This window comes from Chiroxiphia lanceolata, chromosome 4 (genome assembly GCF_009829145.1).
Source record: "Chiroxiphia lanceolata isolate bChiLan1 chromosome 4, bChiLan1.pri, whole genome shotgun sequence".
Taxonomy (NCBI): Eukaryota; Metazoa; Chordata; class Aves; order Passeriformes; family Pipridae; genus Chiroxiphia; species Chiroxiphia lanceolata.
Window position 1 is genome coordinate 9520100 of NC_045640.1, and position 288358 is coordinate 9808457.

Sequence of the window (288358 nt, forward strand, 5' to 3'; positions counted from 1 at the left end):
AGGTACAAGGAAGCAACAGAGATGAAAGCTTCTCGAGTTGTCTAATATTTCACTATCTGCAAGATACCCAAGGAAGCCACAGAATAAGTCTAGTTTATACACAGCAGAAACTGAAAGCTGTGTGATGTGGTGGGGTAAAGGGGGAAAGAGGAGAAGGAAAAAGAGCTAAAAAACCCCTCAGAAATAGTCAAAAGGATGCCCACAGGGATTTCTTTTTCCAGACAAACAACATAAATAAAGTATAATTCAGTAAAATGCTATCGTTAGAAAATAAAGGTTCACAGTAAGCACTTGACTTTGCAGCATAAACCTGTTACAAATTAAGATGTTTGAGCCATCACAGTCCCTCTGACAAAGCAGAAAGCAGAACCCTCTGTGCCTGCCTGTGCAGGAGCAGAGTGCTGCAGTCTTGGCACTGGCAGGGAGATGCTATCGGGGGTTGCCACGGAAACTGGAGGATGCAGCCCCAGCAGCTTTGACTGTGCATGAACTGACAGTGAGTTCAGCGAGACATTGAGAGCGCTGGTAGTTTCCTCCAGCTCCCAGGCAGGACTGTGACGGGGCTGTGTTTGAAGCTTTCCTACAGTCAATCTCCTGCTTCCACATCTTTCACATCTCCCCACTCCTGTGCAGGCACAACCACAGGGGCACACAGCCCACTTCCTGCTCCTTCCTCTCAGGTTAGATAAGGCACACAAAGGTCATTCCTCACCCATCACTTCCACCCAGGATCCTCCTCACTGAGATGCTGTGGGACAGCTTTTAAGTATATTTGAGCGTTCTGGACAGGGGTATTGCCTGGAAGCAGAGATATTTTATTGAAGTTCCTTTCACTGCAGAGGGAGCTTTGATATTCATCTGCGTTTACAAACCCAGACAGAGCAGAAAATGCTGTACAGACCCAAAAAGGATCACTTCAGAGTTTACTGTAATTATTTCCCCCCCTGAAAACAGCTGTGATTCAGAAGGAACCTACCATAAGAGAGAGTCCAGCACCAGGTGAATTACTGCCACCTCTGCCAATGTTGCTCTTACCTTATTAGCCCATTCACTCCCATTGTAGGATCCCCAACAGGGAAACTGCTGTGGAACACACTGTGTTCTGGAGAAAAGAAATCCCCTTTTTTATTAAAATGCCCCTTTAGGATAAATTTCTACTGCTCATTTATTCATACACACCTTAAGGCAGCATTATTTGTCCATAAATATTATGTATATTAATTCAAATGCAATCTTACACTCGTGTGCAGGCTTCCCATAAAGTTTTCCCATTGTTGCACCACTGAAGCTGAGATCCTAATGTCATGGAGCTGTAACATGGTTTTTGTTCGGTGAAACCGCATCCCAAAGCCATGCATTAAATCCTCTGGAAATGGAAATTAATTCTCATAAAAACCTCTAACAGCTGTATCTCATACAAGGAGCAGAACAAAGCAGCTCTGGGCATTTATGCTTCCTAAGGATAACTGTGCACATGGATGCAAGGAGCGCCGTTTTCATTGCAGATTTGTGTGTCCCCCCCCGAAAAGATTATTCAGATGTGACACAGGCAGATCAAATGTGCCTGATGTGTGAAGCGCCCGTTGACACAAGATATTTTGGGAAGGGAGATTTTCAGCCGGTGGCGAGAGATAGCACAAGGCAATGCTAAGTGACAGGCTGGTACTCCAGGTTTCATTTACCACCCCCTTCTCTGTACTTCCATTTTCAAATTTGTAAACTCCTTTCTTTCATGTTACTTGCAAAGTGAGAAAGACTTGAGGCCGGTTTGTTTGACAGGATGGCAGCTGTCACTCCACGTAAACATACCCCGAAATGAAAGAGCAATCCAGCACATGGAAGTAGAAAGTCCTGACACTTTAATTATCTGAAGAGATTACAAGATGAAAGTCTTCCTTGAGGCAAATGTATATTAGTATTGATATAGTCATTGTGCTTTTCAGTAAGAGAAATAGGAGTCTGTATTTACATAAGAAACTATAGTGTTTGAGATCTTTAAATATCATATTTATGGAAATGATTCTGAATTACAGCATTTACAAAATAAAAACAAGCTTAAATAAATATTCAGTCCATTAAATAAGATTTTTTCCACAGAAGCAACTTTTTGTGCATATTTATTTCACAATTGAAGTTTGTTGCAATTTTTTTATCCTATAAAAGAAGCATTAAATTTGTTGTGTTTTTTTTTTTCCTAAAAATAAAACTGCAATAATCATTGCAATGTGAAGCCTGAGATTTAAGCCTGAATAAGTATCATTGCTCGCACCACAATACCCATCTCCCACCAATCATGCAACCCCACACCTCTCCAAACTCTGGTGAACGCAGACACTCCAACTCAAGGATTTCATGAGAAGGATTTCAGGGAAGTAATAATAGTAAAAAATATAAATAAGGTGAGAATAACACATAATAGCTGACATTGTCTACAAACAGCATCATAAGGCTTGTGCATTACACGTAAACTAAGTGAAGCTGTTTCATCTGATTCAAAACGACAGTAGTGCCGAACTGCTGTACCCTTATATGGCTCATTAACACTGAACACTGAACAAAGGGAATGTCCCCAGAAAATAAATAAATTATATTTAAAAAAAAAAAAAATCAACACTGGCCAGTTTTGCTTTATCATTTTGAATGATGACCTTTCTCGAGCGTGATACCGCAAACAACTTCCTCATCCTTTTTTGTATTTATCACCTTGAAACACAGTGTGTAACACCACGAGTCAGGAAAGGGGACACAGCAAAGAGCTCTTGATCTCGTTTCCTCTGTAACCACAGCACACACTGTCTTGCTTTTCATGTGGCCAACTCAAAGCATGTCCAAATACCTTTGAAACCTCAGTGCTCAGGGAGCTCTTACTGCAAATAGTTTGTGCAAGATCATAGCATGAATCCACGTGAGTCTTATTTCTTTCCTCTCCGAGTGGAGATAAAAATTATTCCCTGGTGTTTCAAATAAATACAAATGTCTTCTGAGGTGTTAGCATGAGTGAAGTAACAGTATGCAATATTTTACATGGTTACTCTGCCAAATGTGGACAACAAGTACCCTTCTCTGGCTGACCATTCTGTAGGACCTTTTGGATATCTCATTACACATTTGCCTTTTTAAAACCATTTAAAAAACTCATTATGGGAGTAATAATTTGTAACATCTACTGAATTTTGCTGCCAAAGTCTTTCAAAAATATCTATTTTAATATTAATTCATTTATTTGGTAACCATTTCCTCTGAAGTTTGTTACGTTTTAAATGCTGATATAGAAACCAAAGCTCTGTGTCAGACTTTTATTAAACAGGATTTAGCATAAATAGTTCAGATTATAAATACTTCCAAAAGTCCAAAATATGGAACTGGAAGTTGTAAAAATTTTTAGAAGACAACTTGGAGTTATTGCTCTGCTTGGTAAATGAAAGGCAACAGAAATATTCTGCTCCAGGACCTTCAGTCCTTCAGGACCTTCCTATGGGATTCACAGAAAATTCTGCCTTTGTAAATATCGGATGTGGATTTGAAATAGATTTGCTTTAATTAATCCTAGCATAGGTAGCAAAAATCTAGTAGTGGGAAAAACAGCAGCAGGAGGGAGAGCGCTGATACCCACAGCCATGCTGGAATTCCAGTGGGCACAGGAGTGTCCGAGCCTTGGGACTGATCCGCTGGGATGGACTAGTTAACCGGCTACTCTGTTCCTAGCATGTGAGATAAGCAGCAATGCTTGTTCCATTCTCTGAGCCCTATTTCCTTCCACACAGTGCATTTGTTCTGCATATGGCATCGTAACATTAATGTTATAAATTTATGGAAGACTGTACTGTAGCCTTAGAGCTACAGACGCTTCATACTTCCCTTTAGCAGCTTAGTAAAATGCAATAAAAACTGTCTGTACAAAATTTATAATAATGGATGTCAAAGCCTACGTGCCCTCATGGGGTCCCTCTTTCAAGTTAATTCTTGGCTTAGGTCAAATATATCAGTCCGTGTAAGACTCCAGAAGACACACCAGTAGTTTAATACGTCAGATACCGGCTCTGTCACTATAGAAAGGAGTGACATGGAACATGTAACAGTGAGTGCAAACACGGACAGGCTTCATCTGACCATAACGAGGTAATGGAGCAGAGTGGGAGGAACAGCGGGAACAGAAGATCTGAAAAACAAGAGGGAAATTTCACTTCAGTTCCTTTGAAGAACAGGATGGGACAAAACTGATTTCAAGACAAGGGGAGAGAAGATTGTATGTGCTGGGCTTTTGTGTGTTGGCACCACCACCCTCCTCAGCACAGCAAGTGAAAGGCCTCTAAAGGCAATTCCTAGACCAGTGACCAGTTTTTCTGGCCATGCTCAGCCTCTCTGATGCCGATGCCCCAGCACTGACAGCAGCCAAGGCAGGCCTGTCCAGCTCTGCAGCTCACAGGGGAAAGCAGCTCCACCAGAGATGCGAAGAATCGTCTCTCTCCACTGGTTTTAAAGAAAGACTAAGGGAATATTTGTGAATATCTCCCAAGTTCCTACTCCTGCAAGTCCACTGCAAGGTTAATGAAAGCAGCTTCACTACCCTCTTCCTTTTTAACTTGTACAAGAGCAAGCGAGTGAAATGGGATTGCAGATTTCTGCTTCCTGAACTACGTGACTGTTTTTTCTCCCTCGCTCCCTCTTCCTCCCCCACAAACATGCAAAGCAGCAGCCCTACAGACCACAGTGATGCTGTAAAGGTTTGGAAAGAAGGCAAAGGGACACTGTCCCTGCAGCTGAGCTGAGTGTGCATCACCTCTGGCAGTGCAGGCTGCTGCAGCTCGTTAAAGCTTACAGCAGTCGTTCAGAGTGACTCTGCATTGGGGGGTATTCTAGGATCTCAACAGGGAATTCTGCCTTTAGCAGACAAATGTTTATTGTTGTGTAAAAGTCAAAATGCTCCCCAACCCTTTCTAAAGGTAAGCTGAGAGCTGGCAGCCAAGATAGACGAAACCACTTGTGACTTGAAAGCCCTGGCCAAGCTCACACATTTTGCTGTGCAGCCGAGTTTCTGTGGTACACATGAATTTGCTGTTCTGTTTGGTGGATAGTTTCTCACATGTCTGACTGAGTCATTACCTTGCCACAGCTCCGACAGTGGTGCTTCCTGCGAATGACTGTGAAAGGAGCCTTGCATGCAGTGCAGTAGCTGCAGACTTCATCTGGAACCCAGTCAGGAGGATCTGTCAGAAACACAGCAACAAAAGGGAACATAAATCAAAAGGGAATAAAACCAAACATGTGATTACCAGATCCTCAAGGAAGTAAGGAGAGTAAAATATAACAGCAGCTGTTTTCATCTCTGTTTCTCAAGGTGCTTTGCAAACAGCAGCTGGGTGAATTCACGATGCCTAGGAGGGCTCCACTCCCCCCATGTCTGCCAGGCACCCACCTCTGGGCAGAGCACAGCAGGCACTGAAACAGTGCACAGCAGCTTCGGACTTACAAAATATATCTTACATAAATGCAAGTAGCAGGGAAAAGAAAATAAGCAAAATAAAGTATGAAGACAAGGGACTATTAAAGCAGAGCTGGATCACAGGTATTTTGGTCAATGCAACCTGCCATCAAAACAAGCTTAGAGCAGAGATCACTCCCAGCCTCTTCAGCCCTCCCTACAGAAAGGCCGACTGCTTTTCTGCAATTAGACAAGCAACTCCACAGGTAATAAACCCAGAGCCTGATTACCATCTGCTAAATTATTAGGACTCTTACGGGAAGTCACCAGTAACTACGGCAAACCCACAAAATCGAGTGTGCAAGACTTAGCAGAGAAAGAATTCGCCCATTATCACGAACAGCATGTTTCAGTTGTTTATGTCTCCTGTGAGCTCTCTAACCTCTCATAAAAGCCAAGCAGGGAAATGATTTGGTTTTGGCAAAGCAGAAGGTGTCAGGCTCACTTCTGCTGAGCTGCTTCTGCTCACGACAGGCTGACATGACCTCGGAGAGTCCAGAATTACAAATGTAGAAATAACATAGTTGATTGCTTAATTAAGGTGGCAAAAATCTAATGGAGGGCAAAGCAAGTTCTATCCAGAAGGAAATCCATGGACACAGTGAACGTGAACTGCTGTATGCAGTTTCCCTCAGAGTATTATTTACAGCTTGCAAGCCATGCAATTGCTGATTTATAAACCTGACAAGCAAAATCCCTGCCCCAAGAAATGTATTCTCAAACAACAAAATATATGGTGCAGTTAATGCAGAGGTCAAGAGGGTTACAGCTACAGGCAGAAAGAAGATAATTAAATGAAAATTCCACTGTTTTGTTCAAAAATAACCATGACCAGTTTTCACGTCTTTGTCAAATTGCAACATTTGTCAAATTAAAAGCATAAAAGGATATAGCATTCAATGCAGGAAATGCTCAAAAAGCAGATTAATAAAAACAAAGAGAACTTAGAATTTCACTCAGCTTTCATGGGCTCCTCTAAACTATTTTAGAAGTTGAATGAGTTTAAGGAAGTAATCCTTCACTTTGTGGACAAACTGTCTGATAAAAGTTACAACTACAGGGCCAGCAAACAAAATCAGAAGTCCGTGTGCAGAGAAATGACCGATGTGGTGAAAAAAAGGGGATTGCACATAGAAGGCTTCACCTCATCCCTGGGAACAATTCACCAGAAAACATTCTGTGGGGACACAAGGCTACAAATTCCTACTTCAAAGGCAGGCTTTCCTTTAGCAGCAAGGACTGCCAGCTTAAGTCGAAGCATTAGTAACAGTGAAGCCAAGAAATTTTCCTTTCCAATTCTTTTTCTTCTCTGCAACCTCCCTAGCTACTACTACTAGCTTGCCCAGTGAAATTTACTACTAATAACAGTTTATGATGTTGATTTTGACAACTTTGTATCACTTTTACAGAAACCTCTGATCTGTAACCATGGCAAGCCTGATGACTTTGGAGCATCCTTATGTTCTCCAACCAGGATGTTCCCTGGGTTTTCACATATATGCAAAACAAACAAACAAACAAAAACACCAAAAAAATGAACCAATAACAATATTCCTATTTAAAACTTGCCATTAGACTACATAGATTATATTTCCAGGGATTTAACTATCCATTGATTCTCACTGATTTTGAAGACAGCAGAATTTAGGCAGCTATTGAGGCTCTGTGCCACCAGGTCTCCCTCTGAAGAGCTGGTGGAAGCAGATTTGGTAGATGCCTACTTTGCTACCAGTGCTTTATCAAATGCATTGTAGTGCGGGCTACCGTGTTCAACAAGCTACTAATTTTAATATTCACAGAAAAGCCACAAAACACAGGCCCTTTTTGTACACACTGCAGCATGCTTGTAGGATCTGCAACTTCTGTGGCAGCAAGAGCCATAATCTCTCCCTCCCTCAGATCACAATTAGTCCAGACACATTATAAAGTAATGCAATCCCACCACAAAGACCCTGGAGCTCATCAACAGAAAGCGACTTTCTTATCAGCTGTTTATCTTTTGGTTTTTTTAGGGGTTTGTGTTGTGGGTTGTTTGTATGTTTTGGTTTTTTTGGGTGGAAGGGCAGGGGTTTTTTTCCTTCCTTTCCCCCCCAACCCTGCTTTTTTCTCCTGTTGTTGCCCTTGAAATGCAACGCAGAAAAAGTTATTTTTTAATTGATTGTGCATGAATTTGTCTCCATGGTAAATAAAAAGAATAACTGCAAAAAAAACCAAACCCCAAACCATGAGAAAGAGCAAATTTTGATAAATAATGACTCATAATAATCATATAATCCACAGTTCATGGTTACAGAATTACTTGACTGATAGATGAATTAATCTGCAAACTTTGTTTTTATAACTGCATTAAAAATAATTCACAATTTAGTGGTACTCAGTGTATAGAAATAGTACAACCCTCTCTACAGAGCATTCTCCCACAGTAGAGGGGCTCTCTCTACCTCCACGTTGGTGTCACATCAGCTGATTCACTAAATTAATGCATCAGCAGAGTGAGCTAAAGGGCAGATTTTTCCCCAGACAGTGACTCATCAGCAGTAAGGCCCTTTGACGGGGCTCCACAGCCAGCCCCGTGCCCTGTTGCCTCAGGGTTTTAGTGCCCTGCCAACACCCCAACCGCTCACACCAAGATCTGCTGCACTGCAGCACACCCCCAAATAGTAACACTTGGTTATGTAACGGCTTTTAACATTCAAAACGCTGTACAAATGTAATTGCTTTAATCCTCATTGCTACAGTCAGTCAGTGTGCGGGGACAAATCACGGGAGAAACGCCTTGCACGAAATCATACAGTGGTGCAGCCTTGAAATGACATTTGAAATAAGGAACTTTGGGGCATTACCCCGATGTCTTTGCTTCCAGTTGTGATGGAAGAAGTCCTTACACTGAACAGAGAATTTTGAGAGCAAGCACTTAGAAATTAAATGCAATCCTGGATTGGAGCCAAAGTGCTCACCCCTGGCAGGGTAGATGAAGTCCTGAATGACTTGGTCTCTCTGAGTCCATGCAAGCCCCTACAACAATGGGATCCCACTCCTTGATCCCCTTCACCAGCCTCATCTCGTTCAACCTTGGGAGCAGCCTTTCTGACTTACATGTATTAGCGATTGAGTCATTGGGCTTTTTATAGAACAGGTTTTTGAAATATTCTCTGAAGAGCACTCTCAAGAGGGGATAAAGCTTCAATGTGAGGAGCAGAGTGCCTTACATGAATTAAACTCCAAGCATGAGCCTGAAGATGTGCTGGAAGCAGGGCCAGCAGCACTGCATCCACAGGCTTTTTATGTTATAGTCCTTCTCCAGGCTACGCTGCTCCATTAGCTCTGCATGCTGCAGCAAATAGAAACATCCAGTCTCTAAAGCATTATCTGCCTGTGCTTTGGGGATTTGGACAAGGAATGGAGGGAAAACCTTGTTCATGGGCTAATTGGCCCACTGCTTTATCATGCAATGAGAGTTTGCAGAAGTCTGCTGGGAAACGGATGAAGTCCATAGCACAAACATCAAAGAGGAGGAGGAAGGGAAGGAAGGGATTAATGAGACAGAGTACAGAAATAAATTTTAGAAGAAAACATTAAAAGCATGCACAGAAAAAAAGAGAGAAAGGAAGAGAAACAAGTATATAAATGAATAAGAAACAAGTTTAAAGAAAAGGCACAAGATAAAATTTCTCATAAATCAAGAAATTTTATTGTCTTTTTATTAATGTCATGCTGTAGCTTTTAGAATTCATCTTTACATGTCTATGCCACCTCATTAGCTAAAAGTGTTTTCTGCTCTTGAAGTTAAAAGTCACATAAATCCAAGATGCTGAAGATTTAAGCAAATCACAGTCATGATGAAAAAAAATCACAGACACTGTAAACTGTCGAAAAGCACACGTGAATTAATTTTGCTTAAGTATGTGCAATAGTCTTAATGCAGGCCAATCTAATCTTAGGAAACCAAGGAGAACATTTCCCTGCCTCAGAACACAAGAGGAAGAGAGCCTGGACCTGCATCCATCAACGGTGTGGACTGAAACAACATTAGATCAGAAAACTTAAAAGTTCATTTAGTGGTGCTGAGACACAAGAGAGCGGGGGGGGAGGTAAACAATCCTAAAGGTTGCTGAGGCTTACAGAAGGCCTAGTCTAGCAAATCTATACTCTGGTAGAAAACAAATCAGAAACATGCATACCACAGCTCTCTGTTGAAGATCAGCTGCTAAACCCTAAGCTTGTGGTGGTGTTTGTGTTAGGGCCAGACAATTCGGAGAAAATACCCTTTCCTACATCTTTTGTTTTTATCAAGTATTCCTAATGTAGGACTCCAGCTGAAAGCTCCTCCTGCACTGATGTGTATTAGATTACAGAACACACCATGCAAACCCCCGATTATACCTCTACCAAACTAACCTTAGGAGGGCTGTTCCTACAGCAGCCTGTGGAACTTACACCTCTGCAGCCGTCACAGTGCATTACCCTCACAGCTGAAAAAAGGGTCAGATGGGCTTGCTGTAGCTCTTCTGATGAAAGCAGGAATTGTAAATTCTCACAGTTTTAAGCAAGGAAAGTAGAAAACTAGGATGATTTGACTTTACCCCTCACTCAACTGCCAAGCAAGATGAACCTTTTTTGTCCCTCATCACACGTAATTTTGGGCAATTTCTGACTTTGATGTAAGATTCATAACAGGCAATTGTACCAAAGTAATCTTTACCCTTGCTCAGTGTTGGTTACAGCCAGGTTGAAATTTTTTCTATAAATTTTCTGCTTAAACAGTATTATTTGATGAAAATTTTGGGGGTGAAGGAGAAAAGACGTACAGACTTCTTAGCCTCAGCTCTTGTCAAATAGATTTCTTAGGATGGAATTTCAGTCCAAATCTAGAAAGCTTTCACCAAAGCACTGAGCTTTGCAAACCTGGGCTCAAGCCTCTGCTCTGCCCGATTTAACACGACCTTGAATGATGATGTCCTGTGTACATTCTGTCCTAGGACGTGATCAGCAATTAGTTCTTTGGGCAAAATAATTATTTACAAAAAATGGAACAACTCTTATAGAAAACACTGACTTCAACTGAGATATGGTTCAAATTTTTATTTTAAATCACATGGACCAGAGACTTGGATCTTCCATATAACCATTACTTGGAGTCTTCTCTGTAAGAGCCACAACCACTACAGAATAGAAAAAAATTGATAATGTAGATCTACATATGACATACCAGAACATTCAATACATGTATTTTCAGGACAAAAATTTTCAAACCTAATCAAAATCCCAGTTATGAGATTATGGAGCTGAATAAGCCTGTGCTTATCAACATCTGGGATGCTTTCCCCTAAGTACTGCAAGGAAGTCTCAACAAGCTCCACACACTGCCAACAAAGAGGGACAGTCTTTGAGAAGGGAAAAAGGCTCTGAGCAAATTCTTAAAACACAAGTCAGATCAAATTATTGCACTACAACCTAAAACCCGTAAAAATCCTGTAATTCTGCATGCATGATTAAATATGTTCAGCTGATTATAAAACATTGCCTCCATATGGAAACTTGATGCAAGGTTCTTCTCTCGCACAGTGTAAGCAGAGCTGCCCAGTACGGGAAAAGTAAAAAGTCATGTGGACAGAACATGTTTGGCCATTGAACTGTGCAACAATTTAACTTGTTTCATTTAGAAAGCGTTGCTGGTCATTATTAAAAATAACAGAGTTACCCAAGGTGCGTAGAAGACAAAAAAAATCCTGAAGCATCCAGCTAGGGCTAACAGCTAATTCTAGAGTCACGGTGAGTACATTCTGCTCATACAGGAGCATGAGTGGGTTTTCTTGACGCTGACTGCAACAAGAACAAGATCTTGAGCCTTGGGACTATAAACTACTGAACTGTACTTGTGCTGCTGGTTGGGGAGTAGTAGGGACTTCTGATAGACCGAAGTGGGTGGGCTGGAAAGGGATCAGGGCGAAATAGTGTGCTGTTGTGCAGCAAACAGATGCTAACACCACTTGGCACAAAGAGGTATTTGTATTGGCAGCCACAGCAAATCCATTATGTCTGGAGTTATAACTAGGTGGTAGCAAGCAAGGCACTTCTGTGCAGATGCTAAAGGGATAAGGAATGAAAATGCACGTATGGTTGCAGAGAGAGATGAGGTGCTACAGGAAGTATTTTCATGGAATACCAACAGCTTCATAATGCTTTCTGGTTTCCTTGAGAAAAATCTTCAGATTTCTACATGTTTCTTGCTTTTTCTTAGACAAGAAGCATAACTCATTTTCTTAGCCTGCCTTTAACTTCATGAAATGAGTAATTAAAAATGTTCACATTCCCCCAATCGCAACAGATCAATCATCCTGAGTAATAAATTACTCCAAAATATATGTATGGTCAAAACTCAGATTTGCCAAAGCTCACTATTAAAATCACCAAGCTCACAAGGATAAACATAATGCTCCCAAATACGGTGAGCAGGGACTTATGCTTGATAACATTTAAAAATTAATAAAACATACAAATACTTACGAAGACAAAAAATTAAGAAGTTGCTCTGTGTACATCTATGTATATATATGGGAATCTGCTGGCAAATACAAAGCAAGTTTTCTTTTGGGTCTAGAAACATGATCCCAGATGCATAAATGGCAGAAAGACATCAAACTTCTACTTCCCCAAGGACTGTTTTTTCTTAAAACTGTACTACACATTAAGAATGACACAGCTCTGTCCTGGCAGGGATGCATTTATACTGGGTTAACTAAGAGTAGTTTTATTACATTTTCAAACGCGGAGGTTCCGTTTCAGTTCCACTCTCAGTCCCCTGCAAACTTCTTGGTCAGTTTATTATCTATCAGTGGTTTGTCAAAGCCGGAGACCAGGAGCTTCCCAAAAACCTGTGCTGGCTCGTAGCTGACCAGGGCACGAGGGAGAAAGGTAGTACCGTAAAAGTTCCCAGGACACAGGTCCCTTCTGCTGTTACTGCAGTGCAGAGCAAACACCACTGACAGCAAAGAGCCCAACCTGCCGCCTTCTGAGCATCTGCCACTACAATTTGCTTTGAGTTTATTTACAGAACACTGCCTCCACTGGCCATCACCTCCATCATACAACCAGGGCAAGAAATTGTACTATACTTAAAAATTATTTGTGGAATATTGCATAAATGAAACCTATACTCTAGGAAAATATAAATTTATTTGTTTTATATTCTCTCTCCCTATAAATATACAGTGCTTTTTATACTTTATGAAGTATATATGCATATGTTTCCCTGCAAAAAATCTTGGAGCTTTAGGACAGCAAAGATGAACATACATGCCACAGGTTCATCTGTATTTTCGAATGCTTTTGTTTTGGAATGCCAATTAATCTGTAGTTTATTTTATTTCAACCTTCAGAAGGTCATAGGATTTAACTCTTATACCCTTGCCACTGTCAGCTGGCTCATAATAAACATTCATATTTGTTTTACGACCCAGACCAGCTGGTGGGTTTTATATACAATAAGAATGAGAAATCTGACAAAACAAGTGATTCATCTTCATAATCTGAGTAGATGCTGAAACCTTCAGTAGAATCTTAAAACCATTTATTTGTTCAGGTTGCTGGGCTTGCTTTCCTTTTTTTTTTTTTATTACCATTGATTGAATACAATCTTAAACATTCAGTACTTTCGGTTGGAGGAATTTACTTGATAATTGGAAAGAGCCTTCCTGGCAGGCAGCTTTCTGGACCTTCTCAGTTTGATACATGCTCCTGTTCTGCCACAATGGCAGAAGGGAGGAGCTACTCATGTGCTCCTTTGCTTTAAATTGTTTTCACTTTCAGTTGAAATAATTGAGTGACCTGAGGTACAGAAATTATGTACAAAAAAAAGATGTAATTAATTTTGGTGCAATGATGTCAACAGATTGGTGCAATGCTCTCAGACTTCGTGCTGAATCCATTTACAGGGATAACTGTGGTGACTCCTATACTCTTCCTGGTGGCCCGTGGCCCAGATTTGGCCTGGAGGAAAAACCCATCAGGCTTGCTGCAAGAAATAGGGCACCCATGTTCACACAGCAAAGGTTGCCTTAACCACTAGACACCTTCCACCTCCACCCAAACATCACTCAAAGTGAGGGGCTGTTCCTTCCACAGTGACCAGCAAAAATGAGGTATGTAGGGAGGTTTTACAAGGGGCAAAGGCACATGGTTGCCAAGATGAAAATCCTGCTGCAAGTTTGTGCTTCATGCTGAATGCCTTAGGGATAGCAAAACCATGTATGCCATTAGCTAACAATGCTGCCTCAGCAGAAACAAGTTCTGTACAGCGTTACAGTGACCTTGAGGAACAGGGGTCTGGAATGTATTAGAAGCGAGGGGATAGAATGGGTGTTTCTACAGTTTCCTCAAATTCAACAAATCGACCCACTTTGGATATCCCTTTTTGCAGACCTTCTGTGACTTGTTCTGATTTGGAATATGGAGCTCATCTCCATTCTCCCCAGCACACTCTGTCTCTTTGGGATACGGAAAATTCCTGTCCATCAGCAAGTCTGAAGGCCAAGTAACAGTGGACTCTACTCATTAGTTTACACAGTCAGAAGGGATGTAGTGGTTTGTACAAGCAGATATTTACAGCATAATCACTTACACACCAGCCAAGGAAGGCTCCCAGAGAAAGCCTGCAAGGAGACTGATGAAGACATGCCCAAGCTTCCCAGTGAGGCAGTGCAGCTACCAAAAGCAGAGTCCCTGCAGGACCACTGGCTAACTGGCTCTTTAGTGGATGTGTTAACATGGGAAAACACTGGCACAAAGTGCTCATTCTGGCATCTACGTCTGCTTATTCCAAAGGGACTCGGTTATCCCACGAGGCTCTGCTTTCTACCATGCAGGCACACGTAAAACACCTGCTATTTCAGAACAAGGGTGCAGGCAAGGGCTGGTTTTGTTGTAGTTATCTGCATATGCTATTAATACCACAGATTGAGTTTTACCATTCACTTAGGGCAGGGACATAATTGATTGACACTGCCTGGGTGCTGCAGGGCCTCCTGTAACTCCAAAGATTCCCCTTTACCACACTCCCACGTGGCCATAACATCACCTAAGTACCCAGACCATTCTCCTCTATTTCAATAAATAACATCCCAAGTCATAGGCTGCACTTCTCCAAACATAAAACACTCCCCAGGCCAACAGAAGCTGCCATGAAAGGCCAAAGAACCCTAAAAGCTGAATAACATGCCAGGGAAGTGAAGTGACTTTGTTGTGACAAAGTGTACATCCACTGTAAGAAGGTTATTTAGCATCCTGCAGTTCAAGTTCCGTAAGTCAAATTCACCAACAGCATCAGGCATCGATTCAAAACAAAAGAATATGCTTTGAAATGGTAGAGAATCAATCATCTCTTGCATTCTTTTCCAATACAGCCTATACATGGTAAGGATTTTGCCTAAAGATTTGTTCTTTACTGCACCTTCTGTGACATTCTGAATTACAGCACAATAGAAAAATCAATTAAAATGACTACTGAATAGTTCTTTATCTGCCTCCAAATCATCTTCCTCCAGAAGAGATAATATTTCTACATGAATTAGCCCTACTGTTCTAAATAGATTAGATCCTTTAGCCTGCAGCTTCAGAAGGGTAAGCAAGCAAACCATGGGTTTTATGTAAGCACGAAATAAGTTATAAATATGTAGTATTACTCTAAAATCTAATCTTCAAGAGGTCTTTTTTTCCCCCTGTGATTTCTGATCTTTATTACAAATGACATGAACCAATATTTCTTTTCTGTTGGCCACCACCCTCCGCATACAGGCAGAGATACACACTGCTTATCACTCAGTTCTCAGTCATCCTGCATTCCAAACCTCTCACTGGAGAGACAGCAGTGTATGTGGATAAATATATAACAATATATCAGAGTTTTAAAGCACAGGGAAATTACTGCACACTTGAATTTCTGGGAAGCTCAGATACAGTTTCACAGTTGACGGTTGTCTTGTATTTCTCACTTGACCACAGAGATATTACTGCTCTGATAATTGGTCTCCTGGTGTGCTGAAACCACCACTTAGCCTTGAAGATCAAAGCTGATTGCTTTCTTGTTTGCTCCATCTCATACATCTACTTTCTCTTTTCTTATTCTTTGACTGCAAGTGCTCTGATATCTTTTAATCCATTTTTTATACTGTGTTTGCCATAACAGGGCTTTAGTTCATAACAACTCTGAAGCAGCTCGGATTAAAAAAGAGAAACAACTCGTGAGTTTTCAGAGTGCTTGAATCCAACCAAAACTTTGATACTTACATATGCTCTTTTCTTCACTCTTACCATGTATTCAGTGAGATTTGAGCAACCTTGGCAGACTTAACTAATACTACCTTTTTCTTTGAAGTAATATGGTGAAAAATATGAAAATATTAACTGAAATATTTTGATCAAAGACAAAAGAAAAGAGAATATGAAAGGTAATTCTACCATGAAAAAAAGCAGCACTTCCACATATAGCAAACGATATAAAAAACCTCTTCAGATTTGGCTGAGAAGACCCTACTTAGGGCTTTCCAGCTCACTCAGCCCTCAGAAACTTGTCAGATGCACTGTTGTATTAAAGCCTTTACTATACAGACCCTTTCTCCACTGATACAGAGGAATTCACACTGAATATGACAATCTGGAGATAAGAGTTTCATGAAGCTGTAGGAAAAAACCTGAAAGAAACATGCTCAGTTTATCATCTGACTTTGTCTCTAAAACATACTATGACAACATTTTATACTCACTTTCCAGAGCCAAACGTTAAAAGACTTTTTATTTTAATCATCATTTTTTTATCCAGTGTTGTCTCATTTTAATTCGTAGAAAGAAGAAAGTACCTTCAAAGTCCCCATCTCTGGCTTTTGCTGCAAGTTCTGAGGATGATATACTTTCTTGACATAAAGCACAGTCTTCCAATGCTGCATTCCTTAAACCATGATTAACTGTAAAACAATTCAAAAGTACTCATTCACATTTTTCCAATTTTCACTTGAAAGGTTCATGTTAGAACTTCTGTGATTAGACTACAGTAGCACCTCTGTGTACCTTCTTAGACTTCTTGCTTTTTCTTTACCCTGACACAGTGATTTAAAAGTCTATTCTTCTTTGGAATGATGACAGAAATGAAACATGCTGCTATTACAGGACATGCAGTCCCCTTACTTCCAGTAGTTTAGCTGCATCCTATACTTTATTTCCCAATTCTTAAATTGGATCCTTTTAAAGAAGTAGATTATGAGAACAATGACACATTCCCTAGGTGAATAACACACATCAAATACGTACCAAAGAGAAACGTCATTCCAAAAGTCCCTGACGTTTATTTGCTCATTTTGTTCATGCCTACTTTTGTCAATGTCTTCTTTTTAATGCAAGAGTTTATCCATTAGAAATTATATCCAGCCAAGTACTATTAACTAATATATATTTCCCAATGATAATTCCTTACAGCTCCAGTTTCTTTATTACTCTTATTTGAATGTTCAGGAGTTCTTCTATTCTCTTTTTGGATTCTGTCTAACCCTATTTTATTTTTTTTTTTAAACAATGAAAAGACCAGTCTCTTCACATCATGACATGCTGCAACCACAGAACTGTTCTGGAAGTTTCAACCACAAATAATAGAGAACTGTAATGCATGTTGTGCATTATCCCACTGCAGAGTTGGGTTGGATTGGAGGTTTTCCTGCTAACTTGATCCAACTTTTAATCAAGCATGTCACATACAATCATCAATGCTTTTAAACGAAACTAAGAGAAAGGAAAAGTTTTCCATCAGGAGGAAAGGAAGTGGGGAAAAAAAAGAGCTCTGATCACCTTTAGATGCTGATAGTTCTAATCATAACAAAGGACAAAGGTAATTGCAGTCTTGCTGGGATGACATGGTTATTTTTAGATAAGTTAGCAGACTTGCCACTTTGAAAAAGAAATAATCAAAATGGTCACAGAGAAAAAAAAAAATCTTTCACTGGCTCATGATCTTGTTCTGGTTCCATTATTTTAATTATCTAGAATTAAAATGTGGGTATTTTTCTATTTTGAAGCCAAATTCTCATTCTCATCTTATAGTCTGCTCTTTGGTAACACACAGGAACACATGTAGCAATATGGAAACAGCAGCTGCACTCTGAAGTGCACTTTATTCTTCAGTATTTGCCTTAAGACATACTCCTGTGCACCTATACTTGCAGTGATTTCAACCTGTTTACAGTCTGTTTCCATGACTTCTTTTAAACTTAGGTCAAATCACTGTACAGTGAGTCCTGTCAAAAAGATAATAGTATGTTAAGGGAATTCTTGTCAAATAGTTCATGGATCCCTATTGGGCTATCAGCAGAAATTTACTATAGATCTCTTTACCTTTCTTCTGCTTTTCCTTGTCTTCTGTTTCAGGTTTGGTTGCCATAACTTCAAACAAAGTCTTTAGGATACTTCTCAGATCACTAGCATAGTTTGTCTGCAGCTGGTCAGCAACACCTTAGGAGTTCAAGAAAATGAGTAAACCATTACTAGATTACTACACTGTCCTTAAAAAAAGTTCTTAAATTTGCCGGTTGCTACTAGTGGTGGCTTCATTTATTTTTAGGGGATTACTTGCTCATGTTAGGAATAAAAATTGAACATTTAATTAAACTAATTCTCCGTAATGGTCAAATTACATTCTGGTCTTTATGTTACCAAGCAAGTCAATACACATCTTCCTTATCCTTTGGCAGGAAATACTGAGAGATTCCTTTTGCATGAAATTAGAACTGCTGCATCAAATTTCATTCCTTGAACACAATAGGACACCACCATAAAAAAGAAAGCACTTTGAAGTCAAACCTGAGACACATCCAAACTCTTTGTCGTTATAGATCTAAAATGTTTGCATCTCTGATTCTGTAAGTTCCCATCAGGTAACAGGTCCTTCTAGACCAGACTGCAACTCAGGCCCCAAAAACACAGTCCTCCTGCAACTGCATCTCTAGTCTTTTCTACCATAACTTTATGTGCACCAAAAAAAAAAAAAAGGAAAGGAATAGTTTATAAATTCAAAACAAAAGGTGACTCTCATACCTGAGATACAGACAAAAAGGCGGTGAATGAGATCATTACTGCCGTGAAATCTAGATCTGATCTTCTCTCGTGTGGCAATTTTAGCAGCCTGCAAAGCAAGCTGGATTTCTTCCTGATCGATGTCATCAGATGAACAAGAACTTGTCATTAAACTGCTGTCGGAGAAAAAAAACAATGTAAAGGAAAGTAATGTAAATCTTCACTCAGTTGTTCAGGATGTTCAGCAAATCCTAAAGGATTTATGACTCAGGCAAGACTCTACAGCAAACTGGAACTAATTGCTGTAAATTCTTGTTGAAGTTAATCAGCACACAACCAACCACCATCACATTTGACTTTCACTCTGACACAGCTGCAAAAAATTTTTAAGCATAAAATCACTTGTCCGTATTTTATTGCATTTTTCCTTAGCTATGACAAAGTGCTGTGCCATTTTTCACATTATCTTCTTCTGAAAGCTCAGTCCTGAGAACATAACTCCACCAAAAATCCTGAAGGGGAATATCAAGCTAAAAATGTGAAGGTCAGTTCTGAAGTCAACTTAGAAATTTATTAATGTTGAAACTAATGTGAAAAAAAAGGAAATTCTGAATTATGTTACCTTAAAATAGCAAGAATAGAATCTAAATATAACCTTACCAAAACAAGTGGAAAGAAGAGTCATAAAATACAATTTACACAGTACAGATGTAGATTAGTCCCCTTACAAATATAACAGTAGAAATTGCTGAAATGTCAAACTATTGTAAAAGAATGGCTCATCAACTCTAAAGAGATTAAAACGTGTTCACCAAATGTCTACCTAAAATTTATATTTTCTTTTTAAAACAAGATGCCAGGCATTCCCAAACCTTTACACCCCAACCCCCCTTGCCATTTTCCTCTTATGGAAAAGAAGCTTGAAAGAACCTCAGACCACAGGGAAGATTTGGTAGCAATCTTCAAATCAGGAATTACATAAAGTATTTGTGAATCAAGATGATTTCTTTAAAAAAGGAAGTACTTAGGGGAAAAGTAGCACTTTGCCCTTAAAAATCCTTAAATGTGAGTAAAGGGAGTGCAGGATGTAATTACACTGAAGCCCTAAGGATTCACTGTGCTGACCAAAGGAGACACAAGTCTTCTTACTCTACTACATTCCAGGACAGAAAGAACAGTAAACAATTTTTCTACACATACTGGAAAAAAATTCATATTGCCATTTATCACAAAAAGCTGGACTATCTTACTTATAATCATACTTTTGCTCTCTAAAACTCCAGCACTCCTTACTCTGCAGACAACTATGTGTTAAAAAAAGGAGTTACTAACTGCATAATAGCATGTATAACAAAAGAAGTAATTTCTAACACATTTCAATCTGCTTTTATCAAGTGCAGAAACATTCCCCACCTTGCAGATTCCATACCTATTGCAGTATGCATGAACAATTATTTCAGGATAAGACACATAAGTAACATTTATAATTACTAATAACAAAATTTTATAGAATATAGTTTTGAGATTCTACCTGTAGGTTCCACATGTAATCCTTTGAAATGTAAAAAAAATAATTTATTAGGCCATGCAATCTTAAAAGCCCTAGGAAAAACAAAACTGAAAATAAATAAGTACTGGAGATTAGCTATTGATAGAAATATCAATAGAAGATGTGCATCACGAGTACCTTAACTGGGTTCCCATTCTTTCAAACACAGAGTAAAGAGCAGGCTTGCAGGAGACTCATTTGGTTCACGTGATCTCTTGCTACTAACAAAAGAAAATCCTTGTAAAGAGATGTTATTTCTATGTTTGCAGTTCTGGCAGCACCATGACTGACTGGGTTTATTAAAGACACTGAGAACCGAGTGAGAATTCTCTCTTTCAATTTTTCTTTGCTTTTTCGTAGGGGATATAATATATCTATTATAATAGCAAGCCTGGCAGTGTGGAAAGGTCTGTGTGCAAGACAATGAAGAGGTCATGTAAGAACAGAGCTTATGAAGGTGTAAGCTGAAAGGTAGTGAGAGCCAGGAAACAACTCCTGACTTGCAGTGCTGTGCAGTTAGAGGATTGCCTCTTCACACAAATGCTCTCGTATGCAGATGAAGGAGTCTCCCTTGTTACATGGCTCTATTTTTTCTTGTTTTTTAAAAGAATTTTTCTTAGTGATATACACATTTGTATCATAAATTGCATGGAGCTCCTGACAGAGCCAAATGTAGCCTATGTTAGTTACAATGGTCTTGTTGAAACTCCTGATACACAAAAACCTTAGTGCAAGAGAAAGCAGGGGCTGATTCAAGGATGACTCTTCCCTCCAAATCACAGTTGAAGAAATATTTCAAAGTCAGGTGTTAAGTGGGCAGAGAGCTGTGAAGAGTGCTTTTCAAGAACATAAACTACTTGGTCCTTTCCCATTTTGCAGAAAGGAAGAAAGGCTCATTCCACAATTCTGACCAATTTTAATAATAATTTTTGCCTTTTCGAGACTCTTCCAAATGGGAGGAATGCAGTTTCACCTACTCCCCCCCGAGAAATGTGGTCTGACCTACTTCTGTACCAGACTACTCTGTTAGATTCTGTGGTTGTGTCATTAAGACTGGTCATGTCACCACAAGACTGGCTGGAACCGTTTTGCCCTCAAAATCCCTAGCACAGAGCACATACAAATTGCTTCAGCACTGTGAAATGGATGGGTAGCATGTATGTACACTCACATTTATAACACATGTTCATATGCACAGTCACATGTGAAGTACAATATCCAAATACAGAAGGTTCAGAAAAAAGGATATTTGGTACTTGGGATTGCTTGTGACACTGCAAAGAAAGATGTGAATGCTCCAGAATAATTTAAAACTGGACTTAAGAATTACTATGGAGTTAAAAACAATTACTCTGCCTTTATCAACACAACCAAGTCAGATTTAGACAAAAGTGACTTCAAAGAATGACTAATTACCATCTGTTCTTTACTTTAAAACACATCTTACTGTAAAAGAATGTAGCCAGAAAAATTAATATCATAGAGACAGTTAGAAAAACTGTAAGAACAGAAACACTGCAATTGTTTCAGATAAACAGCAAAACAGACAGGTTTTTTTCTAACAGGGTATCCCAAACAGTAATGATTGCATCTGTGCAAATAGATTTCTCATAATTTTTTAAACTGATATTACATAAAACAAACCTGAAATTTGATCTGCACAGTTCAATTTACCTTTTTTTTTTCCAGTTCCATAAGGAATACCTTTCCTACGTGGCTTACCTAACATGCATAATTTGGCTCAACATTCCAAGCTGATACCAGATGTGTAGGAAGCATTTCATTAATGTCAGACTACATTCAAATCTGTAATGTTTCACAAACAGCATCTGCAGAATCAAGTCTCACTGCAGAATACAAATAGCCATACTATACTACAGACAAGTCGTCATTCTCTCAACTTTTTTCTTGAAGGGAACCCTGAATTATCCAAGGAATTGAAGAGATAAAACCAAAATATGCATGGAACTCCCCTTGTGAAATGTTTATCATATACACAATGCTTATAATGTATTTCTTTTTCAAACTGTAAAAACATTGCAAACTTAACACATCTAAAGATGAACATAAAGAAATAAGATTTTATATCAAAGGTTGATTCCAAACAGTAAACCTGCTTATACTTTATAAAGGAACAGGTACCCTTTGGTAGATACAACAGATTAGCTTTTTGCTTAAACTTGGCTAGCATATACCCATTTTAAAATTACACTTCCTTTTTAATGTTAAAAGAGTTTATTAAGACTCTTTCAACCCTTTCAAGATGTATCTCTAGAACCGTTGCTTGGTCTCAAGGTTTGTGAAATTTAGTCAAATACGTACAAGCAAACAGAAGTCAATAATGTAATTGTATGCAATATCATCTTTCACCTGTGAAAACAGTTTGATTTACAGCTTTTACATTCCAAAGGAGATTTGTGAGCCAGGTTAAGTAGTAGCACACATACATAATGGAAAACAGGACTGTGGAACAAGGTTATGATTGACATTTTCAGAAGTGGCCAGACACCTGTGATACTGTAAGGTTTTGTGCTGTATTTGTTGGTCATTGACACTCATCCAAGAACAGCAAAAGCAGTTAAGTCTAAAACAAAACAACCAAAGTAAATTGACTGAAAATTGGTCCAAACGTAAGTATTTTACATTTGTGCTCAAAAAATAGTCAAGAGCTGTAGAAAGCTGTAACCACTCATAGACATCTCCTTCCAAATTTGTCTAGAAATGTTTGGTTCTTTAAACCTGAAATCTGCTCTGAACAAATGCAAAACATATGAGATTCTCTGAAAGAACCTGTCACTACTAACAAACAAATCTTCAGAGTATCTTAAGAATGTATTAAATATACAGCAGTGACAGATAAAAAGAATTTAAAAGCTCTATGTATCAAATATGTTGAATACAAAAAATCAACTGAATGATCATGTTTTCAAACAAATTCAAAAAAATGTTTTTTAAAAAAGTGGTTCGCTTTTGTTTCTTTGTCCTTCAAAATCTTAGATCAAAAGCAATAGGTGGTCACTACTTGCAAAGGAGAAAACCCAACATATTCATTCTACTACACACTGTAGAATTGGAGAATGGTTAGGGTTGGAAAGGGACCTTAAAGGTCATCAAGCTTCAACAGAAATATGTGACACAATTATGTCATCGAATTTAAAAGGAAAGTAAGACCACTCTTTTGGTCTCTGATTTCAGGCAAGGTCTTCAATTACAAATAATTTTCAGGAATAGATTTCCAAAGATTGTCGGTGGTGCCTTTAAACAGAGAAAGCTCAAGTTTCAGCCAAACTCATGCCAACCAACTTTAAGAGCAAAACTCTTAGAAGTTCTATGAACAATAATACAAATATTTACTAGAAAAGAATTTACTACAGAATTCAGTATATACCCTTACCAATTATACTATATAAATACCTGTGACTCCAGGGATTCCTATTCAGTTTGCTCTGGAAATCTCCAGCAAACTACACAAGCACAGTCAGAAGCAGGACAACTATTTGCAATAAAACAGGTAACACCTTCCTGATGTACTGTGAAATCAAAGCTTGTGAATCCACTTCAGTGAATTCAAAATCTTGTGTATTAAATGGTACTATTGTGATGCAGAGGATCAGCCAGAGATGCATTTTGAGACCAAGGTGCTCTTCAGGACAGGTTTATATGAGCTGTATAGCAGCAGGTGAAGCACCTTCTACAGTAAGGAAATTGTTAAAACAAAACTTTGCAGAAGGTTTTGTGATTTCTCACATTCTTAATGTCCTACATAGAAGGACATTACAGTTATAAACCACGTTGAAAGTTTTTACAAAGGGACAGTAGCCCGATTCTTTAATATAAATTAGGGTTCATTTAAAAATAGATGAGAGACTACCTAAAAATTATCAGACAGTGCAGTTCCTTGGACTTAAATGACATCAATTAATTTGCACTAATTGGCCTTAACAAATCTCTCATGTCCATTATTTAATGCCACATGTTTTGAATAATGAAAAATATACACATGTATAGATATATCAGGTCCATGAATTTCCCTATATACATCAGTACATTTAGAAGATTCTAGTTCTTACACTATTTCTTGAAACATATTACCATGAGCTCCATGGCTTTCATTCTGGCCCATACAGAACTTAGCACAATGTCCACCTTATGCTCTGTGTACAATATCAAAAACAAACACTTTTTAGCCCATCTATGACCTTTAAGGTTCTCTCCCATTTGAATTTTTTCATACTTATGGTAAATAAGAAAAAAAAAAAAAAGAAACCAAAATGTTTGCAGGCAAATCTATGTTATTATTGTTTGCACAGTAAGTGGTACATTGCTCCCACTTATATTTGTATAGGCTGTAAGTGGAAATCTCACCACTAACCTGTCAGCCAAACTATTACTCTTACTTTTCTACTTCACAAGGCTGCAGTCAACTCGGGGTTCCAATTTGCTAAAAATAACAAACAATAAACTTCAAAGGCCATGTAAAGGAACAAACACAATAGTTGGGAAAAGACAAAGGTTGCATACATGAAGAACGACGAGAGGAAAATTATACAGGTTTAGGTAAGAGAAATGTAACTCTGTATAAAAAACCCCACTACCTCCCATCCTATTTTGTGCAGTATCTCTAGTGTTTCTTTTTGGATTCTCTCAGAAGAAACACAATAAACAGTAGGCTAGAACTTCCTGGTTTTTAAGGTGCTAGTTTTGATATGGTTGGAAAAAAACCTGTGAAAGTCATGGGTTCTTACAATTATTTTAAGTGAAGAGAGTGGCTAGAAATCAATTGTAGAGTCATTTAAACCCAAGCCAGAACATGTCTTATTATTTGGGTAATAGCATATATTTATTTAGCCAAAGACTATGTTTTAAGGAACAACCCCAGAAGCTACATTTAAAGCAGACTAAAAAAATCTTCAATGCAGAACTTTATTTCCTGACTTTTAAACCCTAATATTTTATTAAGTCAATAGAGTTTTAAAATTTAATCCCTTAGGTATTTTCTCTTTGTTTTAAGAGAAAAGGTTAAAGGGAGCGGGGATGACCCCCACCAACCCACCCTGAAAACATGTCCAAGGCTTCAGAACTTTATCTTGAGAAACAAGTAATATAACTGCATGCAAATCCCTCTAGCTAGAAATCACCAAAAGAACTGGACTTGACAACAGTATTATCACATGTATTAGTAATGTCCAGCTCCATTCACAGTAGGACATGTGCTAGAAGCCCCATCTGCTGTCAACCTTTTGAATTCCTCAGTAGGGGGAATTACTTTCCATATACTGCAAGATTTGCAGAAGCCCGTTCTTAGCTTCTTTTGCCCCTGTGGGCAATCTGAGGCTGGCTAATTAAAATAAGGAATTTGGCTAACGGGATTATCCATATGTCCTAAATGATACTTTCAGCCAGGAAAAAGTCCTGAGCACTGAAGATGGTTGAATTCAAAATCAATATCAATAACTTCTGCTCCCATACCCTGGCAGCTTCTGCAGCTGCCCACTCTGTTGGAAGAACATCTCCTTGCATCTTTCCTCAGCTCTTCCAACCTCAAACTCCAGAGCATTTCTCATTTGGACTGCAAAAACCACAGCTGTTAAAGCAGCATCTTGCTAAACAGACCCATGATAAGAAACTCTACCTAGATAACTGGTTTATTCAAACTCATTACCACTTTAGACTGGGTTTTCAGACGAATGCAAAAGTCAGTATTTCAAATAGGAATTAAAATAAACAACACTGCCAGTGCAAAATATATCAACTTTTACAGTGCTTTCTCCCACATAGCTGTTTTGGTCATTATAGATAAAACTTCTGTGAGTGTGCATATGAACAAATAACTGAAGCATTAGTAATCAACACAGCTGCTTTCTAACCATCAAATGAATGTTAGAAAGTACCACATTTACTGCTTTACTTAAAATTTAAACCATAAATGGATAAAAGTTAAAGTTATTGTGAAATTCAAGAAAAAACAGAACTGAAAAAACAAGAAGTTAGAATATTGCTTAGGTTCTACTACGATTTTTTCAATTCCACCATGACATTGTTTTCTAACACTTCCTTGCAATCAAACATACGTTTAAAGCTCTCACTCACACTGCAAAAGGATAAATAAAATGAAATTAGAGCACAGAAATATTTAAACTTCAAAAATATATCCTGAACTGGAAAAACTGAAAGTGAAAACCACGAATAGTATATAGCACTTATGACAAAATAGTATGGAATATCAGCTCTGGTATCCAATACAGGGATAAAAACCCACCAGTTCCAGCTTTTACTCTTTACCCAGAACTTGACACAGGACAGACAGAACCTGGATACCTGATACTAATACTTTCAGGGGCAAAGAATAACTTCATACAGCTTTTCAGCAATATCCTCTGCAATACATAAGCCACTATTCTGCATGGCATCGTAACAAGTGAATTAATTTAGCATCCAATTCCTGCAGATACACTCTCGAGTTGCAACTCCTGTGTGAGGCAGAAACAGAGATGGAAAAGCAGCCTTGAAAAACATTCTCCAGTAAGAGGAACTCTGAGGGAAACTTATTAGCACAATATTTTCACATTTCTTCCATCAGTTCCCTCAAAAAATAATACGGAACAAGCAGCAGAAGCATTAAAGCATCATAAGGTTTAAGAGAATCCCATAGGAATTCCATATCCAGACGTGGGAGTCAAAGCTGAGAAAAGCTAATTAAAGTATTAGGTGGAGTCTTAAAATTTTAATTAGAAAAGAAAGATTTCTCTTCATTTTTCACCTTCAATGTCGCTATAAGTATGAGGAAATCCTCTTTTTTCCTCCAATCTAATTGTGATTTTACAATGTATCTGTAGGCATTGTCAAAAACTCTGCAAAACTGCAGTTACTATAGTGATTTTAATTACACATAATCTCAATACTCCCAAACATGCTATTCAAAGGGTTTTACTGGGGAAAAAAACCACTAATCTGCAAAATAAAATCTAATTTCTGAAAGCCAGTAATTTTGTTCTATTAGTATCACAGGAAACACCAAGTGACATTCAACAACAGATTTTTTTTCACATCACTAAAATGAACATGATTATAATTGTGGCCAAATTACTAAAAATGAAAATTACAACTGAGCTATGCAGAAACAAGAACACAGACCTATTATGATCACTTTGTGTCAGTCTCCAGCCAGACAATATGCTTGATATGCCACTTGGAATATAGCCCCCAAATGGCAAATTTTAGGGTGTCTACCAATTCTGCTTGAACAGTCTTATTGCCTCTGCCACTGATGCTAGTCAGCTTAAAATACTGCCCTATTTTACTTGATTTACACAGAGAGCAGTATATTCTATATTTACTTCAACCACATCGAACATTTTAACACCTCTAAAATATGAAGTCTATTATTTTAATAGAGAAAGACCAAAAAACTTGAAACAACTGAATTTTCACCTTCTCACTGCAACAAGCACTTGTTAACAAGTAGCTTACACAAGGTGCCTGGGATATTCCTTGAGAGGATAAAATCTGCAACAGTTACTTGTTACTAAAGACAAAGATAAGCATAAAATATAAAATACCATGTAGAATATCCTAGAAAGGAACACTGTAGCTTAGAAAATGCTGCACCATTTGGAGATTTAATTTTTTTTTTGTCTTGCGGGGTGAAGAACAAGATAGGCATGAAACACATCAAGAAGAATCCTGGCGGTGAAAACCTAGAGACATCTGCTTCAGTCACATATGTCTCACTGACTAAAATCATAAGCAAAAGCTGACAGACCTCATCAACACTGACTTTTTTGTTTTGCTAGTACTGCTCAGCTGGTTGTTGGGGCAAGGGATTTAGAAGCAAAACAAGAAGGCTGTATGCAGCAGCCTGTTTATGTATTAATAGTGTCCTCACACTGCATGAGTGACAGAGCTGTACAAAACAGCACAGACTTTCAGTGCCTAAGACATACACAGACAGTTTGCAGTTCAAAATCATTAGGCAGGAAGAGCATCTATACTGGGAGTCAAGTCAGATTTGCTCAAGGTATAAACCCCTTTCTCTTCCCACAACTCTTTTCACTGAGCTCTTTATTTCCCTGATTCCGGTACAGTACATGTAAAGCCATTACTAACTAACAGCCTTTTTCAGATTATGAGCAGTCTCTCCACAAAAAAAACCTTGACAGAAAAAAAGGGGGGAAAGAAAATCTACAGTAACGTACCGATCAAAACAAAAATGACAGTACCAAACATTAATGCAGAATTAATCCGCCAGTTTGCATAGTTTCAAATATAACCTGACCAGGTTAACAATGGTAACAGTGCAAGACAGGAGAACTGAAGACAGAGCTGATCAGGTAGACTGACACTTCAGTTCAAATACATTGTTAATGTATTTGTTGTCCTCCATGCTATCATCTGCAAGATCCCCAGAGTAGTTGTGATCTCTGTTGAAACCTAGGGCATCGTGCTTTGATAGCATAAATTCTGTACCATGAGATGAAAGAACTCAATTCTCCTACTATAATTTACAGTTCTGGCAAATTACCAAGTTCTTTTCCCTTCTTGTATAATTTTTGAGGCACTGAAATAAAACCTGTTTTTGTAAGAAACTGTCCACCCCTAAGAATTTTGCTTGATCTGCCAGTTGGGCAAGAAACTGGCTGACAGTTCACACTCAGGGAGTGCTGACCACTGGTTTATACTCAGGCTGGCAGCCTGCCACAAGTGGGAATCCTCAGGGGTGGACACTGGGCCTCACGCTGTTCATGACCACCAGGAACCATCTGAGACTGCGAGCACCATCGCCAGGTTGGCTGACCCTGGGTGGAGAGGTGGATGTGCCAGCAGGGAAAGCCATCACTCAGACCAGGACAGGTTGGAACAGAGAGTTGGCAAGAACAGTGTGGAGTTTAACAGAGACAAGTGTAATGTCCTGCAGCAGTGACAACACCAAAGAGCCCGGGACAGGCTGGGATCCCTTGCTGTAGGGGGACCTGGGGGTCCCAGTGGACAACAGGCATCAGCAGTGAAGCTGCTGCAGCAGGGAAGGCAAATGGGATGCTGGGATGCACCACAGGGGCACCACTAGCAGAGATGAGAGATGTGACCATCTCAATCTACCAAGTGCTTGTAACTGGAGTACTACTTGTGTCTAGTTCTCATCCCCACAGTTCAAGAAAAGACACAGACAGTAGAGCATCCGAAGGAGGGCCATGAAGATGATGGAGAACCTATCCTACAAAAAGAGACTGAAGGAGTTGGGTATTTTATTTCCTGGAGAAGAGAAGGCTCCAGGGATCTCACCACAGTACAGCAGTACATAAAGAGTGGCTATAAAAAGGAGGGACTCTTCTCAAGATGCCACATGGAGAGGACAAGTTGCAATGGGAGAAGTTTCATCTTGATATAATGAAAAAATACTTTACACTAAGAACAGGCAGTCCCTGAAAAAAACTCGCTTGGGATGTGGAAGAGTCCTCATGACTGGAGGTTTTCAAGATGCAACTGGACAAGGTACTAGATAATCCACCTAGGCTTACTTTCCAACAAAAAGTTGGACCAGATGATCTTCTGAGGTCCTTTCCAACCTGGGCTGTTTCATGACTCCATGAACTGACTGGCAAGGCACCTTCAAACAGCCTCCTGCAAAACACCATCTATTTCTGCAGCAGGTAACTAAAATTTCAGTTCTTAAATATAAGAGATTTCGTATTCTAAATACCGCAATAACCTTCCCTGCCTTGTTTCACACATGTGTCTTTATACTAACAGGGATATACTCAAAATACACATAAAGTAAGCCATATGCTTCAACTATATTCAACAAGCCAATGACCGTGGGATCTACCCGCATGTACACAAATACAGATATTCTAACTGAAATAGCCAGATAAATATCCCACTCTAATTGCTGGCAGTCTTGCTGTTTTGGCATAAATTTGAGTCACAATTCATTGCAGATGCTTCCTTTTACAGACCATAAACAGGCTAAAACTTCACCACAAATTTTTGTAAATACTTAAAACAGTAGAAAAACGTACCACAACCCCCCAGTATTTAAGCTGCAAAGACATATCTAAATAAATAAAGAAAAAACCAGATACCTGTTGACTACAGAAGGCATCTAATGTATCATTAGGATTAGTTTTAAAAGTTATTATTTATATTTAAAGTTGTCATTTATTGGCTTGTCATAACCTTAAAATGAAGAAATAGGGTTTACCATCTATTCTAGCAGGCAAATATTTGAATACAGAATTCATTAGTATTTCTTCCTCCCTTGCACTTTTACACCAAGAACTTCAATGACGTTTTGAAATCAGCTAATTGCAACCACCTTGTTCTTCTGTTGTCTCATTTACTTTTCCTCATCATTCCCAAAGCAACACTTTTCTTGCATTTTCTAGCTCCAGTCTTTCAAAGAACTTGATATGCTTAAGGAATGCACCTAAGTCCTCTCATTCTGTTAGCAGATTAGGTTCACTTAGGTTTCCCCTCAAAGTAATGGCTATGTCAGGATCTTGTCCAATAATCCAAACATGCTGAAAGCTGACAAATTCCTGCAGTTTATTTTTAAAAATCACTGACTTCACTACTTCAAGCACTGAAATGGATAAGATTTCAGAGATGTATTTTATTACCTGCCTGTTTATGATTTAGTAAGTTATAGTTATACTAAAAATGGTTCTCAAAACAACATTTATGGAAAGAAACCATTAATAAGGAAAAACTGGGTGGATTTTTTTTCCTGGAGCTGGTATATCAATGGACCTATTGCCACTTCCCTGCTGTAGGGCAATTTTCACTCAAGTCACTGATGTACAAAAGACTTGGGCATAGTCTTTGAAGTCTGCATAAAAACACAGTTTCTCTGAGACTTTCTGAAATACACAGAACACATTTATTCCTTGCTAGGAAAGCTAACTACTGGTGTGGGCATCTCAAATCTGGATACTGCTTAATAAACATTTTGCAAAAAATTATCTTCTGAACTGGGCTGAAGTTTTAACCATCAGACCTCTGAGACTAGAAAGCGGAACCTTCTACACAGATCAGGTGCCAGTGAAATCGTCAACCTTTCCTTAGCAAAATCATTTGAGAAGCCCTCCGTATCTTTATTTCTTCCCTAATTTGTGCTCTAGCAACCTTGAGCAAAGTTTACAACTCTTTTTCAAATTACTGTGTGAACAGTCAGCAATCCACGTATGCAACCATGATTCTCATTTAAGACTGAAAATCTTCAACCCAGATGCAATTCAACAAATTAATTACACATTTAACCGAGGTTTCCGCTTTTCTCCAGTGACTAAACGGGGAACCTTCAGGAACTCCAAATTTAGGAGTTTGGTGCCTAAAATTAGGTGGGATAAATATAGCTCTAAAAAAATTACACAGCGTTGGTTGATGATTGAAAATGTCCAAGGCAGTAAATCATAGGCTGACTTGAAACAGCCTCTTTAACTGGTCCCAAATGGCTCCTTACAGTCCTGACAGGTTTTTCCTCCCAGTAAAATCGAAAATGGCAAACAACGACCCATGGGTTGAATGGTGTTCTGGGATCCAAGGAGCGAGAATTTTCTTCCTGGTTCTCCATTTGGAAAATGGATACTGACTACTTACTGGCACAAAGGGGTTGCTTACATTTCACAGGAGGCTGGAAGGCTACATAAATGTATTTCAAGAATTCTATGTTTACTCAATTACTTTTCAGATAAAACTGAAAATGTTACATATAATTTCTAATTGTTGTTAAGTGAAAAGAGCAAGACATTAAGTATGTTAAAGTCACATATTTCAGAAGAAAATGAAACAAAAAACAATTTAGGTATTATTTTGGCTATGTCAGAAAAAAGCATTTTAGAGATGGCATTTGCAAGGAACATGCTTGTTGTAGTAAACAAATAATGCAACTCTAGAGAAATTGTTTAATAGGCAAATAAAACTCTTTAGGTAAAAAAAACATAAAAGAAGAGGGAAGCCCTTTAAAAATAATGTATCCTAAAATATAATACAAGTAGATGTACTGAATATTACATTTCTATGCACAAAGATCTAGGAACATACTGTTGTGAAGCAGTTAGATTTCTAAACTTTTTTTTCCTTCTTTTACTTCATTAAAATAAGTCATTAAAAGGAGTTTAAATTTTTTTCAAACTAAGTATTTCAAAAGGGGAAATTCCTATCATTATAGTCAAGCAGGCAGCTGTTTTCTTTTACTGGACCACAAACTACTAGATCTCCAGTAACATCACTCAGATGCAGAAAAACAGGCAACTTAGATTTTGCCAAATCACCCAGGGATGATACAATGCTATAGTTCAGTGGACAAGAGCCCAAAGGAACATGTACAAATACTGCCTTATAAATCAAACTTTAATTTACCTAAGCATCAATAAAGTGGCAACTGCAATACTAACATATGAAGGCAGTACAGTAAGGCCTTGAAAAGAGGTGGTGTGCCTAATGAAGACTTATTCTCACTGCTCCAGTTATTCCTGAAGAGTAAATGAGGCTACTTCTACCACCCGTTCAGACAATGTTGTGTGAAAGTGTTTGATGTATACAGTATTTAGAATAGGGCAGCTGTTGCATGCAGGTAAATTGGGTTTTGTTCGAAGAACAGTCGAAAGGAAATCTATTTCAAAATTAAAACAATGAAAACCAGTTTTTGTTGCATCTTTCTGTCCTTATTTAAAAAATACAAAACTCCAAAAAAATTGAGCTTGAAGACAGATACAGCCTAAAAAATCCATAATTAGTATTTTTAGTATTCCATCTATCACTATTAGAAAAGCCATTTTACTTTCTCTTTTTATCCCCAAACCTAGGCAAAATTTAAAACTCCTAAAGTTCAAATGAAGTGCTGGGTAGAGACGAACAGATGAAAAAAAGAGGGCACAAGAGGCAGTGGAGGAAGATCTATATCAGCTGAATTTCATATTGTCTGTACCAGAGTAAAAACGTTCTTGCATATACACTGTATGCAATACATCACATAGATATATGTTACACAAACACTGAAAAAAAGTAAAGAACTCATATTTATGCTTTAGTGACATATTTCTGCCCTAAACTTTATTCCTTTATTATTCTCATTAAATGCTTTGAACAAAACTAAAGTTAAAACTCTCATGCAGTTTCAGAAGATGAGAATATAGACTAGTATTCTTACCAGTTTTGACCAACAACACAGTGGAAGCTAAAGTATTATTAACTGGAACACTCCTTCGTTTCACTACTTCATTTTACCAGGCAAAACAGAATGGAAAAAACATGTTTTCTAGAAAGCCAAGGACTAGCTAAGAAAAGCATTTGTTACTTTTCAAGCTATGACCCGAAGTATCTCCAAAGAAATGCCATATGGACAACTAAAAGCGAGATCGTGGACATATGTAATTGATTCCTGTATGCATTAAAACTTTTCCATAAATAGTTGCCTCTCAGTTGTCACAGCACTGAAGAAAGCTGCTAGGTAAAAACAAAACCAAACCAAAACAAAAAAGCACCTGTTGTCCAAAAGGAAGAATACTCAGAAGTGTTGCTGTCACTTGATTAATTCAATGAAAATTTTTAACCGAGCGTACGTCAATACCATCCGTCAAATCTGACTGCGAAGTGATGTTATTACCTCAGAGCGTATATGCTGGAGAGACTACATGTAGTGACAGAAACACTCTCATAGTCACTGCTGGAGATGGAGCTGAGGGGGGAATCACGTAAGCCATCCTGAGAACTGAAAAAACATACGGAAACAAAATGAACTGCTGAAGCCAACAAAGGTAAAAACAGAGCACTGAGATAAGTCATGGCTTGTCATGGATCATACAGAAATAAGAATAAACTGGCAGTTGCGTTTTTGCTCTTCAGAAAATGATACAAACCTATTCTGTTTTCTTCCCAAAAGGACAGAAAATTCGGCAAAACCAGTGGGCACACACCTTAAAAAAAATCTTCAATGTAATTCATGCTGTGCAGTTAAAACATTCAGGAAAGAATCAACCATCTTACATTTTCATCAGAGATGGAGGGAATAGCATGCCCATGCTGCTAAGTGTTGCAAAACTTTATAATGAAGACATAACAAAACTCAAAGTTCATAAAGTCACCATGGGTTTCAGGCCAAAATACCCTAAACCATTGTCCTAGTTAGAACAGTTGGGACCGATTCATCACTGGATGGGTGTAGCCCAAAACTGTGTATTCTATAGCCTTCCATGCCATTTCCCAGAAACTGTTGTCAGTAGAGGCCTGTGAGGTGGGGGGATGTTCCTGTCCTCATGCCCTTTTGTGGAATTCCCTGCTCTGAGGGAAGGACTGAGCACCCTCATACCCTTTTATGGAATTCCCCACTCTGAGGGAAGGACTGAGCACCCTCATACCCTTTTATGGAATTCCCCACTCTGAGGGAAGGACTGAGCACCCTCATACCCTTTTATGGAATTCCCCACTCTGAGGGAAGGACTGAGCTTTCCTGCCTGAGCTGGAGAATATATAAACCTGGAGTTTCGGAACCTTTCCACCACTCGTGGGATCCAGAGGAGGACTGCAGCTCACCACTCTCAGCCTGACTGCAGCTCACCGCTCTCAGCCTGACTGAGACCACCACCCTCGGCTGGACTGCAATCACCACTTTTGACAAGACTGCAACAGCTCTCCCACCAGCAGGTTTTTTCCCCTCTCCTTTTACTTTGGACTCAGGGGCGGCCCCAAGGAACACCACTTTGTTTGTGCCCCGGGGTGCTGGGTTATACATTTGGGCTTTGTGGGTTAAAACCAATTGCTTGTCTGTATAATCGTACTTATTGTATTATTTTATTAAATTGTTATTCTGACTTATAATCTCTCTTTTGAGTTGAGTTCATTTCCCCTGCTGGTTAACTTTTAAACCAGCACAACCATACATTTCAAAAACTTCTGAACATTGTGACAAATTTGACCTATGTTCCCTTCCCCTTGGAAGGAAAAAGTCTGTTAGCAGAGAGCTGACTGTTGATGGAGCTGAACATAATACACCTACCCCTCACCCTAAGTTTGCTCAGTCCCTATAACTGCCATATATGTACCTCAAATTTTGTGCTTTAAGTCAACAGATAAGCAGGAAGGAGCAGTCCCATGGCAAACCACTGACACGTCATTAGTGGAAATCCACTAGCTACTGAGTAAAAGGATATGAATAATTTAAATGAATGGTACAGAACTTGTCTCTGGCATCCCAAGACTAATAAAAAGCCTTTAAATAACAGATCATTTTAGATCTTACATCATATTATCAACATAAACTAGGATTAGAGGAATAAAAGTAGTTTCATAAGCACTACAAAACTATCTTGTAAAGACCAATTTTTTGTTTCAGTAACAATTTACTGCTCAGCTATTGGAAATTCCACAAGCTGAAAAAAATTAAATTATACTAAATAAGAAAATACGTAATCCTGAGCAGAGATATCAAAGCTGTATTGGCTCTAGGCGGTGCAGAAGATTCATTCAAGCCTGCTGAACTTAAATGTTCAGTCAACAGAAATCTTTGGACAATGCAAAGAGAAACCTAAGAAACATCTCTAGTTAAAGGAGAGGTAGTTATATAAGTCAGAGTTATTTTATCTATGTTACTTATCCACAATTACTAGCAAATTTTTTTTTATGCTCTTTTGCTTTTTAGGCATATGCAAACCAGCTACATTCCAAACTCTTCTCTTTTACCAAATTTACTATTGTAGCTATTTTTTCAGCTAGAAGTCTGGAAGAATGCTTAGAGGGAATTCTTCAAAGCAGTGTATGGAAGGTATGTGCTCTAATCCCACTAAGAAATAATAGGATTTGTTTGCATACCTCCCACTAATCACTCAGAAAATGTACCCCTTCATGTTTCTCATTTCTGATTGCCAATTTGAAAATAAATCCCAAGTGTACCATGCTTTAGTTGAAAGGAGAGACTTCACAACCGGAAAATAATTTTATCAGACTTGAACAAAAATCTATTTAACTTTCATTCGTTTTATGTAATTTCCCTTGCTAATTCTGCTCATTATGAAGAGATATATGCATTTAAACAAAGGCTTACTCTTTTATAGCTCATCACCTTTACCCATCCAATCTTACAATATGGTCACACCACTAAAATGTACTTTTACTATCTGTTTTATGGCAGTTAAATGATATTAAAAAAACCATTAGCATGTAATTTCACACCATGATTGGGCAGGTGTGGTGGTGTGCTCACCCCTCTTTTCTCTTTAAGCAGTGGCCAAAAACAGCAGTAGTGATGGCTGCACCCAAGTTGGGTTCTGGGGAGACAGACAACACAGCAGTCAAGGGCCACAAATCTTTCTCAGCAGCTGAGGGGTAGTGGAGCATGCACCAAATAAAGTACAACTGGTATGCAAATATGACTATCAGTCAATCATCTTAGCTCATAAATAGTGGACAGTCCAGGGCACACTGAGCTCTCCTGCATGGCAACAAGCTGCATGCCAGAACCTCCCCTTGAGTGGGGATGCCTCCCAAGGTTACTCCTCAAGGCTGAGAGAATCCTTACCATATCAGATACTCAGCAAGTGAACTTGGAATAAGCATGTAGAAGTGTTGCAATATTAGCTAAGTGACAAAAAGACTGACTGCACATATATAATCCTTTAGACATAAACTACTGACCAAGACCAGGATTAAGTCTGGAGCCAGCTGCAACCCAGAATCCTCTCTGAGATGTCTTCCCTGAAGGGTGTTCTCTGAACCTCCTGACTCAATGAAAGGGTCTCCCTGGCAGTTTTGTCTGACCCCCCTCTGTTCTCTATGCACTAAATACTGAAGTGTACCTTGGCATCAAATCTTATTAAACCACTGTCACATTTACCATTGAATTTTGTTAAGTCATTGTCCAGTAGCATTTATATATATTGTTGCTTCTGTATTGCGAGTGAAGCCCATCACTCTTTCTGCAACAGCAGGAGAAGCTGCCTTGCAAATATGACATGTATTGTTCAAAATAAAGTAATCTTTGAACAGCAGAATCAGGAAACAAGAACAACTAGCAAACTCAGCACTTTCTTTCATGCTCTCTCACCTCCCCACCATTTCCAGATCTTTCCAGTGTTAACAGTCCTGCCAGTTGATTTTGGAAGCACCATTTTTATCTGAAAAATGTCAGGTTTGCTGTCCTTCTGTGCTTTCTGTGAAGCTCTGCCTGATATATTTGAAATCCAGTCAAAATATCTCAGTTACCAATAGTGACTATTTAAGAACTTAAATCCAATTTTCTCAGGTTCTAGTTTTCTCTGTTTTTTTGTTTTAAAGAATTTGAGGTTTCCAGCTCTTACATGCAGCCCAAAGGGCTTACACTTTTCCAAAGAACTGGAAGTTCTCCCACTTTTTTGGGGAGTTAAATGCTCTAGGCTAAAACATAAACCAAACCAACCACTACCCTGGAGTACCACTTCTCTGTTAAGAGCGGATATTATTCATTGTGAATATTTGTCCCAAGTCCTGAAATAACTTTCCACTGTCAGGTAATTATGTGGAGTGGACAGTCTGAACCAGAAGACAAAACAATAAAGGACCTTAATAGTACATAAACTTAACGAGTAACCTCTAAACATAATGGCCCACACCACTTGCATTATCAATGATCTCAATGCTACCTTTCTGTTCATCTTCACAGATATCTTCTGAAGAGATAAGAAGCCTTACCTCATCTCTTCTCCATACTTCTTTTCCTCTCATTTGAATCTTCTCTCACCTCTAACCAGTTGCTATGAGCATAATTTCTCATCATTTCTACCATCTCAGCTTTTTAAAGCCTTGTCTTAACACTGTTTGCCATTCTAAATTGCTTTATAAAAATCTTCATTTTCCACTACTCCATCCTTCACTTGGTGCACAAACCTGGCCATGCTGAGTGATCTGCTGATATCAGGATTAGATATCCATCTGGTCAGTCATCATTTGGCAATGTAAACTGCTTGGACACACCTGACACAAGCCATGCTCACAGACATTAGTTTTTTACAATAAATTATGTGTTGTTTAGGCAATTACAATGTGTAAATGTTTTTATCACTCCTGTGTATCAATAGAGATTGAATTTTTGTACAGGAAATAGTATTTATGATTTACAATGTTTATTGCTCATTCATATTCAGGCTGTAACTCTTCAGATGAGAAATTCTGCATTTATTTAGTACGAAGAAATGAGAATCCAATAATGATAACTGTTTTATACTTTCTCAGTGTTATACTAACTAGCTTTTTTTTAAAAAAAAACACCAAAAAACAATCAGCCAAATAAAAACAGACTCCTGTGACATACTGCTTTCCCTCTCGGTACACACAGACTTGAGATAACTCTTTATAGAATTTTCTCCTTATTACTGTCCACCTGAAGATTTCCTCAGCTTTTCTAAGATGCTGGTAGATCCTGAGGTGAATTGACCTGTTTTTCCCAATTCAAGAATCCCATTATCAACTGATGATAGCTCAGCATGCATGTTCATCAGCACAATTATCAGAGAAGACACCTGCATATAGCCACATGCTGCAGCTGACAGCAGCTAACCCTTTCTTCCCATATCAGCCCCCAGGCGACCCGAACTTCACCACACCACGGTCATTGCAATTAATGCTGTGTTTGACTTGGGCTCATAGGACTGCTTGAACTGTGTGAAGTGGCAAAAGTTTGTTTCATTTGTAGGTCTTAAATGCCTGCACTGCTATTTTTAAAATTACATGCTAACACTGGATAAAACCACTATCCGTGCTCATCAAAACGTAATTCCTCAGCACTTCTGATAAAAATATGGAATAAAGATTTGAGGCAACAGAGCAAAGTGACACGAGGTGATGTGGCTGCCTCTTCATGGAATACTGGCAGACCAAACTAAGGAACCCTATATTTAAAGCTGTTGGCCACTTTTTGTAACTAATCTAAGGAAACCAAACTGAAAGCCGCATTTATTTTATTCTGGTTTCTGTGCCTTTTTTCTACTAGAACGTGTTTCTAGTCCTTTACACATTTAATTAAACCTCAGTTTGTTTCAGAGGATGGTTTCTTCATGACGGCTATTATGAGTTACAATTACAGTCCATGTTACAACAGTTAATTGGCACAGGTCCTCTCTGACCAGCTCACTACAGGAAGGCTAACTATAAAGCCTCATGTGTCACACCAAATCCACTCAAAAGGTATCTTTTACAACTCTGTTTTACCTCTTATACTCAATTTGGAAATCTGCATGTTGAGAGCTAATATGGTTCTCTGTTGGTTCAACTGACATAGGAACCTAGTAAAAGGGAAGCTGGTATAAAACACTGACACCTATTTGCACACCAAGGCTTCGTAACAGCACTCATGTTACTGGGCAGCACAAAACCTGTGTTCAACAGACAGGGTAAAACACTGCCACTTCTAATATGAGATTTGTGTTGTTATAAAGAAGGGGAGGAGGGACTGAAAAAAAATAATTTATACTGAATCTGAATTTGGCTAGTTGCACAAAGACACAAAATAGAACACAAAAAGGGAAACAAAGAATTTTTATCAAAGCCAGATAAATGATTACTTAAGGGAAGTTTTGCAGTAGAAAGGCTGATGTTTGGTTTCCAATCTTTTGTTTTGGTCATGAGAAGTTTTCTTTCTCCTTAATAGCTAGTTAGAAGATTAATCAGTACAAGACACTAAGCAATCATATTTTTGTTTACATGAACTTGCACAGCTGTCCATTATTTTTTCAAGGAAAAGGCAACTTTTTAATGTAAAAACATACACAATTTTCTTAAGTCTTACTGTGCTGGGACTATTATAGAAAAGCATGAATTTAAGACATTTAATCAAGTTACTTTACATTGAAATATTGATTAATTTAGTTTTGATAAAGGAGTACTTGTAGAATCATACACTAGAAACTAAGAGACAAGAAAGGTAATTCTTGTGAATTTGGTTTTTTTAAGAAATTCTAGCCACCCCAAAATACAAACGGTTTTTTTCCCTGCATTTATAAAAGTGGAATAATTTTTCTTAAAGTTATTGTACTGAAAATATGCACGTCACATGTTGCCAAGGATTGAAAAAAGAAATACAGGCCAAACCAATCAAAATTAGAAAAAACGGGTGTTCATTTTTTCCCATAGTTATTCTAATATGCTGAGGAAATACCATTTTAAACATATTACAATATATACACTATTGTAATATATAAATATTGTACAATATATACAATTTAAAGATTACAGAATTGCAAGACTAAGAAATGTGACAACTTGAACACCAGGCTAGAGAAGAATAAATTATTCGCCTTATTCTACGATGGCAATACCGATCAATAAATAGCAAAACATGCCTTTCCAAGAATGCCTCATTCCTCCTCCTTACACTGCAAAAGCATATGGCAAAATATTCTATTTTTTAAGCCCCCACAAGTAAATGCAAACAGCGCCAGCATCTAACAGCTGATGGACACGGCTAGAGCTTGCAGGAAGTGTCAAGATGAGAAATTCTCCTCACTACCAATTTCAGCTCCTTTTGCCAATTTTCAGGTGCACTGTAAAAGGCTTCATCATAAGTACATTCAAACAGATCAAGGCAAATAGTAAAAAAAAATTGTAAAATTTAAGCTAGACACAACAGACCTGCAGTGGAAACGAGAGGAACTATGCTTAATAATCTGTTTTTTTAATATCAGAACAGTTTTGAGGTCAGCATGTAGATAAACAAACATGCAACAGAACCAGGTATTTAAGACTAAAACATGAAAACACCAGCATTGTGTGACAATATGACACAAGTCATTAAACTTCATAAAACATTAGCAGTTTGACAAGGACTCTTCAGCTCTGGGAAGAACAGAAAGCCAAATATTTATAAAACACCAAAAAAAAAAACCAAACTTCACTCCTTGTAATTTTCTTTCCACTGGGAAAAAGCAGGCAGAGTACTACGACAAAAGGGGCATTTAAACAAAAAATCTGGATAGTTTGTTTCCAGTTGAAAAACAAGGAACACTAGATACAGATTTAAAGCTTGGTTTTCATGTTAACTTATGTCCTTTTTTACCTCAAAACACCAAATGGTGCTTTGTCATAGTTTTATCATCTTCTGTTCTATTCTTACATGACTTTCCCCCTTTAACAGTTTGTTTCACTACATGACAGCCTTTATTTCTCACATTGTCCCTTCAGCAGATCACATACTAACTACATCTTTGCTAGTGCTTTTCTTGTATTTGCATCTCGTTAGCAGTGCTGCCCAAGACTCTTGAGCTGTTGGTGTTTGGTATCTTTTAAATACTTACAAGCAAATAACAGGGAAAGACAATGTCAGCTGTGACTTAAAAACCAAAGTAGTGAAGACATGTCAATACCCAGTGAGGGCCTCCTATGACAGAGTGACTACTCCTTGTCAGTGGACAAGGGATGGGCTATAGATGTAATTTATCTGGACTTCTGTAAAGCCCTTGACACTGTCCCCCACAGCATCCTTCACTCTAAATTGGAGAGAGATGCACTCAATCTGACTGTAAGATGGATAAGAACTTGGCTGGACAGCCAAATCCAGTGGTCAGTAGCTCAGAGTCCTGATGGACATCAATGACAAGTGATGTCCCTCAGGGGTCCATCTTGGGGTCAGTGTTATTTAATGTCTTCATTAATGACAGAGACAAAGGGATCAAGTGCACCCTCAGCATATTTGTTGACACCAAGCTGAGTGGTGCTATTGTCACTCCTGAAGGAGTGTCTGGAATGGCATCCAGAGGGACCTGACAAGCTCAAGAAATGGTCCATGGGAATCTCATGAGGTTTAATACAGCCAAGTGCAAGGTGCTGCACCTGGGTTGGGGCAATCCCTGGTATCAATCCAGGCTGGGGGATGAATAGGTCAAGAGCAGCCCTGCTGAGAAGGACTTGGGGGTGCTGGTGGATGAGAGGTTGGACATGACTCGGCCATAGGCTCTCCAGCCCTGAAAGTCAAACATATCCTGGGCTGTATCAAAAGCAGTGTGGCCAGCAGAGTGTGGGAGGGGATTCTGCCCCTCTACTCCACTCTGTTGAGGCTCAACCTAAAATCCTGTATCCAGCTCTGGGGTCCTCAGGACAGGAATAACATTAATCTGCATGACAAGGTGAGTCACCAAGATGATCAGAGGCATGGAGCACCTCTCCCGTGAGGAGAGGCTGAGAGAACTTGGGATTGTTCACCCTGGAGAACAATGAGGGAGACTTAATTGTGGACTTCCGCTCCCTGAAGGGAACCCACAAGAAACATGGAGCGGGACATTTTACAAGGACCTGGAGTGACAGGACAAGGGGGAATGCCTTCAAACTGAGAATAGGTTTTGATTAGATGTTAGGAAGAAATTCTTTACTGTGAGGTGCTGAGGCACTCACCCCAGAGAAGCTGTGGATGCTATTTTAAACTCGACTGAATTTTGAGGCTAGACAAAGCAGCCTGAAATACCAGCTATTTCAGACATATAAGGATTATTATGGTAAACCAGTCTGGATAAGGGACATTATATGTATAAAGTCATATTATATAGTATAACAACTGATCTACCAAAACAAGCAGTTTGTACCAGAACATACACATTTGACAGCTGCCTGATTCCGACAAGGGAAATTTTCTTCTCCTAGTTGGTGACTTACAGTAACTAGAAAGTAAATACATTTATCAGTTTGATGAATGAGCCTATCCTGCATCTACTCCATGCGAATTAGGCTGCTTATTGTTCTAGCTAATGGGTCATCATTCTGAAAATAATCTACTGTCTCCAACATTTCCTCTATGGTTAAGTTGGCATTTAATAGGGAGCAGTCACAGAAGCCTAATTTGATCTTCCAATTTAAGAATACCATCAAAAAACAGTGATTAGTCACTGCCCAGGCAGCATGAGTAAGGAAAGGTTCACAGTTTTGTTTTGTAACTGAATTCTCTCTTTTACTGATAACATGACTGGTGATTCAGAGGCAAGAACCAAATCTACATATAGGTATCTATAAGAAAAAACTAAGACCTATACATATATAATTTCTTAATCTAGTACTCAGTAGATCCCCTGCATCTCCATCTTTCACAGAATATACTGAAGGAGTTAATATTAGAATGCTTCCAAATAAAGCATCAACAATCTAGTAACAAAACAACTCCATCCATACTTCTTTACTGTTGCGAAGGTGGAATACTTGCCAATTAATAATAGATGTACTGTAGTCTCAGTAACAAATACAGATAATTAGAAGTAATCAGCAAAGTAACTGTGGTAGAGGCTATGGAGAAAACAGACAAATCCCACTAATTTGTTAACAAAATATTCAGAAATACTCATCCAAGAGTTTTAGGAGAACTCAAGAATGAATGAGATGAATTATTAACCTCTCCTTTCTTGATGCTTAGAGTCTAAAGGTGGCAATCTCTAAAAATAAAAAGGACTCCATGGAGATTCAAACAACTCTGGTTCTGTGAGCCTGATGTTCATACCAAGCAACTTAACAGAATACATCAAAACTCAAATAAGTAGACAACAATATGAAGGTCTGTCTGGGAAGAAGTAACGTGACTTCTGCAGAGGGAACCTCTTGGGAGCTCTGTGAATGGGTCAAGAAGCTTGTGAAGAATTGTGATTCAGCTGTCAAGCCTCTGGATTTCCAAATAGGTTCTGTCAAAATAACTCACTAAAGGCTTTTAAGAAAACTAAGGAGCTACAGCGTAAGAGGGAAGGGCCCAAAATGGATAAATGGTTCTTAACCACAAATAGAGAGAAGCTAACACACCAGCACTTTTCAGAAGAGTGAGATATCACTGCTGAAGTTCTTCAGCACCCTGGGAGTTTTGTTTTCATGTACAGTTTGCAAAAAAGGGAGACCAACAAGGTCTGAAAGGTTGCTACCAAGGCAAAATTATTCAGGGTGATAACTAGAACAGACTGAAGAACTGCCCAGGATCTTGAAGTCTGAATAACAGGTAATAAAATGGTACAACTCAACTGGTAAACATGTGGAGAACCATTTTAACATCAGATATAGAATGACAGCCTCTGAGGTCACAAGCAATGTCTTGGGGCTTTAACAGACAACTTCAAAAAGAACATCAGCACATCACTTGGCAAAAAATCCAAAGTCAAACACTGAGAACCATTGAAAAATAACAGAAAATAATTATGCCACTGTGCACATCCATGGTTTGCTCATATCTTGAGTAAGTGTAGTTCTGATTCACTTATTGCTAAGAGGAAGTTGTATAACTGAAAACGGTTTGGAGCAAGAGAAAATGCAGGATCAAAGGTATGGTCAATGTCTGGACAACTTCTCATCAAGCAGGCTATGAGTTTTCCAATCTGAAAAAGTAACCACATAGACAAGATGTGACTTAGATTCTACAAAACCACAACAGGTGGAAAAGGCCAGACAGGAACCAGAAGCAAACAAAAGGACACAGAGGAACACAGACTTACAGAACTCTCTGTAAAAGGACAATTCTCAGATAAAGTTTTCAAACACTATTAATAGAAGCTGGACAAATCAGTGGAGAAGTTATTACATTCACAAAACATGGGAGGCTGAAAAAGTAGCTGACACATATATATAATTTCATTATATTTTGCAGATTTGTTCTCACAAATTTCATTTAATATCCTACCTAAGGCAAAAATTAGTAGATAAACTGTCAGAGTTTAGTAAATGATGTAGGATTTATCAGGAAACTAATTAAATATACAGTAATTACTTCTAAGCAATATTCCACTTGAAGTGTTACAAAATCATGAAATGTCAAAGGGATTTGTGAATTACTTCTTAAGTCCATTCAAAAACCCTGTTGTAAGGCCTTGAATATGACCATGCTTGCAAACCTAAGATAGCAAATAGTCAGAATAATCAGAAAGATAAAATTCCTTCTCAAAAGTTTGAGCTTCGTGCACACTAAGTTGTATTTTACCTGTAATAGGAATTAACTCCAGGCCAAAGAGCTCTTGATTCTATTTCCATTACCAGTAATACATTTCATAATTTAATTGGTATGTTATTAAACAAATGTTTATTTCTGCAGTCTTTATATTGTTATGTTTCACAATTCAAGCTACCTCCACTGTGTTATGTGAACTCTGTAAATATAACAAAATCAGAGATCCTGCATCACACACACAGAAAGAAAGTTATCACAGAAATACAGGAAACAACAATAATTTATCTCTATTTTCTTTCCTCTGCTTCACGATATTAATACTTCAGGGAAACTGAGGTCATTACTCATACAAAACAGGTTATCCTTGAAAACAGTAAACCAAAGCCAAGTCAGGTTCTCTACTGATGTGTGTAAGATCCCTAATGTCTAGTCAAAGTTGAGCTGAAGTATGGCATTTTCTTTAATACAAGTATTATTATCTCACTGTTATCAAGTTCCTTATAGTCATTAAATATGCAGAACCTTAATCCATATATTCTTCTATCAACTTTGGCTGAAATGGTCCAATAGGTTTAAAAGGCTCTTCTGCACTCTGTTAGGCTCCTTTAGCACACAGATATTCACAAATATGCTCATGCCCGTGATCAGATTAACCCCGTTCTCACAAATGAAGCTAAGGTAAAATGTGTTTAGATTCCAATGTAATCCCATTCAGTGATGTAGAAGTTAACTTTTTAGTATCTGCCAGACACCTTTTCCTATAAAACAGCAAAGTACAATGGAAATAATGATCCAGGTACCATTTAGCAGCAATGCCCTCTTGGATACATTAAGCAGGTAATGTAACATTGATTTCAATGATATAGAGACATTAGAGGATTAAAATTCAGATGACCTCCAAATGTTTTGCAGAACAGTTGAAATCCAGTAAAAAGTTATCTGTGTTAAAAAAATATATGGATAAATTCTTTAATTCTGCAACACACTATTATCTTCAAAATCAAAATTAATAATACACCAATCACTACAGTACAAGGATACAGGAACTTATGTACATGCAAATTACTACCAAGACAGCAAGTTGCTCTTACCTTGAACTAGATCTTGACTTTACATCTTCCTTTGCCATCCTTTCACTACTAGCATCTTCACTGTAGTCCGTTTTTTTCTCACATAGTTGTTTTCTCTTCTCCCACTTCTGCTGATTTGAGATGCTTTCTGCTTCTCCTTGTGAGTCGCTTTCTGCTCCTACCTGTGAACCTGAGGAATGTGCCAGGCACTTAGAGGAGATTGGCAGTTTTTGCTCTTCACTGCCAAAGTCTCTTTCTGCTAACAAAGCAGAAGTTTCAGGTTTTAATGTTTCCTGTGCAGGGACTGAACTGTCCAAGTTATCTACATGGTCCAGTTCCTTAGACTTCACTAATGTGTACGAAGCATTTACAACATCTCCTGCAGAATGTTTAGCCTTTAAACCTTCAACACCGTCCTCCCTGCTGTCTTCACAGCTGCCACAACACACACAGGAATTAATTAGACAGTTTGTGGTAGCTATACTGAGTTTATGGGATTCATCCACCTCCTCATTTGCTAATGGATGAGCGGATCCAGGAACACAACTAATAGCTGCTTCTGGAGTTGTTACTGGGGATTCTGAGCTAGAGGGAGATTTAGGATTGAATATTACAGTAGCAGATATTTTCATTCCCCCTGTCCTGTGAGCAATCACTTCTGCTGTTTCTGCATCATCACCATACGCATCCCAGCCATTGAGGTATAACTGTGAGTCCGGACCTTCCAGACAGCTGCACGAATTTGGAACTGAAATGCCAGACATCTGCTTTCCATCTTCAACATTGTTATTATTGCTTAAGTCACTTTCAGCATCTTTTAAAAGCAAAGTTTCCTCTGTCTGATGGCCATTCTCATACAGCAAAGCATCTCTATATTGCAGGTTCTGTTTTGAATCATGACAAGGGTTATTCACCCAAGCAAAAGTATCACTTACTGAATCCAACCCAGCAAGAGCTTCTCCTGCTCCATCTAGGTCATCCATAAAAAACACTCTGTCCTCTTCATCAGTTAAGTTGTCAAGATGGTGCCGTGTTGGTGAAGCTTCTGTACTAGAACTATTTCTTAGGGTAGGTCTGTGAGCTGGAGACTGACAGATGCTTGGAGGGGAAAGCAGAGAAGACATTTCATCTCCTACTCTGTGTACCATCCTGTTCAGCTGTTCCAGCTCCTGTTCATCATACTGCATCGAACAAGCCAGCTCAGCCTCTGTGTTCTCAGCTTTTGCTGAAAGTTCCTTAGGAGGCAAAGTCGCAGTTAAGACTGGTGTAATGACAGAGGGTACTTCAGGATCTGCTCTGACAGGAAAATCTACATCTTGAGAGATGCAGAGGTTACGTTCCAGCGTGTGCAGTTCATCCTCAGTTAGTGTCTGAAGCAGATCCCTGAAAATGAAGAAATACACACATCACTTGGCACTGATGTTACAGATTTTTAAAAAGCTTTTACTGTTAGTGCAGAAATCCAGAACTGGAGGGCACAGACTACTTTCAACTGTGTAACTCAAAGTGCATTTGGCATTCATATTCAGAACATGTGACTGCTGATGCCTGAATTTGAGATTAGTCATGCAAACGCAGGGTATCAAATGATAAACATGCTTGCAGTGAAGCCCCAAAATAAACCAAAACACACGCAAAAATGGAACTTTCCCCCTCCCTATCTACTTAGAGTGAAAATGTCACCCACAGTTAGATACATTTGGTCATTTCAATTTTTTAATTCACAAATTTGACTTTAATTAGCAAACCAATCTGCCATCCTTCAACTAGATTCTGGAAAATATTCTGCACAAGAGTACTGTGGGAGTTTCACAGCATTATATTGTCAGATAAAAGAATTAATTAAAAATAGTAATATCACATATGGAACACTGATATCTGGAAGCCCGCTCACTGAAACAGGGATTAGAAATTGGCTCTTTCCTGCCTTGAACACTTAGTTCAGTGTTCTGTTTTGGCTGGGATAGAGTTAATTTTCTTCACAGTGGCTACTATGGGGCTATGCTTTGGTTTTGTGATGAAAACAGTCTGATAACCCAGGGATGGTTTTGTTATTGCTGAGCAGGGCTCACAGAGAGCCAAGGTCCTTCTGCTTCTTGTACTGCCCCACCAGTGAGGAGGCTTGGGGTGCACAAGAAACTGGGAGGGGACACAGCTGACCCCAACTGACCCAGGGATATCCCAGATCACATGGCATCATGCTCACTATATAAAGCTGAGGGAAGAAGGAGGACAGGGGGATGTTTGGAGTGATGGCATTTGTCTTCCCAAGTCACCACTATGTGTGATGGAGCACTGCTGTCCTGGGGATGGCTGAGCACCTGCCTGCCCATGGGAAGTGGTGAATTAATTCTTTGTTCTGCTTTGCTTGTGTATGTGGCTTTCACTTTACCTATTAAACTGTATTTACCTCAACCCATGAGTTTTCTCACTTTTACTCTTCTGATTCTCTCCCCAAGCCCATGGGGGGGTGGGGGGTGAGTGGCTGTGTGGGGCTGAGTTGTCAGCTGGGGTTAAACCACAACACTTGGTCATTACGGAGTTAAGCTTCTGCATGATGTTAAGAATCAGGCAGGTCTAGAAGCAAATATTTAGCTACTTAGCAAACTGTGTTTTCAAGAGACATGCAGCATCTCCAGTGTTACCAAGAGTCCTCAGTATTGCAGTTTAGGACTATGAACACCTGAAAACAAAGTGTTGTAAGTGCTTTATAACTTCAAAACAAATCCGCAGACACAGCAGCACTTAATTTTAGACCTGAGTTTCACTTATGCTATCCTTCTCAATAAGAAGCCATATATAAATGTATCCTCTGTCAAGAACTGCTGTCAACATTTTCGAAGACCAGTAAGTGTATTTTAGCATAAATGAATGGGGGGGAAAAGCAAGACCTGCTCAACAGAGGGCAGGAGTCCATTATTCCTCATGTGTTTAGGAATCACTTGTTAGCAGGTGACATACAGCTGGCACCAAAGTAATAATAATAATATGCACATTTTAGAAGAATTAAGTCTAAACAAGAGGACCAGAAAACCTGAAAGAAACATTCAACATATCTCACATCTTGACTTCCAGTCAATGGTTTGCATTCTTAATTTGTTAACTCAAGGACCAAATTTTTTTTGCAAGTACTATCAGTTTTTCAAACAGCTCAAAAAATACATCACTAGTATCTGACTTGTGTATCAGCAACCTACAGTTTAAAGAAATCTAACAGTGTAGATAAGAAAGCTTAAGTCAGAATAAAGTTATGGTTATACACATTCCACACAATTAACATACTTAGTTTTTAAATCTTGCTTTATGAGTATTATAAAAAAAATTCTAAGCCTCCAGAAGAAATATCTTATAAGAACAATTGCACCATCATATCTTCCCCTTAAAAAAATACCATTTGCCTAACAAAGCTATAAACCAGTATTGCTATCTGGCACACTAGATAATTTTAAATACCTATACATTCCTTTCTTTTGTCTAAACAGTATGTAATGATACCATCTTCCTACTCAGATCTTGTATTTAAACGGTAATCGGTGTCTGTAAGAGATTAAGTATTTTAACATCATCTTAAAAACAAACTGACAGAGAATGGTTTAAGTTTTAAGGTCAGCATAAAAATAGCAGCATTACTATTGTTTATTTTGAGATAACTATACCAACAGAATGAATAAAAATATAGAATAACATGATTGTTGCCATGAGGTTTTGTACTATGAATTTTCACTTTGTTAGTTTCTACAGAAACATTGTGGTGTAGGATTTTTTAAGCATAAACGAGGTAATGTGGGATTTTAAAAACAGTTGGGATTTTTAATTAAAAAAAAAACTGCAACAAACAAGTAAGCACACAAATGTAACAGGGAAAGGGTTAAGTTTGTCCCTCACCTATGCAAGGATGCTAAAAATATCAGATAGTTTGGGTCAAGCCAAGGTCCATCAAAGTAGAGAAGCCTGGCTCTGATCATAGATCCTCAGGAAGAGCATAAGCACAGGGCAGACACACAGTGATGTCCGCTGAGTGAGTGCATCCTACTGGCTGCCAACAGCCTGTAGCTCAGGGATTTCTGAACCAAGGTGGCATCCTTGTGTTTGATAATCCTCAGAGAACTTTGCTTGCATGGGTCAGAAGGTGTGTGTCAGGAACTGACCAACAGTCAACTGCTTAAACATCAGCTACACTTCTCCACACACCACAGTCACACACCCTTCTCAAAACATGAGATAAGAATGAGCAACTTTTACAAACACAGACTATACAAGCAACATTCAAAGGAATTTGCTTTCCATCTAAGCTCATCAGCATAACGGGAATGATGAAATGGGCCCAGGGAAAATCTAAGACTGAATCTTCTGACTTGCAGCACCTCGTCTGGGGTTCTGTTCAGTCTTCAGAACACCACATGGCAGCAGCCAGGATTCCCCGGTGCCCAGAGCTGGTCTGCTTCCTTTCAAAAGGCTGCTCAGACCTATTCAATACAGGTTTCACACATTCATTATAAAATAAGCCCTGGAAACACATGTTTACTTTATACTGGCTGGATTCACTGACTTGAATGATGAACTCTATTTCTGCCAATACCACCACCTCAAAATTTAAGATTCATTGTGTGCAGTTTTGAGGATAGTATATAAAGCCTGATTAAAAATAATAATAATAATAATAATCAATGAAATCAGCTGACAGTCCTTTTTAGGCAAATCAGATCCACACTGCCTGAAAGAGTAACATAACCAGTTGAATTATATGTGGTAGTCTACCAGCCCTGTAATTTCAGTAGAGAAGTAATCCTGCTTTAAATTCAAAGGAAATATGCTCATTTTCCCAATTCAAACACTGGAAATTTTGCTATTAACAAATACAGCTTGTTCTAAAAGAGGTTCAGCCAATTATCTTCACTTCTCTGGTTAAAAATTCCCTAGATTCACCAGCCAGTTTTAAAGGTGACAAATGTTTGATTAACAGTTACTTTTGGATACACAATATATTTGTTTATACAGGATTCACTGCCAGCATTAGAAACATGCCGTATTTTAAAATGCCTATGTAGATATTGAGAACAAAAAGAATGTCAACCAGTATACAGAAGGAGATATAAAATCTCACTAAAATACTAAACATCAGGCATCATTAGTAAATTTTAACTAAACCGTAGCTATTTCAACAGTTCATTTCCTTTCTGCTGAAGCACTTTTAACTCATTGTGCTCATAAGCAAAAAAAGAATTCCTCCCTCTGCTTTCATTATTCAGAAGCCACAGGTAAAAAGACCTTCTGCAATCCACCCTGACAGCAGCAGTGTGCCGCCTTCTCAGAGAGGCTTTAGAAAACACTGAATTTAAAATAGTGCATGTTGAGGTTTCACCTGCTTTTACTCTTTTTGGCATCGTATCACAGGAAGGCAATCCAGCCTTCAAAACACAAGGAACATTTTTCTTTCAGTGGTTACAGCTACTGGCAGAAAAACAAAGCAAGTTCTTCAGACGTGCTCTGCTTGTTACAAGCAGTAGTAGAAATTTACTTTGCCTGTTGCAAAACTAATCAACATATTTTACTCTACTGCCAATATCCAGGGTGCAGAAATTACTTCTTCAAAGATCTGAGGTCAGATGTCCATTTAAAGACAAAATTGTCTAAATAGAGGACAGGGCCACAAAACCCCTAATCTTGCGCATTCCTCAAGCCTCCTCCATCAACTTTGCTCCTATTCTGACTAGAATTTTAAATTGGTTTGTTTTCAGAGAACAGCATCATTGTTATTGCCAGCCTGTGCTTCAGTTCATGCTCTGAGCAGAGCACAACCAGCTGTCTTTATGGAGCTGCCACAGTAAGAGCATGATGCAGGTACAGGGATGCCACATGCACCCTCCTGCTCCCGCACTCCGAAGTCCGCAGATCTGTTCAGATAAATCAACACTGAGAAACCAAAACTGACCTATAACAAATAGCACTGGCACTCCTTTACTGAAAAAGTTTTAAATTAAATAAAGGTTTTGAACACATCCATCTTGGAAAACCTAACCAGTTTCCCCCCAGTCACTGCGCACACTTCAAAAGAATATAAATTTCACACTTCCCCCTCCCAATCGTTTAACACACTGACAGCATGCATATTGCATTGGATTTCTAGTCAATGATACAGAAAGGCCTCAATGTACTTAAAATGGCACGATCCTCTGATTCTGCACCACTTGATCAGCAATCTGTTTGATTCTGCACCACCACAATCCATAGGGGCCCTGCAATCACTTGTAATGGTCCAGAAAGAAGCACCAGGCAAGCAAAGAGCTCTGAAATAGGGCAGAATTAAGGAGTACTGCCAAATTGCCTCTAAAAACCTCTGTACAGCAGTCTCACATGTATATATATTGTATAGATAATACTTGTTTCACAAACATGTTCAGTGTCACAGGTATTTAAGTTAAATATCTAAGCATATACCAGATGATATGCTTTGTAATTCCTAAGCAGGTTGCAGTAGTTTGGCAGAAATGGTTCAAATGTCTCCATTTCAAAGGAACAGAAATAACACTACTATATAATTATGCATTGCTACATGTATAAAACACCAACGCTAATGTCTTACATCCAAAATAGAAGTCAACACAAGCACCTGGCTTAGATATTAATTAAAACATTCAAAGGTGTAATTTGCTGCTCGACCTTACCAAAATCTAAGCAAGAACCTTTATGGTTTTTGCTCAGAGTGTCTCAATAATCTCTATTGTTTTCAAAGTTGTCAGCCACCAATAGGAAACAAAAATTTTCCTAGCTAATATTCTTCTCTGCTAGTTCTGATTTAATTATGTGGATCCACATAATTAAATACAGTACTTATCTTTGCCTTACGGATATTTTAGGATAATACAGTTGAAAATTAATTACCTGTAATCTTCCAAAATAATCAGCTGTGTATTTGATGTTACTCCATGAGTTAAAACACTTAGTTGGCTAAAAAGCTATAGACCTTTACAGAGAAATTCACTGGGATGTGATCATATTCTGCTATAAGATGTTCTATGTTCTTAGAACAGGCACACAACTGCAGTACAAGATGTAACTATTTTAACAGAGGACTATTGAATCTATTTTCATGGCTTAACTATTGGTGATGGAGACTGGAGAAAGACTCCAGGAAAAAATACTCCTCCTGTTCTGGGGAGCAGAAATATTGATATCAAGTATCTTGTTCCATCCTCCTTTATACGTTTCTGTGAACATTCTCACAGAGTAGGAATTGTAGTCTGATGAGTTAAAAAAAAAAAACTGTGATAAGAAAAAAAATAAATCTAGACTGCTCAGGTACTTTTAAAAGTAATTCAATTACCCTATATGAACAGCACACTAATTTGTATCTCATTGTTATTTTCATTCAGTGTATTTTTCATTCAAGAATATTAACAAAGAAATATAATTATATATATATATAAAAATATATAAATATATATATATTGCTTTTTGAGCCCAGTTCTTGCCAATATTTGAGTTCCTTCAATTCAGAGACTGTCAGAGATGGAATTTCTCATTACTTTTTGCTTGAATTTTTACTCTGATAGATGCTATCTCACTAAGAACACTTTGCAAACTTTGTCTCCTAGACAACTGAAATCACATTTCTTAATGTTCCCTTGACAGATTAAATATAAGTCTTAAAGTATATCAGAACTTTTTCCAAAACTGAATACAGAAGAGCGTTTTCATTTTTTAAAGTTTGCATTGAAAATTGCAGTTATGGAACAAACAAGCATTTTACTAATCTCTTTTCAACCCCAGAACTAAGTTCACAGTAACTGAAAATTAAATGGACAGAGCAATACACTGACTTCATTGATTTTCATTTTCCATGTTGTGAAATACAAGGAGTAAGCAGAAAGTAGAGATTAGAAGTATATTAGCTTTTACATATCCTTTTGGCTTAAGTCAGTCAGTGGAATGCTGGTGAAAATATCTGTGATAGCCATATATTGGGAATAGGGTATTTTAATGTAAATTTCACGGACTTTTTAAGTTTTGGTATGAATAAAGTCTTTTTCCCTTCTAACTTAGGTTTTGCTCCTCAATTCATGTTGCTGTGCTTTACTCAATGTTTAATAAAATCACAATCACTCAAAAAATCCCAACAAACCAAACATGTTGATTTGTTTATTTTCATTCTCAAATTTCAATATGAATATCACAAATGTACCTAAAAATAAGACTTCTAGACAGAAATACTAGCAAATCTTCAAGGGACACAAGAGGATGTGTCCTACATACTCATAAAAGCTAACTTCAGAAACAGGTCCCCTCTGAACCACCCCTGACAGAGTTTACATTCTCCCTCAGGAGATGCTTCATCTCTAACGGACAAGAGGAGATTAATCTGGATAAACTACGTGAAAACTATTCTTACATCAAACTGTCATTGTGATATTCAGGGAAGGCAATAAACAGGTGAAAATTGGACACAAAAAACCACAAATGCTGTCAAATTATCTCTGCAGATTTCCAGAAAAATTTGCAGTTGGTATATAAATTTGAATTCTAAGAAAATAATAGAGTTTACAGATTCAGAAAACTTTTTTTAACACCCGAAGGGTGGATATAAAAAAACAGGATGTAGAGATTCTTTAAAGATTCAGTTTAATTTCTCCAAAGTAGAAATCTTCTAAAGATTTCTGAAGACCTCAGCTAAGAAAAAAAATATTTTAATAGTCTTTATACTTGAGCCAGAGCCCACATCTCCAATGGTAACCAAGGCCGAAGTACTGTGGAAAGAGGTATATATAAAGTGATCCATCCTGTAAAAACAGATCCACAATATGAAAAACTGGTAGTCATTTCTATTAGGTTAACAACTATCTGAGTATTGCATCACAACATAATGAGAAAATGTAATAAGCCTAACTAACAGTAACACTGATGCTAATTAGAAACAGAATCTTCCGAACATAAACTCTAACTTTACTATTTCAGGCATCATCCAACCATAAGAAGATCTGAAATGCAATAAAATGATACTCAGGAAAAAAAGAAACTATCACAGAGATTAAAAGTTCAGAAAACCACTGTGAAATGAAAAACTACATTTAGTTATTTCATGGGTATATCAGGCTGATGAGAGGAAAATGCAGTTTGTGGTTAACATAGCAAACAAATACAAGTTTTTAAGCATTTATGAGTTCTTTTTCAGGTCTCTGATTTTCAATTCAGAAGAGATGCAGTTACAACTATCTTTTATTACTTGCCTTATTTTTCTTAGCAAAGTGTGAAAAGGTCTGAAGAGTTCAGACATATCTTCTGGTTTATGGTCCAAGTTTAATGGTCCCTCAGAGTAGACAACAAGGCCACTGTAATTCAAACACATGCATGAACACACATAAAAATGAGAATTTCATTACATGGAGTAGCAACTGAATAAAGTCAGAAAAGCAATTGTACATAAACATTAGAACTATATTTAAGTTACATCTTGTTATCTTATTTTTGTCTTATTCACCCACGGTTAGAATTAGATGGTAACAGGGAAAAGTTCCCTTCCCCTCTGTCCACCCCTCCTTAAACATGGGAGAAAAAGCAATGAAAGAGCATACATTTATTTCATTGCTGCAGTTGACTCATTAAAAAAAAACAGAAGAAACCTATTATCAAGGAAGTTGGGGAAAGTCCACTGCTTGAGAGACTGAAATGGTTTTTCCTTTTCAGTCTGAAAAACTTCAAGGCAAGATAGTTGACTCCTGAGCTCCTGTTTTTCTACCTCTGAGGTAAATATAACCTGGTATTGACATATAACAAAAAAAGAAAACAGATTTTCTAAATCACATAAAACCCTTCTTGATAATACCATGCTTCTAAATCAATTCAGCACTTGTAGGAATTTTCCTGGAAAGGTTAGTTCACAATCCTGAGAGCCTCCATGTACTTCACTGTAGATATCTCAATGGCTCCTCCTGACCAAATCACTACTGCCCAAACCAATCTGTGTGTCAGGGATTAAACAAAATTCACCTTCTTCACCATATCTGCTGCATTGTACCAAACTGTGTCAGAGAGTGGATTCCACCCACTCTACTTAAAACTGTTCAATCCTCTGTTTGCTGCAAAAACAACGCATGTTTCTCAAAGGCAAATGGATCACACATTCTCACACTCAAGATTACATCAGTTTTCTTTTTCCCAGGCCATTTTCCTCTTCCTGCCCTTGGAGTCACTGCTCTGTTACTCAAGGTATTTCAAAGTGTGTTCCTTTTCCTGAACTCAAAATATATGTTGCTTCAGCAAGCTATCCAGCATCCAAATCACCCAGAGCAACAAGGGATCCTTGGCTGACAAGACTGTCAAAGTCTTTTTGCTCCTCAGTTGTTCCCTAGCAAGCACCCTGTGTGACCATCAAAGACATAGTGGCAAAGCTGATGTCACCAGTTCTATGAACTCCACTTAAGTATTAAAAAAAAATACCAGGGAATTAGGGTTTTGAGGGCAGGAGCAGGGGAAGAAGAGATGAGAGGAAAGTTGCTTCTTTTGGAAGTCACCTTTTTTTTTGGTGGCTTAAGACCAATCATCCTGTTACCAGGGATGCTTTCTTTTTTTTTAATATGCTTCTCAAGCTTCAGCAAGCAGGCTGCCACAAAGTGATGCAGTTATTGCTGACTCATGTCTTATGTTTTGCCTAAACAAATATTACTGCTTTGCTCAGTGGAAGCTTGAGGCTGCTCTCACCTAACTTCTACCTGATGCAAAGTCACTGTTCCTTTGGCTTTCAGGTATAGTTTGCTTTCCACAGAACTTTACTCTCAGAAGAAATTAAAAAAGATAGAAGTGGGCTAGAGCAGTACGAAATAAAAAAGGTTATGAAATGGCTTCTGTACACATATAAGATTTGAAAGAGTTCTGAATGTAGCTGTAGCATGGAAAGAACTAAAAATTGTGAAACAGTGCATCTTTATACTTCCTATGAGGTTTAAAGCACACCGACATCTCTTGAGATAACAGACAACATGCACTGTATAACATGAATATGATAAACTGATGTCTGAAAAGAAACCTTAGACAAAAATGGCCCTGAAAAGTATTTCTGAAAAGACTGAGCAGATCCAGCACTTCTCCTTGCCCAGATCCTCCTCAGGAGGACACAGAGCCACAACCTGACAACTGTGTATTGCATCCATTTTGGCTTTACAGGTTTCTCCATTCACAGTCCAAATGAAAGGTTTAAGTTTCTTCCAGACAACACTGTATCTGAATGGTGCAGTTTTGCTTTGGAACTTCACATGAAAATGATTTATTCGATTTATTTTCAAATCACTGGATAATTAGGAGTAGTTAACTTTTTCTCTTCTCTTTCTCTATCCTTCTTTGTAATTTGGGATAGATATGGTCTATTTTCCAGAGAGCCCTTGGTTTTCCATTTAGTCATGATGTGTTCCTCTTCACTGTGTCTTGCAGTAGCTTCAAATTGAGTTCTCACACTCCTGTTGTCTTTCAATAATCAGATTATTAACTGTTATTATTTTTAGAATGACAGTTACAGACAATATCCTATTTAACAGGAAAAACAAGCCACAGGGATTTCCTGAGGAGAAGAGTATTATGCTCGGGATTTGAGGTTTCTTATTCTCCTCAATTGTACTATTTATATTAGCTAACTTTAAAACCTTCACAATGGTAAAATATTAAAAATAGGCTGGCTTTACTCCAGAGAAGCTGTTGTCTTAGTAAGTCACAAAGACTACTACGAAAAATGCATCTGATTTGTTCAATATTGCAAAAACTGCATGAAGCAAAAACACTGTTACAATTTAGTTGTCTTAAGTGGTCAAAACAGGACAGAAATCTACACAAAAGTTACATTATGTTAATACTTTCCTTGAAGAGAATTAAGCCTAACTCAGTGGTTCCAATGCAGTTTGCCATGATAACTTCTGTTGAACCCAGAGTCATTGAAATACACAAATCTTACTGAATACTTTTGGTTTTCGAGACTTGTATCCTGAAGTCATACTATTTTTGAGTGACACAAAATATGTGCTTTCAAAAAATATTTCTGAGACCATGACATTCCAAAGACTGATGTTCCTAATTTTTAAATTTTGCTGGAGATGTCTGATCAATTGTTCCTGCTTTCTATATTTAGAGATCTAACAAATTTTTTTTGTCTTGATATTCTACATTAAACTGGTAATCATTTGTACTAATTTAAAACATAATCCCCCTCTTTAACTTTTTTTAAAGAAAGTACAAGTAAACTCAGGTGAAAGAAAATATGTCAAAATTCCGAACATATTTTTTCAAATCTTCAATAAACCTTTAAATGAGACAGAATGGAGAATAGTTAAAAAATTACTTACCATACAATGGCTAATCTTGGAATTGTAAACATTAAAGCTGGTTCATAGTCATCTATCATATCTTGAGTGAGGTATCCAAGCCTTAAGGCTCTAAGCAGAAGAATAAAATGATTTAGTAAGAGATCAAACTCTTGAAGAATACATTTCACTAGGAAAAAAAATTGAAAAAATTGTTACAAGCCAAACCAAACTGATAGTATTTAACTTCTGAACTATTTTTGTACAATCTAAACTATGTATATAGTCTTATATGTATATAGGTATATATACATATGTCTATATGTATATGTAGTCATATGTATATCGTCTTATATGTATTCTATATATATATAGACTGCTTTAGTCTTACTTTAAAAAAAAGCATAAAAAAAATTAATGTAAGAAAAAAATCCCTTAAATACTTAATGCTTTTACAGTAATCCAACCCCAAATTTAGTTTTATGCCATGTTCCCTTTTTTTCTTTTACTATTTCAAGTCAAGCTTCAGCTTGTTTCTGAGAACCACTACTGAGAGTTTTTCAACTAAAAGTAACATTTTTGAAGCAATGGGAAATAGGAGAATGTATTTGGTTTAATTTTCAAATACAAATTGCTCTAATCATCTAGGCCAACCCCCCCCCCCAAACTAAAAAAAAAACCCCAAGACAATTCTACACAGTGACTATTACTGAAGTCTCAGGGGGTTCAATCCCTGTACGGGCCATTCACTGAGGAGCTGGACTCAATGCTCCTTGCAGGTCCCTTCCAACTCAGAATATTCTGTGATTCTGTGATTTAATACTTGGGGGAAGCTTTGTTGTCCTCAAATAGCTTCTCAAACGTCTTAAGCCCCTTCTAGACTAAACCCCAATCTGATTAGAATTTTTACTTGGCTACGTTTTCCAGGTTTCTTCACAATTTCCCAATTTCCTCAAGTTTCATAACATCCTCAAATTTTCTCTATGGTATGTCCATATTGGTGCTTAAGGTAACATTTAAAACCACACACTAGCACTGCTTTTGGTCCCCAAAAGAATGGAAATAACTTTTTCTTATTCCTTGTCAGCACTCGCCTGGCCAATACTGCTGGTGGTGGACAGAACACAACACAAAGCCAGCCCTGTTTGGTACCAACAGTAGACGGACACACCAGACTGTGGCCCACTCTCGTGCCCTGTTCCTTCCTACAGCCCACTGCCAGATTATCTGAAACTGCAAATGAAAACCCATCTTCTTCCTCCTACTGAGCAAATACAGAATCACAGAACAGTCAGGGTTGGAAGGGACCTCTGGAGGTCATCCAGTCCAACCACCTTGCCAAGGCAGGCTCGCCCAGAGCAGGTTACACAGGAACGTGTCCGGGTGGGTTTGGAACGTCTCCAGAGAGGGAGACTCCATGACCTCTCTGGGCAGCCTGTTCCAGTGCTCTGCCACCTTAAAAGTAAAGAAATTCTTCCTCATGTTGAGGTGGAACTTTCTGTGTTTTAGTTTATGGTCATTGCTCCTTGTCCTGTCCCTGGGCATCACCAAAAAGAGTCTGGCACCATCTTCTCAACACCCGACTTTCAGACATCTATATAGGTATTGACGAGATCCCCTCCGTCTTCTCTTCTCCAGACTCAAAAGGCCCAGCTCCTCACAGGAGAGATGCTCCAGACCTCTCATCATCTCTGTGGCTCTCCGCTGGCCATGTTTATGTAGTAGCTGAATATGTGTACACATAGTAGCTCTCTGACTGATGGAAGGTAATTCCTCCTACTTGTGACCTTTTTTGAATTGTAATCCTGTCTTTCAAAGTGCCTGAAACACCTCTGATCCTGGTGTCATCTACACATACTGGCAGTGTGCTCTGTCCTCCTCCATTCCATAATGAAAGGGTTGACTGCACCAGACCCAGGGTCAGCTTCACAAGTTCTCCTCGTGTGACAGCAAAACACACTTATTCCAAGGGTGTTTTACAGTCAACTGATGTCTAATAATTCCATTCAGAATAAGGTTCACTAGTTTCCTCTTAAGAACAGTGCTGCACTGTTCAAAATCCCACTAAAGCTGAGTATTTCACCTGCTGTTCCCCTCTACTGCCCACCTGCTAGGCTAGTTAATCTGTCACAAGAGGGAAGAAAAAAAGTTGTTCAACAGAGTACATTTCAAATTCACACTTTTCTTTGCACCTTATGCTTCTGAAAGAACTTATGAATTCCATGTTTTTCATCATCTCTTCATACATATAGGGTCAAGCTCCAGTCCTGTTAGACTTTAAAGAGCTTTTACCAGTTCTTTATGATAATCACTAGAGGTTAACAACTATTTGAATCACCTCCCCATGTATTCTTGCATGAAACATCATTAAGTCTTGATGCCTTAAACAGCTCTAGCTTATGTATATATCTATAACTAGGCATACGAACAATATTGATATTGTTGGATTATTAACTTTCATGTGGTTTTTTTTATCTAGAAAACAAAAAAGCACAGGCTTGTGCCTGGCAAGCATGCTTAATACTTTTTAACTTTGTACTTGGATACTAACTAGAAAAGCAAAATACCAGGCGTTTTGTTTTTCTTCAAGACTACAATAAAAGTATTTCTATAAAAGCTCAGATCTAGCCCTTAACTTACCTCTCCACAGTTTCACAGAACAGTACGATTACCTCTTGCTGGACATAGTATTCTTTTGGAGACTTCACAGGAACCATGGCCGACACATAACTACAAAGAAGATAACATACCACTGTTTTACATACCTTAACAAAAAAGATTACAAATGAACCCAAACCTAGGACAAATCTTCTTAGAAACCTAACCTTTCCTGCACTATTTAGTATTTATTTTGACAGTACTCACTACGAAAACTGTACAGTGTAAGAATCTATAAGAAATACAGCCAAATTCCTCATTGCAGACTGAGGCAGTGGAATTCAGCAATATAATTACACACGTTCAGCTATTAGAACTCCATACTGAGGGGCACAGGGAGGTTGGTCCTAGAAAGATCTTTATTGCCACATCTTGAAGACTGAGTAGTTTACTCTGCATTTCCTTAAGAAACTCACTACACCAAACATTTTATCTAGAGAGGTTTTACCTGAAATTAGATTAGTGACATTTCAGTTACCCACAGAAGACAACTTATGACACTTAAGGTTTGGCCTCATTTCTACATGCAATTACCTGCAGAGGCACTAATTCAACAAGGGAAGAAACACTGATAAAAGTTAAGTGGGTTTCTGTCACTGTACTATTTAATTGGTCATTTCTGGAATACAATTAACACAGAAAGGGAAGAAGTTGTTTGCAAAACAATTGTAAAGAAAAATGCTACATGCATAGAGTTGGTACTGACAGGCCAGAAACTGCACATGCACTGCTAAGAACCAGTTAATGATTGTCATTGGTGTCTGCACTCAAAACCACACTTAAGAGCACTTTTTCAGGCAATGTTTTCAATTAAAATGTTTTTCAATGTAACAGAATAATAATGTTTTTTCTAACCAGAAAAAGATTGCTTGCCTGAATAAAATAATTCAAGGGAATATGTGTATTCAGGAAGGGCAAAGAGTAATGGGAGACAAGACAGGTTATTCCCAAGAAAATTTAAAAGACTACTCAGTTCTAAGAAACATGTTCTACTGATGCCAGGAATGACTGTATTATATTAGGTCCATAAATAATCTTGCTCATTATCTTGTCCATGGCCAGCATCACAAGCATCTAACACACAGGCTGGCTTAAACTCTGAAGGACAGCACAAGACTTGGTCAATGTGACCTTTGATGCAAAAAGCAGTTACTTTTCTCACCCCAAAAGCAGTTATTTTTATTTTTGCTATAAACCTCCAAGTCATTTTTCAATCTCAAGTTTTCAAATCAATGAGTTCCTGTGTTTAATTATTGCTTATGTAAAAACACTTCCTTCAGCAGAATTCAATTTGCCTTGTTAAATTCACTGGGTGCATCTTGCCTGTATCTCTAAGCACAAGAGAACAAAGCCTCATAGTCTCTGGAATATTTACTATCATTCTTTTCTTTTTAAACATCTCATATTTGTTGCTTTTTCTATGACAAAGAAAACATTAAGGGAAGAGATTTATGGTTTCCCTTTGTGTCTTGGAAATTCTCCCTCAAATGCCATATGCCAGTATGCAAATTGAAGATTATAGTTTAGCTGGAGAGAGCAAATGTTGATTGCTAAAAAGCTATTTAGTTTTCTTTTCATTATTGCTACACTGAAAGGAAAAATCTAACAACACAACAAATTACTAAAGAATTCAAACACCATGATAAAAAAATTATACTTTTTCCATTAAGCAAAAACAGAACAAAACAGCCAACTTCAAAAAACCAACAAGCCACACAACAGCTGCAGTGGCCAAGCCAACGCTCACAACCCACTTACTTCAGCTCTTTTACCTTAATTCAAACTCAGCAAAAAGGACATCAAAATGCTTGAGTGAGTCTTTCATTTTTTCTGTGTAGAGGTTCAAATCCCTTAAGGCCTGGTCACGAATGATGTTTCTGACTTCCTCTAGGCTTCGGGTCAGATCCTTGGCCAATGGCCTCATAGCCATACTCTCAATTTCACGATTCATAATAATCGAACCAGCAGCCAAACACTGTGAAATACATGAAGAGATAAAAATATTAGTTTTTACAAAGTTACTTTTGTATTTAAAAACAAAGCACAAGATGTGCTATTTAATACTTTGAACAAGGGCAGTAATTAGCCCCAGTTGGCTGCAAATTATTAAACAAGTGAAAGATTTAAGACTGGTATGTCAAGAGTCATAAGCTTTCATGTAAAAGGTTAGGGAGCAGCTCAGCCAAGGAAATGTGAGAATGGGGGGAGGTTCAAGTGCAAGAAGTGCTGACAGAAGAACTTAAAGCTATTCTCCCACTAGTAAGGCAATAAGCACTGGCAGGATATATACTCCATGTACACAAGGATTGCCTGCATTAGAGGGATGTGAATCCAGCAACATTATGATCCGTGGACTGTTCTGATTCAGGCTAGACTGCTCGATTTTGTAAAATAAACGTATTCCTAACAGAAAGAACAGAAAGTCTGCAACTGTCATGCCTTTTACAACAAAACTGGTTACACTGGCTATCAGAGCACAGAGCCAGTTACACCAGTATTCTGCTTCCCACAGAAATAGTGACTATATTTTACAGGAAAGAATATAAAAAACCAGGTCACCGAGTGATTCTTCCCTTTCAGTGTCTGGAAAGCAGCTATTTAAGAGACTTCTTGCCCCAGGCATTATACATGGACTCCTTCTGACCAGCTGACAAAGACATTAAAAGTAGATTTTTACTGTGACACATTAATAAAACTTTTCAAAAATCCTGCTGTTAAAAACAACTGCTGGCTTTATTCCTTTATGGATACATTTGGAAGACAATGAGCACCGCTATAAATCATACTTGCTGTATTAATGGAAATATTTTTATTAAATGAAAATATGTAAGGTGGTTCTAGTCTTCTAGTCTCAAAGATCTCCTTTCCCCTCACTTTTTTTAATCTCCACTTGCAGCTGTATCCCTCCCCTCTCTCCTGTGCTCCTGTGGATGGGAGGTATTTCTGCAGCTCTGTAAGGGGAACCTGCAATCCCAGCCCTTTCTCAGCAGCCTGATGCATTGATTGGTGTTTTAAGGGCACTCAGAGGAGATCGTGTTCTTACTTCTTATGAGTCAAAGCAGTATTTGCAGGAAAGTATGGATAAGGCAAGTCCTACCTGTTGATAGGTACTCTCAGTCTGATAAGTCAGTGATTGCACTGACAAGGACACAAGTGTATTCTCAAAGTCCACACAGCCTTCTTGCTACATGAATTTACAGGAGGACAGTGCCTACAGCAGTAGGAGTTAGCATTACATCATCACTGCTCATGTTACTTTGGCTGAAACCAACAGGTGCCTCCAGCCTGACGGTTAGATTTGGAGACAGTGAAGGTTAGATTTGGAGACAGTGAAGGTTAGATTTGGAGACAGTGAAGGTTAGATTTGGAGACAGTGAAGGTTAGATTTGGAGACAGTGAAGGTTAGATCTGGAGACAGTGAAGGTTAGATTTGGAGACAGTGAAGGTTAGATTTGGAGACAGTGAAGGTTAGATTTGGAGACAGTGAAGGTTAGATCTGGAGACAGTGAAGGTTAGATTTGGAGACAGTGAAGGTTAGATTTGGAGACAGTGAAGGTTAGATTTGGAGACAGTGAAGGTTAGATTTGGGAAGAGCAAAGGCATTAGCTTATATAACACAAATAATGAATAAAGGGAGAGGTGTTTTTTCTGTTAAAAAATACTGCCTCAGTGATTCCCTCAAGCATCTTCCACAATGCAAGACACCACTACACTGGCTGGCACTTTCCCTGTCTGTTCACTGTCGTAATCCCAGTTTGTTAGTCCCTTAGAGTAAGAAAAGGTGATGGGATTCACCAGGATTCGTAATGGATGATTGTACAAAAAATGACCCCAGTCAACACAGCAGATTCCCATCAGTTTAAAACACGATGGTGCCACCGGGATGATGGCAGTGACTGACATGTGACAATGAGAAGAAAAACTGCTGTGTTTTTTGCAAACCAGTGACATACCAAATTAATTCTGTAAATTCTATCTGAGACTTCCCTGACTCAGAGGAGCCTACAATTAACAACTGTCAAAAGCAAGTTTCAGAAGCAGAACATAAGGAGGTACATTGGACTGAACAAGACAGGAACTCTTCACGGAGAACATGCACTTGAAAAAGAAAAGAGGGACTGGTAGAGAAAAGAATGGATAACAACAGGAGCCCAAGGATTGCTTTAAATACAGGAGAGGCAAAGCTGAAAACAGCACCATAATGTGCTGTAGTGTAGTGAGATGTCTAGACTACTGCCCCCTTTAAGTCTCAAAAATCCATGAGGCCTTAAGTCTCCCTATGGCCTGCAGAACTGAAGACATTAGGTTTATCACTAAAAATGCCACAATGATTTATTTTTCGTTTTAGCCAACAGACATCAGTACTAATGAATAAATATCTTGCATAACACATCCTTTTTTCTGACACTTCAGACTTCCCTCGGTTACAATAATTAAAGCTTATTCACTAAAACAATGCCTTGTTCCTACAGATTGCTGTAGAAGCAAGTCTTTGAGAAAAACCAATTAAGAGAAGTGGACTTCATCGTTTTGCACAGGAACCATTATATTTTTAGCATGCGCATGAAACAAGCAAATTATGTGCAACAAATGACAGCTCAAAGTTACATACATTTAGTATGAGTTACAGCATAACACAGCCATTAAAATCAAGTGAGAGCATGCACTTGTATTTGTTGGAGATTAACTTTTATACTGATAGAATTCCCTAATATACTTTTGTTTCTAAGATTTTCAAAACACGAGACACAAGATGGCCCATCAGGATTAAAAAAAAAACAAACAAAAATCTAGAGTATTTATCAGATGCTAAGAATAGTTTTTAAGAGGTGGTCATAATGACAGCACACAATTATGAAAATAAATTGCTGTTAGCTCAACCAAAGCTTGAACCTTAAAGAATTCCCTTCCACTGAGCACCCACAGCAAGTTCTCACAGATATTTACTTTGCTCTGTAATGATATTTAAAATTTTCAGAAAAGTCTCAAGATGTACTTGTGGCTTCATGCCACCAAAAAAAAAGTATCTATGAACCGCAAGCAACAGAAATATGACAGACTTACCTCTGCTCCAAACCAAAGCTGTCCTGCAAGGTTGTCATGGCGTATTTCCTCAGGAAACTTAACACAAAAGTCTCGGTTGGCCCGTTCGTGTGGAATGCATTCATCCATGATCTGATTTATGATGTTCAAAACATTATCCTGAAGCAAAATATAGGATAGATGTATACTGTTCCCAAAGAAAACTCACAACATTTTTTTAAACTTTTAATAGGATTTATTAGTGAGGCACCAATTAATTAAGGTAGATAGAAAATGCAGTATTTAACTCTCATGGTCTTCATACACACAGAGAAAACAGAGGATAATATTGCACAGAAAGAAGAGTACCAAACTTCAACCTTCCTAATTTTCCTAGAAACTGTTTCTCAGATTAATTGCATTTAACTTTGACTACTTTACTGGGACTTCTGATGAGAAGGCATGATTTAAAGAACTCGTTAGTACTTCAGCCATTTATCTCCAAAATATCAGTAAATAAACTAGAAGTACAAGTAAATTATGCTTCTTCCATTTCCCCTCACCAGCCCCAATGATATGCACTTCGTTATTCCCAAAAAGAGCACCTGACAGATTATCCTGAAGTTGCTAGAAAGTGGGTTATACTGGCACCATTGTGGTTGAATAGACTTAAACACATCCTAGGAATCTAAAGCAGGCAGTTTCTACACTTGAGTCCCCAGTGGGCAAGGGCTGGCACATTTACCTGCCACCTCATCACCCAGACATCCAGGAGGATAAGGGGATACTGTACAAGTCAGAGGGTTAATAACTGCTCTGATCTACATCTGCACCAGGACAATGATCAAAGACCTATAAGTAGTTTCTTGATATGCAGTAAATAATCTGTATTCATTTATTTGAAAAGATAATTTTCACATACCCCTGCTGGGAACCGCATGGAATTTGATTAACATAATAAAGGTAGACTGAGAGCACAAAAAAGGCTGAGTGCTTTCATTAATGATGTTTTGTCTGTCTCATGCTTCTTCCACTATTTACAGAAATCATGTTCTATTTAAAATATTTTTCAAGCAAATACAACCAAATCTGTCTGTACAAAACTGTTTAACAAACAGAATTGCTTTAAGTCTACACCCCACTGTTTTATTTTCCTTTGCACGTAAAGAATAATAGAAGACAGGAATTTTGAAGAAATCTGCCCTGTTAGTATGTTCCCCACAGAGAAAGACAAAACCTACTTAACTACAAGAAATTATTCACATCTTCTGCAATTTCTGTGCAGACTGCTGCAACTGCTGTTGCTACAAAATAATCTAAACATTAATGCTATAATCACAGTTGTCTTCAACCAAAATAAATGAATAAATTAACCACTGGCAATATTTATTACACATTGGTATAAGGTACTTGATGTATTAACAATTAAAACATTTTTACATTAAAGTATTTTTTGCAAGGCTGTAATGAGATAACATGTTTCATTTCAATAAAGCTATTAAAAACAAACAAACAACACACCATATATATATATATAAAAGACACTGGTACATATAATATTCAACTTTCTCCTCTAGAAACAAATCTGAAAATCAAATGCTCCCTTCCTTCCATTTCTTAATTGGTGGTATTGAGTATACCTCTCTCACTGTTACTTAGCTAGGTCCAGCTGGGGAACCAAAATATTTTCAAAGCAGGTCCCATAAGAAAAACAACTCCTAAATTACTTAGCTCCTACCCAAAGTTACAGAGCAAAGAATGAAACTGAGGATAAAAAACCCATTTAAATTGTAGAAGGGTATGAGTCACTCATGATGTATTTAAAATCAGTTATTACTGATCTATTTTAAGACCAGATGCTTTGCCTGCAGCTCCCACTTTATCACCAGAGCAATACAAGTTGGTCTTTTTCATAAGGATGAAAAGGCCAAATTCCTGTTTTCAGACAATTAACAAAAGCTAGCAAAGACCTTTTAGCATTGGAGAGATACAGTGGAAAAAAGTAATCCTAACAGTTAAATTTTACAAAAGTTTCAAGAAATACCAAGAAATATTAAGGCAGGGAACTCTGAGAAAAATTCTATTCAAATCCGATTACATATATCAGATTTGAAATAATCCAATTACATTTTATTTTAGGACATGATATTCCAATTTATTTTACTTGCCACTAAACTTCAATATGGGGAAATGCAATTTTTCTCTTGCTTTTCTTCTAAAAAGCTATACAGAATAGGATGAAAAGCTATATTGAAAAGCTTTGTTCCTTAAATTTTATTTTACTTTAATGGATTATTTTTAAAATGCAATCTTATTTGACAGCAGTTACAAGACAGACTAAATTCCCCTTTCATAATCACCTCCATACATACTCAAAATTTCTGATATATTAATGAACATTTTATGCAAATGAAGTAAAGCAAGAGGACTCTTACCCAGTAAGCAACTGTTCCATGTTTTTGTTCTGTTTCTCTAATCATTACACCTGTTAAAAAGTACTAAGATGCTGCCTAAATCATCTCAGGAGATAATTATTACAAGCATCATGAAACGTTATACCTTAATGCATTTAAAATCAAATATTGCAACTAAAGGCAACAGGACATAATGAAGATAATTCAACTTTTTACAATAATACTAATTTTTCAGTATATCATTTGTTTACCACCTAAATGACATTTAATATTCTTCCTCATTTCTTCAACATTCCTATAATCTCTAGATGTCTCTGCTCCAGAGCACTCAAGATCTACCAACACATCTCCACACTTGCCAAACTTTGAGTCAGTTTTTTTTTAAATAAAACTATTTTTAGCATGTGTAGTACTAGTAAGTTAAACCACAGGTAATTAGAATTTTAATGTATGCTTCCCAATGGAGACAAATCACAACAGCTCCATCTCCAGTACCAGTTGTTTGTAAAGAGTTATCTGGCTTCACAGGGGCAGCTGGTCATTCTGTCAAAAAGCTAAGAAAAAAAGCCAATTAAAAAGATGGCCATCTTTTCCTGCACAGTCTAGTGGGGATAGTGGAAGATTAAGGAAAGAACAGTTGATGGAACTTTGCTATACAGTGTACGAATGTTGAAAGGTTTCTACAATGTGAATTGCTTTTGCTGTTTTAAAATGTGCAATTTCCCAGGTTCTCTGCTGTCCTACAAGGTTTATTTTATCCTCTTACAGAAAAAAACCCCAAATCAACAATTCTCCATCTCTTTCCTTCCCTCTTCCATTCTTCTTATGGCACCCAGAGCAGAGCAACTTCAATAAGAAATCTGGAATATTTGCTCCCATAATAATTTCAAATTTCAGCTGCTTTGAAACTGGAAGGATGCCAGCCAGTTTAGACAGACTATCCAAGACATTGTAAGCAAATTAGTCTTTTCTTTAGAAGAGCTTTAAGAAACATTCAATTTATTTAATTACAGCATTCTGCTTTGTAAGCTAATAACGAATGGGTTTGGATACATGGTAGCACTGAAATTTTGCTCTAATTTAAGCAACAGAAATCAATTACTTGGAATTGAAGTAGTAAATCTTTCACTTGATCCATCTTTCTACATAAAAGCCTCCGGATTTTAATGTATCCTTTGGTGGTTTTATGTGTTATCTTCTGGTTTATTTGCACACCGGGATGTGCACAGTTTCAGTTCAGATGCTCTGTTGAGGCTTTACAGAAGCACAAGAGGCAGCCGCTGCAGAGATTCTGCTTTGGGATTTACTCCAACCTCCCCATTTCCTGAAAAACACAGCTCAGTGTTTCACATACCAGAGAGCACTTATATTTCATTTAGATAGGAAAGATAATGAGTGGTAGTGAGACAATGTATGTAGTTAGCCACAGCAGAGGACAAAAAGTTGGTTTATTTTTGGCCTGGCAGTAATTGGCCATTTACTCAATTATCAGAGCATAAAGATAACATCAATTGCTGTATTAGCTTCCAGAATAGGTACTAAAAAAATGCCAATAAATTCATCTTACTTATACTATAAAACATACATTTAGATCAACAAAAGGCAGACTTATCTACCCTTCTTTACATGTCCTTGATAACATTTATGTTGCTCTTCCACTCCATTACATTTAATACAACTTTTCTGAGGCCTTTTGCAAGATTTCTTCAAAGGAATATAACTTCCTTTGAGGAAGTACTGTTCAGTACTTCTTTAATATCCATTTTTTGAATTATCAGTAAAATCTAGCCAAGGCAACACAGTCTGTGATAATATCTCCAGGAGCTTAAAAGATGGTATTTTAGACTCTTCGTTTAAATGTCCTTCACATTTTTTCTTGCAGAACTCCTTCAACATCACATTATGACCAAGAGAAGCCACTGATGAACACAAATTAATGCCAAACATAAAGAAAGATCTTATTGTAATTAAAGCAATTAGCTAGTATTCAAGTTTATAAGGGCTACTTTCATTAACAGAAGAAACCCATTATAAGGTGTCCTACTCTCTGATGTAACAAACAGGATTTCAAAGGACACACAGAAGTCCTGGTTTCAGAACCCAGCAGGGTCTCTCCAGACAGCTATTCCACATGCCCAGTTTCTCCACAGGCAGCAGAGAGTTCTATGGTTTTCCCTCCAGTCCATCTTGCACAGATTCCAAAGGTGCTTTCAGACTCTTTTTGCCTCATCAGCTAATTGACTTTCCCACTGGCAACACAGCATCATAGAACCATCTAGGTTGGAAAAGACCTTTCAGATCATCAAGTCCAACTGTTAACCCAGCGCTGCCAAGTTCACCACTAAACCATGTCCCCAAGTCTACATGTCTTTTAAATCCCTCCAGGGACAGTGAGTCAGCCACTGTGTTGGACAGCCTGTTCCAATGCTTCATACCCCTTTTCATGAAGGAAGTTTTCCTAGCATCAAACCTAAACCTCTCTGGTGCAACTTGAGGCCTTTCCTCTTGTACTGTCACTTATTACTTGGCAAAAAAGACAGACCTCCATCACACTTCAGGCTCCTGTCAGGTAGTTCTAGAGAGCAGTACGGTCCCCCCTTGAGTCTCCTTTTCTCCAGATTAAGAAAACCCAGTTCCCTCAGCCACTCCTCACAAAATCTGTGCTCAGCCACACTATTTCTGACACAGGCCAGGATGCCATTGGCCTTCTTGGCCACCTGGGCATGCTCTGGGTCATGTTCAGCTGCTGCTGACCAGCACCCCCAGGTCCATTCCCACTGGGCAGTTTTCCAGCCACTCTGCCCCCAGCCTGTAGTGCTGCCTGGGATTGTTGTGTCCCAAGGGCAGGACCTGGCACTTGGCCCTGCTGAACCTCAGACCATTGGCCTTGACCCATCGATCCAGCCTGTCCAGATCCCTCTGCAGAGCCTTCCTGCCCTCCAGCAGATCAACTCTCCCACTCCACTTGGTGTCATCTGCAAGTTTACTGAGGGTGCAGCTCTGATGCTCCACTTTCTAAAGTAACTTAGGATTGTTCCACGTATGAACTTTGGGAAGTAGTTCCTAGTTTAACCTAGTTCACTACAGAGTAGTACCAAAATTCATCATGAAAAGGCAACTTGGATCTCTAGCAATCTAAATTCTGTACTGCCCCAGATTTGCAACAAAAACTCTCAGCAAATAAAAGAGGAATCCCCATTCACAGAGGGCAGAATGAAGGAGATGTAATCATGAATTACTGCCATCTTTGCCTTGCCTTCCCCTGCTGCAAAGTGAAAACATCCTGCATCCTCAAAACACTGCGCTGAGCTGGCATGGAGCCAGCTTTCTTCCCTGTGGTTCTCTGCTGTAAATTAATTCCCTGACCTGCAGTGCACAGCATTTTCATTCCACTCTGTCCACAGTCTTAGATAACAGGCAGTTTCTCAGAATGACCTATTTGATCCATACGAGCAAGTGGAAACACATGAAAAAACTTGTTAACATGGGAAACTACAATTTACAACTACAGTACTAAACACTACTGGGATCATTTTTTTCAAAGAAAAAATATCTTACAATATTAATTACTCCCTACATAAGATCAAACATGAAACACAGATAGGAAACAAAATTCCTGTTAGTTGATGGAGTTGTACTGATGGCTTGACTTACAGTCAAGCATTTTATATTTTCTAGTCATCATGCTAATTATTCTATAGTGACCAAAAGTTTCCCAACAATGATGAAGAAAAGCTGCTAAACAGATGAGATTTAAAAAGATGCAATTAATTATTTTATTTTCTGATTAGAAATATTTAATTCTGCACATTTGTCTTCTACCCAACTATAACATTCCATTGGTCACTTGACATTACTGAGTGGGAAAAGGTAAATTTAAAATCTCTATTTTTGGTCCAAGTCTAACAGACTAAAATCAACTCTTCTGATACTTATAGGTTATTTAGTGTACTTAGAACAATTACATTCAAATTCATTTCCTTCATTTACAGTGAAATATGGTGAAAACATATGAAAGGGTTGACAAGTCTGCCTGTCTGTGAAATAAATGTTACAAGCTTTCACTCAGTGGCACACCCAAATAGCAAACAAGTACCTGACACCGTGTGAAGATGTCAGGCAGCACAGAGAAGACATCTGCTGGAGCAATGTAACTCACACAAATAATCATTACTAAGAGTAATGAAATGACAAATGGTGCAATCAGTTATAAACCAACTGAACTGGAGATGAAACTCTAGAGGAAAACCACCCAAATTTACAAGCTCTATTATGACAGATAAAAAGTACAGTAGAAATGTGCATTGTCTCTGATTAAAGCTTAATCTTGACATCATCACTTTAGAGAGGTTTTCCTGAGTTTCACTTTCTTTATTAAACTGGCACTGTCCCCACCTAAATTAAATTAGAAGACATTGCATAAAAAAGAATAATTTTCTTTGAATAAGGCTTAGCTCACTCTCCTGTCAGTCAACTGCCTAATCCTTCTGGCACAAATTTCTGCCTTTCCTACATCTGCATAAAGTCTCTTAAATATAGAACTTATGAGAATTTTTCTTGAGTCCACCAGTTCTATTTCAGAAAAAGCCTCAGAAACAGATACAATTCAGAAAACGAGCATGCTTCCCTTCTCACCACAGATCAATGAGTAACGTCCAAGTGCTCCCACACAACTGAATGGGTTGGAGAATCTGTTTCTTGTTTTTACCTTTTCCCTCTACTCTTAAAAAATATCTTTGTCTGCTAGAGTTTCTAAACTTTGGGAACATGAAAGTTTCTTTCAGTCAACTTCTTCCCTTGATCTCAACAATTACCTTGCTGTCTCCTTCATTGACCTCTACTAACAACTAATATAATGTCTTGAGAGATGCAAATTAAGCAGGCAAAAAAGACTTGGCCACTACTTTAGCTAAAAGTACTCCTGGTTCAATCCACAGTTTAACCTCTATATCAATTAACAAAATAACATCAGGAATAGATTCTGGCTAACTTCTAACCAATCATTAGGCTTCAGAATCCAGCAGGGAGTTTCCTACAGTTTTGGCTAATTTGTCTCCTTTAATGAGATCTATTTCTGCCTAATTCTACAAGAAAACGTTCTTCAGTGGACAGATGCAATCAAACATGAAAACATGGCACCTCTGAACTGCCTCATTGTTCACACTGATTATGGTACATACTCCCAGTTTGCTCTTGTCAAGAATGTTAATGATACAATTAGTATTTCTCAGATAACTCATTGCCAATCCACTGCAGCACTGTCCTCTGAGTTCTTTAACAGCTCTTCACAGATACCTTTTTCATCAAGGGATGCCCATCGACGCTGACTTTCTTTGTAAAAATTGCTTCTCTTCAGAAGGATACAATTCAGATAAAGCACTGAATGAAAGGGCATATTATTTTCCCCTAGGGATTCCTTATTCTCATACCACTTAAAACTTATCAGATAATAGGAGACACCTTCAGATAAGTTTCTTTTACACCTGAAACAGAAAGCCACTTTTCATCACAGACGGGCGTCAGGTCAATCTGCAGTGTCAGCATCTGGCAGCAAGGCCAATTTGAGAACTCGGCCCCTTATCTCACTGTCTTTGCAGCTTCTGTCCTACCTCTGGGCTGTCACAGGCTGTGTCACCAGCACTCTGAGCTTACTTTGTACCAGGGGCACGTGGGAATGGTTTCAGTGCAGTGATCCACAGCAACCCAGGTCATTTCACTGCTCAAGTTCACAGAATGGCTCTGCAAAGACGTGCATCAGTACAGCAAAGATGTGCATCAGTACAGCTGAAGAAGTGTTTCCCAGAGGTATAAAGCTGACCAGCTTAAACTGGCCATGGATAAGGATCTATAAATCCACTGATCTCTCAGAGCTGTGCTTTGAGGGATGCCATGCTTAAGTGTGGGAACAGGAACAAGAATAATGTAAATTTGGAATGAAAAACTTATAGACTGACGCTGCCAAAAGACCATGGAATAATGCCTAAGGAACTATGCATGATAACACAGAAATACACATTTGAACAGGTTGGGGTTTTTTTATAAAATCAAAATTTATTTATCTTGTTTGCCCATACTCAACTACATACCCAAGCAATAAAGTTAAGAGATTTACTGAAACTAAAATGTTTATAACATTGCTACCAACTGCCCAAGGGCTTGCTTGAATCAAAGACTGGGCAATCCACATGCACAGCTGCTGAGGCTATCACAGGACCATAACCAAAACCACTCAAATTTACATGAATATTTTCTTCTGAAATCACTCTATGCATATCCATTAATACAGTTATAAAACCCAACACTGGTAATACAAAGCACTGGTAGATTTAAAAGCCTTTATCTACTAGGAGAGAAAGAACACAGTTAGCATTAAATACAAATGAAAAACCTGATTTCACTGATTACAGAATTGAGTTATGCTGAAATTGTGCAGCTATAAACAAAAGACAAAGAAAGGCCAATGTGAAATTATACCACCAATTACATCCAACAAGAGTTCAACTCAAAACTGCAGAGTGAAAATCTTTGGAGACTTTTATTCTACGATTGTTCAAGTCTCTAATCGTTTCTACTGTCTCTGTATTCTAAATTAATGATTTAAGGTTCTCCTAAAAATTTACATCAAGAAAATGCTGCTTTTCTTGTTGAGGAATCCCCTCATAATTTCCTTTTCTCAATTATAAAATATGTTTTACTTCTGGCCTCTTATTTGCATAGCGGAATAAGCCAGACAACCACAAATATATTATTAATTATATCTACTGAGAAAAGTCATTTCAGCTACAGGGTTAATTTATTTTAGTCAAATTTGCAAAATCCCTATGGAGGACAATAGTGCAAAGGCTGCCACTGAGGCCAGAGGTTCGTACCAATGTGTGAAAATTGCAAATACTTTTAGATCCCAGTTATCACATCAATCAAAAGCAGATATGACTCTGCAAGCCTGCTAGAACTCATCCTTATTTATGTCTGCATCATACCTAAAAAAAAACACAAACAAAAAACCCACCCCCAAAAAAAAGACATTTCTCACAGTATCAGAGCAATTCTAAAGCAAAAATTACAAGAGCTTACATCAAGAAGGCCACTCAGCTCAGTGCCTCAGTTGCACAAATCAATTCAACAAGTTTTGCAGCATGGAGATGATCATCACTTAACACTTCTACATGAACTATTACACTGTTTTATTATGAGCACTATGTAAGTGGAAGAGTAACAACTTTAACAGTAGTTACAGATACTCCAGGGCAATTGAGAAATCAAGGAATACAAGTAACTGTTGCTTGGTATTTGTGTAAGTAATCTTCAGGCACAGAAACCTTGAGAACTCCAGTGAACTGAAAATGTGTTCTCAGGGCAAGAATTTATATTGTATGCATCGTATGGCAGTATCAAGAGCACTACATCTTTTTAATTAAATTCTGAAATACAGAACAAAGAGCAGTATCAGCATGTTAAGAAAGCAGTCGGCTTCATCTGCTTCGCAGTGCGAAGAACTGCGTACTTGGGGTTATACTGCTGTTGTCCAAAGTGTTGAAAAAATAGCACTAATGGAAATCCAGCACAAGAGAGCAGGTGATATAAGCAAAAAGGTAAGCTTTCTTAACCAACAGCACATTTTCTGAGTAATTCATTTCACACAAGTACATATTTTCCAAAGCCTTTAAAATGGGAACTTTTCATGTGTGCAAGTAGTGCAAAAGCAGGCAGGAGCAAAGGCTACCATCTGAAGCCTGCTCTCCAACATCAGTTGTCCTTATCACAAGCTGTTTTCATATCAATCATTTCAAACTTCTTTGAAGCAAAACCAGCTTGCTAATACACGTATACTTTCAAAAATGAATATTTTTTGTATTTACTGTCTTAAAGCCTGCATTATTTTTCACCAAGAACACTGTGCAGCAACGACCTAACACAAATTCTTTTCCAAAGTGTAAGATGGAGGCAGAAGACAGCCAGTGCATCTCAACACCCGAAAAGGAACTTGGGAGTTATGACTGAAGTATCTAAGTTTCTCCTTCTCTCTGTCTAATTATAAAGCTGCAATGACTGAACAAGCTACCCTAAAGGGTAACAATTTACTTTCTTGCCATCACCTTGAACTCCAGCCATTCAACTAGTAGTTTACTGTTAAATTATACACTAATAGTAACAATAGGGCAGTCTGAAATTATTCTATTCTCTCAAACTCCTAAATATTTTGTAATCCCTCCTTGTAATATGTAGAACTCCTAGTTGTGTCCAATGTTTAATATATGTAGATAAACATTTAAAGGTCTTCATCTAAAGGTGCAGCATGAGGAACCATCAAGAGGAGCTTGAAGCCTTGGCCCAGTCCCCGAGATATATCAACACTGGTATAAGCAAAATGTGGTGGAACAATTCCCATGACTGGTGTGCCATGATGGATGGTTACAGGAGGTCTCCAGGAGGGACAGGCAGGGCAGGTGAGGCAGGGGTGGTGTTGTATGTGATGGAGGGGCTGGAATGAACACAGCTTGCAGTTGGCAATGGCACGGTTGAGAGCCTCTGGGTAAGGATTAAGGGACAAACAAATGATGAGCTTGTTGTCCTGGGAGGATGTGAGAGGAGACCTCATTGTGGTCTACAGTTTCCTCATGAGAGGAAGTGGAGGGGCAGGCACTGATCTCTTCTCTGTGGTGACCAGGGATAGAACCAGAGAGAACAGCATGAAGTTGTGTCAGGAGAGGTTTAGGACAGATATTAGGGAAAGGTTCTTCATCTAGAGGATGGCTGGACACCGGAAAAGCTCCCCAGGGAAGTGGTCACAGCAACAAGCCTGTCAGAATTCAAGAAGTGTATGGACAATGCTCTCAGGCACATGGTGTGACTCTTGAGGGTGCGCTGTGGAGGGTCAGGAGTCGGTCTTTCTTCTATGATCCTTGTGGGTCCCCTCCAACTCAGGATATTCCATTCTATGATCCTATGATTTTGTTTATTGAAAACTTCCTTATAATGACCTGACACATGAGAAAACAATGTTGCACAGTACTCCACAAAATATTCTTCATAATAATCCATTATTATGAATTTAATTATTTCACATTAAAAAACAGCCTTCAACTTTCAAGTAGGGTAAGGTCACAATGAAAATTAAATTCCACTGCCAAGAACTGTCTTAAAAAAATTAATAACTTGCCTTCTTGTCTTCCTTATCATACTTCTCCAGCATTAACAAAAACTAAAAGGGAATTTCTTATATGATTAAGTGAAAACCTTCTAACAGAAGAAAACAGACTTAATCCCCAAGTAGAGAAACATCACCAAAAAAATAATTTGCACGTATTGTTAATCTTGCTAACATGGTGCTACCATGAGCATATGGAGGAAAGAAGGCAAACTGCAGCATATTTAAGTCATGAGACTACATAAACAATTTAGTGGTTGATACTAGAATTTATCCTTTGCAACAGCAAAAAAAAAAAAAATTAATTAAAATCTATCAAATCACGCTAGGGCAGAGCTGACAGCAATCCTCTGATGGCACTGCTGAAGAATGTGGAAGAACTATAAAGCTCCTGATAGTCAAACACGTCACATTACGTTTATTCCTACAGAGCTGGATCTGGTATAGTCTCATACTTCACAAATGCTGAGAAAAGTCAGGCTTAAAATGACCTGGCCTCAGTTGTCCTGATTTAGCCTTCAAATGCTCTGGGAATTACACCAGTGTGTCTCAGGTCCACCATGTCAATATTGAATCAAGGTACCAACATGTAAATTATTCTTAAAGTAAAAAGTATGATCTAGGGCAGGTAATCATGCATTAAGAAATGAAACATCTTATTTTTTAAAACAGAATTCTAGAAGACTTTAATACCACAGAAATCAAGAGCCTTCTATAGCTGGGTTCTCTCTCACAAAGAATAAAATGCTGTATTTGTTAATTTGAATAAAACTTGTGACCAAAAAAAAAATTACTGTTCTAATTGAAATACAGATAAAATATTAATTTTGCTCTCCTATTCTCACCTCATGTTTTATACGGATGATTACCTCATTTTCCACCAGAACTAGTGGTTTTCCATATAAGTTTGCATGCAATGAACGTGGTCATCCTGAGCAAACGGTACAGTTTAATCTCGCATCACATCCCTTTTAGTAACAACCTATGGCTTCCCCAGCATGCACCATTTAACATAATATAATCACATCCCTTTTTTTACTGATAAAAAATTAATTGTGTTTTGTATACAAAGATAACTTCCCTTTTCATTATTTAGCAACTTGTCAATCTAGCTTCAGTTTCACCCTTGTGCATTATTGATTACCACCTGTGTTGTCATTTCATGCTACATCAATTTTTATTTATTTTTAAATATATATAATAAAAAAATTCAAATGTCACACTGAAGAGCCTTTCCATTTCCCACTACAACATGCTCTATGACAGAATTCACTGCAGCTCAGTCATGGTTGTCCTCCACTGCTGGCATTTTGCAAACCCTACAACAATTTCAGTGTTGTATGTAGTGGTGTTGTGTTAAAAGTCTTGCTTCTTTGGGGTTAGGTTTCTGTGGGGGTTTTTGTTGTTGTTGGGTTTCGGTTTTTTAATTAAAAAAAAATAACGCACCATGTACATGGTGCAAGCTGAGGTAAAAGACAACTGGACTGCTTTCCCAGTATCAAGTTGAAATTGGTAACCACCTTCTAAAGTGACCCATTATCAAACATGATCACTGCTCCAACAAGCCACTAAAGAGTATCAGACAAAGAGTTTTTCCCCCTTCTAGACTTGTCTTATCCATCCATCTCCATCTTCCAAAAGCAAATAACATTTCTAAGCTTTTAAGATACACAAAAAGTGTATTTCAAAGATGAAGGGCATATATTTTCTTTTTACATTAAAACTTTGATTTTGATTGAACAAGGCTAAGTGCAAGGTCCTGCCCTGTGTTGAGGAAATCCTCAATATCAATATGGACTGGGCAATGAGTGGATTGAGACCAGTCCTGCAAAACAGGACCCGGAGGTAGGTGGATGAAAAACTGAAGGGCAAAGCTTTGTTTCATTGACATTCTTATCTCAACTTATTTCATACTGATGCTTTCAGTTGTCAAATTGAGCTTGGAGAAATTTGGAGAAAAGTCTGGTTGAAACAGCATTTTTTATAATATTCACCATGTATTTTATATTTTATATTGCTACAGAAATTGAGACAGACAAGGGACAACACAGCACAGATATGTGTAGCTTTCTCTAAGGGCTCCGACTCCTCAGCAACGTTTACTTGTGCTATGACAGAGAATGAGCTTCAGAATTATAGGTGTCTGCTTTCCACCACTACATGGAGGAATGACCTATACAAGAAGCAGTCCACTATATGCTACATTTTAAAGCCTAAGATTAAAGCAAACTGAAACTGCTAATAGCTGACTTGAAAATGGTGGGCTGCCAATTGCAGTAGTTCAAGAGGTGCTTTCCAAGCAGGCAAGTAACAGGAAAGGAGTGAAGTCAGTATAATATGCTACAAGTCAGTGCAATGTCCATCACTCCTACCAAGTGAGCCAGAAACACTCATGTTTCACAAATATTATAAATTCCTCATTTTACTATTCTGTGGTACAGTGCAATGGGCAGCACAGCCGGGAAAGTCTATGGTTTGCTTCAGGTCAGTGCCCTGATGGGGCAAATTCCTTCCCTGTGCACTGCAGCAGATCAAGTTACACATTGCTGAGATACAATCTGCAGGAATAATGTTGATAAAACCTTGCTGGGAACTGACTCATATGCTATTCTGAGACCTCACTACTGTACACAAAGAAGTAATTCCCAGCGTACTGAAGCAGCAAGTAAGTACTGTGATCCTGAAAACATTTTCACAATGCAAAGTACTTATGCTCAGGTTCATTACCTATAAAGTCCTAACAAATCTGAGTTAGAAACACAGGGTTTTGGTTTTTTTCTCTTTACTCTTAAACAAAACCAATCAAGTTCTGCAACACATAATAAACCTAACCCCATTTCGATAGCTGAGAAATTGTTTTAAACCAGTTTATCAGCTCAACTAACAAAATATTAATCAACGTGAAAACAGCAATGGCCAAAGCAAATTACTTTAGGCAATGATCACAAATGCATAAGTGAATTATTCAAAAGGGTACATGAAGCACCATCACTTTTTATGAAATTCAATACCATGTGATGTTGCAAGTAGCACAGAAAGGACACCTTATTATATCACTAATACAAAAATACTGCAATGATTTGTGTTGTAGGGAAAAAAACCCGTCAGATGAACCAGCACTGCATATTACTCGAGATGCACTAATGCAGAGATATTTTGCTTAAGGAAAACACGAAGTACTTTCCTTCTATTATCATCAATCAAGTTCAATAAACCAGTATGACATTCTACCTACCTTTTGTTCTTTTAAGAAAAAGTTACACAGCTTTTCATCATGCATCTTTGCACACTTTAGTTATTAATTTTACATGAAACCACTAGAGAAAGAAGTGTTTTATTCCGTTGAATAGGTATTAATTATACAATAAATGCAAGATACTGTATTGATAGATATGTTATGCTCTTACAATATTTTACCACTGACATACAAAAATCAAAGCAAAACCAGGGATATAATTTTTATAATAGGCTACTGTAACTGGAAAACAGTGTTACGTGACATTATTGTGAAAATGGAAAGTAAAGCTTTGAAAACCATTACCCTGATTCTTACTCATAGATACACGCTACACAGCATCCTGCTGTACAGTCAACCCACAGCATTTGAAATCCAAGTAGCAAGATCTTCAGAAATTCTGAAATATTAATTTAACTGTTAACACTGTGATTCTTATCAGCAAATGGTGCTAAGACAAAACAGTGTAAGACAGCTTTCAGAATTGCAAGTTTCTTTACTAAGGAAGTATCAACAGTCTTCAAGACTGAAGTTCTCTGCACATCCCATGGGAATACCACAGTGCACCATACCTTCAATTTGCCTTGACTAATACTGCCAGTTTTGTTAAGATAGAAAACATTAAATATGTCCACTATAAAGCACTACATTCTTTAGGCAGAGACATGTTTGTTTGTCTGAATCTGTTCACACACTATAATAAACTAGATCTTTAACACTACTATTGTAAGTTGAAGATAGAGGCAAAGTTATAAAACTTAGCTGTTGGGATACGGTTAAGATTCAGCATAATATCCAACATCTCTCCAAAAAGAATTCCAGTTTGTAAGACTTGTTGGTCTTTAAAAGAAAAAAAAAATCACACTAATTTAAAGACATTTCCTTTCTCTAGTTGATAAGATAAAATTTCATAATAATAAAATTTAATAATAATAATCACCATCGTCTGTTAATCCAGTAGACATTATGAGTAAATCACTCAAAAATAAGCAACCCAGGAACAGTGAATTTCAAAACCAGATGCAAAGACAGAAGGACATGGGATTTTAGAAGTCTTTGTCCCTAGAAAACATCAAAATCTGATGGAAATACTATGCCTCTCAACTTCATGGAGGTAAAAATTAGGAATGATCTGGAAAACCTAATAATACATGGAAAAACAAGGACGCAACAGGAAAAGAAGTAATACAAAGACTGGGAGTCTGGTTAACTATGTTTCGTGGTCACAAGACACTTCTCAGAAGCTTTCCTTGAAGAGTCAGAAGTGCACATCTCTAAATAAGAGGTCTCAGAATTGCCTGACTATTGTTGGAGACATCACAGAGTTATTGCACAATGCAGCTGCTACCCTACTTTCACATGCACAGCCTTCCACTACAACCATTCTGATCCCAGACCTGGTTGTTTGTTCTCTATTGTTCTCAAACTCCACCATACCTTAGGCTAAAACCAATTTGTCCTCCTATCATGCAATATTTGATTAGCAAATATTTACATTCCGAATCCTTATTAAGATACTGTTCCTTCTCTTATTTGGCATTTACAGGACAAATTCTTAAAAGAAAAAACCCCAAACCATTGCTTTTACACAAACTGCTACAAAATAGCATAAATCCTAATTAGCAAAGTTGTTTTGGACATGACATTTGACGATGATCTGACCTATTCTGCAGAACTTCGAAAATGACAAATTACAGAAATAGCTGCACGACAAAAAAAAAAAAAAATCTCCATCTTTTCTTTCAGATCTAGCAACAGATTGCTGTTACTAAAACAATCTGTTTGACAAATGAAAAGAAATTACCAGACATCAGAAGGTAATAAGAGTCACAAGGTGGTGAGTCACTATAGAGCAAGTCAAGCGAACTGACCAAGATGCTCTCAGCCTGCATTTCTCGCAGTCCTACAGGTGAAACATTCAGAGAAGCTACTTTTTGAACAGAACAGCTCCTCAGGTCTGTCTATCCTATGAGAAACAAATCAGAAAGCCTGTGCACCTGCAGAGAAACAGGGAATCAACTGTCATCGTCAGGGATAAAACAACCAACAAGGAGACTGTCTTGCATGATGATATTTTTCATCTACCCTTATTATCAGAAAAGAAAACCTTTCCTGAAAAAGCCAGTCTGGAAAGAATTTGACAAGAAAGTTTGTGGAATGTCCATTACTGGAGATTTCTAAGAACAGGTCAGACAAATATTTGGGAAGGGTGATTTACACAGAGCTGACCCATCACACAGAGGACTCAAGTCAATGACCTTTCAAGGTCACTCTCACTCGTACGTTTTTCCCTCCAAGTCACTGCATTTTGACTCTTACTAAACTTATGGCTTCCAGTTCGGTAAACCCTTAAACTCCACATTTTTCTCTAGGGACAGTACAGTAGGAACCTGTGAAGATATTCAAAGTTGACAGAAGTATTAAAATTGTTTCTGACATAACAATACATTGACTGTCAACTCTTTCTCTGTAAGTGTTCTTCAAAAAGTTGCACTTTTAAAATTTAGTTTTCCTGCAAGCAAGCACACAGCACCTGACTATTTTCCTTTTTAACAGGCTCAGTTAACTTAATGTGAACATTTCCTACAAATGATCAGGGCACTTATCTTGAAACTCATCTTAATATGATTAGTGATGAAATTTTTCCACATAATGAAGTTTGGTACATTTTATTAGTAATAACAGGAAGAAATTCTAGTAAGGGTGAATCAAAATACATTCTTTACACTTGACTGCACAATTTTTAACTTGGTGGAGATGTTAATGAATCTTTATTACTATGGTCTTTCCACTTAAAATTGTCCTGAGGTGACTGCAAGAGTTTACTTTTTGTGCAGAAAACCTCTTATCACCTGACCATGGTACACTCTGTACTTGAACCTACTTTGGTTTAAAGGGGTTTTCTTGGGTGTGACTGGGAGAGAAAATATCGAAGCATTCGTGCAAATGCTAATGTACTACAAAAGTAGTTTCTACTTCTAAAAATCAGAATTTTATTACTGAAAATCTTGATGCAGAATGGCATAGAGTGTGACAGGAGAAGTTATATTTTCTCAACAGTTTTTCAATTTCTGAATACTTTTTCTTAGTAAATGGTCATAGTTTAACCTGGCAGGCAGCTGAACACCACACAGTCCTTTATCACTCCCCTCGCCCCAAGAGAATGGGGGAAAGAATTGATAAAAAAAAAGATAAAATTCATGGGTTGAGATAAAGGCAGTTTAACAGGATAGAAGAAGAAATTATAATAAACAAAACAAGGGATACACAATGCCATTGTTCACCACCTGCTGACCGATGCCCACACAATTCCTGTGCAGCAGCCCCCAGTCAGCTTTCCCCCTAAGTTTACACACTGAGCATGGTGCCATATGGTCTGGGATACCCCTCTGGCCACTTGGGGTCAGCTGTCCTGGCTGTGTCCCCTCACAAATTTTTGTGCCCCCCCCCCCACCTACACACTGGCAAGGCAGTATGAGAAGCTGAAGAGTCCCTGACCACTGCTTAGCAACAACTAAAACATCAGCGAGTTACCAACACTATTCTCACCCTTAATTCAAAACACAGCTACTGGGAAGAAAATTAACTCTATCCCAGCCAAAACAGGGACATAATTTCATGGTTTTGTGATTCGATTTATTTCGAGAGTTAGATTTGGTTGAATTGGTCTTTGCACTCTCTGGTTCTTCTCCCTTCAAGTCTGGCTCGAAGCATAGCCATATTTCAGTAAGTGGCCTCAGGAATCTTTTTTTAGGTATTATACAATGGAAACTTTGAGACAGATTGATACTTTTGTATTACTTTACAGATAAAACCCCTCTTTTGCTTGGTTTCTTGGTAGCTTCTCTCATCTTCAATACTATCTACATGAAGCAGAGAACATTCTTTCCAAAATAACAGAAAATCTATCAGCTGTCTTAATGTTGTTCATTTATTAATGGAAAACTATCAGATTCATGAGATATGAAACCTGAGCAGCTACAAATGACATGGTTATTTTTTGTTGTTTGAAATTTTGAAATACTTCTCATGTCCTAGTAAGCCCTGTATACTTATTTTATATAAAGGAAATGAAGTTTTTATTGTGTGTTCTTATTCAAGGAAAGCATCAACACTCTTAAATGAGATGTAATAAGTTTAATTTATGGACAGTGTTTTCAAAAACATACCCTTTAAAGTAAGGACAGGCACGTATCTGCCAAAGGTTCCTTTCGGAAGTTCATTTATTAAAAATTAATATGATAGGTAATAGTGTACATTAGATGCACATACAAATGTTAATGAAATCAGGAAGGTGCCATTTTGATTACCTGACAAGAGCGAAACTGGTTGACCAGCAGTGTACATCTCTGTGGGTCTTTTCTTCCATCCAAACTGTCCAGTTCAGCTGCTACTTGATTTAGTTCCTCATCAGCATAGTAGAACTGAGCAAGGAGTTGCGGGTCTGTTCTCTGTATTGGAGACATAGACAATATTACATTATTTTTGCAAAAAACCCCATGCACTTCAGCTGGTTGTATTTATTGTGATTTTTTTTAACATTTAAGCCATATTGTGGCAACATGGAAAAGAATGATCTTGAGATATTTACCCACACTTTGAAATTTTTTCTACCTCAAAGAAAAAAAAAGTTTCATGTAACAAACCTGGGACATTACTCAACCCCTGGTAATCTCCAAAACCAGCCTGGCATTCTCACTACTTGTGGCATAATTATCTGGAGGAGTAAACAACTGAATCACAAGTTTTGTTTATTAAACAAAAGTAGATTTCAGTTGCTTTCCAAGTAAAAACAAAGCAATCACTCCCTCCCAAATCTGCCAAAAAATGGAATAATCTCTCAAACAATGTGGTAACCTTGACAGCATGATGAACAGTGCTACCTGGTCAGAATCCCCACTCAGAGGATCACAAGAATGAAGCCACAGAAGGGAAAGGTACTGAATCTACCAGGGCCAATTAGATGTCAAGACTTCACAAAACAAATAATAATATGACTAAACAAGGCATTACAGAGAGAAAACTATGCCGCAAGTCTTTCAAGTGGCAAAGAACAGAATTATCAAAACGGATTTTTGGCCACACTAAGACAAAACAGAAATTATAACAGAAAGAACAGAAGAATAAAGGAATGCCTCCTCAAAAATATTGAGAAATATTAATAATAATGGTTTACACCACAGAAGGATTTTTAAATACTAACAGCTAGCAATTCTGATGCTTATGAAAGTTTTAATCAAAATATTTAAAAAATAAGGGATTAGTGTGTGTGAAAGCAGGAGATAAGAATTTTGACTGTTCAAAGAGAGTAGAGATACAAGTGGGAGGAGAGAGGGAGTAGCTTTTTGTAGATGTCACCAACTTGGTGAAAGATTCACGGGCTGCGATAAACACAACCTCTTATTATTCTAAAGAAGTAGTCAGTATGACATACACAAGATTTGTGGGACATGTGTACAAAATGAAAACAGTTTTTAATCACAGTGTAAGAAACATTACGCTAACTGTAGACTGGGAATTAGAATTCGTTGTCTCTAGATGAAAGAAAAAAATGCCTGATACAACAGAAAACAAATAGCTGTAAAGTATCTGAAATTGATTCTTAATGCACTGAAGAATGAAACAGTTAAAAAATGCTTTTAAGAAAGACTAGCCTAGGCATAGAAACAGTAAAAACAAAGGCCAAGCTGCATGAAAACAATTCATAGCACCTCAAATATTGGGAAAAAAATAACATAGGTAAGAACTTCCCGGTAAAGAAAACTGATGGGTAAAGTCAAAACATTGATTTTATAAGCTAAAGAAACAGAAAAAGCATAGAAATTAGCAAGAAGCATCACATTTTAAGTGACAACTAGTGAAGATGAAGAAGATAAGCATATTAGAGCACAACATGTACCAACAGAAACAAGTGCAATACGGTGAAGAAATTAGTCAACAGCAAACCAGAAGATAATATCACTTGAAAAGACATCAGCACCAAGTGCAACAAATGGCAAAGGACAATAAAACTGAGGGTAAAATGACGATGTATATGCTGTGAACCATAATCCTTCCAATCTGAAGTACAATACATTGTTAACCTCCATATTTTAGTCTCTAGAATACAGACCCCCACAGAGGATTCCTTTCAGGCATTCATAGTACATGAGTACTTAAACCTGCACAGCTATTTAGTCCCTGAAAAGGACCTTTTGAAGAGCACAGTAAATATCCTCCACACTTGACAGGATCAAGGGGTTAATCAATGCAAGCATTTTACTGCCGTAGGACTCATGGAAAAGGTTTAGTCTTACAAGTGATGCTACATATGGCCTCAGAGTTATGAGTTGAATTGGTTCTCAGTCAGCGATTTAATGAGACAACAACAATCCTCCCTGACAACAGAGGCACCCATTCCTGCTCCTATATGCCTTACTTGTATGTGAATGTAGAGAATTTACACCTTTAACACTGTTGTGAGCCATCACACTGCCTAGCAGCTTCCTACAGCACTACTTTACACCCCCTAAATTCTGAGGCAAGTCAGAAATGAAACATCTTTTCAGGCAGCTGAAATGTAGTAATGAAAGTGGTAGTTTTTTTTTTTTTATTTTGTTCTTTAATTGGCAACTGTCTATAAAATAGAGAGCCTTTTCACTCAAGCTTCTTCCTCTTAATCTGTTCACCATTGTCTTTTATTAAGCAGCTTCAGTACCGTAAGTACAAGCTGTCAAAAATCTACAGTCTTGAAAAATGTCTTCACTATAGCCTTGGTGTAAAGGTGCCCAGGGAGAAGGATAAAGCTTGTGATATATGGTCAGGGAAACAAACAAAATTCAAAATGAATGATAATAACAGGGAGAGTCTATAGCTGAATTACTAAATTTAATGTTGTTTACTTCTGTATTTATAAAGTCAGGCATTAATGCCTAAAGTATTTCTTTAAACATTCCCTGCCCAATTATTTTTATTATTTCTGAATTTTACATTTTCCTTCAGCATTTATCCACAACCATTAAAACCTTCCATACAAGGTTATTAATCAAAGATGCAGGATTTTGTGTGTGGAATTGTGGCAAAGCATGACTGCTGATTTATAAGCACCTAAATTGCACTGCAGAAGCAAAATAAGGCAATTTATTAAGACTAGTCTCAAGCAAAACAAGTAAGCCTGAGATACTTAGCTCCCACGTGGCTGATTTTTTCAATTGGAGAAACAGAAGTTTTAATTGAGTTCTCTCAACTGTGTTATGTTTGGTGTGGATTAGTAGCGTGATCTTTGATTAATTGTGTCAATCATACGTGGTCCCTGGCAAGCTGAAACTGTGCAACTCTAAATCTCTTCAGAGGGGGTCATTTAAAGCAAAAACCACAACTTCATAAATTCAATTTAATCCAATTGGTAGCAGAAAATAGGAGATACAGGAGCCATGTTCCATGCCAATTTCTACTTTCAGCTTATGCAAAATATAGTTCAACTAATTTCATCCAAATTCCTTACTATTCTTTGACAGAATAGGAATTAGCAATTCTCATCCATAGTTGCTCAAATTAATAGACATAATTTGAAAGCACCTACCAGAGAACTGACCACTTAACTGGGTAGTTTGTTTCAGGAAATAATCACATTAAACATCGAATTAACGCATCTAATTTCTTGTTTTGCTTTGCTGGACTGTAACTTCTACACACTGCTCATTCTGCCTTTTTCGACTACCACATCGAGTATCTGCACTACCTTTTATTTGCCTATTTCTGTGTCCACTGACTGCCCCTTTAAACATATCAAAACTGTAGGTTGCACATACGGCTTTGGGATTTTGGGGGAGAATTTTTGTTGGGTTGTGTGGAAGTTTTTCTTATGCGGTGGTATTGTTGTCTGTTATCATCCCAACACCCTCCTGAGTTTGAGCTATAAATGCACCCTGCATTTCTTCTAACACCTCTTTATATTCTGTATCTAACATTCAAAGGGATTCAGCCCAACCCGTGGCCCAGGTTATCCCGTGTATCTCTACTGCCAGCACAGAATTTACCACACCACTGGAGAATATTCCCCACAGATTTGAAAGCATCACTTTGTATGTGGGTCATAACTTACTCTCCCCATTCGTACCATCGACTATCACTCCAGTCAGTACAAAGACAGGAATCACCAACCCATAATAACTAAAGAAAAAACCAACCAAGCAACCAAAATAATAACACACTTAGCCATCTCATATAATACATCTTTTTTTTTCATTACTGATCACTCCCTGAATATGTATTTTAATGATTTTTACATTTTATTAAGTACCACTCACTAGGTCAGATACCGAAATCAGAAGATGTCTGCCTGCCATCCACAAGGTCTGTATAAAACTGTCCCAAGAAAAAGTTGTATTAACTATTGAACTGGTTACATTCTGGCTTTGCCCATGGAGTTCTATCAATGAACAGTGACTAGGATTAGGTTAGTTCAATTTGTTGCATAATGAATCCTGATCTGATTTTTCAAATAGGACTGAAAGAAAATGTTAAGAAGAAAACATCTTTAAATTAAGAGACCTGTTAGATACAGGTTATTAGAAAAACAACAGGTTTATAAAGTTCTTTATTGCATGTTATCAGAAGAAAAGATGCTATTTCACATCTTGTAAACAAGCCGGTAGACCAAAACCAGAAATTGTCACTAAAAAAAGTGACAACTAACTGGGAGAGGAAGAATTCTAGCACAGACTTCCCAACATAGGACAAAGACCAAAAATATACTACCAATGAGAAGCCAGGGTGCTGACAGAACAATCTCAAACCACAGAGTAATTCTGGAATTTAACAATCACCTGGAAAAATCACATTTCCAGAAACAATGGTGGTTCTAAAGGAGATTTCCTCCTTTTGAAACAAAATCACAAGCACCTTTTGCATGATTTTTCACAGCGGTTTTCAAATATCAATACGCCTCTTTTTGAGGAACGTAAAATGTGCGTCATCTTATAAATGTAACTGATAGCAGCCCATAATTTGAACATTAAAGGCAACATTTCCCCCAGGTTTCTGTGATCCTTTGTACCGAAGTAGAAATATTGTACAGGCTTTTTCTTCTACTGAGATCCCAGTGGGAATGGAGCCACCACCACCACCACAAAACAAAAACATGATCATCCTAAATAAGCCAAAGAACAGAGTTAAGCAATAGAACCATGTAGATGAGCGAGATCGTAGCCAGTGATAGCACTATCTTCTGATGCATGTCAGTTGTCCTCTGGAAAATAATAGTCATCATTTTTGCATTGCTGATCTAAAGGTTTCAGAAAAATAGCTAACCCCCAACCCTGTTTGAAATAAAATCCATGGACCCTGGATGAAAGGCTCCAGGTCTCCCTTTGTTCACTGGCACTTTTCCAGCACTAAGCATTTTTGTCTCTCCCACACGCTCAGAAACCCTGACTTGATCACCATGGAAAGAAACTATACAGAAAAGCATTAATTATATGCCTTTGCTGATGGTAAATTCAGATTGCTTTTTGACAAGGGAACAAAGTAAACCCACATCCACTGGGTAACTTTTCAAGTAGTACTTGGTAAAAGGTGCACTTTACGCAAATACATGTATTTTATTACACGTTCTATGAAATGCCTTCACAATCACGGGACAATATTTGGTGACAGCCCACGTGCAATATTTTTAACTGCTGCAGGGCCACATGACACAACCTTTAACCCTTCAGGTTAAATTGCCTGCTCACCCATTTCTATTCTGCTACAGCTCTAACAGCTGAAAAGTTTTAGAGAAAGGCCATCACATTCACATCAGTGGAACTGTCTTGCATCTACGCAGCTTCCCTTATTCTCCCTTTGGTAAGGGAAAGGTGTTTTTAGAAGCCTGGACAGTAAGGAGTTAATGCACTGCTATGTCTCAAACACCGATGACCACTCAAATGGTCAAGAATAGAACAGGATGCACCTGGAAATGGGGGCTGTACAAAGGTAGGGCAGCACCTTTCTGGAGCCAGTTTTCCTGTTTAGGTCCATGGAGACCACACAAAATACAGTGCAAGAGCACAAGTGGGGTCAAGGAGTGGGCAAGACCAACCAAGAGGGGGTTCAAGGTCACCAAGAACCCCAAAGCACCTCCTGATTCTTTTTGGGAACTCTCCATCAGAAATATGTGCATGCCTCATAGCACTGCACCAGATACAAAGAATCCCCTCCCTTGCGAGGGATCCAGGCACTCCCACGCCAACTTTAATGTATATAACCCGATGAACTTGTTATTTCACAGGCCCCGCTCCAAGAGATGAAGACTGCGATCGCCACTACAGCAAAACAGCAAGGATCAAGTCACATCAATGGATTCATGGGTGGTGATACCTTTCCTCTCCACTACCTAATTTTATCCTTTCCTTCTCTCTTTTCCTTCCATGTTTTCTTCATGGTATTTTTATACTTTTATAGAAAAGAACCAAAGTGCCCACATACCTCCTTTCCGCTGCAATTAAACTGTTTTAAAATAAGTCTGCCTCATACATGCCCTGGTAATTCAGTGTCGTTTTACTCTAATTCACCCAAGGGTTTCATTAACAGCAATCTCAGTTACCCTGCCTCAGAGGTGGGTTGTAACAGTTGTGTTAGTGTCTCTATTACTGAAGGCCCGGTTGTTCTCAGTCTAAATCTGTTGCCTACTATATTTTCGGGGAAAGTAAAGAAGCACAGGATCAACCTCAAAATTTCCATTCCCTAAAATAAGTGCTGGCATTATCAGACAGTCCCAAATATGAACAACTACTGCACAACACAGAAATCAGGAAAGAGACTTCCCAAGTGGAAGCACATCCCCCTTAGGATGGGAATTCAGAAAAGCTATAGGTTAGGAACTTGCTTCTACTCTGCGGTGTACAGAGAACGCTGCTTCTGTTTTGAAAAACAAGTCATTGTACAAGTTGACAACGTGCTCTGTGCACAAGGCAGACTTAGGTCCTCAAGCAATTTAAATAAAACCGCTGATGAGGCAACTCAGTGTTTTTAAAGCTTACAAATGATATTGCATGTAAGTAGTTTTGAGCTAATTAAATGTAACTAAGACTTACACAACACTGTTGGAAGGAAAAAAAATTTTGTTCAAAAGTGATAGGATTTAGGCACAAAGTTCAAAGTTTATTCATTGCCAGTGTGAAAAAGTAACACGCTTAAAGTGTCAGAAACTTAGCCAACTGAAAACTTTCTACACCAGTCACAGCTGCAACAGTAGGTTTAACTGGCACACAACACATTCCAAAGATTTAAGGTATTTCTTCAGAAAGGGACACCAGCAAGTTGTTTCATCTGATATTTTTCACCTCACACGTAAGGAAGTGTATTCATATCCTTCCTTTGGACAGGCCCTTTGAATTTTTCGTTGATTTCCAAATGTTGATAAATAGCAAGAAGAAACAATCATTCTCTAACAGGCAGACGAGTCAAAACTTCTGACAGGTAAATGCCAAAATCTTTAGCAGCAAAAATACTTGTTCATATCAAATGAAAGAGGAACTCTGCTGCTCCAAGAACACAGTATTTTGGAGGGGGTTGTTTGGGTTTTTATTTAGTTTGGGGTTTCTTTTTCCGTTTAATCCACTGTCTATCTGAAGTGCTGTCTGTTAGAGAAAAAAAAATTTCCTCAGTCATATTTTGTACAATGCAATTAAGTCTTAAATTGGTGTTGCTCATGCATTTAAAAAAAAAAAATAGGACTCAGACAAAGACAACAATTGGTAATTGATCACAAGGATATGTAAAAAACAAATACAGTGAAAAAAAGCTACAGCCTGGCTAAAGCTTTGCCAGCTGCTCTGTGTTTATCCACAGAATATCATTACACAGGCAAGAAAGGCAGGTGAACAGCTTGTTAACACAGTAAAATGTTAGCAGCACCTTAAGCAAGAAAAACCCCAAACCACCAAAATAACAACAACAACCAAAACCACCAAAAAACCCCAGTGAGATAATGATTTATTGGACAACAAAATTCAGGGGAAGTGAGTTTTTCCAATTTCTCCTACACTAGGTATAATTCCAACCCCTCTAAAAGCAAAATCTGATAACAGTAATGCTGAACTAGAATTCCAAATATTTGAGACTGTCATGCAGTTGGTTTTCACTCATGACAGATTAAGTCAGTATACAGAATTTCTATTTTTGAGTGTTTATAATACTAATCTAGAAAAGCATGTGCTCAAATCCATATTTTCTGGGGGAAGCACATAAGCATATGCATATTAGTGAAGCTTTTGGACATGTACTCTGTGGAACAGGAGTGCCCTGCAGCTGAACCACAGCTTTGATTTCTAGGAAAGATAGACAGACTGCAGGAGAGAAAGGGGTTTTGCTCTACTGAAGTGATAGAGCAGCCAGTTCTTCCACGTGAAGAGTGGGTAACCTGCAAGGCTGCCTCCTCGTCTAGCCTATGGCAGGCTATTTTTAATTAGCAAGAAATCGACCTTCTCCAAATTGCATCTGTTTTGCTTGTGATGGCAACTGGTGAGTGACCTCCCTGTCTTTACCCTGACTCTCAAGCTTTTTCATCCTATTTTCTTCCCCTGGCCTGTTGCAAAGGGGAGTGAGAGTGTCTGGGTGGACACCTAGCAGCCAGCCAAGGTCAGCCCACCCCACTGAACTTAAGAAACACTTACCAAAAGCCTCCTCCAGCAGCTAATATCTCAGAGTTTGACCTTAAGATAATCACATTTCATTTGCAGCTGCTGCAAGAACACTGAGTTTAAAGAACAAATATTTACTTAGAAACAGCAAATTCAGCTTGTCAGGATACATATTGAAATGTACAAATCACTCTTTAAATGTTTTGGGTTTGGGTGTTTTTTAATGCTTTTATGCAGTTTGTTTCAGATTTGTCTAGATTTCTGTATTTAAACACTTCACTAAGCATCTCTTCAAACAAAATAAGGTTTTGCAGCGCTTTTAGTGATTTGTTACCTATCAAGAGGAAAAGAGCCAATTTAGCTCCCTCAGCTTGTTGATCAATTACCTTCAATTCCAGCCCTGCAGCCCCTCCCTCCCGCAGAGGAATCCTGTGCCATTTGGAAGTGGCACCCAGCTATTTTTCCTCCAGCAATGCAAACCATCTTGCTACACTACATGTCTTCACAACTCTGCATTAGAGGACTTTTAACCCACTCTAGTTATGTTATACCATGTTTAATGGATGTGTCTAAATATTTATAACAACTCCTAAACACTTGGGCAAACAATGACCTCTTACTGGACACGTCTTCCATGTTAATTTCTCTCTAGTTATTACTCTGCTATAACGTTTTTTCCTTTCAGAATCAGACAAACAACAAAATTAAAAAAAAAATAACCTCAAATAACCAGTTTATGTAGTTAAAGGACTGTTTTGAAGACTTTTTTTGGTTCTGTCATCTTTTAGCACACACATTCCTAAATTATTTTTTCCCTCCTGGGTCTATAGTTCCAGTATTTTGCTCATGCTTAGCAGATCTGGTAAATCACCAATTCTGCCTTGCTGTTCAGTACCAACCCATTTTGAACAACCTGCCATATACACAATTTTACTTCTGGATCAAAAAATACACATCTTAGTTAATCAGGGACCAGACAAAACTCTAACAACAGGGAAACCTGACCCAGCAAGTTCAAGCCTGCTGATTATAAAAGAGTTGCTCCATAGTTGTTCTCAGGCATAGCACATTTCTAAGGTTTTTTATATTCACAGTGCATCTTTATTTTTCTTTGCCTCAGCAAACTTATTTATGGTGAGTCTGAGGTGTTCCATATCATATTTTAATAAAAGAACAGTCATCTGTGTGAAGTTGCTCATAGATAACCTCATTTGCCTTGTAGGAGGCCTTCGATAAGCTCAGGCTGAGCACCTTGCCAGATGTTCAGGATTTAACTACCTTGGCATCATATCAGTAGAACAATCAATCATTGCAACAAAAAGATTTCATCAAAACTTTGTTCCGAAACGCATCTGTTCAAACCCAATGATGAAAGAAACTGCTCTTACAGCCCTCAGCACAGAAACTTTTCCCAGCTTCTGCCTTCTGATAATAACTTCAATGTTTGCATAAGTAAATCTTTTGATCTTATTTCCACTATTTCAGCTAAATCAGATAAACAAGTAGCTTTCCAAGTGCCATCATCAGTCAACTTGTGTTTCCTACTCTGTCTTCCAGATAACAGCAAGCTTCCGTGGATGTTTGTCCCATGCTTACCACAGCACCCATCTGGGGGGATTCATTCATGTCTAATAAGGAACACACTCCAGATAGTCCTTGATCTCAGGCATTTATCATCACTCTCTTTGGAGAAAGTCACCACCTCCTTTTAGGTAGAGATGTACTTGAAATTTTAGGGAACTTTCAGGAACTTCACTGCTTTTAATGTCTTGATACTGTGATTAGCATCCTTTTTCCAAGCAAACTTGAGCATAAATAGTGGCTTTGAAAATTACCAGAACATGAGCAAGAAGAAAGGAATGGGAAAGACACCAGACAGACCAACAGCAGGACCACAGAGTACTTCAAACTATTTTAAAACTTTTGAAACAGTCCAACAACAATAAAATATATTCAAGTATATGAAAAGTATATATTTGCTGGAAGACAGGAGACTGACTACATGGTAGTGCATGGCAGAAGGCTTCCATGCATCCCTGCTCCCACCCCCCGCTGAATTGAATATTTTTTGCTCAATTAGGCATTCCCAGGTCTTTTCAGACAATATCTTCAAGGTCTGTCCTTGGTCTCTCGGTCACAGAGAAAACCTCTCCTGGGAGACAAATGGGTTTGTACAGCTATTCCTGTTTTCTGTGCTAGCTCAGCACACAGTTCAAGTTTGACCATTTCTCCTCATCAGCATGCACGCTGGATAAACTATCAGACTTCAGCTATTCCCCACACCCAACCTGTTCCTTTTAAATCACAGAATGCGCAAAAACTATGCAGAAGTTAAATACAACCATGAATGCTTTTCTGGCTTATATTTTCCTAAGATGAACAGTTCTATTAATTTATTGAGAGGAAAAATAAAACAAGAAACACACACTGTTTCTACTGGCAAGATCAATTTCTCCGACCTGTTTGCTGCCTGTTTTGGTAAATATAAATAAACAACATAATTATGCCACTACCTATTTAATGAATGGACACTTTTCCCATATTCCCAATGACAGCTTTCAGAAAAGCTATTACACATACTCCCTATTGCCTATTACTCTTTATTGATCAGCAATATCACTCACATTATAACTACATGTTCAGGCTTTCTCCAAATGCATTCTGCAAACTTCTGGTTGCCAAGTATTTCTATAGTATGCTAAAGGACAAAAAGAGGCAAAGGCATTAATTGCAGAAGTGCTGTTAAAAGCAAGGAAATGCATTACCAGTAATGCTTACTGTAATATTTACAATGCTTTGGCAAGAACATGATTCAAACTAGTTTTCCTTTGTTATGTTTCGTAACAGTATCCAAAACCAACACTACACTGGAGCCACCACGAAAAGAAACAGAAAGGTGATGTTTGAAAAATGAAGCATGCTTAAGTAATGCAAAAATACTAACTCATAAAAGTATAATTCACTTCAATTTCAATGTGAACACCTACTGCAGGCCTTTATCAGCAGACAGTAGTAAACTTTACCTTCCAGCTCAGCTGAACTATCTTCTCTACCACCCCTGCTCTACACAGGCTCCACATCCCCCAGTCAGGCTCCAGAAATGAACACTGATTAGGGACCAGACCAAAAGCAGAGGAAGCCTCTTAACTTCTCACAAGTAATGGGGTAGAGACTTCAAGTGCTTCCAAAGCCTTAACGAAGAACACTTGCTGGAGTAACTATAGCTTGTATTTCGATCCCATAACAGGTTAAATAATTTAATTGGTTTCACTATGAATACTGCATTTGACAGAAGGTTCAGCACATATGCAAGTCCTGGATCAAAGCTATTAATTGCTTTTCAATTGTGAAACAGTGCATATTTTTCTCTGAATAATCAACATAAAATCAAAGTGTCGGAATTTTCCTGACATTTCTGAAATCCAAATTCTTAATTATTCCCCTTAATTTCAAGGCTGCTCTGAAAACAGTTGGTAATAGTTGTAGCCTTACTTATACAGCTGCCTGACCTGTACAGCTGTCTAACCTACAGTCACATGATCGCATTACTTGTCTAAAACATGAGAATTTGCTCCCAAACAGGCAAGAATAACCCTTGGCAGTTTTCCTCTCAGTAAATCCCTCAGTGCTCTAGCCTTTCTGTTTTCTGTAACAATTGCAAAGTAGAGGTTAGAACTTGGAAGTACTTTCCCACTGCAGTCTTGCCTAAACCAGATAAGTGTCCCTCCAGCCCAATCAGTGCTTTGTTGTTCCATTCAAAGGTTCAAAGATGAGACTTCCAGACCCCTCTAGATTTGCCAGGAGCATAATGGTACAATTTCCTTCTGAAGGCGAGAGACATCGGTTCAAACCTACTGAAATAAAAATCTCTTTTTTTGCCCTTACTTGCTCCCTTAGAGACAAACTGCCTTGAACCGAATTTAGCTCCAGCACCTGTAGCCTTTTCAGTTTTGCTCCCTCCAGCAGCAGTTATACCACACCTGAGCCACAGCTTTGCTTTAGTTTTCAAAACCCAGCATCTATGACACAGGCAAGCCTGCAGACAAAATGCCTGCAGAGCTTCAGGGACTACCAGTGATGACCTAAAAGAAAAAAAAAAAACTCAGTGCATTATTAAACATAAAACCCCTGCTTTTAATATACGTGACCCAAGCAACTGTGGAGAAATACTTAAAGGACACCCATATTTTACACTTTTGTTGCAACTTGCAAACACAGTCAAAGCAATTAATAGAAAAGTCTTACAGTAAAATGTTTTCAGTTATTCATCCAAGCAGTTATCTTATCTAGTCAGGCAACATTTTCCTCGTGTACTGAATATTTTACAACTTCTAAAGCTACATTGCTTTTCCTTACCAAGTTATAGGTAAAATATAGCATTTCCTTTCAGAGAAAATGTTGTGAAGACTGATGGAGACTTTTTTAAACTGCAAATATATGCACCAATATACTATAACTCAGATTTTTTTGTACTTGCTATTTGTTTTCCTTTATATAATTTTTATATTATTTTTAAGTATCAATGATATACACAGAAAATCATTACAAATTAGGTTAAAATAGAATACATCCAATTAAAGGCTCTGTTCAGGAAGACACAATTAACTTCAGAGATGATGTTACCACATCCCAAAATTGCGCTGTGAATACAAATGCCATTCAAAATCATGACTAATATCCATAATTAAAGCATGTGTTGAGAAACAATTTTTAATCATTTATTTTTTGTTTGTTTATTTGAGAGAAAAAGGAACTCCAAAATTTATCAATTGGAGATGACAAGCAATAGAATATAAAACTTGGAACTGATGAAGCCTGGAGAAATGCATGTATTTTGAAGGGACATTGAAGATTATTTATATTCAGCAAAACACAATTACATTTTTGAAATGGACTGAAAAGAGAAATGTAAATCAAGCTGGCATTACACTTTTATTTTCCAAGCAGCTACTGCTCAATTCTTCATGTTACTACCTACAGCAGCCCAGGGACCAGTCATGTCCCAATACAACCTCAGCCACAGAAAGTGCATTACCTAGAGGGGTGTGGGCTGTGTAATTACAGTAAGGTGGCAAAAGGACCGACTGATTACAACACTATGACTCATTTTGGGGATATACATTTATATATTTATTCCATATTCAGCAAAATAACCTGTCAAAAAATTATGGCAAAAAGTCCCAGGTGGTATATGAATGCAGATTGTTTCAGAAAGATCAGTTTGAGACAGGCAGCACTGCATTTAAATTATACAAAATCCACACGTGAAATACAGTGGTCACTAACACATCACTGAATGCTTAAGTGCTGCAATGAGGAAGGCAATAAAAATCTGAAGTACAGGATACAAAAAACCCACAAACAAAAGCACTCATGTTAAGATAGAAGCCAAATCCAGTACTACTGTTGAGAACAGGGCAGATATAGGAAACAGAGGTACAAAATATGGATTTATAAGCCTGATACAAACCTTTACTGTTTGAAAAGCATCTTGAAGTTCCATAGTAAATCCAGTTCTTCTCACTGGTAACTTCTGAGCATCAAATCATAAAGCCGAATTCTAAAGCTATGACAAATGCAGCCCTCCTAACAAGATAAATCCTACAGTGCCAAACTCTTTTCAGTGGGCCCAGTGACAGGACAAGGAGTAATGGCCATAAACTACAAAACAAGAAGCTCCACCTCAACATGAGGAAGGACTTCTTTACTTTGAGGGTGGCTGAGCACTGGAACAGCTGCCCAGGGAGGTCGTGGAATCCCCCTCTCTGGAGACATTCCAAACCCACTTGTCATCTGCTCCAGGTGACCCTGCCTTGGCAGAGGGGTTGGACTGAATGACCTCCAGAGGTTCCTTCCAACCATTAACTATTCTGTGATTCTGTAAATGAGGCAACTTGAATCACAAAAATTACATTAACAGACCTTGTATATATAAAATTGTATTAGAAAAGGGAAAATGTTAAGAAAGCTATGCAAGTTACTTTATTCCATGAAGGAAAAATGAAATTACCCGTGAAGTGAGACTTGCTAAATTACCAGCAGAGCTATTACGAACATCTTTATTTCCCGGGAAATAATTTCATTATGCAAAACATAAACCAGAAGACTGCTACACTTTCTAGTTATTATATATGTTTCTTACCACGAAGTTGTTAGCATTTGTGAAGAGCAGATGGGCACATAGAGAACTTGTCTTATACACCCCAAATTTCTGCAAAGGAGCCTAATGAGGCTGTGGTCTGTCACCCCACCATCACCAGGGTGCCATTCATTCCTCTCCTGCAGTACATATGTGGATCTGTGCTCCTGCCACAATGGACCTGCACTCAGCCCAGTTATTCCAGGTATCCCAACAAAGCCTTGTGATTCCCAAAAGAGAACAAATGGGAGAACCTTCTCTTACACAATTTTTCTCTGAACAAATTGTTACATAAAAAAAATGTGCAGCACTTAGAGCAAGATATACCGCAGGGAAAAAATCTGAAAAAAGAAAAATTAGAATTCAAAGAGAAAAGTTCCTTTTCGCTTCATTCTGCTCAGGCCAAGACTGATTCAAAATTCCTCTCTGCATATCGTCCTCTGTGACAGATGGGAAAACTCTCCAGCAGAGCACAGCTACGCACTTCAGCAATGAAATGTAGAAGACAACACGACTCTCATACGTTTCATTTCACGAGCTGAGGAATTTATTCTGACTTGCACTGGATGATGCTACAATAAAGTCTTACCTTAATGTACCTCACCAGAAGCACCACTCAATAGAGGAGACTGCAATTTGGGAACTGACATTACCCTTAACTAACCCACTCAATCAAAAAACATTGGACTCAAAACATTGTTATCATGAAAACTTACTGCTCCACAGTAACACTGGAGCAAACCAGTTGAAATTCTACAAAGCGAGCTTTTCACTTGTGCTCTGGAACACCCCAAAGTCTCTCAGGCTGCCAGAAGCCAGATAGAACTAGACTACGTGCAGCTGCAGCACACACAAACGTGGTTTGGCAGACTGGTCTGCCTCGCTCCCTGAACCATCTCTCCCCCTGTGTACAAAGTGCATCTGCCTGCATTGTACTTCCAAGTCTTTCTACAACATCATTCTTCTATTTTGCAACCTTCCTCACCCCACTAATACAGAGGACACTGCTCCTCCTCAAAGAACCAGGGCATTTGTGCCATAAAGGCAAAAACTACAACAATGTAAAATACCACAGGATACCTCCAACAAAAAACACTCGCTGGAGTAAGTAATTTAACAGTCCTCATTATGACAGTAACAGTGCATGAAAAGCAACATGCCAACTGAGGATGGGAACCAAAACATCACATTTGTGTGAGAGGGAATAAGAAAAACCAGACACTTAAGGCACTTGACACAAGAAGTGATTTCAAACATGTATTTTCTCTGTGTCTATTTTGAAAATCAGGCCAAAACCTAGAGTCGTACTCGAAGATGATGTTCTGTATTCACACTCACTTAGCCAAGTTTAGAATATTCACCCAAAAACCTGCTATTACCCCCAAGGCGGTTTTGTTGCTAGACATGCTAGAAACAAAACCATAATAAAACATGGTATTCTGTATCGGATTATGAGAAAGGGGTTTGTGCATAAGGTATGTGCATATCCAATACAACCCTCTCCTTGCCAGCCCACAGCTGGGGGCTGGAAATCCTACAGCAAACATAGACACAAAGTTCAAATCACTCATCATACCAGGATGCTCTTCAGCAAAGACAGATGATGAGTAAGACTCAGTGACATTAGGTTGGTCTAAGGCCCTGGCAACATTTTAGCTGGATGAAACAACGATTTGCAATTTAAAACACTTCAAACAACCCAAAATCTAGTACAGTTCTCTTAATTTTCCATCACATGTCACTACATATGGTTTTATCAAGCTTTGTTCTATTAAATCCAGTTATCTCAAAATCACTAGAAAGGCTCAAAACAAACAAGCAAGAGAGACACAAATTGACTCTGTAGGGAGACACAGGCCTAACCAGAGAGAGCAGCTTGCACAATCCCACAAAATAAAACCTAATCAAAACATTACATGCTCAAAAAAAACTAGCCTTCCATTCATGTCTTGTACAGGAACTGATAACTGAGATGTTCATTGGGAGAGAATTGAGTCAGAGTATTACTGATATAGGACAGTGGACAGGGTACTGTTAAAATTTAAGTATCTATACTTCGGTTGTTTAAAGAACACGAGGTGCCCCTTTCCCTTAAACCAAAAAAAGTCTGGATTCCACGCTCTACATAGCTCTCAGTTCTCAGTCACAGTCTATCACTAATTTACCATCTCAGTTACTAATATTCTTTTATATACCTTGAAGACATGAATATACATTCTTGGTAGTGAGGAATTAAATCTGTCTGGGTCTCCTAAGCTGGTAGTTTATTGAATCACAATTCCCACATGACTTACTGAGTCCATTCAGAGGTTTCTAAACCCTTACTCAGCCTAGGCAGAAACTCCACTTAGACTGGAATAACTATGCTCTGAGAATTTTTTTTCTCCATTCATAAAATCAGTGTAGTTGCAAGCTGGGAAGAGAGTCAAAAGTAGCAGTTTTTTCAGACTATTTCTTACGTTTGTCTGTCAGCTCGTGCCAAGAAAAATTTCACTTAGGCATAAGCAGCCACAGCACCCCAGGAAGAGAGAGGAAAAAGCATAATGCCAAGTAGTCCAGAGGAGAAACAAAGTTTGGTACAGGAAAATCATGGCATATTCCCCTGAAAACTGGCCATTAAGAATCTGGTCTAGTTTTGAGGAGTAATATCTTAAGACATTACACCTCTGCAGGACAAAGGCTGCCCAGCCCCAGGTCAGACTATGAGCACAAAGTAAAAAGACCAATTCTGCAAGAGCTAAGTGTTGTCTGGAACCAACAGATGCAGACATTGCCTTCAAAATTTTTCAGTTCAGTGCAGCAGATGGTTTAGCTATTACAAAATACTTCTGAAGTACAAGATGTGTTCATTCATGGAAGCTCTTGTTGCCTGATTTTCCCATTTGTCCTCTAGGATCAGGCTGCTGAGGCAGCCCTCTGCTGACATGTTATTTCTACTCAGAAAAATATTATCAGACTTAAATGGAAAAGTTGACATCAGCATCACTACCTGATGGCTCCAAAATTAAATGCAGATTAAGAGGCTTGGCTTATCCAAACAAACAAAACCACAAATAAACAAAAAACTAACACCCAGAAAAACAGGTAAAATGTAAAGAATCAAAGCTAATTTCAAGAAAAATCAGTAGTCACTTGCTACGGGAGACAGATGTGCTACAGAAAGAAAATGACAGAGAAGAGAAAGAAAAGTCTCCTGAAAATTACATCTGCTATTGGGACAAAGTAAGAACTATCTGTCGATTTTTTTCTGACGACTGCTGGAAAAACCTTGGATTAAGACTCCACTCTGCCTGTAATACAACTTCACTGAATACACTGAACACATTCCATAAAACCTAATCCTTACTTGTATATTGGCAGTACCTCATTCAAGACAAAAGCAATGTTCTTGCATCAAGCAAAACAACAACAACCAACAGTTCACGATTATTACTGTGAATTCATCAAGAAATCAGCAATTACAACATATGTTGTTTTGATTGTGAGAAGGACAAAAGTGAATAGGACACTTCCCATTCTGAGGAGAAAAATTAATCTAATCAGTGGAATTTAATTATTTGTACTAAGTGTAAGTAGTTTTAGTGATAACATATTGCAGGATGCATTCATTTAAGGGTATACAGTGATGGATTTATTTTTCCTAATGCCTTGAAATCACTAAGTCTCCTGGATATGATGGCAAGTTACAGTGCAGCAAATTCAGATCACTGAGAAGAAAAGAGAAATGTGTGAGCTCTATAGGAAACAAACCTTTCACACACATTCAGGTTTATTCTTTCAGTGATCCAAATTTTTTTTCCTTAAAGTCAACATCTTAGTAGATTCTCATTACAGTGCACATGGCCATAAAAAGCTGAATTATTTTAACACATAAATTTCTAATATGATAGCTACAAAATAATTTTAGAGAACCAGATGACCCACTAATCCATCACAGTTCACATCTGCACCAGCAGAAGTTCAAATACGAGTGTTAGGGCAGCTACACATTTCAGAGAGCCTTGACATGTGGTTTCTAAACCCACAAAGAGCTGTTATGATTATTCTGTCTCCATTTAAAAACAAAATACTGAACCTCTGCAGCATACTGGGGAAAAAAAATGTTTAAAGTTGCTTTATGTGTAAGAACAGATTATAATGTAGAAATATACAGAAGGTTCCCCAGTGACTGCTTCACACAGAAAAGGTTAAATTGCTTAGAGAAACTGTTTTGTAAGATGCTAGAAAATGAACCCATCCTGGTTTTTATTGTGAGCCATTGCCATTCAGACATCATACCACCCTACCAAGATAAATATGAACTTGTTTGCATATGCCCAGGTGAAATTTTGCACTGAGTAATAATAGACTAGAAAGAAATTTCAAAAAAATGCTAATTAGCTTCCACATCCAGCATTCCAGAGCACAGTAAAATAGTTCTGTCTAAGAAATAGCTGCATTCCCGTTCTTTCAGCATTCTGCAGCATATGGATGAACAGCCAGGCTGAAGGCAGACTTTGACAGATTTAGTGATTTATATACAAGGGGAAAAAATTTTTGCTGGTTGCCATTGGAAAAGTTCACATAAAGCACCAAACTGACAGATTGAACTGATTTCTGATAATGAACTGATAAAACAGAATGTCTCTTACAAAGTTGAAATAAAACTTTTCCTTAACTCTTTGCTTATCCTATTTATCTCACATACATAAAGCAATTTTTTACAACATCTCATTTTTCAGTGGCACCTTGAGCGAGTGACTGTGAATCACTGGCAATAAAAATAATTCTCAACACATTTGACAAGAAATTCTTAATAGCCACACAGTGGGCATTCACAGGTTTTATGCTGCTGCTCATACTACTTATCTTCCATCTTTTGGTTATTGCAAAACAACTAACTTCATTCCAGCTTGGCAATAACCTAAGTAATTACAGTTTTCAAAAAACTGCTCTGTCCTTTTCTACAGTTTAATAACCAACCTTAATATAATATTTATATTACTGTAGTTCCAAGAAGGCTTCATCATGATCTGGTTACGCTGCAGTGCTCCCAAATCATTCTGAGAAATCATCTCTAGTTTCAAGACTTCAGCTTCACAGCTGAAAAAGCCAGAAGGGAGAACCCCAACAAAGAGAAGGAAACAGACTGGGTCAGCAGACCTGTACAAGGCATCAGCTCCATGCTGCTTTTCCTCCCTTGTCTTTCTGTAATACTGGTTGAAATCCTTGTCTACTTGCTCAGGTATTCAGTTTTGCTGTTACTCACCCCCTTTTCAGAAACACCATTTTTTCTGTACAACATGTAAACACAAAGTCTAAGATAAGAACACTGTCAGACTTAATATGACATTCTGTTTTCAGAAGTTGGCTTCTGGTTGTAGGTGTAGTCTTCACAACAACTTGTTGCAGAGCAACAAGGAATTATTTGAATTGACTTCTATGTCAAGTGGCTTCAGGCGTGTTACTCCTTCAACATTCAACAGAGGAGAACATGCCTAAAAAGACAACCTAGAATTGCCACCTCTGCTTTTACCCAAACTGCTCCAGAACTCAAACAAAAAACCTACTGTATTCCTCCAGCATTTAGCTCATGCTTGATGTCAAGCTCATAGGTTCGCTGATGACAAGCAAGTTATAGAACACAAAAAGACGTACAAGTTGCTCTTTTAATCAGAAAGCATCTCACATTTTGCAAATTTAAAGCAATGCCATCTATAGTAGTGCTATATATTACTATTGTAACACAGAGAAGTGTTAAAATAGCAAATCTGAAGGTTATTCTTTAAATCCAAAATAATTACTTTGGTATTGAGATAAAACTGCCAACAAACCAGCCACAGTTTTTCAGAGGCACTCTAAACACGGCATCCAAGGGCACTCATCCACTTCAGAATTCAGATCACACAGCAAGGGAAGAAAAAAAAACATACACTGCTAACAGGCTCTCTCCAGTACTGCTATCCACCCATTATGTGTAGCATCAACTGCAACTAATACCTGAGAATTACTCCAGCAAGAACTCTGCAAACAACTTCAGCATCTTCTTCACTCCAACCTGTAAGCTGACAGATTGTTTTAAAGCATTGTAAATGAGAACCCAAGTGTGTTCCCACTCCAAGTGTGAAGGACAACCCTCGATCCTGTAAGGAACACAAGTCCCACAAGGACTGAAGTGTCTCTATTCCAGGGTCCCATTTCCAGGTGTGGATCAGACACCCAAAGCCTAGAGGACAGCTGGAATCTGGCAAACACTACCTGTAGCTAAGCAACCTTCGGAACCAGAGTGGTGTCTAGGACTTCACTTATTCCACTTGTCCAGTTGCTTCCTGAGAATACTGCAAACACTTCTTCATACAATGCCCCTTACTTTTGGTACTATGGAAAGAAAAGTGAATCTCTTCCTCCCTCACCGCAGTACTCTCACACAGGCATCTCATGTCACTTCTTTCTGTGCTTTGTCTCAAACCCAGAGTCAGTAACGAGCTAAACAGATTAGCCTCAGTTAGGAGTTTGCACTGAGCCTGCCTGGTAACCTACAGGATCTACCAGAAGGGACACTTCCAACTGAAACAGAGATGTCGACACCGTAGGGGACGGGAGGAAGGGGTAGGAAGGTGTGTGCTGAGGAAGATGCATCTTCCAATGACTAATGATAGCCAAGAAGGCTCTCTGGGGTGCTCAGGATATCAGTGAACACTCTTGAGCCTTGAGGTTTCTTCCAGAAGTTTGTCACAAATACTCTGTAAATATGTTCATACTGAAATACAGAGAAGGGGTGCAGAGGGGGGACAGCAGTGGTTGGCTCTCTCCAGCAAATAACAAATTAAGAAAAATAAGTGTCTGTCTCAGCAGCCCAATCTTTACTGACATCCTCTGCTAAGAGGAAACTGAAAGGATGCTGCTGCATATTGTTTATATCACAGGCAATGTAAATAGAAATATCTTGAAATACACACTGACAGTTAAGACAGGTTTTTACTTGCAGACTAAAAATTGAATAAAAACCCCAAGAAATCAAGACAAATGACTGTAGCAAACAAAGTACAGAACCCATTAAGTCTTTTTTATCTCTATATAAGAAAAACTTCATGACTCAAAGGACCATCACACACCAACTCTGAGATAAGCCAAAGACACACAATGCACAAATCCTGTTTAAGCAGAGACAAGTCTATGAGTGCCTTCAAAGAGAAATGATGCCTTTTCAGCCTAATGTCACCAGAGCCCTCTGAGCAGCCACAGCTGGACTGTGACCCCATAGGAAGACCTGGGCAAGGCCTGCATCAAACAGCAGAAAGCAACACTGTGAACCCGACACCTTGGTTATTCTACCCCTGGAGCTGAGCAGCATTTGCACAACTTACTTAGCAATCATACCGAGTGCTTTGCAGTAGCATTTGTTACATGCTTCAAAGCACAAAATAAAAACCATGACTCAGGAAAATGAGGTAAGAGGCAGGCTTCCACACTTAATGTGTGGTAATTTAATGCACAATAATCTTGGTTCATGATCACATATCTGAATTGAAATGAACCTTCAAGACAACAAATATTCTAAGAAATTTGCATTTTTAGCACAGACACCAATGAAACTGAGAACTGACACTGCAGAACTGGAAAATCCCATTCTCCTCACTGTAGGTGAATGCAGAAGAACCTTGGACTTCATTCTGAGGAATGGGACTATACAGCAGGAATTAAGAAGAAAATATTTTGGGCAAAACTGTAAGAGAAGTCTGTATATACATTTGGAAAAATAAGCTTTCAGGGCAGAAAAGGAGTCAAAATCCAAACCTGAAAAAAAGAGTTATAATCCAACCTGGTTTTTGCTATTTTTTTTCAAGTTGTTGTCATGTTATAAAACTTACCTTCAGATTCATCTAGAGGTGTCACTATCCAGCCAAAGTGGAAGCACGGAACCAATCAAATTCACAACTTATCTTTACGATGTTTCAAACCAGTTTCCTCAATTATTTACCAAAAAAAATGGTATGCCAACTGTGTAAGTAATTGGATAAATTCAAGCTTCACAAGTAACTTTTTCCTCTTTGTAAAGTGAAAACAATCCTGGCTACACCTAAGAAAATCTCCATTGGAATCCCAGAGAAAGATCTACGGGTTTTTTTCATGTTCTGCAGCATTGGTATGTCCTTCTCCTTTCTTGAATTCTTCACTTGAGTCAACTTTACAGATCTTGCCAGATATACAACTGTTGATGCAGCATGAGGACTATAGAAAACACCACCAACACAACAAAGAAGGTATCCAAACAAGAAGTCTTTGCAGTTGTATTGCCTTTCCATGTTTGTACAGAAGTGTTCATGTGCCTCTAAGGAAAAGCAGATCCCTTCCATCAAGGCTATTTGATGGGAAGTTTTCTTATTCTTTACTCCTTTCATAAAAGCTTGGTTATAAACTACTGCATTTCACAGTTCTCAGATTTATTACACACAACCTCCCCTTTGCTGAAACCATGTCTCCAAGAAACTTACTCTAACGATTTCTTTTTGAAATAAAATTGTTATTCCACCAAGCTTCCCCGTTTTTGGGGAAAAAAATAAAATCATGAAAACATAGTAAATGTTTCCACATCAAGTTCTATGTTTTTTACAAGTCTGTTATTAAATGGCAGTGTTGGGCAGGTACAAGCAAAAACCAGGAACTCCAGCTACAGTTTAAGGCAGCTGATGTGATACAGATTGTAACCTGAAGCACTGCTGGGCTGGTGACATTTTGGTAAGGAACCATGATATAAAGAAGCAGTAAGCTGAAAACTATATTGATTAAATAAGACAAGGGGAAAAAAAAAGGCAGAACTTGCATCCTCTTAACTCTTGCAGCTGAGATTTGTAGCATCATTCAATTAGTTTGTTTTCTCTGTGTTTCTTTCCGTTTGCTAACTTGTATTCTGATTAAACACCAAAGCTCTTTAAAAGCCATTTTACAAACCTTTTGATGACTCAGAAGCTGTACAAAATAGTATTAAAAAAAAATCAAAATAAGATGAAAAAGCAGAATGAGCCAACAAATGGATTAAAAAAAGGAATGGATCCTCCTGTTCTTAATCCTATTTTAGCTGTCATGTCTGGTGAATGATGAGAAAAACTATGGGCTTTGGGCCTGGCAATGCTGCTGACTGCTGTATGAGTATCTGCTACCAACACTAGCACTGAATCCCTCTGTGACTGTGGAACAGTTCTAGGCCTTTAACAATATGATTATGGCCTTTAATTTTCACCTGCAACGTTATGATTAAGTTTAATAAAACTGTGGTCTACACTGTGACTCACACTCTCATGTCATCATGAACATTTGTTGCGCTAGACCCATAACATGCCCATCTCACATGCGGAAAATTAAGGTAACATTTCACTCCCACAGCACTCCCTTATTGCAAATACGAAAGAACATTGTGAGAATGAAGCCATAAGTGTTTATAGAGCACTTGGAGATTCCTGGATAAAAGATTTTATGATTCTATGATAATTTAAAATTAAATTACTCCAAACTAGTGGGAGGCTTTTTGCACCCTTCCCTAACAGAGCTCACACCCCCCACACACAGCACCATCACTACAATACTCCCCCTTTCACAGAGCCTGGAGGGCTTAATCTAAGTTAAATTCCAAAGTTCAACCCTGCTTGAAGTTACAAAGCTTGAAACTATTGCAGCTGAGGAAATTCAGCTTTTTTTATATAACTAAGGCTGAAACACACTAAATCTGAAACTTTCAGTCTCAGTTAGGTTTCGAATGAATATGGTAACCCTTCAGTGAGCTTTAAAAGTATTGCTACCATAACTTTTTATAATCTCAAACAATGTAAAAAAACTTGTAAAAAAAATATCATGAATAAGCAGTAAGAAAAGCTACTGTTACTGTAAGAAAGGTTTCAAATAAAAAAATTGTGAACACCTGTTCACAAGATTTTTCTTGTCATCTGGCACTTTTATTACTTGTGAGCCAAGTTAAAAAAGCCCAGCAAGCTTTGCTGAAATAATTTTTCATGTATATAGCAATCATTTCATACAAGAGAAGAGCTATATTTCATATTTTAAAGCCCACTACATCTGAAACTCTACACACACATTGTAATGGTCTGTACACTGAAAGAAAAGAGGTTCTAAGAAGGCACTGACATCTACAGTTTACTGCACAACTATTTGAATGTATGTACCTTTTTTCCTAAGAAGACTACAACTCTAAAATGAGACTCTTGGTACTACTGAATATGGGGAGGACAGCAAAAAGCATAAAAATAACAGTTACACATACCAGCTACTGCATAATTTGGTAGCATCAAAAGTTATTCCTAACTTGCCTCTATCATTAAAAGAGGGGCCTGAAAAAAAAGCAGCTTCAGAGTTCAGTTCAGTGAAGACATTACAGGGACCTGAAAATGAATGGGGAAGTTGATCTTCCACACTTTTACTAGAATCACAGAATCGTTTGGTTTGGAAGGGGACTTTAAAGATCATCCAGCCCAATTCCTCTGCAGTGAGGAGGGACATCTTCAACCAGATCAGGCTGCTAAGAGCCCTGTCCAATCTGCCCTTGAATGTTTCCAGGGATAGGGTATCCACAACCTCCATGGGAAAACCTGTTCCAGTGTTTCATCACCCTCACAGTAAATAATTTATTCCTTATAGCCAACCTAAATGCCTAAGAGCACTACTCCTTGTTCTATCCCAACAGGCCCTGCTAAAAAGTCTGTCCCCATATTTCTTATAGGCCCCCCTTCAAGGCTGCAGTAAAGTGTCCCTGGAGTATTCTCAAAGCTTAACAACTCCACCTCTCAGCCTGTCTCCACAGCAGAGGTGATCCAGCCCTGGGATCATCATGAGGCCTCCTCTAGACCTGCTCCAACAGCTCCATCTCCTTCCTATGCCAGGGGTCCCAGAGCTGGATGCAGTGCTCCAGGTGGTATCTCCCAAGAGTAGAGTTGAAGCTTAAAGCCAGAGTAACAAGTAACAACATTATAATATGACACCTAGGAAGTCACAGCTACATATGCCACACAACACTTAAATAACTACACTGCTTGTTATAGAGCATCGTTCAATAGTGGCTGGGTGGTTCAAGTGGCAAGCATTCAAAAGTGCATGTTTGACAAGGGCAACTGAGATGCCAATAATCAAAAAATCCACCCAAGACTGAAGATACTGATTTACATCAATCAACTGGTAAGACTTTACCACATAAAACTGGCAGCTCTAACCAGCCTTACATTATAACTATTTTTCCCCTTCAGCTGAACATGCAAGACTTGCAGAACAACTTTCAGCCTTTACACAGCCAAGTTCTGGGCAGCCAGTCTCCCTCCCTGCTTTTTTTGATTACGTGAGGCAGGAGAACTGCCTGTCTTTATAATCCCTATTGATAAGAGAAACCTACCCCGACAAAAGCTAAAGCGTCCCTTCCCAACAGCCTCCTAAATGTTGCATACAACAGGGAAAGTAAGCTGGCAAGCTAAATACAGAACTAAAAAACCCCCAACCAAACCCATATATGTCTTACAATTACATAACATTACATTCAGTCTCTAAAAAAAAAACAAAAAACCACACCAGAAAAAACCAAAACAACAAAAAAACCAAACCACTTCACATAAAAACCTGGTAGATTTTACAATTAGTACCTTCCTCCCTTTGCCATCTAAATAGGAAAGATAAGTAGCAAAGGTAGAGCAATTCTCTCAGAACAGGTCAAGTTTGAACATATTAACACTTCACAGAATCACAGAACGAGCTGGGTTGGAAGGGATCTTAAAAGGACATCTGGTCCAACCCCCCTGCTGTGGGCAGGGGCATCTTTCACTGCATCCGGTTGCTCAGTAGATTTCCCTATTTAAAGCATTAAATTCTCTCCTAGCCTTCACTGGGTCTCTCGTGTTTTTTTCAGAGCATATTATTGCTGCAAGTGGTTGCATAAGAGAATTACTGAGATTTTCAGAAATGCCACTAGAAGTAAAAAACATAACCCTAGGAACAAAATGGAAATTCAGTTATCTGCAACTATTCCCAGATACATTATTTTTCACAAGCAATAACCTGGAATTATTTTTAATTTTACCATCCTCCCTCTAAAGCAAAACTCCATTTTTAAAAAAAAATATTATACATTTGTACAATTTCAGTTACTTTTAAATGTACAACTCACTTCCTACAACATCTGGCAGTTAAAGAACAGACAAGTAGTATAAGGGGCCTGGTGCATTTAAAAAGTTCCTTCCATCTTCAGCTAAAAAACAAAAAAAAACAACAAAACCCAAACAAATAAAAGATCAGTTAAGCTCCAAATAGAGAGTTCTGCTGTGAGTCTAACACAGGTCCTCTAGCAGCAAGATTATGTGATTATTTCTGGATGCCGCAGTCATGTGGTCACACAGCAAAGCTTTTGTCGGAAACATGACACAATCCCATCGCACTGGAGCTGCTGGCAGCCACTCGCCCGGCTGCACCTCCCTAAAACACACCCACAGCGACAGCAAAGCAATACCAGCTTTTCAGTGCCACGCTCTCAGCCAGCCAGGGAGTTTATATTCCCTGTTGCAGTAAATTTAGAGGCTTGTTTCTCACTGTGTATCACTTCCAGATGCACGTCCACTGGATCCCACTAAATCACAGAGCATAAATATCCACCTCCCCCAAACCACACCTGCTTTGGGAAGCCTGGCTAAAGACTGCAGAATATACAACTGGTTTAATTTACTATTAAAATCTTTCCCTCAGGTACAAACAGAAAAGCCAAACTACATAACACTATAGCAAAAGGATGCACAGTACATGATTATCTACCCCAAAAGGCATCTGTATCTGGATATTGTATCTATCCAAAGAGAACTTGAAAGGTATTTATGCCAATCTTAGCTCTTCAGTCAGACAACTCTCATCATACTTTTCAGAGAAACACTAGACTTGCTGAAAATATTTCACTGTATTACAAAGACCAAACTCATTGTTTAGCTTGATTTAACTAATTCTGCCTCTCAAACTGCCTTAAACAGAATATTTCCACATTCAAGTGGAACAGTTAAAAGCATATACAATACTAACTTCTAGGTATGACAACTTTTATAAAAATGGACTACAAAATTAAGTATTTTAGATGCTAAATAACACATAATAGAACAGACTGTCAAAATACATGTATTTAGCTCCTATCACATGACTCATCACTTGTTTGCTTTTACCTGTGAATATGACATAATCACTGCCAAGTACATGGAGTACTGAAAAACATTTAATCTAATTACCTGACCTCAGGATATTTGGCATTTGACCATAAAAATCAAATCTCGTGATTCAATACTTGTGTGGGGTGTTTTGCAGCACTTCAGTTCTCTTTCTGAAAGCTCTAGGCTGGAAGTGGAGTCAGAAGGGATACAAACAGTAATTCTAACACAGAATTTACAGTCTGGCCTTTGCCAATTCCTGTAATAAAAGCGCAAGTCATACTGGCAAAAATGTCCTCTGCCCAGTTTGTGTTAGCCAGATTGCAGGCCATACACTGTACCAGCCCAAATCTTCCCTTTAAACCCTCCCCAAACTACTTGTAAGGTTTTTTTCTGGTACTTGTTGAAACAGCAAGGTGTTTGATTTCATCACATCACAGACAACATCCCCAGGACGTCAAGGCTTTGCTGGTGTTCCTGGCTGAACTCAGCACTTGTCTGCATGCAGAAGCTCAGAATAGCACAGGGGGTGAGGCAGAGTTTAATACACACTGAACTGCAGCTGAACACAGGAGCAGCAATTTGCTTTTTTTCCCTGGGAACACGCTAAATGAGCAAAGCTGTAATGAGTTCTGTTGCAATCAGTTAATGACTTTAAAGTTCTAAAAACAAACAAAAAAAACCAACTCAGAAAATGAAGAGTATCTACATAATGAAAGCTTGAAAAATAATATTTTTCACTTTTGATATATAAAAGGTCTCAGTTTAAAGAAAAACTGGATCTATCCAATTTCAACAATAACAGCACACAATTACTAAGCATCCTGCTCATAGTCAAACAGCACAATTACCAGCTACAGCACAGAATGCTGAGAGCCTGAAAGTTCACACCTTATCTAAAGCTTCCAGGAGTTGTGTTAAAAGGGGGTGGATCAAGATAAAATGCAGCTCCAAGTCTCAAACTGGACAGCCAACACAAGTGTCTTCTTGCATGTCTGTACAGCATCCATAAAGCCACTCTATAATTAGAATTCAGAAACCCTTACATAATTAGAAATTCAGCCGTATGGCATAAATGATCTTTTAAAACCTTTCAAGTTAAAAATATGACACAAAAAGCATTTTATTATTTTGATCTGTATACAATAAACCACAAACTAATAAAATATTTTTAAAACAAAGTAATGAAGTTTGGAAAAACACTGTTTTCCTACTAAGTTGAAATAATACTTCTGCAAGGAGAAGAAACAGTAGGAGGGAAAACAGACTGCTGCATTTTAAGAAGAGTGACCATGTGTATTGATGCATCATTAAATGTAAAGGTTCCTTTAACATTCTTTAGGATGAACCACGTTCTTAAGTATAAAATTTTTCATATACTTTGCAACTGATTCTCACAGTGTCTTAATTCTTACACCTAAGATTTTTCTACCACTATATTTATATGAGCAAAATAAAGCTTCTTTATACCAGTAGGTACTTGCTTCTTGTACCTTCCTAAGGTGTCAAGTAGAGTTTAGGTATTTACTATGCATTTCAAAGGGTTTCAACTTCGAGCATAACATTCAAATCTACTGACATGACATTTTGTAGAACTCATTCTGAACTGAAATACAAATGTGAAGATACAGTCTCTCAAAGCAGGTCACAATGGAGTCTCGGGCAGAACTGTTCAAGGGAAGGAGACCTGATGTTGACTGATGGCATAAAGACCATTTTGAAAGAGAAAGACAAAGGACAGGTGGGACAATTCATTCAACAATCTAAGCTATTTTTCAGGGTTGGCTATTAACATTCTACACAGCATCCTAAGGTGCTCTCATTACATGGACCTTTAAAAAAATAATAATTACGACATTAATAAACCTGTCAGATCACAGATTGAAAAGTGTATCTTTTCATCAATATGTAAAAGGTATTGACAGTAAATAGCAGAAACAGAAGAAGAATGTTGATGGTGGTGTTTAGCTATTCTGGAATTATTTGATGAGCAGATTAGTTCTGTATAACTCTCAGTCCTTCCCATGACTCATTAGAGCCTTGTAACCACCCTGTTTGCCAACCAGTAACAGGCTGCATAAAGCTAAATCAAACAAGTGAACTTCAGACTTCCTTTTCTTGCTATCAGTAATTTCTCCTGACTTTGCTTCTGCCAGATTAATTCAGCTATTTAGTTCCCGGACTTCGTGACTATAGAACTTGTAAATTTACATCTTGTAAATATACAATTTTAACTTCACTGCGCATACATCTCTAATTATTCTGATATGTAACAATCTGATACCATAAATCCCTCAAGGAAAAACTGATGAAGCCACATCTAGTTCATTTTAAAGACAGTTTGAACAGGACACTAAAATGCATCAAGTATCCTATTTATCTTAGGTGTTAAGATACTGAATGATGAAGATGAAGTACATTCTGCATTAAACATTTATCTGATGGCCTAGTCATTTTATTTACTGTTGAACCTGCTCACCAACTTTAACTTTTAATTTTTCCCATGTTAAAGTAGAAGGTCTGATACATCTCTGTTTATAGCTTAATGCAGCTGTTTACCCATGGAGAAGAGCTCCACAGTCAGATTATATCAATTTGCTCACAAGAGCTGCTCTGTAATTAATAATACCCTCCACTGACAAGTCAATACAGAAATATTCCATTCTGTAACTCTCACTCTGTAAATACAGGTTACAAAGATGCAATATTCCAAAAGACACAAATTCCAAATCCTCCAACGCAGTCTCTCCAAAAGTTTACCCATTCAGCTGAGCACAAGAATAGTCTGACAGTCACCAAGTCACATCTGCCCATGACATAAACCCTTTCAAAAAGTAACAGCAGATACCACTAGCATCAAAGTTGCTCTCAAGAAACGGAAACCAACCAAATGAACAAAGCCTCACCTGCTTTTTTGTCTGTGTGGGGTTTTAGTTTTTTTTTTGTTTGGTTGTTTTTTTGGTGTTTTGGTGGGGTTTTTTCTCGTGTTTTTTTGGTTGGTTTTCTTTTCTCCCGGAGAGACAGTGAACGTAGTTTTAAAGCCTGTCTTGCACCTTCAGCCCCACCAGCCTGATCAGGACTAGAGCTGGAGAGTATGGTACACACATACTGGTTTCTATCACATGAATCCTACCCAGCGACACCAACGTCTTAAAGATGCTTCTGCATCCTTTATCTTGCAACTCTCTTGATAAATCCCCCCCTCTGAGCAACAGACTAGGTCCTCTTACTTCATAAAACAGGTGTATGGCCTCACATTCATCCTCTGTCTGCAATGGCTTTTGGAGCCTGTCAGTACCAGTACTCAGTGAAAGAGCTTTAAAGTGGGTTCATTCCAGGCAGCTACCAAACACCCCCCCCCAGCCTTTTATCCACTACTCTTCTCCCATGAGATGCGAGGAAAATAGAAGGAAGGCAAAAAGACTCATGGATCAAGACAGTGACAGTTTAATAAGAACAGTAAAAAGGAATCCATTCACTCCTCCCCATCAGCAAGCAGATGTCCAGTGGCTTCCTGGGAAGCACGAGTAACCCTTGTGAAGACAAGTATCATAATCAGAAACATCCTCCCCCTCGCTCCTCCTTTCCTTGAGCTTTCACTACTGAGCACAGCATCACAGGCATGGAATATAATATCCCTTTGGTCAGCTGAGGTCACTGTCCTGGCTGTGTCCCCTCACAACCTCTTGCCCAGCCCCAGTCGACTCTCCAGCACTGTTTTAGCCACCAGTGTGACACACAGCCCCACACAGGCTGCTGTGCAGACAGACAACTTCCTAACTCCAGCCAGGCCCAGCACAGAGTTATTACAAGATTTCTCAGAGGTTCCAAGGACCAATGTAAGACTTGTTTCTTCAGATCCTGACTACAAAATTACTTCCCATCACTATCCAGAAAAATAGAAGGGGATGTATACTTTTAAAAGGGTCTCCCCATCTTTACAGGAATTTTCAGAAACTTTATTATGTTAATAGTGCATAACTTCCTTAGCTAAAAGTCAGTGACAGATTCTTGAAGTCACTTCATGTCCTGCCTACCGCAGACCAGAGGACCATGAATAGCAGAGGCAGGCGTTGAGAGAAAAAGCAGGCTCACAGGAGTGACCTGTGATCTGCAATGTGTGCAGTTTGTTTTCTTGGAGGAGTTGTTGCCTGGTTAGCTTAAAAACAAAACAACAACAAAAAACTATACAAAGTCATCACAAGATACTTGGGCATTACTAAATAGAAAGCAAAGGAGAGGAACACGAGATACTCCTTAGTAAAGTTTTCATTATTCATTCCTTCCAATCCTACCACTTTTTTTTTTTTTTTTTTTGGATCAGTGCTTCTCCTCTGGGCAGCAAAGTTACTCCAAATATGTATTAATCTGGTTGCCAGTTTAGGTACTCATTGGTGCTGTAGTCAAAATGCTAAAAAAAAAGTTTGCAGAGGCATTTCTTGGATGGAGGATGTACAAATTTGACAAATCTGATGTACACACTCGGTCATACTTGGTTAAGCACAGCTTACTCTAAACCATTCTGTTGTTCAATTACCCTGAATGCAGTTACTATCCCAAAGGATCTGTTGAGTAGAAGACATTCTGAACTTATTTTCAGTACTGAAGCCTGTGTTAATGCTTGCTTCATGACAGGAGGAATGCAGAGAGTCAACCATCTGTAACACTCAGAGTTTTGCATGTATTTTAAAGAGTCCCCTTATTGTGACTGTTCTCATAAGTTAATACAAAAAAATGAAACATAAAACTTGGAAGAACTTTACACACCATCTGAGATCAGAATTAATGAACATCTTACTCAAATCTGGGAGAGATTTAAATTTCATATGAATTATGCTGTCTATTGCTAATATTCAAGCTAAACCACAACATTTACATTCAGAATTTTGCAATCAGTTAGCATATAGCTGATTCCCAGAACTTTTAATTGAAGTGGATTTGGAAGAGAATTCTTTAATAAAAACTACCAACTATCTGCTGCGCAAACTAACCAACTTTAAGCAGGTTTCATTATGATGGACATTAAAGATGATGAACGAGGGGAGGCTCCTACTTTTTTATAATGTACCTTTGTATCTCTTGTTTTCTTCCACAGAACTGTGAAACCCTAAAGATGACAAACTATAAGATGATGGAATATCGCTCTAAATGAACTTTGTCAGGATGCTTTTTCTTTGTTAAATTCCACTTAGCTAATGACAACCCATTCTCCACAATTTCCTCCTTGAGCCATTACCATAATAAAACTTGGTGACACTTAACGCCAAGGAAACCCATCTGCTAACACATGGACAGCAAGTATCTTTGACAGCCTAATTTCCATCAAGGACAGGAGAAGAAATGATCTTTTGCTAACACCACATCTATCACAAATGAGATCAGCCTGTGCTTTTCATTATTCAACATGGATTACATTTGGAAAGGAAAACGTACCGCTGCATTAATACATCTCATTGTGCGTCAACATCATTTGCAATTGTACAAGTTTGAAGGCAGAAAGAAGTACGTAAGGGAAAGGGATTTCTTCAGGGAAATCAGGAAATGAGTGAAGGATGACTCAAACTGATGAAATCAGATTTGTAACTTTCTACTTATGTACAAAATAGATTAGTAACTTTGTTATGTATAAATTAGAACAGACAATTCAAATTTCATTCGTGTGCTTAAAAAATCTGGCAGAGATAAAGAAAAATCTGAAGGAGATGAAGATACACCCTGTAGTCCGTAACAACAGATCATCATCCTAGCACTGCCTGCCTACAAACTCCAGAGGTACTACAAAGGTTACAGGTTAGACAGAAGAGACAAATCTTCACAGATCTAATAGCATAGCCCCAGAGCTGAGTTTGTACACAGAAAGATAAGAGCTATATAAATGCCACAGAGTTCTACAAAGCAAACAAAAAAAATACTAAGTGAAACTAGGTAGATCTATTGCACATTCTGCCATACTGCCACCAGAGGAGGCTGGGTACCCCATCCTGCTTCCTCCAGCACTGGGGTATGAGCAGTGCCAAAGTCCTCTACACATCCACTCTGTATCCTGTGACTCCCAAGCACATCACAGACATTAAGAAAAAAAATATACCAAAACCCCCAAAACACCACCAAAACAAAAAAAAAAAAGCCCATAAAACACTAACAAACCAAACAAACACAAAAAGATTAAACATTCCACATCTCCCTCCTCAGCTCCATGTATAGATCCCTAAGCATATCTACAAGGAACATGTTAACTGGATAAATTTATTCATATTAGAAAATAATAGTTATGATATAGGAAGCAAGATTTCTTTCACCTCATGCATCAATACCATTATTACCATATTTCAATTACAAAAATATCTGCATCTCATTTCTAAGCTATCAAGTATTCAGTATTTGAGGATATTGACTTAAATCTTGGGTATAATGAAACAATAACAAATGAAATAAACCACGGTCATACAGAAAGAGGCTAATTCAGTGCAAATATGTGATTAACAGCTTATTTTGTTTGCAGGTTACTATATCCTCTGGCATCTGTATAAGTTGCTGCCGAACTTCCAGATCACCCCTTAGTAAGTTTAACGTTGCACTTTCAATGCACTGTGCCAGAACTCACTACTAGGCAACTAAAAATATTGTACTGCTTCATAAATCAGTTATTCATGGACAACAGTGGCAATAAAAGCCCACTAACAGAACTGCTGTGAGGATAAATGCATTTTAAAAAGCCCAAACACCTTTAAATCCCCTTTAAAGACAATAAAAATTCCTATTACTCAGTTTAGTTCTACTTGAGGATCATCCTTCATGCTTATTCACGAGCAAAAAGCTAAATAAAGGATAGCTGAGATCTCTGTCTTCTTTTCCTATGGCCTCTCTGGACACTAAAGAACATACAGAACATTTACACAAAATCCCTATACCTCTTATCATGGAAAAAAATATAAGAGAAAGGGACAACTACAGAAAATAAGATGTATTCAAGCAGCATACTGAGGGAAGAAAAGCAAAACCAAGCTGTAACTTCTAATGAAAGTATTTTCTGTTCTCTTGGAGCCTCTGCACTTACATTAGCTTAAACGGTTTGGTCCTTTCAGTCTTGACAAGAGCCTTGTTTTAGTGGCTGACACACCACAAAACACCCCCAGAATAAAACAGATGTATCAGGACGGTACATGTCATTAAAGTAAAATAGAAGGATGAGAGATGGAGCAGGAACATATTTCTAGCCAATTTTGGTACTAAATTGTTCCAGTGAAATTTTCCATTCTTTAAGCCACCAGTTGTTGAGAATTCCTCCTTATACATCTTATCCCTTCTCTCACACAGCAGCTTCTCTAGATTAGCAAAATACAAAAGATTGAGAAAACATTTATTATCAAGTACACTTGTGTTCAACTTAGTGTCCTGAGAAAGTTTTTTATATAAAATTTAAAAAAAAACAATAACACTTTGTCCTCTTTGAAATTTCCTTTAGTCCAGTAATAACTAGAATTCTTACTACTGTTTTGAAAATATCCCTATGCCAGTATGGTATAGAACAGTAGACTTGAGCAATTTTTAAACAAATACACTCCAGGCTTGCATTTTCAAAGTTGTAATTACATGAAACACTGACAGGTTTTTTTGACTGACGTCGCCGTCAGACTTGATTTATATTCCAAATTTTTCCCAGTAGTTATGGATGTGCAAATCATTTTACCTTTTCAAGTATGTACATGAATCTGGAATTATGTGAACCAGGCATAGTGAATCTATGACAAACACTTGCATGTTTAAAACATGAATATTCAAAGTTACATCTCACAGACTCACCACAAAGTAAAGCAACATGCTCCTCACTGAAGAGTTAATTATGTAATAATATGAAACAAGAGAATATTTACCAGAGTTTAACAGAATTTGTATTTGTATTTATTTTTTCCTAAATGTATTTTTAAACTGGCAAATGCTGATTCTGATTTTTTGTGCATGTTCTCACTGAATAGCATGTCAAATATGCCATTTAAGCTTTTAAATTTTTAGCCTTACAGTTTAAATTATTGGCCTTCAAAAGCCTCCATGTGGATTTATAAGTGCTGTCTGAAGAATTCACTTGAGCAGCTTTAAAACACTCAGAAGGAGACAGCACAACATCTGTCCCTGACAAGCTGCTGAAAACCAGGCAGCAAGCCAAGCACTCCCCAAAGTTCCAGCCCAGCAAAATAAGGCAGTCTGGAACAGCTGTAAAGCAAGAACTGCTTTTAACATTAAATCAAAGAAATCAAAGCTTGCAATATGCATAAAGCAGGTGCTCCTTGAAGTTTACCAAAGAAATGAGAGGCACAACTTAACTGTCCCATACTAAAGTACTATGGTTTATTATTTTTTTACTGAAGAAGTTGTAACTGTCTCTTTTAACATTACATCAGATTGAAAACATGGGGAGGGCTTCATCGCTTGGCAAAACTAAACTGATTCTCCTCTGAGGACTTCACAACGCAAATTCACAGGAAAAAACAGAGAGAGCTAAAGGGTAGAAGAAAAAAGGACAACACAAACTAGATTTTAGGTGCTCTTGTTCATTAGGTTCATATCCCGAGCCTTCCCACAGATTTCACCTGTCTTTTCGAGGTTTGTTTTGCTCTTAAGGAAACAAGAATAAAAATCATATTAAAACAATCAAAACTACATGAGAGAGAGAGTGAAAAAGGATTATAAGCTCAAATGGAGATAAGCAGAGGTCCAAGGAGGTAAAAGTGGGATTCTACAAGGAAATTCTGGAAGATCTTTTAAATCCTGGAGAAAGCAGAAAGATAAAAATAAATAAACAAGAAAACTAGTCTGGTTTTATTACTTAAAAGAATGCCAGAGTCTTTCAAGAAGAGAATAAAAGTATCAACTCGATCAAGAAGAAAACTCAAGAAGATTTTTCTGGCAATAAGTACAAGTAACATGGGTTTGAACACGTTGCATTAAAAAATAAAATCTCAAAACATGAATTCCTGAGCTACAAAATAAGTCTTGAGCAAAATTTTGCCTAAACATATGCAGTCGCATGTTTTGAGAACTCGAAAACAGTGTTCATCTATCACATTTTTTCTTCTCTATAATAGATTTAACTACATTTTCCCTTTTTTCTGCCTTCTTCCAAAAGGTTGCCAAGTCATGCAAGATTGAAGTCAAGAAAAAAAATTATAAATCACACAACCTTCAACTGCCTTCTGTTTTTATGTGTGATATCACATGTTAGGCTGCATGACAGTCAAGGGATGATACCTGGGAAAGACTCGGAGTCACCGGGTCCCCTGGGAGCTGCCACAGTACGACTGACCCTGCCCTGCACTGCAGCCCTTTGTGTCAGATGCACTGGTTGGCATCACACAAGGTCTGGGAGAGGAACAGATACCACAGCCCAGCCAAAGAGGAGTGCAGTGCAGTGTGAACCCGATATTCAAAAATGCGTAACACAGGGAGCCTGGAAAGTCTACAAACGCGACTCTGTGGAAGCAGCTCAGTGCCATGAGATGTGGGAAGAGCTGGTGAAGGAAGTGAAGGAGACCCCTGCAAGGCTGGGCTGTTGACAAGTGCAGCAGAACAGGTCTGGCAACATTAATTACAACAACTATGTAATAAAGTACTTTTCAGATACACATCCTGACTTCCTATTTACTTCCTGGTGCTTTCCAAGCACTGACAGAGCCATGTCCCATTACTGCAGGAGGCTGCTACTGCTCTTGCACCATGCTGCAGAGACAGGGTGAAGTGAGGTGTTCAAACCAGAGCTTCCAAAATACAAATGCCTAGTGACAGGCAACATGCTCAGAAGGAACCTGCATGCAGTAATTACCTTCCCTGTCACTCTAAAACAAGTCAAGCATCATCTCGCAAAAACTGCACAAGTCCATCAACTTTTATTGCTCTTTTTTGTTCTTATCTTTTGTTTTTCTAAGATTATGTGACATTTAAGAGGCTGCTCCATCGTTGTTCTGAATATCCTTCTTTGGTTTTACTTTGGCATCAAAGGGACAGTTTGTAATTGAAAACTTCATACATACTCTTGGATTGGAATTTGAGTAAAGGAAAACTAGCTAAATTTTACTTATACCATTTAAAATATAAAAGGAATGACTTATCCAATCTTACTGACAGCTTGCAGAAAAGTAGAATTGATAGATTATCAGAGGGACACAGGAGTGATTTCACACTAAGATGATAAGAATCATCTAATTTAACCTGTGACTGCCATGCACTGAAGTCCTGGAGAATACTCTTCTGAATATCATTTACCTTCAACTCAATTTTTTTCTGTTAGAGTGCCATGGGAAACAATACAGCCTTCAAGTGCCACAGTAAAAATAAAAATAGCATCCATAGCTTTCCCTCTAATATAGCAGATATTGACAAACTAATTTTTTCCACTATTCTTCACAGGTTTGCACTGAATCTATTTTTTATCTTCAGCTGACCTAAGAACCAGGCCTGTACTGATGCTGAGAAACAACTGAAATCACAATGGGCAGCGTTCAATCCTGCTCAGCGAAAACACAAGTTATAATTGTCTTAAACACCAAATGAAAAGAAACCAGAATTCATATTACAAGCTTCTTCGGCAAAGTAAGATTTAAATGGCACATTTTCCCCTAATGGCAGATACAAGCAATGTAATACTTCAATTGTACCTACAAAGTACAAGTTTTGATTTTCTTTCATTTATATCTAAATAAAATTAAAATAAATAAGTTTTTATATGTTGCTTTAGAGGGTTACAAACAGATTATTCAAATATCATCCCAAAGCAACATAATTGAAATACTGAACTCCACAAAACCGGTAACTATCACAAATAATAACTCATTCAAGATTAGATAATAACTCATTCAAGGTTAGAAAAGGGGACTCACTTCCTCCAACCCATCTTGCTGCTGGATTTAGAAATTCTATACTAGGTTTACAGGGACTGGTGGCAGCAGTGGCTGAGTGAGGAAACAGAAACCACCAAAAAAATCTTTGGAAGATATTTCTCAGTTAAATACAGGTGTGCTGCACAGAATAACCAGGGATAAGGATATTCAGAATCAATGGTCTGCAGTATACAGAGCTCACCCTCAGCTGCTCTGCTTTGCTACCTTTAGGTTTAGACTTCATGAGTAAAATCCTGATGGGAACTTATGATTTGTGTTATTTATCCATCACAAAACCTAAACTCTTGTCTATACATGAAACATCATGATTAACTATCACCATCTATCATCATCTTTGGTACAAATGAACATATTGGCAATACTGCAAAGCAGTCTTTTTGGTTCCTTTGAAGTAGTATTAAACAAAATTACTGGGATGAAGTGTGTGGTTTCTATGCACTACCATAATGGTGGTATCTTAATACCAGTATTACCAGTATGATACAAGATGCTACAGAATCTTACTGTTTCAAAGAAAGAGAAAAAACAAACAAACCAACCCCCACCACAAACGCAAAACTTCATGAAGTTCCTACTCAGACACCTGGGTTTCACAAGGGTTTTATTTAAAGAAAAGGAAATAGGCAGAACAAGCAAGGTCTCCTCTTTTACTCAAAAGATCTACCAGCAACTGCAGCATTTCCTCTGCCCTGAACATTGCTCGGGTGATGTTTTATAACTGGTTATAAAAACACAGAATAAATTCCCTTTCCAGGCCAACAGTACTTGTGCTCATCTCTGACCTCTCCAGGATGTCCTTTTCTCTCCCAGCCTACCATCCACCTCAGGGCTGTTGTACACTGATCTGAACTTTCTGAATATTTGGAGAGTGAAAGAGCTTTAGGATTTTCACATATAAACTGGGGAGCAAGCTATGCCTAGCATGCTAATTAATCCCAGAAGCAGGTTAGCTATAGCCAAGGTTTTTATGATTACACTGCAAGAGGAAAAAAAAAACCAACAAGGAGTTTTTGTCAGGGAGTAGCAGAGAGGAAAGCAAAGAACACAAGCTGGGTATTACTGTCCGACTGCAGAGAGCTGACCTTTCAATATTAAACAAAACCTCCTAGAGTTGGAGTCAGGTGGGGTAAGTGGCTCGGCAGGAAAACAAAGAAAATGAAGGAAATAACTTACGTGTCTGTTATGACAGAAAAGACGGAGGCAGTGGAAAACAGTGCCAAGTATACTCACAGTAACCAATCCAGGTATTACTGAGTGACCACATGAATCCAAATGGAAAATAACATCTGGAGCAGTCAATGAAAGTGCTGAATTAAGAGAAAATATGACCACCAGTCTGTTTAAAGTGTTTTATAAGAAGGCTGTACCACACTGATCCAAAGTCAAAAGCATTTGCAAGAGAGACACAGATTAGGGGCAAAGTCTACTCAGAGTCTGAAACGGCACAGCAGAGAGAACTGAGGATAAAAATCAGGATGGATGGTGGGACTATCCAAAGAATGACCAAGTAACATGGTAAGCAAGAGTTAATGCAGAAAAACACCGGAAGGTACTGGACACATGTTGAATTTGAACTGAAATGCTTAACAGAATTTTAGTGTAGTGAGTTTGTTCACTCACCCTCTTCCCAGGACACAGGTGTGTCAGCACCACGTTCTCATGCAGAACAGGCCCTCTCCAGCATTTCACCTACAATCAACTATCAAGCAACTTAACTGCATCTTTTCAGTGACAGTTAAATAAACAGAAGAGTAAAAAGAAAAAAAACTGTAAGACAAGAGGGTTTTTTTTAATACAGTGAAACTTCCTCCTTATAGCTAGGTGTGGTGTGCCAAGTTTATTTTTAAAATGCCTTCAAGGCTAAACTTCAGAAAATAGAGCTTTGCAGATAAGAATACCACTAGTTCCTTTAAAGGTGAATACAGGAAGCTGTGTACTATCAGGAGCCACATACAGAAAAACACAGAAGACATAAAATCATTTTATCATTAGAAAAATTGGACTGTTCAAAAAGACCAACACTACCTACCACATCTACCACACTATCTTCTAGCATTAAGGGAATTTCAGGAATATTTCCATTATAATACTGATGTTTTCAATTTATCACAGCTCTCCAGAGCAAGCTTGCAAATCAATATTTTTCAGACACGATAAGCAATATTCCTCATTCCCCAAAAAGATTTAAATAGGAGTTTAGTTATGTTAAAGCAAGTGAGAAAAAAATAACCTTTTCTCACAAAGAACAATCTTGAAATGTAAAGTAATACAAGCAGTTCTAGTCAGTCGTAATTCTTAACTGTGAGAGATGAAGTCTGGCATGTTAATATCCACCTCTGGGAAAGCCAAGAGACAAGCAAATTGCTCCACAAACATCTCCAGCTTATTGCTGGCTATGATGATTTTATGACAACATACTGGAACTGTGTGCTTTTAAAAAGCACAGAACAGAAGCTACTCTGAAGCTGTGTTGCACAGCAATATTTACAGTATTTTGCAACTTTCACAGTCACATTGCACCTGCAAGGGAGAACCTGCCTGGCACTTGGACTTTACTAAAACCACATTTCAAGGTTCACTTTTAGGGTGTTATTTCTGTTAAACATTCCATTTTCCTTACAGATGTTTCTATGAAATTTGAACCCTTTAAACAATAACTACAACAAGTTATTTTGCCACAATGCAAAATTTAATATATATTAGCATGAGAATGAACTCCCAAATAATATTTTAGAGAACTACCTTTAACTGATAAAGGAATGAAGAAAAGTGGAAGCCTCAACACATCAAGCAAAGGTTTTCAGAAGAGGTGACTTAGGAAGCCTCTATTTTTGGATAGCTAGCTTTAATATCTTTAAGAGGGCTTTATTTCATAGCACAATGAACACTTACATCTAAAGAATACGATCTTTAAGAAAAAGGCAGACATGTAATACCCTAATATACCTGGATTTTCACAATCCTTTCTCATCCCCTTGCCTATTCACTGGACCAAAACTTCCCTTTCCAGACCCTGTCACAGTTGTTTATAAACAAAAGCAAATCTAGAAGCAAGCATTCAGAAAGCTTCTCATTTCCTGATAAAATGACCATTGCCAGTTTTCAGAAAGACAAGGGGGGGGGGGAAACCACTTGCAATCCATTCTGTATCTTATATTGTCTCAGAATGATTCAAAATAATATTGTTTTGAATACTTGCAATGGAACCATAATTCTATTTGTTCAGACTTCAAAAAGTACTGAGTCTGTGAACTTTTACCAGCCTGCTTCCTAAAATGAGGGTCAATTTTTTTGTACTTACCTCTTTTTCAATATTCAAAACTCTGCATCCATTAAAAAGGTAACCATAAAAACAGGTTCAGATGTAATGGAAAAGATCATATGGTGCAACACTATTGAAGAGAGATTGCTGTAATTAATTTCAATGTGTATCTTCCACAAAAAGCCTAATGTTCTTCACAGAATTCACCATGAGATTTGAACAAGACATTCCAAGGCAAGGAGATTTTCTTATCGAAGAGCTTTTTCTTATCGAGCAGCACACAAGATTTTAGCTACAGAAAGTTCATTCATCAGTCAACCCACAGAGGAGGTGAGATTGCCAGTCAACACAGAAGAGCAGCTACTGAGTAAGACTGGGTTAAGAGATGCAGGTTACAACCTCACCTCAGCTTTTATCAAGTCCTGTACCCTCCATTTCAGTTTTCCACTGGAGATTAGGTTTGCCTTCACCTGTAGATATGAAAGCCTTTCAGGAGACATACTGCATAGGTTTTAATCAATAGGATGCAATTTAAAACATAATTCCTCTGAAGTACATTAGGAAAGCAGAAGAAAGGGGATTCAGTTCTTCAAATATAATTGCATGCATTTGTACTCCAAATTCAAGTCTCAATACACAAAATAGAATTTTATAAAGAGATTGCAACTTCTCTCTTACCTAATGAGCACAGCCTACTAAATCAGACCACTAAGGAAAGAGAAGAATAAAGAACTACTTCATTCTTCCCTGAAGCTTGCACACAAAAGATAAACACAGCAGGCAAACATCAATCCTGAAAAAGACCATTTGACTTCAGGTATTTTGTATACCTCCTTATTTCTACTGCAGACTCATCCTCTAAAATGAGGAGGTTTGTATATTCATTTCTCTTAAAAATGAGAAATTTTTCTCTAAAAAAAAAATTAAGATTATAAGTATTTTGTATCAATAATAATTTTTTAATCCTCTGAATCCTTATGTAGCACAAAGCTTCAAGTGGTGACATGGAAGCCAAAACCAGAACAAGATGCAGAGGAAGGTTTAACTGGCACACCTGACTTTTCCAAGATCAAAAATGCAAAGAAAAGCATGAGATAATACCTTGCATGATCTTCTCTCAAGCATCAGAATTTAAATGCTCGTGAGAGTAAAGGTGGGAAGTCAAAAAAAACGCTCAAACAAACCACAGGAAATACTCCAAGTATGTGATTTCTCATCAATCAGATCAAACAGATTTAAATACTTTTACAGCTATAATGCAATCCATTTTTATTTTAGAACTTGTTCCTGTGAGTCCTTATTAACCATCATATTAACTGCAGAAAGACAGGAAAAGTACAGGTACAGACATTATAGCACAGAGCATAAATTCCCTTTCAGGCCATTAAATTTCTGCCCTACGCTCCTACGTCTCCTTGGAACTGGCAAGAGTTTCTTTACAAACTTCTTGAACACATCCAAGAGACAGTTTCAGGATTCTACAAGTTTCTATTCACTCTCGTGTTGTACTTTTTTTTTACAGCATGAAAGTGGTAGACCACTTTACAAATTTTTCCAGGGTTGGGTTTTTTTTTTGTTTGAGGTTGGATGCTTTGGGTTTACTTGATCACAGCTATGTTGTTTATTAAAAACAAAGTATACACAAAGCTAAAGGGAGAATAAAACAGAACAGCCCTTCTGTTGATGCAGTTATACCGATGATATCCAAATTTCCTGTATATTAGGGGCTATGTCGGAGTTTCAGTGGAAGCAACTACACAATTAAAACATTTATTTTCTCTGTCTTACAGAGCGTGTTATTTGCAAAAGAGTTCCAGCTGATCAAGCTTTATGCTATTCATGCTATACAGAAAGCTAAGGAAAAGGTGGTCACTGTAAGAGTCATGATAAATCCAGTGCAGAATCTGGCATAACAAGTAATCTCATAGACCATCATTTTGTACTTAAACCATTCCAAAATTATAATAATCATGAAAGTACAAATTGGTTATAATAGTCAAAGTTGGAATAAACACATAAAATCCCAATTTGTCCTGTTGCAAAGTTGCTTATTCAAGTTACTTGTAATGTGCATCATTCAAACTTCCAACTTGGTGTTTCTTCAAACATCACATTCACTGTTTCTAAATGTAGTCTACTTGTCTGAAATTTTTAACCAAGATACAAAAATCAATGTTATATAAAGCACTCTTTCCTGATACTGATGATGCACAATATGAGTCACCACTTCAAAGCCTCCAACACACCGCCACAAGCCACATTCTTTTAAGTCACGAATAAACCCTAAAGCGGTTTCTCCTGTGTTGCTTCTAATGAAAGGTTCCCAACAGCAAGTTGAAACTTTGACAGTCATAAGAGCATAAGCTCCAGAAGCAGAAGTGAAAGTTTCTAAACAATACATGCATCTCCTGTAGCTCAAAATGCAAATACTTGCCAGACTTGTTATTTTTAAAGCTTGTAAAAAAAAAAAAAAAAAGGCTAGAAAAACAGTCACCAGTGAAATGTTAATGTTGTATCTTTGTTAATTTCTTTTCCAGGCTTTTTACAGTGAATTTGTGGTCTGATTCCATGACCTGTAACAAAAAGGTGGGAGGGAGGTGGAAGAGAGGGTTTGAAAGTTCAGTGTACGCTCTTTGCCAGTGGCAAAAGTCAGGCCATCAGAGGTGAGGATTCACTCAACAGAAGACAGTTAAACTAAGTAACTTCACTGTGACTAGAACTGTTGGACACTTTGTGATGTGCAGCAGCCTGTTGGTATTACTTGGCCCTGAAGAAAATAAAGAGAGGAAACCCTTTCATTTGAACAGAGAAAAAAAAATTGAAAGTTATTCTTGCTGAGGAAACGATTATTCCTTCTTGGCTCATGGCAGCTTCATCCATGTGAAATGCTTTCTCATCCAGTTAACAAGCATTTACACACCCTGCCCACATGAGATATACACACACACACACACACACACACACACACACACACACACACACACACACAAAGAAGCCACTGCTGCAATAGTCCTGGTTAGGTTTGGAAAAATCCACAAACAGATATTCCATCTCAAGCATATGTCACAACTTCTAAGTACTACTTTGTCACAAAACTCTAACAATATAGTCAATATATGGGTACACATAAATGTGTACACCTATGTTGATGCACATACAAACCTGTAAATAAATACAACCCAGGAAGTCACAAGAGAAAAGCAAAAATTTGGATGCTTATTTCCAAACAATGAGAAAGTGAAAGGATGCCCAGACCAAGTGAAACAGCCCTGCTAGTGAAAAGTAGACAATGCCATGGATCATCCCAAACCCTCCGAACTGGGTGATGCAGCATGAGTGATAGTGCTCCACTAGAAGTAGTAAATCTCAGCAGAAAACAACAGCATTTTCTTTCCTAGGGAACTATTTCTGTCGTCTTTTGCCATGAGAGGGACCAGTTTGTACACCAAGTGCATCTCTGCATGTAATGATTCAGAACAGAGAAGCAGCACTAGTGAGGCACTTAAAACTGTCGGAATTTATTCTCCACCAGGAATCATTTTAGAAGTATATAGTAGCAGTACAAACACCCAAAGAGATCTACCACATCTTCATCTTTTTCCTTCTTTAAGAGGAATACACCCAATTGGCAAAAGGTCACCATTCCTCTTATGATTTCCAAGATCACAATCTAGAAAGGTCTTGCCTTTTATCACTGAAACAAAAGCTAAAAATGTCGTCTCTGTATTCGGGATCATCTCTGATAAATACTGATGGTGCTGTACATTGCAGAAGCAGATTTATTCTTGTTTCTGCTTAGTCTATTTTGAAAATTAAGCTATTATATTTCTCAGCTGTTTTCACATGATTTCTGCTAAGGCCATCACAAATGCCATGTGATATTCCAGGCTATGAAAAAATTGTTTGTTTCAAGAACCTGCCATTTTGTGATGAAATACAGTGTTGTTAACTAGTGTTGATTATTTAATTTGTAATTTACCAATGTAAAATCGACAGGTGGGTTTTTGGTCAAATATTATTGTATTTCACATTTGAGCTTCTTTTGCAATTTAGCCAAAACCAGTGAAAACCCATCAAGAGCTAGTACATATCAAAGCTAAGCTCTGACACCTTGTGAATAAAGCATGCCATCAGTCATGCAAAAGTAACCCCACCAAAAATAACAAGTTATGAATATATATATAAAATTGCTCTGAATGGCAGTAAATATAAGTACACAAATACTTATGTTCAGTATGTTGACTGCAGCAAATTTTACAAGGAGATTCTCACATTTCTAGCAGTAAAATTTTGGGGGGGGGTTGGGGTTGAGTTTTTTTGTTTGTTTTAACTTATGTAGACATTATAATCTTGTATTATAACCAGAACATAAGTAGAAAGCTAGCCAAGATGCCTATCATGCCTCTCTGCATTCTAATGTGAATTTATAATTTCAAAATCAGTAACAGTTTAAGGAACATTCCTGCTCACTTTTTTCTTTCTTGGTTTCTTCCTCAACCCTCACCCCCTTTTTGCTTTGCAGCTTCAGTTCCAGCACAGTTCAACTGCAACATCACTAGAGAAATGGGAGGTGCAGGGAAGATAAAAATACAATAAGGTTAAATAGACATGATGAACTTAAGACCCCGGTACTGCCTTAGGAACAGGAATTCTAAATATGTCTGAAGATAAAAACCCTAGAGTTTGTAACTCTCCAACACTTATCCACATAGAAACACCTACTTGCCCCCTATCCTGAACAACCACGCGAGCATTAGCCAACATAACATCCCAAACTGGAACTCGCTGACACAGGAGTTCAGCTTCCTTCCACTAGGCAGCAGCGTTAAACCACCGGGCAACTGCCTGCGATGATGTGACCCAGCTCCAGACTCCACTCGGCAAGATGAGCACTACTTATTTCGTGCAGCAACGCAGCAATGTCACTTCTCATCGTCTAAAACGACCAGTGTCATACCAAGCACTGAACTCAAGGTCCTTGGTACACAAGAAGAGATCTGAGAGATTCCTACCTAACAGAGCTGTAATAATACCCACCAAAGAACTAGAGACAAGCTCTACAAGAGGCAGACCTCACTCTGTAGTCCATCAACATGTACAATTTGGTACTTCTACACCCAGCTTTTTCAGTTTGTTCTGATTTAAATAAACTAGATATAGCTAGCACATTATGGATTCAAAATTCCAAATTACAAATTGTACCTTACTACTCTTCTTTAAAAGTTACACCGTATCAGAAAACCTACTGCAGAACTGTGCAATACTAATTTAATTTATAATGTCTTAGGTAAATTCTTTGAATTCTTCGGTAAACCCTCCATGGTCTGCAGGAACAGCTGCCTCACCATGGTCTTTACCATAGGTTGCAGGGGCATCTCTGCTCTGGCACCTGAAGCACCTCCTCCCCCTCCTTCCTCACTGACCTTGGTGTCTGTAGAATTGTTTCTCTCATGTATTCTCACTTCTGTGGCTACTGCTGCTGTTGTGCAGCAACTTTTCCCCTTTCTCAAACACATTATCCCAGAGGCATTACCACCATCACTGATGGGTTCAGCCTTGGCCAGCAGTGGGAACATCTTGGAGCTGGCTGGTGTCAGTTTTGTCAGACATCAGGGAAGCTGCTGGCAGCTTCTCTCAGAAGCCACCCCTGTAGGCCCCCCCCCCCCACTACCAAAACCTTCCCATTCAAACCCAAAACGAGCCTTTAAGCTATTGCTGAACAAAGCAAAAGATTCTCTTCACAACATGAAAATGGCAGGTAGGAGTTACTGCAAATGAATGATTGTGTCCTCCTGCAAGGCTTGGGTCCCATCGTGTGCTGGTTGCAGTGTGTCACTGCTGACAGCAGAAAGGCAGCACTAGTGCTACCCATAAAGGGCAGAGAATTCCAAGAGAACTAAGTCAAAAGGCATCAAGAAAAATAAAAAATGTGCCCACATATCTCAATAAAACTCCTTTTTACCTTTTTTTTCTACTGAAACCTATTCTATGAAAAATTCTCATCAGTTTTACTCAGAGGTAGGATTAGCAAACTATCTTCCTGCAAGTGCTTGATCATCACCCCCATACACGAGTTAGTGATTTTGTGTGACTTGCCTAAACCAGAAAAATCTGTTTTGAAACCCAGCTCCAGTGTTCAGGAATTTCTGGTTTCTAGTCTCATGTACAAATTCAGTGGTTTTAAACCCTGTCACAACACCAGCTTTGGAGCTCTTTGCTAAAGAAAACCAACGAGCATAAAAGACTTGATTTTGAAGAACACACTCTACCTTTAAAAAGAAGCTACAAATCCTTTCAAGATTAGAATAATGCATGTAGGGATCATGTGGCAACTCAAAGAGTCTCATCTGATACAGAAAAGCTGTAGCATTTCCAGCTAGTTTTCAAGTGGATTGCCCAGTTGTAGGTACCAACAGCAAAAGCAGACCTTTCAGTAGGCAGCCCAGAACAGTGCACATTTCAACAGCAGATGTTCTAAACAAGAGAGTGCTTTTTCCAGCAAAAAGCATTGTCCTTCAGTGGACAGAACCAAATATTAGCAGTTTAGCATACTACACGTACTTCACATGATGCACCTCACTGTGACCAAATCACTTCCACTAGATTGATACACTGATCATCTACCATCACATTTGCTGCAAGTTTTACAGTGTCTATGTGCTTGAAAACTTCTGGTGTACTGTGGTCCCTGAAACATTAGAAAATAAGGTGCAATTTTAGTCCTCTGATATCTTGCGTGTCTATCTATAGTGGCAGCAAATTTTGGGGTTTGGAGGCCCAGTCAGACCTATAATGAAGCTTTGTAGATCTTGGTTTGAAGATTCAGAAGATAACGACAAACTTCAAATTTGTTTCTCCAAAGGAAAACAACGAGGGAGAAAGCGGATTGCAACTGAAGGATTTAGGGCAATGGAGTGCTGCTGTTTTAGTTTCTGTTATTTGATAACAGAAATCATCATACAGGATGAGAAAGTAACACAAATACATTCCCCACAGACTGACCTTATCAACAGGTGGCCTTTAGTGCTGCCCATGTATCAGGACTTTGATCCTAACCAGCTATAAAAATATGTGCTGCCTATGGAAACAGATAGAAAAGAAAAACCCTAGAAAAAAAAGGACACAATTTATGAGTACTCTTTATCTCCATCTGCTGCTCAGCTAAGCATTTAAGAAAAAGAAGAATTTCAGGAGATTTTAGTAGTAATCAGTTTTCTGGGAAGTTTAGGCACTTACAAACCTTAAATTACTCAACTCTACTGTATACTGTTTAAGCAATGCATTACACAGGTTGCTAGGTTATGCTGTTTATGCAATTCTCACCCACGACAATCTCTATACTTGGAAATCAGTAATATTAAAACTTTCAAGAAATACAACAAACCTGGTAAAGTCTCAAAGCAACACAAGAAACTTGTACCAAATTCCCTGTGGTCTTTGCTACCTGTAGCAATTCCAAGCAAAAACAACTTCAAGCAAAGATTCGCTTGCTTGTGAATCTGGAAACATTCAAACGGAATTGCTGGAAACATCTCAAATAAAAGAAAGACAATAAGAAACCAACCTCCAAACACATCTGAATGATTTTCAGTGAGGTTATAGTTTTAAAACTCAGAGTTGATTTACAATGCCTAATAAGAGACTTGTGTTGTTGAAATACTGACAAGACATTCAAGTTCCTACCTGCTGCATTATACTTGTATTAAAACACATCTAAAGTCTACTAAAACCTTCACTTAAAATGTGAAATTGTAAGACTGGAAAAAGTGGTTTAAGATCACATTTTCAGCTATGTTTCCAAAAGTTACCCAGTTCCCTTGCATTCAAGTCCACACTTGAAGGTGTATAACTACTTTCAATAATTCTAATAAGTGAAAATCCACGCTAAAACTGACAAGTTGCAACTAGGAAGCATTTTTGCAATTTATATATTAACAAGCAGAACATACAAATTATGTAAGCAAATTGTTGTTAGACATTCAAATTGTTTAGTTTTACAAGTTAGGAAAGTTTCTTTGTAGAGACATTTATTCAGACAATTGGTGATGGTCAACAGTGCTTTTCAGTTCAAACTGCATACTACAGAGAGTAAGAAAACAATGACAATATTTTATTAAAAGTATTGCTACTTGCTGAACTAGTTCAGATGTATTTCATGTTCAGCTGTCAACACACAGTCATCACCACTTAAGATGGGCATTCAGTTTTTGTACTAAGTGATTTTATAAATTAATTATCTAATTAAGAATTACTAATTAGTTAAGGTGATTTAGATGGGCAATTATTAGAAAAGGCCTTTGAGAATAACTGAAGCTGTTTCTGCACATCACAGCAACTCTATCTGATGCCATGAAGTTGCAAAGTCCTTCAACTGGCTGCACCAAATACTTCTGTGATCTGTGTCAGGGGTACCAAATAAAGGACAGAAAAGCTACCAAAATGTCAGTCACAGGGCAGGTAGATCACACAATTTACTTTTTTTTTAAGAAATAAAACATTAATTAGGCATGTCTATACCCTCTTACAAGAAAAGATAAGTTACTACTGTAACTACATTTTCAGACAATTTTTTCTGTCACTGATCTTCTCCTTGTCACATCAGAGAAAGTTCTGTCAGTGGAGGAAAAAAAAAAAATATATCTATGTCGCAAAGTCTTAGCCCAGGTAATGCCTTCCAAAAGCTGGGTATGAAATTTTACCTTCAAGTGAAGTGAATGACAAGAGTTCCCTTTGACTTGGAAGAAGAGTAGGACATCACTCTGATTAAATACATACTTCTTTTTCAATTGCTTAGCACAACTGAATGTTAATCTAGTGCTAAATTAGGGCAAATCTAGTCTTGTTAGAAGAAAGGAATGTGCCACGATTCTGAAGAAACTGAATTCATTAAGAAGGGCTGATCTGATCCATTTTAAAGCAGTTCAGGAAAATATTAAACTTATGAACAAGATATTCCTAAACATAAACAGAACTACATTTACCCTAAATTTAACGAAGGGAAAAGCAGAAGTGAAGCAGCACCCACAGGTATTCAAATTTAGGAGTAGTACCAATAATCAAATTAATTCATATCTAAGAAGCAAACATCTGCATCTTTCATATGACAAACCAAGGGCTCTGCCTTACCATATTGTTACTTCAAGCTGTAAATCAAGTTTAGTGCTCCATTCTTACATGACCTTTTGCTTGAGTTCACCAACTCTTTAGAAAAAACTGCTAGAAATATCAGTTAAAACTCAAACATTGGTGATGTCCAGAAGAGTGAGACAGTGGGGATACAACAGGGGCTAATCCAGGCACTTTGCATAATCTGAATTATTGCCCAGGGTGGTTATTTTACCCTCAAGGTTTACAAATGAAATACATGGATGTGAAGTACTGTAAAATACTGAAATCAATACAATTTCAGGTCCCTTTGTTTTTAGGAAAAGGTCTAAATTGTGCAGGAGTCTTGAGCTGGTCATGTCTAAAAGTGCCTTTTATGTGACACTCGTCTACTCAGACAATGATCAAAAAAGTCAGTGCAATAGATTGGCAGAGCCTTGGTACCTTTTAGCCAAACCAACACAAGCAATGGAAATTAAGATGTTGAGGGCTAGAAACCCCAGGAGATGCCCAAGAAAATCCTGCTTACTACTTTAACCCAGAGCAACTCAATATTCATGCTATAATGACAGCCATACTACAGCAACCCCTCTCCTCTGCTGAGAGATGACAATCAAGAACATGATAAATGGGGCCTGACAACCCTAACTATCTTTCTCAAAAAAGCTATTTTGGCTAGTGCTGGTATTAAGAAGAATCTGTCACAAACATTTTTAATTTCATTTCATTGAAGGTGATGAAGGGACTGGAGCACCTCTCCCATGAGAAAAGGCCGAGAGAGGAGGGACTGTTCAGCGTGAAGAAGAGAACAAGGGGGGTTTCATCAATGTCTATGAAGATGTGAAGAGAGGACAGAGTCAGGCTTTTTCCAGAGGCTCCCACTGTCAGGATCAGAGGCAATGGGCACAAAATGAAACACAGGAGGCTCCTTCTGAACATCAGGAGACACTGTTTTACTGTGAGGGTGACTGAGCACTGGCGCAGGTTACCCAAAGAGGTGGTGGAATCTCCATCCTTGGAGATACTCAAAAACCATCTGGACACAGTCCCACTCAACTGACTCTAGATGGCCCTGTTTGAGCACTGGGGCTGGACCAGATGACTACCAGAGATCCCTTCCCACCTCAGCCATTCTGTGATTCTGTAGTTCAGGTAAGAAAAAAATGCATAAAGACAGAAAACAAAGATAAAGATCTTTTCTCAAACTCTCTCTGCAGACACGGTAAAATTAACAACCAAATTATACTTACTAATGGAATATAATTTGGCATTTGATTTTCCAGTTAAGTATTATTAAAAAATTTAAAAATTGTAATTTCGTGTTTTTAAACACAACATTAAAATACAACATTCTAATCCTGGAAAGTTATTTTCTATCAACCATCCAACTAAACCAAGAAGTTACCTTAAAACAGATGCAATATTTTCTAGTCCCTAAACAAACAAAAAATCAGCCATACAAAGTGGGAAATTTCTGAAACAATAACTGGATTTCACCTTGAGACAGTTGCTACCATTAGCAGCATTCTGGCACCAACAAATATTCCATTTACAAAAGTTGTATGAAAGCACTCAAACCAAGTTGGGGCGAATCTCACTTAAAAGCTCTTCTAATGAGTTGTCTTTTTATTCCTGGAAGCCATTATACCTTTAAAACAAAGATTCAGGGTACCTGATGCTGTTCTCATGACAGAAAAGGACTAAGTCGAAAGAGAAAAACAGACTAAAATAACGTGATCAGTATTGTGAACGTTATCCTCTGGTGTCTTTCAGGCTCATTTGCGGTTTTTTTTTCTTACAGAAGAACATGACTTTAGAAAAGGTCAGAAACTGAAGGAATCCTATATAGAATATACAACTGATTGCTATGATTCATTTCCATTCTTTGATGTCTCTAAAATTTTAAATAATTATTTTACATGCAAAACCCAGAAGTACCTCTTAGGGAGAAAACAATACTACTTCAAATGCTGAAAGCAGACTCGCCAGCTCCCTTTAGGAGTTCCAAGAGGAGTATTCACAGAAGCTAGACTTCCAGGAATGTGACTTGCCTTGCTTAGGAGACAGAAGAAAGAATAAGAGAGAAGAGCTCTTCTAGGTGGCAAGTCACACTAAAAACTAGCTACAGATGCTACAGACTGTCTCCCGCAGAAATGTCTTTCACTTCCTTGATGTGGGAAGCAGACAAGCTTCACTAGGCTAAAGTTAGCCTTTGAATAGCTTGGCAATGCCTCTTCCCTTAGAAAAAGGAGGCAATATTCCTCCATCTCTGCAACTCTTGTAAAGCCTACATAACTACAAATGCTCTCAGGCTGGTTGCTAATGGAAAAGACAGAAAAAGGAGATACAGTTTTGTTTTAAAGCTTTATGGTTTTAGAAAATAAGGCTGTTCAAGGTGTGACAGCAGCACACAGACATGGAACAGGACACTGGCAGAGGAAGCAGCAGCCCTGCCCCAGGCTCTCCTCACATCCCAACATCTCTAAAGGAATTACCTGCAAAAGGCTCAATTCTTTCATGCCTTCACTGACTTAGGACCTTCTTGAGACCTCTATTACAACAATACATAAGAATAAACAGCACCACTCTGGACTTCAGCTACTTTCATTACAGAAAGGGAGCCATAACTTTTTCTTCAGAGAAAACTTTCTTTGGAGACTTTTCTAAAAATAGTCTGCCAAAGCAGATCAAAACCTAAATCAGCAAATGCAGCTATATTCAAAATACCCCGAGTCAAAGCTTCTGTTTAAAAAAAGTTATTTTCCCAGATGAATTTTCCCTACCAAAACCTATGATTCCTTATGCTCATCATAAAAAAACACCCACACCATGCACCCACACATAAACCTGGCAAGAAGACTAAGAATGAAACAGAATCAACACTTTCACAAGGTGTATGGTCCAATAACCAAGTATCAGTCATTGAACACGAAAAGTTAACTGTCAAAACCTGTCCTTCCTCAATAAAGGATCTGCAGAAAACAACTGGCCTTTTTATTTTCTGACTTTTTTAAACATTAAAAGAAAATATATTAATTTCACTGCCCTGTTCAATAGCTTTAGTTAGTTCATGTGTATTTAGGTTCTCTCTCAAATCTTTGTTCAACTTCTGCTTTTGACCTAAGGCAATCTCATTCAATAAGGAAGAATGTGAGGGTTTTAATTGTGCTCTGTAAGAAGTTTGTGAATCTATTGGCTTGGAAACGTTCATTTCCCTAATATTACAACAGACTCAATTTCACTGATGAACTTTAATGAGTTGCTGTTGCCAAGAGTAATCCCATTTCTTTCAATCCTCCACCCCCATCCCTGCATACCTGGCTGGCTAGCACTCAGTTCTTGGATGACTACAGCTCATCTGGCCTCTCACTGTCAAACTGATTTAATCAGCAAATCTGGGGGGGAAGCTTTCCAAGGGGCAGGGAGAAGAGTGGAAAAGAGGTCAATTCAGTTCTCCTCACAAACCTCCAAACTGTTCTTTTAGGCTGAGTCAGCTCAGCAAGGGCTCCAACAAATGCCCCAGTCAGAGCTGGGGAAGCAGTGGGAATGAGGCAGAGGGTGAGAAATGTGTCACAGTGCTGTCAGGTTGGTTAAGATTGGCTTGGGGAATTGGAAGGGAAGTACTTACAAAGGCAGGTAGGTTGTCCAAAGAGATGGTGAAAGCACTTTTACCAAATTTGAAGAACAGATCAGCAATGGGCTCTTGCACCATAGGTCAGCATCTTGGGCTGCACTAGGTGCCACATGTTGGAGGTAAGCTTGCTTTTCCAGTCAGGGTTAGAGAGACATCTGGAATGCTGAGTCCAATTCTGGACCCCCTGGTAAAGAACTGCATGAACATACTGGAGGAGAGTCCAGAGGGTCGCTAATGATTCAGGTGTTGGAACTGCTCAGCCTGGAAAAGAGGAGGCTTGGAGTGGATCTGACCAATGTGTATGAATACCTGATGGGAGGGTGGAAAGAAGGCTCAGACACACTTGTCACAGTGATACCCAGTGAGAGGTAGCAGATACAAACTGAAATAAAGGAAATTCCATCTGGACATCAGGAAGCACATTTTTACTCTGAGGGTGACTGAGCATTGGCACAGGCTGCCCAGAGAGGTTGTGGAGTCACCATCCTTGGAGGCATTCAAAACCTGACTAGACATGCTCCTGAGAAAGCAAGGAGGATGGATTAGGCAACTTTAACAGGTCCCTTTCAACCTCATCCTCTCTACAATTCTGTGATTATGCATAGCTACAAATCCATCTATCATGTACAAAAGGATGTGATGCATTAATATCACCCAAAGCCAGGTAATTCCACACGGACATAGCAGAGAATTCCCATGTGCTTCATTAGCTACCATTAGTTATCATTACAATATTCTGAACATACTGAAGGAACACAAAGAAGGTTTGACATGATCCTGATACACAAGAAGTGTCATTGACTTAAGACATTATAAACAAAAATTAAATTACTGTTGAACATTAAGAACAGCATTTACCTATGAAAACAAGTCACATGTTGTTCCTTGCTCAACTGTGTAGCCTTACATGCCTTACAACATGCTATTCTGCAACCAGTGTGGCTCATCATTTAAGGAGGGAGGCTGTTCAACAGCAAATTAGAAGAAACCCAGATGTTTGCAAAAAGCCCACAGCATTGGAAAAACATCTGGCCACATGCTTTCCCAATCTGACCCGAGCCAATATCCCAGCATGACACCAGTGATTAGCCTGTTGCTGAACACAGAGCCCTGAAATGACTTGTAGGTTACCCAATCTTGGAAACTTGAGATTATAAGGCAGTAAACTGGCAGTTCAAGAGGGAATACTTTTTAAGCTTTTCTCCCCAGTTTGTTAAATAGCTTTATAACTTGCCTATCACACAGAACTAATTCTCACACCTCTCCCACTGGACATGCTATTCTTTACTTTTCAGTCTGAACTTCAGTGAACCTACAGCAACTGCTGAGAGTTTTCTTTTCAGGAGAGGTACAGTAGCATAATAGACACAAAAGGTCTACAACATGCTAATTAATTATCTTCCCTAAGGATCTACTACTGTACCTTGATGAGCCTGTATAGCAGCATAAAGCACCTGGATACTTAATTTTTCTTTGTGATTATTCATTCCGTTTAATGTATCACCAGAAATGTACAAAGCTCATTTAAATATTATTATGAGGCTGCAGAGGGTGCTCCAACACCGCTTATAGACAGTTTCTATTCAATCCCCATATTCCTCAGCAAATCCCTCATTGATTTTTCTGAAGTAATTAGAATTTGGAAATAATTTTGGAGGCAGGTTAAGAATAGACTTCCCCTAACATTTTCTTTTATCATGAGAGAAAAGTGATATGAATCACAAAAAAACCCTCTTTTTCCCCTCCTCCAACAGAAGGTGTTATCAGTGGGAATAGCATCAGGAAGGCAGCATTTCTCCATAATGCTGCCTTTTTCCTGCACCTAAGATATGAAATACCAAATTGCTCCACATGGATCTAATGGACTGGGGAATGGGGAAAGCAGGCACACAGATATGGAAACACATCATATAATATCATCACCCATGTTGCTTTCAAGTTGCTTAAGCAAGTAACCTCCCCAGAAGCAGCTTCTGCTGCTTTAAGAGTAGCTCCTATAAACCAGCAAAGCTTTCAGCTCTTTTTGTAACCACTCAACACCTCTATAAAGTGGTGCAGTGTCACTGAGTGCAGAATGCAGTGACTTGTGCAGGTCGTGCTCAAAAGGTGGGGGTAGCAATCTAGAAAGTAAGAATACCTCTGCTTGTGTATCCCAGATCTTACTTTTCAGTTTAGCTATGGAGAAGTTTTATTTGCTAGCTTTCAAAGTAGGTAAAGTGCAGAATAATTTAAAAAAATTATTTTGGCTAAAAGTAAATTTAATAAGGATTTCTATTCTCCTCTTTCTTACAGTTTTTTAAATCTCATTCCAGTAAGCACACAGTGAAAAGTATTACAGCATCAGACAATACTGTCATTTCAATATATTAATTCTGAGCCAGCTGATGAAAATTAAATAAAGGATATGCTTTTAAAGCATTTTAAATTAATTTTTTTTAATGTTTAAATAGTGTACTTAGCTGATCCTTCCATCTACTGGCTCCAAGACCCAATTAGCAAGTTCTAGGTTTGACAATTCATATATGGAACTTGAAACAGAGAACAGATATGCCAAACACACAACAGAGCATTAACCAAATACTGTCATGGCTCTTTTTGGTAAGAACAGCTAGCTCAAAGCAGCATGTAGTTCAAGAACAAAAACCCTGCCCTTTATATAGCTCACTGTCTTGCCTCACTACTTCTGCAGAGCTTTGCTTCCAGCACATGCTATCTGTGCCTCTGTCACTGCAAGATTACTTGCATTAACATTTTATACACTGTCTGAGCCTTAATGTCACCTAAAAATAACTTTGGGTGAGCCTGTTTTATGCTAAAGAATTGAATCAGAAGTTCAACTCTTAGTCCCACATAACTTCACATGGGTTTCAGACTGGTCTCTTCATTTAAGAAATTAGCACCTCTCATACAAAAGAAAGAGCAATAGAATAGGTGCAGTCTGGGTTAGGTTTTCATTTCACCAGTCTTTATATTATGAATAGAACATAAGGCACAAGCACTACAGTCACTGAAGATGCAACTCCATAGTTGGTACAAGGTAATATAAAGACCACATTGCCACCAAAGGTGTTCGTGCTGCCCCTCTCCTCCAGGAAGCTGATAACTGACTGCAAAAATTATCTACAAAAAGCAAGTTACCTTCCACCTGTGTTAGAAAGCTGATCCAGTGCAAGATGCAGCCCCACAATTTCCAGCAGTGGGGAGTTAAGACACGAGCACATGGCCAGAAGCTGAAGCACCAGCTGAGCACCAGCAGCATTCCTGCACTTTCTGTACTGTCCTGGTTGATTTAAAATTCACAAGGGGAGCACACAGAAACTCTTGATAGGAGTCAGATATCCTGAAAACTGGATGGAGACAAGAGAATACATCTCCCTTTGCTCTGAAGGGATCACTACTGCCCTAATTCATTTGACCATATCTCACTTTACAGAAGTATTAGGTCATTATAACAGAAAAGTTGCCTAATAAGCAGTAAAAGAAGGGAGTCAAACAGTATGTAATAACATAGTTAAGTAACCAGAGTGTGATACAGGGTAACTAAAAACCACATCCTATCATGACTTTGTAATTAACAGGTTCAAAGGTTAAGATCAGTCATTAGTGCTAATATTTTTATCCAACTCTGTAAAACCTATACACCTCACAAGTGTCAGCATTTAAGAGGAACTTCTAATTCCTGTTTTACTATGCAATATTTAGCACATCAGCAACTTGATTTCACACAAACTAAACAAAATATAACATCTGTAAGGAACATACCCCACCTCAGTGAAATGGGTTTTCTGTACTTTGTGCCTTGAAGACTCACCAACGTCTGTTGACTTGGAAAACACCCTCCCCCTCCAAATTACAGAAGCATTTCAGTAGAAGGAAACCTTTTTTTCCCCCCACCCCGAAGCTTTGTAAGTCAACATAAGCCAGTGATTTTACCACGAGGGGGAGATGAGAAAGACAGAAGTGACTGGAGGGATGGCTAGTGAGGCATCGGTTTAAAGATGACTAATTAACAGTTGAAAATCACCATTACCTATCTCCCATATGTTCTCATTTGTAAGCAAGAGTTGGACACTGAATCTAAACATATGGCAACAGTAAGTTGCACTCCAATCTTTGAATAGCAAAGTACATACAATCTGGTCCATTGCTTCAGCTGTTAAAATGTTATTGCAGGGTAATCTAAAAGGAAAAATAATCTCATATAAAGTAGTGGATAGAAAGAAGTGGTAAATGAGGAATAAAATGGCTGAGAACCCCCCAAATTAAGCTCTTCTGGTTAGTTTGGCTATTGGCTTACATTTAAGTGCACTAAATAACCTCATTCCACCTTCATGCCTCAGTCCCCAGTTCAATGATAGGAAGAATGACTATTTGTATTTGAAAGATGCACAGATGATACACAGGTTTTGGATCACACACAACATGCAGGCACACCAGGAGATATATATATATATATGTATATATAGATGGAAAAATAACTATAAAAAGAATTGGAACCAACCTCACAACATTTCAATGCTTGACCTGACTGCTAACAAATGACTCTTAAGCAAAAATTGTGCTTAGCTTTCTTACAGTAAAACTAATGTTTCTAGGAGAAAGGTTGTCACCTATTAACTCTTCAGGATCACTCGTGAAGTATTCTTTATGACAGTCTTACACAGTTTATAATTTCTCAAAAAGTATGAATTTATATCTATCAGACACATTTTTTTCAAAACTAAATCAAGAAGCTTATTATGCACTGGTCAAATTATATGAAGTCAGATGAAATTAAGCAATGGACAACCTCTTTGTTTCACACAGGAAATAAACAACTAGGCACCTTCAATTCACCACCACTGATTTGTTAACATCAGAACAGGAAACCATATATATACACACACACACACACACACACATATATATATATACATATATTACATTAAGAAATTAACAGAACATTTATAATACAGAAGAAAAACTGTTCTAATTTTTTCACACTGAAAAGAATGTCATGGCTTTTAAAAGATGCATTCATTTTTTAAAAAGTTGCATCCCAGTTCTGCATCTAAAAATACTTTAAAATTCAGAGGTAAGTTATTTTAACATTAACTTCCTTGTTTCTTGTTATCAACTATACACAAAACTGCCTACTATGAAAGTGCTAAATAGTTACTCTCAAACTGCAATAGGAAAAGAAGAAATGAACTGAAAAACAGTTACAACCTAAGGCTAAGGCTTCCTTCAAGAAACTAATTGTCAAATTAAATAGTGTGGTCAATTGAGAAAATACATTTAAAACATTTAAGTGTCAATGGAATATAGGCTCTAAAACAAAGATAAATGCTTGCTTGTCTCTTCGAGTAAGAGAAGTGAAGAGAAAAAAAAAACCTATTACCTTTCTACTTCAGTCCCTGTCTTCCTACTGTCACCACGACTATAAGGTCTAGTACTTGTCAAGTATCTTGACTGAAATCAAGAGGGGAAAAAATTTGTATCAAGTCTGCAATTATGTACAAAACACCCCCAAAAAAAACTAGGTGGACGTAATGTTAGGGAAACAGAGGGCACTGCAAGCAGTGAACAAAGTTTTGGACACAGAGGTATGATATAATCTAAGAAAAAAAAAAAAAAAGGACTGCAATTAAAAAAACCCAACCACAAAATCAAAAACCAGTCTTACTGAAAATGAGAATATTTGCTGTGGATATAATATCTTCCTCAAATACACTCAGTCAACTGCTTCAACAAAACTGTTAGCAAAGAAATTATCAAAATACAGTAAAACTAAAAAAAAAAAACAAAACAAACCATCAAAACCCAAAAAACCACTCTTCCATAAAGTAACTTCAAAATACCACCACAATACCTGAAATCAGATTCTCCAACATGAACACATCAATTCTCAAGAACATATTCAATAATCACTTCAATATCAAGAAATTAGTCAAAGTAACAATTACACCCATGAGAACCTGTCAGTACACAATGTGCACTTTTTAACACAAGGCACATCAACTAACCTCCCCACTTCCAGTTATTTGCTGCTGATCATGACATAACATTCTTATGCTCAACTTTACACAAAAAAAACCTCAAATAACTATGCAGTGCACAGGAAGACCATTCCTTGAAAGAACTCACTGCTACCTACAACCTACAAACCTCCAGATCCATCCAAACTCACTACCAGGAATATCTGCATGAAGTAGAAGCAGACTTACAGAAAAATCAGCGCAAAACTCCCGTTTTACAGCCACACAACGGGGCCTGTGGGTTCACTTGCAAGAACACAGCGTGTTTCGCCCATGGCACCACACGTCCTTCCAGGACCTACACTCATGTAACCAACCATGTTCCAGGATGAACCTGCACCACTCATCACCAAGGGACACAGAAACGCCCAGTTACCATTCCCACTTCATCTATTACGCCTCAGTGAGGACCTGCAAGATTCCTTAAAATACAAAGCAAAACAAATCATGGGTACCAGATGAGCTTTGAAGGCCTTTTACATTTTTGCCTACTTCTTACATCATATTAACTGTTCCTTATTCTACAAGGGCTTCTATCCATATTGCACCATAAAAAGACATGACTTCTATTGCATCAAGATATTTTTGTAGGGTTGTTGACCAGATCAGGTACATTCATCCAGTTTTATAAAAAAATACTTAAAAAAACCCCATTAAATGTTTAGCAATGCAGGCACTCTATGTATATATATGAATCTTGAAAATAAAGTAAAAGCAGACAGGGCTTTGAGAAATTTGGAGGGTTTTATAAGAAGAATGCTGATATGTTCTCATTTGCATGGTAAGAGCACACAAACTTCAGCAACTGGACCAAGACAGCAAGGAGAAATTTCTGCCTGGAGATTGGTGTTTACAGAAGCAGAATTAGAGAAAGACATTAATATGACAGCCCATACCATTCCTAAAGAAGTTTATTAGATGACAAACATCCAAAAGCCACTTATAGACAAAAACACAAGACCCCTTTCATGCTCAGCTCCTTTCATGGCAGGAAACAATAACCTGAATAAACCGGGGTTTTGAACATCTGATGAACTTCAGAACAACTTCAGGAAACATTTCCTACTTTAAAAGGTTTACCAAGGAAGGTGAGAATTAGAAGAATGCAAAGCAGAAATGCAGAACACCCTGAGCATCCGGTTAGTTTAGCTTCAACCACCTATAATTCTCAGAGATCAAAGTGCCATTTGAAGGTAGGAATTAACACATTCCAGCATAAACATCACCCCAATTTAAATTAATCTGTGTTCCACTTCAAAATAAATAGCAGGCATTTTGAAAGACTACAAGAGTCATCCTCCCTTTTTCCTCCCTCAAACTATTTGTCTTACATTTTTATGCCAAGTGTTTTTTGTCAACCCCATCTTCTTCACCTGTCTTCTCCAATGTCCTTTTCCCCATTTGCTTTCCTTTCATTCAGTCACCCAGAGTGGTACAGCTGGAACTGAGGAGATGCCCACTCTTACATTATTCATTCTGAATGGCTTTCAAGTGTGAGTAAAGACCCTGAGAGAGAAGAAACACAAGACTATGGCCTACCAGGACAGAGCAGAGCAGAGGCAGTCCCTAGGTGATGTGCTCAGAGGTCCACTCCCCTTGTTGTAGATTCTTACACAATTCCCCAACCTCACTGCAGAATCCTGTTTCCTAATTCACTTCCTGTCAATCAGCTTTTCAGGGCAATCAAAGGTGATAACAGTACAGGGAGGAGAGGGCAGTGAATGTAGAGGAATCACACTAAGAACCACCACTGATGGGATCAGAAAGAGGAATTCTCAGGCCAGAAGCCTGAGGAAGTAATGCAAAAAAGTCACTGACTACTGGGGAGACAAGAAAGAAACTCCTACAGCCTTCAGGGTAGAACAGAAATACTCAGACAGGATGTAATAAGTCTGACCCACATAATCAAAATAAGTAAATAAGAGTAAGACCTTCCAGTTTACAGCAGCAAGCTATACTGAGACGGGAATGCTGTATCTCTGAGTTATCCAAACATTCTGCCTCTCAAAAAACCTCACTCTTTCCTATATCCTAAATTTAGACGTCTAGAAAATGCATTACAGTCTTTGTCACTCACCTGTTTTCAAATAGCAGGCAGCTGACACTGCCTCAAAGGAAAATCATATTCTATTACACTGAGCTGTCCACCAGACACAGGCTAAGTGCTCTGCTTTCAGCTGACTTCGGGAGAGCTGCAGTTTATAGGATTCAACAGCCTCAGCTAGTATGGAATGCAGCAGCTCACTTCCTGAAGGCAAGCAGGGGGCATATGGCCATGACACCAACGATCCCCGGCTTGGCATTTTAGGTACAATAAATATTTGGAATATCGTGTACTTTCAAGATGAAAACAAAGATTCAGCTGAAAACAGGTCAGACAGACTCCAGCAGCATCCTCCAGTTAAATCACCAAGCTGGAGGAACTTGCTCTTTCACATGCACCATGAAGGTGGGTCTGTCTTTAAACATGAGCCAAACAAACATACACAGCCTTCAATTATTTATTTTTAACACCATTATTTAAAAATAGTTTTACTGAATTAATTTAAATCAACGTTGCTAGCACAGCTGCCAGGAAAGTAGATCATCATAACTGCTAAAGCAGTTAAATGAAGTACGTCAACAGCATTTTCACTATTTTTCAGTTAGTTCAGGAAGAAAATATTCTTCTGCCATCCAATGCTGAGGATATTTTAGGTGAGTTGTTTCTGTTTTGTCATTCCTCTAAAACAAACTAGGAAGAGTGCACTGTAATCTTTAAAAAGCAAGTTTTTCTAGATTCTGTTAAGTACCACCACATTGTGGAAGTAGAGGAACAGAATCTAAAACATCCAAATCAAGTTTCCAAGAGAAAGATCAGAAGACAGTCTGCAGGACAAGGGACACAACAGGTGACACCACTGTCTGTTTGAAAAAGTTTCTAATGAAAATGCCTGCCTCAGTGGGATCAAACTCAACTTTAAGCATTGAGAAGCCAGTAGTCATTACTGAGACCAGAAGTATAAATGAATTGAAAAATTATTAGTCATTTTAAGGAGAAGTCTTCATGAGCTTTTGAATTATAAGGGTACAATCTGTAGCTCAGCAAACTCCTAAGCTGAGCTTTAAAAAAAAAAGCCCAGAAGAAATATCGGTTTCTATTAATCTAATTGTTTTTCCCTAGGCATCTGTCACAGGACAGAGAAAGAGATAACCACCAGACATCACACCAGGCTAGGTGGACCTGTCATCTGATCTACAATGACTCTGCTCACAGCAATCTGCATCAAAAATAATTTCGCAAGGTGTGTATGTATTCCACAACAGAGTAATTAAAAACAGCCAAGCAATTCCCTTAATAGACAACTGCAATAATTACCTACTTCCCTTCTTCAGACACAGGTAAAACCAAGGCTAAGAAACAATATGACTGCAGGTAATTGTCTTCATTTAGCTGCAGTGCTACAATCCATCAGCGAAGAATTATTAGTTCCCACACTTGTGTTCAAACCACTAGATGGTGCTTCTAAAATGAAGCAATTCAGTATGCAAAACTCTGAATAATGCATGATGATTTATAAGTTGCCTTCCTCAGGATTGTTATCAATAACACTGATTAATGTAGTTAAATAGCTGCAGTCTCTGATCAGAGAGGGGCAACAAGAATAATTATGCAGATAACAGAGATCAAAGATCTGATCGTTAAAACAGTGCCTTTCAAATACCCAGTAAAAGCTCTTTCTCCAAGTAAGAGAAACTCCTCAATCTTCTGTCTTGTAAAGTCATTAGTTGTTAATATAAATATTGCATTAAATAATACATTTTGCTCCCAAACTGCTGTGCCCAAAGGCTTTGAATACTGTATGGCACCAGTCAAGAGAAACTTTTAAGTTATAAATAGCATTTACCTCTTCTTTCACTCTTCATTCTAAGACATTTTTCCCGAGACTAAACTCACTCTAGTTCTCTTTTGTGAAGAGCAACCCCTCACGTTTAGGATTTGGAAATTAGACCTGAATTAAGATGTTAGCTGCTTTCCATCTGTCACTGGTAAATCATCCTTCCTTTTTCATCCACTCTCCCAAAATCAGTATCAACAGTTGCTTGGCTATTCCAGCAGCTTTGTCCTTTTCATTTCTGACCATTTCCATCCATCAAAACACCACTCAAAATAATTCTATCTCTTCCTGCATCTCATTTTAAAATTCCTGCACCCAATTTTAAAAATGCTTTTTGCAGTATATTAAGCACAGTTGACTGTAATTTTTTATTATCTTCCACTCTTCTAAAGTTCAAACTTCTATTCATCTTTAAAGATCTCTTACTTTTTTCCTCCTTACAAATTTTTCCTACAAAAAAATCCTACCAACATGTTTCTTCTCTTATTGTAAAAAAAATTAGTTTAAACTATTTCCTATTGTATTTTCCATCTTTTACTTCTTGGAGTCAGCTCTGCCATTAAGCAACCCTGACAACACTGCTGAGAAAGATGACCTCTAGGACCTCCTGCATTACTTTGCACATGGAGAAGTATTAAAAAAAAAAAGTAAAAAGAGTCCTAGGTAAGTGTTGAACACTGAAAGCTGTACATAAGTAATCTCATTGTTTTGAGGGTTTGCCACTGGCTTTCACTTTTCTACTTTAGGTGATTGCTCTTGATCCCCTAGGTATGCTCTCTTCACCTTACTTGCCTGAGATCTTCCAAGATACCCACTATCTATTGTTTTAAGCCTTTTTTTGTAACTAGCATACCTATCTATTGTTCAAAGTCCTTTAGCAACTATTATTAGCAACAATTATTACTAGCTATAGCTTACTTTCATATAAATGTAGCTAAGAAGATCTCTGAAATAGTAAGAGAAAGGTACTGTGCACAAACCCAGAAACAAGCCTTCTCAAAGAACCTGCCATTCCACTTATCCTTAAATGTTATTTCTGATCACAGAGCACCACTGCAGACACGTTAACGGGCAGCAAGAACCTCTTGTCTTGAAGATGCATCCGCTAATCCAGCTGCAGAAAGCAATGATCAGATTTAAGAAAAGAAACCAATGAACAGTATTTCAAAACAAACGCCCAGGAAGAAAACAACTACAATACTCAGCATCTCAAGCGCTCGAGGGGGAGACGATGCACAGCCTCTGAGGGGTGTGAGAGAGCTCTGCTGAGCACCCACTTGTCAGTAAGTGTTCACTCCTAGCTACAAGTTGGGGCCATTTCCTTAAATCTACTTTCACATCCCCACGGTAGTTAGGTTGGCTTTTATTTAAAACAGGCACTAAGGGCACAGCTGCACTTCGGTCAGTCTTAGAGGAGAGAGGTGTTAAAAAACACACCTACGAAAGCTCCAGGCTTTATGCAAGCCTTGGGAGCGCCCCTTAACTGGGGCAGCGCATTCACAAAGCACTATCTTTACTACCAATAACTATGAATTTTGAGTGAATTACAGGAACATAAGACATGCTTTAACATTTACTGCTAGAAGTTCACATATACAATGCAAAAGAAACTAGGAGCAAATAAATAGGTTAATGAATGCAAATGGAAATAGAAAAAAGAAGGTATGGTCCCATAAAAAAATAAATCCCTGGCTTTTGTCCCCCAGGTAAAAATTTATTCAGAGATCTAAACCCAAAGCAAGAAATATTTTGGAAAAAATTGAGTATGAAAAATAAACATACACTGAAGATGTTTCAGTCTGTTATGCTAAGCAGATTAAAAACAAAATCAAGTTGTGGTTATAGACAGACTTTTTTTTCCCCCCATCAAACACTAAACAGGTCTTTCAAAACAACATGAGCACAATTCAAAGCAGGTATCCCTGTGAGCTAGTTACCCACGCATTTTTCAAGCCAGTCTACAGATTTAAGCTGCAACATTCAAAGAAATTATTCTGAATTCTTTGGATATCAAATGCATTTCAAAACTCTGCAGAACCAGTCCAGTTTTGTATTTTTACTGGATGCTCAGATCTGCCTGGGAGCATGTTCTGACCGGACACCTGTGGAATGCTCGAGCAGCAGACGGTACAAGATAAGAAATTCCCTCAACTGACAGGAAATATTTCTATCATATCTGTGCATACAGACAAGTATTTTGATTTAGAAGGGATCATCCTTTGTCTCAGGAAGGTGGCAGAGCTTGGGAAGCCTGCAGTGTGTCCCCAGGTCAAACAGAGCAACTGTTGTTCCAGCAACGTGCTGCAATTCAAGAACGCTATTGCTTCAAATCACCCATTTTCTCCGGGTTCAAAAGCAAACACCTGCCTCCCTCCAAAAACTTCACACCTTGAATCCGCAGGCCCCAAAAGCAAAACACATCTTACAGACAACATTTTAAAAATTAAACAACAATCGATGTGGCACAGGAGGCTGGAAACAAAATCCCATCTCTGCTCTGTCTCCAATACATCAGTTAACAGTCTGCGCCCTACCAGCTCCACAGATCACGTCTCTGCTATTTATTTCATTCTCTGGTTACCTCTACCCCTGGCATTTGATCTGGTTTATTAAAATCTGGCATATCAGCATACCTGAAGAATAGAGCTGGACAGGAAGACTGCACCAGGATCTAGGAGAGCCGTGCTGTTCCCGTGACAAGCTCGCAACATTAGTCAAGACTTTCCACTTCCTACACCCACATTTTCTCTCCCATTCTTGGTATGTTCAAACAGATGCAGCAGTTACCAAGTAAATATCCCTGCCTTGATGCAGGTCCCTGCATCTTACAGGAATTGATGATTATCCTGAGAGTTTTATGATTCCATCTTGTTATGCACTATCTGTTCTGCTCCGTTTCCCCGTCTCCACCATTTACAAAGATTAAACTGAATTAATTTACATATTTTGGGGTTGGGTTTTTGGGGGGATGAATTATGAAACAGTTCCCTTGGGATAAAGCTAAAGCACATTTTCAGGTTTCTGAGCAGGCTGCACTGTAAATTTGCTGCACTCTGATGTCATCCCCCACTGCCTTCAGAAGTATCTCTGAATGGCCATCAAAGCTGTAGGCCAAATGCCCAGTGCCATCAAAATCTGCTGCCATGCACAAGTCCTATTATATGACAGTAGGATCTGGAATACTTCAGAACCAGCATTCCCCATCACTTGGAGTGGCAAAATCTAACTGATATAATTTACCTGTCATACTTAGTACCTCACAGAGGATTACAAGTAAGTAATGTAAGTCATGAGCGGTGATAACCCCCAAAAGAATAAATATTCAGGAAAGTCATCTTCAAAATACAGTATATTCAAAACAGCCTATGGAACCCATTAACCTTATGGAAAGGAATCCTAAGGATTCCTTGATGGAATACAAAAGCAAGTAGTACAACCAGGAAAGGTACAGCCTCCAAATGTGAGCTCCTCCATCTTACAGTTTATCAGAGAAGTGCTATTCAAACTTCCTTGTATTTAATGACACTACCCACACCGATTCGATAGGGACACCAGGAAAAATGCCTGTTTCTGAAGCTACTACAGTTCGCCAGCAGCTCATTCTGAATACCAAACAAAAATTACCCAGGAAGCCACTGAAAGTAACAAAAACTATTGGCAAAGAAAGTATAAATATACAACAAAAAGGACTTGGTGCTGGTTTTAAACTAACAGTAATAGATGTCATTGATTTATGAGGTCCAGTGTCATGCAACAGGCTTGAAAAGTTCCTTCACCAGAGAGGTCTCATAAAAGTATAATCATACATTGTTTGATACAGACCCTGAATGCTGAACACACACCATACAACAATGAGACAGTATATTAGTATGTAAACTTCATCACAAAAAGATGAAATCTCCATTAGAAAGAAAAATAACGTGAAATCTAATGAGTTTTGGTTAAAAAAAAGTAGTGACAGAAGCGATTTTTGCAATGATTTCTTCTGCATTTAAGAATACCAGTATTTCTTTCTGTTCATTAACTCATTTTTTCCCTGTTATAAACCAAAAACAAATAACAAAGTTTAATGAAACCTACCTATAATTCGTTACTGTATTTTCAGTTACTTAATCTCTACATTATTTTCCTTTCAGCTATTAGCAGCAACAGCAACACCAGACAGTATGTATTCTTCAGCAGTACCCAGAATTATGATTACATACAAAATCCATAAAGCCAGCATAATACGAACTTTTATTTTGCAGAATTGCCTGGAGTTTTTTTTTCTTTTTTTAAACTGCAACACATTGGGCGTAATTCAGCCAAAAGGAGTGAGTACATAGGAGATTTACCGAGAAAAATCTGAGACTTTACTCAGAAAACTGCGACTTAACATCATTACTGAAATTAAAGCATAAGGAAGAAATGGGCGATAGCGACAAACAGGGACAAAAATTAAATGAGATACGTGATAAAGTGAACAACTATACTGACTGCTGTGATGTCTGGACAATAAAAGGATGCTCTAGATGTTCAAAACCAGCAATGCCCTTCATTTACAACCCGAACATCACATGCGAGACAAGATCACTCTCCAGACAGTTGTTACTTAACTCGTGCCAGAAGATGGTAATTTCATTACAAAGCAAACTGCGATTCTTGGATTCCTTCCAAGAATTTCAAAGCGAGAAGGGCAGAAAATAACACACCTACAGAAAGCACCGTTCAATAAATCTTCTTAACTTAAAAAAGTTCTCGGGTGCGCACCCAGGCAGCGTCACCAGCACCGCGGGAGCGCCCGCACGTCTCCCCGGGTCCGGGCTCCGCGCAGCGCACGGGGCAGGGCCGGGCACCGCCGGCAGCCCCGCGGTGCGGGGAGAGTCCCGAGCCCGCCCGGCCGCGCTCCCGCCGGGCCGGACCCGCACCGCGGCTCCCGCTCTGCTTTGTCATCCCCCCGCCGCAGCGGGCGAGACGCTCACACCGCCGCTCCCGCAGCCCCGACACCGAGCGCGCCCGGCGGGACCGTCCGAGCGCCCGCGGGCTCCGCTCGCCCCGCGCGGCTCCTCCGGTGGCGGCACCGGCGCGGAGGGACCCGCGGCGGGATCCGCCGGGACCCGCGTCCCGACCCGCACCCGCGGGTTGAGGTGACCCCGGAGAGAGGCGCCGGGCGCCGGCAGCTCCTCCTCACAAACAACTTGCCTTGGGTTTGTAGAGCCACTTTCTGAACCTGTTCATCATCACCGCGGCCGCTGACACCCCGCCGCCGCCGCTGCCACGGGGGGTGCCGGCTGCCCGCCCGAGCCGCTCGGGGGACCGGGGGCGAGCCCTGCCCCTCTCCGGGAGGCTCCGCCGGATGGTCTCCTGCTGTTTGGCCGCTCCAGGCGCGGTAGCGGCCGCGGGCGCTCCCTCAGCGCAGGGACCGAGCGGCGGCTCCGCGCGCTCCGCGCCGCCCCGACCGCCCCCAAAACATTGCGCGGCCGGCGACAGCGCCACCCCCGCCGCGCATGCGCGGTACCGCCCCCGTGCCCTCCCCTCCCCACCCAATCGGGTGGCGGCCCCGCCCACCAGGCCGCTCATTTGCGTAACACGCGCCGGGGGGCGGGCGGGCTGCGCGCCCCGCAGGCCACGCCCTGGCGCGGGGGATGCCGGGACTCTCAGTCCCTTGCGGTCTCTTGTAGTCTTCTCTGTGGTCTGGTCTGCGCGCGTCCGCTCGGGGGATCGCAGATTCTGTTCGTGCCCGCCGGCGCTTCCCATGCACCGGCAACTGGCGGCTGACCGGCCGCTGGCTGCTCGTGAGCGCAAACACCGGGGAGGCGCGGAACGAGACGCTTGGCAACGGCGGCAAACAAACGCCGCCATCTTGTTTCCCCCGCGTGGGTAGTTCCGCGCCCCCGGTCGCGCCGTCCCTCAGCGCTGAGGGAGGGCGCGGCAGGACTACAGCTCCCAGCATCCCTCGCGCGCCCCTGGCAACGCGTGAGCTGCTGAGACCAACTGGGAACGCAACTGGGAGCGCCGCGAACAGGCAGGGTCGGGACAGGGAGCACCGGGGGAGCCGGGAACGGGAGCGCAGGGTTCGGCCAGGGACGGGACAGGGAGCACCGGGAACAGCTAGGGATAGGACAGGGAGCACCGCGGGCAGCCGGGAACGGAGCGCCGGGAGCAGCGGGAACAGCCAGGGACAGGACAGGGAGCAGCGAGGGCAGCTTGGAGCGCCGGTGCAAGGCAGCTGTGGCCGTACGTGACCCCTCCGGAAAGAAAAGCGGGTACAGTCCCTGATGTGTGAGACTGACGGGAGCTCTGGGCAGGCTCATGGCTCCTTCACTTGTTTATTGTCGTGTAAATAACAGATTTACAGAGTGGTTTCGGTTCGGAGGAACCTTAAAGCCCATCCAGCCCAGCCCATGGGCAGGGACAGCTTCCACTAGACCAGGTTGTTCCAAGCCCCATTCAACCTGGCCTTGGACACTTCCAGGGATGGAGCAGCCACAGCGTCTCTGGGCAACCTGTGCCAGTGCCCTCACATTAAACAGCTTCTCCCTAATATCTAATCTAAACCTGCCCTCTTTCAGTGTTCATTTTTATTATGTTTTCATAAATGCAATAGAAAAGATCAATGGGGACTGTGTTACTCTGTGGAGGGGGTTGCTTTGCTATCTGAGATTTTGGGCAAGTAGCAAACCTTGGTGTCCATTTGCTAACACACCTTATAAATATACAACTTATTTGTAAAAGGTTTTGTACAATGAATATTTAATTGTTAAGTGCTAAAAGCAAATAGTTTAAAAATGCCATGTCATGTCAAGTAAACCACCTTCAGTAAGTACGCAAAACATTGACATTCATGCAAATTGAAATTAAAATCCGCACTATAGATACTCGGGGTGAACATTTTCCATCTGATGCCTTGCTTCCTTAAGGGAAGAATGTGCTAAAAAGAGGTCCCATGCCCAGAACTGCTCTGAGTGACACTCAGCAATGCAGAAAAGTCCAGAGTAAATGAGAATGTCAGGATGTAAACACTGGGCAACTGTACCCTGTATGAAAACCATTGGGACAGTCGTACCCTGGATTAGTGGCCCTGTTTCTAGCACACAGCTGAGAAATACCTCGTTCCATTTTGAGCAGTAGCTGCTTGATCTGACTGAATTTTGCAGGGAGGCTTAGTTCAGCTCTTTTTAAGGACAGCTTTCATCAGAGGAAATGCAATCGCAGTCTTTCTAGGCCAGGAACGTGGGAGCGAATGTAAAACCTGAAGGAATCTTTCAGGTCATTGAAACCAGTCCCTACAATTGTGGATAATCTTATCCTGTGTAATTGCTTTCAAAATATCTCCAAGCTCCATTGTAAGAAAAGGGTAAGTCAGGTTCTCACCTCCCTTTAACTGAAATCTACAGCTGATGATGAAAGAAAATTTCTACCATTTTATACCCAGTATAAATTTATATCATTTTTATACGTAGCAATTGGAGTATTCTCCTAAACGACTGTATGGAAACAAGGGTGCATGTCATACCAAAAGCATTTTATTCTCAATGTGTATGTTTTAAAACATTGACAATAATAATGGCAGCATGTTTAAATACAAGTGAAATTCTGTTAAGAACTCATGTATGTCCAGAGATCTCAAGGCATTTCTACATGTCCTAGTTTTTGTGTTCCAGTTTTTGGTTTTAATTATTGTTATTTGGGGGGAAGGGGTGGCTATCAGCGTGTACAGAGCATGAGAGCTCAGATTTCTTTCTGCTGTGCCAGAAGAAAAAATATTTGTCGCTGGTAGGTCTGTTGGAGCCTGAATTACGATTCGGCCTGAAGTACAGAGGTATTTCTCTCTCGCTCATCCAGATCCCCTTGTGAGTGTGAGAACCTTGGCAGGTTCTTACCTGAGAAACAAATGATTCTCAGAGGAGTGGAGAAACAGCAACTCCCCTGTGACAGAGAAACAGTAGTGCCTCTTTCTGTATTTGCCATCCCTTGTCATGTTCCAGCCCTGTTTTGAGGGACTTTTTTTTTTAATTGGACGTTTTGTCTTGATCATACCAAGTAACTGAATGCCTGTATTGAACATAATCACGGACGAACTCTTTTTTCAGCACTTTAGAAGTGCTATTTGGGCAGTTTTTATTGAGTATGGTAATGCTGAAAGGCAGAGTACAGAACCACTGTATCTGGAAATGTTATGATATCATTTTAAAGCAAGAAATTAATTACCTTTACCACAGTGGGAATTAATCATCTTGATCAAGCATTCTTTTCTGGCATCAAAATATGATGATATATAAAATACAAGAGCTATTTTCAAAAACATATTTTATTTTCACCACTGAAAATTACTTTTGTGCTCATTTTTTTTTTCCCATTGCTAAACCAGATTAATGACTTTCAGGCCTGATCATTGCTATCATTGGTCTTTTATACACCACCACACGTGCATGAGTAGGAACGAATGCATTGTATTCTTGCCATGTGAACATTAAAATCAAGGTAACCACTCCTACAAATTCTCAGACGTACGAGTAGGACATCATTTGAGATGGACAGATTTGATGCACAAACAAAGCATCAAATATAACAAGCACCCACCTGCTGAGCCTTCAGAAACCTTGAGAGTGACCCAGACAACTGATGTGACTGACCAACACCCTCATTGCTTCCTTATAATTCCTCTCTCATCCTGTTCTCTTGTTTTGGAAAAATAGGCTGTTAGCAGCAATATGTGATGAGATTTAAGACTAAAATTTTGCTTTCTGTTACATCTCACTGGGAAGAATAGTGTGTTAAATAGGACCTGTATGGCACACAGGCAAAAATTCATACTTTTCTCTAGTATTATCTTTAGTTATATTTTGTCAAATAGCCTGGCACAGGTTATTTTTGTCAAATACCTAACCATTTAGGTATCATCCTAAAGACATTTTAAGATGTTTACAGAGTAAGAAATATGTAATTTTGTTGAAATATGTAAGAAATATGTATTTTATTTTATTGATGTTTGTACTGTATTTTCCTTTTTCCTGTTAGCTGTTCTGAGTAACTGTGATTTTGAAAGCTTGACCTAAATGTTCTCTTCTATGTTACTGCAGTATCTTCTGTATGAGCCTATCAACATACATTATGCCACAACTGAAGGGGGCATGAAAAATTAAAGATTTTCTGTATTTATAGGATTCTCCATGGTGAAGATGGTCAGACATAGAGAACTTATTGCAGTAATAGTGCAACAGCTTGACAAGTTTAACCCTGAAAATCAGAACGTGGAGGATTTCTTGAATGAATCAGCTGTGATGTTGCAGGTATATTAAGTGTCAGTTCATCTTACATAGCTTACTTTGTTTTACTGTGTGATTTAAAATATAAAGATGTCTCTTTTCTAACATGTTGTTGTAACTTTCATTGATTTTTCTTACAGTGACATTCTTCATTCATGAGTAAAGTCCAAATTTCTTACAGTTATCACCAAAAAATAAGGCAGTAAAGATCAGAGTGGTTAAAAAACTGCTTGGATAAAAACAAAAAAACAGGAAGGCAACAACCTTTTAAAATGGATCTGACAATGATAGAGAAAACTTCTGTTCCACTTCTGACTAAGCTGTTCTGTAGTTTCTTATTCCTTTCTTCCTTCCATATAGAAGTTTCTGACAACCCCACCCATTTGTATGTACGACTGCAGTTCAGAAGCTGACTCACAGGATCAGGTACTCTTGCTTTGAGGAACATAAGTGACCATCAGAAGAGTGGCCTAGAAGGAAAGTGGCAGTAAATGAACTACCTGATTCTAATCGAATACTGCAAGTGACCAGACCACGATTTGCCAATATGTAGCTATAGTGGCTGAAGCAGTTCCCATCCTTTCCTGACCATGGTCTGTCACCTCTTCCCATCTCTTTATCCCCAGTGTCCCTCAGCCCTGACTTGTGCTGAGGCAGCTACTGGATTGAATCAGCTTTAGAAAATCACTAAGGGAAGGCAGTGATATTGTTTAGACTGCCATGTGTTATCAAATGACATTGTTGGAGCTCTGATTCCACGCTGCCATGTAGCTCCAGTACTCATTTCCACTTCTGACAATAAGGTCTAAACCATTTCTATTCCTGTTAGATGGTCTGTTGCATTGATTTTGCATAAACACAAATGAGTACAAGAATATAAAATTATGGAGGTGTGATGTGAAAACCAGAGGCTGAGGCAGTGGCTCTATACACATTCCTTGGGTTCTTGCTTTCTTAAACAGTTTTCAATCAGACCCCTGGTTTCTGCCTCTGCCTTCCTGCCTTGTAGTACTGCCATAACCCTTTGTGTATTCATATGCTGAATTACATCAGGGAACTGATCCAGTTTCAAAACAATCATTTTTTCACTGGGTGAGAGCAGGTAAATTCAGCTACCACTGCTGCCAAAGTAAACACTTGTAAAAATGAATCTTCAGATCATAGTTCTTCTCATCCCAAGAAAGGTGATACAAAGACAAAAGAAGCAGTAACTCTGTTAGAGAAACATGAATCTAAAGTTTCATAAAAAATCCTTTCAAAAGGGGGAGAAAAAGGAGGATAGCTGATGCCAAAGTTATGGCCAAAATCTCTAGGATAGTTTCAGATCACTTACTACATAATAATAATAATCCAAGAAAGTAAAAAGTAATATATGTGTTTATATAAAATTCATCTTTATTTCAGTACCAAGTAGGTGATTATAATTCATCATGAAAAATTCCCTTCTTTCTTTTCTGTTTCATAATGGGCATATGATCCTGAAAATATTGCAGCATTTTTGTACACATGATTTCCAGGCTTGACCACTTACCAATTAGCCAGTATGAACTGACCCATGCAGAAACTTCCTTCAGTTTGTATCTTGAATGATGCCATCACTCTAAATCACAGACTTGATCCGTGCCTGTACACCCCATGCCAGCAGTCTGACAAATAGCAAACCTCGTGGTGTGTACTGACCAGACAAAAATCAGGAGGGTCAGATTCCAAGAGCACAAATCTAAATAATTGCAAGATGCAGCTCTATGTTTATTTATTTACTGATTAGATATGCAGTATATCAGACTTTTCTACAAGTTGCTATCTTCTGTTCAGTTAGACTTTCCTAATTAAACTAATTAGTAGTTTTCCATCCCCTAAAAGTGCAGTCAGGTTCCAGTCACTATCAACACTGTATGTTTCATTCATACTGCAGATCTTGATTGTATTTGGGTGTTTAATAGTCTTTGCGTCCATCTAATGCAATATCTGAGGTGTCTTGTTTAGTTCTTTGATAACCTGTTGATGTTCCACATAAAATATGCTCCTTAGCCTATTGTCTAGCTTTCTGGGGTTTTTCCTGGTGAAACCAACAATTTTGGTTCAGATTATTTCCCTCAAAATAAAAACACAGTACACACAGTCATTCCAAAATATGTTCAAAGGAGTTCAGTACCCCACTAGCAGGGGCTGTAGGAGCCACTGTGATGCCAGTCTTGTTAAGTGTCAGATCCTGGAAATAAGTGCCTGTGACAGCCACACATTCTCATCTGAACTGCAAAGAGCAAAGGACATTTTGCAGAGCAAAACCTTTGTCAGAATAAAGTAGGTTTTAAGAGCAGTATAAATGTATGTATGATTGAAAGTAAACAAAATTACTTCTTTGGAAATCTAATAAATGAAATGAGGAGATGGCCATCCTTGGCTGATCAGAAATGGGGGATGACATCAGTAAAAAGTAAGAAATTATAGGCAGAATGGAACTGAGTTGTGAAGCATCTTGACAGGCAGCTCCAGTTCTATGTGCTAGAATCTGTGAGATGGTAGATGGAGTAAGTGGGTCAAATCAATGGACTAGCAGAACAAACTCAACAATAGCATTCCAGATTGTTGATTTGCTAAAGCCTGGGTTAGGTATACTCAGGAGAGAGATGTTTATTGCAATAAAATAGAATATTTTGAAACACTACCTTAGATTTTTAGCTCTGAAGCAATAGGAAAATACTACTTGAAACCTACTGCTCAAAAAGAGTGAAGAAGATGTGCACGTTAACTGGTTATGATATCCTGGGGAGTAATCTGGGTGAAAAATGACCTCTGAGGTTATGAGCTTGACTGACAAGCAGGGTGGCAATAGTACCAATAAATGAGGAAAGAAGTAGCATGAAAGTGCTGAAGTTTTGTCTTCACATTGTTGAAATTGAGCTGACAACAACAACAAGGAAATGTCACAGAGAGAGGCCAGCATCCTCGACTGAAGTGTAGGCCTCTTCTTTGTGTACATGATAAATGTGAATATGTTATGAAAGGAAGCTGGATGTAGTCCTAAGGGAGTGAGTCTGGAAGGCACAATCTGTCTTGATCCAAATATCCCTGTCATCCATCTACCAGCGGCATAAGACCATTCTTGTGGGAATCCTTGCAAATTAAGGCAGTAAAAATGGCTGTTCAAGGGAGGCATAGGAAGAGGAGTGAAAGTAGGAAAGCAAATATATTTTGAAATGAAGGACTGTACAACATGAATATATAAAAAAAGGAAGAGGCATAAAATACAATGGGTTGAAGCTGTAGGGTGAAAATATGCTTGCTTTGCAAATGACAGTAAGAAGGAACTTGTAGATTTCCATGTTAGATCTTTTACTAACTAATACAATTGGTCTCTGTTGAAAGGTGACACAATCCAGAGCTTTGCATAGTCACTCTTCAGCAAGATTTTCTTCTTTTACTTCTAGATGTATGTAAGGTTAGGGATATAAGTAAAACAAAAGCCAAAATACATGATTGTGTGAAATAATACATTTTGCTCTTCCCTTAAGACTGTCTAGAAATTTTTATGTTTTGGCAGTGCACAATGGCTGTACTGTAGAGGTTTGGAATACTATGCTAACCAAATTTTGGGTGGATGGAAGCAAAAGGTAAACTGAGTTCTGTTCCAAGCTCTGTCATCTTTCTATCACTGTCCTTTCTCTTACCCTCAGGTTTGCTTGCTCAGGTCTCTTTATTTAACCTGTCCCAGTTCCATCTCTTCAAGTGGTTGATTCCATTGCTGTTGTCACTGTGCAGCAAGTCCTGCTTGCTCTTTGGTCTTGTTCATCTCAAAGTTCTTGCACATTCAGTTCCAGTCTCTACTGTTCCTAAATCGAGTAAGAAATATCTCTCTTCAAGCTGCAGCCCACAAGAGGCAGATGTGACAGAGCAGGTAAGTGAGACAGGCTTTCTTCTATCAGTGTGAGCTCCCAGACTGACCCAGCACAGCTTGTCCCAGGCTCATCCTGTACTGTAGTGAAAGCTCTGCTTGCCCTGGGCTAGGCACAGTCAGGACACACAGAATTTTCAGGGGAGTTCACTGCTACAGTATAAATTCACACTAAACACATGCGAATGGGTGTTTTTTACTTGGCAAAATGTGCATGGATTTTCATAAGAAAACCATATGGCCAAATTTGTAAGGCACTGCTGACCCCTGTGTGCCACTTTGAAAATACATTCCTAGCTGTTTCCCTGCATTTGATTTGAAACTGCTTAATATTTCCAAATAGTCAGTTAAAACCCTGAAAATTTGACAACTTTCTGTCAAAAATCAGTTACATGTATCAGGCCATGTGAGTAACTGTGGTCTTACTGCTCTTGAATAACATGGGAGGGTATCCATTAACTTCAAGAGAAGCAGAAGCAGCCTCTTGATTATTATTACTTTTATTTCTTAATGCATCTTTGTAATTCTGTTCAGTGTCCCACCTGCACATATTCTCATTGTAGGAAATCTTGTCTCAAGCTTTGAGACAGAAACCTCTTCTGCAAACATTTGGGTGCACACTCTTATTCCGAGTATATTCTGGAGAGACTGTCCGAAGCCAGAAGCATTACCCTGTACATATGTTGGTGTACATGAGATAAGTAGTTTGCTGTCTTTATTTACAGAGGAATGATGGCATTAGATACTGCTATCAAGAAGTATGTTTTTTTCCTAGCTGTATGTGGGATTTAGCTTTACACAGTCCATTTACAGAAACGACGGCTGTGTGTCTAATCTCCGTGTACTGCTTTGAAAAATCACCCATCTTGCCCTGCATTTATGCAAGTGAGGTAGATCAAGCAGACACCATATCAAATAACTGTTGGGATACGTTTTTCTTTTTCAATCATTGCTCTTTGCCACCACCCAGTGATTCAATATACAAATAGGAAATCAGAAAATTAGTGCTAAAGGAACAGAAAGTGAATTTTAAAGTGGTAAACCATTACTCTGGCAATAGTTCAGGTCAGTCTGAACCACTGTACATCTGAAGATAAAATGTTCTTTTAGTATGATGGAAATGTAAAAAAGAATTGCTGAGTGGCAGGTAGTTAATAGTGTTTAAAACCACTGTGTCAAGGAGAACATTATCTCTGCAACGCCACTCAGAAAGCAAGAAAGAAAGACATGTTCCAATCTCAGTTCCTATCTTCCAATTCCTAGTTCAGGCTTCTACATAAAAGTGGAGTTAGGTAGGAAAACTCACTGATTATTAGCCTCCTGTTTTTAGAGAAAAACAAATGAAATATGGAAGTATTTGTAATTATTGAATAGAGTAAGATGAATAACACAGTTTCCTCTACTTAGAGTATTATGATCAAAATCAGTCTAGTGGCGATTCTGTGTTAAACTCCATACATTTTATTTCTGCTATATGTGAACTTTATATCATAAAAAGTATTTCTGTTTGTTGTTCTCAGTGAATGATCAGACTTAATTTTCTCCCAGGAAGAAAACTACACTTTGAGTTGTAATTCAGTTATTTACCATCTTTGTGTTTGCTGTATTGTAATTTATGATGTTTATAACATAATATTGGACTTGTTTTTCACTGCAAATATTTTCAATAAGAACATAGATTCATTAGCAACATGATGGATGATTCCTAGTTGCAACAAACAAGCCCTCACCTTCAATCATGAAGAATCATATTATTCCCTCAAACCTCCTAAAAGCGAATAAGTCCAGTTAAATGTTTTTGCTATTAAAACAGAATTCAATTTGAATTATCCTGAATAACACATTTAACTTAAAATAATTCCTAAGTCTATCTCAGATCCTTAAATTGTTGGTGTTCACATTCAAATTTACATCTCTGTTTCTGTTGTTCTTCATTTGAATAGACAGATTACTTCTTGTTTATCATCCTAAATGCATTTTAATACTCCTTTTATCAGACTGATGCCCTCCAGATAATATCTTCATTCTTGTGTACTAAACCCCCATCTTTTTATTAAGCATTCTTCAATTAAATCTATAAAAAATGATCCATATCCAGAGTGGTTTCATCCAGTGTATGTTGTACATAAACATATCGTTTCATCAGAGTGTTTATAGAAATGGACTGCATCTGTTTATTTTGAAAGAAGATTAAGTTTCGTACCTAACTGAAGCATCCCAGGTATTGTTCTTCCACGTGACTGTTAGAATCAAGCTTTTGTTACAGTAACAGGAGACAGATTTAACACGGGAGTTACCATGCAATGTTTGTGCCTTTCTCTATGCAAATAACTCACTCTATTTGCAGTGGACTTATTTGCTTCAATTAGAGTTGCAGGATCAGAGCCATCACATTGACCTTTCTACATCTCAGCTGCTGAAAAGCTTAGTTCTGTAAAATCAAAACTGCCACCCCAAATTCACTGTTTTGCTCCTTTATCCCTCCCATGTTGATAGCAAGATGAGCCTGTTTATAAGCTTTTCATTTCACAAGAACATGGTGTAATTTGGCACAACTCTTCATAGTTCTCATTTGTGCTGGTTCAGCTGTGTCTCACACATGCCCACTCAACTGATTTTACTCAACTGCGAGTAAAATCCCCAAATGTCAAAAGTCATAGATTTAGTTTTAAATATGAAGATAATGTAAGGCAAGAATGATAGATGTGGTGAAAAAAAAATCCTACTAAATTATACAAGTCTAATTTGTATTATTAGTTACTGACATAAATGCAGATTAGGATCTTCCTAAGGCAAGGATGGAATCTGAGTTTTCTGCAGTGCTCTGCTCATGTGATTTAATATTAACTACAAGGGAAAATAATGTTAACGGTACCTCTTGGTACAGCACTGGTCAGTATTGTCTCCTGAAGATGAAAATTCTACTGTGAATAGTAGAATCAGGATCCTAGTTATATTCTAAGATCCAAGGTGTTTTTTCCTGCATTGAAATTATTGGAAGCATTTTTACTGACTTCAAATGGAAAGACTGGTGAGTGATTCAAAACTCGATGAAGTCAATAGGAATATTTTTTCTTTTCCACAGCATTTTGATTAGACACTTGGAGAAGACTAGCTCTGATATCTGAAGCAGTATAAACTGATCAGACTGTATCTGCAAAATGTGCATATTCTGCCTAGAAGTAGAGAGGTTCACTACATACTATTACGTGGTTCTCTCAGGAGGTGAAAGCTATTCTATCTTTTCATCAAATATTGTCTTCTTTCTAAAATGTTTATTTCAACTCAGACTGTATCCTTAGCCTTAGAAGTCTCAGAGAGCATGACTGATGTTTCTTTCTCTCTTTCTCTCCAGAAGCAAGAGCTTTTCTTTCTCTCCTCACCCATCCTTTTCTAACCAGCCTTATTATGATACAACCATGGTGGCAAAGCTTTCATTTTGCAGACAATTTTCCATTTAATTTGTGCTATTTCTTGTACTAACCCATGTTGGAAATTCATTGTGTACACAAGCCTTCTTACGCAGTCTCTTCTCTCCTTGAGGAAACTTGAGGTGTTCACAGCTACAGGTATGTGTCAGACAGCAGGGAAAATATATCCGTGGCAGCAGGCTAAGGGCACTAGGGATTTCTCAAAACGGGGAGGTAACACCAATCAGCACATAATTAGACAATCACATCTTTTTCCCATTATCCTGAACAATAATTTCAGGCAGAATCTTTTTTTTTTTTTTTTTTTTACAACTTAAACACTTATTAATCATAAAAAGATTAAATTCAATGCCATAGAGAGAACACAGTCAGATATTTGTATCTATTAAAGATGTGTTTTGTCTTTGAATATTTTCAATATTAAGTGCACCAGAAGATGATTGCTGCATGTGTTACTTTGACCTGTAAATTATCTGGCCTTCCTCATGCTGAAGGGCTCACACATACTTGCAAACACAGCTAACTGCTGGTTGATTCAGAGAAATACGTGAGTTAAAGTATACCTGAAAAGGTAAGAAGTTGCTCTGATGGACAGATCAAAGGCTCACAAATTAGCATTTATTTATTCTTGCTGGCACCAATGACTTAGTGCTGCCTGGGGCAAATCTCTTACTGCTCCATGCCATAGTTCCCGCATTTAGAGAGTAATAGTAGCCAAAAGGAATCTCATTAAATGCAATTAATGTTAGTAAAGTGTTTTGAAAACCTCATGCAAAAGGTGCTATAAACATACAATCTATCATATTGTACTGTTTCAGGATCATTTGTCCCACTCTGAAATACATCTCACCGACATAAAGAGCAGCATAAAGCCACACAGAAAGAATACATTTAGGAATTAGTGCCAGAAATTACACCTACCCAACATATTCCTTTCCCAAAGCAATTATTATTTCAGATATACAGATAAATTCTAAATATCCCTGAAGAAATTTGTAGAGGACAAAATGCACTTTCTATGCAAAGAGTATCCCAACTGGTTTAAAGCATTGGCTCAGTTTTTGACTCACTAGATGATCCACAGGGCTTAACCAACAACTGGCTCACCTTTGAGATTTCCTATCCAAGTACTCCTCCTTCCCAGTCTTGTTTAGTTGATTATGAGTTTTGATGAGATCACTTCCTCAGATGACACAGCTGCAGGCTGCTTAACTATTCTCAGTTTTTACATGTAGGAACAGAACATTCAGTACCTTTTGTGGTTGAAAGCATATTTGACTGATTATATTTCATGGTAAGACTTTTTGGCCTGTGGTCAACAGAATTACCAATCAGTACTGATGTTCTGGGGCAGAGCTGTCTCCAGGCTGCCTTTCCTGTCACCTCGTTGCTTGGCTTGAGGCCATGTAGTGGTTATGTACTTTCTTGCTCAAGGAGTAGGCAAGAGTAAGCACTTACTTCTGTGTTTATTCTAACAGTTAACTTGTGACTGATTTGTCAACTCAGAGCAGTAAAAGTTGAATAAATGTGAATATGCCATTCTATTTTTATGCTGCAGTCTCTACTGTATGGGAGATATGATTTGGGCACTGGTGGTATCATCTGTTTATCTACTTTTGGCCATTTCTCCAAAGTCCCTTTGAAAAGCGCAGGTTTGCTGTAGCACTTTATACATGTATGGCATATCAAAGTACACAGAAGGCAAATGCAAAGATTCTAATCTAATAAAGATCTTGAAAACAATTTAAATTCTAGCTTTCTAGCAGAGATAATTGTGAGAGTTTCTATTTGGGCTTGTTTCCAATGGGCTTGACCAGTTTTACTATGGACTTTCTGTTTATTACCAGATCTGCTGTTTTCTGCAGATTGATCTGTTCATGAACAAGAGCATTTGCTCAAGGAGACCAATTATTTTAGATTAAAAATGTCACAATCCTGCTTTTACTGGAAGTGCATCCTCTCTCACTTTTCCAGTTCAGTTATTTAGGTTTGCTTTTGCCTTTTGTGGTGAATTCTTCCATATCTCATATTAAATTTGGGATATGTATATTTGATCATTTAGTGGGGGCTTAGATTTCTGGATTTTCTTTGTTAGTTTTATGAAAGAACTTCCATAAATCTTCATCCATAAAAGGTTTATTTGGAATGGACTTGTGCCTCACAAGAATTCTCAGTGCTTAGCAAGATGGAGTCCATGCTTCCCATCAGTGGTTTTTTTTGGTTTTGGAAAATTTTCAGATGCATTCAGTCTCTTTCCTCTGTTTTTTTTCTGGTGATTTGCACAAATTGGAAGGAATGAAACCTGGCTTTTGAGCAGGAGTAGTGAAAAAACTTATGCTTGCTCTGAAGGACAACCTGAGTAAATAACACTTTGAGTACTTCTCCATTATTTTTTACATTTAAATATTAGAACTGTAACTTTAAAGTTTTGCCTGGTAAGTGCTCGGTCTCAAAACCCTGTATAGTGTCATACATCAGAAAACTCACATAGTTCCATCCAGCAGCCTCTAATAATACCCTTAAACTAAAAATGAATCACATTAGGGAAATAAAGCGATCAAGAGGGTAGCAGAGAGCCTCCTAGGCAAGGTGAACCTCTCATCTGATATATTATTGCAGTTCAGTTGTTCCCACATTTCAGAGCTGTGGGAGAGATCTTATATCAAATGTGGACTATGTGTTTTCAGAAGAGGCACTTAGCTTTCTTCTTGACTTCTTGTCTAACCTCCTTAAATCAAAGGATCATTATTGTTTGTCATTTTGTCAGTGCATGGCTGTCCTTTTTCAATTCATGTAATAAACTGTTCTGGGCCTCAGATTTTATTGCACTGTTTAAAGGTGGTTCATACTAGAAGTTTATCTCATACAGTAACAGATATTCCATAGGTTATTTATTATGACTGAAACTCTTTGTAAAGTTCAGGAGCATTCAAACTTTTTAAAGGGATTACGTGGTAGGATGCAAAAGGCATTCAGTGAGCATCTGATTCTCCTATTCTCTTGTGGTATTGCATGAATATTATAAGAGACCTAGAGCATAGCTGGATAAGAAACAGTCTGCATTAAAAAGAATCCTGGCACTCACAGGTTGTTTAAATTGGTCATATTCTCCAAACTTAGGTTTCAGGAACAATTAAGAGTCTTGTCCATAATCCCTGTTCAGCTTCTCCCCTCAATTTAGTCTCCCTAAGTAGCACAGACTTCACTGACAAAGGAGAGGTTTCCTATGGGAAAATCAAACTCTTGCTGAAACTTTCTCATACAGTTGCCTAAGTTAACCATTGCTCATAGCTCAGAGACTTCAGATTTTCTTGCACTAACTGCTGACATTCACACGTCAAGGGCTTTAACTCAGTGTGTATGTCAGCAGATAAACTGAACGTTTAACACTGGGGAAGGTTACATTTTCCTTAACAAGGGCCATTAGTTTGCTGGGGCTGCCCATATTTGACAGCATTAGAAGAGCATCAGCCCTACCAAGGGCACTGCTGTTCATTATTCCTGTTTTCAACTTAGTTCAAAACGATTGTACTTTTTGTACACAACAAACATTTTCTTTCCAGAAGACATTAATCATTATTAATTTTGTATCTCTATAGACTCTTAAGATGACAGAAGAAAAATTTGTATTGGATACACTAGCAGGATGCATAGAATATAAATCCTTATTGGATGTTGTAGTCAATGCCTTTTATGCTGAGGATGGGAGATACTGCCTGATTCCTGAGCGTAATCTCTACACAGGTGAGTTGTTTTTACAACACCAAGTGTGTTTACCACAAATCTTTAAAAAATACCATTTTACTAGAGCAGATCTTAGTTATATATTACATTCGGAGCATTGTCATTGTGCCTAGTGCACTATGAAATACAGGACATTTTCCAATGTCCTTACAATGTAAAGTCTAAAACTTGAAATTGTTATTTAGTCTGGACTCTTACAGGTGTTAACTGGAATTTTACCTAAGAAAGTCAGGTAAGATGCAGGTGGAAAAAGCATCACTGGCTGGAAGAAGCATCTTAGACATTTAACCATCCCTTTAAAAATGTTCTTCACTGATTTCCCTTTATTCTCTTCTATGCAACCTGTTACTTCTGCCATTCAGACACAAAACTCTGTAACAAAGCTCTGTCTGCTGAGGAACAGCACATCTCACCATAGGCAGATAGGATTGTTTCTGTCCATACATGGGCATCTTCATTACTGACTGTCACAATGACATAAACAGACTTCTGTCTGTCTCCATGAGTGAAGTAAACTGGTTTCCTTGTGTTAGTTACTTGGTTAAAATCAGTTCCAATACAGCTACATCTGATACTATGAGCTAGTTAATTAGGGTAGTTACTACTCCCAAAGTTATTTCAGACATTGGGAAGTGCATTAAAATTTAATTTAAAAAATATTTTTATGTTATGCATTTAATACACACATTCTGAAGTTGATTTATTAAGTCCCTAAATAAGCTGGAATCACATATCACACTGGCATTGCTTCTCTAAGTCAGATATGTTCAGATGCTTTGTGGGTATATTGGAAAGTCAATTCAAAGTGGCTGAAAAATACAGTAAACATATAGATATATCTACATTTTATGTTTTAAAAGCTACAAATTTTTTATGGCAATTCTGGTTGCTTCTGTCACAATCTGGAAAAGTACAGAAATCTAAATCAAATAACAAACAGAAGGAAACCTAAACAGTCAAGGAAAAAATTATTAGTGTATTGAGTTTATTCTAAATGGTAATACTTCATTGTCTCCATTTCCCCAGGGCCATGTTTTTCATTGTCTGGGGCACAGAAATTATATCTTTAAGCTGAGTGTTGCTATAATTGGATTGTCAGGACTGGTCCACTCAAAAGCCTCCATTAATCATAGACAGAGGGGAGGCCCCAGAAAATTTTCCTTTATCAAGAAGTTGAGAGTTTAAGATCATTGGCTTACATTTTTTTAAGCTGCTTGTGATTCCCTTTGCCAAGCTGCATTGACACTTAAATGATCAAAGCTGCTTATAAAGGCTGTTGCTATGTGTGAGCAGATTTGAATTTAATAAAGCTTGTAGGAGATAAATGTATATTCTGCTAAGACTGCTTAAATATGTTGCTATACTAAAGCACATGAGATTGAAGCCTGACAATACACTCAGCTGGCTGCAGCACATTGGTCAGAATTTACTGATTTTACCATTACTGTTTGGTGGCAGCTAAAACACTGCAGTGCAAGTGAAGCCTGAGTGAACAAATGCAGGCTGATACAGAAGCCCATGAACTTTACAGGTCTGCAAAAATTTCACAGTACTGACTGTGCCTCTTTTTGCATCATAGAACAGAATCATAAATCATTTAAGTTGGAAAAGAACTCAAAGATCATCAAACTGTGTACTTGTCAGAGAGGGGTGCAAGAATGAGGTTTGGAATTTCCCAATTTAAAAACCTGATTTTATTTCCAAGAACAAAAACAAAGATTACAACATTTTAGGCAAAGTGGTCACTTGGGAAAAACAGTACAATAAATATGAAAATTTATGTTTAAAATTTTTGTTATGTATGATGTTGTTATGTATAATAAACTGTGAATTTGGAACAGAATAATAAGAGCCATCCTCTCTGAAAACATTAAAAATGGAGTATGTTGAAAAAATCACTATCAAAACTGTTAAAATTAAAGTGACAGTCTAAACCCCAGAGTATGCTGAGTATAGGTTTATTAGAATTGCCTGCTGCATTTTAAATGTATGTATCTTTTGATAGTTATCTGTTATCTGGCTACTTTTCAACTAGAAGAGCTTGGTCTTCAGCACTTCAGCAGAATTGTGAAGTCCTTAGACACTGCAAAAATGCAAAAGGTAATGAAATACAAAACATTTTAAAAAATAATTATCTCTTCATTGTGTTTGAGTAATCAGATGACTTTTCTCAACTTTGAGAATAACTTAAATTGAGAAATTAGTGTTATTTGCTGTTAAAATTCAGAAATTTAATTAGTATTTTGTTACCACAAACGCCTTAAATTTCTATACTTATGGGGTGATTCTCATATTCAGTCAAAGATCAATTTAAAATATACTTTATATAACCTGAGAAGGTAGAATAATCACACGATTTACACTTCATGTGATTTGCAGTTGTCCCTCCAACTTGCACTCTTACTCTTGCCTCTGCTCACATTCCTTCCTTGACTGTAGGCAGGAGAAGTTTTTTCCATACACAATGAATCTGCATTGAAACCTGCAGTTCCTGCTGATTAGTGTTCTTTTTCCCCCTGAACAACCCACTACCACTTTCATTGTCAAGCCTATTGTGCTTCCATCACTTTTTCTCCTTTCCAAAAAACAATGGCTTACTTGGAGCTATTAGTGTACCAATTGCCCCAATACAACATGCAATTGTCAAAACAACTGCTGCCAAATAAAAAGCGGGACAACAAAGTTCTGCCTGCCTTTCCTTCTCTGGAGTCCCGAATTTGGGGTTCACTCCACTATTTGTTTGCTAATTTTCATGAAATCTGTAGCAATATAAATATCTTCTGCTTCTCTTTCAAAATGGTTGAAAGTGCTAATTATCCTAAAAGCTATGTTGTAAAGAGGGGCAGAGGGATAAACTGAGTGGCAATGCTTTCTCATAAGCACTGTTTTCCCAGGAAAATGGGCTAAAAATTAAATTACTGGTGACACAGCATCTGTAACCTTTGATCATCCAGATGTTTCAAAGCATAGTCTGAACACGCTGTTTGAATAACAAATATGGAATTAAAGAGACAGGCAAATTTTAGTAATTAATAGTCAAAAGGCTAAGGTTTATCCTTGTAGTGATTACTCTGAATGTTCATGTGGATGCCAGTGTCTCTTTAATGAGTACAGCTGCTTTGCAGTATGTAGGGAGAGAGCAGGTTAGGTTGTCTGGTTTTAGATGGACTTAGTGTGGAATGGTTTTTATTAATTCCATTCAGAGACAAAAATTATATATTTCATTAACTATCAGAAAGAACAGAGAAGTGGCTGGAAGAATTATCATAATCTGGTAGACAGACAAATCACTCTGTCTAAAATGCTCTCCCAGCCCCTTCTTTGGTAAACATCTTAGACACGAGCCACTGGATTGGATGCATCTTGAGCTCGTTCAGCTAGCAACACAATTTTCCCACTTCTGCCAGTTATCCCTTGTTGATTCCATTCACCTAGCTTTATATGGCTTAAGCATCAGTGCCCTGATGTTCCAGTTTAGATAATTTCTCTTTCCTTGTCTGGAATAACTCTTCTGATAGGAAAGTGCTGTGTTTTCCAATGGTATGCACCTGCTTTTTCTCCCTTTAGATGTGACTTCACTTAAGTACTTATCAGATCTTCATCACCATGGTACCTAGTTTTTCTTCTCTTGCATTAGAAGAGGTTCTTTGTCTCCAAAGTGATGGTAGATGATATTAATGCACCTGCAGCAGAGGATTTAGAAGCAGCATTTGGTCCCCCCAGCAACAGAGACAAAAACAGCAGAAGGCAGATCTGCAGCCTTAGCAACAAAAGTTACCAGAAATCTGGGATTCTCCTTCAGGATGCTGACCTGTAGATTTTGCCTGATGACTATTTTGTCTGCATTCAGTTAAGATACTAAAAAAATTTTCACATATACTTACCTAGGATAGATTTACTGTAATTAAAAAATAAATTCAGCACGTCACAGGCTGAATGGAATTTTCTTAATCACACAGATGAACCTTACTCAAAGGAGTAGTCTTCAGGTGAATGTGATCAACTGTGTGAGATTTAAGACCTTTCTCTTACAAGACTGTGTGATGGAATCCATTCAACTCAAAGTCACAGTGGTTCCCTGTTCAAGTTCAAATATGTTCATTTGGGCAGAATATCCAGACAGAATAGTAATGCTGCCTCACACATGTTCATCTGCTTGAACAGAAAATCACAAGCTCTTATTTTGTAATATTAAAAATACATGCAAAAATTCTTTATGGTTGTATAATTACAGAACCATAGGATAAAAACCATTTTTCTAACTTCAGTGTGATTATCCTTCTAAGAAAGTAGCCATGCATTGCTAGCTCAAGCCTATTTTTGTGTTCTATTACTCATACGTGTTGTTGTTCTATATTTATTTTAGAATTTAAGGATTTGTGTATTAGAGAAAATATGCTATTGAAATAAAAATTCAATATGAAGCTGAAAATAGCTTTATAATTTCTTAATAGCCTTGTGAAATATGCAAAATACATAGTGTTTTCTTTCTAGCATTTAAGAACCTGTTTTGTTCTATTTCATGTTCTAATTGCTTCTAGCAGCTGTTCTAATGAACTTCTGAGATCTTCAAAAGAACATCACTATAAGAACTGGGCATTGTAATAGCTATTATGATGAGGTAGGAATAGTAGGACAAGATCAGCCTTATGGTGTATGGGAGGTAAAACCAGCCCTGGTTGGGTCAGTAACAGTGTTCTCTGGTAGTGGCTGATCTATATAGAGAAACAGAACCTGCTGTTTCTTGCAGTTACTTCCTTAAATCAAGAGTCAAAAGCATATATTGTGAATATAAGCATTTCAGCTCTGCAAATGCTTACATGGAGGTAAAGATATTACCAAATGAGGAAACTTCCCACCTTTTATTTGTTTTTCAGAAATCTGTACAATCCCACGTGTAAAAATGCATTAAGGATATTAGCAGGGTATGTTCAAATTCTCAAAAGCAAGGTATTAATTCAGCCCACCTGAAAAATGCATTAAAACCAGTCTTTAACTATACACACTTGTCCTACTACAGCCAGAGTACATTAAAGTAGTAAAAATGGGTACAGTTCATTTCATAATTCCCTGTGGTGTAATTCCACCACTTCTAAAAGGGAAATCAAACTTGGTTACCATGCTCTGTGAGTAGTGAAACTTTTGGAACATTCAAGATAGAAGAGCAAGCAGAATAATACTGTTACCAAAATGACTGTCCAGTGGCTTCTCTCAAGAGACAGATGCTGAGAGAATCCAAACAGAAATCTGAGATGCCCCATTTTGCTGCTATAAAAGCAACAGCCACTGATAGTTGATTTGCCACCTGTGTCACATATGGCCAAAGACCAAATAGAAATATAAGGGATTTGTTCTAGCAATTCAGTTCACAAAACACAGAAGTTTTTGTTGTTAAAAAAAAAAAAAAAAGAAATGTGCTATGGCTTCATGGCTCTTATTCTGCCAGCATTCGCCATCTGTGATAGGGATTATCAAAACTAAGACTGTGGACTTTTGGTTCAGACACACTCTGGTCAGAAAGGATGTCCAGTCATCCTGAATTGCCATTTGCAATCCCTGCAGTGCCTCGATGACCGTTCCAGGGCTGCATTCCAAGTATTCTCTAGTATGATGCATATTGTGGCATATACTTATTGTAGCATTGCTTTGGGGACTGTGACTAAAAGAGTACAAAAATATACATCACAGTATTGATATCTGATTACACAGCTAACCATTCTCTGTACCTCAGGAGTACATCACAGATGTGTCAATCACATGATTATGCATTTGTCTTAATACAGGGAGAAATGTTAATAACCAGTACAGGACTGGTGTTGCAGTAGGAGGCCTCAAAGAGGTAACAGCCAGCTGTTAAATACAACAGATAGAAATCACTGTGAGCCTTTTTTATTGTTTCATCTCTTCATCTTGAAGTGGCAGTCGAATTGTACTTTGTAAAAGATAGTTACAGCACATATTTAGGAGGCAGAGAGTCAGGGAGAGCCGAAACAACAGTTCAGAGGCGTAGTCTCACATGCCACTGAAGTAGAAAATTGAATGAAGCTTCTTAGGGTAGGCTAGTTATAAAGAGGAATACTGAGGGGGAAACAGAACAGGAGGAGTCTAACTTAGTGGAAGCTAGTGAAAGAAAACTGGGGGATTTACAAATTACCACCTGCAGCATTTCTACATCAGCTTCTTCTGTGAGCTCTTTGAATACCTAGGAATTTGAAACCAGCTTCAAATCTCAGGGTCTGCTTAATTTTAAGTGTATCAGCTCATGATCAATTCATTCCTGTTATACACTTGTTCAGATGGGTTTAAAACCATGGTTCTTATAAACTTTGTGTGTAGTCAGGGCCTTCCATGAAATGGGAAGAGTTCTGGGGCAGGGGACCTGTTCACTGGGTCTGTAATCACACATAACTGCTGGGATAACTGGATGTGAAATTTTGTTACAATGACTGGTAGAAATAGTGTCTATAAAGTGCCTCTGTTCTGGTGGAGGGTATGAACTCTGTCTAGACTTCTGACATTGTATTTATACATTGCATAAGTACAAATTACTATGTTAGGGGACAAATTTAATCCAATACGCAAGTGCTACAGAGGAAGATCCTCCATAAGGACAATGAATGACTTGGACAAAGACCGATGGGATGAAATGCATTCCTTACCATATGCTTTGCAAACTCCATGGAATCTGGCAGCACCAAAAAAACCAACTTCTTGACAATTCAACACTTAGTTTATAGTCATGCTTTTAGGGATGAAAGATCTTTTTTTGAGTGGTGTGCTTATAAGCCAGCATCTGCAGTTTTGGGGAGAAGCAGTAGTTTCTAGGCAAGAATCGAAATCCAAGGGGGTAATATTCTTCTAGTCCTGCAGCATTGATTAGTCTTTTGACTACCAAAAGCACAATAGATGAAAATAAGGCTAAATTTACAAGTTAATTCCTTGGAAATGGTCATATCAAGACTACAGATTTCAAGTAGAAAGCTTTTTACATCTGTTGCACCTCTGCAGCAAACACCTTGAGTCAAATCTGAATGGTTTGTAGCTGAATTATTCACAAAGCTCTGAGGCACCTTGTGCCTGGAACCGCATTTGAATTAAGAAGCTCCTTGGTAGTCTTGCAGAACTAAAAACTTAATACAAAGAGCTTTATGGTTCTGTAGAAACCAACTCAAGATGAGGCTGATGCCAAGTCTAAACTAAGCTCTGCAAGTCTCCACTGGAAGCTTGTCAGAATGACTGCACACTGCTGTCCAGTATGTCTCATAATATCAAAATTATTTAATGTGCTTTTTTCTCTTACTGTGACTGTTTCAGCATGATGCTTGTACTTTCATTTCCAAGAATTTTAATGAAAGAGCTAATGTTCAAATTTGGAATTTATATTGCTGTAAGTGATACAGGCTGAATCTGAGTGCCATTTTTCAAGAGTGTTTCAAAAGTTGAATAGTTCAAGATTTAAAGAAAAGCTTTTGACCTTCTGGTGAACCGCAGTGGCAAACAAAAGTTCAAATGTTAGTTGCTGTTCCTCCAGCATGTAGAACCATACAATGTATAAGTGTGCCAAATTTCAGTCTTCTAGTTTAATGAGAATATGACAAATAATTATATTTCAATAAAAGAAGAAAATATATTGTATAACATTTACTATAGTTTTTAGCAATTCTCCCTGTGCAGTTCCCAGGGAGGTGAAAAGAATTTAAGTAATTCAGGTGCAGTGCCAGGCCTGACATGTTTCTGGGCTCCATGGATCATCTAGTAATAAGTAATCAGAACTTGACTCTGGGTATATTAAACTCTGAAACTCTATTGTAAAATTATACTAAAATCAGAGTATTCCAGTAGTAATTAATTTTGAATAAAAACTGTTTTTTCACAATCTTTGAAGCAAATTAAAGATGAACCAACACATCTGTATGTTGCAGCCTCTAGATGATTTTTTTGCCACTAAAATATTTTAGTATCTATTGGTGTTTCACAAAATAGGGCTGAAAGACATGGGAGTGTCCACCAACTAAGAAGAACCTAAAAATATTGAGCACCTATGATTATAATTTCAAAGTAAAATATAAGCTAGCTCTTCAGCAGTGTTTGTAATAGAAACAGCTATCTTTTTGTGGTCTTAAGTACACCATATCTTCAGTATTCATAGATAAAATAAACCACTTATTATTAGTTTCTTAGATTCTTCTTCAATAAATTGCATTTGAACACATGGATAAAAGATGAATGGAGTCACTTCTACGATTCACTGTATGTAAAAGAGAATTTGATTGATCCACTGCTAAGGTAAGTAGAATTTAGTAGTCTCTGGTCAGCTCAAAGTTTAAAAGCTGGGGAAGGCTTACCCTGAAAGCTGAGTTTTCTGTTAAAGTGTTTCTTCTGTTGAAGTCTCTCAGAACTCTTCTTGTCTTCATGAGACTTCAGTAATCCCTTTTACTTACCCAGAGGCAAGGTTCTGTCATAGAAAAGTTCTTTCACAGCTGTTGTACATGTATTCCCTGGTGCCCCTGAATATATCAAACACCATAATCTGAAAAAAAAAAAAATAGAAGGTTCAAATTATCTTACTGAGTTAGAGTCATGCCTCATAAGTCACTTCAACATCTGTGACATTAGGCATTTGAAAAAATGATGTTTGACTTCTCTGAGTTTGGTTTTATGCACAGACTTGTTTATGCCAATGGTCATAAAATCCCTTCTGAGCAAATCAGATAAGCATGTAAACAAGTCTTTTAAAATTATTATTTATTTACACAGTTGCAGCATCATTTAACAGTTTAAACGCTCTGAGGTGCCAGGTGCATCTACACACTGGTTAGGGGTGATAGAGTATCAACAGTACCCTTGCCAGACTGGAACATATCCATGTTCCACGGGCAAACACCAGCTCTGCAGCCTACTGGGTCACTTTTTCACTGTTTTTATCCAGAACAGTATAGATTAACCCAGATGATGGCAGGCACTGTTAGACAAAAACGTGCTACAAACAATGTCAGCTGAAAAAGAGTTTGCATCTGGTTCTGTCATATCAAAGTCACTAGAATTAATCCTTTCATACTGTGTAGTTTATGAGCACTCCAGCAAATGTATAGCATAGATTTGGCTTGCACTACTCTAAATTTTACTGAGTTCTACAGGAACCGCAGGGATGGATATATTTGAAGTCAGAATTTGACTCAAAATACTCCAGTGTAGTGACTCTAATTACAACATATGCTTACAATACTGTTAAAGATACAGATAGAGAGGTAGAGATAGAGGTACACATCCATATTCACACCATTTTTATATGTACACATGCAGGCAGAGGCTTAGGCCATTGCTTGTTTCATTAGCACTCAGCTTATTGGAGCTGTCCTTCACAGTCAGTTACACTCAGTGGAATGAATTGTGTTTTGCCTAGAAGTGGTAAATGTAAGTTATACAAGAATGTTAAAGACCAGATTTGGTTCCTGTGTTTGAAACTTCCTTCAGGGGGCTGAGGATGCATTGATGAGTTTAGTCAGTTCAGTAGTGCAAATTCTTTTAAATATGTCTGTGTGTTCCTCTTTCTAATGCCAATTATGTTAATATAAAGAGTCCTATTTATTTTAACGGAGCTTCATCACTTGCACAAGTTACTTGCAAGCCTCCTCCTGTAATGACAGTACACTGTTTGTGTCTTACCTTTAATATGTCACTTCCTGTCATTCCTTGGAAGAATTTTGAACCTTCATACAAGTCCAAAGGCAAACACAGAGAAAAAATTATCTTGGCTGCCCCCAGGGTTCACTGAGGGTTCATTTGCTAACTCACCAAACTCCTTACATCTTTCTGTCTTTTTTACTAGAACTGCCTGTGCTTTGAGATTGATTTGTGTGTGCTCTGTTGGTTGGTACAAGTGACATTATTCAGACCACTGTTCGTTCATAGTCTCTTCATTTAAGTGTGTTAACTGTGTAATTAGCTTATGACAGCTGCTTTTCTGATTCATAGTCTGGTCCTGTTGCAAAACGAACTGGCAGCAAGAAATAGTTGCTTAGTCTGTAAAAACTGTGGCTATTTCACCAGTAGTAATCTGAATGGACCAGCATCTATCAAGAGGTGAAGTAACACAGTGCAACTAAACCCTGAGTACAGATTCATAGACCAGTTTTATCAAAATTGAATGGCTGAAAGCTTTACAGAATTTGCACCCATGCCAACCTCATATAGTGTGTAAGTTTGTATGAAATTAAAAAAATTAAAATCAAATTGAAAATTCTGTTTTTATTTGAAGATGGCAGCCAAAAGTCCAGCAACTGATTGAACAACTCACAAATAAATTAAATAATTGTGCTACCACTGTCAAGACTTCTAAAGTCACTCAGCCAAAGGAATTTAATTTGACTGTGCCCAAACCACGTGCCATTCCTCTTCCTCTGCCAACACATCTGCCAGTACTGGAAAAAAGACGACCTGTAAGTTGATTTATGATTTGAAAAACTCTAAATTTTTTGTATGCTTGTGCACAAAATCTTGGTAGGGGAGTTAATAACCTCTTTTAAGTAAGAATAGAAAATCTACAACCTTTGACAGATCAAAAAGGACTTTGGCAATAATCTATGTTATTGAAGGTCAGATTTCTAAAAATCCACCGATAAACTAATTCTTTTCATTTCAGTGAATGTTGTGTAAGCGAGTGGTAAGGCAAACAAAGGAAAGGGAAAAGGTTAGTTCTTGTGGTTATTTTGTGACTTTCAGAGGTAGAATTACAAAATGAGTATAAATTGATGGCAGCATTGATACAAGTGTTTCTGATAGTCCTTGGCTTTGTAAGATGCTTGCTTTGGATAATGCACCGAAGCAGGTAAGAAAAGAACATTGAAATGAAAATGTTTTATTAACTTAGATTTTTTTGTAGATGAACTCTCATTAAAATAAACAGAAAAGCCATTTAACTGGAAATGAGATGGACTCCAGGTTTGCAGCTCCTCCTTGAGGGTGGAATTTTATTCCTTTCTAACTGTATTAGTGCTGAATCTCTGAAATTAAAGTTTTTTCAGTTTAAATTCATTGCTCATCCTCAAATGAGCTCTGAAATTAAAGTTTTTTCAGTTTAAAATCACTGCTCATCCTCAAATGAGACTAGATGTATCTTTGAAATACTAAGTTGTTATTTTACTGATTGTCTCAGATTGTGGTTCAGTTACACTGGTACAAATCAGAGACCCACAACTGGTTTTAAGTTATCTCTCTGGGGTAAAGCAAACAGGATCTGGGATCAAGCTGCTGTGAGTAACTTAATAAGGACTCCAAAACCATCTGTATTCAAATGCAGTGGGAAGTGAGCTTGGAAATCATAGATTTGGGCATTATCTGCCACCTTGTATTAGCACTTGAGGTTTTAAATAATACATGTGTTGAATGCTCTTAGAAACCATTTACATCTTAGGATGGCAGAGCAATTTAATGGTACTGTGTTATACAGTTAATGGGATTTTACATTGAAATAGCTTAATACCAGGCTCTGAAAAACTGCATTTAATAACTACTTAATCAGTATAGGAATGAGTCATGTTGCTGTCATTTTAGAACCTTTATGCTGTGCAGCCCCTCTTAGAATAAATTTGCTTTAACACAGATGCATTTAGTGAAGTTCATTTGGGGTGTTAGGATTATACTAAATTTGGTTTACATTCTGGCCAGGTCTGCAAATTTAAAGCTTGTGTGGATCTAAAACCAATAGTGTAGTAGTGACACATGTTGTACTCATTTCTATACCTATCTCAGCAAATTAAGCTTCACTTTAATTTGCCATATTGTTATCAGTATCACCATTTTACATCCTGAAAGGAAGAGAGACTGAAAAGACAAGCTCAGATGGCAAGAGTCAGTAAAGTGAGAGTTTATTTTTGAAATTTAACAATGAAACTACTCACTCTAAATATTTGGTCTAAATATTGTAAATTCTTGTTTTCCACTGGCCTTTGCACATGGATGCAGACACAAGTATGCACATAGGCACTCACACATTCATAAATACAATTCTACAAAGGAATGCTTTGCCTTGAAGTTTTCAAAGGAGACAAATAGAGACAGGTGCTTAAACCTGATAACATGCAAAATTATTTGGACACATTTAACTTCCTTGGATATCTTGGCCTAGAGTGACAAATAAAATCCATTCTTTTAGTATCAGCACTGTACCAGAACAATAAGATTATGCAATGATTTTATTTTTAGATTTTCTAAAAACCAATAATATATTTTAAAAACCAAAAAGGCTGCACTGGGATGTTATTGTAATGCCTTTCAGCCAAATTTAATGTATTTTTTAGATATTTTCCTTATTATTTCAGCTGTGCTTCATGAATGAAATTGCTGATCGTTTAAAATAATTAAATGGGTGAAATAATTTAAGCAATACAGAGGATTTTGTTTGCAAATATACAGACCAAACAATAGATTTATGATCTTCTTATGTATAAAAATGGAAACCCTTAATACAATAGCATTGCATTAGCTTGTCCTTGTCCACCTTACAACAATAACTTTTAAAAAAGAGTGATGAAAGTTTAGAGCAATTAATAATTTTGTTCTTCCTTAAACTTCTTGTGGTACCTACTCCCAAAATAAACCTCTGGTTAAGGGATATCCACACAGCCTATGTGAGCCTGACCACTGGCTGGAGAGGGAAAGCAAGGTTGGTGTCTTACTCCCAGCTCCCTTTTTTCACATTTGGATTAAGTAGGTACAGTTTGGCCTTTTTGATCTCTCCGTTGCTGGAATTTACAATTTACTTACAGTGACCTCTTATCTTCTTCCAGCAATTGGGTAATTGCTGTATTGTCTATCTGTCTGTCTGCCTGGTATTCATACCATGGTGTCTGAGGGCTGAATTACAAGGCTAAGAACGTTTTTCAGACAGAGCTGATTGAAAAGTCTCCTCCTTAAATTACTTGGAATAAGCATAGCTGTTTCTGAGGAGAGATTTTCAGCTTACATTGGCAGACAAGTGCAGTTTTGCAGGTACAGCACATGACTAGGAAGGAGAGTGAAATAAACTGATACTCACTGCATGTGCAACCCTTTGCACATTCTCTGGGCTTTAATTTCTGCATCTATGAAAGCATAATAAAAATTCTTAGATAGTGCTGGGAAATACTTTCATTTCTGCTTTACTTAAAAAGCTCACAAAAATACTTGAGCAGTCTCACCAGTGCATTTAATTGCTAGCTTCTTCTGTTTGTGCATTTATTGTAGCTGCAGATAAAGATGTCACATAGTAAAGGCAGTGGAAAGTCACAGAATCACAATCCATCAGGTTCAAGACTTTTTGAAAGCACAGCTCTTTATACAGTCCAATAAAGCTAGATGGGATTCATATGTTCCCTAAACTGATCTCCAGTACAATACAGACTATACATTTCCCCCATTAATTCTTTAATTAATTTTGTAACTTCTAATTGATCTAGAACATTTTTAGCAAGATAAACATTTAAGCAGATGCCCACTAAGCTGTCAGACTATCTCACCCACATAGGAAGGAGACATTCAGTCTTTTTTCAGAGTTTGCTCTGGTCAAAATTTGTTGCTTGAGCAAATCTTGAAATCTCCCCAAAGTCCCTAGTCTCCTGTTGATCCCTATGACAGCCATACAGTCACTTCCTGGTCATTTTAGCTGTAGCACCTTCTGATCTGTGAATGCTTTCCCAAATCTTTCATTAATGCTAGGAGGGCCCTTTCAGTCCTCAGCCTCCAAACATTTAATCCATACCTCCAGTGGTTTTCCCTTACAAGGACATTGGGACAGCCATGGTAAACCAGAGCAAAGGCCCATTTTGCCCAGTGTATGTTTTCCAGCAGTGGCTAAACACAGATGTCTGGGAAGACCAGAGGGATGGGACAAGCACAGCTGCTGCTTTCTCCACCTGCCTTCTCAGTCTCCCACCATTTCAGCTCAAGGACTTCCTCAGTTACAATGAAGTTTCTGGGTATTTATTAAGCTTCAGAGGATTTCTCTTCACTAAACTTCGTTGGAGTCCCTGTAACTTGTTGCTACTATCACACAGGGTGCCGGAGAGCTCCACAGCTAAACTTTATTCAGCTGCCCTATGTGGCTGTCAGTGCTGTGAAACTAAAGTTTATGAGATGTCAAACAGAACTGTTCCCATTCTGGCAACATTTTTTTCCCCTTTGATAGGGCCTATAGGACTTACTATTGTTTTAGCCTTTCTTGTACTAGTTTCACATTTTTTTTCATTTGACCAGAGATTATATTACATTAGACAGGACTGAAAAGCCTGGGTAGTTCCAGCTAATTGGAATCTGTCCCTGTCTTCTACACTGGCACTAATAGAAAAGAATCAATATTTAAAAAATAATTGCTGCTGTTCTATGGTAAAAGTGAATGTGTCACTTGGAATGTTTTATATCCTATGTTCTAGAGATTTTTCTCTTTTAATATAGGTTCCTCCAAGCACCTACAAACCTCCAAAGGAAATAAAGCAACTAGAGGAAATCAAAGAAAAAAATTTCCAAAAAGCAAGCGTAAGTGTATTATATTCTTGTTCTACTGCTTCCTTTCTTCTAAACTTGTTCTTCTGTATTGTTCCATCTTCACAGGTCTTAGAACTTTATCTGAAACATACCTGCTTTTGCACCTAAATTTTGCACCTTGTGGCTCTTTATAGAGTCATGAAGTTTGTATCCTCTATTCTGTTCTAGCACCCTTTCCTCATCTTCTTTATTTTATTATTAATTGTCTGAGGCAAGATCCACCTTTTAGTCACTGTACAAGTACCATATGAGAAATTTTGCAATTGGGCATATAAGGTAACAGAAACATGATTACTTCCTTGTCTTCTCAAGCTTGAAGTAGTCTGATGGTTCTTTTACTCCCACAAGAAATGTGGATATTTAAGTTATTTGGTTATTAATTAAGGCTTCAAATTACAAAATATGTTCAATATTTTTGTTTTCTGTAGTAACTGATAAATAACCATGTCATCATCCACTGTTTTAAAGTATCAGCAGACTCTGACTTCTTTTTTTGTGCAGACTTCATACTCTTTCCTTCAGCACCTGAGAGAGCAGGAAGTCATCCTGGCTTGTACACAGTCTGTGTGTTAAGAGAGCAGGAGAAGGGAGGCCTGGAAAAACAAACAGATCTAGTTATTTTATCCAAACTTTGACATGAATCTTGTTCAATTATTTAGCTCCTGTCACAGTTAAAGCAGATTGTTATCATCTTCTCCTTGGAAAGGAATTAATTTAATGTCCATTTCCACTTTCTTTCTCCCTCCCCACACTGCAGACACCATATCCAATTAAATAATGGTATAAGCTTGATAAAAGGTATTGCCATGTGACTCCTTTTTAACTGCACTCTCACACCTCCATTCTGAAAATGCCTGACTCTAGTTTTCACTGGCCAGTACAAGTCCATTCATCACTGTTCTGGGCTCTCCTCATGTCCTTGTGAAAGGGGCATTGGATTCTGTTCCAAAACTATAGTAAGTGCTTTAATGTGTGATAGATTCTAGGGGGATAAACTTTGCATTCCTTTTGCTAGCCCATCACACTACCTATGCTTGATATTTCATTCTAAAACAATAAAACAATAAAACATTAATTTTTTTATTCTTTTGTTATTTCCATATTGTTGAGGAAGCTCATGTCTATTTGTCTGTGCACTTATTTGTACATTATGAACTTCTCAGAAAAACCAGGAAGGAAAAGCTAAATATCACAATGCCTAAATTGTCAAAAACCTATGGCAACTATAAAATCACTTTACAACCAGCCACATTCTTTAGTAGAGAAAATGCATGAATACAAGAAACAAAGGAAAACCACCGCAGAAATTATAGCTGCAATAACAGCAGCTTTTGCCGCCTCTGGAAATGTTATAAAAAGCATCCAAAGCATTCACAAAGGTCAGTTCCCTTGACTATTTGCTAAGCAAGCTGAAATGATGGGTCCGAACAGAAATATGCATGAAAAAAGCCATTTGTTTCATAGCATTTCTGCAGAAGCTGTAGCTGTCATTATAAGAACCATGTCTGTGCATCTGTGAGGAGTGAGAACATTGGAAGCCACACTCCAGACAGTTATGGAAGCGCTGATGTTATCAGCTGCTGCCCAGAAAGCCATTAGAAAATCTAGTCTGTGTTTCACAGCTCTGATTAGGAATTTGGTTTACAACCAAAAGAAATATACAAAAACTGGAAACATGGTTGCCTGCGCTTCCCTCTTTAAAATGACAGAGGGAATTACTGCCAGAGGTGTGCCCACTGGAGCAACCCCTGGTGCTGTGATCCCCTGATCATAATCTTCTAATGTAACTCAAAAACAAAGCCACTGTTTGTCAGCTATGTGGAAACAGTTACTACCAATGGTACTCATGTGCCATGGATAAGTATGATGCTTTTAAGTTGAAGTCTGGATGTTTCATATGGATGGACCTATCAAAGGCCTGATGCCCTGTGCAGAGGATACAACCACGCAGAACTGTGTAGAAAATCAAGAGTTGCTTACTTCAAGTCTTTAATCAGGAATGAAAATTCATATAAATACTAAGTCAAGCTTTCAGGGTCCGTCTTGGGACCAGTGTTATTTAATGTCTTCATTAATGACAGAGATGAAGGGATCAAGTGCACCCTCAGCATATTTGCTGATGACACCAAGCTGAGTGGTGCGGTTGACACTCCTGAAGGATGGAATGCCATCCAGAGGGACCTGACAAGCTCAGGAATTGGGCCCATGGGAATCTTATGAGGTTTAACAAGACCGAGTGCAAGGTGCTGCACCTGGGTTGGGGCAAATCCCCCGCATCAACAGAGGCTGGGGGATGAACAGATCGAGAGCAGCCCTGCTGAGAGGAACTTGGGGGTACTGATGGATGAGAGGCTGGACATGAGCCAGCCATGTGCACCTGCAGCTCAGAAAGCCAACTGTGTCCTGGACTGTATCCAAAGCAGCAGAACTGTGGCCAGCAGAGAAAAGGAGGGGATTCTGCCCATCTACTCTGCTCTGGTGAGACCCCTCCTGCAGTGCTGCATCCAACTCAGCACAAGAAGGACATCAACCTGTTGGAGGAAGTCCAGAGCAGGACCACCAAGATGATGAGAGGGATGGAGCACCTCTCCTACGAGGAAAGGCTGAGAGAATTGGGATTGTTCACCCTGGAGAAGAGAAGACTTCGGGGTGACCTAACTGTGGCCTTCCAGTACCTGAAGGGAACTCACAAGAAAGATGAAGAGAAACCTTTGACAAGGCCATGTAGTGACAGGACAAGGGGGAATGGCTTCAAACTGAAAGAGAGTAGGTTTTCATTAGTTATTAGGAAGAAATTCTTTACTGTGAACGTGGTGAGGCACTGGCACGTGTTGCTCAGAGAAATTGTAGATGCCCCATCCCTGGAAGTGTTCAAGGCCAGGCTGGATGTGGCTCTGAGCAACCTGGTCTAAGGAAAGGTGTCCCTGTCCATGGCAGGGGGGCTGGAACTAGATGACCCAAGCCATTCTATGATTCAATGAATAGACCCTGAGATTAGCTTAGTTAGTTAGAGCACAGTGCTAATGCTGAGGTTGTGGTTTTCATCCCAGTAGGGGCCATTCATGAGTTGGACTCGATGATCCTTGTGGGTCCCTTCAAACCCAGAATATTCTGTGAAAATAGTGGTCAGGGCTGCAAGGCTTTTTGAGACAAAATCATTCTTAGAGAATTTAAATGTACCACACTCTTCAAGTTAATTGTTGTAATTGCAGGATCTGCTCCTGAAAGCAAATACTGACCGGTTCAGATGTGCAACCATGAAGCCTGAAAAGAGAGAGGTATGCTACAAAATACTTCCTTACCTAAAAATCCCCCAGTATGAAGACGAAAAATGACTGAAGTATTTAAAGATCTCAGAGTATCTGAAAAATTATATTTACTTGGGCTTAGGGATTGTATGATTTATAGCTGTACTGTCATTTCACATCCATATATCAACCCCTGCCTCTTTGGATGCATAATGCACAACCCCCTTTTCTTCTGGTGCTGCTTTATTATTCTCCTAATTATGAGACAATCAGCCTTTCTGTGAAACTCCTCCAACAAGTCTCCAAACTGGCAATATTTCTCTAAATCCACATATTATTTTTCCATTAACTTTTATGCCACAGAGTCGCCAAGCTGAGGGAATAACAGTCCCATTCATACAGAATTCTTGCTTTGGTTGATTCCCAGTTTGCAGTTATGTCACTAAGCTATGTATGTAATATATGCATTTCAGCATCACTGCTGCATATTCTATTCACTGTGTTCATCCCCGTGATACCAGACAGTTTCACATCAGTATCTATAGCAAACATGATAAAATTAAATTAGTAACCATCAGTAGAATTCTACCACTAATTAATAATTTCATGAAGTGTGCTTTGACACTCTATTTTGTCCTCCCAGTATCTATTTCAGTTAAAAGCTGAATTTATTCATATATATATAAGTAATATTTCATAGTCAAACAAAGCATCGCTTACTTTTTACCATTATCTTAGTCAATAAATTTTAGTTAATATTTAGACCTACATTTCTGTGGTCATTTGATTTGAAATTTTCCCACTAAATGGGGTGTACATAGCAAATTTTTGTGGATATAACAATACCAAAATATGTCCCCTATGTATTTGTTACATTAGATGAATATTCAAGTGTTATTTTTGATAAATATCTAATATTTTTTGCTGAATAATTGAAAATCTGTTTCTGAAATGAAACCATATATTTTAGTTTGAACTGCAGAGCACACATGACAGTATGAAGAGTAAACCATCATTCCAGGCTCAGAAGATCCAAAGTAAGGTGAGAAACCTTTAAGGAACTGATGTCAGATGTGCTTGAAAATTTTCGAGTGAAAAACACACATGCAAATGCTGTGGTGACACAAACTCTCCTGGAATCCATGCTTTTACACTAAGGTCTGTGGCCAGGAGCATGGGATGGATTGGTCTATGGCTCATAGATTTTGTCCTATGCACCATGAACAATCCACAAAGAAATGGTCAGGGAGCAACAGGAGTGTGGCTACTCCATGAGGGAAGAGAAATAAGGAGCCAAAGGTAATGAAAGCACAGGCAGTGCCCTCACCAATCAGGAGACAGTATCTGAACGTGAGAAGGGTGGTGGCAGTGACAGGTTTGCTGACAGCAAGTCACCCTTGGGCAAAGCAAGGCAACAGGTCAGGTCTGGAGTCTGCCCTAGAAGTCCATTCAGGAGATGAAGCTACAACAGCAACCTGTGTCCATGACAGCAGGAGACAGAACTGGAGAGTCAGCCAGGAGTGGAAAAAATCCCAGCACAATGGGAAAGGACTGAAGGCCATATCTGAGCTTAAGTGGGGCTCCCAGACCAGTGAGCAGAGGGTGTGAGTGGAGGTTCCAGGGAAGGCTGGTCAAGGTGATTAAAACCTGTTGGTTCCCTGAGGGCTCTGACAGGTAAACTGTGTGCAGTTGCACCGTGTAGCCATATTGCCTTTATAGTGTTTTCAGTTACAAAGGGAGAAGATTTTATGTAATATGGTAAGAATTGAGAATCATCCCCAGGAAAAATAATTGTAAACCCTTGGGTTAAGAACTTAGCATAAGGACAGAAGAATCTTGCATCAGTAAATCACTGTTTCAAATGAGATCCTAAAGAATGCTGAGCAATCATTCCAGCTAATGACTGTCTGATACACAATATACAATCAGGCTGGATGTTTGTCTTGTTTCCTTCAGACATACTGAGGTTATGAAATCCACTATACTGATTGCTTCTCTTCTAGGATTTCCAAGGGTCAGGGAATTATAAATGTGGAAAATGGGCTGTTCAGCCTTAATGGTGTAACACATGAAAACTCACATTGCTGTTTCTGCAATAACTGTACTATGATGATCTTCAGTCTTGTATTTGTTCAATCTGTCACCTTTCATTTGTTTCAAGCTTATATGCAGAATAATTTAAGGTGGAAACTGTGCTTGTATCATGATCTCAAATATCTAGTGAGCAGGTCTGCCTGTGTGTTTAGGGACAGCTCATATATACCCTGAAAAGACTCTATTTGGGGAACTGGGCATCTGGCAAGTATTTCTAAAGCCTATCTGGCATTTATCACATACCAGAGTTATCTTTAATAACAGTATCAGTTACTCAGTCTGTTTGCTTATAGTCCAGCAGCATTTACAGTGCAGAAAAGTAGTAAGATCTCAGTTCCTTCTGCACAAAACAGAGGCAACCCCCCCCCCGCCCAAAACAGGAAACATTTACATAGTTAACCCAAACACACATGACCTGTAATTATGTGGGCTCATTTCAAAACTCTGTATATTCCACTCTCTTTGCTGATAATATAAAACCTTAGTGTGGACTACTGAGAGTCAAACCATCTGCCCAAATTGCATGACAAAAAACATTGATCTGGCATCCTCTGGCATTGATCAAGGCCACTTCTAAAACCTGCTGGTGTCTCCTCTAGAAGCATAATCAGTTTTATCTTGTCTGAACACATTTGCCTTAAAGGTTGGTTAGGTGATATTCAAGATGCTGCTGTAACTTTCAAGCAGAGATAGGCATATAGTTATTGACTTCTAAAATGCTTTCTATTCCTGTTGCCTCCTGCCTGTGCAGCTCTGTGAGTAGACAAATCCTAAGAGGAAAGTTTATCCAAGATATATAAATAAGATTATAACCTCTCCTCAAATTAATGAAATTATATAATGTTTTAACCAACTAGTATTTTCCTTTCCTCTTTTTAGAACACCCACACTATATTAAATATATTTTTTTTCATTTCAGGCACATTTATTATGTGCAGCAGCAATTATTTCTATTGCTCTTCCAAAGTGTCCGTTCATCCTTTTCAGTGGGAGAATGAGACAGTACAAATGTATCATCACTCTGCCTCAGTCTGCCTCTTGCTCATATCAGGCCTTGCTCTTTACATATTTATTGGTTTTGGTGAGCTATGGCATGTTCATTAAGTGGCAATAGTGAAAACAATTCTTTTTTACAAGAACTAGAGTGTTCTGCAATTTTCCCAATTATTTCCATTTTCTCATCTTAAAAAAAAGAAACATATCTCATGACAGGAAGAGAATGAGTAAAATTCAGAACTTCTCTGATACTATATGACATAGAAGAATCTATTCAGTTATTTTACTCATGCCTGCCTGCATATATCTTGGGAGTCCTACATATTTTTTACTGTATTGCCATATTTCTGTTTCATTGTTATACAGTCATATTTCTGGTCAATAAACTGCAAAACTGAAGCTAAAGGTATTTCCATAACCATTCTTAGTTCAGTTCTCTATCCAAATTATAGTTGGTAAATACCAAACATGAAATCTGTATACATAGATCATTGCCAAAAATATGAAAACTTCTACATGAGAGAAAATGCCTAAGTTTACATTTTTTACACAGTAGAGTACCTACAATACAGTCTGGCAAGTGACTGTTCATATAATGCAGAAACTCTGAGATGTGTTGAGAAGCAGATCAAAAGGTAGAACATCATTAGGCATTAAGAAGAGTAAGTATAGTGGGTCAAACAAAAGAAATAAAATACATTAGTTTTGAGTATTTTCCTACATTCTTCAAGCTATCACAATTTTGTCAAGAAACAGACAGGTATTTAACTTTTGTGCATTAAAATATGCCATCTATGTAAAAACATCTTAATTCTGCTTAGTGGATTTCTGATGGGAATGTGTTTTCTATCCTCAACCTACTTAATTAATAGAAATTATGAAACATGGTTTTTTCCAGTTAGCTCATGTATTTCAGGAGACTGCAGTGCATATTTGTGCATACAATATTTGCAGAATGTAGCTCGAGTGATTCTGTGCATCTGTTTCTCAGCCACTCATTAAGTTCTTAATTTGGAATTTAAGTACGTGTTTTAATTCTGAACGCGGAACTTGTCTGGATTTAAGTCTAATGTGTTATGATTAAGCTTTGTTTTCTGCAGGAATGATCCCAGTTTTTACCCCAGCAGCAGTGCTTTGCCCTGGTTCAGATCAGGTCTCTAACATGTGTCTGCGAAGGTGATCCATTTTTTCCGAATAGCCTACTTGTGCAGGGAACAATTGTAGCTGGCAGAGAAGTTGTTCCCTTCCTCCCTCAGTATTTAGAGGTTGTCTGGTAGTCAGTCCTAAGGCAATACTTTGAAGAACTACAAAGCAGCCACAGGGTCTAGTCCAAATTACACCATGAGGCCTGAAAGTCCCTGAGACCTGTACTTCACTTCTTCTGTCTAGAAAATGGATATGGCAGTGGGTGATGCCATAGTTGTCAAGTTGTCTTGGAAATACAAGTTATAATAGTGATCATTTATGAATTGCCTCTGAGACCTTCCTATGAAAGATGCTGCTTATGTTTTACTTGAATGGTTTTGGCTAACTGACTGTCTTTCAGAGAAGCAGTTTATTGTCTTTGTCCAAAACAGATGGAATCCCTTCGCACTGTGTATATGAGCACTGGAAGATATGAAGGGAAGTGAAGACATTCTATGGGATTTGACATGGTCCAGGAGTGATTACAAATTTATAATCCACTTGGGGGACTTTGCTGATTTCTTAAGCAGCTTGAGTGGTTTATGAACAGCATGCAATTTCATTGTGAATGTCAGATTAATGCTAGATGAATGCTTTAAGCAAAATTTATGCTGTCTTGGGTCAATTTATTTAACCCACTGAAATGTGTTTATACTCTGTTTTATGGTTTACATTACTAACAACAGTATATGCATTCCCTTTCCTGACAGATTGACAATATACCCATTAAATTAAACACTGCAGCTATTTTGAGGGAGGGTGCCCTCTATCAGAGGAAAATGGAAGACGAGCTCAAGAGGTATGACCACTCTCCTTCTAGAATGACTTTTCACATCTCTGGATGTGGGATAATTAACCACATTCAAAATAATTAAGTAAATTACAGGTAAACTAAACTAATGGATCTGTTGTAACCATTAGGAAGCTACTCTATAAAGATGCTTGACAAATAAAGAGAGAATTGGGTTGAAAAAAAAAGTCTACATTAAAGTAATTGTTTTTCTGTAGATATTGTACAGTGTGACTGGTTCTGATTCAGCACTCTGGTTAGAGTCCACTTGCAAAGTCCAACAGGGATCACTTTTATATTTATTCTGATTCTCTAAAATAAATAATGACCCAAATACACATCTATTTCTGTGTCCTTCATAAAGGTGCATCTATAATAAGCCAAATAATTTCATATATCTCCATTTTCTTCAATGGTTGTGGTCAACTACATCCCAAGTTGGATACTTGAACTTGTTCATATGTATATAAAAATACCAGTCCATTGCTATCACAGTAAGATATGGCGGGCAAAGAATGTGTTGCTCCTTGAGGCAAGATAAACCAGGAGCTGAGGGTGACAGCAAGACATTGTAGGGACAGTGTCCTCAGTGACAGCAGCTCAGTTCCATGTTACCCCGGCAAGGCAGTGGAGCAAGTCCAGTGACAGCCAGCAGGGTCAGCCAAGGGCCCAGGGATTGCAGGATGAGTCCAAAGTGATGAGTCAGGACCGAGGTCCAGCCAGGAAGCCAAGTCAACAAGGCAGGGTCAACAAGGTCCTAGGCTGGGTGCAGGTATACCTGCAGCATAGCTCAGGCAAGGCTTTTAACACTGGCTTAAATGTGTCTCCTGGGATGAAACTCTCCACACACACCAGGACTTTTTATAGCTCTCCCTCACACAGTTCTTTTCACTCAGCCCAGTCCCGTGTTACACCATCACACTGCAACTGAGCTATCTTTGAACACAAGCACTAAGTCCTGGGCGGTGGTGGTGGGGTGGGAATAAGAGGTTGCAGGTCCTTTTGGTGCACTTAGGGCTCTAAGGAATCCTGACATAAGAATTCCTCTGACATAAGGAATCATTATTCAGCAGGATAGGTTTTCACAGGATGTTAACTAGGGAGAGGGTGACTCCTGGATGGCCACTACAGATTGTATTCTGTAACTAGAATTACAGAACATTTTCACTAAAAATTTTAAGAAAGATTAAACCTCTATCATGTTATCTTGATTTAAACCACCTGACTTAGCAGGTTAAGTACTAAATATTGTTAGCATTTTAAGTCCTGGAATGACTGTGTAAGGTTGGACTTGGTCTTTCAACCTTTCAGGTTTTAGTAGATGCATCAGGATTCTAGCAGTAAGATATTATACATCACTCAGGTTCTGTTATCAGCTATGTATGTATATTGAGGCTCTTCTGTATTACATATGATACTGTTCACTAGAGATGGCAGAATTTGTTCTACTCAGCAAAGGAATAGATTTTCCCTGTAACTATTATACATTAATAAGTTTAATCTTCAGCTGCATTTAACACACAACAGATATATATAGATATGTGTATATATACACACATATATATGCATTGGGGAGCAGGAGTAAGATGCAATTCATTGCATGTTTGTGTCTCTGCCCTAGTTATTGGCTTATTCCCTCCTCTGCTGCAGGACTTTGATGAGCCTGCCCCAGGGCTTTGCTATGCTTTTCTCTCTCAGCTGAGCACAAAAATAAGAATGTTACTTTGCTTAATAGCTGAATACTTCTTTGCCTCGTTACAGCAATATTATTTGACAGAATGCAAAACAGAAACAGAATTAAGCAGAAGTTTTTAGTTCTCTGTGTTAAAGTTGCCAAGAAGATTGCCAAAGAGAAAAGTTATTTGTTATTTCTACCTGTAAGGAAAACAATGCTCTGAGAAAATGGTCATACCTTCAGCATGATTCTCTCAGTTCCTTATGAGAATCCATACGTAGCTAAAGTTTGCCCTCTCTTGGGGCTCTGTTTTACTGAAAACTTTCAGGTCTGTCCCCTCATGCACTTTCTTCCAGTCTGGCTTTCTCAGGCTTTCCTCATAGTAGAAACACCTCTTAGACTGGAATTAAAATATATCTGCCAAGTGACTTTGCAATGACCGACTTTTTTCTCAGCAGAGATCAAACCTTTCCTACAGAAAAAACCACTGGAAATGTTTTATGAACCAAGGAAGGGCTGCAGAGGCAGATCCTTAGAATGGTATGCTCTTCTTTTCTCTCTTGTAGAATTGAAAATTTGGAACAAGGGTTTGGAGACCCATCTGAATTCTTGGAATGGCAAAAACAGATGCGTGGAAAAGATTTGGAAGAACAGCTGGCGGAAATAGAGTGTAGGAGGCTTCAAGGGAAACTGAGTCATGAAGAGGCAGTTCTAGCCCGTCAGAATGTAATTCAAGAAAACAAGAAGAAAGCTGATCTGTTGAGGGAAGAGGTAATGCATACACAGATGCTCAAATTTTGCTTACTTTCAATCAGTGTAAAACACACCACAGATAAGACTTCCTATAAGAAGGTGTAAAAATTCTATGCAGCATTTTTACTCACTTAAGTCTGCAAACAAAAGAAAAATAGTGCTATAACTTCCAGATGCAGCAGTGCTTGTACATTTAAGTACTTGTACAAGTGATTGATTTGATTGATAACACTTAAGAAGCAAACTGAATAAAAGCAGAAGGTTAAAGCATGCTCCCCTATATTCACATCATTATAGAAATCCCTTTTGAACAGATACTGAGATACAAAGCACGATTTGCAATGAAATCAATAAAATATAGGACTAATTTCTTTATCTTGTTAAAATGAGAGCCACAAATACTAAAGAATTTGTTTTCTTCAACTGTTATAATTCAATTGACTTCATATTATCTGACATGCCTAGGTCTCTCTTAAAGGAAAACTCAGGCAGAGAACCCTCTTTGGATCCACCTATATGGAAAACCGAGTATTTTTGCCAAGAAACAGTTTCACACAGTTTTTGATCTGGCAAATCAGTTTCCCAAAAACATTGCTAGATATTTTCATTATTTTCCAAAATTTGCCTTACATTTTCTATAAACTAAACAGGTGATCAATAATCAACATATACTACAGATTTTAAAAACTTTTCATAGCCACTGTCACAGGCTTTTCTTTTCTATTAGTCCAGTATGTTGCTATGCCCTGTAGGCCAGTAATTGTCTCTTGACCACCTCTCACAGATGTCTCTCTTCAGTGTCTCAGCAATGTAAGATGGGACAGAAAATGTACAAAATTTTGATAAAGACCCTGCTGCAAAAAGGAAACTTGCTTAATGAACTCCTTTTCTGTCCTGTAAAATCTTTCAATCTTTTTTTTGGCATTGAGTCTTCCTGTTTCTTTAGACAGACTGTAGCAAGGATTTACAGTGAATCCTACTGTGTACAACTGATCATAGTGTGATCACTCGCACTCATTCCAAAATTATTGCAATTGTTATATTCAATGTAATTTCAGAGCATATGTGTTTTATTTGTTAACAGAAATGCCCCAATATGAATAGACTTGGGGATGTGCAAATAAGACTTGCTCTAAGCTGACCAATTCCAGGTAGCTCCCTTTGCCTGTCAACAGATGCCAGCAGGGTATTTCATCCACATGCAGATCTCCAGACACACTGAGCACCAAGAGCTGTTGTGCTGATCTTCCTCCTCCCTTTAAAACTCTGGTATTACATCTAAAACAGAAAGAACAGCAAGGAATCTAGTCTAGGAAAATCCATTTTCCTGCTTCTTGTTCCTTTCCTCTGATAAAGAAAGGAACATGGTAGCCCAAAGTGGGCTGTGTTACAGAGCTGTGGCTTAGGCCCAAGAAGATCCTGTTATGTAGGCACATAAACAGCTATATATTAGATTACCACACCTCTTGCTATCTCACAACCAGATCCAGAAATGGCTCTTTTTGTCTGCTTTTAGAAACATGTAGGAGGGAATAATGGAAAATAGCAGCACAAATGTCATGGAGGGGCAGTTGTGAGTAAATAAAACAAAGAAGGGAACTTAAATCTGTGTCTCTTTCTTGTCCCCAGCCAATGTCCTTTACTACTTTTGTGGATGATGTAATAGTTTGAATCCAATTGTCCTTGCCCTGTTTCAATGATTTGAGGCACTAAGGTCATCAGCCATCAGGAGTTGTGTTCACCTCTTTGTTTGCAATTTAGAAAGCAGAGCTGATGCACCAGCATGCAGAGAAACGTCTACAGGAACAGAAAGAAATGAAAGAGCTGGCGGAGCAGGTCATGGAAGGACACAAGAATGTAAAGCAAGTAAAAACAAAGCTCCAGGAATACAAACAGCAGATAGGTATTTATATATTGTCAGAAAAATGAGAGATGGTGCTAAATGTCCCCAAATTACTTCATCTTTCTTTTAGTGGGCCAATTACAACTTTTACAGAGGGGAAAGTAAAACTGAGGGAAAGATCCAGGCTGTACATTCCCATGAATGTATGAATATGAATTCCAGGAATAAGCTGGATAGATCAGAAATTCTAAGCTACTGGTCATGGGACTTAGTCTTTGTTTAAATGAGAGAAATAAAGCACTAATTTTCTGCAGCCAGTTTTCCTTCCATCTAAAAGTAACATGTGAATGACTCTACTTTTTGTCAAGTCATGAAGCTCAGATTCTTGTGATTCATATAATTTTTGCCTGGCAACTGGTGTGAAAGAATTATGGCTCAAGATTATTGTCTTCTCCAGAGAAGGCCATCCGGAGAAGAAGACTGTACCTATTTAAAGAAAAGCCATCTTCTAGAAGGACAGTATCACAAGGGAGAAGGATGTAACACCTCCAAGATAGACCAGTGGTTATGATGAAGGGAAATAATGTTACTCATCCTCCATTATCCTTAAAGAAAACTCTTCAGTTAATGCATAACAAAGCCCAGGCTGTTTCACTGACATGGTTGTACATATTTCAATGCAATGCCATGTTTAACATCTACTATATGAACAGACTGCCTCTAGTTGGGCGTATCTTGGTGAGGACACTTTTCTCTGCTTGTGTATCTCCATATTTATATCCGTAAGGGTTGAGGCAGACAGAGAGTGTTAGCCACTCCAAAATGGACTAGCAGAGCCCACCAGCCTTTGCAGTTCAGTGATTTCTAGGATATACATAGCCTGAAAAACTATGAATACTTTCTGTTGTATAATATCCTTTGATTAAATAATGAAATAGTATGCATAGATGAGAACAGAAACTACAAAGCAGTAATTCAAAGTGCCTGTGTGTGTATACAGTACATTTATGAGCTGAATAGAAGGATAGATAGTAGAGGTGGGAAGTACTCATTTGTTTCTCTAATGATTCCTCCCACCAATGCCAGACTGTTCCCTCAAGTACCTTCAGATCAGTATTATTATCATTATTCACAAATGCATATGAATTTTCCTCCAGATGGACTACTTGTTAAAATAGGAAACGAGCTAACAGAGATTAATTCTTATCTTTCAGCTCAGCAAGTTTCTGAAGAAAGTGGAGAACTTCTTCGGCAAGCTTTAAAAGAAGAGGAGGAGAAGGCTAAGAAAAGATATGAACTAATTCAACAAATACGAGCTCTTGAGTCTATACCTGGCATCAGACACAAGTTTGTTGACTTAACAGAGGTAAACTCAAAAAGCAGAACTACTGTTTTTACATAAATGTGTCCTGTATATGTTTCACACATTAAGAGGAATCGTGTATTGCATGCAGATATATCACAGTCTGGGTGCATTAAGTACAAAGTGACCCCATAACACAAAGGTTAGATTTGAAATGGAACTTTCCCAAAGTTATAAACCAAAAAATTTTATCAAGAGCAATATTCTGATGGTAAGTGAAAACTTAGTTCCCTTGAACCTTCTTTGAATTTTGCCAATACAATCTGGGTTACCCAATATCTTACAAAACGAAACTAGCAAGTGATTACAAGATGTTCTATCCATATTAACAAATTCAAAGATTTGTCAGTCCTGGGTAAGAACTGAATGAACACAAACGTTGGACTGAGGTATAGCTGTTCATATTGCAGTGGTGATAGCCACTGGTAATTAGCAAAATAAATTTCCTTTGCTTTTAAAACTGTCAACATTCAGGTATATGAAAGAGATGGTCAAGAGAACCCAAAACCTTCTGAGCTGTTACGTATGTACTGTGCAAATGACTTGTGTGAGTGTGTTTAAGTCTACAGGAACTGTATCCCAAACTTCTGTTGATGCACAACAACTGATATGCCTGAGACTGGGCTTTGTAATGCCCAGACTTAGGCAACATCCAGAAATCTGTTAACTTACCACTAAATCAGAACTAGATTAACTGAAAATACTTTTCCATTTTTCTTATCTACACTGAAAGAAGAATAACATAGAATAATGTTAAATGACACTAGCAATTTTAAATCACAGAATCCTTTTGTTTTGGTGTTTTTTTCCTTTCTTTTATGAGTACTCAAATGAAGAACACAAAAAACATCCATGGCTAGTCTGCAGAAATCATACAGAAGGAACAGGTCTTCCTTCCATGGGGCTGTGGTGATGCTTTGGTTTTATCTCCTGCTCCTCTGAATAGAACTGAGCCACTAATTGATTCCAAAGCTACCTGTCTTTGCAACTACCAAATAAATCCCTCATCTCATTTATCAAATTTTAGAATGCATTTAATGTCAAATGTGAAAGAAGTGAACAAGAACGAAATCAGCTCCCCAGACATCCCATCCTCCATTACTCTCCTTAGTTGCATCTATGGCTTCTCCACTTCTTTTCCAGCCAAAAAAGGCAATTCTCTTTTTTCAAACACAGACTTCCTCCACCCCTTTCTGAAGAAATATTACTGCACTGCAATGGAAAAAGTAGGTAAAAAAAAGTGAGGAATACGAAGAATTATTGTACACCGTAGATATGGTAAATGACAAAAGGTAGATTTGTACACTCTGTCAACCCTAAACAGATCCTTTAGTATGGTCTCACTGCACATTTGTTACCCTGATGACTCAGTCACAAAGTGTTGGCTGCAAAGACATAATGGTTTGATATAGTCAGATATGGAAATGTCATTACTTTTTCTATCACAACTGTAAAATGGTGCAGGGTCTCATTCAGGAAAATGACAGTGACTGGAATGTCAGCACTTTCTTATTTTTGAACCTAGTTCATGTCATTGCATCTTACAGTGGCTGTTGACTCCTCACATAGAGCTACCACTGAAATACTGTTTGTTTCCAAGTACAGAATATGGCTTTAAAGACATTTTCCCATCTAGTTCATCTCAAAAGACAAAGCAGAAAAACACAGCAGGTTTCAAGTCGTATATGAAAAATTCATTCAAAAATCAAGTAAAGTTACCAAAATGTAAGGTTGCTGAAAATAGAATGGCCACACAGTAGGTCATATCGAAAGTACAAAGGAATGGACTTGAATGATATGGATATGTTAGATGGATAAGGAATTGGCTGGTTGGCCACATCCAGAGTTACAGTCAATGATTTACTGAAAAGCAGGAAGGAGTGGTGTCCTCAAGGGTCCATACTGGGATCAATGCTGTTTAGTATCTTCCCTAATGACACAGATAGTGGGATTAAGTGCACCCTCAGCAAGTTTTCAGAGGACACCAAGTTGGGTGGTGCAGTTGATACAGTTGAAGAAAGAGATGTTGAAAGGCTGGAGGAGCAGGCCTGTGTGAACCTCGTGCAGGCCGAAAAGGCCAAGTGCAACAAGGTGCTGCACGTGGGTCAGGGCAACCCCCGTTTGCCTGTATCAAACAGGCTGGGGGATGAATTGCTTGAGAGTAGCCCTGTGGAGAAGGCCTTGGGGGCATTGGTAGATGAAAAATTCAGTATGAGCTGTCAATGTGCACTTGCAGCCCAGAAAGCCAGTCATATCCTGGGCTGCATCCAAAGCAGTGAGAGCAGCAGGTCGAGGGAGGGAATTCTGCCCCTCTCTTTGCTCTTGTGAGACTCCACCCCGAGTTCTGTGTCCGTCTCTGCAGTCCTCAGTACAAGAACAACATGGACCTGTTAGAGTGGGTCCAGAGGAGGGACACAAAAATGATCAGAGAGCTGGAGTACCTCTGCTGTGAAGAATGGCTGGAGAGTTGGGGTCGTTCAGCCTGAAAGAGAGAAAGCTCTGGGGAGACCACACTGCAGCCTTGCAGTGTATAAAAGTACTTCAAAGAAAGATGTTTTACCAAGGCCTGTAGTGACAGGACAGGAGGAGATTGTTTGAAACTGTAAGCCTTACACTGGGCATAAGGAACAAATTTTTTAAAAAGAGTATGGTGAACCACTGGCACAGGTTGCTCATAGAAGTTCCAACTCAAATCATTCTATGATTCTATATCACAACTTCACAGTTCCCTTATACCAACTATTACAATAGCACTCTAGTGAATTAGGACACTTTTGGTGATATCTTGCCCTGTTTTTCTTTCTTTTTACTAAAGGCTTTTTTTTTGGCTTAGTGAAATTAAGTATTTGTTCATAAAATTCTCACTCCTTCTCCTAATTTTTAAAGTACCTGTTCTTTCCTTGATGGCACTTAAGTTGCTTGAACACCAGCAGTATCTACTGCAGGAGTATAGAACTTTTCTTATTTTAGGAATCATTTCATCAACTTCACTGAGTATTTTTGAAATTTAGACATTCAAAATATTCAGCTTCTACCATTCTATACCTGTAGGAAGATCTCTTTCCTTGACATTTTTGGTTTCTGCTTGTCATGCTCAAACATTACCACTTACATGTAAGCCCTGTTGCAAAGTGTTTCCCTTTCACTTCCTGTGAATACAACTTGATGGTCATGGAGGCAAAGTATTAGGGCACTTGCTATTTGCAAATTCATTCTGAAATGAAATCTGAGAAGGAGATCACAGAACCACAGAATCATGAAGGTTGGAAGAGACCTTCAAGATAATCCAGTACAACCACCACCCCAGCACCATCATTATCAGCCCTAAACCATATCCCCAAGTGCCACATCCAGAGGTCTCTTGAACAGCTTCAGAGGCAATGACTCCACCACCTCCCTAGGCAATTTATTCCAATGCCTAACCACTCTTTCAGTGAAAAAAGTTTTTCTAATATCTAATCTGAACCTCCCCTGACACAACTTAAAGCCATTTCTTCTCATCCTTTCACTTGAGACGTGGCAGAAGAAGCCAACCCTCACCTCGCTACAACCTCTTGTCAGGGAGTTGTAGATGACAATAAGGTCCCCCCTGAGCCTCCTTTTCTCCCAGCTGAGCCCCTCCAGCTCTCTCAGTCGCTCTTCATCAGACTTGTGCTGCAGACCCTTCCCCAGCTCTGCTGCCCTTCTCTGGACTCACTCCAGCACCTCGATGTCCTCTTTGAAATGAGAGGCCCAGAACTGGACACAGCACTCAAGGTGTGGCCTCACCAGTGCCCAGCACAGGGGGACAATCACTGGTCCTGCTGGCCACACTATTCCTGATACAGGCCAGGATGCCATTGGCCTTCTTGGCCACCTGGGCACACACACTGGCTCATGTTCACCCACTGTTGACCAGCACCCCCAGGTCCTTTTCTTCCAGGTAGCTTTCCAGCCACTCTGCCCTCAGCCTGCAGCATTGCAGGGGGGTGTTGTGACCGAAGTACAGGACCCAGGGCTTTGCCTTGTTGAACCTCAGACCACTGGCCTCAGCCCATTGATCGAGCTGGTCCAGATTCCTCTGCAGAGCCTTCCTGCCCCCCAGCAGATCAACACTCCCACCCCACTTGGTGTCAGGAAGGATACTGAGGTGCTGGAGCAGGTCCAGAGAAGAGCAACAAGGCTGGTGAAGGGACTTGAGCACAAGTCCTATGAGGAGAGGCTGAGGGAGCTGGGGTTGTTCAGCCTGGAGAGAAGGAGGCTCAGGGGAGACCTCATCACTCTCTACAACTACCTGACAGGAGGTTGGAGCCAGATGGGGGTTGGTCTCTTCTCCCAGGCAACTATCAGCAAGACAAGAGGGCATGGTCTTAAGTTGTGCCAGGGGAGGTTTAGGTTAGATATCAGGAATAAATTCTTTACAGAGAGGGTAATCAGGCATTGGAATGGGCTGCCCAGGGAAGTGGTGGATTCTCCATCCCTGGAGGTTTTTAAGATGAGACTGGATGTGGCATCAGTGCCATGGTCTCCTAAACCACAGCGGTAGTGGATCAAGGATTGGACTTGATGATCTCAGAGATCCATTCCAACCCAGCTGATTCTATGATACTATGATTCCATCTGCAAACTGACTGAGGATGCACTTGATCACCTTGTCCAGATCATCAATAAAGATGTTAAACAGGACCAGCCCCAATACTGAGCCCTGAGGAACACCTCTCGTGATCAGCCACCAACTGGATTTATTTCCATTCACCACCAATGATAAATGATAAATGACCATTTACCATTTCATTTACCTGTGGTGGTACCTATTTTTTAGTTTAAAGTTCTGGTTTTACACATTAAAAAAGAAAAGTAGTTTTGCACATTTTTAAAATTTGAAAGAGTAATTAAAACTAAAAGTCAAGTCGAATTTTTTTGGAGAGCAAATATATTGTATTTATGATTAATCTTCTGTATATTTCAATGCTTTTTCTTTAAATATTTTATGATCACACATATGAGAGATAAGCTCTACATTTTAAAAACAGCTTTTAAATACCAGTAACTTTAGGGCCATCCCTATATTTCTGGAAGTCAGAATATATTTGGCATGCATTGGAACACAATCAAAATGTTCTGTTTTTACTCATTTACTCTCCCCTTGGTATTTACAGTGTTATTTAAATGTATATTTCGTGTTCTCTAGACTGGTGGCCATGGTTTATTTTGTGAAATGTCAATAGTGGAACTACGTGAACGCCTCGCTCTACTCAAAGAAGCACAGAAGGCAGCAGAGGAAGAGAAGAGAGACCAGATAATTCATGAAAAACAAGCTAAGGAACAACTTATTCTAGAAAAACTGGACCAGATTTCCCAATTCAGAGCAGAACTTGGACGAGCAGCTGCTTTAAAGTCAGTATAAAACAGCATGTGACATTTAAGACATTGCGACTTTGTTAATATTTTGCCAGCCCCTTGAGGAGAAGAACAAGTAGAGAGCAAAATACTGCCCTTTTGTAAATCAGTATGACTTTTGTCGCGGATTACACTGGGGACAGGATTTCCTTTTTATTCTTGAAAATAACTTGCATCAGATTTAACAAATCTTTTTCATCATTTATGGTTGAAGACGCTCCATAGGCTAGTGTTGACAGTATTGCCCCGGGATTCAGAGCCAGTAATATATATTTAGAAAGAAGTTTTGCCTTTCTTCTGTTCCTTTTCAGCTAATCAGAACTAATTTGATGTTATTAGAATCATTCTAGCTTGCCACTTAAAGTGGTTTCTTGTTTTCATCTAAACCAATATTAAGGCTGTAGCTTTCTTCCTTGAATATCATCTGTAATGTGAAAAGGCAGGCCTTATTCTAGAAGTTAAAAATACTTTAGGAAGAATATTTTCTGATAGCAATAATAAGTTATAAATTAAATATGGCAGTAGATCAAAGAGGAAATTCTTTGCTTACAGGCTCTCTGATAAAATTCTGCGTTTATTATTCATATTTATAATTAATTATTATATTTATTATTCATTGTCATCAAGGATCCATAACTAACATAGATGCCTCACATATGCAGAAGACAGGTCCCTTCCACAATGGTTTTAAAATCTAAGTTAAAGCTATTTACAGATAAAGCTAAGCCTGTGTAAAAGAATCAAATGTGACACACATCTTACACCATTTTTACTGCATCTGGAATATTTGCACTGTTTTCTTGCAAGCTGTCTTTCACCTTTTCCCTTTTGTGGCTTTGAGAGGTTAGTCCTTGTCTTGCTATATGTATTTTCCAAACTGATTTCAGGCTGACATTCTGAAGACATATTTTATCAGGCTACAAATATATGTCTTTAGACATGTCTTAGATTCATGTTTATGGCCAAAGGTGGCTTCTTAGAGTTCAGTTCATGTTATTGATTAATCATCCAGTTCAATTACAGAAGGCAGTACTGATGTATTCCTTTAACTAGTTTACACTAGTCTCAGCTCTAATTTGTTTTTTTTGCTGATAGTTAATCTCCAAAGACTTGGGTTTTAGTATGTTAGTACTTAAGAAGATAGTTTAATGAATTTAATGAATCAATAACCGTGGCTGCAGTGGATTGACTGCACAGATCAGTGACCCTCTTTTCTATGGCATATATCAAGGCATGATTTTAAGACTTAAGAACTTGAAATGGAGGAGCTGGAAATACACCCTCATTGCTAAGCATTCAATATTGTGAAATCCTGTGGGAGCAACTCAAGCCACTGCTTTCCAGTAGAGACACAAACTGGACATTAAGAATTTGTGTACTACCTGAAACCTGTTTCACTAGTAACTGCTTAAAGAATCATCTGTCCTGCTAGATGTGCAGTCTGTGAATTTTGTATAGCACTGGGTTCCTTTAAACTTTAAACTTTTTGGCTTAATTCAGACCTAAAGCGGTTCTGATCCTGAAATAAGCTATGCTTGAATGAGAAGCTAACTTTGATTCACTTTTTTGTCCTGTCATTTGAAATGTTTTTTAGAATAGAGCAGTCAAAGATAGTAGAATCCAAATGAAGTTAAACACTAAATTTGCAAGCTTTTGGTCAGACTTATGATAAATAATACAGTAATTTTAATGTGCTCTGTTTGCTCTCCAAGTAAAGAAAATATAACGTTTCATTATAGATGTTGTAAGACATTTTCCTTTCATGGCTCCCAGGCAATCAATGTATGAAACTTGAAGACTCTCCTATAAAAAGTACATAAAAAATGTTGTTCTTTAGGAGTGTATTTCATGCATTTTCATCTAGAATCCAAATCTCTGGTGTTATTTCTGTTAATACAGAAATATGGCACGCTGGCCATAGCATTTACAAATGTTAGACACTTTGATGCAGTTTTTATTTCTCTCTATAGAAACTATAGACTTAGTATATTAAACCTTATTTGCAGATCTTGAATTCTGAAATACCTATCAAATCAGTGTGAGAGTTTAATTGTTTGGGTTGTTTTCTTGATACACTGCACAGGAGATGTAAAAAGCAAATTTTTATGTTTACAGAGTTAATTCATTATAGGGATAGAATAGCAAACCTTACCAATGGTCCTCATAAGTTAGCCCTATGCATCAATATGAAACTAGGTGTTTATATCTGAAATTGCATTATGTTGAAGGCTACTGCTAATCAGCTAAAGTATGGCAGCTAAACTTTGCTAAAAAAAGTGCTTTAATGTCCGCTGGAGTTTAATCAGGTCCCTATCAAGCAGGTTCCTTTCAATGTCATTAACAAACAGACATACATCAACACAAAAGAAGCACATTGAGCAGGCCTATAGTGAGTTATATTAACAAAACAGAAAATGGAACATGAAAAATTACTGAGACATTGGCCTTTAACAGACTGCAAGCCGTGACACCCATCACAGCAGTGGCTTTGTGAGTGCTTGCACAACACTTAACAATGAATGCAGTTCATATGCAGGACATCCCTTTAATTGCTAGAATTTCACACAGTTTGAAAATCAGCACTGGCATATGAAGTGGATGAACATTTGAGTTCTCAGATTTCAAACTTGAGCACCAGCAGATTTATGTGTGTTTGCAAACATGCTAATTTACCAAGAAAGAGAAAGAGGACAAGCAGAAGGGAGGGTTATGGATGAACGGCTGTGATGGTCCTGTCCAAGTAGAACAAACTTCCTAAAGCAGGTGTTCCCTGGAGCGTCCAGGTCTGACTTAGGGGTTCAAAAGCTTTCTGGAGAATGGAGACCCATCCTTCAAAACTCATAAGGCACTCTGGCAGCACAACCCTGAGATACAGCACAGAACTGAGAGAAGGGGCAAACAGCACATGGAGGGGGGAAAAAAATAGTGCTATGCTATGGCTGTATGTGGTTGTTCCTTCAGATCTTCAAAAATATAGCCTAGAATAATGAAAAAAAAGCTGAATAATTAACAATATAAAGGACTTTGGTTTGGTACTTCACAATACTCGTGATTTCATTGATTTCACAAATATTTCATAAAAGAGTCCTGTGTAGGTTTGCAATAAGGAAGTAAGATTTAGTTTCTCATTTCCTACACTGGTAATGAGTTCTTCACTAGCATTCAAACAGAAGGAGGAGATTTATCAGCAATGATGGATCAGAAATATAAGATGTGAAGAGAGACTTTTAAAAAAGCAAAGCCAGGCTCTTCTCAGTGGTGACCATTGAAAGGACAGGAGGAACATCAGGAAACACTTTTTGCTGTGAGGGTGACCAAGCACTGGCACAGGTTGTACAGAAAGGTTGTGGAGTCTCCATCCTTGGAGATGTTCAAAAGCCATCTGGACACATTCCTGTGCAACCAGCTCGAGGTGGCTCTGCTTGAGCAGGTTGGACAAGATGACCCCCAGAGGTGCTTTCCAACCTCAGCCATTCTGTGATTCAGTGAATGAACTTTGATTATACACCCTCATAATCTTTATTTCAAATGAGGAAAACACTGTTATGAATAAAAATCACTTCCCCACCTAAAATTAGGTTGATTATTTTGGAAAGGAGTCAGATTTTGAGTGCTTAAATCCCTCACATTAATACAAAATAGTAATCAGTCTAATAGTGTAGAGTTCTTAAATTTCAAAATAATGACTGCCTTAACAGTGAACTTTTAACAGTTAGATACATTCACTTTACTTACTGCAGTAACTAAGAATTATATGGTGCAGGACAGAAAAAGGCAAGGAGGGAAGTACAGGGAGACTGAGAGTATGAGGAAACCAAAAAAATTATTGCACTATAAGGCAATCCTGGTTTGGGTTTTTTTTAACAAAATGTGTTTATTGCACAAGACTCCATTTTGCAAGGTGAGGTTATAAATACAGTTTCAGCTGCTTAGGTTGATATTCTGGTCCCTATAATGGTAAAGTCATCATTTTTACTCTATCTCCTACAAGTATTGAGTCAGTTAAGAGCTGTCATACCTCTATCTCTTTATACTTTTGATGCAAAGGTGGAGTTTGAAAATGTAAATGAAGAGCAAAATGTAGTTTCTAGGAGGAATCATCTGTGCAAATCTTCAAATTCTCCATTTTTTAAACACAGAAGATTTTTCATAAATTATCACGTAATTTTATATTGAATCTGGATAGGACTTTTCTAACTATGTACTAGCCCTTTCTGACTGGCTGTTACCATATTTCCTTCAGAAATACGTGATATGAGGTGAGAGAGATCATAAGGTTTTTCTGTCTTGAGTCATGAAAGTTCGCAACTGACCATCACAGAAAAACAGAATTTTAAAATTTTGTTTTTCATTCCTTCCCCTCTTGGAGTTTCCATTATGATATGGTGTGGCAGCTGAAAATCTATAGGACTGGCAGCTTTTTGGAATAGTGTAGATGATTGGCACATGACTTCCTGTAGAAGAGGACTAAATATTACTCTGGGGATAAGGAACTATTTACAATGTTAATACAGAAGCAGCTGCTGCTGCTTCATGATGTTAAACCTCTTGCTGTATTTCCTTTAATTGTAGTTACAAGAATCTGGATTTGCATGTAAGGAGAGGTTTTGTTGTTTATTCCCATTGACAAGATTTAATCATCAAGTATTTACATAAAACCTTACTGTTATGTTCTCCTATATCCTTTGGAATGCAATGCCTTGATACAGTGCAAGTAGAAATAAACCATGTTCTCAATTAGATTAAGTGATAGTACATAATTTTCAGATTTACAGAATAGTGTTAAAAATTAATCTCAGTGTAGCAGAGTATATCACAGTATTAAGGAGGATAAGGAAATGTTATCCTAACCAGACAGTATGACACAAGAAGCAGAGAGGTTTGGGAAGTGTCTCAGGAAAGCAACTGGAAATGAGAAGCCAAGCTAAACTGTGTCCCTGATTTAGAGTTCAGTCACATTTTAGAATGTAACAGAGGTCATATCTCCCCTTCATCCACTCCCTGAGGATTTTGGGCCCTGTAGTCTGGAATGCCTGCTCTGAAGAAAATCTGCTGTCATGGAGAGTTTCCTGTTAGCAAAGATGAAGCTAACAAGGCAGGCAAAAGCCATCTCTCCCAAGATGAAAGAAGTGTTTGGATCCCTGGAGTCTTGATACAGACACTTTTTTAAGGCAAATTGGTGGATTTAGCATCAGAAGGAACTTCTTCCTTCTTCCCTATCTGCCAGCTTCTTGAAGAGAGTGTGTCTTATACTGAAAACACTTGATGTAAGACCCAAGATATAAGGGCAGAGTTCAGTTGTAAAACATTTATTTCCAAGAGGCATCTTGTCTTTGAAACTAGTCCTGCCACTGGCAGAATGACAGACTCAGCTGGACAATGCCCTGATGCACTCTGCTCTGGGTCATTTTGGAGTCTTTATCTGGTTTCCAATAAAAGCAATTTTAATCTTGCACCACTGCACTATATAAAAAGATCTTTTATAAACTATCCCCGCCAGCTGCATCAGATCTAACCTGATTATATGTTATATAATTATGTGCATTCTTTGGAAGATCTGACACTTCCTTTAGCTCTCAATTTGGCCAGAGAATCACAGCTGATCATGATATAATATTAACTCTGCAATTTGATCATACTAGGCCAAATTCCAGTGCAATGTTGAATAAATGAGAAAGTTGGATGTTAAGTGAGTCACTATGTAACATGGTGCAACCTCCATGAAGAAGCTGTGACTAAATTGTGCCAGTTGTGTGAAAGTAAGCAAAACCAGATCAAATGTAAATTCCAGAGGACAGAGAAGTGGCTACAATAGAAGGGGAGGAAAAAAGGAAGACTGTCCAAAAACCTCTCTCTTATGCCTTACTTTTATGCTGCACATGCTGCTATCAATTTATGCTCACCTAGAGCAACTAACCTTAATTAATACATCACCACCCCAGAGATTCTGTGTCCAGGCATTGGGATTACGCAGAAAAGAATATCTTTCATTTGCCAAGGAATACAGCGATCAGGATGAATACTAACGATCATATAAGGAAAACTCCATAGCTTTCACAAGCAAGTGCTGCAGTATTATCTCAAGTTCTGCATGTTTTTTTACTGAAGAATATCATGTCAAGCTTGAAGTACTTCAGATATTGTCATCATGGCATCCTGTGGGAAAAAATTATTCTATATGGTTTAGTAATGCTCTGGTGTAAACAACGAGAGGCAAGTTGCAAATACCACACGCAAGTTATATGATTTACGTCTGTTTTGAGTCTAGCTGGTTCCCAGAAGCAAGAGCAAATTCATTATTATTAAGGTAATATATGCTCAGATGGATTTATTCTGTGGGATGATATTATTTTGCCTTCTCATTGCTTCTTTTTGATTTTGCAGGCAAGAAGAAAAGAAAAGAAAGTCCCAGTCTGGTGAAAGGCCCACGAAAGATGAACGCATTTTAAACCTGCAGAGGAAGATTGTAGAAAAAAAAATGGAGCGTAAAAAGCAAGCAGGACTCTTAAAGATTATCCCCCAGAAAACCAGCATCATGCCAAGCAAGGTCTGGTTATTACATAAGGAGAAAGGCTCTGCAATAGACCTGCTGTTCACAGACCTTTGCTCAACTGCCAGCACTGGCAAGGGGGGCAGAGACAGATGGTGCCATGCATGACTGGCAATAGCAACACCCTGCTTCCTGCACAGGCACAGTTTCTCCAGCCACGGCCTTGACCTCACCTTCTTGTCACACATTCTGCCACCACGGAGCAGGGCTCATCCATACTACACCTGCCTTCCCACTCTTGTTATCCCATCAAGACAGCATCTTACCCTGTCTCTAACTCTCGTCATTCCCAGCTTCCCATCACACACACCTCATCCCAAACTGGGATTACCCCCTCTCTCACCCTAGGTATATTACAGTTCATCATTCCCATGGTTTTGTGGAGTGTTGCAGCTGTGTTTAAGTCATTTTAAACTGGGCAAGCTGCTCAGGTTACCTTTCTGTTCATCACACACCTACTTTGATGTTGACAAGTTTCCCAATCATGTTAGAAAACAAACCAGGTTGTCAGCCAGCAGGATCAAATAGAAATTCAGTGTATCCTCTGAAGAGGAGACCACTGTATCATCTGCAGTCTGATCATCTCTGTGTCTTTCCTGCAGGATTCCTCCCAAGGGAACCACTGGAGAGAACTGGAAGAGATTCGGGAAAGACAGTTCAAACTCCTTCAACATGGCTTCATGGCCAGAGAAGCAGCTCAGAAAAGGGCTGCCTGTGTGGCTGCAAGAATTGGAACCACAACCTATATATTGCGCTCTGATATACAGTAAAATACACTTGGAACCAATTCGGGCCTGCTGCAAATCTCCCAATGTACCTATGTACTACAAGGTTGAGTTTTATTCTTTATTTCACCTTTACAGTGTGATTAGAAAAATGTGGGTCTTACAAGCACAATAGAATAAAAATGGGTGTGTTTCTTTATAATTTTATTATTTTATATTATTTTATAATGATATAATGAATAAATACGATATAATGATTTTTTTCTGGTATAATCAAAAGCTTTAAGAAAGCGAAACCTTATCATCAGAGATCCTACAGCAGAATGGCAAATATCTGGGTAAGAATGTTGAGACCTGTATTTCTGTTATGGTTTGCTACACTCATCTTCCAAAAGGATAAAAATGAGGGCAAAACCCAAGGAACATTTGTTTACAAACGCATCTTTTCAGAAGGCATGGTCAGCCCAAGGTTCTAACACGTCTTCTTACATGACAGTAACCACGTGTAGGAGGATCACCAGTTTCAACACTGGTTTTAGAGGATGAGGGAAAATCTGTTTAGAAGGTTTAGGTGATGTGATAGCCTCCAGGAGCCAGTGTCTAGATTCAGTGACCCAGGCAGACCATCTCTCTATTTGCAGATGTAAATCTCTTCAGTATTTAAACAGTGGAAGGAGAACATAACATTGTTTGGTCTCTTTAGGGAGCTGCTTCCAGAAAAAGTCAAAATTCTGTTACTCACTTAGAAGATAATTTGCCCTCTATGACAATTGCTATACTGTGTAAAACAGCCTTTAAATCACAAGACTTATCCAGGCACAAAGCCAAGGAGGATATAAATCGGAATTAAAATCTACACAACAGTAAGGCTATGTAATGTATTTCCATTTTAACTCATTGCCAGTTACTAAGTGTTTAATTATGGCTATTGCAAATATTTAAATTGACGGAGACTGTCACTGACATTAGAGTCAGGCAGCTGCTTCTAATGCTCTCACAACATTGCATTTCTCACTTTTTATTGCAGGAAGTCTAATGGAATTCTTTTGTTGCCATCTAGCTGTGAAGATCATTTCCACAACCCTCAAGTTGATAAAATGTGTTGTATTTTTCACTCGAAGTAAATGCTACAGTAGTCCATAGAAGCAATGCAAGTAGGGCTCATACTCCATAACAAGAGTTAAGGAACACAGCTGAGTGAAAAGAAGGAATCATAGAAACAGAACTACAGAGAAAAGGGAACTATGACACCATGTCGAGTAAGGGATTGTAATATCTTTAAATGACAAACCCTTGGTGGCAGGGAGTTTGTCTTCCCTTGTGGTTGTTCAGCATTCTTTTGCACTGTATTCCAGAGCAACAAAGCTAAGTGGTGACTCTAACACCTTGATTTTCCAGAAGCCAGCAATTAACAGCTGACAGTCACAGTCTAGGATGTTGCATAGCCGAATAGTTCTTCTTAACCATTTTCGAGAGAATTTAAAAATGCAAGAAAAAAGCATCATTAAGCAGATAGGGAAGTCATGTGGAAATTTCAAACCCCCATCATACTGCAGGCTTCTTCCCCTGTGATTTTGGACCAAGTTTTCAAAACTTTTACTGAATTGCAATCAAGCTGATTCATAACTATTTCCTTCTCCATATTTTCCCTGCTGTCGAATGAAAGGACTGAGGAATAAAGGAATCTCAGTAATCCAGCTGTGGAATTTTTACCTTCAGAAGTCACAAATAGCCCTATTGCAACTTTAGGATCTGGTGCATAAAGTCATCTTCAGATTCAATGTTTTGAGGAATATAAAAGAATGTATTTTGAAGAAAATAACAATACATTCCTATTTTTGTATCTGTATATTCATCATTTTTATATCAATGTAGGCTATTGATTTTTTTAGTGAAGGCAGGTCTTGCAACGGAATACACAGAATAACATAAAAAATACCACCTTCCTCCTGACAAAAGCATATAACTTGATGCTGGACACAGCAGATCCTATTCAGAAACTCTGGCCCTGCCTTCTAGAGCACCTTCTCTGGTATTCCTGTTCTAGCAGTGTGGGGTACACCAAAACCTGAGGTGACCCAGTGCAGAGCCATCAAAGGCCAGGTGGGACTTGTTAGCGTTGTATTACAAAAGCAGCTGTAATGCCCTTGGAGCCAGGTGAGCTTTGGAGTCACACAGCTCTACTCAGACTGCTGCCTGGTGTCTGTGGCAGGGACCAGCCAGCACCTGGTTCTTCCACTCACAGATAATTGAGCAAGCAATGCCTCTACCCTTGCTTCATGGAAACACAGGTGGATGAATAATTCATGATTCATTCATTTACACTATTTGCAGCAAAGAAGATGAGCCTAAGTGAACAAGGCTGACTCTGAAATCTTCTATCAAAAAAACCCCAACAAACAACAGAGGTTTCACCTGTCTGATCATAGTGACAGACTCATTAAGAAACATTTCTAGTGCCAAAAGCTGCACATTTCAGAAATCTCTCATTCTAGTGTAAATGGTCACACCACAGAAGCCTTCACATGCCACTATGGTGTAAGGAGGTGTAACAAAGCCCAGATGACCTGAGGAAGACCAGGGGGTTTTGCCCTGTGATAAGCACCAGGCACAGGGTGCTCACCTCTCATGTAGCGTGGTCACTGCTGGGGGGCATTTGGCTCCCTCTTCCACATCAGCCCCAGTAACATGACTGCCAGGCCAGGTAATGCAACCTGCCCTAGAGAACATGATGTTTTCTCTCAGAGAGACAGACGTTTTCTTGTTTAAATGAAACCAAAGACAGTTACATTGGAATGGCAAACAAAAAAAATACCCAGTACAGACCTCCAGCACTTTTCGCCCAGGGAAGAAGAGAAGTCACCAGGGAAAGCTACAAACAGCCCAATTGCTGGACACAGGGCAGTAAGAAACCAGGGAGGGACAGATGGTCCTTGCATTAAGGTAAATCAGCTGGGAAAACCCCTTTTTGATGGTGAGGTGAGTTGAAACACCTCTGCCATTGTTTATAATGAGTTACACACTGGATCTGGAGTAATTATGCCATGGGCAACAGGTAATGATCTCCCACGTTGATGGCTCTGATAAATTTTGCTCAGTGTGTTGGAAACACTCTGACAAAAATAATTTCACAGAAGGGGTGATTAGACATTAGAATGGGCTGCCCAGGGTTGTGGAGGCACTGTGCCTGGAGGTGTTTAAGAACAGACTGGACGAGGCATTCAGTGCCATGGTCTCATTGACAAGGTGGTGCTCGGTCACAGGCTGGACTCGATGATCTCAGATATCTTTTCCAACCTCATTGATTCTGTGACTGTGAAACGTTTACAGAAGACTGGCGGGGGGGGGGGGGGGGGGGAAGGGGGGTGAGGGGCCCCCCAGAGATCACACACATCCTACCTCCAGGTACAACAGCACCACAGAACACAGCAAAAGCGTGGTCAGGGCCGAACTAACACGGGGACTGAGGAGAGCTTTCGAGGGACAGCGACGAGGGACAGCGGGCCCCAACAGCCCCGCACAGGCCGCACGCCCGTGCGGAACTACAGCTCCCAGCACGCCCCGCGGCCGGAGGAGAGGCGGGGCCGCCGGTCAACCCTCCCTGATTGACGTGCGCGCCGACCACTCGGCAGGGTGCGGAGCCGCAGTTCTGCCAATGGCGGGCAGGAGGGGGCGGGCCCTGCCGTGCGCGCTGCCGGCCGGCGCTGAGGTGAGCGCGGCGGGCCGGGGGCTCGGCCGGTGGTATCGGGCCCGTCCCGCCCGTCAGAGAGCCCGGGCGGCAGGTGAGCGGGGGAACGGGAGCGGAAAGGGGGAGGGAAAAGGGAGAGGGGAAAGGGAAAGAGAAAGAGGAAGGGGAAGGGGAAGAGCAAGGGGAAGGGGAAGGGGAAGGGGAAGCAGAAGCAGAAGCAGAAGCAGAAGGGGAAGCAGAAGCAGAAGGGGAAGCAGGCGTTCCCGGCCGCGGCGGGGGGAGCGGGGGCGATGCGGCCGCTCCTGCCGGTGCGCGGGGCTGGGCCGGCGCCGCTCCGGCCTGGGGACGGTGCCCGAGCCCCTGCCCCGGGCGCGGCCCTGCCCGGGAGCCGCGTGGCAGGTCCGCTCTCCCCCGGGCTCGGGGGGCTCCGGGGCCGTGAGCGGCGCTGCCCGGGGGGCGCGGGGCGGCCCCACCGCTCCTGCCCTGCCCTGCCCTGCCCGGCAGGGCCGAGGTGCGGGCACGGCCGGCTCCCGCCGGTGCAGAGCTCCCGCCGGCTCTGCCCTGTGTTCCTGGGAAGGTGGGTCTCCTCTCCCGCGGAGGAACCGCAGGGGTTCAGTGGATGTAGCTGCGTGAAGTTGCTGCTCTCCCTCCCCCCCCGTACGGTATGACAGGAGGAGGGGAGGGGAATGTTTCTCTTCTGCCTCAGCGCCCCCCCTCTGCACTTCGATTACAGAATGTGGAAAGACTCAACTGTTTTTGTTTTCCTTTCTTTGTATCTGATTTTTGTGACTGTTGAAAGTAAGCTGTGTCCTTTCAGAAAAACTTGTGCAGGTAAGAGCAATGAGGAGCTTTTTCTTCTGGCCATTGTCCATCTTTCGTTGCTGTTTCTGAAATAGGACATCTGACCGATGGAAAGGTTTTGTCTGTTCTGTTCTGTGGGTTTTTTAATGTTTTGTTTTTCTTAGGCTGATCGTGAACATGCCATACTTGTCTGTAGATGTAACTGGCTGCTTGGAGCAGGCAGACCGGTGTATCTCTGGTTGGCTGGTTATCTCTCATGTTACTCTGTTTATAGTGCCTCTCACCAAGCTTTTGTAGTGTGGGAGTGTTTGACCTAATTTGGGTAACACATAATAGATTCAACTTCTGTTTCCAACTGAAGTTGCTGTAGGGCATCTGAGAAAAGGGGAGCATCTTTACAGGTACTGGAAGTACAGGAATACGAAGCTTTGTAAGAGTAAAATATCAGATTAGTGTTCTCTGTGATAAAAAACCATAAAAATTAAGACTAGCACTTTGTGATTGGCATGTGCATCTTCTGGCCACGGAAATCTTGTTATGCAGCTGCATCTTTGATACTGTGTTTTCTGTTGTTAGTAGTACAAAGAGACATTTTGGATAGAAATAAGAAGCAAAGTCTTAAAGGCATGGGATAACACCTTTTGACATATTTAGTGTATACTGGTTTTGTCGGCTGTGCCTTGCACATTTCCAACGTTTGGATTGACATAATTGCTTCCTTCAAGTAGGTACTTCAGTGTATTTGTTGTGTTTAGGATGTTTATGAACTAAAGTCTTGTTTGTGTTAGTCAGACATAGGGAAAATGTCTGTTTCTTGCTTAAGACAGTTTGCCTCAATTCATGCTAAGGACATGGGAGACCAAGACTTTGTTTTCAGTGGTGCAAAAAAGTTTTCAGTTTATGTTGTCTAGAAAATCAATTATTTTTGAATGGTAATTCAAACATGTTTCATTAGGTCAACTTGAACTCAGTGAAAGTGTTAATTTTCTTGTGGAGGAAAAAATGTAACAGGAGACTTAAATGAGGAATAGGGGTAGTTACCACTCCTGGTGTAAATATTCTTATTTTAAATGGCTTGACCTTTATTTTTCTCAAGTATCTACCTCTACAGAGAAAGGTTGGTGGATATAGTCTTTAAAATGCTGTTTGTTGTGAGGTCAACACTGCTTAAGCCCTTGGGAGAGCTAAATGATAGGAACAATAACTGCATGTGCAGAGCTCTGCCTGTAAGGGGAAGGGGAGTGGCTTTTTCTGGTACTGTTATCATCCTGCAGTGGTGCAATAAAAAGTATGTAAAAGTTAAAAGTATTTATTGGCTTCCTGAGTTGATCTACTAAGTTTTCACATACAAAAGAAAAAAAAAGTCCAGCTGAAGCTGTGAGTTAATGAGGTCACTGGATGTGTAGGGGTTGAGAGGAAGGAGGTTGATGCATAACTCTTGGTATCAGCCACTCCTGGGAGTCTTGGTGCTGGGTGGTTCTGTGGTGGCTGCTGGAAGAGGAGTGTATGGGCCTTATCATTTAACTTGTCCTCTCCAGTCCTGTGTAGCAGATTGTGTTATTAAATTGAGTGGTCCTGATGTTTTGAAAATTGTGAGGAATTCTTACTGATGAGTGTATCTCTTAGTGTGCCATGTGTTTACCTCTGTCCCTGTGCATTACTAGACTTGACCTGTGGTGTATTTCCTGTGCATTGCTAGACTCGGTCTGTGGTGTATTTAAGGAGGCAAACTTTGCTTTATTTTCAGTATGCATTCTTACAGTTCAGGTAGTTAATGTTCAATGAAGTTTCCCAAGTAAGCCAAGAACATGTGGAAGTCTGTAGTTCCACAGAAGAGGTTTGTTCTTGCAAAACAGAAATGTTGCTGGATCATGAGATTACTTCCACAGTCTTAATAAATTCCAGTAGTCTGATTTGCTTTGCTCTCCTGAGATGGGTCATGTTGATACTGATGAGCCCGCCTATGGTGCTTTATTTTGAGGTGTTTTAACAGTGATGAGCTTCCCTATGGGTATAATTCTCAACTTTCTTCTTCAAGGCAGCTCCTGAAGAAGTTAAGATTTGAGCCATTGCAGGTAGAACGTTTGTGCCTCATATGAACTCTCTGCGTTAATTCCAAAGAAAGCCTACTGTTGGAAGATTCTGAAAATTAAACCATCTAAATAGCAATCATGCTCTCTGTCATTTAAGTAAAAAAGTGGTTCTGTCTGCTGTTGCCATTGAGGTCTGATACTAGATCCTCTGAGACATTTCATAGTAATCCTGTAAATAATCTGTTCCTTGATATCTTGTTAAAGAAGTAAGTGGATATTTAAAGTGAGTAGGGTGGTCTTAGCACAACAGGTCTTCTATTGTGTATTACTTTGGTTTTCTTTTCACCATAACTTTGAAAGTAGATGTTTGTTTGTTGGTTGGCTTCATTTTTTCTTCTGTTTTAGCTCTTCTTTGGCATTTAAGCCACTTGTGGCCAAAGAGAATCTGTGCAACGCTTTTTGTTTGGAGTCATCCCAGGTGTTCCTCCCATGTTTTTAACCCTTTCTAAAGATACTTTGTCAACAAACCATTGCACTGGATTGTATTTAGTGTTAAATCCTAACAGCACCAGGTCTTGGAAAACCTTCTGGGTGTTTTATATCCAAACTCATGCTGTCTGGTGAATACAGTGAGCTTCTTTTTTTATCAGTGCAGTTATGTCAGGTTGCTCCAAAAGGTTCTGTTTTAAAACAGTTCTAAGAACTTGTAATTAAAAATAAGCTTATATAAAGTTAATTTCTTTGTAATCCTCAGGTGTGTGTACCAACTAACATTTCCCAGCTTTTTAAGATCCCAAATATTTTTTCCAATTCCATATCTGAGGATAATCAAGGAAAACATCCTTGACTTTCTTGATGAAATAAAACTTTTAGAAGAATCTAATGTCCTAACTTCCTAATGTACCTCATGTGTTGCTGTCTATTTTTTTTTTTGCTGTGTGCAGAAAACTACTTTGCCCAAGTTATTTTTCATTTCATTTGTACCTGGTTGATGAAGATGGTAGCTTGTCTTTCAGAAATTAGTTTGAAACAGCACATATACCAGGCTTAGGGATGATTCTCTCCCTTGCCCCCATCCCTCATCCCCTGTGCTGTGTCCTCCTCCTTCACCTCCTTCTTCCCTTTGTCTCCTAAAACCTCCAAACCCATGAATAATAATTGTGTGGAACGAGGAACTCCTATAGCACAAAGAAAATGTGCTCACAGAACAGTCCTGCTGTTCTGTTGGGTTTGGGTTTTTTTGTATGAGTGCCTCATTAGGCATGGTCTTGTTTTAAAAGTTCTTGTCCTCTACCCGAGGAACTCAGTAAAGTGAGTCAAATAGGCTCTTCTCAAGAATGTTGGTAAGGTTGGCAGAAAAGCTTTCTTTCTTAACAAGTGAAATGAAATCTAGACCTTAAGAACAGTGTGAAGTGTTCAGAGAGAGCTCACACTACCTGGACACAGAATGTTGTGGAAAGGAATGCATAGGTGAGTCCTGCATTGGGGGAGCAAGAGACAAAGTCTTTCCCAGCTTTCTCTGAGCCTTAGTCTTCAGGTAAGACAGAAAAACTGTACATGTCAGTTTAGATTCCTAAAAGGAACTGGTTACTGAATAGGTTCATAGTAGGAGGGGATGTTAAACATAACAGTTCTGAAAATGAGATCTACTGTGATCAGAATCTGCCTGTGGACTCACTGAGCATTAAGTCTGGCATGTAGTAAATGATTCAGCTGGGGGGAGAGGGGGAAGACAATGTTGACTTTAATTGTGGCTTTTGTGCCAGTTTTAAAATGAAAAAATGTGAGAAAATTGCTGAGCGGTGTGTTGCTTAAAACTATACATTAATGTATCTCTGGGCTTAGGAATAAGTAACAAATTTAGTGTAAGCATTTTTCTCAAGCATGTTTTGTTTTAAAATATTACAGTTCAGTGTTAATGGATCTCTTAAGAAAGTGATTTATGAAATAGAGAGAGTAAGTTGAAGATGAAAAAGATCAGTCAGATTTCCTTTAATTCAAGGTTAGGATTGACTACTGGTGCTGTTCCATCCCATTATCCCACTGCATGGTCTCTGTTTCCTCATCTGTGAGTAGGCTAACACCATGTGTGCTGGTCTTTGCAGTGAAAATCAAAGTCAGCTCAGGAAGACAATTCAGCAGTTCTTGTTTAACATAATTGGTTTTTTCCTAGCCCCTCCACTGTCTCCCCTCACGCCCTCCCCCAGCTCCTCCTTGTGTGTTGGATCTGTGGTAACTGTACCACAGCCGAGCTCTGAGATGGAACCTTCAGTACCCTGGCAGTTACTCAGAGCTGCCTTTATGCTTTTCACCTCTCCCCCTTGGCAGGTAGCTGGGCACACACACCTGCAGGCACCAGAGCAGCTACGGTGAGCACGTGTTCTCCTGCACATCAGCGAGTATTTTGAAACTGAAATTTCTCTGCTCCACTTGCTTTAGATTCCTCTCAAGCTCTTTGGCTCCCAGCTGCTGGAATCTGAAGGTGGGTTGGAGAAGAGAACTGCTCTTCTGGAGTTTTTCGTTCTCTGAAGATGGCTGCTTATGACACAATTCCCAGTGATTGCTGCCCACGGACATTGCCTCGAGAGTCAATCAGTTGCTTTTCAGTTCAATGTCATTGGGATTCCTTAGTATTCTTCTAGTTTACTGTCAAATTCACTTATTCTGGTGTTTAGTTAATGGGTAAGAATGACTGAGGCTTCAGGCTCAGCTGCAGGTGTCTGAGGCTCAAATACTGAACTCTGGGACTTCCCTCCCCTCTGGCTTTGGGCAGAAGCTGGTGACTCAGGAATGGGAGTCTTGGAGTAGGAGTATTGAAGAGAACAAGCATTGCAGATAGGTAATCTCTCTTCTCTTTGATAGGTTTGGAAGAACATCGTTCTCTGACCCTGAAAGATCTGGACTTTTTGTCAGTGACCTACTTAAAGGAATCCAAGGAACTTATAGTTTTAGCTTCCTTGCCATTACTTTTTTGTTGTGTGTACCTCTTGATCGGTGGTTTTAGATCAAGAAACACTATGAGCACAGTAAGTATTTCACTACTCAATGCAATCCTGATTCTTGAAATATGTTTTCCATCGTACTTCTGAAAATTATTTTAAGAGTTTGTAGTTAATACACAGGAACATAAGTATATTAAATCTTCATGTAACTTTATGTTCCGTGGTAATGAAGATTTTGAATCTCTCTAGGTTTTAGCAATAGTTCAGAAATGCTTAGAATGTGAGCAAAAACCTGATAAATTGTGAACTAGTCTTCTCATTTCCAAACCACCATGATAGGCTTTTTCTTGGTGAGACAACTGGTAAGAGGTCTGGGGTGATGTCTTTTCATTGATGCCATGCATTCAGGTAGGAATAACTCATACCACCATTCAATGAGTGCTACAATCATTCCAGGACTGTTGTCTGTATCCTTGTGTGCTTTCGTTGGTGTTGCAAAATCGAGGGCCACATTAATATTACTCATACAGAAAATGCTAAGTCTTTGTTCTCTCTTAGACTCAACGAAAACGCCGTGGAGGAGCAGTTAATTCTAGGCAAGCTCGAAAAAGAAACAGGCTCACGGCTTCTACTGCAGAAATGGCCTCAGAAGCAGAGCCCATTGAACTTGAAGAAAGCGGTAAGCTTTCTTTTGAACTTGATGAGAACAGAAACTGCTTCTGGAGGTTTGGTGTTCAACTGAATGTGTGTTTTAGCCTAGAAGATGTTCGTTTCTAGGCCCTTTACTGTAGAGGAAGGGAAACCTAGAATGGAAGCACCTAGTATGGCATCTTGAAATAACAAGCCTACTGACAACTGGTTTGATTTAGTACTGGGCTACGATACATTTACCACTAGTGATAGATTAGTTGCATAGGAAAGGTCCTCAAAAGCTGCTCAAACATCTGGAAGTCTACTCTGATGAGCTGGGAGTCACTGCAGCTGCCACTACAGAGAGTGGCAAACTAAGTTTGGGAACTCCTAGGTTTGAAAAAGATAAGAAAAGCTCTGTCATTAGTTGTGTCCTATTTAAAGGGAACATGTGCAGCACAGTACTTTAAAGTTATTATTTTTTTTCTGTGTGATGAACATTCTGCTGTGTCAGATGAATTGTCTGTTGCTGTGTGCCTCCCACAAGCTGTATTATCCAACAGAACTGTGTGAGGAGCTCAGCTGCTGTTCCCTTTGCATTGCAGCTTGCAGAAGACAGGGCAGGTAATGCTTTGTGTGGACTGCTGAGGGCAAAACTTGAGTGAAATGTTGGACACAGTCTTATAGATAAAATGGACAGAATGTGGTTGAATCTTGGCCTGTTTTACAGTGGCAGGCAATTTTACTCCTCTGCAATCTCTGATCTTGATTCTAACATTCTGTTTTTCAGCTGGTGAAGAAGTAGTAGATCTCACATGTGAATCTTCAGAGCCTGTGGTCGTTGATCTAACTCACAATGATTCCGTTGTGGTAAGTAGTGAACAGCACACTTGTCTAAATCTTGTAGTCAAATGAGTTTTCTCTTGTGCTCCCTCATAGAATCTGACTTTAAGTTCAAAATTGACTTGTCAGTGCATGGAAGCCCTGTGTTACAGACAACACAGAAGCTGCTCTGGAGGTGCACTTGCAGGTAGTGATAGGATAATATAAAATACCTGTTTGCTCCAGAACCTGATGTGAATATATATCAGTCATGAGTAGTGTAACATAAAGAGATAGTTGAAGCTTTTCTAGATATATCAAAGATAGAATCGTAGAATTGTTCAGGTTGAAAAAAACCTCTAAGATGATTGAGTCCAACCATTCACCCAGCACCACCAAGTCCACAACTAAACCATGTCCCTAAGCATGACATCTACATGTCTTTGAAATACTGCCAGGGATGGGGACTCAAGCACTGTCCTAGGCAGCCTCTTCCAGTGCTTGCCAACCCTTTTGGCGAAGAATTTTTTCAAATATCCCTAGTGATTTAAAGAAAAAGCCAAGGGAGAGAAGAGCAAGTCTTTGACTTATTCTTATATGAAGTGTTTAGCTGCTGCATTGGTTTGAGATAGTCCTGTCAGAGATGCCAAGCACAACTTTAGCTGACTGGGTGCAAACCAGTTGATCTCATTACTCCAACAAGTCTTAAAAAAATCTACTTTTTTTTTTCCCTTTAGTGCTGTTTTGAAAACTTTGATTCAGCCAGAAGTGTGGTTTATCTTCTCAGATTTGGGATGCCACTGCTGCTACGCAAATCAGAAACAAGCAGCAGGAATAGCATGGGGGTACTTCTTGATGGGGTTGTTCCTTAGCCTTTGCAAAGGAAAGGCCTCAAACTTTACAATTGCACTGCCCCTGCTCCAGTTCCACCAAAGACAACAGTGGGTTGGGGATTATTTTTTTTCCCTTCAGCTGCTGCTCTCATATGAAGCATTTGTGGACATCACTGCTGGATCAGCCTGTTTGGGGAGAAAGAGGGAAAGAATCACCTCCAGCCTGAAACCATAAATCATGGAACTGAAGTGGGGGAGCAGGGAAGAGGGGGCTCAGGTGGTTCATAAACTGCCTTTATTTCTACCCCACTGGAGCAGCAGGAGCAGAACCATCAGCATCCACTTGAGAGTAGCAGTTAATATAATACTTTTAACATTCTTAGTCAAAAGAAGAGCAATAGCCTACCATTCTTAGCTTGTTTTGTTGTAACTGCTTTGCTTAACTGGTGTTTGTATGTAATACCAGGGGTGCACAACAAAGTCTAATTGTGTTTTGTTTTCTCTTCTTTCCCATGTGTATTGATGCAAGATTGTTGAAGGTGAGTGGACGTTTTAAAATTGGTAATGGAATTGTCTTAAATGGACTTATTATTTTGTTTGCCTTTTCCAATGAGCTTGAGCAGCATGAATTGAAAATGCGTTTAGGAAAAGGCAAAGGATATTGATAAAGCATCTAGATGCTGTCTTAAGAGAATGAATCCAGTCTGTGTTTCATAGTCACTATCAGAGCTTGCAGAAAGTACCTGAAATAAAATACATCAAAGCTGTTTTAATTGCTTCTTACTTTCCAAAAATAGAATTTCTTTAAGCCCCAAGCTGACCATAATTTTAATTAGCACTGGAATATCAGCTTTGAATAAAAAAGAAAATGTCAAAAGATTTGTTTAACCTGTATTGCAGTGAAGGAGCTTATGGAGAAAGTGATTTGTGGTCATAGTATTCAGTTTCATTATCTACTCTAACATGCTTCAAATTTTGTAGAGATTAGTATTAAGTGTTAATTAACAAGTTGGGTTTTTTATTACATTAGATATTAAAATAGTTACAGGTCTAAAGAAGTTAATCTCTTTATATCTTTCAGCCTTGTTCTGATTATATTATTGGACATGCATTAGTATGTTGTCAGCTGCTTACCTAGAATGTAATCTGTTCTGTGCTCTAAATGAAGCAAGAGCAAGTGAAAAGTACCGACATTAGAAGCTGTAGCTGAACACTTAGGCAGGAAGGGACTTTTATTTTGTGACTCTTTTGTCATTTTAATTGATTAGTGCTTGATTATTTTTACATGGTCACTGAAGTTGCAGAGATAATTGACTTAGTCTTCTCCCTTCCCTATCACACAGAGACTGTTGCAGTTCCTCACCATAGGATCGTAGCAGTGTCTGTCAGCAGGCACTGGGAGGGGTATCTTCTTTTTACAGGGGAAATTGATTCACAGGTGGTGTAATTACATGAAACATATGACACTGAGAATCTTTTAAGGTCGGTTTTAGCTGTTTGTAGGGGGAGGAGTGCAAATGTTTTCTGTCAGTATGTAGCAAAATATTCACAATATTTGGACGTGTTCAGCCTTAATATTTAGGAAACTAGTTTGTTTAAGGTTGCTTTTAACCCAGCTGAGTATGGTCCATTTAAAATAGGAACCCTTACAGACTATTTCTAATCTTGCATTTCAAGGATAGTTCCAGATAGAGAGAGATAATAGTATAGCTAACTTAAAAAATTAAATTGCAGAGAATCAACGACAAAGGAGAAATCTTAGACTAAGAAGCCAGCGACAGTCGGACAGCTGTGTACTGAGTAGTGATGATGAAGATGAAACAAGAGATAATGATGTGTATGTAACTGAAAAAGTGTCTCGAGAACTGGGACCACTGGAAGAGGAAACTGAAAGCACTAAGTACGTATGCCTCATGACCCACCAAACACTGAGTTGTGCTTCTTTTGATACAGACAGCACTGACTTGTATGGCCATCACCTGACTTGTCTTTGAAGCCTTCACTTAGTTCCCTCTTTCAATGAGTACAACATCCCATGTTGCATGATGATCAAATGATACCATTTCCACTTCAGGATGAAAAGCCAGCCCAAGACAGATGTACAGCTTTGTATACAGCCTTAAAGATGAGTGTGGGGATATATTAAGGAAGGGGTATTAGTCACAGGCCACAGCTCAAAATGTATTGCATTTGCTTTTTATACAAAGCTCTAGTAGTTATTTTAGATATGGAAGTACTTTTGTTGGTGTCGATGAGGTTTGATATCACAAGGCTGGCAGGCAGCAGCCTGGCAAGTTCCAGTAAAAACGCTTCTGCATTCCCTGCTTGTTTTGCACACTGTGCCACTTGGTGCCTTTCTCCAAGCAGCAGCCATCCTCCCCAAGGTATCCTTGCAAGGCAATTGTGGAGGTTGTGCTCTTATGGCCAGTTCTTGTTCTGCCCCATGGATGTTATGGAGCCCTGGTATGTCTGCATGTGAGATAGGGATCTTGCTGTTTCAGTCAGTAAAGACCCCATTGTGCAGAGAAACAGTAAAGTCCTGCTGTAATGTGTTAGACTAATTAAGAGAACTTGGGTTTTCTGTGACTAGGGAAGACAAAGGACATAAGAATTGTTGTATAAACTTTTTTTAAAGTGGTTCTTTGGAGGGAGAAAAGTACAGGATTTAATGAAGCTAGTGTGCTTTGAGCGTTTTGGATTACTGAAAGGCAATGTGAGAGAGAACTTGAGTATGGAACTTCTGGGTGTCAGATCATAAATATGCCATTGAAAGGGCCTATACTATTCTAACTCATAGTGCATTTTGACAATGGATTTATAGATGTTTAAATTTTGGTTGTTAAGTATTTCAGAGAACAAATCCCACTAATTGGATAATATGAAAAATATTAGTTTGTTTCTTCAGCCTCAGGCTTCTCTGTTAAAGACTGTGCCTTCCTGTTCTGTGTAGGTGAGGCTGAAAGAATTCACTGCTGCAGCATTTAACATTGACAAAAGGGTCCTCCCGGGTGCTGGAGATTGCCAGAACCATCTGTAGTGTTGGACTCCTCTTCCTTCTAAGAAGATTATCATTAATTATGATTTGTTACTGAGGTGCTATTATAGCTGCTGCCTAAAGAATTTGAGGAGTAAAAATGGGAGAATTAGTGGAGTTAAATTTTGTAGGTTAAACAAGGAGTAGATGTTAGTAGGGTTCCCTGCTTGAATTTAAGCTATCCTATGCTTTCTATTCCTCTATGATTAATAAATTACAAACTGTGATTTAGCATGAGCAGTGATGTAAAGCCAAGTGTTTAAGGTAGAGGTCTGAAAGTTTAAAATAGAGATTGGTTTCAAAAGAAAAGCAGCAGGAAGTTCTTTCTAATAGAGAATAATATTTAGCTGTTGGACTAGGACATGTTCCTTAGGCAGCTGAGCTGTGTCCCTTGGCAAGTGTGTGTGCAATAGAGCTGTCCTGGAGGCTGAAGGCAGCACAGGGACGTCTGTAAGCACAGCTGGGTAACAGCCACCAGGTGGGTCTTTCCTTCTTGAAAGTGGAAATTTGTTTTTTGGTATCTCCTGATGTTTGTGTGTTGCTGCCCTCCATTTTATAAGAAGTTCTTGGAATGTGTATGTTGCTAAATTAGAACAGGGGATATTTGAATTTCTGACAGCCTCTTCCCTTTCTAGTATGACTTGTTTCCAAGGCACAGGTAGATGCTTTTGTTACAAAACTGTTACTGATGTTGTCGATGGCCGTACCTATGGTGCCCAGTGCTAGAGACTGCTGTCACTTCTAGTGCTACAGTAGGGTGACTGACTGCATCTTCCCCCTAGTGAAAACCTTTCCCTTAGAACAAGGAGACCCAAACTCCTTATTACATGCCACAAACTGAGGGAGCTAAAGTTACATGGGGATCTTCAAAAGAAATGTGTCATGGCTGGTCTGCGCTCGATGGTGACGGGACATTTTTGTGTCGGGAACGCCCGACATGCAGTGAGATTAATGGCTGCATGTTCTTTCTTGTTCTGTTCTCTCTGCCACAAGGCCGTCTGGTACTGTTAGCTGTCCCATTTGCATGGATGTCTACTCAGAGGTAAGAGTCCACATCCTTTCTGTCTTGTGGGAGGGAGAATGGGGCAGAGGGGGAGCTGCACAACTCAGTTGGCCCGTTTGGGATGTTGCAGGGATCTGACTTGAAGCACAGAGCTTGTTTTGAAGCTCATACTAACTTGTCACTCCAAGTCACTTCTTGGTGGCATGGATAGAGGGAGAAACTTTTGCCAGGATGGCACTGAAGGATCTTTCAGTTCCTTATTATTCTAAGAGTAAAAGACAATTTCAGATATCCAAGTCCTGTTTGCCTGGTGGCAGGAAACCAGCAAAGTTGAATTCTTTACTTCCAGTGCCTCTTGTGGTTTCCTTTCTTCCAGATTGTGCAAAGTGGACGACTGATTGTGTCAACAAAATGTGGCCATGTCTTCTGCAGTCAGTGCCTCCGTGATTCCCTTAGGAATGCCAACTCTTGCCCAACCTGCAGGAAGAAACTCACTCACAGACAATATCATCCCATTTATATATGAGTACTTTTACTTCTCAGGACAGTCTCAATGGATTTTGGGGGAAAATGTCATGTTTTCAGTGCTTTGAAGATTTAAAGAGCAACAGGTTGTGCACAAATCCAAATAAAATTGTTTTGGTTTTTTTTTGGAGAACAACTTGTATGTATCTAGACAACTTTTTTTTATGGTCCAAACTGCTTCTTTTTATGTTCCTTGTTATAATGTTTTATCAATGACTGTCTATAAACTAGACCAGCAGCCTAGACCAGGAAGGAAGCAGTTAATCAATTTTCTTCTACTTTTTCTAATGCTAAAATGAGGGGGCCTGAATATTTTGTTTTTTCTTACTCTATAAATTATTCCCACCATCATATATAGATACGAAAGTTTCCTTTTCAGAAGACAGATTAGCAATTTACCATTTAATTACACTTTTGTTTTTGTCCTGTAAGAAGTTCATGACTCTTACTTTCCTGCATGTCATCTTTGCCCAAGTAGAGTAAGTTCTGTACTGATGGCTTGTGTTTTCATAAACAAGGCTTAAATTGACAATGAAGGTTATGCAATAAAATAACCTGCTGTTGACCAGCAGTCAGGTGTTTTGAGCAGAAGGCTTGAACATGTAGATGTTTTTATGAACTCCATGAGATCTAAAGTACGTAGAAACGTTGCAACATGTCCAATGTGAAAATACTTCTTTGATTGTTTTAACTGCCAAGAATTCCTGTATTTGAATCCAAACACTGAATTTATTTTCTAACATGTTGAGGTGGTCTCTTGGGTTTACTGCTGTGCTGTAACACTCTCTCCTAATAACTAATGAGAATATAGACTTCTCTAGGCTTCCTAGTGATGAATAAGAAGCAAATTGTATGCTGCCCTCTTGTCAGGTGAATACCAAACTACCTACAGATCTTCTTACTTGTGTCAACTGTTCCCTGTTTAATGCTTTGAGTGTGTTTGCTTTGCTGTTCTCTCTGGTTGTTACACTGATACCTGACTGGTTGTAGCCTGGTGCATAGGATTGAAAATTAAATAACCATACTGCCTTGGATTTAGGAAGTGGAGGCTTTAGAAGGTGTTTGGTAGCAATGTTAACTTGACAGCTTTTTGAGAGACAAATTTAATCACTCTTTGCCCTGAGGGTTGCCCAGCTTTCTTTAAATGTGTATTTTTAAAAAAGAAGAGAAGGCGGGTATATGTCCTAGGAGAGAGAATTCCTCTATTTCAGAAGGCAGGAATACACCAGTTTATGTACTGTTATCAAGTCACTTTTTTTTCACCCCAGAACTGAGTTCTAAATGCTTCAAGTCTGTTACTAAATGTGCAAGCTGTTGTAGAATCCTAGATGAGCCGATACAAACAGGTTTATGTAGACAAGATTATTAAAATCAATGTTTTATGATCCACATTTGCAGTAGGCATATCTATGAAAAAGTCCAGAATTAACCTTGGACACCTTTTGGCAGTTGGTTGATTATGGAAACCATTATAAGAACCATTCTGTGCCCTGGTGCAGCACAGCTGTAGGATGTGCCTTTGCTAACCTGTCCTAGGAATCTGTAGGAAGTCTTTAATTACAGCAGCTCTTGTAATTAGCTGTTTCAAGATCTTTCTTGAAGTTTACAACCCAAAGTAAAGTTGATTTTTTTTTTCTTTTTTTTTTTTAAATGAGGATGTTTCTGGATATAGTAATACAGAGTTTTGTTCTGTAAAGGCTGTCTGAAGAAATGCAGTACCTTCCCCACCCTGGTTTGGAATAGCTTTGGTTCAGCACTGTTAGCAGGAATATGCAGTTGCTGCATTGTGGCAGTACGGTGACTCCTGCAAAGTTACACACATTGAGTTCCTGTGTGCTCCCACTGGTAATATAAACTACAGGCAAGCACTACAGCTGTCTTAGGGGTAGTGTGGTGACAGTGACGGCTGCATTTGTGTCCCAAAAAGCAGATAGTCAATGCTTAAAGCATTAACTGTGTGAAGAGAAAAAACCCAACATTAAAACAGTCAAGACCCTTAAGGATCGCAGGAACAGCTTTCCCCAAGTAGCTTAAGAAACAAATAATACTAAATTATGGCCAGTTTTCCTTGGGTGACTGCTCCATGAGAAAAACGATCAAAAGAGGATTTAAGGGATTACTTCTGGGGATGAGGGTCAGTTCCTTAACCATGCATCTTTCACAGTGTACTAGCCATAGCCTAATTGACTTTGCACAACTCCCTCCATGTAAATAACACTTTACAGTTAGTGTCTCCATAAATAGATTTAATTGAAATTTAGATATCATAAACTATAAAATAACAAGACAAAACATTTTTAGCTTTTGTGTACCCTGTGAAGTGCCACAAATTTTGTGCATCTCAAAATGGATATTATGCCTCAGTAAATGGAAAAAAAATAGGAAATTCATTACATGCTTTCTTTTTAAGGGGAAAAAAGAAAAAAATCTGAATATACTTGAGTTCCAGTAATGTTTTGCATTGGCAAGAACTCATAGATACAGGAAAAAACTCTTTATAATATGTAGATGTCTGTCTTGCTGTATATAGTTCAATTTTTCCTGTATTTAATTGTATTCAAGTCTGTCTGCCCATCTGTGTTGGACTCTGCTGGTAAGCAAAGGGTTTTCTTAACAGGTGGAAATAAAACTCTTGGTTTGACCAATCATAAGGACTTGTTCTTTTCATCACGATCTAGTCCTTAATTTCGGGGGGAAAAAAGCATCCTGAAGACCCAAGCCTTTTAGTTGCTGGGACCAGCGTGTGTTGGGTGGGGTGAAGGAGAAGGGTGCTGCCTGGGGCAGGAGGGAGGCAGCGTGCTGGAGAGAGGGAGAGGAGGAACACAGAGGAGAGGGCCGGGTGCCTGCTGCTTTGAAAGTCATGATAAAGCTCCTTGGAGTTCTTCTCCCAACAAACGAAAGAGATGCCCTTTCCCTGAAGTTCTTGGCCCTCCTTTTGGCTTTTCCTACATTCTTTCTTACCTTTTGCCCTTTCTTACTTTTACCAAGGCAATTCTACCCACAAGTAATTTATCTCTCTGACCCTGGGACCTGCCGTGGCACCACCAGCTGCTGGATGCAGACAGGGCTGAACTCTGGGGAGGCCGCGGGTACCGAGGGCGTGTGGGAGCTGTTGGCTCGGGCCAGCTGGAGCGTCTGTGAGGGGAAAGCGGGGGAGCCTTGGGCCGGGCACAGCCGGTTCCAACTAGTTCCAGCCAGCTGTAGCCAGTTGTGTGCCCCCTAGGCTGCTGCCCTAGGGGTGCCGGGAAATGGCCCATTGTGACAGCGCATTGCCGGGCCCTTTGTGATGCAGGGCCTCATTGGGCACACAGGCCATTGTGACAGTGCTGGGCCCCGCCCTGCCCGGGAGGCTATTTAAGGAGGGCAGAGCCCTGGAGTGCCCTCTTTCTCCCAGGAGAGCATCTGTCTCAGGAGGCAGCATCTCTCTCGGGAGCCTCAGCGGCAGAGGAAGTAGCCGACGTGAACGATGTGGAAGATGAAGAAGTTTACCAACTTGCAGCCATGCAAGTGGCTGTCGAGCTGGCAGAGGAAGAACAAGGTGAAGGATAGGGTAGCAGAGAGCTGCCTTGGTGCCAGAGCTGGGCTTGCGGGCACGGAGAGGCCTGATGTGCCATGGCAACCGTCTCCACCTCATACCACCTTCTCCTCCTCCTCCTCGCCACAGGTGGACAACTGGCAGACGCAGGCAGCAGCGCAGGAAGAGGAGAACAGCAGCTCTTCTGCTGCCGTGGCCCAGCAGGTGAGAGCAGCAGGGGCAGAGAGCCAGGCAGCTGCCCCACACAGCCCCAGAGGCTGCGGCCGCGCTGTGCTGGACACACTGCAGCGTGTGGCACGCGCCACCCGGCGCAGGCTTGCATCTGGGATCCGGAGACGTGGCCAGGAGCCGGAGCCACAGAGGGAGGTAGAACCAGGTATGGAGGTAGTGACAGCAGGAACATCCACAGCAGCAGGGTCAGAGAGGCAGGACCCTGCCCTGCAAAGCCCCTGCTGTCCCCCCAGCCCCTTCCCAAGCCATCTGGAAGCTCTCAATGGGCAGTGGGCCAGGGCAGCAGCAAGGGCAGTGCTGCCAGTGGCAGAGAGCAAGGAGGGGGCCTGGTCTGAGGAGCTCTCAGACATCTCCAGCCAATCAGAGCAGTCCCAAGGGGAGGAAAGGACAGAGCAACCGCTGTCCCATGGAGGAGACAACAACGGTCAAGAGCTGTTTCAGGAGAAGACAGAGAAGAAGAAGAGCAGCCAAGTCCACACCATATGGGTCAAGCCCTTTTACCCGGAGGTCTTGCTGGACCCCCACACTGGTTGCCAGGAGGGGCCCGGTTTCCCCAGCAGTGTGGGCATACAGGTGGTAGAAGAGGCAGACACTGACCTGCACAGCTCTTGTCCTACCCTGGCGGGTCCCACGGACAGCCAGGCAGAAGCTGCTGCCCTCACCAGAGCTCCTGAGGAAGAGGAGCACTGCACACCTGTCACTGCCAAGGTACAAGAGGCGGCAAAGACATCAACTTCTCCTGCCTTGGGCGAGCAGGCGACAGCAGCAGGGCCAGGGAGCCAGGCAGCTGCCCTGCACACCCCCTTCTGCTCCCCCAGCCCCTCGCCAATCCAGCTGGAAGCCAATGGCCTCAGCGAGCAGTGGGCAAGGGCAGCAGCAAAGACAGTGCTTCCAGTACCAGAGGCTGAGGAGGGGGCCTTTTCCAAGCTGGGGCGAGACTTAAATGTGTACAGCCCCCAAGAGCTGCCCCCAAGAGCTGGGGAACGCAGTGGAGACCAAAGCTGGAGCAGCAGAGAAAAGGGGTTCCCTGTGGCCATCCCACGTGAGGTATTGGCAGAGTCCCGGGACCTTCAAGGGCCCACACCGAGAGCCCGTGCCCCAGTTCGCCGCAGCAGCAGCCCTTACATCAGGCCACAGGCCCCGACCCCGGACCGCTGTGCCCTCAGCCCCTCGCCATGTGAGCTGGAAACTCTCAGTGGGCAGTGCGGGGGCGTCTGGTCCTCAGAGGTCTGGGACATCTCCAGGGAGTCCCAAGGACAAGAACACACACACCAACCGCTGTCCCAGGAGGAAGACAGCAACGACAATGAGCTGTCACAGGACAACTGGGAAGACATCAAGATCTACACCATTTGGGTCAAGCCCTCCCTCATACCAATCTTGCTGGAACCTCAGACTGGGGGCCAGGAGGGGCCCAAATGCCCCTGCACCATATGCAGAGAGGCAGCAGAACAGACAGACAGTGACCAGCACAGCACAGCAGCAGGGGCAGAGAGCCAGGCAGCTGCCCTGCACAGTTCCCCCTGCCCTGCCAGCCCCTCACCAAGCCAGCTGGCAGCTCTCAGTGAGCAGTGGGCAGTGGCAGCGGTGGGGGCATTCCTGCCAGTGGCCCAGACAAAGGAGACGGCCTGGTCCGAGGATGGGAGTCTCTGGGACATCTCCAGCCTCTTAGAGCGCTGCCAAGAGGAAGAAAACACAGCTGAAAGCTGGAATACTGGGGGAGCAACTAGCTCTGTGTCCCTCCCCTGCGGGCCACGGGCAGAGCCCTGGGACGCTCAAGAAGGCACATCCACGGACAATGATCTGGGGGCAGTCCGGGACATGGGTCCTTCCAACCCAAACCAGCAGTTTTACATGGGCACAGACATGGACTTGACAGAAGAAGGCCTTTTCCAACCCAGACAAAGTGCAAAGCAGAACTCCCAGGAACAGCAGGCCGTCAGGGGGGCCACTTGCTTGGAGGACTTGCTGGTGTCGGACAGACAGTCTTTTGAGCGTTGGCAAGTCGAGCCCTCACCAACAGCTGTCTCAGCACAGCGGCCCTCTCTCTTCAGGGAGGCGCTCCGGGCTCTGCGCAGGGCATTCTGCTGGCCCTGCCTGGCGGATTGGGATGGCGGCTCCCAGGGTGTGGCGGTGACTGCACCGACATCCACCTGATGACCGGTCACCAGTGCTGTCGCCCAGGGCTCAGTGTTGGGGCCAGTCCTGCTGCTCTGTTGGTTTGGATTGCCCTTTGCCCGGTCATCGAGGACTTCACCTGACTGCCACGATTTTCCAAAACCATGGCGAGTGGCCTAGCAACTTTGTCTGCCAGCTCCCTCAGGACCTGTGGATGAACCTCAGCGGGTCCCTTGTGCACATTCAGGTTCCTGACACGCTCTCGAACCTGATCCTCTGCTGCAGGGGACTTAGGCTCTTCTGCCAGTCCCTGCCTTCGCCTTTCTCCACTTGGGCGGCGTGGCTGGAGCACTTGCTGTCGGAGACTGAAGCACAGAAGTCATCAAGAGCCTCAGCCTTCTCTTTGTGCATGATAGCCACGTCTGCCAGTTCCTTCTGGAGAGGGCCCACTTTATCCCTAGTCTGTCTTTAGCAAGACAGCTGTAGAAGCCCTTCCTGTTCTCCTTAAGAGCTCTGGCCAGACTCAAGCCGAGCTGGGCCTTGGCTTTCCCACCCTTGTCCCCAGCTTCCCTACCCTTGTCCCCATCCTCCCACACCACCTGTCCTTCTTTCCGTTCCCTGAAATAGGAGAATAAGTCCCCTTAAGTTCTGTAGGTTAAAGTAGGAGTAGGGAAGAATTAGCTGAGTTAAGTTCCATAGGATAAAGTAGGGGTAGGGAAGAATTAGCTGAGTTAAGTTCCATAGGATAAAGTAGGGGTAGGGAAGAATTAGCTGAGTTAAGTTCCATAGGATAAAGTAGGGGTAGGTGTTAGCAGTGCTCTCCACTTGAATTTCAAAGAACAAGGTAAAGGCCGTCTCATGCTTTCTCTTCCCGTTTCCTGACCAAAATGACAAACGGTGCTTTAGCATGGGCGGTGACCTAGGAGAGCCTAGTGTTTCAAGTAGACTTGTGAGAGTTTAAAATAAAGATTGGTTTTGAAAGAAAAGTGCCAGGAAGCTTGTCTTGTAATGGTTGGGCTCGGACTTGTTCCTTAGGCAGCTGAGCTGTGTCCCTTGGCAAGTGTGTGTGCAATAGAGCTGTCCTGGAGGCTGAAGGCAGCACAGGGACGTCTGTAAGCACAGCTGGGTAACTGCCACCGAGTGGGTCTTTCGTTCTTGGAAGTAGAAGTTTGTTTTTCAGGCTCTCCCGATGTTCGTGTGTTGCTGCCCTCCATTTTATAAGGAGGAGTTCTTGGAAGACGTGTCTTCCAGGGCTGAGCCGCTGCTAAATTACAACAGAATATCTAGAAGCCTTTGTTGAAATGAAACTACTGGTTTGACCAATATGCAGAGCTGGTTCTTTTTGTCACGCTGTAGTCCGATATTTGGGAGGAAATAAACCTCCTGAAGACCCAAGCCTTTTAGTTGCTGGGGCCAGTGAGTGTTGGGTGGGGTGAAGGAGAAGGGCGCTGCCTGGGGTGGGAGGGATGCGTGGACGAGAAGGGGAAGTCCTGCTGCAGGCTGGGGCAGTGTGGCCATGCAGGGCTGGGCCTGTGAGCGGGGGGATCCCGGCCGGCGGTGCCGGAGAGGGCGGACTGGAAGGGCCGGCAGGCTGTTGGGCCATCTGCCTGCTCTGAAGCTGCTGTGCAAGCCCCCGTTGCCTGTTGTGTGCAGACATCGTCGTCAGATGGGAGGCAGCGTGCTGGAGAGAGGGAGAGGAGGAACGCAGAGGAGAGGGCCGGGTGCCTGCTGCTTTGAAAGTCATGATAAAGCTCCTTGGAGTTCTTCTCCCAACAAACGAAAGAGATGCCCTTTCCCTGAAGTTCTTGGCCCTCCTTTTGGCTTTTCTTACCTTCTCTTCTTTCTTACCTTTTGCCCTTTCTTACTCTTTTCTGAGTCACACACATATTAAGTAGGTCCCTTTCAAAACACTGACGAGCAATTTGCTGTTTCATGAGACTTTTTGGTTTTATCCTAAAACAAGCTCATGACTTTTTTGCTTTCTACCATACCCTCTTTGCCCTAGTAGAGCACGTTCTGTGAGGATGGACCTTTCTTCTCTACAAAGCAATAGGAAAGTGACAACCAGCATCATGCAATACCATAAGCTGCTGTGCAAGAGCAGTTGGCTGTTTGACCCAAAAGGCTGTTGTTATGGCTGACAACTCCTAACTGGCTGCTTCAGGGACGGCCTTGATCTGCTTCTAGTGGCACCCCAGATCCCTCAGATCCCCTCTGTGATCTGCAGTCAGATTTGCTGCTTTGGTTGGGTGAAGCAATTGCAGCAAGCTGTTTGTCACGTGGGCTCCGATTCTGGTCACTGGAGAGACACGCGTCCTTGCACTGGGTCTGATCTACACTTGCTGGCTACCAGTGCTAATTTCCCAAGGTCTTCTAAAAGCTGTTTTCTTCTCTGTGTCAAGAGCGGGCGATCGAGCCCTTGGGCTTGTGAGGATGGGTTTAACCCGCCCCTGGTTTAGGTCTTTTTCATCTCCCTCTGGCCTGCTGATGCCAAAGTCAGCTTGGTTTGCATTTCACCTGAAGCCTGAATTCATGGTGCAGTTTCCACAGTTGACTTAAGGGCCTGCAAACCCTGAGATGCTTTGGAGCTGCTTCATATTCTTTCTGAAATCCAAAGTCCTCTTCCAATTTCTCTTGGAGGGTTATGGCAAGGGAAGAGGAACAGGAATATCTGCCAGGGGGCTTCCCAGAGGACAAGACTGCCATCTCCATCAAGGAGAGTTGCGGGTGCTGTGTGCAAATGCAGTCTAAGCGTCTGACATGTCCCTTCAGGGCAGGGTCCCACGCATGCCAGTGGTGGAGGATAAATAGAGAGGTGATGTGATGTGTTCTTTTGGGTATTTTTGCAATGAGATGGACGTCTCTAAGACCATTTCAAAACTACTTGCATTAATTGTCTCATCTTTCATTCAGTAAAGCCATTGATTACATGAACAAGGTAAAACTGAATATCTTTCTTCCCGCTAGTAACTTTGCTACTCACGGATTGCAGATTCAGTCTGTGTGGTTTTATTTTCCATATCACATGTTTCCTTAAGGTTGTAGGTAAGCAGTTATGAATTAATGGGTAAATGCATAACTTCTTATTTTTATTGTATTGCAGGAACAAGACATTAGCATTAATATCCTTACACAGAAAAATCACAGGTTATGATATTGATTTAGTACAGAGGTCACAGAGGTTAAGGGATTGATGTCCTCAGAGATGTGTCTATACAAGGAATTGCCAATTTTTAAACACGTTTCAACAGATTTTAAACACATTTCAAGTCTTTATATTGAAACTTGTTTTACAGGGTGTGCACCAAATGCATTCACACAGTGAGGGATTCTTCTTGCCTTCTGGGGAAGGAGAAGAACCTCTGCTTTCTGTAGCAGCAGTTCATCTCTTTTTTCCTTTGGCAAGTGCTGTTATGTTCAATATCTGCTGTGATTTCCTCTTCCCTTCCCAATCTCCAGTAGCATATGTGGTGGCAGAGAGGAAGCAATCCCTGGCTCAGCACCCTCCACTCCTGCAGAGCATCTGAAGATGTCGTGTTAAACTGAGGCAAGGTCCTTGCCCTGCTCCATAAGTTCATACTACTCCTGGCAAAGACACATAGCACAGGTGCCTTATGGCTCTGTGGGATGGGATAGGTGAATCAGCATCATTTTTTTGATGCAAACTTCTGTGTAGCTCTTTTTGCATATCTTGGTTTGCAGCATTGTGACAAGTGGGCACTTCATAAGTAGTGTGATTAAAAGTGCACATATTGCAGTGGAAAGGAGCATGAAACTTAGTCATTAAAGTCTGATGCAAGGAGGTGGTGTGCTACAGCTTCTTTCATTTGCCATAAGTTCTTCCATAATTTTAATTTCAAGTCTTGCTCAGTAGAGGAAGAGTATGAAGCTGTGGCTATTTCAGTGACCAGTGTTACAACACCATTTCCCCAAATCATTTATTAGTCATCACAAAGATTGTAGCTTATTTCTAACTAATTCAGAAATCAAAATTTTGGACCTGGAACATGCATATATTTGTGCCTTCCTCCTCACTGGAGTGCAGACAAATGAATTTTAAAAATAGCCTGGGGTGAATGTTTAAGTCATTCATTTTACAAGGCTCTTTAAAAGCTTCTTTTCTAACCTGCCAAATTACAGAATGGCTATAATTTGTTTAAGTCTTTCAACATTTAAGAAAATGCCTGCTGCATATTGAAGCATTAGTACCCCTTAGCTGAGCAAATTGAACACCGGGCTGCAGGAGCAGCCAGGACTCCGCTGGGAAGAGAGCTGTCTGCTCAACATGAGGCCTCATGAATTGCAAAGACCTAATTAGAAGAAATGCTTACATAAGACCGATTTTCTGACACTTCTGCCTAAACATATTTGAAGTGCTTTGGGCATACTGAGGGTTCTCTGTCAGTAGAGACAGTTTATTAGATTTGCCATCCAGCGTTCCTTTTATTTTTGCCTTCTCCTACCTCTTGTATTTGAAGGAAGGGAGCACTGCATAGAATGAAGTGCTGCTCAGCCATGTGACTGTCACCATCACTCAGAAAGACTTGTAGCTGGAGGTGCTTGGACCCTAAAATCCATTTTTGTTATTCATTTTATTTGACCAGCAAAAATCAGCCAGTTCCATAAACCTCTACAGCCATCTGCAGGAGCTGCAAACTGTCCCTCAAAGCTGTTTTCGGAGGGGAGCAGAGAGGAGCAATTCAAGTGGTGCTGGAGGCTGGGGATTCATTCAATAAATGCCACCTGGTTCCCAGGGATGAAGTCAGGCGGAGCCTTCATTTTGGAGCCTCCTCCCCTGAGAAAGCAGGGCCACTGGTTGCTATGTGTTCAGGGATGCCAAGGGAAAAGTCTGTTTACCGAATCTGCTGTGAACTTACCACTCCCTCTGGCAGCAATGGTGTTCCACAGAGCCAGTGCAGGGCAGTGCCTATTCATCTGAAGAGGTGAATGAAATAATTGTGTCATGTGCACAGCAGTTTCTTGGAAGTGGAAGGGAAGTAGGATGGATTTGATATTAAAGAAATGGAAAGTAAAGCTGTATATACTCTTGTTACTTCTCAGCATTGCTACCTAGATATTTTATAGGATTTTATTGATTTATTTATTGTTTCATATCTTTTAGGATGCCTAGAAAAAGCTTTTTTTTTACATTGTTTTGAAAACAAATGTTTATGTATTTATTTATTTATCTATACTACCCTATATACTGGTTTTACAGCTGAACTTGCAATGCTTGGATATTCTGGACAGGAATGAGACTGTCAACTCTGACCCCTCAGTCATCCCTCTGGGCTTCTACATCTGAATTAGCAAGCATTAACAAGCCTGCACTCTTAATATCTGAGAGATCTCTTGGGTAAGGTGTTGTGTGTATAGGTTGGGAAATACCTGTGGTCCTGGGTTTGTGTTCTGCATTCCCTGTTCCATGCCCTACTGATGCCCAGACAGAGCCAGGGTGAGCCAGGCCAGGACACAAGGCAGTTCACTAGGACAGAAAACTCCATGTGTCTGATTTAGGTTAGATCCAACACTTAGGAAGAGTTTGAGGCTGTCACTAGGGCAAGCCTGGTGTTTGACAGCCTAGCTTTGGCTGGTTCCCAGACGGGCGGGGTTCCTACGGCTGGAGCTCACCTCCCCAGACTGAGTTATGTTGCTCCTACCTCATGCGCTGCAGCTGCATCATCCCAGATCCTACGAGAGAGACCGTCCAGCACTGATGTGTCCTGCGTGACTTGGGAAGCGGCACCCCACTGCCAGATTTCTCCTAGAAAAGGGTTTTGTCCCAGGTGGGAACACCTGGGAAACATCCCCTCGGATGCACTCACCTCACCGACAGGAGGAGCTGGCAGCGCAAGGGAGACCTGGTTTTGTGCTAATTCTTTGCGCGGGGTTTTGTGACATTTCCCTATTTTCTAGTTGTGGGATTAATCAAAACATATAAATAGGATAAAACCAAGGTAAGGAAAGACACTGTTGCCTGGTACCACACCGTTTTGGTGTGGGCACACACCCTGACAGAAGTCTGGGTGTTTCTAACCAAAATCCATAGCATAAGTGCACGTAAGCCACCACTGGCCTTATTTTTCTTATCATATAGTACCAGGTTGGAAGGGATCCTGGGTGTAATCTTTTTTGGCAAAAGCACAATCTAGACAAGATGGCCCAGCACCCGGTCCAGCTGAATTCTAAAAATGTCCGGTGCTGGGGAGTCCACCACTTCCCTGGGGAGTTTATCCCAATGACTGACTGCTCCTACTGTAAAAAATTTTCCTTCTTTGTCCAGTCTCATCAGGACTAACTTGTACCCATAACCCCTCCTCTTTTCCATGTTACTCCTTATAAAAAGGGAGTCTCCATCTTCTTTGTAACCACCCTTTAAGAACGGGAACATGGCAATAAGGTCTCCCCTAAGCCTTCTTTTCCCAAGGCTGTACAAACCCAACTCTCCCAGCCTTTTCTGTTATGGCAGGCTTCCCAGTCCTCTGATCACCTTTCTGACCCTTCTCTGGACCCCCTCCAGCCTGTGGGGACCAAAATGGAACACTGTATTCCAGGTGTGGCCTGACAAGTGCAGAGTAGAGTGGGATGATGACATCTTTATCTCTGCTGGTGATGCCCTTGTTGATGCAACTCACCATCCTGTGGGCTTTCTTTTTATATTGTATTTAAACGTTGTTGGAACACTGAGTTGCAGATTTTGTTCATTAAACAACAGTAATGAAATTGATTAAAAATGAATATCTTTCTAACTAGTCTATTTTTGCTTTCTGCTTTCAGTAATTAGAAGAAATTAGTGGTGAATAGCAAATTTTGTCAGTGCTGTGAATAATTATACCTGCAATTATTAAACACTTGTTATTAAAGCAGATGAGGAAGCTGGCAGTTCCTGTTTAAGCTGTGTACTGGTAACATTAAGGAAGCCAAGAGAAAAACAATGGCGATGATTAGGGATCTTGGTGGGATGTATGGAAGAAATCTGACTTTTATTCAGCCTAACAAGGGAACTGTTAGAGAGGATTTAATACAAGTATTTAGTATATTGAAATTTATTGCAATAACAGGCCTAGTAAGAGGGAAGCAATTATTTGAGGTTAATGGTAAACACTAAAATGTGTAGTTGTGGTTCTTTCCTTCAGCACTAAGCTGTGAGCCAGGCATCTCACCAATATCTTACATTACATTTTATATGTGAGACAAGAGAAGAAACCCCTGGACAACACACGAGTCGATGGATGAACAGAAAAATGATGCAACCCACAGAAGGGCATTTTGAAATTAGCAATGGAGTCTGCTGGGACCCTGTCAGGGACTACCCAGCCCTTGGAAGTATCCAATGCTGGAAATGGAGAAGTGCAGCCTGGCACAAGTCCTGAAGGGACACTTGGGGTTGGCAACCTCATATCCTAGCAGTGGTCACTCATGCTTTTAATGCTGCCCCTCTTGGCTGCAAATACTGCTGGCCCAAGAGGAGAACAACTTCCTGCCTTTGTTGAAAAAAAAAAAAGAAAATATTTCTAAAAAAAATAAATAAGGCACCTATCAGAGTTTTCTGGGAAGCTATTAATAAAGAGCTACATAGGGGCATTATAATTGAAAATAAAAATATTTTTCTTCAAGAGCTAAGTATTTCCTTGGAAAGCATTTTTATTTATGATTGTGATATCCCAGTGCAGGGCACTGATACACAACCCGCAGCTCTTGCTGACTTCCCTACACCAAAACACACAGGGCTTTGTGAGCTCCTGTGCTGGGCCCAGAGAGGAATTCCTCCCCTCCTAGCTCAGATTTATTTCAATTCATGCTGATTTTAATTCATATTAATTTTGTTGTCATAGCAATTGCTCTGTCAAGTATCTGAGCACCCTTCAAGGCAGGAAGCAGTGTGTCCCACTGAGGCTCTCTCTTGCTCTGGCATGCCAGCATCTCGACTACCAGTTGTGGCACTTCAGTGTCAACCAGTCCAGGAGCAAAGGCCAGACAAGCCACTTTCTTCAGCTTCTGGCTGGAGGAAGGACAAGAGTCTGCCAACAGCATAAAGTGTTATCACTGCGACTTGGAGAGGCTAAGACCAGACTCTATTCAGAACAGCAGGCCACCTCGACAGGTACTTTTCCCAAGAACCCTGGCAACTGCTGGCACGTTTGGCTCATACATATCCAACTGGTGCTGCAAAAGGTCAGAATGTAGGAAGGAAGCTTCATGGCTTCTCTCAGTAGACAAGAGCACAGGAATTTCTTGTAGCTGTTGTGCATAGGAGCCAGGACCCTATTGATTTGCCTGACACAAAGGTGGTCTCTGATGCTGTGGTGCACACCACCACATCTGTCACCTGTGGCCAGCGAGGATTTCAGGACTCCGGAGTTATAAACTCACGTTGTATTTTTTTCTTGGAGGTAAGATGCCACATGTGCTTAAACAACAATCATCTCTGTGTCCTCTAGGGTCCATGAGGAAAAAAAATTATGTCTCAGATTAGAGAGGTAAACAAAGTAAACACTCATATTTTCCAAATAACCTCAGTTCCAAAGGAGATATTAATGGGCAGCATTGGGATGCCTCCATTACACAGATCTCGACCTTATGGTTCCAGCTAGATGGAAATATTTTCTTTCTGCTGCTGTAGAGCAGATGAAATGCTACTAGAGGAAAATAATGGATATTAACTTTCAAAAGCGTGGCCATTTGGACTGAAATAAAATTCCTGCGGTTGACACTATGTGCTTGAGTTATAAGATCAAGTAGCGAATTACTTACAAAATTGCTATGGGGAGGTCTTTGAAGTGGTGAATTGGGGTAACGAATGTCATAATATATTTAGCAACTGATAATGCAAATTGTAGAAGAAGAGAAGAGGAGAGGAAAATAAATTAACACTCTAAAATGTTGTTATTTATGGGAAGGTAATAGGTTTCATGTGAACCTGATCGTTAATCCTGGGGTGCTGGAGAAATGCCAGTTCAGGTAATTGTGCTCTGTCAGCCCCAGTCACGTTTGAGCATCTGCTCTGATCCTCTCCACCGCAGAGGGAAGTGCTTCCACCTCTCTCATGCCTTCCTCAGGGTTTGCAAACCAGCCCCTCTGAAGTTATCCTGATGTTTCAAGACCCCTAAAGATTAAGGGTACAGTGTCTCTATTCTTGTATGAAATGTGTCAGTGTTCCTACCCCAGCTCCCGGCCGGCAGTGGCACAGTCTGTCCCTGTGCATGGCTGGAAGCTGGTGGTGGCTGCAGAGGAGGCACCAGGTTCCTTCACTGGCCTGACTCGGCCAAGCAAGTGATGGGCCTGTTGCTGAGGGGGGTATTTCTATGAATCCGGGGGGTTTTGACACTGATGGGAGTCCAGATTTATACTAGAGGCAGACAAACCTCCTGGCTCTCCAAGCAAAGTGCCAAAATCATAAAATCATTTAGCCTGGGAAAGACCCTTAATATCCAACTGTTAACCTAACCCTGCCAAGTCCACCACTAAACCACGATCCTAAGTGTCACATCTGCATGTCTTTTCAATATCTACAGGGATGCTGACTCCACAACTTCCCTGGGCAGCCTGTTCCTATGTATGACAATCCTTTCCATGAAGAAAGTTTTCCTAATATCCAATGTAAACCTCCCTTGGTGTAACTTGAAGCCATTTCCACTTATCCTACCACTTGTAGTAACCTGAGAGACAAGACCAACCCCCACTTGTCTACAGACTCCTTTCAGGAGGTCTCCCCTGAGCCTTCTTTTCTCCAGGCTGAACAACCCCAGTTCCAACAGTTGCTCCTAACAGGATTTATACTCCAGACCCTTCACCAACTTTGTTGCCCTTCTCTGGACATGCTCCAGCACCTCAATGTCTCTCTTATAGTGATGGACCCAAAACTGAACACAGGATTTGAGGTCTCACCGGTGCTTGCCGGTGATACAGACGCACAGCCCACTCCTGGGTGGGCAGCCAGGTGCCAAACGGAGAAGGGCAACAGCAACAGCGCCCCAGGAACAGGGCAGGGCATCCTTTCATGCCTGTAGCTGCTGCATAAGCACAGCCCACAGCGCTGTGTGATGTAGCCCAAGCTGGGGAGAGTGGCAGTTTCCAGGCAGAGGACTGCAGCCCTTGTTTGCAGCAGCCTCTTTCCCTTTGTCCTCCTCTGCCTTGTTGCACCTTTTTGCAAGTCCTGAATGCACTTTGAAGAATTGTAAATCAGTAACAACAAGCATGTTGCAGAAGTTCAGTACATCGCAGACAGATTTAAAGGCCATAACTTTCACGAACAGACATAAGTGTTAGAGAGATTTGTTTTGAAATAGCTTTCTTGCTCTTTGGTGCTCTCCGTGCCAGTTAGAAGAAATGTCTAGTAAGTCTATACTCTGCCAGTGACTATATACACAAAATACACTGAATTGATGCTTGTACCCTAATTCAGATGCCTATTGCGCCCTCTGGATGTACCACGATGATGCCTGGAACTCAGCACAGTAAATAAATATGCATATTCTTAAACAGACATAAAGCAGAGCTCCTCTATGCCTAGGATTTGCACAGCATAGGTGTGGTTTTGATTTTGCACGTGGCTTTCATAATTTTCCATGGAAAATAAACTTCCACTATTTCTCTACCACATCCTGGCTCAATTCCTCTGGGTACAAATAACAAATACATGACCTAATGCAGTATTGTGCTACCAGATGTGGAGGCAGAGGATTCACAGCACTCCATGCTGATGCTCAGGCACCATGCCACAGCCGCCAGCAGCTCTTGCTTGGTTGCCATCCTGTTGTGGGTATAGCCAGGATGGGAACAGTACCCACCTCAAGAGGGGCAGTCAAGCCCTGCCACACTGTCTCTGCTCTGTGCCAGGCTAATCAGTGCTAACAGAGTTAATTGTGAACTGCTAAATTTCCCCCAGTGTGTCTCTCTTGCAATATAAGTCATGCTCTGCATCTTGTCTGCAAAGCAAGAGAGTCCCCCTGGTTCTTCTCTCTGCAAAGCAATTCCTTTTGTGGGAATGGTGGTGCTCCTGTGGGATCATGCCTGAGAAGGAGGGGAATAAACCACGCAGCTCACACAGACACCAATGCATTTGTTGTCTATCACATTTTAGCATCAAAAAAACGTGCTCCTGTGTTGGATGGTTTATATATTTCTTTTGCTTCCCAAACAACCACAGGCACCATTCCAGCCTTTGCAAATCTCCATTGCATCAGAGGCTGTGGTTGAGAAGATCTCCAGCTCAGTGGGTGCTTGGTTGCATGACCATGACTGTATTGTGCTCCTGTTGAGGACCGGAGGGACCAGGGAAGATGACCAGAACTCTCTTCATCTCCATCCATCCTCCTCCCTCCCAGTTTTCTAGACTTGGGAAGTTTCTTGGTCAGGCTGGGGCTGACCTTGCCTTATTCTGACCACCAGAATGATTTCAATGGGCTGACAACAGCAATTCAAAAGTCCGTGCTGTTTTACTGCTTACCATCTCCCTGCCTTCATTACATAGAATCGTAGAATATCCTGAGTTGGGAGGGACCCACAAGTCCAGCTCTTGGTCTTGCACAGGACAGCCCCAAGAATCACACCGTGTGCCTGAGAGCATTGTCCAAACACATCTTGAATCCTATGGGACTGGATAAAACTGGCTTGGGAAAAGGTGTCCTACAAACCGCCCGTGTTTGAGGCCCAGGACTGGCTTTATCAGTCATCCTTTAAAATGTCTGGCACTGATTGCTCAGAGGCAGACAGCAGCCTAGCTGGACATCCAAGACTATCCTGCAAGAAGAAATGTTAATGTTTTGAAGAAACGCCCGTTATATCCAAGTATGTACAGTATATGCTTATGGTTTCCCTGTGGAACTACTAGAAGGAAAACCAAAAAGGAGACAAGCATCTTCTGGAGTCAGCTTTCTGTTTTCTCAGCACACCACCCGAAATGTGCCTTACTGCTTGCAAAACCTCAGTGTATTATGAAATTTTGAGCTGAAGAAGATTGGTAGAAAGACTCTAGGGAAGGCAAATCAGCCTTAAAATAATGTAATTTTTGGATTGCGACAAAACTCTGGGAAGAAATTTCAGAAAGATATTTTAAAATTTAGAAAATGTTCCTCAAGGTTTCAGGAGGTCCCGGAGGCAGCGAGGGGTGAAGTGCTACACCCACAGCAAACCCTTACTCTAAGGAAACCTCAGGAAGGAGCATACACCTTTTGATTTATAAAGTTAGAAACCTTAAAATCAGAGTCTTCCTCAGGCAACTCAAGACTTAATGTTAGGCATAAACATTTTTAACCACCACCTCACAGAATAGAGCTAAACAAGCATCAAATGGTTACTTTTGTTGTTTACAATGTAGATACAATGCTCATTCCTAGGTGCAAGAACTTGAACTGCATTAGAAAACACCATCTCATACAACAAATGCCCTAATTTTTCTTTCCTCACTGGTCTTCAAAAAATGGTTACAAATAGATTTTTTCTTTCTGTCTTTTTCCTACCTCCTTTCAAACAATGGCCCATCCAAGGGCATCTCTCAGCTACAGCTGCTGCTACCTGCAACAGAATACATAACAGGCTTCACCTCCAAGCATCGCCTTGGAAACGGCAGAGTGGCTTTGTGCAGTGTCCAGAGGAGAGTGGGGTGCTTTGCAGAGAAATGAAAAAGGCATTGCCCTTCTCCAAAGAGCTCTCAATCAGTCGTTTGTGGTAGGTAACAGTACCCAGGTGGAGGTTTACTGACATGGGCTGATGCTGGTAGTTGTCAGCCTTGACACCATAGCCCTGGGCACGATGGGGCAGTGGGGTGAGCACAGTTTGGGACCCAGGCTTGGGATGCTGCTTCCAAGAATTGTGTTAATATCGGCCATGGAGGTCTGTCGAGCACGTCTCTCAATGCCTCCTTTGTTATCGCAAGGAGGAGTCTTTGCACTGCGTCAAAATGTTCTGCATTGTGGAGGGAGCCTGTGGCCACTGCAGCAACATAACTCTGATTGCAAGGAGTTGCATCGTGCTAAAATAAATCACATTCTCCACTGGCTGATGTCACTGTGGAAAGGAATGGCCTCACTGCCTGCAAATCTAAGGCTGTTAATAGACTATATGGTTAATAGACTATATGGTAATGCTTGCGTACAGCTTCTCATGGAAAGGGTGTCTTCATTAAAGGCAAAAGCAGAAAAGCAGTAGCAGTCCTGATAGAAAAAAAAAATGGTATAGTCACACACCCTCACTGTGCACATGGAATAGCTCTGCTGACTGCCACATGGTTGGCTGCAATGTCTCTGTGATGTTTTGGCCACCCCAGAGATCCCTTCCAACACACTGCCATAGATAAAAATAAAGTAAAGACCTGGAAAGGCACCTGTGGCATAGGTCAGTCTCATAGCATTTGTCCTGCTGCAAACCAAGGGGATCCTGCTTGTTTTATCTCATTGTTGGGGAATTTGGTAAGACCTATCCTGTGCAAAAGGGATGGCAGAGCTGGGAGAGATGCCACGTGCTGAGGGAGTGTTGCAGCCTGCGGTGACAGGAAAGCTACATGTGCTTCTAACTGCATTGTGTTTCTCATGAACTGAGTTGCACTTTGTAATATTTTCACTGTAAAACACAGTATTAGGGATTCTAGTGAAGCTGTAAACAAGGCAGAAGGTCAGCAGAGATTGTGTGACTGAGGGTCAGAAGAAGCAAGCACTAATTGTCTTCAGCTTGTCAGCTGGCTGTCATATTTGCACATACCTATGTTTCTAAAGGTGATACAGGGGTGCTGCAAGAATAAAGATATCTTCAGCTTGCAGGCAGAAGGATGCTTTTGCTAAAGGTGAAAAGTATTGAGAACAGTCCTGACACTGAAGACATTTACCTTCATGCTTGGTCTTGATGAGACAGAAAAGCCATCTGGGTCAAAGGTGGAGAGGCTGCCCTTGAGTGGAAGTCGAGCTTTTCCATGCTCACTGCTTTCACTGCACGTGAATGACTCACTGTCCACTCTGGGAGCTCACATCATGTAGCCTTAAGCACTCGGCACTGGCAGCTGCTCAGAGGGAGGCAGTGCCTCCTGGTGCCAGTGGCCACACGTGGCACCAGTAGGGACTGTCAAAACCTGATGCACATGGATGGAGGCAAACAATTTCTGGGCACAGTTTCATGGAAATGGAGCCAGGAGAATCTGTCATCAGCTGATGCACCAGGGCCATATGCATGTTGGTGGTGTCTCTGTATATCCCCACACACATCTGTGTGTGGCCACACAGAGCAATTCAGCAGCCAGGCAGGATGGCCACAAACCATAAACCAGGCAGACTCATTTACTGCCTTGACTCTTGAAGGCTGCTTCAGGCTGAGAAAATCAAATGATCCACAGAGAGCAAAGCAAATGTAAAAACATAAACATCTGTCTCTGGTGCTGGCTGAGAGTCTGGGATGGCCTTCTCACCTCTACTTCTCCTCTTCTTTCTGTTCTTACCAACAATTACAGTTGGGGTTAGACAAAGTCTTCATTGTACCAGACCTCCAGGGATAACAGGAGGAAAACGCCGTAAAAACTCACCGAAGTTAAGTGGGCAAAATAGATGAGACTTCTTCAATTTAACAGCAACAGTGGAAGTGTTTGCTGAGTTTTTGCAGAATATAAAAAATGGTCAGTGGTTTGTTCTATGCCATTATAGCTCCACTGGCTTTTTACATGATGTTACTGTTGTGTTTTGTAGGAGAAAATGATGGCTTAGTTCAACCATGGCAGCTTTTTTCACAGATCAGTCTACTTTATAGATCAGATTTATATGGTCCTTGCAATCTTCAGTGATTTATTCTGGAAACACTAAGACACCATGCCAGATAGGCTCAGAAAAAAAGATTTGCACAGTGAGTTTTATTTTCATTTTATACTGGGGAAACTGAACCCAAGGAGGTTAAATAAATGGTCAGAACCACAGAGGGTATTGGGCAGGAAAGGAAACTCCACCCAAACCATGTACATCCTAAGCTAGAGCACAAGCAGCAAGAAACATCCACAGGTAACCCAGGTTAGATTGATTTCTAAAGGGTGTCCTCATATAAAGTTTCCTTCCAAGAAACATTTTTCTGGCAGCCCTTCCCCTGCCAAAAAGGAATTGCTCTCTTTGACAAAGCTTTTGGATCCATTCAAGCTGAATCTGCTGCCCCTTCTGGATTTGAGTTATTAACCATTATTTTTATCTACTACGCATTTGGCTACCACATACTCTTAAATAAAGACAATTTTCCACTTTTTTTCTCTTGCACTTTGAAGTAAATAAAATTTCTTGAAATGTAGAGAGGCGACCCTTCCTTGAGAAGTGGCAGGATTTTCAAGTACATCTGTAGCACACAGTACTTCTCATAGAAGCAAGTTATTTTACTGAAGCATATCATCTATTGGTTTTATATAGCACTTATTTGCAGTCGTATAATGAAATATCTCTTCTTTGTTACAGCCTGTTTCCAATTTAGTCACCAAGAAATAAAAGAATTAGGAGAATACACCCATGTCTTATCTGGAACAACAGCAATGTCATGTTATTAATTTTGAATGAGATGACTAGAAGTGCTTCATTAGCCAAAGACAGGGAGCTGTTATATGGCCTGTAGAAGCTGAAATAGTTATAAAAATAAGTATAAATAAATGATAGAAATAAGTATAAATAAAGTTATCATAACTAAATCCAACTACACCCTGTTTCCTTTTACTTCAGTTGGCATGAATTGCCTAAAATAATATAAATACTTTAAAAGAGGGAAGAGAAAATTTCTCATTTCTCGTCCAGCCTTGACTCAATTAGCCAAGGTGGGAAAAATTTATCCTTGAAAAAATTATTTCTCACTATTTAAAGCAGTGCTTCTTGCTGTTCTTTAAAATCATCTGAGTACCTGGAGGGATCTGGGAGATGTGGGAGAAAGACTTGCAAAGGGAGGGAGGGAGGGAGGGAGGGAGAGAGGGAGGGAGGAAGGAAGGAAGGAAGGAAGGAAGTAAGGAAGGAAGGAAGGAAGTACGGGAGGAAGGAAGGAAGGTCGGAAGGAAGGAAGGAAGGTAGGAAGGAAGGAAGGAAGGTCGGAAGGGAGGAAGGAAGGAAGGAAGGAAGGAAGGAAGGAAGGAAGGAAGGGAGGAAGGAAGGAAGGAAGGAAGGAAGGAAGGAAGGAAGGAAGGAAGGAAGGAAGGGAGGGAGGGAGGGAGGAAGGGAGGAAGGAAGGAAGGAAGGAAGGAAGGAAGGAAGGAAGGAAGGAAGGAAGGAAGAGATGCTGCTTCTGTGCCTTAGCTTGCCAGTATTTGCCAGGGGGATCAAACAGTCAGAAATCAATGGAGCAATCCACAGTGCCTTTGAAGCATTTACATACTTTGAAGCATTTACATCCTCTTGACATCTGCTGTAACTGGTAGGGTTGTACGTGGTACATTGTTTGCAATGCCCAGTCCTTCCTTGTCCCACCTCTTTCCCAAACAAACAGCACATGGTTGATGGTATGATGCACTCTCTGAAGGTGGATGCTTTAAAGGTCCTGGTTTGTCTCTGAGGTTAAAAATAATGGTATGCTCAAATATGTGTTCTATATGTTCTTTTTTTTTGTGTACAAGTCAGTGTAATTACAGTACGCATGTAATTTGTACTACTTCAAAATAAATAAATAAATAGACTGATAGATTAACTAGCAAAAGCCCTGAAACCCAGCAACTGTAGGCTTCTGCTAATGGTTTGTGCCCAGAAACAGTTTACAAGCCCATTTCTGCTGAAGCTTTTGATATTGCTGTTGCACTTGACAACTCTGATACTGAAGTGGTGCAAAAAATTCCTCTGCCAGCCTTGCTAATGCACAAACTGCTTCCTTGCACTTACAGAAATGCCTCTTGCAAGCACATACTGTGCAAACATGTCAGTGTTTATTAAATCTGGGGCTGAGATGTGGAGTGGCCTCAATCTCCTCTGATACCAAGGCAGACGATGTTCCACTCCCTGCAGGATCAGCTCTTAGCTGGTAAATAATGCTGTATTCTCATTCTTCCTCAGGTAAATTCCCTTTCTCTGGCAATCTCACATGCTTGGAGTGATGCCAGCCTTATCCAAATGTGACTTGCCCTTTGGGGAATTTCCTTGAATAATTTCTCTCGTAGGGATGAGAGAAGCTCAGAATTATGACACCCTGTATTCATATAAATACCATGAATTGGTTGTTTACAGTGAACTGCATATCAATCCAGCAAAAAGCCCCCCTGTGCAAATGATGTGAATTGGTTAGAATAACAGGTAGCTCTTAAAGGACCTGCAGATGAAACCCAGTTATATTTATACTCACTGCTATAAGGTTTCTGGTGCTCAGCATCTTTCTGGAACACATAACTATATTGACTGTTTAAGTTTTCTGGGGATTAAAAGACCTGGTTTGGACTTTAGGAGGCAAGATGGAAATGATTCAACAATCCAGGGGCAAGCCCAGTCAGTTGCAATAATCTCATCAAGCAAGCTAAATATTTAAGTTGAAGCACAGATGCTTATTGTGGTGAGGAATTCAGTCTGGACTGGAATTTCACAGCTGGTTTTGGTATCTTTGATCTTGGACCAAACATTAGCCCCCAACACCCAGGCTTGGAGTCATCTCAGCAATGCCACCTCTGAATCTCAGTCTTCACTGAAATATGCTACTCTATGAAGAGAGGAAATGAAGTTTCCCATGGGGTTGGACTCTGTATCTTTCCCTTCCCTTCCCTTCCCTTCCCTTCCCTTCCCTTCCCTTCCAGAACCTTCCCTTCCAGAACCTTCCCTTCCAGAACCTTCCCTTCCAGAACCTTCCCTTCCCTTCCAGAATCTTCCCTTCCAGAACCTTCCCTTCCCTTCCAGAACCTTCCCTTCCAGAACCTTCCGTTCCAGAACCTTCCCTTCCCTGTCATGTAGCTAAAGCATCATGGTTTGGTGGGAGGTGTCTGCACCACAGCCTAGGGTGCAAAGATGACAGGCTCCTGGGAGTTTGACTCCATCCCTGTAAAGTAAATAGAGGCTTTTGGTGGATCTCTTCTGTTGCAGACTCGGCTCAGGGTGGGGGCAGAAATGGGGACTCCCACATTGCACAAGACCCAGGGAAGAGAGGCAGAGATCAAGAACACAACACGCAGGATTATCAGCTTCATCCAAATTCCTGCTACTCTGAGGAAGGCACCACAAAAACCAGTGCCATAATAAACAGTGCCCTGCCATGGCTTCAAGATTTCCCCAAAGTGAGTGTCACCTGTTTGCTCCCCTCAGCCTGCCCACATGCAGAACATGACTCCCACCTGCTGCCCCACCATGAGACCTACATGCCCTGATGCTTCCCAATCCAAATCACAAGCACTGCCAGTACTGAATCTTTATTGCTTGGATTTGATCCGTGTGTTGCTTTTCCAGCCAGCTCTCCACATACCCCATAAGAGAGGACGGGTGGTGCCCTCACTTTGCTGTCATCCCTTCCCTCCTCCCGGGGGGTTGTTCCCAGGGGATCACTCATGGGTTCTTCATTCAGTAAGTGGGGAAGGCGTCAAAATGTGCAATGAAAAAGGAACGCGTTCCAGATGCACAAAATTACACTGGGCTTCCTGAAGGCAGCAGTGGGCAAGGCTAGACATGGTTGGAAATGGCTAGTCCAGCCTGCCTTGCCCTTGCACCACTAACACTGCTGTTCCCCTCTGCCAGGCAAGCCTATATCCAGAAAAATCTGGGCTGCAAGGGAATTACTAACATTTTAACAAGGAGTGCAATTTGCTTCCTCGGTTAGGACTTTTTCTGTGACCATATGTCTCTTGTTAGTTGGTATTTTTAAGGCTGAGACCAGACATCTTTCAGAAAACATTTTCATCCATAAACTGATTTGGGGGCATCCCAACAATAAGTAAAATTTTAAGAATGATGTTGAAGGTAGTCAGGTAAATTTGGCTTGTATAGGCTTACTGGCTATGTCTGCAGCATTCTAAGGCCACAGTTCTCTACTTCGTTCTGGTCAGCTAGGATGGACAAAGGATACTGTCTGTGACTACTGCCAATTCCCCTGTGTCATGCTGGTGGAGAGATGTTCCCATCTAGACTCCCTCTCTCCTGACATCCAAGAAAGGTAACATGAGCCCATAAATCCCCTCCCTAATGTTACTTCGGGCTCAACTACTTTACCACTGTCAGTTAAAATTCATTAACTTGATTGCTCAGAGACAAGCAGAGGGAAATTGGAAATTTTTATCCCTTTTCTCTGCTGGGTTTCTCAGACATAGGGTGGAAACCTACGTGATCCATGAGCTCTGTTGAGCATCCTTAAGTTATGACAAGATCTGCTACTACAATCAGAACTCGGTGATAGGGAAAAACAAATTATATGGGGTATTTTGAAGAAACAGCTGACAGAAGAGCAATGATATACTCTTTTTTTTCCCTGTGATGAAAAATTTAAAAGCCAAAATAGAAAGATAAACAGTAAGAAAGATTCACAAGCTGCATTGCTCATTTTGATAATGTTAAAAAGCTCCAAATAAAAGAGTGCAAAAGCAGATCATACTTCTGTCGGTACAACTTGCAATGAAATTGGATCTGTGCTTTTAGGTGCTAATGGCTGCCAGGAGGCAGGTTCTGATCTTTCAGTTGTCATACTCTGGATTAAAACTGATAGATGGATTTGGAATCTTTTAAAAAATAAAAAGAAAGGGTCAAAAGAGCCTCAAACCTTGTTATACAGCAGTAGCTGGAAACAGGAGAAACACCACTAGAATAATTTGGATCAGACAGGTAGAACCAACGAAAAATGCTGGGAGACCTCAGTGAATGGCTGCCAGTGCTTAATTTTAAGGGTTAATGGCAATAATTACGGAAGGAAAAGATAGAGAAGGTGAACATCCCCAGTGATCGTGGCCTTCACAGGAAGAGGAGAGCCTGGGCTCCTCAAGGCATGGAGCTGGCTGGGCAGGCAGGACTGGAAACTGTGAGCAAAGAAACTGCTGATGTATTTTCTTCCTGTGCAGGGACTCTGTGAACAGAGAAGATCACACTATGGAAAAATCCTCTTCACTCCCCTAGCACACCATCAAAGCTCTGAATGTGCAGGTTAACACCTATGCTGAAAGGTGGAAATTGGATTTTCTTCCAAAACTCTAGCTGAGAGACTAAACTTCATTCCCTGCACACTTTATTTCAAGGGTTTGAAAGCATCTGAGGGCAGACTTGTCCAAACTGCTTTGCTTCACTTTGAACTGCTGCTGGTATTGCTGGTAGGACATCCTCCAGCAGTGTGCCAGCAACCTGCAGGCATGCCATTTCCCACACACAGGGATATCTCGGGCTCTAGTTAGGCAAAACTGGAACCAACAGAGAGGCTTATCTGCTGTCAGTACTGATGCGCAAAATGTTTCTTTGTAGCTGCTTCAGTAGGCAACAAGGGACAGCAGCGTTGCTTTCTAATGCAGAAAATGTACCATATTTCATTGTGCAAAATGTCAGCTGGCAGAGAAGCAACATTACGTGACATAACTGATATTTCAGCGGCCAGAATTAAGTAAGGCTTTGTAAAATGCAGGTTATGTTTCAAAAGGCATTCTTCAGAATAGGCTGAAAAAGTCTACTCGAGAGTGGGACAAGTTGAGAATCAAAGGAATATTGGGAAAAAAGCTGCTGAATTAAGACCAGTTCAGTAGACATATATGTTCTACCATTCCCATTGTAAGAAACAGACCTTTGTTCAATCTATTTACTGACGTACTCGGGAGGAAAAAAATATTTTTCTGCACTTCTGCTTCTGCATTTATGGTTTATAAGTTCAACACAACACAGGAGTCTGTCATTGCAGGCACCGTGAACGAGAACCCAGAAATCACACATCGTCTCAGCTACAGCAAGTACCAAGTCAAGGTTTCCCTGGGATACTGTTCTCCATGGTGGATGCTCTGGAGCGAGTCTGACCTTCTGCAAGATCTCTTTGCTTATGGCTTTACAGAATACATTGTTTAAGGACAAGAGAAGATTGTCTAGTAAAAACCCAATAACCATAGAGCCAAAGGGGTCATAAAATTCCTGAAATGAAATTTTATTATCCAACATGTGAGATTTGTTTTATTTTGCTCTAACCCTCTTCAGCATTAGATAAAGTCTTCTCAGCTGAGGCATCTGGCTGTGAAACAAATTCCAGAGGAGATTAGGTAAAACTAAATTTGGCCATCTAGAGGAAAACCTGCAGTCTTTTGCTTTAGAGAAAGCCTTACTAGAAGAATGATGCTGCTTGCATTATTCTTCCATTTAGTCCCACCAAGCAACCAGAAATTCTCTCAACCAAAGCCAATAAATCGATAATCTCATCCTGAGAACATTTTCTTTCTTTGAAAAGGAGGCAGTGCCTAGGATTCCATGAAGGCCATCCAGAAACTTGCTGTCAATATCCGTTGTATGTAGAAGGAGCTCCGACACTCTGGCATTGGGTAGAAGAACTGGAGGTAAGATGATTAAAAGGTAGTCAGTGTACATACATACTGTGATGCTGCTTTAGTGCCAGCTTGTAAACATGATGTGTGTGAGAACTGACAGAGCTCATCCTTGAGACTTCAGTCACCTCCAGGTGCTTTCCCAAAGAGTGGTGGGATGTGAGTTTGGTATGTGGATCATGGAGGGGATCTTTTACCATTAGGATGATCTTTATATCAAAGGGAGAGAAATGCAAGGCTGGAAGAGCCCTATCTAGTTCTCATGCTGTGCTGTGGCATGGTCCTTTTAATCTAACCTGGAGAAAAGACAGAGCAGCCTCTGGAGATGAACAACATCAACTAATGTCACAGCCCCTGTTCACAGTCACACCAGATGAAATGTCTGGGCTTGTTCTAAGTGTTTTCACTTATGTGTAAATACATCCTTCCCGATATTTGCACGCCTGCATGTGCACTCTCCTGTAGAGAAGCCTTTTAGAAAAATGAACTTACTGTTAAAATGACATCTTGTTAGATGGTAAAGACAAAATAGTGTTAGTTGCCGAATAATTATATTGACAAAATGCTTGAGTTTTATAATGCTTATGTCAGTAAAACTGTAGCAATATGGAAAAAATGGAGGGAAAGTGGAGAGAAAATAGGGACCCCAAGGAAAGGTTCAGTAATGTAAATTAAATAGTTCTGTGAATCAGGGTAATTACAGAATGGTGAGGAACAGAAGGCCAGCTTCAATCTCTTCTTAGGGCTGCCTTGCATGAGAGTTGCTTCTTTGACTTCAGTCTATTATTAATGTCATCAAGTAGCACTTACAAAACTGGGAACTAAATGCATAATTAAGAACCCCTTGAAACTAGAGAAACCATAAATTTTAACCTCCCTGGCACAGAGACTATTATTTAAAGAGTGGTAACGATTAACAGATCTCTTAATTTTTTCTTGAAGTTATAGTAACAGTTCAGTGTGTGAACTCCTGACATCATTCTGCATGCAACAGGAGATCAGCACAAATATTCCAGCAAGGTGGTGAAACCATATGGAGATTTTCCAGCCACCTTGGCATCTTGAAGGCAGAACTCAAAGGTAAGTGTGATCTGCGCAGCTCTCTACACAGCTTTTTATTGACTTTATGGCTCACAGAGAAAATTACAATCCTGATGGAACTGGGCTGGTTCAAAGGAAGAGTACGGGAAAGCCCTGCAGTGATCTGCACTGTTTATGCAGTGAGTTTTTATAAATGCCATTCCTGGAAAATGTTAAAAATTTTCAGAGTATAAATGATTTTTCACCCCAAAGGATTTTGAAGTGCAACACCATGCTTTAGGTTAACAATGAGGTAAATTAAAGTTAGTTTGTTCAAATGACTGAGTTTATTTTCTTAGGGATGGAGTGGAGCGTTATAAGTAATTTGATTCAAGTAAGGGCAAGAAACTTAGTTGTAGGTCTTCACAGCAGTCAAATTAATTTCCTTTGCCTTTTGTTCTGGTTCATACAAACATTCAAATCCACCATCAAAGTGGCAAGTTCATTTCTAAAACAACCTCCTGGCTCAGCAGCTAATTGTAAGTTAAAAATTAAGTGTGGTAGCTGAGTTCAGTGCAAAACCATAGAAGTACTTCATTCCCCTGAGCACTAATATTTACCTGCAGGTTTAAAAAAAGACCCTGACACGCACAGATTATAAAAACTTACTGTCCCACACTATGAACTTTCTTTAATATTGAAAACTGGATTAAAAAAATTATCTGGATGGCATTTATTTTCTGGAGTGTAAAAGGAAAACATTTATGTTTCTACAATGAAAGTATCAGAATTAAATACTGTGATGTCAGACTAAGTAGTGCTACTTTAGCTCCTGTATGGTTGAATGATTTTACTATAATAGTTTCTCATAATAATGCTTTTTATCAGAAATACATATGGGATACAGAGACCGACAGAGCTGTAATCTTTCTTTCAGACGCATGGAGTGTTAAATGAATAGGGTTCAAGTGAAAATATAATTCTGAAAGGCAGATAAAGATGGCCCTATATAAGACTGAAATAAGGTGTGTCACCATTTCAAGTGAAAAATTCTAGCTCTGAAAATAATACCATACATTACAAAGAGAAGTAAACTTCAAATTTATGCTACAAGGTCTAGAATTTATTTGTTTGTAGCAGAAGGCTGCATACAGTTGCATGAGTTTTGTATACCTTTTTGTATACCCTGCTTTTACCACTGCTATTTGCTGTTTATGCAGCACTGTGAGTGCTGAGCATTGAACACATTTATGAAGACTATGGCCCTGACCCAAAAAACCTCCCTATTTACTAGACCACAGAACGAACAAACATGTTCTCCTGGTTTCACAGCTGCCTGTGTGTACAAGCAAAGCTCCTCCATGTGTACAGAGGCAAACTAAGCCTAGAACTGCTACAGCATGGATGGCAGCTTCCACTGGTGCTGCCAAACACTCAGCAGGACACACTGAAATTAGTGTCTTCTTCCACTGCTCTCCCAAAGCTCCTGAGCTGTCTTTCCTGTGATCTTTTAAGCATGTGTGGTCATTGGTGAATGAAAGGCAAATATGCTGGTGCTCCTGAACTGTGCTCTAACCCACCATCACTACCCCACAATGCCTTCCCAATTTTAACACTGCAGAAGGGAATTTATAGTGCCCTAAGTAATCACCAGGTTTAATGATTCACACCTATGATTTTAATGTCACACTACCCAGTCACGTCAAAGTCACATCGAGTCTAGAGAAGGGCAACAAGGCTGGTGAAGCATCTGGAGCACAAGTCTTACAAGGAGCAGCGGAGGGAGCTGGGGGTGTTTAGCCCGGAGAAGAGAAGGCTCAGGGATGACCTTATTGCTCTCTACAACTGCCTCAAAGGAGGTTGTAGCCAGGTGGAGGTTGGCCTCCCAGGCAACTGGAAGAAAGAACATAGTCTTAAGCTGCACCAGAGGTCTACGCTGGACATTAGGAAGAATTTCTTCACAGAAGGCGTGATCAGACATTGGAATGGACTGCCCAGGGAGGTGGTAGAGTCACGGTCCCTGGATGTGTTTAAGGAAAGACTGGATGAGGCGCTCAGTGACACGGTCTCATTGACAAGGTGGTGTTCAGTCATAGGTTGGATTTGATGATCTCAGAGGTCTTTTCCAACCTAATTGATTCTGTGATTCTGTGACGTTATCACTGGGCTTAATGTGCTCACATCTATGATTTTTGCATCACGTCACTCAGTCACGTCAAAGCCCAGAGCTACAGCGTTTCACCTCTCCTGGGCTTGTGTGACTGCGCACTGTGCAGAACAACATGGAATTATGGAATCTTTTAAGTTGGAAAAGGCTTCTAAACTACTGAGTCCAACCATTAATGCAGCACTGCCAAGCCCATCACTAAACCATGTGGTGGTGGACTTGGCAGTCCACTAAACCATCACTAAGCACCACATCTACACTTCCCAGGGATGGTGACTCCATTACCGGCCTCAGGGCGCTTCAGGGTAGAGCAGTGCCCTCAGCCCCCTCGCGTGTGATGTAACCTCCATTTTCAGCCTGCCCTACGCGGGGTTGGGGAAAGGTGGTGCTTGCGGGGTACTGAGGTCTGGTTGCACGGAGACAGGATGACAAAGCAGCCCTACGCTGAAGGACTGTGCACTCTCAGAGCGGCTCTGCCCCCCCCGGCCGCTCTGAGGAGACGAATCCCCTCACGCCTCATTCCCCCGCGGCTGCACCGGAGCGCGACGGCTCCTTTAAGGCGTCACGTGACTCTTGGGCGGCGCTGTAGTCCCTGGACCGGGGTGGCAACGCGGGCGGGCTCTGCCAACGGTGGCGCGGGGGACTGCAACTCCCAGCAGCCCCCGCGGGGACGGATGAGCTCACCCGCCGAGCCCAGGCGGGCGCCGCGATGAATGCTGGGAGCTGTAGTCCGCTGTCAGCAACGGCCGCAGGTTGTGGCGCGGCGCGCGAACTACGCATCCCAGCGCGCCGCGCGGGGCGGGTTCCCGTCAGCGCCGAGGGAGAGCCCCCCGACGTAAAGGGGGATCACTTTCCCCTTGTGTCCGCCATATTGGACGGTAACTCTGCCCAGCGGCGCCGGGGCCGAGCGAGTCCCCGCGGCCGTGACAGCCCCGCTCCTCCCGCTCCGCTCCGCGCCACCCGAGGAGCCCCGCCCGCGCCCGGCCCCGCCGCCCCCGGGCGCTCGGCGCGACCCCGCGCCCCTTCCCCTCCTCCTCCTCCTCCTCCTCCTCCTCCCCGGCGCTCCCTGCTCCCGTGCCCGGGTGTCAGCACCATGAGTCCGGCCGACGCCAAGCGCGGAGCGAAGCGCCGAAAGAACAAGCGGGGCGGCGGCCTCGGCAGCGCCGGCGGGCCGGGCCCCAGCGGCGGCGCCGGCGGGCTGGGCAAGGCCGGGGGGGCGGCGGGAGCGGCCCCCGCCCCGGCGGGCGCGGCGGGCGCGCTGCTGACAGCGCCGGGCGGCGGCGGCGGAGCAGCCCCGGGCGGCGCCGGGGCCGCGGCGGGACACGGCGAGGTGAGCGGGGCCGGGCGGGCGCGGTGACACCGCACACCCGCGGCCGGGGGGGCCGCGCCGCGCCCTCCGCCCGCGCCCCCGGCCCGCCCGGGCCCCCGCAGGGGTCGCGGGGCCGGACCCGGGGGGGCGGGGAGGGGGCGGCGGGGCCGGGCCGGGCAGCGGCCGAGGCTCCACACCCTTTGTGGGGGAAGGGCCTGCGCGGGGCCGTGTCGCCCGGGGGATTCTCCCGAGAGCTCTGGGTCCCCCATCCGCGGGGTCTCTCTCGCCCCAATGGAGGAGCTGTAAGAAGTGGGTGGGCAGGCCTTGAGAAAACAAAAATGCACCTTTGTGTGTATTTTTTTTTTCTCATTGAGCCCCCTTTTTGCAGTAGACAACTTGGTTATTAAAAGTAGGGGGTTCATTGTAGCTTGGGCTGTGGATTGCTTTCTGGTGCCTCGGAATAATTCAGATCTGTTACATTATTTCATAATAATTCATAAAATTATTTACTGGGAACAGATTGTATAGTTTAATCAGTGTTTTGGTTTTTTCTCCCAAGAAAAATTGCTGGAGGATTAGGCACTTTGGGAAGGTGTCCTATGGCTTAAGTGACAAAAGAGTGAATAAGTTCACGTTCCTTTCTCTCGTAAGGTTACCTCAAATTTTTTGTTGCCTACACAAAGCTTGTGTTGAGGTGTTATATCTACAGCAGCATTTCCTGCTGGCAGCATCTTCAGACTTCCATGTGTCTGTCATACTGGCTGCTCTATTTCCTCTTGCTCTCATAAACTTGTTGAGCACATGAGGCAGAAACAGAAGAAATGGCTTAAGTAGTGTGGCTGAAATACCACAATGTAACACATCGGTTTAATTTCTTATCCAGGTAGTTTTTTGCCCACCTATTTTGCTGGGTCGACAAGCATTGTGATGGTTGCGGCTGACTTTCCCTCCCCCCCCTCCCCTCTAAAACTTGTTTTTAAACACTTTCATACCTGGTTACCCAAAATCCACAGTAGATAAACCGTTTCTGTATGTCTGTTCTAATCTGATACTTATTTCAGGCATAATTTCCTTTTGGGACAGCAGTCTTTGTGTGATTTAGATATCCAGAAGAATGAAGTGCATAACGGTGAACAAGTGTGCAAGGCTGTATTTGTAACTTTGCAAGTCATTCCTAAATACTTTTCTTAACTAAACCTCTAGCAGGAAGACGCATCTTGTTTTGTTTTACATCTAAGTTTGCGAGCTTTTCCAGACACAGGTTCCTAAGTATTGTTAAACATCATCCTGCCAAGGGAAATAAAACAAGCAATGAAGTGATCTGCAGAATGGGACCTTGATGTGGCTCCACTATCCCCAATATTTTGATGTTTGTGTCTTGTGGTTATGTGTAGTATTGGATCTTTTTCTGAAATTTATCTTGAAAGCCAATGTCGCTGCTAATCTTCCTACTTTGTGTTTCTTCTTTTTGTCAGACTAGGTAGTTCCTGATAAAATTTCTCAGTCTTCAGAGTCTTAACTTGGAAAGTATGTCATGCCTTGAAAATTAAATACAGTATTTCAGCACTAGATCTCTGGGAGCATACTTCTGTCTGCTGCACGTACTGATATGTTATTTATGGTTTTATAAGTGTGCACAATGTGTTACTCTGAGTGCATTTGTGACTTTGTCTTAACTGATCTTTTTTTGCCTGCGCTCCTGGATGTGTATGCGGTTTGTCAAGCGTTCCTATTTCACTTTCTGGTGTGGTGCAAGTGGTTCTGAAGTCTGATGGACAAATGGGGAGTTCAGAAGTCAGTTAAACAAATCAGTTAGTTAATCTAGAACAAACCTGCAGCAGAGACCTTGTTCAGTCAAACAGCATATTAGAATTAGATTTTGAGGATAGATAAATCCCTGTGCTCAGTTTTTGAAAGGTAAATGCTTATACCTCATAATGCTCCTTTGAAAGTTGGTGTTGCTTCCTCCACCTCTTTCTTGACACTTTCAATAGCTTTCCAATGGTGGTGACATTTGAAAATTGCCAGTACTTTAAAGTTCACCGATAATCTTATTGCAAAGGTGAAATCTTAAAGCATGATCACACGATAGTTGCTGACATGAAAATGCAATCTCCTTAATGGTATATAAAAATTTGATAGTTAAGGATACATGGTTAAAACAAGACTTAGTTCTTTGAGGGAAACACCAGCATATGTTGTTTCTGGATGAAGTTGAGAAAGAAAACTGTATTTTACATGACTGATGACTTCTAAATTGGGTGCAATGTTTGTTTTGGCTAAATAGAAAGTAGATTTAAAGTAGTAACCAGAGTTGCTTTACTTTCTTCTTATACAGAATGTTATAAAGTTCCTTTTGGTAGGTAATAGAAATCATCAGCCAGTGCTCTGTGGGACAAACTTGAATGTTTAATCTCTGAAAAGATGTAAAATATAACCCCCTCCTCAAATTTAGTATTTCCTGTACAGCATAATGTTTTCTACTTATTCTCATGCCCTCTGTTTCCAGCTTTTGTCACTTCCATGGATTTAGGGCATCCATTGTGGATGGGGTAGGCACATCCTTCTACTAATGTTCTTTCAGATGTTTCTTCCAAAACTTGTCTAAAATACAGAGTGAAACAGGACGTTTTTAAGGACTGATTCTGTGTGTGGTCCACGTTCTTGGGTGTCGGTAGTTGTTTGGAATGAGGTACATGTGCCCGTACTGAAATTCCAGCTAAGCCTGGTAGAGCTAACAAGTATATTTTAGCTGAGGTTTTTATGCATCTTATCTGAAGGTTTTTTAAGACTGTAGGCTAAATACTGGGTTAGAGTACATGCTAAGTCTTGTTCTGGGATGCAAGTGGGCAGCTCCTAATGGAATCTTCCTGGAAGGTATGTTATCCCATGCATATGCTTTATAGCATCCGAATTCATCCTCTGAAGCACTGTCAGATATTTTAGAGTGATAGTGAAATTAAGGTGCTTTGGCACTGTATCAGTGCAAGGGAGTCTGAGTTTTGGAAACCTGTAACTGAGTCAGCTTTAACCAGAATTGGAAACCAAGTCACTTAATTGTCCAGTGCTGCTGCAGGACTTATCTAGGAATTTTGAATTTTTTTTTTAATATACATATTTAAAGAAATAGATCTTGCTTTCTGTTGAGTTGGTTGGTTTTGGTTTTGTTTTAATTCAGTAGTGCATTGCATCAGGCCTTCATAATTTGATCCTATAAATTTTTGATGGACTTGGATTATTGGCGTTGTGAGAGGCATTTGATTATCTTTAGCAACCACTGCATAACTCATAGGTACACTGTAGTAAAATTGGCTATTCCCTACTATGTTCAGGAATTTTGGAGTCAAGAGTGGTTATGTCAGGCTGATCAGCTACAGAAGTACTTTTTGTTACAGGCCTGACCGATCCTGTGTTAATATGGGGAATAATTTAGTAACCATTTTACAATTCTCTCACTTGCATTTTTCAAAGTATTGTTTGTCAAGTGTAGTAATGTATTAAATCTTCTTATGTTTGAGAGCTCTCGGTTTTAGAATGTAATAAAATTTTTCATTGGACTATTCCTTTATTATTAAAGGAACTGCTTTTTAAATAGAGATTCTATACATAGCAGACCCTACATTGCAAATTTTTTCAGCAGCTTTGTACCTCATTGTGTTTTTCTGATATCTGTGTTTGATTTGTGATTTGAGATTTTCCCTACTCTCTCTTCCCTCTCCCTGATTCAAACATTCAAAAGAAAGGAAACGTTCAAAAGAGGAGCTTTGTCAGGAGCTCAGAAGTTCAGCGAATAGCCAGCTTTTGTGCTTTTGTGTAGGGCCTCCTCCCCTCCAAAAGCAAACTTATTTTGGCCAATTTTGTGTCAAGGCTCAGGTAAACTGGATAAATGCTAGTCAATAAAATAGTATTGTAACCTCTGCTCCTCAGGCTGAGGAAGCAGGTACTTCTAAACACTCAACACTTGCTTGAAGAAAAATAAGCCTTTTTGACAGTCGAGTAGCAAATTTGTTCCTCTGACTCAATTCTTTTTTTATTTTTTTAATAGACATGCAGTCCCTGCCCTGAAGAGCTTATGCTCTTCTCTTTTTTATAAAAGGAGATGTAAGGGAATGGGATGAAACTATTAGGGTTTGGTTTAGATGGTATGGTTGAGTTAACTTGCTAATTTAGAAGGAGAACTAGAACATTTCAAACTTTAAAACAAGCTTAATGGTTGCATAACATTCACATTAATAGCTGTTTCTTAGCTTCTTCCCATGATCAGTTAAGGCATTTTTCAGCTAATAGATCTGAGGCCACAGGCACACGTGTTAGTGGTTCGGTCAGAGCGTGCAGTGCTGCTCCCGGGAAGTGTGTGCCTGTGTGTACTCATGACCTTGACGTGCATCCAATCCCTGAGCACTCCATTTCTCCCCCACCTCCTGCACCTGCTAAATCATGGTCAGTTCATAACAAGAATAATCGGTTGTGAATTGTTAAATGAAACATGTGGAAAGAGTGTCCAAAAAATTGGCCTCTGGTTCAGCGGTATCTAATCTGTACAAGCTAAATATCCTCCTTTGGCTTTGTTATGAGACATTTGATTCTGGGTGTGAAGGCAAAGGGGTTTTTTTCCTTGCTGTATTGGTTGCAAAATGTTTGTGAGATTAAGAGAGAGAAATCTTTTGCTCTGAAAAACATAGTGACTCCCTCCCCTTCCAGACTTTTGTTTCCAGACTGTGGAAGCAAAACCTTGTTGATTTTATTTGGAACTAGATTAGTATGAAAAGTTAGTTCTGAAATAGGTGCATATTGATGAGAATGTTCAGTGTTCTTGTCCAGTTCTTCTCCTTCAAGTTTTTTGACCCCAAGCACTATCTGAAGGTACTGATTATTTAGGTACTTAATAATTCTTTTCTTGGTTAGGACATTTATCCTTTTGTAGTTGTATCCCATCTTGGGGGGAGCCCTCAGACCCTTTCTCCTTTAGAGTCTGTGTGAGGGAGGGATCCAGTCTGCCTCTCTTTTGGCCTGGCAAGGAGAGCTGAGTGGATGTGAAAATTCAATTTGGTGGTGGCTTGGTGCTTAGTCCCTTGGTGCTTTGTTGTTTAGTCCATGATATATGTGTGTAGCAAGGCTGGTCCTGAACAAATAGAGGTCTGCTGAAGACCTGCTGTGCAGAAGTGATTGGGAGAAATAGCTGGGAAATAAACTTGCTTTGCTTAGGATGTACAGGGCTTCATGGATGTGCTAGGCAGTGTTCTGGGTTTATATGCATCTGGCTAATCAAAGAAGATTTAATATTTATTGGGGCTCCTTCACTGGTGGAAAGGAGGTCATATATCCCCTGTTATTAAGGTAATGAAAACAGTCCTGCGTTTTCTTTTCTTGTGGTTTGTGGGTTTGGTTTTTTGAATTTTAATAGTGACCAAGGTAGCTTTGGACTGCTCCGTTTTGAGAAAGAGTATTCCATATGTGACTTTTTCCTAGGATGATTAAACATAAAGAAAAAATTGAGTTAAATGGCTAGAAGAATACCGTGGTTCTTTTCTCCGCTAATGTCTTAATCTACAATTTCCAGATTTCTTGTGCTGCAAATGAAGAGTTCAACTGTGAAATGACATTTATGATGCTGCCCTTAATGTTATTAGGGGAACTGCCCAAATTGAGGGTTGTCTGAGAATGCAATAGAATAAATATGCCATTATTTTTTGACACAAGAGTTACTTAAGTTTATAGTGTAAAAATTCAAGGCAGCCTGTGACATTATTGACCTTCACCTCCTAGCTGTGTGAGGAAACACACCAGGAACAGTGTTAAAGATTAGTCTGAGTAACATAGCAATCTTCCTGAAGTACGGATTTTTTCTTACATATTTTCAAAATATTTACTTTTTTTTTTTAATATGGAGTGTACAGCCTCTTTAGTGGTGCAGAAGTTAGTCTGAGCACTGCTTTACAAAGTGGGTTTTAGGGGGAAACTTAGTGTATCTGCTTATGAACCTGTTCAAGGCTGTTGTTCATGTTGGACTGGTGTAGTGCTGGTGGAAAAACTTGCTTGGAGTGGATACTTGAACCCTGTCCTTAAATAATCAACTCCCCTTCTTTTGCAAGAGCCACAAATGTAGTTTTCTCCATCTCAAAATTCCTGATAATCACAGAACCCACTCAGGCGTCTGAGCGGAAGGCACTCCTGTTCTGCACCACTCTGTAGAGTGGCAGCCTCTCTCCTCTCTATTGGAAGAAAACCTTGAGAGACCGTGATACAAGCTGGATGCCCTAAGTCAGATAGTATGAAAAACCAAATAGGAGGCCATGCTTAGCCTCTACCTGCCTGTTCAGTCATGGTTTCTTCCTGAAAGAAAAAAAAAAAGTTGGAGCTCATAACGATTATAAGTGATCCTTTGGATCATTTCTTAAAACTGAGAGAGTAGCTTTGCTCATTTCTAGGGAGAAAAATTATTGTGTTTCCCAGAAGAAAATCACTTGGTACTTCCATGAAATATTCCTATGCATTTTCTCTCCTCAGGCCTAGAGGAATAAAACCCAATAGGTTGGAGGTGCCTCTGTAGTGTTACTTAGGGTGGAATTCACAAAGTTAAATCCTCATGCACAGTATATTTTTACAATAGTCCTCCTTTCACACATTGATCTGTTGAACTGGCTTGTAGTAGCTTTTTCAAGTGTTTGCTAGTGAGGGATCCTCAAAAACATGAGACCACAATCATCAAGGTAAATAATAAAATATTTACAGTGTCACAAGAGTCATTATTTTGAAGTCCAGAGCTTTGGCCTGCCTTGATATAGAGCAGACTTGTTAGTCATGGCATCTGGATTTTAGGGCATCTCTTACAGTCTCATCTCCCACTCATCCTAGAACGTGGCTGTGGGAGGTGAGTTGCTGCTGGTGCAGGAGGGGCTGGAGCCTTGTGCAGCAATAGGCAGAGAGGGCTGATTTCTGGGAGTGTGCCTGGATGGCAGTTGCTCTTAGGAAAAAGCTGCTGGATTATTTTTTTTTTTCTGTAACTGCTTTGGCGGCAGTTCAGTGGTCTGTGTTGAGTTGCAAACAGATGGAGGATGTGATCAGCTGTTGGGGCAGTGTTTGCTGCTCTAAATAGCTGTTCCTTTCTTCTCCAGGGAAAGGTAACAGGCTGGATAGAAGTGTCTGGCTGGCAGCACAGGCAACTTTACTGTTCTAGATACAGAATTTCAGATTACCATCTTTATTCTTCTAGATATTTATTATGCCAAAAATGTCAAAAGTGCCAGTTTAGTCATGGCTTGCGTTGCAGTGTCAGCTTTGCTCACTTTGGTCCATAAGTCAGTTGTTGCTCTTTTTGGAAATAAGAGCCTCTCTACTTACAGCAAAACCAAATAATGTAGAGAACTGGGCAGTGTATGGTTTAGGTCACAAATCTGTACCTGTGCTGTAGAGGTGAGCTGTCTAATGGTTGTATATGAAAACATGCATGTATCACTAGCATGTAAAACTCTAGTGATTGATATCTGCTTATTAAATAATACATGGTTGATAAGTTAGCTGTAGTAATTAAATCCAGTAGTTGTCCTGTAAAAATGTAAAGGGCTCCATGGACCCATAACTATCTGTAGTTTTCTGAATTAGGAATAGGAATACTGGCAACTGAAGTCTACACTGAGGCTTTTAGACTTCTGTGATCAATAGTGAATTAATTCTGAGATACATTTTTTTTTTGTGTAGTTTTCTTTTTCCTTCTTCCTTAAGGTCTCACCTCCTTTAGGAAATCTGCAAGCATAGCAGAAGTAACCTCTGAAATTATTCCCTAAAAAGGGTACCGGAGAGTAAAGGGTAGAGTAGTAGGCATGTTTCTCTACAGCATCAGAAGCTGAAGGAGGTTTACAGTACTGGGAATCTCATTTAGTTATAACACTCATAAAGCTATGGAGAAGGGGAGAAATGCATGTGGCATGTTGTGTTACAACCATCTACCTCCTGAGCCAGATTTGATCAAAAATTGGTCATCTAAGCTAATACATGAACTGGATTTCTGGTAGTAATCTGCCTCTCAGATGGATTTAGCACAGCTGTGTGCTAGCAGGGCTGGCTGGCTGCTGCCAGAGCTGGTGCAGGATAACTCAAGAGTTCGTGTTCAGCCTTGCCCATGCAAATTTCTTTCTGTATCACCACTAACCATTTAGGAGCTATAAACATGGATATTTGCCAACTAGACTGACATCTGAAGAAGACCCTGAAAGAGCACTTGAATGTACTTTGTATGTAGCAAAACACTCTTTTCTCGGGGACTGGTCTTTTTTGGTGTACTTTTATTCTCCCCAGATGTCAGAATAAGCAGGTGGCAATTAATGATCTGGTCGGTTAAAAATTCTGTGGGTAGTGAATGAAGATGGGGTCTTTGGAAGGATAGAATACAACTAAAATTGCTTTGTTTTTCTTTTGGGTGATGTAGGAGATGAGTTAATGTGGATGAGGGGACGAAGAGCTGTAAAAGAGCAAGTATTGTTGATGTTACATGAAATATCCTTAGCCTTTTGAAATGGGCAGGTGAGCTCATGAAAGAAAGACTTTTGAACGTACTTGCTGAGCATGGCATTATGTAGACTTGTTTTTTTGGACTTGACTAGGAAGTTTTGGTCATGTCCCTCATAGGTTTTGAGTGTCTGCCGTTACTGACACTTAAAATAAACTTAATTATATCAGCATTGTAAGGTGAAGCAAAGAGAAGAAGGCTGTCAAATGAATCCTGCTCTGTGAAGAAGTCTATTAATTAATGCAAGCCATGACTCTTTACAGTCTGTGTATTAGGGCATATCTCATTGTGTGCAGTGCTGAAATAAGTTGGAACTGTATTAAATGTAATGTTCACGTAGTGTTCTGCAAAGTGCTGTAAGGCTCTACCTTGACTCCTGTTCTGCTTTAGGGTTTGTGCTGTCAGGCTGCATCAGTGACAGCTCCTTACAAGCAAAAGAAGTGGCTTTAGGCAGGGGTGCCAGACTTGAACACGCTCTGCCACCAGCTTCCCTCTTTGAGGCTTTTTTCAAAGAGAGAGAACTGATACAAACAGCTGTATGTTGACATGGTTGAAGTCAGTGCACTGACTGTGGGCACTGCAAACTTTGCAATTTATTCTGTATTTTGGGACTGAAGTAGGTTTGCTTTTAAGATGTTTTTTTTTTTTAAGCCAAAGCTTGTTTTCTAGTTTTTAGTGTGTTTTCTAGTTTTAGGGTGTTTGTTTTCTTTCCCTTTCTGTGCAGCAATAGAAGCTTTAGCTCTCAGAGCAGAAGTCTTCCTAAGCTAGGAAGGTGATGATACCATTGAATTGTACACAGAATTGCTGAAGTTGGATGGGACCACTAGTGGGGTCATCTGGTCCAACCTGCCTGCCTAAGCAGGATCTTCCTAGAGCACATTGCACAGGATTACTTCCAGACAGGTCTTGAATATCTCCAGTAAGAAAGACTCCACAACCTCTCTGGGCAACCTGTTCCAGGGCTCAGTGACCAACACAACGAAGTAGTTCTTCCTCATGATGAGGTGAAACTTATGTGCATCAAGATTCTGCTCATTGCCTCTTCTTCTGTTCCTCAGAAGAGCCTGGCCCCATCCTCTTTACACTCTCCCTTCAGATACTTAGAGACGTTGATAAGTTGTACCCTTTCAGTCTTCTCTTCTTCTCAAGGTAGTTCAGATATTTTCGAATATTAGAGGGGTTTTTCCGTTGATTTAGGCAGTGTGATTTAGAAGTGCCTTGAGTAAACAGGTTTTTGTAGACTCTTTGGTTCGTTTGTAAATATTACAAGAAGTCAAGGAACTTCTTTCAAATTCTATAACCATATTAAAGCCAATAGTTGACTGTTTCAAACTTGTTATAAGGGGTATTTTACAGAGATGGATATGAGGCTCTGTATTTGGGTAACACTGATGGCGACACAACCCCAGAGACACTTTGCTGGACAGATGCATGAGTGAGAATGTGTGTGTGCATGATCACAGATGTGTGTGCATGAACCCAAGCTTTTTGAAATATGATGTTTTTGAATGTGGGTTAATGAGGTTGCTGTGTAAGCGCAGGAATGAACTAAATAGTTTGTGTGTGTGCGTGTAAATATTTTTTTGAGTAGGAGAACACACGTGTATGTCAGGGCTGCCAATGGCCAAAGTGCCTGAGTAAATGCTTAAAGCTTCTTTGCCACACTGGGTCTCATAGGGAAACCAGTCATTGGGAACAGAAGAGTTTGCCTTAAAATGTGGTTCTGAGCCACAGTACAGTTCTGCCAGCCTTTAGTGTTTAATTGGTGTGGAGTTAATGACCAAAAGATTTCTTAATTGCCATAATGCTTCCAGGCTGCTTATCTTCAATAAGCTGCTGCCACAACAGATGGCAAGTTAGTGGTTTAGCTGAGGTTCAGTAGAAGTTTTTCACAATTTTATTTTAATGGCCTTAACTTATCTATGTGGCTGTAGGTAATGTGTAGTTGAAACCCAAACCTTCACTGGAATAGGCTTCAGATGAATTAAGGTTTTATTTTGTCACCCAGCAAGAGAGAGAACTCCTCTTTACTGTCAAAGAAACTTTGCAGTTTTATCTGTGTGATCATCTTTATTTTATCTTCACTTCTTTTCCTTGGCTACTCTCAAGATTCATCTCCACTATACTGTCATTCTCTGCTTCTTCTGAGGGAGTCTGCAGGGAATTGTACTGGTGTCTGCTGTGATTTGAGACAGCTTGCAGCAGCAGCCTGAAGCTGACTGGGTTGGGGCTTTTTTTTTTAGCATCATAGGAGTCTAAACCACAGGAATAAAATGGACAAAGTTAAAGTTCCATAATTTTCAGATATAAAAAAGCTTTAAAAAAGATTCTTATGATTTCAGAGGGGAAAAAAATGACAATTACTTTATTTTTTTTTTTGTGGAAAACAGGCTACCGTACTTGTACAGTGTTCTCCACTAGCTTTAGATTTGAAACCTTATGTAGGAGTAGGAGGAACTTTGTACTGAGAAACATTGCATAGTAACTAAGTTAAATATTAATTATTATATAATGTTTTTAGAAGTGCTGCCATTGGTGACCACTTTTCAGAATTATGTAGAAATCATGACACTTAAGCACATATACTTTGAATATTATTTAGACTCCTTGTTGCATGGGCTTTTTTAAACTTTATGGCTGTATCTTAATATAAGAATGAAGAGGAACATTCTTCTGTCAATATTTAAAGTCATTCTGAACCTATGTTTTCATTTTTAATCAGGTGAAAAATCTAGTGATTGTGTAGGGTTTAGGGATTGTTCTGGTCCCCAGGAGTTTGTCAAAACGTTGCCTGTGGGAATTTATTCCTTACATACAAGTAGAACATCCACATAAGTCTGAATGTGTGTTTGCCTTTGTAGCTTTTGACTAACGACAGAAATGAGTATTTGTCTAAATGTGAAGCCAGTTTTGAAACAAACTCTGAAGTCAGCATGTTGCACCTGATGATGTTACCTGTTGGTGAGATTGGCTCATCCTCTCAGTCAGGTGTTTCTGATGACTTGACGGCTAAGCTGTAAAAGTCCATTTAATCTGTGTCTCTCCTCTGCTAAAGCCTAGAGGATCTGAACTCCCTTGAACTGAAGACACTGAAAAAAAAAATCAAGGGAAGTTACTCTCAGCCCTGTTTATATTTGTGATAATCCTGAGAAAGTCAACATCACTTATCATTTGCTTTTTCCATGAGGTCTTGGCTTGGTGAAATAGCTGATAAGTTGTGTGCAATGTTATAATAGGAGGATACAGAATCACAGAAACATTTAGGTTGGAAAAGACCTCAGAGATCAAGTCCATCCTTTGACTGATCACCACCCTGTCAACTAGACCATGGCACTTAGTGCCACATCCAGTCATTTCTTGAGCAGCCACTTGCCCCCAGCCTGTAGCGCTGCAGGGGGTGGTTGTGACCCAAGGGCAGGACCCGGCACTTGGCCTTGTTGAACCTCAGACCGTTGGCCTTGGCCCATCGATCCAGCCTGTCCAGATCCCTCTGCAGAGCCACCTTGCCCTCCAGCAGATCAACACTCCCACTCCGGCCCTCAGTATGTGAGGTATTGCCCTAATATTAAAAAATAATTCCCAGAAAATTGTATTTTTACATTTTAAATGTTTTCCCAAGTTAGGGATGAATTCTTCTGGTGGGAAAAAATTTTTCTATGGTTTCCTTGTTACTCATGAATTTCCTTTTTTTTTTTTTTTTTAATAACAGGAAGTTACTTTTCTCTGGTTTTTTTTGCTTGCATTGTCTTATCTCTGACACTTTTTCCACAAATTCATTCTTTTGTATAGTTTGCTTGAGTAATTTAAATTTTGAAGTTACATGTGAAGTTTTTTTTAGCGTTTGTATTAAGTCATGATCAGCAAAAAATAGTTGATGCAGTGGGCTCTGCCTTTATTGATGCTTTTAAGGCTTGTTATTTATGATTAGTACATTTTTAGTGTCCTTGTCATAATCTTTTTCATCAAAATGGATATCCATTTTCATCAAAATGGATATGTCTGTGACATGAGAGAGTGTGAATAACTTTAGGAGTAATCTAAGCGTCGCTACATGGTCAGGAAGGTGTTATGTCTGATGATTATTTCTTCTGTAGGTGTCTCTGCTTAGTGGGCTTTACTGGGGTTTAGCGGAGCAGGAATCCCTGTCATTAAGGCATGAGAGGATCACTGGAAGGTGTCTTTCTGGCACCTGTTGTGTCTGCCCTTCCAATATGTTGTTGTGATTCTTCCTTTACCCTTAAGCAAAATTTGACTGACAATATTGAACAGGGAGGATGATGGAAGCTCCTCTTCATGGAAAACCAGTCCTCGTTGTGGTCGGACATCCTGAGCTGGTTGGCCAACACTGGAAAGGAAGTTGTATTGGTTAGACTTACAACTCCACTGTATTGCCTTAAAGGGTGAGAAAAGGCAGAAAGGATGTCTGTGTGTACTACTGTTACTGTGTGTATTTATCCTTCTAATTAGACTGTCTTTTTTTTCTGTCTTCCCAATCACCCTTTTACTATTTGTGAGAGAGAAGACGTTTGGGTAACTGGTGAGCGGGCAGGGAGTCTGAACACCGCGGCGTTTTGGGAGCCAGGGGTCTTCCAGGGAAGTTGAGTGTTGTGGCCCTGTTTTTTCCCTTTGTGAATTGTCTCAGGTGTAGACCGTACTGATTATTGAGCTTTTTATCTTTTAAACTATTAAAGCACAACAGTATTGGTACATATTAAAAGATAGATGATTTGTCTGAAAAATGCAATTGATTTTCTTTAAGGTTGTTTTGTGTTGTGGTGTTTTTCGTTGTTGTGGTTGTTTTGGGTTTTTTTAATTCCACTCTTGGAAGTAGACTTAAATCAAAGCAACTATCTTTTTAAACCAGCTCCTTAAGTTTGACACCCAGGCCGAGTGAAATATTCCAGAATCTCTTATCAGTGCTATAAAGACTTGACTTCAAGTTTTGTTCCATCCTTATTTTTATCTCATTCATATATCTGTCTTCTGGCCAGTGGAGACAGTGCTGATTCTGCTCTTGTTAGTTGTTTAATCTGCTCTTAAAATGATGTATTTGATGGAGACTCCTTAACCTTACCAAGCAACCTATTTTTGCCCTTAAATACTTTGCTGTTAATTTTCTAATGCGTAGAAATCTCCCTTGCTGCAAATCAAACATTTTATTGATTATTCTGTTTCCTGTGGATAGAGAGAACTGACTCTTACTCTCTCCTCGGTGTTCTGATCTGTAAGCTTGGTGTCCCTAGTCCTTTCAGCCTTTCCTGGCAGGTACTATTGTCTATGTCTGGTGGTAGTTCTGTTGTGGCTTTTCTCCAGCTATTCCTGTCTGGCTCAAAGACCCACATTCAGAATGAGTTGCAGTTTTGCCTCTGAGACTTCCTGGAGCAGTGTTGGGTGAAAGGATTATGGCCTGTGTCTCACACGCTGTGCATCCCAAGGTAGCATTAGCTTTTTTCCAGGTCTGAATCTGGTTGACTCCTCTTTTGCGTATAGTCACCTATGTGTGTTTGAAAATGCATGGTAATTCTGTTAAGATCTTGCTATTTAGTTTGATCATGGGAAAGTTTTAGTAATTAATAGTCACAAACATTAATCAAGTAAACCGCGACATTTATTCTTCCTTCTGTGTGTAACTCTTTCATTGATGAAAATTTTACTGGTTTGACATGGCTTGTGTTTGGCAAACCCAAGGTGGCTGTTCCTTCTCTCTGTATCATCTAAGTGTTTAAAAGACTTGTTTATTTATATTTAACTTCTCTGGGAACTAAAGACAAGACACTCCTCAGGTGTTTCTGCCTTTCACCAGCTGTTTTTTTCTCCCTCAGCTTTGGGGTCATTTTTTGAGGGGTGATGTTATTTCTTTGCTTTAAAGAAACGGTTTATATAGTTCACCTTTTTCTAAGCTTCTGGTTATCCAGGGTATCCTCCATGAGTTTTCAAAGATGGGATTATTTATTTTTGAGATAGCCCAGAGGATTTCCTGAGCAACTTTGTTGAGTGTTATCAGATGTAGCCAGCTTGGAAAAAAATCTAAAATCTAAGTATGGCTGTTTCAGATAATCAACGATTATGGGTGGATATTTTTACCCATTTAATTTTGTTAATTGTGCTAGTCACCTGCTTGTAGTTGATCTCTTTGGTGAGGACTTGTTCTTCATGAATCTGTTTTCTCTCTTCATTCAGTAATGGAGAAATTGTCTTAGTAGTAGTAGTAGTAGTATACTGATAGAATGATTTCTTAGTAGCCTCAGGCTGTTTTGTGAGAATTATTTCGTTTTGTGCCTTTAGCCTTTTATATTTTTCCCTTGTATTCTCTTGCCATTGTTATGCTTGTTATTCCTTTTGCATGCTTTTTCTGAGTCGTTATTCTCTTGCTATGTTTTCTATTCTTTTGCTGTGCTTGATTTTCTTGAATTTGTTTGTATCTATTGTGTCATTTGAGAATTAGCTCTTCCTTGCTGTAGACTTGCCTTCTGTGAGCTCTTATTAAGTAATGTTAAATCTGTCTCTTGCTGTTCTTCCTTCCTTTTCCTCTGCAGTAACTCTTGACTTGATGGTTCACTTCCAGTGAAACTCTCTTATTGTTTACTGTCAACCACTATTTTTCTTACTGGCTACAGCTAAAGGAAGTGTCTCCAGTTGCTTTCTGTGTTTTAAAAATGTAAGTTCCTTGAATCAGTCTCAGTAGGGGCCTAGGTTCTTAGTATCTCGTAATAAGAATCTTTATGCTTTTTTCCCTCTTCTACGTGATCAGAAAGATTATCTCCTGTCTGTTGACTATTTTTGATGGTCTGTAGTAAGCTTACAGCTTGCTTGCACTCACGTGCTTTCTTCCTTTTATTATTTACAGACTTCCAGGATATCTCTCTCTGCATTTGTGATGCTTGTGTCCTTTGGGTATAGAGCATAACACTCCTGGGCACTTGGATTTGTTTGGTTTGGTTTTTTATTTATTTGAGGTTTGTTGTGTTTTTTGTTTTTCTGTGAGCTGACTGAATTCTCTGTGTTAGTATTCCAGCGGGAAAGGGACTCTTATGGAGTAGATCATAACCTTAATCACGTTCACAGAATTCTAGCTCCTTTTCTTATGCTTCATACATTTGTATGCATATATCTAAGACCAATGGATTGGTTGTTTGGATTTTATGAACTTTTGTGAATAATTACTTGTTCTTTTAGGCTCTTTTTCAGATTGCCCTGGTATATCATCTTTGGACTCCTGATGTTTTGCTCATGGTCCTAGTGTAAAATATTCACAAACAGTAGCTGGTGTTATGAATGAACGTTGAGCAGCTTTCTGCAGTGCCTTAGAGGTGATGCACATCTGCCTGTTGGTTAGACTTGATAGATGTGATTTCTGCTCCTCTGACAAGTTACTGAAGGAGACAGAGAACATCCAGACAAGCCCAAGTACACAGCCCAAGGCAGGGCCCGCAGACAGCTTGTTCTGTATGGCATTTTCTCTGGTACAGCTCTTTAGCTGCCTTGTTTTTCACAGTCTCTCCATGGATTGCCTTAAAGACTTGGTAGTCTCCTCATAGATTGTCTTAAAGACAGTTACAGATGTCTCAGCTCAGCTGCCCCTGCTTCTCCTTAATGCCTCCCCCCCCCAAAAGAGTGATCCTCCTCAATATGGGAAATATAGGCAAGTGTTCCTGCAAATCCAGTCCAGGACATAAATTCGGCTCGCTGTCTCATTATAGCCCTTACATGCTTGAGTCTAGGAACATTCCAGATGAGAGTTTTGGAGATGCCACTTTCTTCTTTTGTTCCTGGTATGTATGTTGGATTCATGGTTGTCTTCCTGCCATATACACCCCTGCATTTTGGTGAGATAGACTCCTGGACACACTGATCTCTGCTTCTTAAGTTGCAGCAGTAAATCAGATGCTTGGGTCAAAGGACTTCAAATTTTACATGTTTCTTCAGTTGATTCAGTAAATTTCTGGTGCCTCCCATGGTGGTAGTTGAAGGAAATGCCGTGTTCTGTTTCAGTAGTGTGGTGTATGGGTGTCTGCTGAACATCGAGAGCTGGGTAGTTTGAGGGTAATGAAGTGCAAGGACTGAGGTAATGTTCTCTGGATATTTGCGTAACTTGTGGTTTTATTAACTTTGTAGTGATTTGTTAGAAACAGCCTTTGAATGCAGTTCTGATGTTAAAGCTTACTTGCTGCATCTTCTCCTGTAATTTTGGTGATTGCTCTTAAGTCTTAACTGTTAAATTAGGACTCTGCTTCTTACTGATGCTGATTTTTGCAGAATTGAATGGGCTGAGAAATGGAGAACTATTTCTCTGGCTTGTATTGTCTGTGTCATGTCCAAGTACAGTGTATGCAATTTGTCTGACTTTTCTGTTTCTCTGCTGTGGGAAAAACATGGCTAGTTTCAGAAATCGTATTTGGTGGATCTTTCTGAAAATGTCCTCTCCCATGCATGGCTTTACTTAATACTCTGAGGTTTCACTGTTGGGAATGTGTATGTTTTAACCCTTTACTAGTTAACAGGTGAGGTCATTTTCGTGTAGCATAATTCCTGGAGTAGAGTGTCTGCAGTTGTAGCATTGAAGTTACACAGTCGAGTAGCTACCTTCTAAATGTCATCTTATGCATCTTACACTTGACTTTGGATGAATGCTTCTTACTGTTCATAAGGGAAGTGCAGGCACATTTTGGCGTTTTTTTGCATAATCCTATTAATTTTACATATTTCTGTTCAGGATTGAAGTATAAGCAACAGGTTAAATCTCTAACGACTCTGTATTAGGAAAAAAATGTATATGCATGCTTGTTATGTGTCAGGGCTAGTTGAGAGATTTTTGGGGCATTTTAACTACCTGCTCAGAAGACTGACCATTGTACTTTGGAAAATAAATGCTCGAATCATGTTCATTATTAGCTTTTGGTATCTTTTAGTACATGTGACTGCAAAATTGCTGGGAAAATATTAAACATATTCCTGGAACAGTAAAGGCAGAATCCTGGAAGGAGGTGGATTGGCTCTGTTCTGTTGTGTCATATTTAGCTACCAAGAAGGGAAGTATTGCATGTGGGATGGGATATGTGCTCCTAAAGAATTTGTAATATGTGTAATGAAAGCAAAATCTCCTTCTCTCCCTTTTTCCACTAGAAAGCCTGGGTTCTTGGTAGCTGCACATCCAAGTATTACAGATCCAAGTATTTTTTCACTGAAGTCTAAGCTTATCTGTGCTTAGAGTTAGTTCTGTTATGTTGTGTACTTGCTATCATTTCACTTATCAGATGGGGATAGCATTTAATTCTGTGCTAGAAACTCTTTTAATCTTATTAATTCCTGTACATCCACCAATAAGAGACATGATTTCCTCCCCTTATTTTAATTTGGTTTCAGGATTTCAAATTTGCTTTAGCTTGCAAATTGTCCATACCTTTATACACGACTTAAAATATTTTTTTTTTTTTTGCTTTTTGTTTTAAATGCAGTGTTAAAAGGTGTGTAAGAGCTTTATAAAAACCACTGTAGGGAAATTTACCTTCTTCTCCCCTGCTGCAAATAGAATTGAAAAAACCACCCAGAAGACTAAGCCAGCTCATCTAGTACAGTTGAGTCGCAGATATATTTGGGTGACCACAAAGCTTTTCCATGTGAAGGGTGATAAAAATGTGAAGGGATATGGGCAGCTTTTTTGGTACTGCCTGTCTGTAGAAATACCATAAAATGCCTTTCATTAGCTAATTCAACTCCATCTGAAATAGATCTTTACTACCGTATCTTCAGTTCTGCTTTGCGTCCTTCGTGCTGTGACTGATAGACTTTTCCTTCAGTTTGAGTGTATTCCAGGACACTTTACTCTGCTTCCCTGTCCTCATTTTAGTTCTTGTCTTCTGCCCATCCCCGGTACATCTGCAGAGAACTTCATTGCTTCGCTAAGCTAAACGAGCCAGGCCTCTTGCTGACACCTCTGCTTGGCTGTCACCATGTCTGTTCCAGTTACTCGTTCCTTGAAGGTGGTTGACCAAATGAGGTCTCCTCCAGAGGGCTGTGAAGCAGCACTAATACTTCCCAATGTCTCTTGAAAACAGTGTGATGCGTGTTGGAATCATGTTTTCTTTTTGCAGCCTCAGTGATGACCCTAAGCCATTGGTAAGCCACTTCCCACCATAAGCCACTTCCCAATCTTGATAGAGAATTAATCTCAGAAAGGATATTTGGTTGCAAATACAGCACGAGAAACTTGTCAGTATCTCTTTTGTAGTTTTCCTTTAAGATGTGCAATTTCTTGATTTGAAGCTGGCAGTTGAAAAATTCTGACAGTTGTAAACTAAGAATAATTAGTTGAATAGGATGAAAGAGAAGTAGTTATGGAATCATCAGTACAAATCATTAAATATGCATATGCACAGTGATACTTCTTAAAAATAACCAATTATTACTAACATATTCTTCAATTTACATGCAGTACTTCAGGTCAATGCAATGCAAGATACAAAGAAGATAAGGATATTAATTGCTACTGGCTTTAATCTGAATAAACAGCCTTATTTATCCGAGTGATTGCTTGCACAAGTATAGGAAGCTGTAGTTTCTTGGTTACACACAATTTAAGAGCTAATAGCCTCATACTTATTGTAGCTATTGGGTTTTGCTCTGTTTAAAAACATTTTTCTTTGGGAAAGTAGTTATGAAGACATAACTATAAAGATGAGCATAAGCTTGTGTTACAGTTTGCAGCTTTCTGATTGGTATTTAATTTTTTACTTCAAAACTTAGAGCTCTGATTTTTTCCTATCTTCGTTATTTCTTTGCTGAAGTGTCATTGTTTATTACACTATGCTGGCTGTAATATTTCTGTTCTGAATTCTCTATTAACTTACTGCCCTAAGTGTGAATAGGGATTTTTTAAAAATTATTGGGTTTAATGACCAAAATAATTTTGTTTTACTCTGGGATTGGAAGTGTTGCCAAATTTCATGTGACTTAAATAGAGTGATCTTTAGAATAGCTGTGCTGATGGCCTCTGCCTGGCTGTACAATATTCTGTGTATTAAAAAAAAAAAAAAAAAAAGATTGGCCTGGCCCTTGAATCTGTTCACAAAGGTATCAAATGGGAGGCTGTTTGCTGTCCAGCAGGGATTTCTTCCTGAATTACCAGTTCTTGTGGCTACCCAGGAAGTAGGAAGTACTAGTAGAAAGGATGATCCCATTTGTCTGTGTTCCCATTTGTCTGTGTGGCTGACTTCCAAGGGCCTGTTTTTTCGCTCTCTCCAGTTTTCTCAGAAGGTAAGGGGAAAAAAGGCTCTTCAGATTGAAGCATCTGAATACATAACAGAAGAAAAGTTATGATGAAGAGCAATATTTGCTGTTTCATTCTGAGCCCAGATTAATTCTGTTTTAGGTAGATTATTTGCTACTTGAAGTTTTCAAATAGGAATTATTCTAGATCATATCCTATGGAAGGACCATCCAAACAGGAATTAATTTGGGAAGGTCTTTGGCCTTTTTCAAGAGAAATTTCATGAGATCATGTGCCAGACAGTGCTTAGGTATTTTTCTTAGTTACAACTTAGGTTTGTTTTTAGCAGTGGAATTCAACACAGAATTGAATATCTTCAGAATGCAGTAGGACTTCTGGTAGGGTCTGTACACTTCATTCTGCAAAGCTACTGTCTGTTTCTTAATTTTTTTCTCCTTAGAGTATTATTTGATAGTGATTAGTTGCCACATCAGACTTTTTAAAATAGAAGAAAGAGAGGGGGATTTCATTGCAGTGGTTGAGGTAGGAGTGAGTATTACCCATCTGCAACTTTCATGGAATGAATAGTTGAGGTCTGCATCATTCAAATTAACATACAAGGAAGTTCAGTAAAGCAAAATAGGTGAAAAAAACTCTTCTTTGAGTACAACCTTGCTTTAACTTCCAGTTAAAAAGTTGTAGATCATTCTGTCTTGTAATGGGATACAGATCAGAATTCCATCTTTTTAATTTTGGATTATGAATTCTTCATAGTTCCTGTAGAGATCATAGCTTTTTTTGTGTGCTGACATTTTCGTATTGTGGCACTATAACCTTTGAACTCCTTATTTCCTAACAGGTGCTCATTTCCTGAAGGATGTATTTTAAATTGATTCAACTAAAAGAAAAACTGAGTATGCTATTGAAGAATGTGTGGGAGGAATGGCACAGAATATAGACATTGCTTCCTTAAAACTCATTATAGAACAGCAATATCTGTCTTCCTTTCAAAGTACTACTTCAAAGTCATCTTTTTGAGGTACTACTGAGAAAAAAAACCCTGTCCCTGGGGAGCTTCAGGCACCTTTATTTGCAGCATAGGTCATGTCACTTTAGATGGCTGTGTTTCTGAGTAAGGCTTTTTGTCAGACCAGGTTTGATGGGTTTGTGAATTTTAAGTAGCTGTTAGACTTCAGTTTATTCTGATTACTGTGCTACAGTAGAGTTATTTTGGCACTGAGGACCCAAAGGAAAAAAAGATACATCAGCTAAATAATCAATTTTATGTAAATACACTAGAAGTGGTGCTTTACTTATTTTCAGAGGACTTTAGTCTTAAAGAACCAGAATTAGAAAACTGGTTTTCTTCCTATTCTGCACTGTTCAGTGCTGTCTGATTTCCTTCCTCCCTGCTCCAATTTTGAGGTTTTTCTGTGCATCTGGTCATACAAACAAAACAATACCTTAATTACATATACTTTTTGCACAGACTTTTAAAAGGTATCCATGTATTTGATCCAGCAGATGCTAACAGTGCATGACCAGCACTTTTCCAAACCATGGGGGAATTAGATGCTTTTAACTTTCTCTGACTAGTAATGTTATGGCTTATGTTGAAGAACAGGGCTGTGTACAGGTGATTTATCCTCCTCCTCCCCCTTCCTGCCCCACGATGAGCGTGAAAATACTTATATCTTATAAAAATTCCCTGACACAAAGTCTTGTTGGCCAAGTATCTTAGACTTGAGTTTTAGCAGGAGGTGGTACACACTTAGTCATCTTGGTTTTGTTTTAGGGGATCTCCCCAAATGAGTGAGATGGGGACAGCCTCCCCACCCACCCCCACTGTCACTCTTAAATCAGAACTGTTGCTAAACTGGAAAGTATTGGTCTTTTTTAACAAGTCTTGTATATACCTGCTACTTACACTTTTTTAAATTCCTCTCCGTAAATGGAACTTACATAATGACAAAGGCTTCAACTGGGAAAAGTATAACTTGGAATTTCAGTTTCTGTTGAAAATTTCTTTGACATTTTGACTTAATATCAAAGGTCTTAAAGGATTTCACCTTTGGAAAAGAAGCAAATCAGGTTTGAGATCTTGAGGGTGTGGGGAGAGGAATAATGTTGGGGGTTTGAGCCATTCATAGTACACTTGCCTTATCTACATGCAAGGTAGATGGAGCTTTCTAGATTAAGCCTCCCCACCCTCAGCTTGTCAGCTTGTTTGACATCAACAATTTACTTTAGGAATAGCTTTTACTAAACCATGAAAGTAGTGTTATGTTTACTTAAAACCAGGTGATAAGTTTTAATAATAAGACCTTGTTGAAGAAGGGAAGCCTTCAGAGAACCTGTCTTTCGGGTTAGTCAGATTCTGTAGTGGCTGATTTTACTTAATAAAGAAAACACTGGAAGTCAATGTTATCACATAAAAAAAGATTAAAATTGCAGAAGAGGTGTCACTAAAATTATTGAAGTCTCATAATGTTGATTTTGTTTGTGATTTTCCTCATTATTCATATAAGAAGACTGTTATATTGGCTAAAGAGGGATTAACCTTGGATCTCATGAAGTTTATTTTGGCAGTAACACAGGTCAAAAGAGATAGAAACCATTTTGCTCATAAGCATTTTCTGTGGAGATACCTGGATAGTGAGTGCCTAATTTTGGTTTAATATAATGACTATTGCCAAATATTATCTTAAAAACTCTTAATAGATTTTTCATAATATGAAGTAATATCGTACTTTGCCTTTTGGAGGGCTAAATGAGTGACCTATTTGACAAGAGCCTCGTTAGTTTGTCGCATGTAGTTGGGTTTGTAACTGAGTGCAACACTGTGCTCTCTGCTCAGCGTTTTCCTGTCTTTTGCTTGTCTTTACTAACAAAACAAGTATGAATTCTTGAGTTAGATGAATAATCTTTTCATAGTGCCAGCATTTCCTGTGTTTAACCCTTGAGTAAGTGTGTAATTCCTGCTGGCTAAGCATGACGGGGGAGCAGGACACAATAGGCTGGTGTGCTTTACAGTCAAGATTTCTAACCAGCCCCATCCAGATGTATATACACAAGGTGGTACATACAGCAATAACATGTTGGCTGTCACAGCTGGTTGATGTATCTCACATGGTGTTCTGCAGCAAATCTACTTCCACAAACACCCTCAGCGACTGGGAGGGCACTGTGCACTCAGGTCCCGCTGAGCTCCTTGGCTTTTGAGTGGGCTTTAGTCCTGTTTCTACATCAGAACAGATTGTTGAGGTTATGGATTTGACTGAGCTCTCTGGTATGATGTTAATGATTTCTGTTAAGTACAATAGCTGTTGAGCATAAATGTGCTGTGTGTTAGACACCAATATAAGTAAGGGTTGAGTCGACACATTTGCTGTATTGATGTGCAGTGCTTTTGCCCTCTGGAGCCTCTGCCAGGCTTCTCACTGACGCTTTACTGTTCAGCTTCTGGCAACTTCTCTTTCTTCTGCTACTTAATTATTTCAGACCTAAAAAGTAGTTTATCTATATTATTTGAGAGTAATATCAAAAATTTAAAATACAGAGTCTGAATGTTGGAACTTCTGCAGCTTTCGCTTTTCCATATCCCTGATAATTGACATAAAGATTTAAAGGTTCTCTGAAATTGCATGTAGTCCAGCAGCTTTTTTAAGAAGTACCAAAGGACTGGCTTCTGGTATCATTGACTTGTTTATGGGTATGTTTTTATTCATTGAAAAGTTTTCAGTCTCAAGAGTGTGGACTACACTAAAATAATGCAGGCTGGGCTGGGAAAGGATAATTTAGGTGTTTGTGAATATTGATGCTGAGGACAGCATGCCTGGTAAAATGAATTGATAATCTGAAAAATTAATCAGTTGACCAGATCAGGTGTTGGCTGCCTTAATATGGATATATGAACTTCAATAGTTATCATCTTGTCTTTGCTTTCTCTGGTTTTTATTTGGTATTTCAGCATCCTTGGTAAAATCAAGGATCTTTGTGTCGAAAACCTTCACAACTTTCCCTGTTGGTGACACTTGCAGCTAATCAATAATCACTTTATCTGGCAGTGTCTCTCCTGTAATATTGAGACTACCTGGTAAACAAGTGTGTATTAGGAAGTATAAAAGTATAACTGCATTCTGTTCAGTGTTACTAGAGAAGTGTGATTATCACAAGAAAAATGTAGATGTTTATGTCAGTTTCTTAAACAAAACACTCCTAACTCAGGGAGAGGTACTATGGTAGTTTGTTTATCTTTTACCTTTATAGTTAATAAAAGTATTTGATGATCTTTATTCACATACACACCCTCCTTCCCCCAAGATGTGTTTCACTACTGCATAACACTAAACCATGTTTGGAGTGGAAACCTCCAGACTTCTCACTGTTGCCCATCAAACATTTACTTATTTTCAATCTACTGATTAAAAGCTCTTTGCAATTAAATTTTCTGCAACTGATGTAGAAAGATTTTTTTTTTCTTTAAAACAATAATAATAGACTGATAGCTGCTTGAGTTTCTTGAGTGTTGCTCTGCTAATGAACCTGGAAATGTATTGCATATTGCTGATTATTTTCCTGCCTGCTGTTGGACGTGTTAATTTTGCATTCTCCTTACTCCAGTGCTAGGAAGAAAATTCTTACATTTAATCTTAAAATATCATTTTGGTATGCTTTTCTAAGAGGTCATGCTTTCCTTCTGCAGAAGCTTTAGTTCTTTTGGGGGTTATTTAAAAATTAAAAATAAGAGCTCCACAGACTTCTGTCTTACCTTCTTTTGGAAAAGTTTCCTGTTCGCCTGCCACTTGGGTGTCAGACTTTCATGACCATGGACAGGGACTTTCAATGACCTTGGGCCAGCCCAGCCACAGTACATCAGGCCCAGGCACACTGTGTCAGAGGGCACTTCTGCATTTCTTGGCCATGTTGATACTGACCATAAATACACCCATAGCTCCAGCAGTAATGTGCTCGTCCTCACCAAGGGGATTCCTGAATATGGTTCTGGGTGACCATTCATCTCTTTCCAAGACCTCCCTGGACCGTTTCTTTCAGTGTTAAGACTACCCTTAACAACAAATAATTTCATGAAAAAATAATGGAATACAGTGTTTTTTGTAGAGCACATTCTGCTTTATTGGACATATGCTTTATTTTGCTTTGATTTTGCACTTGCAGGGCTTATGGTATTTTGGTGGGTGAGTTTGTTTTTGCTTTCATGTGCTGCATGGAACTGGTCTGCCCGAGTATAGAAACCAGACAGTACTTTGGTTAGTCTCTTGAGTGTGTACTACCAGTGCCTTTAAAAATGTTCCTGGGTTTCTTAAAGCAGATTAAAAATATTCAGAATGTTGAAATAAATGAAATCTCATAGGCAAGAGGGATGACAGTGCCAAGTAGATCTGTTGCAGTTTGCTCCTCCTCTGAAAAACTGGGTTGTACCAGATGTTAACTGGTTATAATGTGGACTTAAAAAAGGATTAAGGAAGGGATGAGTGTTGATAGTTTACGACTGGTTTTCACATCATAATATCTCTTCATTGCTGTCATATACATTGTGCAGAGACTTTTGTTACTGCAGAGGATACGGTCACTACTGGTGGAGTTCAGGAGCAGTGTTTAAAGCAAACAAACCCCAAAACCTTCATGTGCTAGAGGTCTGGCCAGCACACTGTGCTGTCTGACAGTGCTTGGTGCTAGAGAATGGAGAGAGAGAACTACAGTGGATGTGTAGAATAACCCTCCCCCCGTGTGTCTTTCCAGGTCTTACAATCCAGGAGTATCGTGCATCAGATTTTGTTTGTTACCTACTTTTGAACCTCTCTTATGCACTTATCATCATTCTTTCCTCTCATCCATGTGTTTGACTTTTAGAGTGGCTTATCCTTAAATCAGTTTGTGTTAGGGAGGGAAGGATCCTAAATTTTCACTTACTGAAATCAGATAGTTAGCTATTCTGTTGAACTAAATGCATAAAGAAATCATTCTTCATATCTGAGAGTCACTTAGGATTTTGTAAGCATCACTCATCTGCCAACAGCAGTTCTGTGACCGATTTAGCTGTGTCTGGGAGAGGAGAGGAACAGCTCAGGCTGAGACTGGAGAGCTCCCAAGTTGGAGCTTCACTCAGGCTGTGGGGAGGGGCATCTTCACCAGGGAGGGGCACCTGAGACTGCTGCCTCCCAAACGGTGTTGGGTGACAGCGGTGGGGAGCGAGGCAAAGCTGCTCTGAGGAGCTGCAGAGCAGTGCTGGGGTGTGCTCACTGCCTGGAAGTGCCTGAGAGAAGGCTCAGCACAGAACAGCTGTAGCAAATGGGTTTTGGCACAAAAATGCAGGCAGGAGAGCAAGTGGCATTGATGAGACATCTGGATGGGTTTTGAGAGGGTAGCAGGGTTAAGTGCAGTACCTTTCTTTAGTGTTAGACACTCACAGATCTTTCAACAAACTTAATTTTTTACCTCCCTATATAAAAATAAGGTAATTGATTCAAGTGGTATGGAATACCTTTATTATATTAGGACCTTGTAGAATAAAGTGTAGCCTGAATTGTCCCTTGGTAACTGTTTTGTTTTCTAGTCTGTCTTTCCTAAGAAAGCAAAACCTTTCCTGAGAAAATCAGTGCAGTATATCCCTGCTGGTTTTCCCCAGGAGAAATTTTATTAAATGCTGCATTTTTTTTTTTTAACATCACATTTCTGTCGAACTGTTTAGGGTTCAGTGATGATGCATCAAATCTAAATTTCCTTCCTGTGCTTTTCTTTTCCTGAGCTCTCCCGAGATTGTTGTATCACTCTCACTTCCATGATCTTTGTGGCTTCACAAGGCTTCAGCTGCGAGAAAGATGGGGGGGTGTTGTCTAGTAATATGTCACTGAGCCTCCTGAAGGTCTGATTTCGATAGCGGCAGACTATTAGAGCAAATTATGGCAGCCTCTGAGTGCTTATTTTCTAATTGCTCAACTGGTTCTTCAAGGTCATTCTGGTGTAATCAAGGACTGTTGTTTAAGCTGTGATTCTCTCCTTCTTCACACTTTTTGGTATGAATTATACTGTGCCAAAATGATGCATGCCTTATTCTCTAGAAAATCACTGTTTTCAAGAAGGTGAGTTAGTGTGACGGCAGCTTCTAAGAAACACAGGATATATTTCCCTATATCTTTTCCATTGTAAATACCATTTACAGCAAGAACAGGAAGGTTTCACACACACACTTCATTATGGTGAAGAGTTCTTGTGGAGATTCATGTTTTCCTGATGATCCATGTCAGCCTTCCTTCTGGCATTCACTTTCACAAAACAGGTTTTTAAAACATAAAACTATAAAATCATTGAAAAGGATATTCAGGGCTGTAAAAATAAGTTTAATTTAACAAAAAAAAAGTTAGTTATCCAGAAGTGACAGCTGTCTAGCTTGTAACTTCCACTTTAATTCTCTGCACACAGAGTTATGTCTGTCAACATATGGCCCTGTAACTAGATCTTGGAAGGTCCTTCTGCCATTCTTCCCCTCTCTTTAGTTACATGTGGAATTTAATGCTGATAGTTAACTTTGTAATCTCAGGCACTTTCTTGCTATAGGCTTTGGATAACTGCAGTTTCCTAGATCTTTGAAAGCTTCATAAATGAATAATAAAAAAATCATCTGCTCCTCTAGTGCTGCTGAAGTAGAGAGCAAGAGTTAACATGCTGAAATTGTTAGTGCAACGATAATGTCCTTGAGCTCCTTTAGGACTCATGGCTGAATGTCATCCACTCTTGGTGGTTTGCTAATTTTTCACTTGTCCATTTTCTCTGTACTGTTTTTTTTCTAGCAGTGCTTTACCTTGAAGCTCATCCTCTAATCCATCTTCCATAAAGAAGCCTTTTGCTGGGAGAACATCTTTAAGCTCCTCCATAGTGAACATGAACATACAAAAAATAAATCTGGTGTTTCTACTGTGACCTTAGCTTTTTAAGCATTTTTAATGCTTCTGTTTGTTTACTTACCTTAGCTTTAGAGATTCTCACAGGCTACTTACTGTTCCTTGCTCCTTATGGGCTTTGAGAAAGGATTTAATTGTAGTTTTTATACTTCTTTTTCTTCCTTAAATTATTTGTGGAACTGTCTCATTGTAATTTTTTTTTTCTCAGTCTGTTTTTAGCTTGCTATTGTTTGAGCCCCATTTGGACAACTTCTACAAGATTCTTGTAATATTTTCTCTAATATGTTATTTAGCCCCCTCCTTCCCTTGCCTGTCACGTCATTATTCATCCCCACTTAAGTCTTTTTTTGTGATTTTTGTGTTTGCTCTAAGCCTCACATACAATGTCTTACATCTCATTGCCTACAGACACTTAATTTTTGATGATTCTCTTTGTTTCCTCCTATTTGTCTAATTCCTTCTTTTTAAATTCCTTGGTGTGTGTTCCTTCTGCAGATCTTTAGTCACTACTAAATTTGGGGGGGTTACGCTAATATTTTTAAGCAAATTCTGCACAGTGCTTAGGATCAAGAGATGTCTTTTCTTTTGTTAGCAGCATGACAACTCATTCCATGAAGCAGTCATTCCTGATGTTCAGTAATTTTGTCTTGGCTTCTTGTGTCATTTAGTGGGTAACTAAACCTCCCACTGTTTTTGTCTCTGCTTTTGTAACATTTCTGACTGCTTTTAGCTTGGCCACTCAGTTCCTGCATGTTTCAATGTGATGGCTCATGCATTTCTCATTACCACTGTCTTGAATGTAAAGAAGGTAAATGTACTCCCTTGATAATGTTGGATAAACTTACCTTTTATTAATTTTCAAAAAAATTATAAAATTTTAGCTGCAGATACCAATTTCATTCTGAGCTTTCTTACTGGTTTCTTGGTTTTTGAATACATATGCATACCAAAAACCAGTGGACCTCCAGACTGGAGGATATCTTTTCTTGGTCAAGAAGACTTCTTCTAATTAAAAAAACCTTCATTTTTTTCACTTTTCGGAAGGTGTCTCAATAAAAAGAGGTAACTTGTTCCACATCAGCATTTTTGCTCCCATAACTTTAGATCTGAGATGCTTGGCTTGCATATGAGGGGTTTGTTTTCTTAAATACCTACTCTGGAAACATAGCATAGGGTGTCTAAAAGAAGTTGTGTCGTTTCTTGTTTGTATTTGCTTTAGCAATTATTTGAAATTATTCTTTTGCCTTTGAAAAAAGCTAGCTGAAGACAATGGCTTTGCAGTAATCCCCTTGTCTCTAAACTGAGCAATTGGTAATTCTGTGGATGTGTAAATCTGAAGGATGCTCTTTTGTACTGAAGAAGGCTCCAGTCAGAGCTTATGGTTTGGGGGCAGGGCAGAAATATTTTCTGACCTCTGTCAATACAACAGACAAGACGTGGGGGGGGGGGGTCCTACGTTAAACAGACCACTTTTTTTCATGGTCTTTAGAGAAGTATTAGAGATATTAATATCTGACAGCAGTGGGTGGAAAACTGGAGGGCAAAAAGAGGTTAGCAAAAACACGTGGAAGGTGGAACAGAGGTGTGAGGTAAAATGATCTCTGAAATCCCGGAGCTCAACCGCTGCTCAAGAAGGAGGAAAGTAAAGAATAATAGAATTGACTTTATTTCCACTTTCCCGCTGTTTTTAATCTAATGCTTTTTCTTCAAGGTGGTGTGATCTAGGGCTCTTCATTGTCATGGGCT

The 288358-nt window shown here is 39.6% G+C and overlaps 4 protein-coding genes and 1 long non-coding RNA gene across 18 annotated transcripts; 3 read left to right on the forward strand and 2 right to left on the reverse strand.

Annotated features, from left to right (window-relative positions):
• Window positions 1–1842: 1842 nt before the first annotated feature.
• On the reverse strand, window positions 1843–154857 carry ZFYVE28 (zinc finger FYVE-type containing 28). 7 transcript variants are annotated; one of them, XM_032685145.1, is made up of 15 exons: window positions 154636–154849; window positions 85082–85222; window positions 66017–66154; window positions 62725–62927; window positions 60935–61024; window positions 58337–58426; window positions 55238–55339; window positions 46035–47396; window positions 33688–33792; window positions 20067–20087; window positions 18557–18708; window positions 17858–17974; window positions 16336–16440; window positions 5104–5207; window positions 1843–4159 (listed from the first exon to the last, which is right to left on the reverse strand). In XM_032685145.1, the coding sequence occupies exons 1-15, from the start codon at window positions 154672–154674 to the stop codon at window positions 4028–4030; spliced, it is 2901 nt and encodes a 966-aa protein (XP_032541036.1). In that variant the 5' UTR covers window positions 154675–154849; the 3' UTR covers window positions 1843–4027. The 7 variants fall into 7 exon arrangements, with proteins under 7 accessions (XP_032541036.1, XP_032541038.1, XP_032541037.1 ...); XM_032685147.1 differs by lacking the exon at window positions 20067–20087 and having other exon boundaries at window positions 154636–154848; XM_032685146.1 differs by lacking the exon at window positions 20067–20087 and having other exon boundaries at window positions 18557–18711; window positions 154636–154848.
• Window positions 154858–155364: 507 nt separating this feature from the next.
• On the forward strand, window positions 155365–211938 carry CFAP99 (cilia and flagella associated protein 99). 5 transcript variants are annotated; one of them, XM_032685155.1, is made up of 17 exons: window positions 155365–155566; window positions 155626–155670; window positions 158599–158726; window positions 169628–169772; window positions 171778–171872; window positions 177946–178058; window positions 180031–180211; window positions 184203–184283; window positions 187505–187570; window positions 188523–188582; window positions 192526–192614; window positions 194847–195051; window positions 196795–196936; window positions 198091–198242; window positions 203410–203615; window positions 210003–210165; window positions 210771–211092. In XM_032685155.1, the coding sequence occupies exons 3-17, from the start codon at window positions 158607–158609 to the stop codon at window positions 210936–210938; spliced, it is 1986 nt and encodes a 661-aa protein (XP_032541046.1). In that variant the 5' UTR covers window positions 155365–155566; window positions 155626–155670; window positions 158599–158606; the 3' UTR covers window positions 210939–211092. The 5 variants fall into 5 exon arrangements, 4 of the variants coding, with proteins under 4 accessions (XP_032541046.1, XP_032541043.1, XP_032541047.1 ...); XM_032685152.1 differs by having other exon boundaries at window positions 155366–155566; window positions 155626–155699; XR_004356570.1 differs by lacking the exon at window positions 155365–155566 and adding an exon at window positions 211921–211938 and having other exon boundaries at window positions 155578–155699; window positions 210771–210999.
• On the reverse strand, window positions 209367–214418 carry LOC116785516. Its single transcript, XR_004356571.1, has 3 exons — window positions 214293–214418; window positions 210624–210800; window positions 209367–210069 (listed from the first exon to the last, which is right to left on the reverse strand). It is a non-coding gene; the product is annotated as an uncharacterized LOC116785516 (long non-coding RNA).
• Window positions 214419–215137: 719 nt separating this feature from the next.
• RNF4 (ring finger protein 4) lies at window positions 215138–229852 on the forward strand. Of its 2 annotated transcripts, none has more exons than XM_032686097.1 (8): window positions 215138–215412; window positions 220278–220441; window positions 220916–221036; window positions 221778–221857; window positions 223172–223181; window positions 224377–224542; window positions 226670–226718; window positions 227056–229852. In XM_032686097.1, exons 1-8 carry the CDS (start codon window positions 215268–215270, stop codon window positions 227203–227205), a joined length of 885 nt encoding a protein of 294 aa, XP_032541988.1. In that variant the 5' UTR covers window positions 215138–215267; the 3' UTR covers window positions 227206–229852. The 2 variants fall into 2 exon arrangements, with proteins under 2 accessions (XP_032541988.1, XP_032541989.1); XM_032686098.1 differs by lacking the exon at window positions 215138–215412 and adding an exon at window positions 218994–219897.
• Window positions 229853–230564: 712 nt separating this feature from the next.
• LOC116786425 lies at window positions 230565–234529 on the forward strand. Of its 3 annotated transcripts, none has more exons than XR_004356920.1 (3): window positions 230565–230742; window positions 230869–233742; window positions 233833–234529. XR_004356920.1 is itself a non-coding variant. In XM_032687002.1 (3 exons), exons 1-3 carry the CDS (start codon window positions 230671–230673, stop codon window positions 233125–233127), a joined length of 1863 nt encoding a protein of 620 aa, XP_032542893.1. In that variant the 5' UTR covers window positions 230565–230670; the 3' UTR covers window positions 233128–233793. The 3 variants fall into 3 exon arrangements, 2 of the variants coding, with proteins under 2 accessions (XP_032542893.1, XP_032542891.1); XM_032687002.1 differs by lacking the exon at window positions 233833–234529 and having other exon boundaries at window positions 230869–230943; window positions 231412–233793; XM_032687000.1 differs by lacking the exon at window positions 233833–234529 and having other exon boundaries at window positions 230869–233793.
• The last annotated feature ends 53829 nt before the right edge of the window (window positions 234530–288358 follow it).

What these genes read in the sequence shown, in the direction of transcription:
- RNF4 (XM_032686097.1), top strand. Translation starts at nt 215,268, where the DNA reads ATGTTTCTCTTCTGCCTCAGCGCCCCCCCTCTGCACTTCGATTACAGA. An exon ending in TTTCAGAAAAACTTGTGCAG is followed by an intron (nt 215,413 to 220,277) that starts GTAAGAGCAATG and finishes TCTCTTTGATAG; the next exon opens with GTTTGGAAGAACATCGTTCT. An exon ending in CATTGAACTTGAAGAAAGCG is followed by an intron (nt 221,037 to 221,777) that starts GTAAGCTTTCTT and finishes TCTGTTTTTCAG; the next exon opens with CTGGTGAAGAAGTAGTAGAT.
- ZFYVE28 (XM_032685145.1), bottom strand. Translation starts at nt 154,674, where the DNA reads ATGATGAACAGGTTCAGAAAGTGGCTCTACAAACCCAAG. An exon ending in TTTGCTGAGTTTGAATTAAG is followed by an intron (nt 61,025 to 62,724) that starts GTAAAAGAGCTG and finishes TCTTCTTTGTAG; the next exon opens with TTATGTGTCGGCCATGGTTC. An exon ending in TTCTGTGAAACTGTGGAGAG is followed by an intron (nt 58,427 to 60,934) that starts GTAAGTTAAGGG and finishes TCTTCTGCTTAG; the next exon opens with AGCCTTAAGGCTTGGATACC.
- LOC116786425 (XM_032687000.1), top strand. Translation starts at nt 230,671, where the DNA reads ATGTGGAAGATGAAGAAGTTTACCAACTTGCAGCCATGCAAGTGGCTG. An exon ending in GCTGGCAGAGGAAGAACAAG is followed by an intron (nt 230,743 to 230,868) that starts GTGAAGGATAGG and finishes TCCTCGCCACAG; the next exon opens with GTGGACAACTGGCAGACGCA.
- CFAP99 (XM_032685155.1), top strand. Translation starts at nt 158,607, where the DNA reads ATGGTGAAGATGGTCAGACATAGAGAACTTATTGCAGTAATAGTGCAA. An exon ending in GGAATACAAACAGCAGATAG is followed by an intron (nt 196,937 to 198,090) that starts GTATTTATATAT and finishes CTTATCTTTCAG; the next exon opens with CTCAGCAAGTTTCTGAAGAA. An exon ending in AGTTTGTTGACTTAACAGAG is followed by an intron (nt 198,243 to 203,409) that starts GTAAACTCAAAA and finishes CGTGTTCTCTAG; the next exon opens with ACTGGTGGCCATGGTTTATT.